Source organism: Arvicanthis niloticus, chromosome 4, assembly GCF_011762505.2.
Source record: "Arvicanthis niloticus isolate mArvNil1 chromosome 4, mArvNil1.pat.X, whole genome shotgun sequence".
In the NCBI taxonomy this organism is placed as follows: Eukaryota; Metazoa; Chordata; class Mammalia; order Rodentia; family Muridae; genus Arvicanthis; species Arvicanthis niloticus.
The window spans coordinates 59,464,764-59,753,121 of record NC_047661.1 but is presented as its reverse complement, the minus strand read 5'-3'; the positions used below and the strand labels follow the sequence as shown (position 1 = coordinate 59,753,121).

At 41.4% G+C, this 288,358-nt stretch overlaps 5 protein-coding genes and 1 pseudogene across 12 annotated transcripts in view; 3 read left to right on the top strand and 3 right to left on the bottom strand.

Moving 5' to 3' along the window:
- The window catches only part of Rxfp1 (relaxin family peptide receptor 1), a 116,002-nt gene extending 24,425 nt beyond the window's left edge, over nucleotides 1-91,577 (top strand). Inside the window, exons 2-18 of one of the 2 annotated variants that reach the window (XM_034500702.2) lie at nucleotides 15,483-15,620; nucleotides 40,377-40,475; nucleotides 44,677-44,782; nucleotides 48,304-48,375; nucleotides 53,438-53,509; nucleotides 55,951-56,022; nucleotides 56,110-56,181; nucleotides 57,256-57,330; nucleotides 60,658-60,729; nucleotides 68,923-68,994; nucleotides 70,139-70,210; nucleotides 73,042-73,113; nucleotides 74,248-74,319; nucleotides 78,050-78,279; nucleotides 81,277-81,687; nucleotides 83,998-84,216; nucleotides 88,315-91,577. In XM_034500702.2, the coding sequence (XP_034356593.1) occupies nucleotides 15,483-15,620; nucleotides 40,377-40,475; nucleotides 44,677-44,782; nucleotides 48,304-48,375; nucleotides 53,438-53,509; nucleotides 55,951-56,022; nucleotides 56,110-56,181; nucleotides 57,256-57,330; nucleotides 60,658-60,729; nucleotides 68,923-68,994; nucleotides 70,139-70,210; nucleotides 73,042-73,113; nucleotides 74,248-74,319; nucleotides 78,050-78,279; nucleotides 81,277-81,687; nucleotides 83,998-84,216; nucleotides 88,315-88,616 (2,228 nt within the window). In that variant the 3' untranslated portion in view covers nucleotides 88,617-91,577. Of the gene's footprint in view, nucleotides 1-15,482; nucleotides 15,621-40,371; nucleotides 40,476-44,676; nucleotides 44,783-48,303; nucleotides 48,376-53,437; nucleotides 53,510-55,950; nucleotides 56,023-56,109; nucleotides 56,182-57,255; nucleotides 57,331-60,657; nucleotides 60,730-68,922; nucleotides 68,995-70,138; nucleotides 70,211-73,041; nucleotides 73,114-74,247; nucleotides 74,320-78,049; nucleotides 78,280-81,276; nucleotides 81,688-83,997; nucleotides 84,217-88,314 lie in introns of those variants that run through there. The other variant, XM_076932554.1, reaches the window with a different exon arrangement.
- A 5,214-nt stretch (nucleotides 91,578-96,791) lies between these two features.
- C4H4orf46 (chromosome 4 C4orf46 homolog) lies at nucleotides 96,792-100,215 on the bottom strand. Its single transcript, XM_034500482.1, has 2 exons — nucleotides 99,774-100,215; nucleotides 96,792-98,354 (listed from the first exon to the last, which is right to left on the bottom strand). The coding sequence occupies exons 1-2, from the start codon at nucleotides 99,951-99,953 to the stop codon at nucleotides 98,199-98,201; spliced, it is 336 nt and encodes a 111-aa protein (XP_034356373.1). The 5' UTR covers nucleotides 99,954-100,215; the 3' UTR covers nucleotides 96,792-98,198.
- A 44-nt stretch (nucleotides 100,216-100,259) lies between these two features.
- Etfdh (electron transfer flavoprotein dehydrogenase) lies at nucleotides 100,260-121,081 on the top strand. The gene is made up of 13 exons (XM_034500481.2): nucleotides 100,260-100,627; nucleotides 104,423-104,560; nucleotides 105,137-105,366; nucleotides 107,072-107,153; nucleotides 107,576-107,694; nucleotides 109,984-110,061; nucleotides 112,811-112,957; nucleotides 114,021-114,161; nucleotides 115,712-115,855; nucleotides 117,907-118,075; nucleotides 118,930-119,112; nucleotides 119,592-119,813; nucleotides 120,715-121,081. The coding sequence occupies exons 1-13, from the start codon at nucleotides 100,594-100,596 to the stop codon at nucleotides 120,876-120,878; spliced, it is 1,851 nt and encodes a 616-aa protein (XP_034356372.1). The 5' UTR covers nucleotides 100,260-100,593; the 3' UTR covers nucleotides 120,879-121,081.
- Nucleotides 121,082-121,562: 481 nt separating this feature from the next.
- Ppid (peptidylprolyl isomerase D) lies at nucleotides 121,563-133,114 on the bottom strand. Of its 3 annotated transcripts, XM_034500700.2 has the most exons (10): nucleotides 132,926-133,114; nucleotides 131,415-131,555; nucleotides 129,431-129,537; nucleotides 126,853-127,041; nucleotides 125,783-125,905; nucleotides 125,569-125,675; nucleotides 124,337-124,478; nucleotides 122,568-122,654; nucleotides 122,441-122,483; nucleotides 121,563-121,819 (listed from the first exon to the last, which is right to left on the bottom strand). In XM_034500700.2, the coding sequence occupies exons 1-10, from the start codon at nucleotides 133,008-133,010 to the stop codon at nucleotides 121,731-121,733; spliced, it is 1,113 nt and encodes a 370-aa protein (XP_034356591.1). In that variant the 5' UTR covers nucleotides 133,011-133,114; the 3' UTR covers nucleotides 121,563-121,730. The 3 variants fall into 3 exon arrangements, with proteins under 3 accessions (XP_034356591.1, XP_076788668.1, XP_076788667.1); XM_076932553.1 differs by lacking the exons at nucleotides 131,415-131,555; nucleotides 132,926-133,114 and adding an exon at nucleotides 128,551-128,657; XM_076932552.1 differs by lacking the exons at nucleotides 129,431-129,537; nucleotides 131,415-131,555; nucleotides 132,926-133,114 and adding an exon at nucleotides 128,551-128,745.
- Nucleotides 133,115-140,666: 7,552 nt separating this feature from the next.
- Nucleotides 140,667-152,112, bottom strand: LOC117707346 (small ribosomal subunit protein uS5 pseudogene; annotated as a pseudogene).
- Nucleotides 152,113-154,774: 2,662 nt separating this feature from the next.
- Nucleotides 154,775-269,566, top strand: Fnip2 (folliculin interacting protein 2). 5 transcript variants are annotated; one of them, XM_034499674.2, is made up of 18 exons: nucleotides 154,775-155,041; nucleotides 199,613-199,739; nucleotides 202,338-202,487; nucleotides 204,752-204,852; nucleotides 204,952-205,023; nucleotides 208,816-208,916; nucleotides 209,073-209,162; nucleotides 210,640-210,711; nucleotides 219,210-219,339; nucleotides 222,845-223,046; nucleotides 223,394-223,482; nucleotides 231,534-231,680; nucleotides 231,790-231,959; nucleotides 240,066-241,386; nucleotides 242,312-242,468; nucleotides 260,483-260,683; nucleotides 263,607-263,722; nucleotides 266,210-269,566. In XM_034499674.2, exons 1-18 carry the CDS (start codon nucleotides 154,947-154,949, stop codon nucleotides 266,286-266,288), a joined length of 3,420 nt encoding a protein of 1,139 aa, XP_034355565.1. In that variant the 5' UTR covers nucleotides 154,775-154,946; the 3' UTR covers nucleotides 266,289-269,566. The 5 variants fall into 5 exon arrangements, with proteins under 5 accessions (XP_034355565.1, XP_034355566.1, XP_076788665.1 ...); XM_076932550.1 differs by lacking the exon at nucleotides 154,775-155,041 and adding an exon at nucleotides 185,369-185,910 and having other exon boundaries at nucleotides 231,567-231,680; XM_076932549.1 differs by lacking the exon at nucleotides 154,775-155,041 and adding an exon at nucleotides 185,370-185,910.
- The last annotated feature ends 18,792 nt before the right edge of the window (nucleotides 269,567-288,358 follow it).

The window sequence follows — 288,358 nt, the reverse complement described above, 5'->3', positions numbered from 1 at the left end:
TGTCCTGGAACTCACTCTGTAGACGAAGTTGGCCTTGAACTCACAGAGATCTGCCTGCCTCTGCCTCTCCAGTGCTGGGATAAAAGGCATGCACTACCAATACCCAGCAATACCCTATTTTTATATTGGGTTACTTGTTTTCTTTTTAATTTATTTTTATTTTATGTACATTGTAATGTATTTTATGTACATTTATGTACGTTTTGTTTGTATGTATGTATGTTTGAGGGTGTTAGATCCCATGAACTGGAGTTACAGACAGTTGTGAGTTGCCATGTGGGTGCTGGGAATTGAACCCAGGTTCTCTGGAAAAGCAGCTTTCAAATGTTGAGCCAGCTCTCCATCCCTTGTTTTATTGATGTCTATATTTTTTTATTTCTTTATATATTTTAGATATTAATTCTCTGTTGGATGTATAGTTGGTAAAGATCTTTTCCTATTCTATAGGCTGCTGTACAGAAACTTTCTATGATGTCTCATTTATGACATCATAAATGAGACTAGTGCCTGTGCTAACAGTGTTCTATTCAGAAAGTCTTTTCCTGTGCCAGTGAGTTCAAAGCTATCCCATACTTTCGCTTCTATCAGATTCAGCTAACCTGGCCTTATCTCAAGGTGTTTGATCCACTTTGTAGTTGACTGTAATGCAGAATATGGATCCATTTCGAGTCTACATGCTGCAGTCCAGTTTGACCATCACTATTTATTGAAGTTGCTGTCTCTTTTTATCTGCGTGTATTTCTGAATTCTTCGTCAAAAATCAGGTGTCCATAGATGTGTGGACTTATATCTAGGTCTTCAATTAGATTCCATTGATCAACAAGACTGTTTTTATGTCAATACTAAGCTGTTTTTTTTTTTTTTATAACTGTAGCTCTGTAATATTACTTGAAACCTGAGATGCTGATACTGCCAACAGTTCTTTTGTTTTAGTTATCCTGGGTGTGTGTGTGTGTGTGTGTGTGTGTGTGTGTGTGTACTTCAAGTACTATATTGAATAGATGGGCAGAGCGTGGACATCCTTGTTTTTGATTTTTAGTGAAAATGCTTTAGGTTTCTATGCATTTAGGTTAAGATTGGCTGTGAGCTTGCTGTAAATTGCATTTATTATGTTATGGTATGTCTCTTTTATTCCTAGTATCTCCAGGACTCATGGCATGAAGCTAATTTGGATTTGTCAAAGGTCTTTCCTGCATTTGAAATGATTGTGTGTTTTTTTATTTTTAGTCTGTTTATGAGGCAGATTGTGTTTATGAATTTGCATATGTTAAACCATCCCTTCATCTCTGGGATCAAGCTATTTGATCATAGAGGATAATCTTTTTCTAATGTGTTCCTGGATTAGGTTTGCAAATATTTTATTGAGAAATTTTGTATCTTACTCATAAGGGAAATTGGTCTGTAATTTTCTGCCTTTGTCTATTGGTTTATTGACATATAGACAGCTCTGTGGAAATGTGATTACCTGGAAAGGGTTTGATCTGAGGGAGAGGGCTGGGTGGGGTGGAGATCCAGAAAAGCTGTATGCTTGAGCTCTTCTTGGTCTCTCTGTTAAGCATTTCTTCTTCTCAAGTAGAGCAGGCATCCCTCAGAAGATCTCTGACCTACTGTGGGACAAGGGCAGGTCAAAGAAGCTCTTTATGGCCAGTACTCACACAGAAAAGCAAGGGAAAGTCAGGGCAGTCATTTTTGATTTTGTTACTGACTTTTGGAAAAGTTCTGGTTTCTATGACCTACCATAGGGAAGAAGAATTCCAGTTTCTACGGCTTGTCTAGTGAAGAGAAAGAAAAGGGATGAGAGGCAGGAAAGCAAGAGAAAAGCAGAACCTGGGCTTCCAAGCCTGCTTCTGACTTCACTTTGGGACAGTGCTTCTCAACCTTCCTAGTGCTGCAACCCTTTAATACAGTTCCTCATGTTGTGGTGACTCCGAACCATAAGACTAATTCATTGCTACTTAATAACTGTAATCTTGCTACTATTACGAATCATAATGTAAATACTTTTGAAGCTAGAGGTTTGCCAAAGAGGTCATAAACTACGAATTGAGAACTATTGCTTTAGGGCCTCACTTTTCTGAGCCAAACATGCTTCCTAGGCCCCACAAAGTAGAGTCATGCTTTAAGTCTAGTTAGGTATGAATTCCAACTTCTCTAAATTAACAAAAATTATATTCAAAAATATTTACTATTCTGGTCAGACATTTAGTCACTCAATAAAGATTTACCACATCAAGGTGTTTTGTGAAATCACAGTACACACATCAAAAATCTCATACAAAGTCTAAAATATTCTTCAAGTTCCCTGTAATATCTGTTGATGTTATTCATAGGTTTGTGGAGCCAATGCATGCTTCCTGAAAATATTCTGTGGTTGTCTTTTTCTTGAACAGGACATACTTGAATTGTCAAATTTTTTAAAACCTCTGAAACTATTTCAGTAACTCAGCCCATTCTTTAATAATCCTCACAGTTAAGAAATGATTCTTTATCACTAACATGAATATGCCTCTCTGGCACTAATGACATAAACTTAATGACATTAACATAAATACAGTCTCTTTCCCAAGACAGTCATCCAGAACAGAAACCATCACTGCTTTCAAAAGAGCAAAGCAACTGTCCTTGTCCCCTACTTGCTAGTGTCCAGCTACTTCTGAATTCTCTTGAGATCAATTATAAAATCTAAACAGTAAGACAAGGAGTCGGAAAATAGTTAACTATCTGTTCTATAATGAGAAGTCTGAAGATATTTCTATCATGAATTGCTGTGGTTCAAAAGTGTCTCCCAGCCGTGTACGTTAGGCTGGTCCCCAGACAGTGGCACTAAGAGGAAGTAATGTCGTCTTACTCATAGAAGAATGCCCTCATAGAAGAATGTTAGGGCATTGGGGATATGCATTTGAAGAGGGTGTCAGGACCCCAGCACTTCTCCCTCTTTGCTGACTAGCTGCCATGAGGTGTGCACCTTCCTCTGTCATGCACTTCACCATGATATATTGACCTATGCAACAGGCCAATGGCCATGGACTGACACTCCAAAACTTTGAACCAAATAACTTTCTCTCTGTTTTAGGATGTTTTTTTTTTTTTCACATAGTTTGTGGCAATGATAGAAAGCCAGCCACTCTGCACCTAGTTCAGCATCTTTCATCATAAGCTTTTCTGAGATTTTAGGACAGGTAAACTGTCCTGTGAATTTAACATGTTTATCTGCATCCCTGGCTTCTACCTACTAGATGTCAGTAACACACTCTACATTCTGATAATCAAAGGTTTTTTCCAGGCATATGTTATCGTGACTACCAGTAGTCTGAGTTCCAGGAAGATGTATTAGTCAGTACTCTCTGGAGGAACATTACTAACTGAGAGAGGATTGTTAGATTTGTTTACATAATAAGGTCTAAGTAGTATAACAGTGGCTGCCTCACAGTAGAGAGGTCAAGAATCTGGAAGTTGCTCTTGTCAAATTCGTCTACATTGTTGCCACTGTTGTATTCCTTTCTTGATATAACCAGAAATCTTGGACTTCCAAAGTATACCCAACACCAATAGCTCACCAAAAATCCTCCAGGCCCTCATTGCCATATTGAGGAGAGTAAGAGAGAGAAAGAGAGAGAGAGAGAGAGAGAGAGAGAGAGAGAGAGAGAGAGAGAGAGAGAGAGAGAGAGAGGCATAAATATATATAGAGATACAGAGACAGAGAGAAAGGAAGGAAGGAGGGAGGAAGAAAGCCAAATGGCTAACCAGTACTTGAAAAAAATATGTCCAATAGTCTTATCATCAAGCAACTACAAATTAAAATTACTTTGAGATTCTATCTTAACCCAATTAGAATAGTTATTCTCACCTATTTATTGCTGATAGGAACTGGAATAACTTGCAATTATTGTGGCAGTTCCTCAGAAAAACAAAAATAGAATTACCATATGACTAACCCATTCTACTCCTGGGCATATACCCAAAGGAACCGTCAGTGTACCACAGAGACACCTGAACATCCATGTTTTCCATGTTTGTTGCAACACTAGTCACAGCAGCCAAGGTAAAGATTCAGACCATTAATGGATAAAGAAAAACATCAACTAGATGAATGGAATTGTGTAATTCAGTAAAGTGAGTGGAACTGGAGGTCATCATCTCAAATAAAATAACCTAGCCTCAAAAAGACAAACAGCACATGTCTCATAAGCAGAATCAAGATTTAACTATTACACATACATACATACATACATACATACATACACGTAAGACATAAAGAATGAAAGAATGGAAGAAGCGATCAAAAAAATGAGAAAGAATAAAAGATAAAAGAGGCTCATGGGAGATAAAAAGACAAAACTGTATTTTCTCTTTTATATACTAAACCTAGATTTAACTATATGGTATGACATGAAGCAGAAGAGAGACTATTAGCGTGAAGGAAACCCATTTAATTACTGTAACCATGACTGCTGATTTTCCACATAATGAAAGCTAAGGTCAAGGCATTCATAAACTCACAGATCTGTGGAAGTGACAGATGAAGGCCGGGCCCCTAGTCCGTAGAGTCCCAACACTCACTGCTTTTCTTCCACCATACTGGGGTCAGGTGTGCTTTGCAAATGTCTGTATGACAATTAAGCATCCAATATAAAACAAGCGGCCACAGATTCTCAATGGCTTGTGTATTAAGAAAGAGAGATTGTTTTTATTTTCTAATATGAAGTGCAAGATTATAACTTGCAAACTGGGACAGAAGGAAGCCGGTAAAGATGCAGTTGTCTTTTCAGTAGAAAATTAACATTCCTATAAAATTCTACAGTCATGTTAAATTCTTTCCTCTGCTTCTAGAATATGAATTGGTATAAGCTTGATACATAAAATTGGATGACAAGTAAAACTTACTATCAGACAAAGGAACCTGAGAACTGTGACTATTCATTCACTGAAAACCAAGTTATAAAACTTGCAGAATGTTTTAATATTTAGTGCAACTTTTCTCCCCCAGAGGAAAGGCAAGCTCTCTGCTCCATAACCTGGGATGCTGGCATGGTATTGGCAGGAAGCAGAAGGGTCCATGCTCTCCTTTAGCTGCTCCTCCCCAGCTTCTGTGGAGAATGTGAACTGGAGGCTGCAGGGCTGCTGAGATCCATCCTGTTAAACAGAACACCTGCATGCCAGGCCCACAATCTGCCCACGGTGTTTCTTTGCTTCCATCTGGCTAGGCACCAGGAAAGATGTAATAGTTGCAATCTCTCCTGATCGAATCAGGCTAGTAAGGATCCCACCAACTGTACAGCCTCCTGCTACTTCAGTGTTGCAGCCTCCATAGTCTCCTTGATGGGCCTGCTGTCCTTTCAAATACATTGACAATCTGAGATTTTACACCTTTGAAGGGAAACTTGGTGAAAAACGACACATGTTTCTGGTTGGTTGGTTGGTTGGTTGGTTGGTTGGTTGGTTGGTTGGTTTGCTTTGGTTTTTTTTTTTGTTTTTTTTTTTTTTTTTGTTTTTTTGGGGTTTTTTTTTTTTTTTTTTTTTTTTTTTTTTTTAGTCATGATCTCTCTATATAGCTCTGGCCGTCCTCAAATTCACTCTGTAGACCAGACTGGCCAGCCTAAAATTCACAGAGATTCACCCGCCTCTGCTTCCCAAGTGTTGGGATTAAAGGCATGTGCCACCTACCCAGATCATTAGAGGTAAATTTATTAGTAGAAAAAAAAAAAAGTCTGATCCTGCCACAATGTAAAATAAAAGGGTTTATTCTTCTCATTGAAAAGAGTCTGGTGGGCTGGTGATTCTAAGGTTGGGTGCATCTCAGCATCTGTTAGTTTCCTTGGTTTTCCAGTGCTTGTTAAATCACAGTTGTAAGGAGGCTGCTGTGGTTGGGTTGCATACCATCTCCTGTTGGAGGCTGGAATACGGAAAGCATAAGAACAGTGGATCTGTTCTTGTTTCAGGAAAGCTAGCTTCTCTGGGACTTCCTAGGGAGTCCATGCAGTCTCAGTGGTGAGAAGAGTGCATTGTAGCTGCCTGAAAGCAAGAAAGCTAGGGCAGGTGTTCCTTCCAGTCTCTTCAAGGGGCAGGAAGTGAGGGGGTGGGTGTTCTGGAATCACCACTTAATCAGCAAATCAACAGTGCCAGCCACACTTACATCTAAAAATAATGAGTTCATTACGCATACAAACCTAAATGCCTACTACCCTTGAAACCTTTCCGTTTTCAGATCTTATTATTCTACTCATAATCTTCTAAGATGAGAAATCATCTTCACTCTCTTTTGAAGTTCAGCTTAAGTTAAATGAACTGAGCTCCTTCTAACAATCAGTCCCCTTCACAGATATATTGAACTACTGCTTGAAGAGAATCTTACAAGTAAACTAATTTTACTTTACATGCTTGAAATGTTTGCTTAAAAGTCTAGAAAAATTTAATAAAATGCATTTTAAATACAGCAAATGTCAACTTTTTCTAAAGCATTTCAATGCTGCCTATATATTTCATTTCATTTTTATGATTAAAGTGCACATGTAGAACCAGACACAGTGATGCTTATTTATTTATAACCATACTTGAGAATCTGAGGTAAGAGGACAAGAGTTCAAAACCAGCTTGGGCAATATAACAATACCGTGTCTCAAAAAGAAAAAAGGAAGGAAGGAAGGAAGGAAGGAAGGAAGGAAGGAAGGAAGGAAGGAAGGAAGGAAGGAGAACTAAAATTAGCTGGGGCTAGAGAGGTGGTTCACTGATTAAGAAATAATACTGTTCTTCCAGGGAGCCCAAGTTTGTCCTCTACACCATGGCTGGGCAGCTCACAACTGCCTGTAACTTCAGCTCAGGATATCCAACAACACCTTTGCTGGCCTTCTCAGCACCCATGCATATGTGATAGAGAGGCACACACACATACACACACACACACACACACACACACACACACACAAATAATTTTTTAAGAAAAAAATCTAAGAAACCAAAAGACAGAAAATATACATGTCCTTTAAAGAGCGAATTATACAAGTCAGGCAGAGCTTTGTTTCAGACAAGCAAGTACAAGGGTGTGTGTGTGTGTGTGTGTGTGTGTGTGAGAGAGAGAGAGAGAGAGAGAGAGAGAGAGAGAGAGAGAGAGAGAGCTCACATGCTCATGCCACAGTATACATGTGAATGTCAGAGAACAGCTTGCTAGAGTACTTCTCTCCTTTTCCTTTGTGAGTTCCAGGATGGAAGCTAGGTCATCATGCTTGATGGCAAGTGTCTTTACAGCTCACTTTCCCAAAAAAATCTTTTGTAAACTATTTATATATATACATATATATGTGCATATGTATATTCATATAATTTATTTATTTTACGTACAGACTGCATTTTCTCCCCCCACCCCCAGTTCCTCCTCCACATCTCCCACCCAGCCCCATCCACTCCTCCATCATTTCTGTTCAGAAAAAGGCTGGCCTCAATGGCTACCAACCAGCCAGAGCATATGAAGTTGCAGTAAGTCTAGGCACCTCCTCTTCTATTAAGGTTAGACAAGGCAACCCAGTAGGGATACATGGTCCCAAAGGCAGGCAACAGAGTCAGAGATAGCTCTTGCTCCCACAGTTAGGAGTCCTACAGGAAGATCAAGCTACACAATTGTAACATATGTGTGGAGGGCCTAGGTCAGTTCCATGCAGGCTCCCTGGTTGGCGGTTCAGTATGTTGTGGTGTCCTTGACTTCTCTGGCTCCTACAGCCCTTCCTCCTCCTCCTCCTCCTCTTTTTCTTCTTCTTCCTCCTCCTCCAAGGGATTCTCCAAGCTCTGAATAATGTTTGGCTGCGGGCATCTCTGCATCTGTTTCCAACAGTGGTAGGATGAAGCCTCTCTGAAAACAGTTATGATAGGCACCAATCCATGACTATAGCAAAATATTGTTAGGAATCATTTCATTGACTTTTTGTCCATTTGTTTGGTTCTATTGTAGATCACTGGACTATCCAACCTCTGGCTCCTGGTCCTCTAGGCAGTGTAAGAATGGGCTTTTTCTCATGGCATGGGTCTGAAGCTGGACCAGTCATTGGCTGGCCACTCCCACAATTTCTGCTCCACCTCTACCCCAGCACATCTTATAGGAAGGACAAATTGTACACCAAGACTTTTGAGGCTGGGTTGGTGTCCCAATTTCTCCTCTGTAAGTCTTGGCTGGTTACAGGAGAAGGCTGGTTCAGGCTCCATATCCCCCATTTTGAGGAGTCTCAGCTAGGATAACTCTCAATGATTCCTTGGAGTTTCCATCACCCTAGATTTCTATCTTGTCCCAGGCATACTCCCCTATTTCAATTTTCTCCCAGTACTCTCTCCTCCATCTGATCCCTCCTGTTCCCTTACCCAGTTCCCTACCCCACAGTCCCCTCTCCCATCCACCCATGATGTCTATTCTGTTTCCTCTTCTCAGTGAGATTCATGGGTGTTCCCACTGCCCTTGAGCCCTCCTTTTTTACTTAGCTTCTTTGGGTCTATAGATTGTAGCATGGTTATCCTTTACTTTATGGCAAGTATGTACCCATAGGTAAGTATATACCATGTTTTTCTGAGTCGGGTAACCTCATTCAGAGTTCATCCATTTGCCAGCAAACTTCATGATGTTTTTAATAGCTGAGTAATACTTCATTGTATAAATGTACCATATTTTCTTTATCCATTCTTCAGATGAGGAAAATCTAGGCTGTTTCCAGTTTCTGGCTATTATGAATAAAGTTACTATGGACATAGTTGAATGAGTACCCTTGTGGTGTGATGGAACATCCTTTGGGTGTATACATGAGAGAGGTATAACTGGTTCTAGAGGTAGATTAGATTACCAATTTTCTGAGAAGTTGCCATATTGATTTCCAAAGTGGCTGTACAAGTTCGCACTCCCACCAGCAATGGAGGATGCTCCACATCCTCGCCAGCATGAACTGTCACTTGTCTCTTTGATCTTAGCCATTCTAACTGATGTAAGATGAACTCACGGAATCATTTTGATTTGCATTTCTCTGATGGCTAAGAACGTTGAGCATTTCTTTAAGTGCTTCTTGGTCATTTGAGATTCTTCTGTTAAGAATTCTCCATTTAGATCTGTACCCCATTTTTTAATTGGATTATTTAGTTTGTTGATGTCTAGTTTCTTGAGTTCTTTATATGTTTTTATATCAGCCCTCTATCAGATATGGAGCTGGTAAAGATCTTTTCCCATTCTAAGGCTACCATTTTGTCCTTTGATAGTGTACTTTGCATTACAGAAGCATTTCAGTTTCGTCAAACTTATTAATTGTTTATCTTAGTGCCTGCCCAATTGGTATTCTTTTCAGGAAGTGCCAGTGTGTTCAAGATTATTTCCCACTTTTTGTTTTTATTAGGGTCAATGTATCTGGTTTTATGTTGAAGTCTTTGATCCATTTGAGTTTTGTGCAGGGTGATAAACATAGATCTATTTGCATTCTTCCACATGCTGACATCTAGTTAGACATTTGTTAAAAATGCTTTCTTTTCCTTTGTATATTTCTGAATTTTTTGTAAAAAAAAAAAAAAAATCAGGTATCCATAGATGTGTGGATTTATTTCAGGGTCTTCAATTTGATTCTATTGATCAGCCTGACTGTTTTTATGGCAATACCATGTAGTTTTTATTACTATTGCTCTGTAGTACAGTTTGAAATCAGGAATGGTGATACCTCCAGAAGTTCTTTTATTATACAGAAATTTTTTTTAGCTATCCTGGGATTTTTGGTTTTCTTATGAAATTGAGTATTATTCTTTCAAGTTCTATAGAGAATTGTGTTAGATTTTTTTTTTTTTGAGACAGGGTTTCTCTGTGTTGCCCTGGCTGTCCTGGAACTCACTCTGTAGACCAGGCTGGCCTCGAACTCAGAAACCCGCCTGCCTCTGCCTCCCAAGTGCTGGGATTAAAGGCGTGCGCCACCACCACCCAGCTAGATTTTTTTTATAGGAATTGCATTGAGTCTGTAGATTACTTTTGGTAAGATGGCCATTTTACTATGTTAATCCTACTGACCCATGAGCATGGAAGATCTTCAAATCTTCTAATATCTTCTTCAATTTCTTTCTTCAGAGACTTGAAGTTCTTGTCATAAAGTCTTTCACTTGTTTGGGAGGTGGAAGAAAATGTAGTAGAATGGGTCTTGGAGAACCAAATCCAGGGAGTGGTGCAATTCAGCTGGCAGGGCCTCAGTCACATGTCCTTTTAACTGGCTTCCCAAAGAGGTCTTTAATAGAATAAATAATAAATAAGAAAGTCTGTGATATGTCTATCCATGTGTATTTGATATGGGTCTCTATCCTTTCTTTGGGACTATTTTTGTCACTGTTCTATTGCTGTGAAAAGACATGATGTGCAAGGAAACTCTTATTTTAAAAAAGCATTTAATTGGAGCTTGCTTACAGTTTTAGAGAGTTAGTCCATTATCATCATGGTAGGGTGCAGAAAGGCAAAATAGTAGCTGAGAATTTTACATCCTGATGCACAGTCAACAGGCAGGGAAGGGGACATTAGGCCTGACAGAGTCTTTTGGAACCTCAGAGGCCATCCACAGTGACATACTTCCTCCAACAAGGCACAGTTCCTAATCCTTCTCAAACAGTTCCACTACCTGGTAACTTTCATATATACGAGCCTTGGGCACCATTCTCATTAAAACCACTAAGGGCCTGTGAATACACCCAAGAAATGAACTTAATGGGAGGTTTACCTTTGTCCTCTCTCCTGGAAGTAGACTGACCCCAAAGAAAGAGTCAACTCCAGCTTTAGTTCCCAGAAGTTTCTGCTGTTAGATAAATGAGCTCAGAGAAGGCATATCTCTCCATCTGCTGAGTCTCAAATGTCTTCAGCTCAAAATATCAACTTTGGAACTCCAAGTAAATCCCCACACCTGTTAAAGGATAATTTAACAAGAGTTGGAGGAATTAAGAGATAAAAATCATGAGTCATACAGATATAAAATCAAAATGTCTTGGAGACATTTACTAATAAAAGAACCAGTGGTAATTCAGGAGACTGGGGTATGGGGGGAGGTGTGCTTAGTCAATAAAAATGCTGAAATAAAAGCATACTAAATCAATAAGTAACATGGGACAATAATTAATGTATCTCACCATCTCATTTCTACCACAGAAAATCTGTATTTCTAACGATAATGGTTATTTGCATTTTTATATATCAGAAAGGAGGAAAGTTGTCAGGATAACTATATTGAAGTAATAGAAAGCAGGTTCCTCACTGTTAGAAAAGTGGAGAAAGGAACTTAAAAGGAGAAAAGTAAACTTAGTCTCCATGGGAGTGGGAGTGGGTAGGGGAGGTGCTCATAGTTCATTATTGAGAGTTGTACTGATAAGTAAATGCAGGTGTCTGTGTCCACAGGTCTTAAAAACTACACAGTCCCAATCCATCTGCTGAGGACACTGGGAACAGGGACATCCCAGTAGCAATTTGTACACCCAGAGCCTTTGTCTTGGCTTCTAAATATGATCCAACCCTGGGAAAAGCCAGAACTCAGAGACATGGTGGATTATAGAGATGCAGCAAGAAAAATAGATGATTATAAATATCATTCAGTGTCGCAAAGCATGGAAGTCCTCCAAACCCAGTGAATTCTACTGAGGCTTGAGAGAATTGAAGACAGCTTGAGGTTGTTACCACGGCCAGACATGGTGAATTTTGAGAGAGGGAAGGCAGAAAGCTGGCTCCGCAGGTTAAGGCACTTATCACCAGATGAGTTACTGGAACCTACTTAGTGAGTCCACAGAGTTGTCCGCTGGCCTTCACACATGTGCTGTGGTAAATATGCCCACTCATACCTACATTACATACACACATACACAATAATGATTTCTAAAAGCAACGAAAGTGGATCCAGATAAAACTAAAGACATAAATTATCTCAAGGGACAAGTCCAAATTAGACCCTTTTGCTTAACAGATATTTGGGAGCCACAGCTTGAACAGAAGCTGAGGATTCTGGGTAATGGTAAATCAGTGTTAATCTGATTTTTGACGGTTAAGTCATGCCGTGGGAGAATGTCTTTGCTTGTAGGGAATATATATCAAAGTGTCTATGGGTAATATCAGGTGAGCACTTTATGCTCACATAGTTCAGGGAAATGGAAAGATTTTTATCCTAAATTTTCAAGTTTTCTGTCGGTTTGACAATTTAGAATTCTAAATTAGCACTAATCTAATAAAATATTAATTATATTTTAATTATAACATAATATCTATGACATAATTCTAATGTATCTATTGAATCATAATGTTAAGAAAATAGGCTAATTTCATGGCACTGTCATTGAAAATCTGTATTCGTTAATGAATATAAATTTAAATTTAAGAGATACGATGTAAGCTGGGAATTTGTCTCGGCAGCAGAGTGTATGTTCAGCATTCCAGAGGCCCTGTGCTTAACCTTGGTACCGCTAACAACACAAAGATCATAAAAACAGAGTAGTCGCCAAAGCAAGTGACTCAGAACATTCAAAGCGGCAGCGTGAACAGACAACCGTGCTCATCCAGCTAAACTTTAAGCAGTTGCTGGGGCTGAATATTGACAGTTTGTTGTCAAAGAAGTTTATTTTAATTTTTAATCTTGATCTTTAAAGTTCAATTTTTAAAGTTTAATTAAGAAGTTATTAAAAATCAATGTCAACACAAATGTGCTTTTGGTATCTCTGTTCTGGGATACACAATCCTTAGCTTCTAATGCAGTTTAATCAATAGTTGGGGGAGATGATGAGCTGATTAATTTGAAGATAGCTTCCCAAGTGAGAACACTGTTCTCAGCACAGTGTATGACACAGGAGTTATGATTCCTCTGCCAGGTTTCTTTCGGGGGGGTGGGGGTGAGGCTGCAGATGCATGTGTGTAGGTCTGTACAGCAGAATGCACATGAGTGCAGGTGCCCACAGAGGCCAGTTGGTTCTCACTGCAGCTGGAGTTATAAGCAGTTGTGAGCCACCCAACATGGCTGCCTGGAACTGAGCTCAGGTTCTCTGTAAGAGCAATGTGCTCAAAGCCACAAAGCCATCTCTCCAGGTCTTAGAGCCTAGTTTTATGTCTAGTTTTAGCATTACAATTATGCTGAATGCACATTTACACATATGCCAGAATCCCATTTGCCAAGACCAAGAAGGAACTATGCCGTAAATGACAGGCAATGATGTGTGTCGGTTCATCTTGTCTAACAAATGCACCACTCTAGTGGAGGACTCTGATGGTGGAAGAGGCTCTGCTTGTGTGGGCGTGGAAACATTGGGAGAAAGGTACCCTCAATTCTGTTTTCCTGTGCAAGAAAAACAGCTCTAAAGACTAAAATTTACTTCTACCTTCCTATGTAGTTTCCTTCAAAGTTGGAATAGGGTAAACAAATATTCTCAAGTATCTGGACCTTTCCATTCTTTCACCAGCTTCAAGACAAAGGCACTAAGTTCCTATGTTTACTCCACACACTCTTTTCCGCGTATCTATGGACAACTGTTACTCCCTGTGTGCATCTCTAATTTTCCTATTCAGCATGTCCCGTTCCAAACCCTTCAAGAGGCAAACAATGTCAGTGACTTTGTTACAATGTGTTCTTTCATGTGTCATCATAAGATGAAAGCAGAATACGGAAGAGGATTCGAGAGCCGAGCTATCCGAGAGCCTTTGGTTAACTGCTTTTAGTTTAAGTTGGGGTCTAGCAGGGCCAAATTAGTGTGCCCGACTCTTTGGAGTTCCAAAATTCCCATAGTCCTCTTTGTTTTATTATGTGCTCATAGGGGTATATATCATTTAATTTTAAGTTGATTTGGGACATTCAGAACTCATTACCTCATAAAAACATAATTTCAAATAGTAACTAATTTTCTATCAGTTGACAAATATTTACCTAGTAAGAGTAGAATCTCACCTAGAAGTAAGGCAGTCTAGTCTGAGGCAGGAATTCCAGCAAGATTGGAATTCTAGCTCTCCAAGGAAAAGGTTAAAAGAGAGAATGGTGCCTTAGGGGTCCCTGGAACTACTGAAGTATGAGACTAGGAAACGCTGCTGCAGATGGGAGATGGTTCTGTGGGTCTCTAACAAACATTGTGATGGGATGGTTCTGTGGGTCTCTAACAAACAATGTGATGGGGAATGGATCTGATGCTGAGCTGAGTAAGAAAGCTGTATGTCGAATGTCAAAGCTCAGGGTGAAGGATGGAACTGAGAGAGAATGTGCCAACTGTCTCGACACAGCCCATCATATCCCAGGACACTGAGTAAAGGTGCATCCTGGCCCCTGGCTGCTCCAGGTACTTCCATTGTCTCTTCTACCTGTATGTGTGAAATGTGACTCCAGCCTAGGCTATAACTCCACCGTCTTTTAGTTGGATCTCCACAATCTCCTCAGAGGCAGCCGAGAGCCCACCCTCACCCTCTGAGACCTATGTCGGTGCTCCAGCAGCCAAAAGAATGCTAGGAAAGCACATGGTCTCCCTAGCTGAAGGGCCAGGTCCACCTTCTGTTTCTCATGCATTTTAAATAAAACCCAAAGTCTTCTCACTTGTCTGCCTCCTCAATCTCAGCTTAGGCCACACACGCCTGCTCATTGCGCTCCTCTGAACCTCGTTAAGGTACCTCATCCTCAGCCTAAACCTACTTACCTCTACACACGCCCTTGCTCATCCTCCCCCACCCCGACCTCACACACACACACACACACACACACACACACACACACACCTACCTCCACCTGCTGAGCTGGTTCTCCTCTTTGTTTTCCTCTCAGTTTACTCAGACCCATTTCTCAGAACAGTTATGCCCATGAGAGCTCCGGTTTCATTTCTTGGCAGTATCCATAGTGCAGGAGGAGCTCAGAGTTCTACATCTTCATTTGAAGACAGCTAGCAGAATACTGGCTTCCAGGCAGCTAGAATGAGGGTCTTAAAGCCCACACCCACAGTGACACGCCTACTCCAACAGGGCCACACCTTCTAATATTACCACTCTCTAGACTTAGCATATAAAAACTATCATACAAGACAAAGCAAAAACAAACAGAAAAAAAAAACCAACTAAAAGTTTTTTATAGAAGAGAGAAATAGAACTGAAGTTAAAGTGTGAGCATCCTTTAATTAAAAGGGGAGCTAAGAAAACCTTCCCAGAGTTGGAAGCTGGAAACAAAGTTTAGTGGTAGAATGCTTGCCTAGCGTGCAATAGATCATAGGTTCAATCCTCACTACTTTGACACTCAGAAGGATGTGGACAGCAGACAAAGAAATAGGGGTTGGTAAGAGAATCCTAAGAAAGGAAGCTGGTAAGAGCTTCCTAGTCAGGCAGAGGCGCTGAAAAGCAGCTATAGCCCTGGTAATGGCAATGCCAGGTTTCCACGCTAACCAGACAAGGGAACACCGTGCGGGAGCTGTGACAGACCTAACTTGGGTGCTGCATTAGTATTAACCTTTCCAATGCTACATTACCCTTTCCAGCTGTCACATTTCTCTCCCTCTTCCCTCAGTCGCCCTTGGAAGTGCACAGGATGTCGGTTGTCCCCTTGGCTCCTTCCCTTGTGGGAACATCAGCAAGTGCCTGCCTCAGCTTCTTCACTGCAATGGTGTGGACGACTGTGGGAACCAAGCTGATGAGGACAACTGTGGTGAGTGAGGAGCTGAATCCCAGCCAGCGAGGCCTGGCTGCTCTAACCAGAATAAGACCTGAATTCAGAGTACATGTTGACAAACAGTTGATTTGCCTCAGTATCTACACTGTCTGTTTGTTGTTTTGAAGTACGGTCCACCTTAAAGCCTAGGCTGGTCTGAAGCTCACTAAGAAACTCAGGCTGACCTCTAATGCAGCAACACAATCCTCCTGCCTCTGCTTCCCCTGGTCTGCTATTATAGTGATGAGATGCCTGTGGGTTTTTTTAGTGTTAGCCCCAATAGGTCAGAAAAGTAGTTACTTGGCACAACCAAGTTCTTTAAGCCAATAAACCTGCAGAGCTCGTGTCTTTGAGGCTCAATAGTGTCAAAATGGAGAATATGGTCTCCCGAGACTGAACCTGGGCACCAAATTAGCCAATTATGCAAACTTTTTTTTAATATGCAAACTTTTGAGAATACTTCTTGACCTCTGTGTGCCTTGGTTTTCTCATTTTTTAAAGGGTTTAATGATTGTACCTCAACTCTGAGACTTTGGGGAGATTAAAAGATTCAGAAAGTGGCAGGGATACGACTAGGGTTCACAGCGTGTTAGATACTGTTGTTCTATTCAGTACAGCTAGGGAGAAAATGGGAAAATTCCTGAAAACAAATGTAGGTAAATGGAACTTCCCTGGCCCAGCAACGACCTGCCCCACGGCCTTACAAGGCCAACAAGTGAGGCTGTTCACCAAGTAGAATATTTAGGATTATAGCAGTTGAGATTTCTGTTCAAATTTCTGAAACTTTAAAGTACAAATTTATCAAAACAATTTGATACCAGCCCAGAAGCTGCAAAACTAATCTGTTCATCAATACACAAGTTAAGAATATTCTCACTTGTGGGAAAATATGGTACTATTTTTAGATGCCAGAGATATACCTACAGCGCTAACATTGGAAGCACTGTGTAATTGATGAGCCTATGGGAGGCCTTGCTGCCCCAACTCTAGATGTTAAGTTTTTATAAAGCACCACCCTGAGTGAATTACGCTTTTTAAAAAAATAAAATAAAATTAGAGGGAGATCAACCTAAAAACTCCATTCTGGGTAAGCAAAACTTCAACCAGCTTATATTATAAAACTGATGCTTGAACCTAGGAGAAACAGGTCATTTTTTGTCAGTGCATCTTATAATCATAATCAAAACTAAATCATCTTCCTAAGGGAGCACAAAGTGACTGTTTTCACCCAGCATCCGCATGTGGGAATCTCCGGGGCAATAGCCAAGTCTCCAGAGCATTCACAACTTCCTAAGCCTCCTCTGGCTGAACCTTTTGCCTGGGATAAAGTGCCAAATACCAAGCTGCACTTCTTCTTACTTTGTGACACCTGCCCTCTGTTTAACTACTGTGCCAAGTGGATGGAACTGAAGGTCTGCTTTGGGCAAGCATTCATCTATGGAACCACACCCTCCAGCCTCAGGCTTTTACAGTTTGGTCTGATTTAATTTTGTTTCAATACCTTGCCCTGGTTGTATTTTCAGAACTCAGTTTGGAACACTCGCTCTACAGTGGGAGACACTTAACCGATGAGTGAGGACTACTCTTCCCTTTGAGTTAGAGAGCAGCAAACATTTTAAATAACAGCATTTGCTAAAGTAACTGAATATTGCACAGTTCTTAAAGATTACAATGTAGTGGTGGTCTGCAGGCTGCCAGCCACTTCTATCTGCACCTGTTTGTTATTTGGACACAGTCCTAGGTAAAGTCCCATCAAGTGGAATGGTTCCAGGAAGCAGAAGCTTTGGTGGTTGTCTCAAATTCACCAGTAAAAACAGCATAAAGGAAACTCCTATTTTGGTGGTAACCTTAAAGACACCATATGAAGAAGAAGAAGAAGAAGAAGAAGAAGGAGGAGGAGGAGGAGGAGGAGGAGGAGGAGGAGGAGGAGGAGGAGGAGGAGGAGGAGGAGGAGAAGGAGAAGAAGGAGAAGAAGGAGAAGAAGGAGAAGAAGGAGAAGAAGGAGAAGAAGGAGAAGAGGAGGAGGAGGAGGAGAAGGAGAAGAGGCGGAGGAGGAGGAGAAGGAGAAGAGGAGGAGGAGGAGGAGGAGGAGGAGAAGAAGGAGAAGAAGAAGAAGAAGAAGAAGAAGAAGAAGAAGAAGAAGAAGAAGAAGAAGAAGAAGAAGAAGAAGAAGAAGAAGAAGAAGAAGAAGAAGAAGAAGAAGAAGAAGAAGTAGTAGTAGTAGTCATGGTCCTTGTGGTAATAACTCTTAGTCAGGTGCTTTTCTCAGACTCCCCAGGCAGCAGCTCAAAGACAATAAGGCATTCCATACCACTGGCTCAGCCTCCAAGATTTCTATTTCAGTGGTGATATGAAGGGTGGTGAATGACTCTTCTTCTCTTTTTTTAGAAAAGGACTATAAAAGAGTACTTGTGGACACAGGTTGCTAAAGAAATTAAATGAAGGCTAGAGTCATGGCTTAGCAGTTAAGGTCACTTTCTACTCTTGCAGAGGACCCAAGTTCAGTTCCCAGTACCCATGGCAGGCGACTCAGAAATATCTCTAACTCTAGCTCCAGAGGATCTGACTCCCTCCAAGGGTAGAACAAAGGGGGGTAGAGAGAGGAGAGAGAGAGAGAGAGAAGAGAGACAATTTTTAAAGAGAATTAAGTGAGGTGTTATATGGGAGATGTTTAGCAGATAAATACAAAGCATTTGCTCCACCCCCAAGTTTCACACATGAGAACGCTACCCTCCAGCAATATTAAAATGTTAACTCTGGTCAAAGCTCTAAGATGGAGAAGTATGTGTTGTTGTTGTCTGTCCAGGCTAAAGTAGGCTGAAGGCTCATAAAGAGCAGTAGAATTTCATCACCATCTGTTGAGTCAGGTGATAAAAACTAGGAACATAGTTATTTTTGACTCCTGTTGTTCTAATTTCTTTGGCCAGCTGTGGCTTTTTTTTTTTTTTCTTTTTCTTCTTCTTTTTTTTTTCCGGATATCTGGATAATTTATGCTCCCAAAGCTGCTCATTTTTAAAACATTCATATTTAAATTCTTGCTAATGCTAATTAAATTAAACCAGAACTTTGGTCTTTTCAGAATATATAAACTTCATGCATATTTGATGAAGCCAAATTAGATATATTTCTAACTGTGTAAAATAAAATTTATTAGACTATATAAATGAGATGAATACACAGGTAACTTTTAAAATGATCATTGGCAATTAGAAGTATATTGCCAAGTAAAACATCCTTTTTTAGTAGAAGACATTTTTCAAAAAAAAAAAAAAAAAAAAAAAAAAAAATCCAAGGTAAAACTTAACTCAAAATCCCAGCATTCAGGAGGCACAGGCAGACAGGTCTTTGTGAGTTGGGATCCAGTATGGTCTGTAATGGTAATGACTGACTAAAAATGTGTTGACAGGATCCAGAATCATCTGGGAGACAAACGTCTGGGAACATCTGTGAGGAGATTTCTAGATGGGGTTAGTTGAGGTGAGATCAGCCACCCTAAACATGTAAAGCATCTTTCCATGTCTGAAGCTCCAACTGAATAAGGGGGAAATGAGCTGTGTGCACGTGCCAATTTCTCTTCCCTAAACATAACTACAATAGGACCATCTGCTCAGACTCCTGCTGCCGATTCCTGCCACACCAAGTTGGATTGTACCCTCAATCTGTGAGCCAAAAGAAGCCCTTCTTTAATCACTTTTGTTTTGACATAGCAATGAACATTAAAGACAACTAATACAGGCTCTAGAGAGATTGGCTTAGCAATTAAAAGCACTTGCTGCTCTTCCAGAAGACCAGAGTTTGATCCTCGAGCCTTCACCAGGAGGCTAACAACTGCCTGGAATTCCAGCTTCAGGAAATCTGTTTTTCCTTCTGGGCCCGGGCACATACACATAATTTTGTTTTAAGTAACTAGTACAGAAAATAGGTGCCAGGAAGTGGTATCTTTGCTGTGATTAACCTGACCCATGGTTTATAGGCTTTTAAAACTGTTCTGTGGGAGGAATGCAGAAGAGTTTGCAGGTGCAGGATTAGGAAGTCCTGGATTACTGTGAGCAGAGCTTAAGGGGTCATTCTGATGGGAGGCTGAGAGACCAGAATGCCAAGGGAAAGGGGAACAATGGAGACCCAGCTTCTGAAGTTTTCGAAAGGACAAGGCTAGAGGTCGTTTTGGAAGAGGTGCTGACTTCATTCTGCCTGTGTCCCAATCTCAACTCTAATCCAACCTCTAAGATGTCCAGGTATGTGCTGTTACTGTCTGCCCATGTCAGAATGGTCTGGAACATTCAGGAAGAACAGCAGAACGTCATCATCATCTGTAGAGCAAGGTGATAAAAAAAAAAAAAAAAAAAAAAAAAAAAAAAAAAAAAAAAAAAACTAGGAGTTCTACTGAACTCAAGTAATGGACTTTTTGATGAGCAAAGGATCAGATCAGGCTGTAGCATGACTACTTCTCACTCCCTTGCTCAGGTCTACAGGGAAAGAGAGAAGAAAGACATGGAAACTGAATCCTACAAGGAAAGGAATGTCAGCACATCTGAGGCTGTGGACAAAGTGTAACAGATGCATTTTAGTATGTAAATTGACAGGCACCATAAAAGATAACCATCATGTTCTGCAATGGAACAGTAGGAAAGGTGCCCTGGACAGGATCCTACCCAGTAAAGCCTCCAGCTTGGAAAACACAAATTAATTTGGAAGGAGAGAGCATAAACTAAGAATGCTTAGTTCTTTGCTCTAAAGTGATCCCCTAAAGAAGAATTACTTCAGAGTCAGCAGCACAAAGCCATGGCTACAGCCATAGTTGAAGGGAGTCAGAGTACACCTGGAGCTGGCAGCAGAACTTGGCAGCAGCATCTGTGTGGTACTGATTCTGTAGGCATGAAAGATGCAAGAGTGAGGGAGTCATGTAGGCTTGCGGCAAGATCCTTAAAAGTGGATAGAGCCATCCAACATGCGCTAGGGTTAGAGTCCCTATAAGGAGATTCTGAAAAATAGTTGCATGAAGCTGGAAAGGGAAAGCCTTCATTGCAGTGGAGACTTCAAGATGTCAGAGATGCCACTAAGGAAAGCTTCAGGCAGAGAACAGAGACAGCACAAGAAAAAAATGTGTATGCTACAGGTGGCAGAGCTGGAATAACAGTACTAATATAAACCCCTTTGGAGCCCAGATGATTTGGTCAAAAGTCCTAGTTGCCAAACAGTAAGCTGCAGGATTTGATGTTTTCCCTACTGGGTTTTGGTCTGACTTGGGTTGCCCTTCCCTTTCTACGTCCCCATTCTTCCCTGTTAAAATGGAAATGTTTGGTATGCACCACTGTATATTAAAGGTGCACATTGTTGTTCATTTTTATAATAGTAGGTCATAGTTAAGAAATTGTCTTGAGTCTTAGACAAGACTTGGATTTTGGACTTTTAAACTGTGTTGAAACTGTTTTTAAAAATTTTTTTTAAACTGTTTTGTAATTGGACTAGATGTATTTTGTCATTATTAGATGGTGATGAGCCTATGGGTACAAAAATTAGGAGTGGCTTCAAATTAATATATTTGTGTGTCAAGCTTACAAGAGATAGATTTGCAGTGGTTAACCCTGATTCTCAACCTGAAAGAGTCTAGTATTACCAAAGAGGGCAGTTTCTAGGCATGTCTGTGAGGTAGTTTCTAGACTGAGTTAATTAAGGTAGGATGATCCACCCCAATTGTGTGGATACCATAACATGGGCTGGGGACCCAAACTGAATAAAATGGAGAAAGTAAAGTAAGCACCAGAATTCCTCTTTGTCTGTGTTCTCACCATAGATGCAAGGTGACCAGTGCCCTTAATCTTCTGCCATGACTCCCAAGCCATGATTCATTCCCTTGAACTGTGAGACAAAATGCACTCTCACTTCTTTAAGCTATTTTTATCAGGAATTTCATCCAACAATAAGAAGAGTAACAAACACGATAACCAAGTCTGAAGAACAAAACATCTGATACAAAATCATTAAAACATTATTAAACCATTACCATTAAACCATTAATCCATGATTCAAGTGAAAAAAATACATTTATAACCTTTCAGTTGGGAAAAATATGAGAAAAATCCCATCTTTCTAAAAATTTAAGGAACATAGAGATTCTATATGTAATTTACTTAGATTAGACAATTATTGTCTAATTGTATAATTGATGTCTGATTACAATCAGACATATGTAGTTATTTAGATAGAAAAACATAATTCTCCGAGTTCATGTATTTAACATAGTTCCCATATAGCTTCTGTGCTTTTTACCATGTGTCACTAACACAGTTTTCATCTCTCCTAGGCTTTTCATAAACACATTCTGAGTACAAGCCAAGCAAAATTCCAAAATCATCAAAGCAGGAATTTGGTGTGTCAGTTGCATAGAAATCTTTCTGGTTTTGAGACAGAACAATCAGACATTTGGGAGGGCATGCCTGGGTAAACACCAAGGGAATTTGATTACAAAATATTGACGGCTCTCATGAAGAAATCATGTTATGTTCATTTTAAATCGAGTGCCAACTCAGCAGTAAATGTGTAAAGTTAAAATAGCTTCCAATTCCTGAGTGAGGGCTGTAGTTAAAACTCAGTGGTAGCTCTCTCTCTCTCTCTCTCTCTCTCTCTCTCTCTCTCTCTCTCTCTCTCTCTCTGTGTGTGTGTGTGTGTGTGTGTGTGTGTGTGTGTGTGTGTGTGTCAGATCTCATATATGTATGTATGTACACATATGATCAATTTACCACAACTAGATTTCCACTTGAAAGAGCTCTGCATTTCCAATAAACTGAGCCAATACATAAAGCACCTCCCTCCCACTTCAACTACACCACCTTATTCCAAGGTTGGCTGCTCACTCTACTATGGAAAGTTCTTCTCTAGACCAAAATCATCACGCCTGTCCTTGCTAGACTTGCTCATTGAACATCCCTTACCTTGTCTACACCTCTGCAGTCATTGAGTCATCCACTGAAATGGAATTAAGACAGCTTGACTGTTTCCACACTAGCATTTCTGTAAGCCATAGAAGAAATGGAATGAAACCTCTTCCAATATATTTGGAATGGTGTACAATAGTGAGACAGTATCCAAAAAAGTTATGTGTCCTCCTGGAACCTAAAATGCAACTTATTCAGAAGCAGGGTCTCTGAAAAGACAATAAAGATGAGGATCAAGACCATGCTCATATTTAATCATTAGGAGAGACCCAAAAGCCAAGGAGAGTCTCTTTGTAAGAAAGAGAGAATGACTACAGAGGTGTAGTAGCCATGGACAGAAAGAGGCAACGGCTAGAGTTTTGCCAGCACACTAGAAATAAGCAATAGCCCAAAGGGGCAAGAGAAGATCTAGAACCTTGGGAGCATGAGTAACTCTGCTGACATTTTGAGTTTAGATGCTGGCCTCTAAAACCATGAGATAATTTAATTCTATTGTTTCAAGCCACCAGACTGTAGGAATTTGTTACAGCAGTCAAGGCAGGGAACACGAAATAAAAAATAGAAAAAGGTATTCCCTCTATAGAACTGAGTCCCAGTCCAGATGAACACAATCTGGATTCTAGACACTATTTCCAATGAGTCAACCTTATACCTTGCTGCACATGGCATAAACTCCCTGATGATAAGTTCTCTTCATGCATAATTGCCCTATACTTGAAAAACATTTTTCTGGATACTCTATATTGTTTTATCGGATGATAAATCATACATAGCCACAAGGGAGGCACAAGGTAGGAAGAGGGAAGAATATTCCTTACAGTCATAGAGACAAGAGGCAGAGGTCCCCACACAGAGCACCCAGGAAAGACATCAAGGTGATTACAGGACAGACAGGAGAAAGAGAGAACCTTAGACCAGAGTTTTTTGTGAGACCTCCATTGGAAAGGAAAAGCAAACTGAACAGGCTAAGGTTGGATAACTTCAAAGGACTCCACATGGCCTACCAAGTGGTCCTTGGATGTCTCTAATCTCCCTGTACCTAGGCTTGGATGTTTCAGGCAGAGAAAGTTGTCCACTATGTCTATGGACCAAATAGATGAGCTACTTTGTCTCCAGACTGGTTGTTTCACATGTAATTGGATAAAATCTGTTTTTCATTATTAGACGGTCATGAGCCTCTCTCACAGCTGTGTTCTTTGTTCTCTCTGAGAACTGTCTGGGCCCTGAATAGCCAGCTGTCTCCAGCCAGAAAGGCTAGTAGCATAACATTACTGGGCACATTCACACCAAAATTAGTATGTGGTACCACAGATCTTTGTGAGATCAGTTGCGAATTCTCTGCCTTTCTGCTCACAGGCAGACACACAAAAGTGAAATAACAAGTCATCAGTAACCAGGAGTCAGCTTTGGCAGCAGAGAGAAAACTGCACTGTGCTTCTCTGGGGAAACTCCCCGCAAAGACGGGAATGATTGCTTATGGAATTTCTATTGCAGTTGTGTGTCAGCTTCTTGACCCTATAACCAGATCCTAAGAAAATTCATTAAAAAGAGACGTTTAAATTTGGCTCACAAATGGCTCACATACCAGTTGGGCCCAGCCCAGCCCATGGGTTCTGGTCCAGTCCATGACTGATGGACCAGGCAAAAGCACATGGCAGAGTCCAACTGTTTGCTTCATGTCCAGAAAGTAAAACGCAAAAAGAAAGGGATGACAGCCCTCTCGGGGGCTACATGCCCAAGGATCTGTAGACTTCCAACTAGGCTCCACCACACAAAGATCCCATTAGCAGCACCCTTAGGGCCAGGCCTTTGAGTGCTTTGGGAGATAGTCAACACTTAGACCTTAGCAAGCTCTTTCTAGATTTTACCTTAACTGCTTCTCCTTTGTGCCTCCCTCCACACATCAGTTGTTAACAACACATTCTATTTGCCAATATCCCTATGCACTGGAAAGCCCATATTTAAATAGCTTTCTTATGATTCTTCTTACTCTCTTGGCAGTATGTAATTTTGTCTAATAAGAGGTATAGCTAAATTATCTTCTATGTCTGAGTACTTGTGTGCCAGACACAATATAAGTCCTTCCTATGATTCCTTTCATTTTATCCTCGCTGTAATTAGATACATTGGAATGTAGCCATTCTATAAATAATGAAAATAAAAATGCATAAAGATTACGTAAACCCCTTGATAACACCGTTTTGTCAAAATCCCATCCCATTTGGCTTAAATTTTTTTTTAAAGGAAAGTATTTTTTAAGTTTCTTCTTAGAAAAGTAATACATGAGAAATTAGATATGCCTCCAAATTTAAAATGGCCAGAATGAATTGATGTTTTTATCATAGTTACTAAATATAAAATACTAGTCTAAGTCTGTATTTTGCTTGCCTCATTTAATCTTCCTGACAATCTTTGAGAGAGGAACTGTTCCACTACCTTTCAAGTGGGGAAATTGAAGCCCTGTACTATGCATGAACTGGGAATGTCAGCTCACATTCCCAAGTGAATAACAATCTTTATTCATGCAAACCTTCCTCTGTGCAAAGGTTGTTGCTATTACAAGCATCCACCCTGCCAAGAGCCAGAAACCACTTAAAAGTTTCATCCATTTCCCTTCTTCTGGGATTCCAGATGAGCTCGTGAATCTCTGTGGTGCCAGGATACTATATGGGGTCCACAGGGACGGAATGTCTGGCTGGCTGTCATCATGTGAAACCACAGGACCCCCTGAGATATGCAAGAATCAATCTGGTCTTCTGCCATAAACACCTCTGAATAGTCACTAGCTTGTCACAGACACCATCACACCCATCTCCTTTGCCTACATCCTTAGCCCTCCGGGGATGAAGGGAAATAGTTTACTGTTCCTGAGATAACTGTACCCCTAGAGAACTTTTGTGGTCATGTTCACGCTCAGCTGCCTCAGCCCTTGTAGCTATTTCTGCTCTGCTGCTCCAGTGTCAAGCCAGACTCTGCAACAATTATCCAATGATCCCAGGCCACCCTGCTCCAGAATCCATTGTGGAAAATATGATCCCAGAAATGGGAGACCCTTAAACTGTTCTTTTCTGGCCCAGGTTTGTTGTCTACTTTCTTTGTGACCAGAAACGCCCAATGCTTCCCTTTAATATGCTTTCAAAGTCATTGTCAAAGGTCAGACTTCAGCGTTTGAAAATAAAGTTCCGGGAATTTAATTCCTTTGTGAACCTTTGAACTTCTGTATCATCTTTTTTTTTTTTTTCAGATAATACAAGTGTGAAAGCCTAGCTCCCTAAAACAGGAAAGGGGTAGAGAGCAAGGAATTTAAAAAAGAAAAACTTTTAACACCACCAGAGTGTATGTCTGATGCTGGCTTGGCATTTACTAATCTATGAGAACTAGATAAACAGAGTCTATTTTGGGGTGTGATGGTGATGATATATATTTTTTTAATAGGATTAGAAAATGGAAGTACATTCAAGGACTCTTAATGCTAATTTGTCCTGCATTTAAAATTCACAAACACTAAATATTCTATAGCTTTTTAAATCAGCTTCTTATGTTTCTCTCACAGGACAGCTGTGCCCAGAGGTGTGAGCAAGAGTCAGTTCCCATTTCGGGATACTACACTAACCTTGGTAGTTTGTCTTTTTTAATATTAAAAACAAAGAAGGGGAAGTGATATTGGTCATGATTCTGGTATTAACATATGATCGTGCTTGGGTATTTGTATCTTCTGTGGGGCTGAGAATTGATCCAAGGGACTAACGTGAGTGAGTGCTCTCACTGAGCTATGACCCAGCCTTCATTTTACTTTTAGCTTGAGACCTGACCCCACTAAGTTTCTCAGACTGGCTGTGAACTCACTCTGCATCCTATGCAGCCATTAAACTTAGTCTCCCCTAGCTGGATTTACAGGCCTGCACCACCATGCCAAGATTACAATCATGTACTTTATGTTAAAAACTAATTGGTTTTACATTTAACAGTCTCAAAAGTGTAAGTAGCAAAACCCTTGGCTTTTCTTAAATTATCAGCCCGATTTTCACTTCCGGTATGTTTGTGTGTTTATCCAACAATGTTCGGAGCCAGGCACAGTGGAACCCAACTATTGTCTCAGATACCTGAAAAATTAAGAAGGAAGAAAACTTGAACCCAGGCATGAGGCCAGCGTAGGCAACAAAATAAAACCTATATCAAGATAAAATATGTAGCCAGTCTGGGCCCAGGAACTGAGCAGATCTTGGGTGGCAGCTCTGCCCCCAATCACACAGAACCCAGAGGAAGCGGGGCTACCAGGAACTCTAACCCTGGCAGTTGCAGAAGCAACGTTCACCCCAAACAGGGAGTAACTGGGACCCACAAGGATCTAGGAAGTCGCTCCCTGCCCGGAGCACTGGTTCCTTCCGGTCTGGGCCGGAGCACTGAGCAGATCTTGGGTGGCAGCTTTGCCCCCAATCTCTAAGAACCCAGAGGAAACAGGGCTCCCAGAGCTCTAACCTGGGCAGCATCCTGTCTGCACTCGAGCACTGAGCAGATTCTGGGCCCCAGCTCTAACCCCAGTAGTTACGCCAACCCCACAAAGTTCTGATACAACCAAGATAATAGGAAAGACAGGCTCCAGTCAGGGACAGGGCAGATAGCACTAAGGAGATACAGACGGCAAAAGGCAAGCACAAGAACATAAGCATCAGTAACCCAGGGTACTTGGCATCATTAGAACCTAGTTCTCCCACACTAGAAAGTCTTGAATTCCCCATATCACCAGGAAAGCAAGATTCAGATTTAAAATCACTTCTAATGATGATGATAGAGGACTTTAAGAAGGACATAAATAACACTCTCAAAGAATTTGAGGAGAACACAGGTAAACAGGTAGAAGCCCTTAAAGAGGAAAAACAAAAATACCTTAAAGAATTACAAGAGAACACAACCAAACAGGTGAAGGAATTGAACAAAACCATCCAGGACATAAAAATGGAAGTAGAAACATTCAAGAAATCACAAAGGGAGACTACTCTGGAGATAGAAAACCTAGGAAAAAAATCAGGAGTCATAGACACAAGCATCACCAACAGAATACAAGAGATAGAAGAGAGAATCTCAGGTGCAGAAGATACCATAGAAAGTATCAACACAACTGTCAAAGAAAATACAAAATGCAAAAAGTTCTTAACACAAAATATCCAGGAAATCCAGGACACAATGAGGAGACCAAACCTAAGGATAATAGGTATAGATAAGAGTGAAGATTCCCAACTTAAAGGGCCAATAAATATTTTCAACAAAATTATAGAAGAAAACATCCCTAACCTAAAGAAAGAGATGCCCATAAACATACAAGAAGCCTATAGAACGCCAAATAGACTAGACCAGAAAATAAATACCTCCCGTCACATAATAATCAAAACACCAAGTGCACAAAACAAAGAAAGAATATTAAATGCAGTAAGGGAGAAAGGCCAAGTAACATATAAAGGCAGACCTATCAGAATTACAAGAGATACTATAAAAGCTAGAAGATGCTGGACAGATGTCATACAGACCCTAAGAGAACACAAATGCCAGCCCAGGCTACTATACCCAACAAAACTCTCAATTACCATAGATGGAGAAATCAAGATATTCCATGACAAAACCAAATTTACACAATATCTTTCCACAAACCCAGCATTACAAAGGATAATAGCAGGAAAGCTCCAATACAAGGAGGGAAATTATACCCTAGAAAGAGCAAGAAAATAACCCTCTTCCAACAAATCCAAAAGAAGATAGCCATGCAAAGATAACTTCACCTCTAATAACAAAAATAACAGGAGACAACAATCATTGTTCCTTAATATCTCTTAACATCAATGGACTCAGTTCCCCAATTAAAAGACATAGGCTAATGGACTGGATACATAAATGGGAATCAGCATTTTGCTGCATACAGGAAACCCACCTCAGTACAAAGACAGACTATATCTTAGAGTGAAAGTCTGGAAAACAATTTTTCAAGCAAATGGTTCTAAGAAACAAGCTGGAGTAGCCATTCTAAAATCTCTAGCCCGAGAACACAAAGGGGGGATTCATGGCTCCACCTGTATAGGTAGTTGAGGGTGGCCTTGCCAGGCATCAGTGGAAGTGGACAGCCTTGGTACCTGAAAGTTTGGATTCCCTAGTGTTGGGGAATTGCAAAAGCAGGGAGGCGGGAAGGAGAGGATGGTGGGAGCACACCCTCATAGTAATTGGAAGGGGGGAATGGGGTAAGGGGTTAAGCATCAGTGGAAGTGGAGGGCCTAGGTGCCTAAAAGTTTGGATTCCCTGATGTTGGGAAATTTGAGAGCAGGAAGGCAAAAATGGGAGGATGGTGGGAGCACACCCTCATAGAAACTCCCAGAATTATATGGATTAGACATGACAGAGGCAAGCTGAGAAGACCTGCTTGAACCTCTGATGTCCTGAAATTCCAGCTGGACACAGTGAAGACAGTGTCAGAGGCTTATCAATTTACTCTTCCCCCAACCCCTCTTCTAATATCTCAACACCCATAATCAGCTTGAAGAAGTTAATGAAGAGTCGGCGCCCCTATTCCCTGGGCTTGGGAACTAAAATGGTTTATATTGGGCTGTCTTTCTAGGGAAAAGTAGTGGTTTTGGTGGAACAGGGAGGATTAGCTAGAATTTATTACATAGCCATAGCCTACTGGTAGAAATATGTATAATTGTTATTAAGATGAAGTTATAATTTCTTAAATGGTACAAAATTTACTTTGATTTCAAATTTAAGGTTTTCATTGGTATGAGTGTCTTATTAATATAAAAGTGAGATGAATATCCTTACTATCATAGGCATTGTGCCTGTATAACACATTTAGGAATACAAGGCTTAGACCCAGACCTTCTTTAACTTTTTTAACTTTTTGAGATGGTTAGCCTGTGAGTTAAGGGCCTACAGCAAATTCATGGTTTTGAGTTTATTGTTAGGGTGTTTTCTATATTTTCTTTAGAAATAGCTGAGAGGAGTTAACAGACAACAGTCCAGATTGCCTTACATAAATAGTTGGTTTTCAAAACATCAGAAATCCACAGAATTGACGTTACAAACATTTCTGTATTAATGTTCATTTTGATTAGAGACCTGTCTGCTTCTGACAGCTTCCTGTCTTGGATTCTAAGAAGAAATTGAGCATCTTTGGAGTTATTCCAATTGTGGTGAGACAGCCACTAGGCAAGAATTGCCTCTTTCCATCTACAGACAAATCACTGTCCAGAAAAGGACACACTTGCAGAATAGTCGACTGATTATATCTGCCAAGACAGAGTAATCAGCCCTTAATAATTCTGCATCACTAGGTCTGTCAGATGATCCTGGGCCAGAAGGCTGAAGATCAGATGCTCCAATGTTTGTAGTATAGGGAGTGTCCGGGTGTTCAGCTGTCTCTATAAATTGGCTAAGTTTTAGAAGCTATGCTTTGTGCTTCCCATAATTTCAGTTAACTCAGTCATTCTGGATTTCTGATGGGGTTGAAAACTTAGAGTCTCATAGCCAATCCTTGATATTTACTTTGAGAGAAAAGATTTGAGAGGATAGTTTTCAGCTGACATTCATTCTAAAGCCAAGAAAAAAAAAAAAAAGCCAGGTTCAGAACTAAGTCTTTTATTTAGGAGAGATGACAGAAGTTCTACTTAGTCAACAAAATGATGAACTGGGTATTAGGTCTTTCTTGCACCTTACTGACATAAATTGGTATAGTTATGCTCTAACTGTATTTTGAGAGAAGAGTTTTATTTTAACAGGAAGGGTGATATGTAGGAGGAGCTAAGGTGGGAGGAGTAAGGAGAGGAGGAGAAGGAGAGGAGGAGCTAGGTGATGACAGAGAAAGAGAGAGGGGGACCAAACATGGAGGCAGATGTTCATATGTCTCCGCCAGTCAAAGATAGTTGATATATCTAGGTTGGGTATTAGGTTACACTTCTGATTGATATTGAGCATTACCAAATTTATAAAGCCATTGGTTAACATTTAAAAAAAAATGTATAAAAGCAAAAAGGACAAGTGGGTATGGGATAGGGGTTTTCTAGGGAGGGAGAAATGGGAAAAGGGAATGGCATCTGAAATGTAAATAAAATATCCAATAAAAAATAGATAAAATATGTAAACTTAATACATAAGGTATGATTAGGTTATCCCATGGGATTTTCTTTTCAGAACACATCTTACTAGATAAGAAGTAAGGTTTGGTAGTTCTCTTCAGTGACCTTAGTTTGCATTAAAAGCCACCCAGGATAAGGGCACATTCCTTGGTGTCTTTAAATATTTGCCTCTGACGGCACTAAGACCACAGACAGAGGCATGTTCATTCCGTACAACAAACTACTGTTGCTGTTAAAATTCAAAAAGACTCCATACGGCTGCTTTACAAACTGCTGAGCTCAGACACTCTACACACCCAGGCTCACTCCAGCAGTTCAGGGCATCTCTCTTTTTTTAAAGGTTATCACTTTATTAGGAAATAATGCTCCATTCTTTGCCAGGAATGCGTTTTGCATGTTGAATGACTATGTGAACACCAAGAATGCTCTGGTTTGCATAAGTCCAGACCTTACTAATAAATAAAAACAAAAAATAAAAAAACAAAAAGCCGGGCAGTGGTGGCGCACACCTTTAGTCCCAGCACTTGGGAGGCAGAGGCAGAGGCAGAGGCAGGCGGATTTCTGAGTTCAAGGCCAGCCTGGTCTACAGAGTGAGTTCCAGGACAGCCAGAGCTACACAAAGAAACCCTGTCTCGAAAAACAAAACAAAATAAAAGGAAAAAAAAAAAAAACCAGACCTTAATAATGAACCCCTTACTTGTCCACCAATACGGTGCACACTTTTGTACACTATCAGATGTACTCCTTCATCTCAATGAAGGAGCAGACCATTTAACATGAGATGGCATTACACCATGCTTTGTTCTAGGTTCCTCCAAAAGGAATATGTCTTTCAATTTTTGATTATTCAAAGCTGTGTGTTCCACAACTATAAAGCACTTGGCATGGACTCAAGGTTCAGGGTTCCAGCCTTATCACCTCTAAAGAGAAATCCAAACATCAGAGAACCCAGAAACAACCTCTGAAGTACACAGGGCAGACTTCCTAAGTATATAGGGGCCCACATAAGCAGTACAATGGTTTGCTACAACTTTCCAACTTTGCAACAGTGTGAAAGTGATATACACTTGGTTGAAAAAAAAAAGCACACATACACATTGAATTCTGAATTTTGCTCATTTCACAAGCTTGTGGTATGACGGATATTATCTTATAATATTGTATAGTGGCAATAAGCCTTGGTTTGATGTCAAGCCACACACATATAGGAAAAAAAAATCAGTACTCTTGAGTGTTCTATGTGCTGACCTGTGATATCCAGTAGATTATATATATATATATATATATATATATATATATATATATATATTTCTGTATGTATACTTTTAAAGTTTATATGTCTCATGTATATTGATTGTAGATGAAACTGTGTTATAGAAAGACATTTTTTTTTCTTTCAAGACAGGGTTTCTCTGTGTAGCCCTGACTGTCCTGGAACTCACTCTGTAGACCAGGCTGGCCTCGAACTCAGAAATCCATCTGCCTCTGCCTCCCAAGTGCTGGGAATAAAGGCATGCACCACCACTGCCCAGCTGAAGGACATTTTCATATCAGTATATATTGTACATTAAACACATCTCCCTAAACCCCCATGCTGTGTTTTCTCAACCATCTCCTTATTCTTTTTCCCTAGACAGTTTCACTTCCACTTTCATAGCATATATACAGGTGTGATTTTATGTATCTATATAAATTCTAGGAACCAAATGTGAAAGAAAGTCTTGATATTCGTCTTTCTGCAGGTGGCTTAATTCACTAATGGTATCTGAATGTGTCTTCATTTTCCTACACATGGCACAGCTTTTCTTCTTTGTGGTTAAAAAATTTCAGTGTGTACATAAACCAAATTTCCTTATACATTCTTCCGTGGTTAGACATCTAACCTTGGTGCTATAACTCAATAATCGTGAGTAGTGTTGCAGTAACCATTGATATACAAGAATCTCCGTTTTAGGTCCTTTTGCTACACACTCATGGTGGTATAACTGAGGCATATGGTAGATCTCTTGATTTGAGAGACCTAATAGTACTTTCCATAATAGATGGATGACTTTTCATTCCCTTGAGAAGAGTAGAAAGATGCCCTTCTGTTAACATCCTCATCAGCACTTATTGTTATTTGTTTTTTCTTAATGACTGCTATTCGAACTGGGTAAGATGGAAGCTCAAAGCAGTTTTGATGTGTACATTCTCTGATAGCTGGTGAGGTAGAAATTTTTTTATATGTTTATTGACCATTTGTATTTTATCTTTTGAGGACTGTTCATTTGTTAAAACCAACTTGGTCGTGGTGAGAGATTCTTCCATGTGTTCTTGAATTGAATGTGCAAGTATTTCTTTATTGAGAATCTTTGCATCTGTGTTCATCAGGGGGTTGGTCTATCATTTTTTTCTTTTTTCTTGTTTCTTTATCTGGATTTCAGCATAACACTGGCTTATAACTAAATGCAGTTTAGTAGCTTTCCTATTCTACTCTGGACTAGAATGAGAAGCAAATGTTTTAGTTCTTGAAAGATCTGCTAGAATTCAGCAGGGAATCCATCTGGACCTTGGATTTTCTTCAGTTGGGAAAATTTTATTCATATTCTAGCCCTGCTGCTTGCAGATTCATTTTAAATTTGTCTCAGATTAATTTAATAATCCATATATGTCTAGAAATTCATCTATTTCTTTTAGGTTTTCCTATTTTATGGAATATGCAGTTTTAAGATACATCTCCCATTTCATATTTAATTTTACTAATTTCAATCTTCCCTTTCTCTTTAGATTTGGTTAAGGATTTGTCAATCTTGTCTTTTGAAAAAAGTTACATCTTAGTTCCATTGATTCTTTGTATTGTCTTTTTGTTCCATTTCATTCATTTCTTCCCTGATCTACTTTTTTTATTCTTTCATACATTACTTTCTAACTGAAGTTTCCTTTCTATCCACTCCTCCCAGTCCCTCCTAACCCATTCCCCTCACCCCAAAATCTCCTCCTCCTCCATTTCCCTTAAAAACACAAAAACAAACAAACAAACAAACAAAAAAGCAGGTCTCCCAGGGATAGCAACTGACTATGAGATAACTAGATATAATAAGACTAGGCACAAACCCTAATAACGAGGCACAAACCCTCATAAAGAGGCCACCAATAGGAGGAAAAAGTTCCCAAGCACAGAATAAAAAAGAGTCAGAGACATCCCCATTCCCATTGTTGGGAGTCCCACAAGAACACAAAGCTACACACTGTGAGGTATATGTAGAGGACCTAGCTCAGAGCCATACAGGGTCCATGTTTGTCATTTCAGTCTCTTGGAGCCCCTATGCACCCTGCTTAGTAGACTCTCTGGGCCATATTCTCATGTTTTCCTTGATCTCTCTGGGTTCCCCTGCCTCCACCTAGCATTTGTCTGTGGATCTTTTCATCTGGTCCCATCAGTAGCTGGACAAAGCCTCTCTGATGACAATTGGGTTAGGCACCAATCTATGAGTATATCAGACTATCATTAGTGGCCAACTTTTTCTTTTGCATTCAATTGGGATAGCTAGTTTTTCTGGGTATAATAGTCTGGGTTGGCTTTTGTGTTTTAAAGCTCAAAATAACATCATTTGAAGTTCTTTTTACTTTAAAGGTTTAGTTTCTTTTGCTTTATTTTGTTTGAGAAATCTACTGCTATTGGGATGGACCTATCTTTGTATGTGGCTCTGTGTTCCTCTCTTAAAAGTTTCTCATATTGTTTCCTTATTCTGGATATCTAATCCTTCACCTAATATGATGTGGAAAAATTCTTTTCTGATCTTGTTTCATTGGTGTCCTCAGTGCCTTTTGTACCTGCACGTGCATTCTTTTCCTAGATTTGGGGAATTTTCTGCTGTAATTTTATTGAAACTATTTTCTAATGCCGTTTGCAATAAATTCTTATCATTCTTCTATGTTCATGATTCTAAGATCTTCTCTTTTCATAATATTCTAAAGATTGGATCCCTTAGAACTTGATTTACCAGTGGTTGTACCACCTGACTAGAAATCAAACTCAGGTTCTCTAGAAGAGCAACACACACACTTAACTACTTGAGCCATCTCTCCAGCTCTGATGAGGTTTTTCTACTGAGTTTTTCCAACTGGATCAAAGAATTCTTCAATGTTTCAGGTTAGTTTTTCTTTAGTGTTTCTATCTCTTGTTTGAATTCTACTTTTGTATCCTATGCCAACTTGCTTTTGCCATTAAAATGATTGTATTCTCTGGGAATGCACTCAAGAGTTTGTTCCTTTTCCATTTCTTTGTGCAACTCATTCTCATTCTTTTCAACTCTTTGGAACTCTGTGTGATTCGCTCTTATTGGAGGTGGAGCTTTGGGTGCTTGCTTCTTGTTTACTGCATTTAGACTTTATTGAAACAGGTCATTGTTTGTTTGAGTTTTGTTGTTGTTGTTGTTTGCTTGGTTGATTTTTGGTTTTTATTTTTTACTACCCTTCTGTCAGTAGAAGTGTTTGCAAACTTCAAGGAGGACTAAGTTATAGTAACACTGAGGTTTCCTCTTCCTCTCTTAGACTGTTAGGCAGACCATCAAGCTTACTCCTCATCAGGCTCTTACTCCCTGTGAGAAGAATACTGTCCTCAAAAATAAATGCTATCAAAGTGTTGGCTCCTTTTGAAAATGCAATAATATCAAATTGTTCCCAAGAGTGTGACCTAAAACTCAGCCAGGATACAGAAAACGCAGATTCCCAGGCCCCACACTGACAAAATGGATGAGAACTATAACAAAGGAGTCTATGTTTTTGTGGTTTCTTGATTTCCAAGTTCTATTAGCACAAAGAAGACAGGGTTTTCTTTCACTGGTATACATATAGTACTCCATCCATTCAGTGAGTATCCCCCAAACTCTTTTTCAATATGAAACACTGTGTAGATTACCCTAGATCTCTTCCCCAAAAAGCAGAGAATTAAATTCCTGCGATAGTTACTAATGTATGAAAAACTGTGTGTCCTTAAAATATCAAGCATATATGAGTTAAAATATAGAAACACATAATACTAAAAAGCTGTTCTCTTAAAAATGCTAACTCCAACTTTGCAATTCTGGCCAAATGTCTGGTGTTCTGTGTGCCCGCCTTCTGCTGGGAGGAAGTAAAGGCTAGGCATGAGAAAATGCCTTGGCAAGCAGAAAGAAGGTTTAAAAAACATAATTACCAAGAGGCTTGTTTCTGTGAATATTTTACTATTTAGGGAGAAATTTTCCACAAAATCCATGTCGTGACCTCAAGAAGAATAAGCAGGTTTGTTCTGTTTCTGCTAATCAAAAATTCCTTGCAGCTGTTCTGGCTTCACATTTACCTTTTCCTGTCCTGCCCAGTGCTCTCTGGATGTGTGTGTGATGGGGGAGAGGATGGTGGAAAAGAGTGAAAAGACGAATGAGAGCGAGAAAGAGTCGGAGTGGCTCCATTCCAACCTCATGTGTCCAACGAATGAGAGCGAGAAAGAGTCGGAGTGGCTCCATTCCAACCTCATGTGTCCACTCAGTGTGTCAAGGACACTGTCCCAGACATGGCAGTTGGCTTAAAGCCATGACTCCTTATCGTGAGCTTATCCCGGTTTTATCATTACAGCAGCTCAGCTTTAACAGTCACAGGAAATGACAGGAAGAAGGTCAAAGTGAACAGCAGATGTGCAGGGATTCCCCTCCATAATGGCACATGCTGTCCAGCGATGTCACCTTTGGAAAGGTCACCAGCATGGCAGTCACTCATGCTGATGGGAAAGAATTATCAGTTAACCACCAACGCCATGGTTAACTACTGTACCTCAGTGGTCCCTGTGCTGCATGAGCAGCCCATCTGTATCCAGTTCTTCCACCACTACTCAGACTGCAGGCTTCCCCATCTCTAACATCCACAGACCCAACCCCTCTCCCCATCCCACTCATGGTAACCTCTACAATAACAGATGGCATTGCCATTCATCCCCCAATGGCCAGCTCTACACTCAACCTGTCCCCTGCTGAACGGTCCCTCGATTTCATGGCTCTATAAAGAAATATAACAAGAGTGTAAATATTTAAGTTTTTTTTATACCTGTTACGAGGCAGACAGCATTCAATGGGGACACATACATTTCAGTAACATCTGCTACAGGGTCAATATTATCTATGAAACCACCCTTACCCTGCAACCACCTGGTCCAAGACGGTGTCCCAGCAAAAGCCCCACTGAGGTCTTTTTGTAATAGAAAAGAAAGAAGAAAGAGCCAGCAGGCATCAAGACTTAAGTAACTACACCATTTGAACAATAAAGGCCACAGTGATGGCCAATGTTAATTGTCGCCAGGACAAAATCTAGAACTGTCTGATAAACAGGCCTCTGGGCATGACTGTAGTGGGTTATTAGACTAGATTAACTGAGGAATGACACCATTCCCTCAGCAAAGTAGTCTGGGTCTTGCAAAGGCGTCAAAAGAGAACTAGGGGGTAGCGGCATGAACTAATTCAGTGCAGTGTAACAGGCTGTCCAAGCTCCTGTGTGGCTATGACTTCCCCCAAAAGCCATGGACTGTAACCCAGGAGCTAAAATAAGCTCTCTCTTTAATTTGCCTTCATTGGCATATTTTATCACACAGCAACAGTAAAGAAACTAAGATAATCACATACACTGCATTCCTTAAAACAGAAGAAGGGCAAGAGGGTAGTCATGAGAGACGAATAACCAGGAAAGGGCACCAAGCCCATGATGCTAAGTCACTCCACAGTGTATAGTAAAAATATGACAACTTAAAATAGTCTACTTGTTAAAAAAAAAAAAAAAAAAAAAAAAAAGCTGAGTTAAATATAGGACCTGCTAAAGAAGTACTGCAAATAACATTGCGTCAGAGTCACTGGCATGCCTATCACTCTCGGCATCAAGGAAATGTCACCTACTAAACAGCCCCATGTTCCTGAAAGCTGCCTTGTCACCTGCTTCCCCTCAGCCCCACCCTCACACTGCTTCTTAATGGGAGCGTCTGACCAGGTGAGCTGCAGCCGCCCAAGGCCACAGTTTCACAAGGCCCTGCAGCCTGAAAGGTCAGGTCTGCAGACCCTCCGAAGACTTGGTCATCCTCTCACTAAGTCCTCTGCAGCTGTGACAGGAAAAGCAACCTTGGTTGTAAGAACAAGGTAGGACACTAGCCTAGAGAGTGTGTGAGTCCCTGGGTTGATCTATCACATCACATCAAAAGAAGAAAGAAAAGAAGAAGAGGCAGGAGAGAGGGGACGAGGGGGGGAAGGAGGAGAAGAAAAGGAAATAGAGGAGGAAACAACAGGCCCTCAATATCACCAGAGACCCGTGAGTCACCTATTTACACATTATTCATAAATACGTACTAACACCCCATAATGCCACTCTGAGAATAAATTTATTTTAAAATTTTTTGGTAACACTTTGTAATTTTCAATACTTTCTTCAAGTCTAATAATAATAAACTCAAATTCTGATTCCTAAATGCTTCTGTGTTAATTAAAAGAATCGATTATTCTGAGTTCGAGCCCAGCCTGGTCTACAGAGTGAGTTCCAGGATAGCCAGGACTACACAGAGAAACCCTGTCTCTGAAAAAAAAAAAAAAAAGAATCGATTAAATGTTTGCAAATTGCCAAGCCTAGGAAAGGGGAAATGCTAGTGCCACAGACCCCAAAACCTGATGGACATATGAGGTACTATAGACCAAAGACCACACACACACACACACACACACACACACACACACACACTAAGCCAGTCCTCTACCCAAGTCTGCTTGTTCATATAACCAAGGTTGCTTTTCCTATCACAGCTTCAGAGGACTCAATGAGAGGATGGGCAAGTCTTAGGAGGGTCTTGTTGCTTCAACAAAATGCCTGGCAAATGCAACTAACAGAACACAGGTTTATTTTTGGCATATACCTCAAAGGTACACTAGAGAAGGGAAGTCCCAGTGGCCAGAGGCTTGAGGCAGCTGGTCACATTGCATCCAGTCAAAACACACAGAGTTGAGACTGGTAGAACATTCGCCTCATGTGCAGGAATAGATTCCGTCCTCAATGCTGAAGAAACAGGGGGCACAAAGGGTGATAAATTATTATATTCAAGTTTACATTTTTTTAATTCAGTCTGTAGCCCTAAGCTACTTCTGTAGTAGTTCTGCAAACATCTAATGGGGGTCTTCCCGCCTCAGCTAACCCAACCCAATAATCCCTCACAAATATGCCCAAAAGCTTGTGACTTTAGTGACCGAGGGTTCTGTCAAGTTGACAGTATAAACCATCGCAAGTTTACACCTTACCATTTGACACCTAATTATACCCGTTAGGCAATAACTGTCCATTCTTTGTCCTTGTAGGTTCATGGCCATCTCATAAAACAGAATGAGTCCATTTCAACTTCAAAAGTCTGTACAGGCTTTAACAGTTTCAACATCATTTAAAAGTCCAAAGTCTTCCTATACTAGTTGAGCCAATGCCTCAACTGTGAACTTCTATAAAGTTACAGATGAGTTCTAATATACAATGGCACCGAACAACTGCTCCCATTCCAACAGAGAAGTCACATGGCAAGGAAAGATCAGGTCAGAGCAGGACCAAAGACCAACAGGCCAAACACCAAACCAAATCACACAGTCCCATGTCCAGCCTCTGGAGCTCTTGATAGAACAGTCTGGGCTCCAAAAGGCTCCAATGGCCACTTTCTCCAGCTCTGCTGCCTGCAGTCGTCTTTCTCTTGAGTCAGCTCTCTTCCTTATATTCAGCTTCCCTGTCTTCTCTTCCGCAACACTGGAATCACAAGAACATGCCGCCATACCCACGTTTGTTTTAACGTGGACTCTGGAAACTAAACTCAGGTCCTCATGTTTGTACGCCAAGCACTTTTCCGATTGAGACACCTCTCCCACCTGCTGCTTTGTGTGTTAAGTATAATCATCCTACCCATCTTGGTTTGCTACTATTATGAAGAGACAGTATGACCAAGGCGACTCTTATAAAAGAAAGCATTGGGGGCTTACTTACAGTTTCATAGAATTAGTTTATAATCATCATCGTGGGAAGCAGACAGGCATGGTGCTAAGGACTTTACATCCTTACTTGAAAGCAGCAGGCAAAGATAAAGAGATACTGGACCAGGTGTGGGTTTTTTGAAACCTCAAAGCCCACCCCCAGTGACGCTCTTCCTCTAACAAGGCCACACCTACTCCAACATGGCCACACCTACTCGAATGAGGCCGTACCCACTCCAACAAGGCCACACCTCCTAATCTTTCCTAAACCACTTACCAACTAGAGACTAACAGTTGGGAGCTGTTCTCAAAGCACCACAGCCATGTCTATACATCTCCAAAACCAGTTTAAATGAATAAAGACGATATGTCAATACATTCCAAGATTCAGTTGCAGTTAATGAAGGTGGTTTAGGGAAACATAAAACAATGGGGAGAATGAACATTACAGAATATCCGACCATCACCGGCTCAAGTGTGGTAAACAGGGCTTGCAGGAAGCTACTACAGCGCTTGATAAACATGGAGATTGGGACCACCCCAGGCCCCCGACCGGGGACAGAAATGTTCACCTGTAGGAAAGTTTCTGATGATAATTAACAAACTACCTTCGAGATTCACCGCTTTATCTTAGAGGAACTATGTTTGACTAGATAGCAAAATATATTGGCTTGGTTTTCTTTTTTAACTTTCTTGCTATCTGGTTTTCCTTTTCAGGAGACAACAATGGGTGGTCTCTGCAACTGGACAAATACTTTGCTAATTACTACAAACTGATTTCCACAAATTCCTTTGAGGCAGAAACTCCCGAATGCTGTAAGTAACCAAAGCAGCTGAGTCCCCCTTTGATGAGGTCGTGGTAAGACATCATGCTTTTACCTTTTGATACAACATTTTGTTTTTGAAAGTCAATTATGGTTTTCTAGTCGTAAGCATCTTAAGACAGGAAACTTCCATTTGGAATTCTGTTTTTAAGAGTAACCAATCAAATCAGGTTTTGTAAACAAAATCAATGTATGTGGTCAGAGTTGCTAGTTTATATAATGTCCTTTTGGCCATCAGAGGCGATTTTTTTTCCTTTTTCTTTTTTTTTAATTTTAACTTTATTTTTTATTTTCGTTTCATGGGGGAGGGTACAAGGGTAGAGGGTGGATATGGCAGGACTAGGAAATGAGTGCGAATCGGGTGCATGATGGGAAATTCCCAAAGAATCAACTTAAAATTTTATGTTTAAAGATAGACAGACAGAAGAGAAAAGAAAACTGTGCAGTAAGGGAAAGCAAGGAAATGGAGGAGCAGAGCAGCTGCTTAGGTCCTAACATCTACAGGTGAAAAGGTGCCGGGGCCTCCAGCCAGGGCTCCAAGCCACAGGCCTTTGAAAGCCTTGTTCACTACAGCTCGCTACTGCAACCCCTGCTGAACCGCTGCAGATACTGCCCGGGTGCGGAAGGGAGAAAACCCGGAGAGTAGCTTTATTATGATTTCAATCAGGAATAGGCACTAAAATAATTCCTTTTAAACAAATTTTGTCTGGTTAATAAATTCTGCAAATATACATTTATGCCTGGGACCTGCAATTTTCCAAACGATGCTCGTAAACCAAGGGTTGAGGAGGGGCAACTCTTCTGCTTTATTCTTGTCCTTGTTGTTCTACCACAAATTTAAAGTTTAGCTTTTTCACATTGATAGTATTTTCTTGTCTTCACTACTCAAAGGAGATTAAACAACCAACAATCCTCAATGTACTGGTATGCGCATCTCTCCCGTGAGTCTGACAGTTGCCCAGCAACCTTTGTTAGAAGCATCCCGCCTGCCTCTCAAAGGTGGGGGACCAAGTAATTTGGTCATCAGAAAGCTAGAAGTTCAGCTGGTGATGTAGCTCCCTGGCAGAGCACTTGCCTAGCATCTATGAGGTTCTAGGTTTAATTCCTAATATTGCTGAACGAATAAGCTAAAACCTTTTTTAATATGTAAAAGGCATAACATTGTTATTAATATAATACATAAGCTAACCATATTATCTTAAAATGTAATTTTATTTTTGTATTTTATATACTAGTTTTCATTTCTTATATTTAAATTGAAATTTCATCTCACCCTATCCAAAAAAAATTGAATCTTATATCTCACCACATTCCAAAAATATGTTATCAATTTAAAGTTAAAATATAGCTATTAACAGAATTAAATTATTGACACATTAACAAGTTATAAAAGGCAAGCATTAAATGGCAAAAGAAAAGGTAATAGCAAAAAAAATCCATAAGAAAATGCTCAGTTTGGTCTAATTGTACACACCTGCACATACGTCAAATATAAAAAGTTCAGTGGTATAATGGTGTGACGTCAGCAGCGCCAGGAGCCTGGGCAGTAGATCTGATGTTCAAGGCCATCCTGGGCCACACAGTGGGAGCCTGTCTCCAAAACCACTTGAAAGAAAGAGGGGGAAAGGAAACAAAATGAAGGAGGGGGATGAAGGGAGGGAGGGAGGGAGAGAGGGAGGGAAGGAAGGATGGAGACAGACAGACAGACAGACAGACAGACAGACAGACAGACAGACAGAGACAGAGCTCTTGCTGAATAGAATTCAGCAGCTGCATCCAAAACTCAGACATTAGGGTCGAGGAGAGAAATGCCAGCTTTCCTGGAGCATACTATAGTTTGTAAAGCAAAAACAGTAGGGGAAAACAGCAAAAGAGCCCTGTTTGGGCTACTCTGTCCCTGTGGAAGAGATTTGTCACAAGTAATTATTCAAGAAGCATGGCACTACACAATAAGAGATGGATTGAGACTAATACAGAGGTACTATTTTATCAATGCTTAGAAGACATCAGAAAGCTCAGTTTTTAATTAGATTTCTTTAGAGAGAGTGGGGATTACAGTTGCTAAATTAAACATCTCAAGCAGGACATGAAATAAGAGTGGGGTGAAACTTAAATTAAGGTTCCGGTTGTAACACTTTTCTCATGTCAGATTCTTATTAAAGAGGAACCCAAGATCGGCTCAAAAACATTTTGAATACTTGAAACAATGTGAGCAATTCATATTTTAAAGTCGCCTCTCCAGAGAAATGTCCCTGAAAACATCCTATATACGATAGCCAATGCATGATCAAAGTTTAACTTTGAAGGATTTGAGGGAGAAATTATGTATTCATTGGCTATAAGCATTAACCTGTTCATTAACTGTTCATGCAGGAATCCTTTTTTAACCCAGCTATAATTCTTACATGAACATTTTTTAATATAATTTTAAATTAGTAGGGTGGCTTTGAACCCACAGTCTTCCTGCCTCTACCTCCCAAATACTGGATCACAGGTGTGTGTCACTACATTCTGCAGAACAAGTACAACTTTAGAGCATGACAGAATCCAGGACTTTTTCAAAAGATATTTTTAAAATATTGAGAGGTGGGAGGTTTTGTCATAAATAAGATGAATAACTCCTAAAATCTCACTCGTGGGTTGAATGCTTCCCTGCACATCCTATTTTCACTGATATTGGGTGTTGGGAAGAAGAAAAATGGGATCTTTATCCATCTTGTGGGCCTGGAATATCGTAAGCATGTGATTCAAAAGATCTAAAATCTACTAGAGCCCTGCCACTCACACAGCTAAGAGTCTAGTGGGAGTTGTTTGTATTCCATATAACTCCTACAGTGTGGTTTCTGCTTGCTGTGAAGTGGATGCTGCTGAGACAATGAGTGTTGCCCTCTGCATCATCTATGGACTCCTGGTGCTGGGAACTAACTACATAGCAGCAGATACAGCTATAAATATACAGTGCCACGAAGCTCAGGAGAACCCACTTCTAACTGTTGTCAATCAGGAACATGTGTATCCACATCTACCAACGTCTTCCAAGACACTAAAAATGCAATGTTTTGCATATACTTGCTTATTTTTAAACAATAATAGCTCATTTAAAACTCGGCAGGACAAGCAGGAGTTGCTGCCGGGATTCTGTGCTCTCAACCCTGAGCTAAACAGGAAAACCCATTCAAAAGGGTGAAAGCCCATCACTCATTGCTTATGTCTCCTTCTTGCTAGCTTCTGGTTAAAATTACTTAGTCTCCCACCAAAGACTTTATTCATTACTTTCAGTATTTATTACCAAACAGAAGTTGTCAATGGACATAAAGCCTCCCCCTCCACAGACAGACAGACAGACACACACACACACATACACACACACACACACACACACACACATGCAATCACTTCTCCCTTTGGTGTGAGAAGCAGATTTCATTCAATCTGCAACAAATGAAATGTCAAGTCTTCTATTAAAACAAAAGCAATGGGCGGGCCTGGGAACAAGGCTCCTCTGCTCCTGCTCCGAGCACTAACCCATCTCACTATGCATCTCATTTCATTATCTCCTATGTTAGAGAAAACTTAAAAGATGGTGAGAAATTCTGTCCAGGAAACTCCTTTCTTTTCCCATCCGCATGTTAGTCAGCATTCCGAACAAAGATCTGAGATGGGCGTTGGAAAATTTCTAAATGGTTAAGAGCACTTGTTTCTCCATCAGAGGACTGGAGTCTGGTTCCCCAGCCCCCATCAGCAGAGGTTGACAATCACCTGTAACCTGCAACCACCAGCTGCAAGGGATCTGATGTTCCCTGGGGCACACATAGACTCACAGACACACACACACACCTATTACACTCATGGTAGCACACACACATATACATGACATATACATGCACACACATACACACACAAGCACACAAATTTAAAAAAAAAATCTTTTAAAAAGGAAAAAAGGAAAGAGGGATGGGATGGGCTCCTCAATGTGTATATTATCTAATGTTAATGATAGGCTGGCCTGGGCTTGACCTTAAATTCAGAGCAAACGGTGGAACCTTAATTTAAAGCATTCACCCAAGTGCTTAGGTAAAGCATGATATACTTTCATAATAGGCAATATTCTCATGGCTTTGCCTTTCTTTCTCTTCGTTCCCTCTTCCCCCGGCCCCCACTTTGTCACTCCTTCCCGCTCCCTCTCTGCTCAGTGGTTGGCTCTGTGCCCATGCATTGTTTGTGCCGAGATCTAGAACTTGACTGTGACGAGGCCAATTTACGAGCTGTCCCATCAGTTTCTTCCAATGTGACTGTGATGTAAGTAGCAAAGATTGGCTCGTCCTTAAGGCTGGATAGTGCGGCAGTGAACCTCTGAGATGGACCCTGGGTCATCACTAAGAATGCATTTAGGTTCAAAGATAGTTTCCTCCCTAAATCAGTTGTAATGAGTTTTTCACACCTGGCTTGGAATACTTTTAAATATTAGACTTCACCTTAAATTACTTCATAAACAACTCTGGGAAGTGTCGACTATTCACAGTATTTCATCTAAGCAAAAGACACCATCCATTTCAATTGCTTCATTGGGGTTGGGGACAGGTTAAATAAATACTACTTAAAACTTTCTCATTACACAGAATTTTTTATTGGCTGCTTATTGCAAGAGCTGTTTTAGAGTTTATTACACACAAAGAGGTGTACATGTATGCTTGTGTACAAATAAAGAGAAACAAATAAAATAGATTGGAAAAAATATTCCCAGAACTTTGGCATTTAAATTAACTTCTAAATCACATTTTGACACAGACATATTGATGTTATAGTCTTTTCCTATGCAATTCAAACTTACATTATAGAAAGGAAAAGGAGTCACATTAAAAAGTATCCTGCCGGGCTTAGCATTTGTGATGCTGAGTTTCTAGTTGTGGTTATTTGAGTTAACCAGACTTCAACAGCACACAAGCACACATTTTGGTCCAGGTTTTTTTTTTTTAAGAACTCAATGGAAAATAGAAGTTTTGGTACATTTTTATTGAATTGGTTGGGCCTCGGGTTTTGTTTATGTGGGTTCTTCATCCATGTGTTTTAATATCTTGTGACTCTGGCTTTTTGGTTCACGCAGACACAGTAAGAGTAACCCTTGAGTATACAGGTGTTGGCAAGTCTTCCCTTTCTCAAACAACCTACACGACAACTCAGAGGCTTGGCACACAGGTAAAGGAGCTGCAGCAGAGGCCCATCAAGTTCACAGAATCTGGGTGTTGCCCAGTGGATCTCAGTCTGGGAACATAAAATAGAACCTGCGGAAAGTCGTCCACAAAAGCTTGCTCTCTGAAGGAAGTGACATTTCCTAGAGGAAGAGGAAGCGTCCTCTTGTGTCCTTCCTTTCTCAAGCCCAATCTTGTCATGGTAATCAGTCCTGCTACAGAAAAAAAAAAAAAAAAAAACAATGGTTCCCTAAAGAAAGTGAAAGTCTGATGCTGCCAACCTCAGTTCTTCCTTTTCCCACAGTAATATTGGAATTTATTTGCCTACGATCCAACTGATCCTCATGAAAGAAAGGAACAGAGAGCGAATGCTAGAGGGATAGAGGTGGGGGAGACAGAGTAAATAGTGTAGATAAATTATAATTCAATTTAAAAAGACGTGCTCTGGCCATATATGTATAGCATATATACAAAAATAGATATGTATCAGCCAGCTTTAACCTAGGAAGGAAAGGAAGAAGGAAGGGAGGGGTTGAGGGAGGGAGAGAGGAGGGATGGAAGGAGAGTTAAAACTAAACCTAAGATTATATTCTACAAGAAGACAAGTGAAGAAACTGTAAAGTGGCTTCAGGGCCCCTGCCCTGGATTTCAGAAAGACGGAAAACTGGGAGGCCAGGTGCCAGTAAATGTGAACAATCAAGACACCAATGCTAGATTAGTCGTTTTCATTAAAGAGGTCACTCAGTGGATATTCAACAGGCATTTGTAGACTAGGTATAATGCTCAGGGGTTTAAATCTACAACAGTTGGCCATTTTTTGAAGAAAAAAAGTAAAGTAGGAAAGAAAGAAACAAAGAAAGAGAAAACGGTATTGTCAGACTTCAAGTATTAAGTCAGTAACATTTTACTTGCTTAACATACACAGGGCCCTGAATTCATATCAGAACTGTATACAGACACACACAGACACACAGACACACAGACACACACACACACACTGCAACTCTGACTCTATATATGCTGATAGACATAGCTGTATAACAATGTCTTGTACTTTTGACTAAATCACTTGATTCCAGTTGTCCATAGAGACTCTTCTCACAGATCCCTGACTCTACTTTATACCTTGTTCCAGTCTGTTTGTTCTGTTCCTGAGGGGGGAAAAGCTTTGGTGCAAATGCATTACAAGGCTAAATATCACACGTTTCACTAATAAGTCAGTTCTTGCAGATTTTGAGCTGCAACTATGGTCGTAAAATATCAGAAATGGCCTAAGTCATGTGTAAGTAAAGTATGAAAGGAGCTAATCATCCAGTGAGTTTTATTGAACTCAAGGCTTTTTGAAAATGTTTCACATAAATGCTAAAGAGTGAGGTGAGCAAACACAGATAGCTATAAATATTTATACCTTGCTCCAGCTCATTAACTTTGAGAGTTGACTTTTAGATCCCTGAACACAACCAGTAAAAAGCAGAGCCCCGGCCTGTGCTTCCTCTGTCCAACTTGCACACACTGTATACGAGTGAGTGCTTTGTGAAGAACCAAACAGGACATCCAAATACAAGATATAAAGATATCTGACATGATGAAAGCATGTGAGGTTTTCATAATCAATGAAAATAATATTCACCCTTCTTCACTTGTATCATTTACAAAGAATTTGTTTAGAAGCCCTCGGCATGCATTAGTAAGAATCTAGCTTTACAGGAGAGGTTTCTTGCAAGTTCCTTAAGGAGTCTCCCTACCCGTATTCAAACCATTCCACTCAACAGCGCTTGGGGGTTCTCGTAGAATCTCACTTATACCTCTTTTCAGGGATGTTAAGTGTGCTTCCTTGCACACTTTGGAGTCCTAAACTTGTTGCCTGAAAAGGGAAAATGTATCAGCTCCATATTTTCCTAGATATTCTCCAAAATTCCCAACACACTAAAATAGTCACTTTGAAATGAACATGTAAACAAACAAACACAATAACAACAGGCAACAAATTGCCTCCTTATCCCTAGGAAATAGGGATAACTTTCTCTGAGAGAATCCTCTAATTGACAGACAAGAGATATCATCAGTCACCCACATAGAGGACAGAGATGCCGGTTTTTTCTTACAAAAGCACATGGTGGAAGTTTGACAGGCATTTATTGAGAGAATGGATAAAGGAAGGAAGGAAGGAAGGAAGGAAGGAAGGAAGGAAGGAAGGAAGAAAGGAAGGAAGGAAGGAAGGAAGGAGCAGTTGGATGGATGAATAAACACTCTTTTAATAGCACATCAAGCTTTCACCCAGGTCCTTAAACCAAATTCGAGTGTTTAATAATTCATCTTTCCACAATATAGACACTGAAAGACTGTAAGCCTGACTTTGCTTTGGAAGCTAAGTCAGAACACTGGTAGGAAAGGGAGTCTCAGTAAGCTAAAAGAGAGAAGAGAGATGGTTTACTGGCTCAGCCTCCCAGAGTGACTTGGAGAAAGCATGACTAGTCAGGCTTTCTGAGTCTATCATTTAAAATGCATCATTAAACCAGGCTATAGTCCACCCAGCTCAGACTCCAGGCCGAGATCGTCAGTGTTATAATTAGAAGTAAGACACTAAAGTGAAAAGCCACTCAGCAAGACTGAACTGTGTATGTGTTTCAGGTCCCTGCAACGGAACTTCATAAGAACGCTCCCTCCCAACGGCTTCAGGAAGTACCACGCGCTGCAAAAGCTGTAAGAAAACCTTTAACTCTGGGCTTACCGTGAACCTTCAGTCTTGTGTATCTGTCTCTTGTTTCTTCTGTAGCAGCATTATACTACATATTAAGTCTAATAATCCTACCTGGGGAAATTATTTATCCCTTAGCTGAAGACTTGCAAGTAAAACTTCTGGGTGTCTGTTAGGAGACATTCCTAAAAACCTCAGATAACTATTCCTAAACATACAGGAGCATGTGTGCTGTGGGTCCTCTACCATGCTTCACAGAACAGAAATATGTATTTCTGCCTCCTCCTCTAAGAGAATGTGCTGATAGCTTATAGCCCTCAGATAACCAAGCATCAGCCATGACCTACCACCTCCTGCTTCCAAGGACCATCTCCCAAGCAAAACACTTGTGATTCTGCTCATGGTAGTCTGTGTAGGCAGCTTCTCCTGGAGGGGTTGTCTGTGGGAAGAGATTTCAGGGTATACTCTAGATGGCCTCATCACAATGTGGATGACACACCAGCAGCTAATCCAGGTTCTTTGCTCTGTGAGAGTCTCTGATATGAGAGTTGAAATGTGCAGAGAATCAAGAAAATGGCCTGTCGAAGGGGATGCTGAAGTGGGAGTGGCCTCTGGAAACTATCCATGAATTGTTGGAACTCTTTCCAGGAAAAAATTTTATGAAGAAAAAAAAAAAATAAAAAAGGACCTGAGCCCAACCCGAGGGGACCCAAGTCTTCCAGAAAAAGACCTTAGTCCAAAAGAGGTCAGTCAACAGCCGAGGACAGCAGCAGCCAGCACTCATATTGCTCATAATGAAAGATCCACTATTTCCAGGAAAGGAACCAGAGCAGGAGAAACACTATGAGACAGGTTGGGCTCAGCGCCAACAAGATAGGCGTCTGGCTAGAAGAAATGATTTTGAATAGATTTATATCACCTCACTTGATCAGGACTGAAGGATGGAGGACTCCAAACCCCTCACCGCCTCCAAACACCCAGATGATACCTCCGCCTACAGGATTGAAGACAGCTTGGCCACGCTCTCAACTCCATACCTCCTCTTGCCAAGAGAAAGAATCTAAGTCACTGCACTGCTCCTTGCCCTGAGTGGGGCATTTTACAAGGGAGCAGTTGGTTCCATTTTGAGTACAGAAGCAGAGGCGAGATTACTCCTCCCCAGGGTTGTGAATATGAATTGTTCTCCTTCAGCTCAAATGCTTAAACAACTGGCGTCCAGCTGGTGGCGCTGTAGTGGAAGGTTATGGAGCTTTAGGGGTGGAGCCTCACTGGAGGAAATGAATGATGGGGATTTTGTAGCCCATTTCCTGTTCTGCCTCCGCTCTCTTGCCGGATAGATAGAGCTGCCTCCTGCCCTGCCTTCCCTCAATCTGCAAGTCAGGATAAACCCGTCCTCCCCTAAGTTGTTCTTTGTCAGGTGTTATGTCATAGCGTGGAAAATGAAGCTAACTAACCCTGTCGTAGCTGTGTGCATACCTGCCACTGCCTATCGAGCGCAAACCATGAAACACTGACTGATAACTTACTTCTTCTGAAAGTACAAGAACACCACCTACCAACTTATCTAAGATGTTTGGGAATTTGTGGGTGCATGGTGTATTCAGACCACAGCTTGAAGTCCAGACGCACGAACTTACTGAACCACCAGACCAACAGAGCGTGAGACATACTCATTTAAACGCGTCATCTGACCATCCTGAGTGACACCAAGGAACCCACACACAGAGAACTCCCCGCTGTCCCAAGGACTTCAGCTCAGCAGTCACCAATGGGTGGCAAGATTCACACAAATTGCTGTGCATCCATTCATCCATCCAAATTCAGTGTTTTGCCTCCTCGGTCCTATGCCTGGGCAGTTCAGCACTGTGGCTGTGACTGCCTTCAACAAATCTCCAACTGTATTTGCTAATGTTTCATCTGTATCAGCTCTGTCGCTGCCTTCAGGAGAGCCCTCATGAATTACAGCCTCTATAACCTTTTTACAATCCTGTAACACACCCCGTGAGTGTGTGTGTGTGTGTGTGTGTGTGTGTGTGTGTGTGTGTGTGTTGTGAGTTGGGGTTCGCCTAAGAGTTAATTAATATTGGTAATAGGAGAACCCGTGACTGCCGTGGCTACGCTGTAAAGCAGTGGTTCTCAACCTTCTTGATGCTGCAACCCTTTGATACAGTTCTTCAGGCTGTGGTGACTTCCAAAAATAAAGCTATTTCATTGCTACTTCATAACTGTAGTTTTACTACTGTTATGAATCGTACTATAAATATCTGATATGCGACCCACAGGTTGAGAACTAGTGCTGCAAAGAGCTATCAGAACTATGTTATAAACTACAGCCAACAAAAACAATACATCTTACAAATTTGTTGTTATTCAGTAAGTTCTGATGGGGTGAAAAGACACAAATATGTCCGTCTGTGTTTCTGACATCATGTGCTCATGACAGACATAATTCTTCAATTTTATCTTCTGATAGCAAAATAAAAAGAAAGGCATAACCCTCAAAAGTCCAAGGCCCTGCCTTGTGTTGTCAGAGATTTGTCTGTCTTTCTATAGTTTAAACTGTATAATAAATTTGTTTTTTTTTTTAATAATAGATGGAACCAGAGGGAACCCAAATGAAAAACTAATAACTTCATACAAGTAAACTGTTCTAAAGTGCCAGGTAGCTTGAAGAAAGATGTATTTTGTATTTAAAAATAAAACTCAAATGACAATCAATTTTTCAGAATTTCTCAGCCAAAAAAAAAAAGGCTTTTCGCCACAACTCCCTGAATCTTCTGGTGTCCAAAGGCTCTTCCTGATCTCTAGCGCCGCCTTGTGGCCAGATATTTAAATGGCATCGGTAACAGTTCTATAGCATTCATACACAAAATCTTTTTTGTGTTTGTTTGTTTGCTTGCTTGCTTGCTTGCTTTCTTGCTTGTTTGTTTGTTTGTTTTTATGGGTGTTTTACCTGCATGTCTATCTGTGCACCACGTGTATGCCTCGTGCCTGTGCAGGCCAGAAGAAGGCTTTGGATTCATTGGAACTGGAATTACAGATGGTTGTGAGCCACGCTGTGGATGCTTGCAAGTGGATCCTGAGTTTTCTGGAAGAGCAGTCAGTGCCCTCAACTGCTGAGCCATCTCTCCATCCCTTGCTTGTTTTGAGACAAGGCTCACTCTGTAGATCCAGCTGCCTCAGTGCCCACGTACTCGGATTACAGACTTAAGCCTCCACTCCTGAGTCTTGAATTTTTGCAAATCACTCCAAGCAACAACAATCCAAAAAGCCTAATGACAAAACATTCCATCCAGTTTCTTGAGGCACACCTCGACTCCACATACAGACACTGTGCAATCTGCTGCTTCCTGGGTGCTCACTACAGGTGAAAACACAACACTTCATCTTCAAGTCTCCCTGTGTATCAATAAAGATGTGTCACCTACCACATGACCGGGCCACAGCATGTCACGTGAAAGAATCAATTCCATAGCTGCATTTTTCAGGTAGAATCAGGGGGATACCTTTGAATCAAAATCAAGCTAACTGAAGTCCATTCATACTGATTTCTGTCTTTTTGCTCCTAAAAAGTCATATATAAATTTAAGACATTCTCCAGAACAATAGTAACGTGGATTCCAGGCCCGCCATCTTTGCTTCATCGTCCCTCACAACCACAGGGCTGCAACGCTGCACATGGGTGCACGGAATGGGAGAGCTTAGCCCTGCATCCTGTTCCTTCTAACATGCAGTCAAGTATGGAGCCCAAACGTACAAGGTGACTGGAGGTCACTCTGTAAGCCTGCATTTTTGTCTTGGCGTTCATATCTAGTTTACTGGCCAGTTAAACCCCTTATAGGTTGTCACAAGAGCTTTTGCAAACAAGGTTTAGGGTGTCAGATTACTCAAACTAAATTCGATTTATTAGGATTTAGGGTTGCTTTTCGATAAGATTTGTGGTATCATGTGTCACAAACATTTTTTTGGGGGGGGGGTCTGGTTCTATGTGAGCACTTATAAATCTGAATAACTGTAACAGGACATTTGTAAAGCCCGGCTTTCAGGCCCATGTGATCAGTGAGTGCTTTTTCTCTGCACCAGTTCTTATCTAGAAAATTCTAGATGGCAACTTTAGCGCCTATTGGTGTACCTTTACAACTTAGTTTTACTAATTGAAAATTTCATGTAATATATTTTTATTATATTCATCCCACAGTCCTCCCAGATCCATCCCTACCTCCATATCTCTGGCAACTATGTGACTTCTTTCTGTGTTTTTTTTTTTTTTTTAATGACCCACTGAGTCTAATTTGTATTGCCCATATACTTGGGGTAGGAGAAGGGGCATCCCATGGAACAGAGTTAACCTATCAGGACCCACACTTAAAGAAAACTGGATCTCCCTCCCACTAGAAGCCTTCACCTGCCAGTACCTCATCAGTTAAAGGCAGGGGTTCATGACCCCCTCACTTCCCCTCCCCCATGCTAGAACATTGACTGGCTTGATCTTATGCAAAGCAGCGGCTGCCCTGAGCTCATGATCAGTGGTCTTGTCAAGTACCGAACACACTGCGTCACTCCTGTCCTCCAGACTTTACACCTCCTCCTACACAACGGCCCCTGAGCCTTGGGCTGGGTTGTGACAGAGATGTCCCAGTTAGCCGAGCACTCCACTGAACATGTTCTCTGAACTTTGACCAGTGTTGAGTATTCACTGCACAAGGAAACTTCCCTAGGGAGGTGTGACAGCTGCACTAACCTGTGAGTAGAGATATGGGCTTGAAGGTCTGTTTGTTACTATTTCTATTTATAGCTTCACCTTGCAAATAAACACTGACCCAAGTATATATGAATTTAACAGTAAAATACCAGTTTGGGCCAGTTATTCCACTGTATCTTTCTTTCCTCTCAGGTCAATTTCTAATTTCAGTAAAATACACACAAGGAGATTTACCGTCTCAGCTGTGCTAGGGACAAGGCTGTCGGCACAAGCGTGTGCCACCTCTGATTATATGTGCCAGAGTGTTTTATCTTGTGAAGCTGATACTATTTTATTGTTTTCTTTTTGACTACTCTTGGTCACAGGTGCCTGCAAAACAATAAGATTCGCTCCGTAAGCGTCTCTGCCTTCAGAGGACTGCACAGCCTCACTAAACTGTAAGTACTGGGGCTAAATGGCTCCCAGGACCAAGAGCATTAGTTCAGGCTAATCCAGTCCAGTCCAAACCAGTACTCCTGCTTAGGAGAGTGGTAGGGAACCTTCAAGTAGTGCTGAAAGGACAGTGTGGTAGGGACCCTGGGGAACATGGGATTGAGAGCACCCTGTGTTCAGACTGAGGCGTGATTTCTCTTGTCAGGTGAGTGGCCTTGGGCACCAACTCCTTCTAATTTCCTCTAATAGTGCTAACTCCTGGGCTGTGTGGGAATAAATTTTTAAAACTCATAGGAAACACCCAGGAAGGGTAAAGTTTCCAGTTGAGTAACAGCTAGATTTCTCCATGTTCTATGCCACTGGTGTGGTGTCTTCAACAACAGGGTCTTAGTCTCAAGTTGTGGAGCCTACCTAAGAGCATTGTCAATAGCCTACAGTGTTTGGGGATGTCTATGGAACCTCTTTGTAAGTACCCACAAAACGTAACTTATTCCTGGTCCTGGGGGAGGGGTCAGAGGACATGGTAGTGTATGATGTCTCCTTAGGACATTGTCTGCCTCCATCATGTGGTGACTTCATTCAGACTCCTCTTATGTCTACACCTTAGAAAGTTTCTACAGTAATATATTTCCACATGGACTTCCAAAGGGCCTTTGGAGTTAGTCACTCCTCCCTACGTTCTCTCCTGTACCTTGATCTCCATCCCCAGGCCCCTACTCCTCCTGCCCACTCATCTCTATCCCTTCACTCCCCATGTTTTATTTTCTCCATTATTCCTTTGTAACACTATCTTCTACAGCCCTTCCTTGTCAGTTGCACCATTTTCATCTCCCAACAACAACATATAAGACTTCTAGTTGCTTTCACCCTTGCCCTCACCCTCGCCCTCATCCTCACACAAACAACTTAAAGGGAAGGAGATTCAACATGGTATGTGGCTTCAGAAGTCCATCACCGCAGACAGCATGGTGCAACCTACATCCCTGGGAAGTCTCCACTGACCTCCCTATAAGACCTTGGCTAGATGGGGCCTGCCTTAAAAAAAAAAAAAATCCTCCCTAAAGAATAATCATGGAGAGGTGTCAGTGTGTTCCGTTTATCTGGGCAAGTGAAACTTGAACAAGTGCTTGCAAATGAACCATAGGCAGAGATGTGGGCAGAAATAGTGTTCTCATAGTGATACATGCAGAGTGTAGATGTCATGATGCACACCTGTCCTAGGTGTGGCTACAACACTGTGAGGGAGGGAGTTCTATGCACATCTTAGAAATGAAGGAGCTAAAACTCACCTGAAGTAACTGTTTGCTCAAGGCCACACAGCTAATAGTCAACAGAAGAGTCAGAAACCATCAATTCATAACAGACTCAAATCCAAGATTCCCTCACTGACGAGACGGAGATGAAAACAGACGAGGTCAACACAATATAGCAGTGCTGGCTAGATTTGCAGGGAGAGCGGTGAAGGTAGGTAGGTAACGAGACCCAAATTCATTAACAAGCCGTGCACAGCCCCCTCCAGCTTCCAAGTTCTTGCCAGGCTGCAGTCATAATGAGGCAAATTCCTTAATGCCTCATTTTCTTGTGGCTCTTGCCTCTGCATACGCTATCACTTCCGCCAGTTCTGTGCTTTGTGAACACCATGTCTTTATCCAAGATGCTTCTCAACTGTGCCTTCTTCTCTTTTTTCCTCCATCGCCCCTGTATTCCTCAGTTTCCAATCTTTACAGATCAGGTGCCTTCTGCAAATGAGTAACCACATGTTTACGCGTCCCTCTGGGCTTTGCACGTTGCCTAGTTACCTATTCCCATCCCGTCTGCCTCTCCAGATTTAATGTCCTTCAATGAATAGGTTGATGTGTTTGCTAAAACTATCCCATTTGTTAACTCTTTTGCTATAACAAAATCCTTGAGATAATGAACTTACAAAGAGGAAAGGTCTTGGCTCTTACTTTTGAGGTCTGTCTGTGATTGGCTGACTCCATGAATTTGAGCCTGTGCTGAGGCAGCACAAGGGGGTGGGAACTCACAGTAGAACACATCCCCACCTCATGGCTGTGAAGGAAGAGAAAGACATCACTTAAGAGCACCATTGAAAAGCACATCCCTAATGACCTGAGGAGACACACAGGCTCCTCCTTCCTAAAGGTCCTCAGCCCCTCCCAACAGTGCCCCCTGGGGACAAAGCCTTTGACTGACTGATCACAGGCTGATACCTATCCAGAAGACAGCAAAGTAGGTCACTAAAACATAGACCAATTCATTACCTAACTGTGGGAAATTTAAAGCTAGAAATGACATTAAAAAAATGATAAGGGTCCTTAGAAGTTCAAAGGCAGGAAGCTGTGTGTGTGCTGAGCATGGTGTAGCAGAGGTGATGGTTGGGATTACTTTCCTTCTTATAAAACATAAAAAGCATAAACCGACTGCTCTTATGTCTCCTCTCCAGGTACCTCAGTCATAACAGAATAACCTTCCTAAAGCCAGGAGTTTTTGAAGATCTCCACAGACTGGAATGGCTGTATGTTTCATTTGTGTGATGTTTCCTTGTACTGGTTTTTAAGGTTCTAAAAATACACATGTAACTCTGTTGTCTGGTTGCTGACAGGATAATTGAAGACAATCACCTCAGTCGGATCTCCCCACTCACATTTTACGGACTAAATTCTCTTATTCTCTTGTAAGTACTCAGTGAAAACAGAGAGGTGAGATGGCTCAGTGAGAGAAGGCGATTGCCACCATGCCTGACAACCTAAGTTCAATCCCCAGGACCTACGTGGTAGAAAGATCCACCCCTGCAGGCTGGAAACTCTACATACAAACTGTAGCACACTGTATTACTTAGAGTTTCTATTGCTGTGAAGAGACATCAGGGCCACAGCAACTCTTAGAAAGGAGAACACCTCACTGGTGCTGGCATGGCAGGGAACATGGTGGCGTGCAGGCAGACAGATGCTGGAGAAGGAGGTATGAGTTCTACATCTCGATAGGCTTCTGAGACACCAAAGCTCAATCCCATAGTGACACACATCCTCCTCCAAGGCCACACCTCCTAATAGTGCCACTCCCTCTGGGCCAAGGATTCAAGCTCAGGCATCTATGGCAGTCATTCCTATTCAAACCACCACAGATCTCACACACACACACACACACACACACACACACACACACACACACACACCAATAAATAAGTAAATCAATGTAAGAAAAATTTTAAAGTATTCCAACTGAAGAAAGAGACAGAAATCAAACATCAAAGTTTAAGCGTAGAAGCATTTATTTATAATTATTAAAGCATAGAATAAGCTTTCTCGACTAAACCACCTTGACCATATTCTCTAAGGCAACGTATAGGTCTGACCGTTTTGTAACGGTACTCTGCCAGCTCACTAGACCTGCGCACGGGCAACCATTGTGCTGTGTACTTGAGCGGCAGCACTCCCGTGCAGCAACCTCAGTGAAGGAAAATCCCCTACAAAGACCACCTCATTTGCCCAGCCTGCTGCAGATGGGCACGGGCTTTTGTTCAGAGACTAATATTACTGTTCCCTGCAGGAGAACTGATGTATGTAAAAATGTTCTTACTACCAAAGCACTTCAATACTGCAGGGCGTGCAGAGAAAAAGCGGTAGCCAAGACTTGTAGGAGGGGGTTCTCTCAGTTTCTGAAGAGTAATGATAACACCGTGTTTGCCTGGAGACAGAAAAGAACCAGAAAATGTAAAAAAAAATTTCGTGATTTCTTTCCTTTTTAGAGTGCTGATGAATAATGCCCTCACCCGTTTGCCTGACAAACCCTTCTGTCAGCATATGCCCCGGCTGCACTGGCTGTAAGTCAGTCTCCCTCTCCTTATCTACCTACCTACCTACCTACCTACCTACCTACCTACCTACCTATCTACCTATCTACCTATCTATCTATCTATCTATCTATCCATCTATCCTTCTATCTAACTATCTACTTATCTATCTACCTACCAATCCATCTATCCACTTATTCATCCATCTGTCCACCTATCCATCCATCTATCCTTCTATCTAACTGTCTACTTATCTATCTACCTACCCATCCATCTATCCACTTATTCATCCATCTGTCCACCTATCCATCCATCTATCCACCTACCCATCCATCTATCCACCTATTCATCCATCTGTCCACCTATCCACCCACCTATCCATTCATCTATCTACCTACCTATCCACCTATCTATCCATCTGTCCACCTATCCATCCATCTATTCATCCATCTACCTATCCATCTATCTATCTATCTATCTATCTATCTATCTATCTATCTGCTACATTTTCTGAATTTGACTAACTCGTATTGGACACCACTGGTCTTCTGTGCCAGGTAGCTAGTGTATCAAGTTTCTTCGCATTATTTTATTATTGTATTTTTATATTAAATACCCTCATTGGCTAACTTCTCTAAGCTTTCGCCAAAATGCAATACCTGAAAGAGAAAAGTATTTTAGAACCCAGAAGAAGGAAGTCGGAAGGGACATTACATGGTCTGTGTCACACTTCCTCTTCCCTCTGTCAGTCACTCACCTATTAAGCTGATGCAGAAAGCTAAGTTGCTGAGTTTTAACCCTAAGTTCTGAGTGATGAGAATGTGTTGCGTATAGCACTAATCACAATACAATAGGGGGCTGTGGGATGTTTTGAGAAAGTCCCTTGCTTGTTCTGTGTAATATGTTGACACAGTGGCTTTTCATAGTAGTGTCATTCCACTAGTTCGATCAGCCAGTAAATATGTCTGTTATGGCTTTGGCCTGGTGTGGTGGTGGACACCTGTAATCTTAGGAGGCTAAAGCAAGAGGCTGAGGAAAAAGGATCACTAGAAGCTCAAGGTCAGCCTGGGGTACAGAGTGAGGTCCTGTTATCAAAGTAAATAAATAAATTACAGGGGGGGTTGTTTGTTTGGCTGGCTGGTTTTGGTTTTTTGGGGAAGGTGGTTTCTTTGCCTTTTGGTTGGTTTTTTTGGTTTGGTTTTGTTTTGTTGTCTTTTGTTTTATGGATTTTTGTTTTTCTAAAGAAATGACCAGAATTACTATTTAAAAGTCCAGTCAACAAACTGCCTACTAAAATCAAGAAAGCTCCCTTTACCTCCTGTTTTGTAAGAAAATTTCAAAAGTTGATTGTTTGGTAACCAAGTTTCCAGCAAGCTAGACACACTGAGTAATAAACTCGGGAAGATAATGAGAAACTTAGTAGCGAGGCACAATCGAGCAGTACTTAACAGAAGCAATCAACAGTTAAAACTGAGCACTGTGCGCCTGGGGATACAGCTTGACGGCTGAACACTAACTTAGTGCGAAGGGTCCTGGGTTGAATCGTAAGCACCCAAAAAGAAAATTGTGAATCGAGACTATTTTTTTAACAAGGTTTCATTATGTAGCACAGGCTGGCCTTAAACTCACTTGCAGGTATCCTCCTGTCCCAGTCTCCCTACTGCTGAGATTACAGATGGGAGCTGCTGCCAACCGCTTTTAATAGAGTACACCTTGATTTGTCGTAGAACACTGCCACCTGGTGGTAGGTTTGTGAATAACCATTAGCAATAAAATAAAAGGAACAGGGCCAGATCAAATGCCTGAACCAAGACAAGACTAAAGAAATGGTACTTTAAGCGTTTAGCAGCCACTTTCATAGAATGAGGAACTCTTCCTCCAGAAGGGCAATCTGCTGTTCATTCTACAGCCTGACTTCAAATACACTCCTCTTATGCTACTCTCCATCGTAAATATACCTTCTTCAATGTATTCAGTATTCAGGTCCCTTAATTCCTGATCCTTCCAATCGTTGGGATATACTCCACCCTTGTCAATGTCAACTCCAGTGTAGTTCCCAAAGCAAAGCCGACAGTGCCCTCAGTGCTGACAAAACACTGGCTTTTCTCTGGAGCTTTCCAAGTTTTCCTTGGAAGTTTTAATAGCTCTCCCACACTTTTACCGTGCATGAACCACTGTCCCTCCTAAGTAACTTTATGCCATCTAGCAACCATTAAACTAAGTGTGTGATGCCCTTAGACCTAAGGGCAGGATGTCCCTGAAGCTTGTTCCTTGTGCTCTGCCAAGCTCTACTATACACCTACTGCTGGGGTCAAAGGAGAGGTGCAATGTGAGAACAACCCCAGTTGGGGATGTAGCTCAGTGGTTGGTCACTAGTCTCCTATGTGCAAAGCACATTGGTCCCCAGTAGTGGAAGAAAAGCAGATAACTTCTGATGCTGTGAAGAGACTCCATGTGATGTCAGCGCCACACAGCACAAGCACTTGAGGGGAATGTCTAAGCAGCACCCCAGCTTGAAGTGCAGAATAAGGGAAGCTCGTATAACCGTCCGACAGGGCAGATACGATGGCTCCCAGCAGTGGCGGGCTGTTAGGAATCTTTTCTAGGACTAAATAAGTTAGGGAAGCAGGAACTAAATATTTTCTTCAGGAGACTGTCATTTAAAAAATGACAACTGTCAAAATGCAGAAAACAACTGGTCATAGCATGCCCAGTCCCAACACAACTTCCACACCCATGGCATTAAAGGAATATATCACAAGGGGAGGGGGCAGAAAGAATACTCAAACAAAAGGACCAGCCTTGAGACTGTGTCTCCCAGAATATACAGAAAGCTATACTCTCAATATTGCAACATTATGGCCACCTAAACAACACTAGAACAATGATAACACTAATAAACATGCTACAGTCAAAGGGGAAACTCTCACTGGCCCCCACCCCTAGAGAAGTACAGGCAACTAATGACTTCCAAGGAATTAGTCTTCCCCAGTGATGAATACCTAATTAGTTATCCAATACAAGTAGTCAGCTTGGAAATTTCATAATATATATATATATCAGATTGAATTTATATATTTATGTATGTATGTGTGTGCGTGTGTAGCAGTAAAAATGAAAGAAAAAGAAGCCAGCAATTTGACCAGGACTAAGGAAAGATAAAGAGACTAGAGGGAGAAAAGGAAAGGGGAATATGATAAACCTCATACCATTTTTACTATTGCTACAGAAGACAGACAATATGCAAATTATTGTAAACAAAATGTAAAGAAATGATATTTTATTTGATAGCAAATAATTTCTAGCCAATTTATTTCTTTCTATGAATTTAATTTGTGTTTTATTTTTATGTTCTAGGGACTTTGAAGGCAACCACATCCATAATTTAAGAAATTTGACTTTTATTTCCTGCAATAATTTAACTGTTTTGTAAGTACTGTCTTTTTATAAAATAGTATTGACTCTCCTTACAAGCCAAATGAATCCTTTATGTGAAACTCAGATAAATAATAGACAGACAGCATGATAGAGGGAGAGAGAGATGATAGGTAGTGAAAATATCTATATGTAATGAAACTTTATATATATGAAACAATAGTGAAAAAAGAGAATATGAATTCAGGAGAAAAAGCAAGAAGGGGTATAAGGAAGGAGAGAGAAAATAGAAGTGACGTACTTCTAATCTGAAGAATAAAAGAAAAAAACAAATCAATACCTTTAATCTTAGCACTCAAGAGGCAGAGGCATATCTCTAAGAGTTTGAGGCTAGCCTGATCTACATAGTGATTTTCAAGCCAACCATAGATAGATAGATAGATAGATAGATAGATAGATAGATAGATAGATCTTGTTAAATATAAACATATAACCCACTCATAAATATAACCTGCTCAGTCTATGTAATCTTACTCATATGTATGTTTTCAGGAATGACCATTTGATATTAGCACTGACTTTTAAACTTCTATATGGAAAAAAATAATAATTTGGATTTCTTCCTGTAGGTGTCTATGGTTTAGGTCCAGAGTTACTGGGAGAAGGTGGCAATGTTTTGTAGTGACAGAAGGAGTTAAATATGTTAGCACAGGAGTTAAATACAGCTAGCACAAGACTTCTTGAAGACATGTCACAGTATTTAAATAACTGCACAAAGTAGATTCGACTTCTAGGAAAGAGGACAGATGTCCATTTCTCATTTCTAGTGTGAAAAAAAAAAAAAAACCACCCTGACAAAGAGCAACTTAGGGAACAAAGTATTTATTCTAGCTTACAATCCTAGGTTATAGTTCATCGTTACAGAGAATTCATAGTGGCAGGACTTGAGGCAGCTTGTTATATCACCTCCTTGCTCAAGAGCAGAGAAAAAATAACACATCTATGCTTAATATTCCGCTGGATCTCTCTGCTTCTATACAGTCCAGGGCTCCAAGAAAATAATGCTGCCCGCTTTCAGGCTAGGTCTTCTTATATTAATTAAGGCAATTGTGATGGTTTGAAAATGTTTGCTCCAGAGAGTGGCACTATTTGGAGGTGTAGCCTTGTTGGAATGGGTGTGGCCTTGGAGTACCTACTGTGGTACTCCACTTCACAGTACTCACTGTGGGCATGGGCTTTAACACCTTCATCCAAGCTGTCAGGAAGCCAATCTTCTCCTAGGAGAGCCTTCAGAACAAGAGCTAGAACTCTCAGCTCCTCCTGCACCATGCCTGACTGGATGCTGCCGTGCTCCTGCCTTGATATAATGGCTTGAACCTCTGAACCTGTAAGCCAGCCTCTATTAAATGTTGTCCTTATAAGAGTTGCTTTAGTCATGATGTCTGTTCACAGCAATAAAACCCTAAGACAGAAATTGGTACCAGGAGTGGGGTATTGCTGTTATAGGCCTGACCATGCTTTTGTTTGGAAAAATGTGGATTTTAAGACTTTGGATTTGGAAAGCAATAGAATGCTTTAAGTGGGCTTACTGTGACATCCTAGTAGGAATATGAAAGACTTTGTTCCTGAGAATGATTTGAACTGTGTAATCCTGACTCTGGAGGTTTCAGAGAAGAAGAATTTTAATATGTAGCCAAGAAACTGTTTTGTGGAATTTTGGTGAAGAATGTGGCTGATTTTGCCATTGGCCAAAGAGTCTGCCTGGGACTAAGGTGAAGAGGTTTAGATTAATTGATTTCACAAAGGGAGTCTCAAAACAGCCTGGTATAAATTATGTTGTGTGGTTACTAAAGTTCACTCTTATGAAGTGTGTTTTAATGAAAAAGAGCAAGCTGAGAAAGGAAAACTACAAAATATATGGTTCAAGTATTAAGGAATCCATAGGAAGTAGAATGCAGCTGAATCCTATGTTCTAGGAGATAACAAATTTAGAGAGTGGAACTTTGGGGTAAGATCATACCCAGCTAATTTTAGGTTCAGATGTGATGGTACACCTTTAATCCCAGACTACAGAGCCATACAGATCTCTGAGTACAAAGTTAATCTACAGAACAAGTTTACAGTGCAAGTTCTAGGTCAGCCAAGCTTAGAGTGTAAGGGAGTTGGAAAACAGAAAGCCAGTAACAGAATAAGGGGGCCATGTTTCAGCCCTAGCAAGCAGCAGAATTCAGCAGTTTCAGCCACGTTGGTCTGGCTTTAGAGTCAAGAATAGAAGGGACTACTGGAAAAATGATGCTGGGTAGCTGGAGCTAGGAAATTAGCAGTGATTAAGAAGAGACCAGCATCACTGAGGTGAAATCTTCTGGGAAGTGTTTTTTTGAGAGCCCAAAGAAACTGTGTTCCAGAGATAGCCAAGGTTGTACCTCATGCTGCAGATGGACTTAGTAATGTGTAAGAATTACCCAGGTGGTACTGGTTTTAAAGGTATGAAGGGGTCATGGAGAGCAGCTGAGGCTTGACACTCTGAGAGGCCATGGAAGATTAAGGTGCAGCATCCGTTGCAGTTGACAGCCCAGATCTAAAGAGGTTATGCAAAGAAGTTGAGGCTTGGCACCATGAAGAGAGTGTATGAGAGGCTATTGATCAAGCCTAGTTGCAGTGGAAGACCCCAGTATATTGGAGATACCAGCACCATGGGATGACCACCAAGAACAGCAGCAGCAGTGGAGTGTAGTCAACCAGAACCTAGAATGCTACAGAGGGCAGAGCTGGAACAGTGACACAAGCCCTTTGGAGGCATCAAGAAGATCATGTGTGGATCAAGAAGCTGTGAAGCTAATGTTGACTTGGATACCCAAGATTTTAAAGATGCCAGAGCCATGGGATATCTTCTGAGGAAAACTGCTAACAGAGAGTGGATCCAGGCCAGGAGAAAGAAATTTGTTGCAATCAACAAAGATGAAAAAGGAGTTGGAGATCTGAAGACCGCTTTGACATCAGACATGGAGGTACAGAGTTTGGAGTTTGCCCAGCTGGTTTCCTGTCTTGCTTTGGGGATTACAGTTAAGTTATTGGATGAATCTCAGAAGAGGTTTTGAACATTGGACTTTTAATATTGTTTAGACTGCTATAGACTATGAGGACTAAATGTATTTTGCATTATGCTATGTTTATGTAGGGCACCCATTAGACTCATATGTTTAAGTCTATGGGGGCTAGGGAGTGGAATGTGGTAGTTCAATATATTTAGTCCAGGGAATGGCACTATTTGGAAGTGTGGCCTTCTTGAAGTAGGTTCACAGCAGTAAAACCCTAAGACAGCAATCAAGACAATTCCTCACTGCAACTCCTTCACAGGTGAGTCCACATTGTATCAAGTTAGACTAGAAGCTGCCCCCATGGGATTAAGTAAGAGAAGAATTAGTATAAGAAATAATGAATTATTTCAACTACAGAAATGAGGGGCTTCAGAAATCCAGAGATAGTGACTGAACAGCTGGGGGAAATGGAGGAAAAGATACAACACACCAAAATGAAATAAGACAGCAGAGCACAGCTTCAGAGGCACAGATCACTGGCAGGAGGCAGGGAAGCGGGGCTTTTTCCTAATAAGCCATGTGACCTTAGTACAAAGAGGCTAGGAACTCTACCCTAACGACAAGCCCATAGCTTTCACAAGCCTCTAAAGCAACTGTGCATTTTACTGAGGCCATAATTCTTCTTGACAGATGAGTCAGCAATACGGAGGGGTTCCTCTCTTGCTCTTTATGATTCAGAGGTCAGAAGTCAGGCACCATCTTAAGAGATCACCTACAGTCTGGCATGGAGCTACACTGGGAATGACTATTATAAGACAGGGGCAGGCAGCAGGAGGCTCAGATCTGGTAATAATGTGAATAGGGAAAGGTAGCCCTGCCCACAGAGTCTCTGAGACAATCTCATCAACAGAGACTCACCCTGGAGTTTTCATCCCTGAATCTGGGGGCTTCTGGTACATCAATATTTGGAGCTGTTGCTTATTGTAGAGTCAAGAATGCTGAAGCTCCAGAAAAAAAAATTAAAGTCTATAGCTGTATCTCTCCATTAGACAGACTGATGCTTAGAGGGTTAGAAAATAAGGAGCTGTATCCTCAGTTTATGCATATCTCAGCACTGTGGTTGCTTCTCCTGCTTTCAATTCTCCTGGAATACATACCCTGCTAGAACATTCGCTTCCCAGGAATATGATCTGGACAGTCTTGGAAGGGTGAGAGAAGACACATAGCCCCCAAGCTGCAAAGCTAAATGTGCCCAGCAAAGAGCTTGTGTAGCAAAGAAGTAAAGCCACCAAAATGAAGACAATTCTGATAGCCATCCAGACATTAGTCCAATAGCGACTTAGCACCTGCATAAGGCATAGCAATGACAAGTGTGGTGCACAGGCTCAGCCCAGCCAATCCCCAAGTCACACACACATCATGTCTAGGACTGGGGTCCTCTTCATGAGCACAAACTGAAGCAGAGCTAGCATTTTTTTAACTATTTTTATTATTGTAGGTTAATTGTTAGTTTCATTCTGGTATTTTCACACACACACACACACACACACACACACACACACACACACACATATATATATATATGTATATATATATATATATATATATATATAACTTTTTTTAACTTTTTTAAACTTTTTTTATTGGATATTTTATATACATTTCAGATGCCATCCCCTTTCCCCATCTCCCCCCCCCCGAAAACCCCTATCCCATGCCCCCTTTTCCTTTTTGCATTTATATACTTTTAAAAAATGTTAATCAGAGGCTTTATAAGTTTGGTAATGCTCAATCAGAAGTGTAACCCAATACCCAACCTAGATATATAAACTATCTTTGACTGGTAGAGACACGTGAACATCTGCCTCCCTGTCTCCCCCCTCTTTCTCTCTCTTTCTCTCAGAGCTAGCATTTGATAGTTGTACTCTCTTCACTGCCCCTCCCATGCGTCCTACTTCTTGTTAGTAGTATTTTCACTTTACTCGATTTTATAAGTTATGAGTTATTTTTCTTCCTTTTTGTATATTCATCCCATGTCATGTAGTACTTTTCTTTTCACCTCCTACCTTGCCCTCTCTTTTATCCTTTCTTCTGTACTTTTCTTTTCTTTATCCTTTTCTTCTGTGCCTGAAGTTGATGCTTTTGTTGTTTCCAAAACGTTTTTATTTCTATTATTTATTTATTCACTTACTTTTTTATTCACATTCTTTATGTTTATCTAACTTTGTTGCTGTCGGACACTCTCACTACTGAAAAATTGATTTGTGTTCTTTCTTCCTTTTCTTTTCATCTCGTCTAATCTCTTGATCATTTCTCTTTCCCTCTGTCCTACTTTGCTTTCTATTGCTGTGATAAACACTATGCCCAAAAGCAACTTAGGGAAGAAAGCATTTATTCGGCTTACATTCCAGGTCCCAGTCCATCACTGAGGGAAACCACAGCGGAAAGTGAGGCAGAGACCATGGATGAACAATCCTACTGGCCTGCTCCTCAGCCTCAAGTTCGGCTACATTTTATCTACCACTCAGGACCACCTACCTGCCCAAGGGTGGCACCACCCAGAGTGAGCTGGGTCCTCCCACATCAATCATTAATCAAGAAAATCCCCAGAGACTTGCTGATGGGCCAATCTGATGGAGGCATTTTAGAGTCCCACATGACCCTAGTTTGTATTGTTCACAAAGCCACCTGACCCCACTTCCTATAGCTGCCATGTCCACTCTTCCCCCTCTATAAATGTGTTTAGCCTGGGTCTCCTCTCTGTTACCTCTGCCTGACTCCTTCCTTAATCTCACTTACTGTTTTCACATTTGCTATGAATAATTTTTAACTTCAAAGCAAATTTTACAGTAGCTTTGTCACTTTGTCTTTTTTGATCATTAGTGGTCTTCAGTCGACTGTCAATGGATTCCTATCTTATACAGATTGATATTAGTGCTCATAGAAAGTTGTGGTAGTGGGGGTTAAACCATCAAGAGTAAGTTGATCAATGAGAAAATTCTCTAAAACCAGTAGGGCTGCCCAAACCTATGGAAGCAAAAAATCACATCACAGAAACAGAAAGAGAGAGACAAAGAGAAGGAGAAGGAGAAAGAGAGGGAGAGGGAGGGGGAGAGGGGAGAGGCAGAGGGAGAGGGAGAAGGAAAGAGGGAGAGGAAGGGAGGAAGGAGGAAGGGGAGGGGAGAGAGAAAGGGAAAGAAGAAAGAGGGAGAAAAGGAAGGAAGGAAGGGAAGAAGGAAGGAAGGAAGGAAGGAAGGAAGGAAGGAAGGAAGGAAGGAAGGAAGGAAGGAAGGAAGATCCAGAAACAATGACTTCTCCAGTACCATAACTCTTCAACTACTGAATCAAAGATACCAAAATGTGCAAAACATCAGGTAGCGATTTCAAGGGCTTGGTGGTCAGGGTTATCAGTGACCTAACAGAGGATAGAAACAAGCAGATGAATTAAATCTAGGATTTAAAGAGGAAAGTTATCAGCATAAAGAAAAAATAAGGGTGGGGACGAGAAAGTCAGCACTGTACATAAAAGCATAGACAATATGAATAAAACTTCAGCAAAAGAAATTAATTCTCAAAGAGAGCAAATAGGAATGTTAAACCTGAAAATGTTGATGAATCAATAAAACTCTGTAGAAAGCATCACCAAAGAGAGAGAGAGAGAGGGAGAGAGAGAGACAAAGAGAGAGAGAGAGAGAGAGACGGAGACAACAGAGACAGAAACAGAGACAGAGACAGAGAGGGAACACTGGGTGTAGAGGACTAGGTCAGGAAATATTAAATTTTAATAATAATAAGGAAAAACAGTCAGCATAGCCACAATGTCCAAGAATTCTGGATTATAATCAAAAGACCAAACAAAAGACTCTACAGGATAGAAAAGGGGGCTGATAATAACTAATGGCACATTGAATATATTCCATAAAATTATAGAGCAGTAAATTTCCCAGACCTAGACAAGTAATGGACATCCAAAAAAACAATAGTTATTTAAAAGCCCAAATAGGCATGAGCAGAGAAAGGCCTCTCTACAACATGTTATAGTCAAGTTGTTATAGTCAAGCCAGACTCATAAAGACAAATACTACGTGTTTTATCTCATAAATGGAATCTAATTTTGTGAGGTGTGTGTGTGTGTGCGCACATGTGTGTTTGTGTTCATGTGTTATAAAAATAGAAAACAGACCATAATGAGGAAGGAGAGGTCTTAAGGGGATGGGGAGGAGGGCAAAGACAGTAATAGCCTACATGTGATATCAAAGCAAAATGAAGGACCATTTGGGTAGAAGAGGGAACCAGCAAGAGTGAAACAAGCTAGATGGAAGAGGACAGACAGAATAAAAATAAAGTATTGTGGAATATACGTATGAAAATGCCATAAGGAACCCCATTATCTTATATGCTGAAGTTTAAAAAATTAAATTAAAAAATGATTCAAAAACAACCAGAAGCCCTTAAAAATATCCCAAATTAGTCGTTAGTGCTGGTGGATAGCACAGAGAGCCGAGAAGATGGGGATGAGGTGTGGATCAGCAGGAAAGCAAGTGCCCAACACATATCAGGCTCTAGGCTCAACCCTCATCTCTCACACACACATAAGCAGTCAGGAGCAAGAGCTACAGTCTGATTCATATTGTTTTCCAAAAACGCATATTTGGAAAAACTAATGAGACACTGACTTGGTCCCCTCAGGCCAGCCTCTTAGGCGGCTCCATCCTAACTCCATGCAATAGCAAAGAAGAGGGCTGTGGTTCATGGAGCCTTTTGTTAGCTAGACACACTTTGCAGACTGAGGAGTCTGAAACAGTGCCTGTGCTTACAGCTGCAAGACACTCAGTTTTTGTTCTGAAGAGGTCCTTCTCCATTTCTAAGCACAAATTTGAATTACATTTTCATATTGTCCCTATTAAAAGATTTGAGAAATTTAAGAATGAACTCAGACTGAAGAAGCAGGGCATGGTGGCGTACACCTGCAGTTGCAATACTCAAGAGGCTGTTACAGAAAGATCATGAGTTTGAGGCCAGTCAGGGATGCATAGTTGAGAATGTATTTTCTAAATAAGTAAACTGTATAATCAATCATACTATTCAAATTAGCCTGATATGAGAATGTGTTCTATATTCATAATTTTATGATATCTTTCAGGAGTTACATTTAGTAATCATATATAATCATGTCCACATGTTAACATGTATTTGTTTTAATTTTCAGGGTAATGAGGAAAAACAAAATTAATCACTTAAATGAACATGCATTTACACACCTCCAGAAACTAGATGAATTGTAAGTCTAAATATGCATTAAGAATGTTCTTTTCCAGTTTTACTTTATATTCGTTACACATATAATGTTTATATATTTTAAAATATTAATTTCCTTATTCCAAACTGTATTTTATGTACCCATGGATCACAAAACAATCTATATAGCTTACAAGTAAATACAAAATAAAATATGAAACAAATCTTTGAGATAAGTTACATAAAGAAAATATTGCTTTAGACAAAGAATAAAAAACCAGGATAAAGTTAATAAATAAAATACAACCTACACTGTTCTGTTTTATTGCTCCAAAGAGACAGGTTATCTCTGTCTTTAACTTTCCCACGCATGTTTTTTCCTCCTGCCTGACCCCTGGAAGTGGGTGAGAAAAGTTACTTTTTCGGTTGTAACTCACAATCTCTTAGTTCAAGCTCACTGAGACTTTTTCTTGTTTAAAGAAGCTGGAGCCTTTATGTCAACACTTCACAGACACTGCTGATGAGAACCCCTTAGAGCTCCAAGGTGACATCATGTTAGGCACCCGCTCTGTACACATATGTCCTGCCCAGGGGAGTATGAGCCTGTGCATCTCTCTGAAAGAAAGCTGAACCTCAAATTGCATGCTTTGAGATAACCATAAGAAAGCCAGACTCCCGCCCCCCCCCAAAAAAAAAAAGAATCAGGGCTTCAAATTGTGTTTTTACTCTAACAGAAAAAGAAGAAAGGAGGAGAGAAAGAATCAACTACAGAATAGAACTTAAAAATTTGAGAGAGAAGCTTTTTAGGCCCATGCTAGCTTTGAATACACTGTGGTGCTGAGGGTGCCCATGAACTTCTGACCCTCCTGTTTCTCCTTCTCAAATGCTTGCACTAGGATTATGTACTACCATGCCTGGCTCATGATAAAATATTTTTATTTCACTCCCCCTTTTAAAGCCTCTTGACTTCATGGGTGTGAAGACAGAGCTCAGGAGTAGGGCACACATTGAGCAGGAGCGAGGCTGTGAGTTCAATCCCCACCCCAAGGAGATAGTTCTTCTCTTGGTATTTAACCCAACTCCCCAATGGCACTATTGGAAAGTTGTGAATGGTTTTTGAATGATTCTTCTACCGATGAATGAGGTCTTCAGAAAACAATATGACATGTTTTCAATTGTTTCCCTAGGGATTTAGGAAGTAATAAGATTGAAAATCTTCCACCGAACATATTTAAGGATCTGAAGGAGCTGTCGCAATTGTAAGACATTACCTTACCTCTTCATTTCTTTATCTTATTTTTCAGTTGTGGTAAAATATGCATAGCATTGGGTTATCCATCTGTTTCTGTATCACTGCATTACATTCCTGTTCAACTCTCATCAACATCACTTCCATAGGTTTCGTTTGGTTTGGTTTGGTTTGGTTTGGTTTGGTTTGGTTTGGTTTGGTTTGGTTTGGTTTGGTTTGGTTTGGTTTGGTTTGGTTTGGTTTGGTTTGGTTTTAGTACAAATCTGAAACCCTGTAACCATCAAGCACAAACTCCACATCCATCCAGCCCCAGCCCTGGCAACCACCATTCTTCTTACTCTGTCTATGTTGTCCATAGTTGCTATTTTGTGAATGGCTTATTTCTTTTACCATACCAACAAGGTACATCAATATTGTAATGTGTCAGCACTCTCCTTGCTTTTAAGGCTGGATAATAAAGCCTCATACACTGTGCAATCATCCTCCAGTGCATGGACACCTGGATTGCCTCCACCTTTTGGCTAGTTTGAATAATGCTATCATGAACACGTGGGCACACTCATGTCTGGATGTCTATATTCAGTTATTTGGGTTCTATGCGCCTTCTTAACTCACAGCAACCTTAAATATACCTAATGAAGGCATCATAAATCAGAACTATTATCTTTAAAGCTCATTTAATATTAATACTCTCTCAACCATTGTAACTTAGGAACCAGTGCACTATAGAGTATCTGCTTTGTACTCTTGAGTTTCTGTGGTTGTCTGGGAGCTTCAGCACACACTATATCATAACACATACTGCAAGCCCAAGGAAAGATCAAAGAGGAACTCCCCTTTTTATTTGTCCCTTTACACTGCCCTTCCTCAATATTACTGTATCAAGACAGTAATGCTGTATTCATGGATGAATAATGCATATTAGGCAAGCACCTGCACACCCCTGGAAATTAGGTGACTGGGTTACACTGTAGTTCTAGTTTTGCTTTGTTTAATTGTATTTCCCATCAGAGCTGTGCCATTGCACATCTCTCTCAGTGCACAGGGCTCCAATTTCCACAATCTTCCAACACCTGCTGTTTTCATTTCTCTGGCTCACACCCATCTTAACTGAGAATCCTTGAGGATCTGATTTTCACTGCTCTGAAAACAGTGGCGTTGAGGACTTTTCCCACATGTTTAGTCACTTGCTTGTCTTCTGAGGGAAAAAAAAACTACTCAAGCACTTCATTCATTTTTATGTGAGCTACTTTTGCAGTTGTCGAGTTTTAATTCTTTATATATCCTGTGTATCCTACAGACAGGCCTATGTCCTACAGAGAACTCACTTGTGTTTTCCCCTCTGTTATGAGTGACATTTCTGTCTATCACAGTGTTCCTTAATTTTAATACACTGCCATTTTTGTATCTTTTACTTTCTTGTCTATTACTTTCAGTTTCACATCTAACACACTGTAAAATCCACTCAATGGCATTTTCTTCCTGTATTCTCTTCTAGTTTGATAGCTTTACATTTAGGCACATGATCCTCTTTTGAGTAAGTTTGGGTACATGGTCCAGTTAGGGTCTAATTCTGTTCTTTTGCACAAGGTTCTCCAGTTTTTTCAGCGCTGTTTGTTTAAAAGATTGTCCTTTCCTTGTTAAGTGTCTTCGGCACCTATGTCAAAAGTTACCTGAGTCTGCCTGAGAGGGGCTGTTCCTGGGCTCTGTAGTTGATCCCTTTGGTCTGCACAGCTGTGGATTACTGTGCGAACCCTAACATTGTTCTTTTTTCCAATACTGCTTTTGCTATTGAGGCTCCTTTGATGTCCTACATAAATTCATCAACTTTAATATGGACTGAGTCGTCCAATGCCATGAGCAAGAATATCTTTCCCTTCGTTGCTGTTGATCGAATTCATTTTCTACTCCTATAACAATGTACAACAGCCTGCCTAATTTACAACCTTACAACCAATAGAATTTTATGTGGCTCCCTGTTCTTGAGGTTAAAAAGATCAAAAGTCAAGACCAAATCTTGTGAAGTACAATGTCATCCTCAGCTATACTCGGTCTCTAATAAATAAATTAGCTTTTTTCTGATGAATACTGATTCTGAGATTGCTTTATATATCTGTTGGCCACTTGTATATCTTCTTTTAAGAAATATCTAGCCGGGCGGTGGTGGCGTGCGCCTTTAATCCCAGCACTTGGGAGGCAGAGGCAGGCGGATTTCTGAGTTCGAGGCCAGCCTGGTCTACAGAGTGAGTTCCAGGACAGCCAGGACTACACAGAGAAACCCTGTCTTGGGAAAAAAAAAAAAAAGAAGAAAGAAATATCTACTCATGTTCTTTGTCTATTTCTGTATTAGAGTATTTGTCCTTTTTCTATTGCATTGACTTTCCTATGTTTTATTAGGATTTAATCCATCCTTTATAGATGCTCTGCAGGGGTAGGGATGTGGCTCATTGGTGGAGTGTGTGCTTACCACTTGCAGAACAAAACAAAGAAGTAGTGGGAGAGAGAATAAAATGAAGAGAGTGCCTTGAAAATCATTTTTTCCATGCTGTAGACTTATTTCATGATGTGAAGAAGCTTTTATGTTTGATGTGGGCCTCTTTGGCTCTTGTTGCTTTCACGTTTGTGTTTTGGAAATCACATCCAAAACAAATCACTGCCAGGCCAATATCATGGGGGTCTTCCTCTATGGTCTCAGGGCTTACATTTAATTTTTCAATATATTTGAGTTGTGCTACAATTTTTTTTTTTTGGTAAATGTCTCAAATTTATTCAAAGTCAAGAAATATATTCTCTTTCCCCAAACAATTTTTAGGAATTACTTATGGCTGTCTTTTTTTTCAGGAATATTTCTTATAACCCAATCCAGAAAATTGAAGTAAATCAATTTGACTGTCTTGCCAAACTTAAGTCACTGTAAGTATATTCATATACAGTTTTACTTCAATACTAACAGCATACATGCTCCTGTATCTTTTAATTATGGTTTATTTCCAGCTCCACAAAAACATATGAGTCCTTGATGAACTATAGACATATACTATTGCTTCTATATTATGTGTTAATAAACTAAAAATTAAATTATAATGAACCTCTACGTCTCTCTGTGGCACCAAGATTAAGATACTGAATTGTGCATTTATGTTCTCTGAATGTATGTGGCATATTCATTGCTCCATTAATTCTGGGTAGTTAAGATTTACTATAGGTATTTCTCCTAGTTTGCTATAATAAAACATTACTGTAATAAAACACTGACCAAAATCAACTTGGGGAGAAAAGAGTTTATTTGACCTATAGGTTACAATCCATCATTGAGAAAAGCCAAATCGGGAACTCAAGGCTTGAAGCAGAAACCATGGAGGAATGCTGCTTACTGGCTTTCTGGCCCTCCAACATCAATCATTAATCAAGAAAATGCACCACCGATATGACCACTAGCCAAAACAGTGGAAGAAGTTTCCACAGTTGAGCTTCCCTCTTCCCAAGTGTGTCAAGATGACAACAAAGATTACCTAAAATGGAATTTTATAGACAATGTAAATCATGATTCACACCACACACACACACGGGGGGGGGGGGAAGGGAGGGAGGGAGGGAGGGAGGGAGAGGGAAAAGGAGAGGGAGAGAGAGAGATGAAAAGATACACATAACAAAAGTTCTGTTAATGTCTAATTGTCTTTAAAAGATAATTCTCAGTTCATCTTATCTAACTATTCTACAGTAAAATAGCACTTTATTAGAAAAAAAAGTATGATTTAAAAGGTATTGGAAAAAATTAAAGATGTCCAGAATATAATGTGTATGCAATTATTCTACAAACATTTACTGTCTAGTTATCATGCATTAGGCATTGTATCATGAACTGTAAAAGTTTTTTTAAGATATACATGTCTATAAACCAAGGAAGTGTCTAGATAGGCTGAATCTGAGCATTTCACTTAGAATAATGTTAACTAAAGGCACATTACTACAATGTCTTTCACAAAAATAATTGTCTTATTATACTGTGGATAACATGTTCTTTTGACTATTACTTGGTATTTTTAGCAGCCTTGAAGGAATAGAAATTTCAAATATCCAACAAAGGATGTTTAGACCTCTCATAAATCTCTCTCACATGTAAGTAGATGTTTTCTTGTTGTTCACCTTGGTTTTAATTCTTATGTCCCCACAAAATACACCATGCCAAATATAAATAAAATATTAACAATTTCTACTAATTTGTCTCTGTATGGTTAGTATTTGTGTCCCTCTTCCAAGTGTATGTTGCAATTTTAACCCCAAAGTAATGGTATTATTAAAAGGTTAAGCCTTGAAAAACTGATTGGCTCCTGAGTGCAGAGCCTTTATGAACAGCATCAGTATCACTTTTAAAGAGAATTGAAAAGCAGGGGAGTGGCACACCACCTTTAATCCAAGCACCTGGGAGACAGAGATGGCGGGTCTCTAAGTTGGGAGTCAGTCTGGTCTATATGGAGAATTCAAAACTAGTCATGGCTTCATAGTGATATCCTGTCTCAAAACAAAAATAAATTTAAGAAAGGCTGGAGCTAGTACATCAAAGCTCTGGGTTTGATGGATTCTCAAAAGAGGGAGGAAAAAGGGGGAGAGGGAGGCATCCTGGATGGGGAGATAGCTCAGTGGGGAAAGTGCTATGCAAACATGAGGACCTGAGTTCACCAGCACCCATGTGACCCTAGAACCATGTGAGCCTTGAGCCAGGTGAGCCTTGAGCCAGGTGAGCCTAGAGCCCTGTGAGCCTAGAACCAGATGAGCCTAGAGCCCTGTGAGCCTAGAAACAGGTGAGCCTAGAACCATGTGAGCCTAAAAACATGCTAGCCTAGAAACATGTGAGCCTATAACCATGTAACCTGTAGCCATGTAAGCCTCTACCATGAATTACAAACAAAAGAGCGAATATGAGAACGTTAAAAGTATCAAACTTTAGAAGAAAGAGGAAGGAAAAAATGAGGGAAAGAAGGAGGGAGGAAGGAAAGAAAGGAAGGAGGAGAAAGAAAAAGGGAAGGAGGGAGGGTATCTCTTGCATCATCCACTATATGAGAACACATAGTAAAAATGTGCCAGGAAGCAGCACTTCACCAGGAATCTAATATTCTGGCACCTTGACCTTGAACTTCTCAGCATGGAGAAGTGGGAAGTGAATGTTTATTGTTTAAACTCCCAGGCTATGGGATTTTTCAGCAGCCTAGATAGTCTCAGACATCAGTATTCAATAATTAACTCTTAAAGTTTGGCATTAGCTGGACAGCTTTTAGTTTTCCACACTCTGATAAAATTTATGGAAAAAAAATCACAGGCCAAGACACACGAATATGAGGGGTCTATTCAGTCTTACAAAACACATACATCTCTGATACTAGTCACAGATGCTGATATTTATCCAACAAGCTGTTGGATAAATGTGTATACTTTGTGTAAATAACACCAGATGAGGAAAGAAGAATATATATAAGTAAATATAAAAGAATTACGAACAGGCTGGGGAGGTGGCTCAGCAGGTCAAAGATCATACACACAGAACAAGTGGTATGTGTGTATGATCTCAGGACGCCTCCAGTGAGCTGGGACACTGGGACAAGACAGTCCAACCTGAAGCTCGGCAGCTACATAACCTGGGATGTGAAGTGCAGCAACAAACAAGAGAAGTTCTGCCTCAGAAATAAGATAGAAGGTCAGGATCAACACCTGAAGCCATTTTCTGACCTACATATCGATGTATGGGACACATGAGTCAGGTATATACACACATCTCACACAAAACAACATGTACATTAATTTGTAGCAATTATTTATTATTTTTAAATGTGTTTATAGATCATATAAGTGTGTAATATATAAATATAATACATAGTATACAAACACTATTTTAAAAATATATAAATAATTGCTACAAATTAATGAAGGTGGGAGAACTCTTCCCCAGGGAAAATTGTCCCTAACATCAGAGTGTGATTGGCGAAAGTGCGTGGGCGAAATGGTAACCTTTGTGAGTTCTATACTTTGTGTCTGGTTTTGCATTGATCATAGGCCTTATAAATATTTTGAGTTGAGTTGCTATCACAGCAAGCACTAGACTGTTCTTCACACTGTGGTGATTTTCAGTAATTTAGAAGTGTCTCATCAACCACTCTGTAATCTTCCCTGTGCTGTAAGTCTAAGACAGGACATTGTTTCTGTTTCCCATGAGTCCTCTGAGACAAGGCTCTCATAAGCTTCTTCGCTTGCTCACAACAAAATAGTCTGGCCAAGAAGAACTGAGTTTATTGCAAGAGACTGGTACAGCTCACAGAATCTAGAAATAAGTAAAAGCAGAGCCAGAAGTGGGCAGGAATCATGAAAACAAGAATTGAACAGTGGTCTTAGCCAAGTCCTGTTGAAATAAGCCATTCACATGCCATCAACAAGGCTCAGGGTTCCTCTTAGGGTATTTGCCTACCCTGAGCTAGGGAGGGCTTCCACTGATCATCCACCGCAATTCCTGTGGCTTGAGGATGGCTTCCTTCAGAAGAAATAAAGACATTATTGCTAAAAGCTTAACTAGCAAACAAGTACCCACTGAGGTTCTGTTGGTGAAAGTGGTTCAGCCTCAGACTCTTAAAACAAGAAGAAACGGCATATCCATCCTTATATTCTGCTCCACCCAATCATAGCTCATAGAGAAATGCAAAAACCAGACGGACATAGCAGCAACTGCCCTGCCCTTGTGCAGGACACAAAATGACTCCCACCTTGTATCATTTACTACTGCAACTGTTTACACTGTAGAGATCAATTCTGTTTTGCCACCATTCTTTGCCTGTTGAGGCAGACTGACACAGTCTGAATTCCAATCTCTACTATTACTAGAAAATGTCCTGTCAAATAATTCTCCACTGAAGATTTATCTCCTATTACAGTATTGCTAACACTCATCTCATGGAGTTCATTAGAGAATCTGTTCCTGGTATCTAAAACATGCCCAGGAAGTGTGTTCATGTTGCTACTGACGCAAGAGCAATTCTTGTTTATCCAGGTAATGTCTGTATCCAAGCAGGTATCTCTGTAGATGAAAAAATTCACTCAACATTTAATTCTTTATCATGTTTCAAAATCTAGTGTGAGAGGTAGACGTGGTTAGTAGTTATAGATAATAACTTAATGTAATGTTATGTTATAACTTCTGTAACAGAAAAGCCGTGGGAGCAGCAAATAGAATGAATTTAATTTTTCCCCCTAAGATCTGAGCAGTTAAGATCAGCTGTGGCAAAGCTATGGTTATATGAAATTCAAGTGTTTTTACCAGGTATACCCTTTAACACAGTTCTCAGTCGTGGTGACCCCCAACCATAAAATTATTTTTGGTACTACTTCATAACTGTAGCTTTGCTACTGTTATGAATCATAACGTAGATATTTGTATTTTCTGATATCTTAGGTGACCCCTGTGAAAGGGTCATTCAGCTCTCAAAGGGGTCACGACCCACAGTTTGAGAACCACCGGTTTGTATAGACTAAATTCTGGAAACAGCCATTGAAAGCGTCTTTGGATAAATCCCTTCTCTTGTTCACAAGCTAATCATTTATGCATATGCTAAGACATGTCTAACATGCATTTGTCATGCCTGCTTGCAGTTCTTACCCACACATTCTTTTACTATAAAATCAAGTGATTAAGAGTTAAATTTTGAACTTCAGAATTATGAGAGATTGCTAAGGAAATTTTTCTATTCCAGAAAATTATATATGAACACATTTTCTACTGAGAAAGTGTTGAAAACATATGTCAATGATTACCTTAATAACATTAAGTTAAATATTTGTTACAATTTTGTCTTCTCTTTGTAATCAGATATTTTAAGAAATTTCAGTACTGTGGATATGCACCACATGTGCGCAGCTGTAAGCCCAACACGGACGGGATTTCATCTCTTGAGAACCTCTTGGCAAGCATCATACAGAGAGTCTTTGTCTGGGTTGTATCTGCCATTACCTGCTTTGGAAACATTTTTGTTATTTGTATGCGACCATACATCAGATCTGAGAACAAGCTGCATGCCATGTCGATCGTTTCTCTCTGCTGTGAGTATTTCCTGGTTAAAGAGGAACCAGGCTTGAAATGTGCAAAACCATTGCTATTAGAAAATAAATTCTGTGGGGCTGGAGAGATGGTGCGGTGGCTCGGAGCCCATACCGCTCTTCCAGAGGACCCAAGCTGGGTTCCCAGCATCCACATGAGGTGGCTGACAACAGTTTATAAATTCAGCTCCACAGACTCCAACACTTCTGGCCTCCAAAGGTGCCTGAAAGCATGTGCACATACCCACATGCAAACACCGCTGTACACACGCATAATGGAGATAAGAATAATGATTTTTAAAAGAGACAGACAGACAGACAGTTTGAGAGAGGGAAAGGCTACAGAGGCTGGAGAGATGAGTCACCAGTCAAGTGTACATGTAGTTCTCACAGAGGACTCAGGTTCAGATCTCAACACCCACATGGTAGTTTACAACTATCCATAACTCCACTTCCAGGGGATCCAACACCCTCTTCTGTCTTCTGTCCACACCAGACACCCATATAATACACATTCTTACATGCAAGCAAACACACCCATACTCAAAATAAATAAATCCTAAAAGGAAACCTAAGAGAGAAAACAAGTTCCGTGAGTGTTATAAGAAAATTAGATTTTAAAGTAAGAAAACATAGAGGCGGGAGAAATGGCTCAGCACTTAAGAGGGATGACTTCACAACCGCCTGTAATTCCAGTTCCAGGGGATCCAATGCTTTTATCCAGCCTCTACACATATGGATGGGCACACACACACACTCACACACACACACACTCACACACACACTCTCACACACACACTCACACACTCACACACACACACACTCACACATACACGCACACACACACTCTCACACACACACAGTAATAATAATAATCAACTAAGAAGATTCAAAGTTCCGCCATCTTATGCAGTTTAAAGAAAGCCCCATTCACAACTATTTTCTCATGCAGGGCATGACTCCTAAAGCATATTCTCTTCAAACATCAGAGCTGGAGAGATCAGAGTTAAGAGCAAGCACAGCTTTTGTAGGGGAGCCAGATTTGGTTCCCAGCACCCACAGTCACGCAGCTCACAACCACCTGTAACTACAATTACAGGGGTTCCAACTCCCTTTGGCCTCCATAGCATGAGTACACATGTGGGGTACATAAACTAAGACAGTCATGTGTACACATATGCACACATGAACTCCCCTTACACACACAAATATAGAATAAATAATTCTTTTTTTTAATCTGGATGATTTTACTACAAATGATATTCTTGCCTTCCCCTTCTGAATCATCTAAGCAAAGCACATAGGAGGAGCTCACAGAAACTGAAGCAGCAAGCACGGGGCCTACACAGGTCTGCACCAGGTCCTCAGTGTATATACTACAGCTATTAACTTAGGATTTTTATGGGACTCCTGTGAACATGAGTGGGTCTCTGACTCTTGTGCTTGCTCTTGGGACTCTTTTCCTCCTGTTCAATTGCCATGTTCAGTTTCAATATAATAATATTTGCTTTATCTTATTGTGTTTTATTTTGTCATATTTGATTGTGAATCGCTTAGAAATCTGTTCTTTTCTAATAAGAGACAGAAAGAGAATGGACCCAGAATGGAGGGGCAGTGGGGAGGACCTGGGAGGACTAGGAGGAGGAGAAATGTAATCAGGATATATTGCATGAGAAAAGAATCTATTTCCAAAAACAAAAATATTAAAAAAGAAACGGTTGCTTTTCGTGGTCCCATCTTCACACCCGGAGCTGCGCCGTTGATTGGTTTGCATGTCCAGTTCATAAACACTGACTTTACAGCTGGACATTTCCAGATCTCTGAGCTACGAGAAGAATTCTCACTCACAGTTTAAAATATGTAAATAGGGAAATGTCTTCAAGTGGGATTGATTTTTTTTAGTAAGTTTTCAAAACCTGATTGTAAAGTATTACATTAAGTGAGGACTACAAAGAAAAACAAACAAAAAAATCAGACCTCAGAATGTTTATAGCCTGGGTCCCAAAGCCAAGGATGTATCTGTAGCCCCTCAAGTAAGTAAAGCAGCCCTGCATATAACATCCACCATTGTGTGAGTGGCCACGGATACTGTTACTGTACAAAGTCTGAGTTCTAATTTATTTTCTTTGCAAGCTATGTGAGATATAAAATTCTCAAAATGTCTACAACTCTGTATGGTTAGCCACAAAGTTCTGAGTGAAGGTCAACTTTCCTGTGTAAGGCTGGAGGATAACTACATTGTTTAAAAAAAAAAAATAGTGTCAATGCTCACATTGGAGAAAACTTAGGTTTTCCCCGTGGAGTCACATTTGGGTATATTAACCCCACTTCAGGGCAGGCCGCGTGCAGGAGTATTTGGCCAACACAAGAAAAGTCAATGGTCTTTTCATAGACTTTTGTCTCATATTGCTTTGTTTTGGATTTTTTGTTGTTGTTGTTGTATTTGAGACAGGGTTTCTCTGTGTAGCCCTGGCTGTCCTGGAATTCACTCTGTAGACCAGGCTAGCCTCAAACTCAGAAATCTACCTGCCTCTGCCTCCCAAGTGCTGGGATTAAAGGCATGTGCCACCACTACCCGGCCTGTTTTGGATTTTTTTTTTTATGTGTTATTATTCTTTTACTTGTATATTTTGTTTTTTGTTTTTTGTTTTTTTTTTTTTTTTTTTTTTTAGTTTTTTGTGTGTTTCTAGGGTTTTTTTATTTAAAAAGAGAGAGGTGTGGGAGTTGGGTGGGGGGAGTTAGAATCTGGGAGGAGTTGGGTCAGGGAAAGCTTAATTAGAATCTATGGTATGAAATTTTTTTTCAGTTAAAAAATAATGGATTTTAGGAGGCTGGAGAGATGACTCAGAGGGTAAGAACTCTGGCTGTTCCTCCTTTCTCAAGCTCTGCAAGCACTCTACAGCCAAGCTATCTAACCAACCTGTGAATTCTTAAAATGTTTTGTGTAAAGATACGCATACTATGTGCTTCTCTGAACCTATAAACTTGGGACCCTTGTAGGTGCTGACTGCCTAATGGGAGTATATTTATTTGTGATTGGCGCCTTTGACCTCAAGTTTCGGGGAGAGTACAACAGGCACGCACAGCCATGGATGGAGAGTGTTCATTGTCAGCTCACGGGCTCGCTGGCCATTCTGTCCACCGAAGTATCTGTTTTACTTTTAACATTTCTGACACTGGAAAAGTATATCTGCATTGTGTATCCTTTTCGGTGTTTAAGGCCTCGAAAATGCAGAACAATCACGGTTCTGATTTTCATTTGGATTATTGGGTTTATAGTGGCTTTTGCTCCACTTGGCAATAAGGACTTCTTCAAAAACTACTATGGCACCAATGGAGTATGCTTTCCTCTTCATTCAGAAGACACAGGAAATACTGGAGCCCAGATTTATTCAGTGGTAATTTTTCTTGGTAAGAAACCCTGCATGGCAAGCCTTCCTGTATCGCAGCTCTTGCTAGAGTATCTCGCAGTACGAAACTCAGTTATGACCTTCCATTGTTTGCAAACTTCTGCCCTTCTAACCCAGTGGTTCTCAACTTCCTAGTGCTACGACCTTTAATACAGTTCCTCATGTGTGGTGACCCCAACCATAGAATTATTTTGGTTGCCACTTCATAACTATAATTTTACTGCTGTTATACATCATAATGTATATATCTGTGTTTTCCAATGATCTTAGGCTATCTCCGTGAAAGGGAGATTCACCCTCAAAGGGGTAGTGACCCATATGTTGAGAACTGCTCTTTTAGTGACTTCTCCAAATCATTTCACAGATAAATTTGGTTTTATTGGGGAATGTTTTTCTTCCTCCATCTATTCTGACTTGAAAGTTTTGCTGGCTATAGTAATCTGTAATGGCATCTGTGCTTGTCTCTTAAGAGTTTCTAAAACTTCCATTTAGGCCCGTCTGGCTATCAGTCTCCACTGAGAGAATGCAGGAGTTACTCTAGTAGGTCTGCTTTTATGTTAGTTGTTCTCCTGTTTACTGTCTTGATTATGTGTCATAGGGAATTTCCTTTCTGGTTCAGTCTATTTGGTGTTCTGTATGCTTCTGTCCCGTGATAGGCCCTTTCTTCTTCAGATTATGGAAATTTTCTTCTATGATTTTGTTGAAAACATTTTCTGTCTTTGACCTGGATTTCTTCTCCTTCCTCTCTCCTTATCAGTCATTGATTTGGTCTTTTCATAATGTCCCAGATTTCCTGAATGTTTTGTGCTTGGATTTTTTAGAATTAACATTTTCTTTGATCGGGGTATCCATTTCTTCTACCTTGCTTGAATGCCCTAAATTTCCTCTTTTGTGTCTTCTACTCTGTTGGTGACATTTATCTCTGAGGGGTTTGTTTGACTTCCTAATTTTTTTTTAAATTATTTATTGTACAGTAGATTTGGATGTAAAACCTCTTCTTTTTTTTTTAAGAATTTATTTATTTATTTTGTGTAAGTACACTGTAGCTGTCTTCAGACACCCATATGAGGGCATCAGATCTCATTATGGATGGTTGTGAGCCACCATGTGGTTGCTGGGATTTGAACTCATGACCTCTGGAAGAGCAGTCAGTGCTCTTAACCACTGAGTCTTCTCACCAGCCCGACTTCCTAAATTTTTTATTTCCAGTTTTACCTGAGTTTCAGTTTTCTTTAGTGATTCCATTGCTACTTCATGTCTTGAACCATTTTCATCATTTTGTTCTATTGTTGGTTTGTGTTCTCACAGACTGATTAGTAGATTTATTCATGCCCTCTTTGGGGTCCTTGAGCATATTCATAATAGCTATTTTGAAATCCTTATTTTTGCTATACCTATATTGCTTTCTTTAGGGCTTACTGCCATGGGGTTGCTGGGTTCTGGTGAAGAAACATTGTCTTGGTTGCTAATGACTGTGAGGTTGTGTTTGCACTGGCATCTAAGCATCAGGGTCTGGGACAATTGTGATCCCATGCACTGATATCAAGTCTTGTCCTTGTTGGCTGAGCGCTGGGAAACTGCTTGGTTTCCTTTGTTCTCTTTGGATCGTAGAAGAGTGTGGTGGTTATGGGTTACCTGGTAAGGAGTGCTTTTGATTCCCTGCCTGGTGTGGCCACTGGGAGGCCCAGGTTGAACGTGTTTCTAGGTTTTGGGAGCTAACATGAAGGAACAGGGATGGGCTGTAAGGGAGATGGAGCTGAAAGAGACTAGAGGAAGGAGAAAAGCTGGATCTGCTGCAAGGTTTGCTAGAGTTCCCAGAGAGTGGAGTCAGAGAGGACAGGCCCTTGCAGGTGATCTGCTCCTGGGCTGAGGATGAGACTGGGAAACTGGAATCAAAAGACAGGAAGGAGAGTGAAGATTGCCTACTGGATTATCACTGGCCAGCATGTGCCTAGGTACAGAGTGCCTCTGGGTATTGGTGGTTGACAGATACAAAGGGACGGGGTGAGAGAGGAAGCCTGGGCCGAGGAGCTGCGGAATCCCCAGCAAATGGAGGCAGGAAGGAAAGACAAGACCCTTTGAGACAATATCTGAGGTAGTGCTCGGGATGAGACTGTGTAATTGGAAATGGAGGTCAGGAAGGAGATCTGGTACACATTTGTAATCTGAGGCAGGAGGATTGTATGTTGGTGTCCAGCCTAGGCTTATCTGGATTCTGTGGTCTTTAATAATAATATCTAAGCCATGTTTTATCTGTTTGTCTTAAGAGAATGCTAACATACACTACTAACGTTCTTCATGGTCTAAACAGGTATTAACCTGGTGGCATTTATCGTCATTGTCTTCTCCTATGGAAGCATGTTTTACAGTGTTCATCAAAGCACCATAACAGCAACTGAAATCCAGAAGCAAGTGAAGAAGGAGATGATCCTCGCCAAACGCTTTTTCTTCATCGTGTTCACCGATGCGTTGTGCTGGATTCCTATTTTTATACTGAAATTTCTTTCACTGCTTCAGGTGGAGATACCAGGTACCATCTTTTCCTGGGAAGAATAAATATGTGTAGAGTTATATATTTTTTAGATTTATTTATTTATTTTATGTATATGAGTACACTGTTGCTGTCTTCAGAGACACCAGAAGAGGGCATCTGATCCCATTACAGATAGTTGTGAGCCACCATGTGGTTGCTGGGAATTGAACTCAGGACCTGTGGAAGAGCAGTCAGTGCTCCTAACCACTGAGCCATCTCTCCAGCCTATGCAGAGTTATTCTTTACAAAATAATAATAATAATAATAATAATAATAATAATAATAATAATAATTACTATTCTTACCAACAACTCTGTTCAAGAATTATTAGTCAGGATAGTGTGGACTCTGGCTCCATCCTTGATGAAGTGTTTACTGAGAGGAACTGTTCAGTTCTTTCCATAAATGCCTAGTGCCACAGTTCTCATGAAAACCAAACCATGACTATACCATGAAAACAAAATGACCAAAATAAATGGTATACGGTGCTTAAATTGGCAGCCTGCTTAAACCGACCTAATAATTACCAAATCATGAATTTGCTTCTTAGAATGTGAGAAATGGTTCTCCCTACAATACATATGATAAAGGACACTGCACCAGAGTGTGATGTAATAGAAAACAACACAGCATTGTAAAATAGTGTACATTACATGCATCACAGTGGCTGTTGCATTGGGCAACAGAATATGAATATAAATATGTTGGTGAGGAGGAGAAATTTGACCCCTTGTGCATTGATAGTAGGATTTGAACATGGTGTGAGAGTGTGCTAGAGATTGCAAAATATTAGCTATAGAGTTGCCAAACAATCCAGCCATTCCACTTCTGGATTAATATACAAGGGAATTACAAGCCAGAACTAAAATAGATATCAGCACATTTAACGTTGACAGCAGCATTCATAGGCACAAGCAGTATAGTGTCTATAGATGGACAAATAAACCACAGCAAATGGATCATATAGTGTCTACAGATGGATGGACAAATAAATCATAGCAAACATGAACACAGATCATACAGTGTCTACAGATGGATGGACAAATAAATCATAGCAAACATGAACACAGATCATATAGTGTCTACAGATGGATGGACAAATAAATCATAGCAAACATGAACACAGATCATATAGTGTCTACAGATGGATGGACAAATAAATCATAGCAAACATGAACACAGATCATATAGTGTCTACAGATGGATGGACAAATAAATCATAGCAAACATGAACACAGATCATATAGTGTCTACAGATGGATGGACAAATAAGCCATAGCAAACATTTACATGGATCATATAGTGTCTACAGATGGATGGACAAATAAATCATAGCAAACATGAACACAGATCATATAGTGTCTACAGATGGATGGACAAATAAATCATAGCAAACATGAACACAGATCATATAGTGTCTACAGATGGATGGACAAATAAATCATAGCAAACATGAACACAGATCATATAGTGTCTACAGATGGATGGACAAATAAATCATAGCAAACATTTACATGGATCATATAGTGTCTACAGATGGATGGACAAATAAATCATAGCAAACATGAACACAGATCATATAGTGTCTACTGATGGATGGACAAGTAAACCATAGCAAACATGTATGTGGATCATATAGTGGCTACAGATGGACGAACAAAATGGAGCAGACATATACATGGATCATTATTCAGGTTTAGAAAGAAAGGAAGTTCTTTTTAAAGTTTTTTTACATTTATTATTTTGTGTGTGTGTATGTGTGTGTACATGCATGTATACGTGTGCTATGACACACATGTGGAAGTCAGGGAACAATCTGCTGGAACTCTCCCTTCACCATGTATATTCTGAGCATTGAACTTAGGTTGTCAGACTTGGCAACCAGAACCTCTCCCCATCAGCCCTTAGAAGGAAATTCTGGCACGTGCTGCATTATACATGAATCTTGAAGATGTTGAGTAAATGGCCCTGACAGAAAGGGACCACTTGTTTTATGATTCATCTTACTTGAGACTCCTAGGATAGACAAGTTCATAGACAGAACATAGACCAGCGGTTGCTAGAGGATGGAAGGGGGAGCATGGGAGGCACAGTTTAACACAGTTTCCCTTGGGAAGATGAGATCATGCTGAGACCAGGGTGGTGAGAGATGCTCTACAACACAGATGTTCTCAGCACCACAGAGCTGCGCACTTAAAAAGGTTAATGTGCAAAGTTTATGTCATGCATATTTTTCACTAAAAAAGTACAAGTATCCCTGCCGACTGCATATGTAGCCCAGTGTATATTCGCATTTTGTCATCTATATGTGCTTAATTTAGTTTTGTTTGATCCCACAGGCGATGATAATAGAATCTTACAATTTATGAAGAATAAGAGGGACAATGGTATCAAATATATTGTGACAAAAATATGAGTAATTTGGTAGTTCTATATATAGGCAAGGGTAATTTTTAAGATGGGTTTAGAAAGTTGCTGAGATGGCTCAGTAGTTGCAAGTATTAGCTCTCCTTCCAGGGAATGGAAGTTCAGTTCCCAGTGCCCATATGAGAAGCCCAACAACCAGCTGCAGCCCCAGCTCTTCTGTATTTAACTCCCTCCTCTGACCTCCTTGGTTACCCACACCCATGTGGCATATACACAGGCAGACAGACACATACAAATCAAAGTTATTCTTCAAAAAAATGAATTTAGTCAAATTGGTTTTGGCGTTTTGTTTTTGTAATGCTTTGCTGTATGTTTTGGGTTGTTCATTTGTGATACTAGGGGTTGAACCTAGGGCCTCATAACACTACACAAGTACTGTACCACCTAACTATATCTCTAGATCTTTTTCTCCCACTTTTTATGTTGAGTCATAATTGTGTTGAGTTGCTTCATTCATTCTATAGCTCAGAATGGCCATGTACTTTTCTCAGCCTCTTTTTTGTTTGGGGGGGTGGGGGTGTTTAAGACAGGGTTTTTCCATGTGGCTTTGGCTGTCCGGAACTGACTATACAGATCAGGAAAGTTTTAACTTCATGTAGATCTGCCTGCCTCTGCCTCAAGTGCTGAGATTAAAGATGTACTCCATCACACCTGGCTTGTCTCAGGCTCTTAGTTGGGGTTTTAGGCTGCTGTTACTATCTACTCAATAATAGGTCAGTGAAATAAATATTTGGTCAAAAGCCTAAAAATGTTGCAGGCTGAGGAGATGGCTCAGTTTATAAGATGCTTGCCATTTATAAGATGCTTGCCACACTAGCAGGAGTTTGGGTTCCCCAGCAACCACACGAAAAGCAAAGTGTGCAATAGCACATCTATAACCCCAGTTATTGTCTGGGAGGCAACAGAGATGAGGGAATCCTAGGAATCACTGTCCAGCCAGCCAAATCACTCACCCATTTGCTGAGTTCTAGGTTCACTGAGAGGTCCTATTTCAAAAAATAATGTGGAGAAAAATGTGGGAAAAAAAACTAACATTGACCTCTGGCCTCCACATGCATGAGCACACATGTGCACATGTATCTGCATGTATCACTCACACACACATACATGCATGTATGTGCACACTCAAATGTGTGCTGGACTTAAAATAGGTGCCTATTTTTAAAATGAACAGGCCCGGGAGCCAGTTGAGTGCTCTTCTGGCATGTACAGTGCCCTTGGTCCAATCTCTAGCACTGCCATAAAGAAAAACAAAAGGAGATCAAATACATAACAAACAAGAAATTCATTCAAGACCAATCTACATATTCTGAGAAGTACTACATGTACCTTCTATTGGTTAAAACATTTGCAAATGATGATAAATGCTAAATAACATGTTTTGTCTTTAAATGGACTCATAATGATATGTCATAACTCTGCATAAATACTCCTAGTAGTGTTCTTTCGTTGGCACTCTGATGTATTCAGAAAAAGCCTCTCAGCAAGAGCCCTGTGCCTTTGCAGCACTGGCATTCCTTTAAACACTGACACTACAGAAAGACATCCTGAAAATAACTTGGTGTTTAATTATGTCACATTAAAGAAAAGGGAGGCTGAAGACAGAAGATGCAAGATATACCTGACAACACGCCATCGTGACTCAGGTGTTTTATCTTTCTCTTCCAGATACTATTACCTCCTGGGTGGTGATTTTTATTCTACCTATCAACAGTGCTTTGAACCCAATCATCTACACGTTGACCACTAGACCTTTCAAGGAAATGATCCATCGACTCTGGTACAACTACAGACAAAGAAGGTCTGTTGACAGAAAAGGGACTCAGAAAGCATATGCTCCATCATTCATCTGGGTGGAAATGTGGCCCTTGCAGGAGATGTCCACTGAGTTTATAAAGCCGGATGCTTTCACAGACCCCTGTGATCTGTTGCTAGTTTCTCAGTCATCTAGACTCAATTCTTACTCATAACTGGCTCTGGAAACCACTTATTCCCAAGAATACTGTGAAGTGCTTCTAGAGGGATTTGTTGATATGAAGGGATATGTTGATAGCTAAGACAAGTTAGCTTAGAGTGGCATGAGGGATGAAAAAGTAGCTGGTGCTCGTACAAAGAGAAGTAATTATACTGACAACATGTGCGTGTATGTTAGTACATATTTGCACAGCAGATGAAGGGAAATCTATTTCTAGCATGCATTTATGCACACTGCATGGAGGTAAAGTGTTGAGCACCCAACATAGAGCCTTTTTAATCTAAATATTGTGTTCAACTATTAACACCACAAATTCTACCCACAGCTCCTAGACTTCTGTTGTGCATATCAGCAAACATAAGACCCACAGACACTTAAGGCCTAAAGTTTTATAATACTCAAAGATAACTGCATCAGATAAAATATAAAGGACTAGAGAGATGCTCAGTGGATAAAAGTGATTACTATATAAGTGTGCTGACCTGAGCTCAATATCTGGAATCCATGGAAGGGTGGAAGGAGAAAATAAAGTCTGGAAAATTGTCCTCTGACAATGCTTGTGCACCATGGCATGTGTGTGCACACATGCACATCACACACACACAATTTTAAATGTGGTGGTTTGCAAAATAGAAACATTGCTGTTTGATGAATCCTTTGCATTCTTCATTGAGTTGCCACACTTGAGAGTCAACACAACACATTATTAAAAGGAAGCTGTGTCACCAGGTGTGGTAGACAAACCTGTAGTGCTAACATTGGAGAGGAAAAAGCATAAGAATCCTAAGTCTGAGGCCAGCCTCAGCAACATAGAAAGATCCTATCTCTAACATGTAAAGCAGATCTTATGATATGGTTCGACAGCTAAAGTGCTTGTTGCACACGCACAGCCAACTGAGTTGAATTCCTGGCACGACCATTAAAAAGCCAGCTGCGGTAGAATATACCTATAATCCCAGTGCTGAGGAGGTAGAAACTGGAGGGTCCTGAAGGCTTGTTGACCAGCTATTGAGGAAGACACCGAATGTCAACTTCTGACTTCTACACACGTATGCTCACTCACACACACAAACACACTACACACACACACACACACACAAAGAAGGGAGGCAAACTTTGTTACAAACTCAGAACCAGCATTTTTCTGTCACTCCCTACCCAGTTTTCTAGTGGCTTTGCTTTAAGTTAGTGCCATCATGAAGAAACAGAACAGGCTGGTAGGTAGAATACAAAGGGGTAAGCCAGAGAAGCAGGACTGGAGCATTGAGATCAATGATGTCAGAGTCCAGCGATAAACCTTTGTGTTTCAATCAATTGATTGTTTAAATGGGTGACAAGACACCTGTAGCCTAACAGAATTAAATCAAGAGGATATAAACAACTTTATATCCACAGCCAGCAAACAACCCTTTAAAGAAAAGCTAACACGAACGCTACTCAAACTGTTCCTCAGATGAAAAGTGAAGGAAAAATAGCAAACATCTCTAAGAACCCAGCACAGCCTGATCAAAACCAGAGAAGAGAACAATAAAAGAAAGAAAGGCCTGTGACAAAATTTGACAACCTTCAGGATAAGAGCCCTGTGGAAACGAAGAAGGAGCGAAAGCTAGCATAATAAAGGTCACATATAACAAAGCTGTAAGTGACAGAACTAAAAGGGAAAAGGCATTGCCTCTAACGCAGGGATGAGATAAGAGTATCTGATGGGGACCTCGGCGGCACCATGGCCAGCAGCTAAACCATCCTTGTGAGGTGAAGAATGAAACTCAGCAACAATTTTTTTAGGTGCTGGGTCAAAACGTCCAGATCCTGACCTTGGAATTTATTCTTCTTGCACATTTAAGCACAGTAAAACTTTAGGGAAAGGCTTGCATGTGACAGTTATCACAATGAAGCTTTAGGCATACAAAGCATTTGTGACCTTTACAAGAAAAATGAATTCAATTAGCTGATAAACAGTGCTCAGGGCCTAAAAAGAAAGGATTTGTAATAGTGATAGATTATTGATGGAGGATATGAAGTACATTGAGCCTCTTTTGTAAGTCGGGTTCTGTTTACTGAGAGACAAGGCTCAGGATTAGGGCCCACACAATGCTCAGGATGTGGCGGGGGTGGGAGGATTCAGGAAGGCTGGCTCCATAGAACAGCAAAAAGATCACCATGTTATCAGACAACACCTATCCCAGTTTTCTAGATGACCAGGAGTCAGTTATATTCTTCCTTTCAAGAAAATAAGTCCACATGTTTAACAAGTCTGACTCCTCAAATGCTTTCTCCTGTGTCTATGTTCCTGTTTCTATACTATGCCTCCTACAAGTGCCCACTTACATAATTCTTATTCAGTATATCTTTCAAAATGTTAGCTTGAGAAAGAATAAAAAGAATTAAAATGGACACAAAAATGACAGGGAGAAATTAATATATCCCTATTGTAGACAACCCAAAGCTACATTTAAAAGACCCTAAAGATTCCATTAGAAAGTTCTTGGACCTCAACATTTTCCCTATAGTGTTTCTGAAAACATAATCCAAAAATATAATCTATAAACCATGTGATCTAGCTAGTCAACTCATGGGTATACGCCCAAAGTACTCTTTGTTAACATAGCACAGAGATACTTGTATATTCATATTTATTGTAATGTTCACCAAAAAAAGGAAAGAAAACAAAAAAGGAAAAAAGGGAACAGTCTAGATATTCATTGAAAGAAAAGGAGAATTTACATATTTACAAAAAATTCAGTAGCCTTCCTATATATCTGTAAGAAACCTTATTTGAAATAAGTTCATTAGCTGGGCAGTGGTGGCACATGCCTTTAATCCCAGCACTTGGGAGGCAGAGGCAGGCAGATTTCTGAGTTTGAGGCCAGCCTTGTCTACAGAGTGAGTTCCAGGACAGCCAGGGCTACACAGAGAAACCCTATCTTGAAAAAAAAAAAACAAAAACAAAACAAACAAAAAAAAAAAAACAAAAAAAAAAAAGAAAGAAAAGAAAAGAAAGAAAAAAGAAATAAGTTCATTATGTATATATAAAAATACTGTTGATTTTTGTGTTTATTTTGCATCTTATTTTTTAACATTGAAATTTCCAGTTACATGCATCTTCCTGAAAATGTCTTTTTTTTTCTTGCTCGGTGGCTAAATAAAGTTTCATTGTGTATACATTAAATGAAATAAGCCAAACTCAAAAGATAAATTCTTTAAGTTCATTCTCTCTCTCTCTCTTTCGTGTGTGTGTGTGTGTGTGTGTGTGTGTGTGTGTGTGTGTGTGCACATGTATGTGAAATAAAACTACAAAGGGAACCATGAAGGGAAGAAGTATTGGGAGGTACTAAGGCTAGGGAAGGGAGTTGGGGACGAGGGTAGTATTTGTGTGGAGGTCTCAAAGGCACAAGGTGAGAACAAAGTGTACACATGTATGAAAACTGCCATCTAAAGTCATTATTTTGTATGTTAACCTAAAAATAATTTCCAGAGCTCTTAGAAGAAAATAATTCCTTGAAATATGGGATTTGGTGATGGGTTCCTAGTGATGCAAAATTCAGACCAACAAAAGGAGGAAAACTGCTTCATCTAAGTTCAAACCTTAAGGCATCAAGAAGGTTGGGAGAACTCTTGCTACTTTCCCAGGGGACCCGGATTCCATTTCCAGTACTCACCATTGGTCAGCTCACCAAAGCCTGTAACCCCAGCTCCAAAGGACCTGACACCCTCTTGTGGCTTCATTGGACACCACACTCATATGCACAAACCCACACTCAGATACATACCAATGCAAAATGACAATCACTGTGGGAAAATTTGGCCTTGCTTCAAAAAGCAAATTTAAATAAATTTACTATATGACCTATTTCACCTGGAGATACAAACCCAAAGGAATTAAACATAGGACTCAGACAAGTACTTTCATGCAGTATTTCTTGCAGTAGTTTTGTAAGAGCCAGAATACGGAAAGCCAAGTGCCAACAACTGAAAAGTGGGAAACCAAAGTGTGGAACATATACATTTCGACAGAATATTACTCTGCTGTTAAAAGACATGAGGTTGTGATCAATACTATAGCATGAAGATGTAATGGAAGCCAGGGATCAAAGGACAGATGCAAGTGGGCTCACTTACATAGAGTAGCTGGGGTAAGCAGATTCTTAGAAATGGACGGGAACAGAGAGATCACTAGTCGTAGGGGTCACAGAGGAACTGGATGGATCTTCCTGGGTTTACATAATCTAAATTGCACATGGGAATGGAACTTGGACACTGCAGTAAAAGCCAGTGAATTGTACACTTTAGACAGGTGGATTTTATAGTACAGTTATAGTTACAATCTCAACAGAGCAATAAAAAGAAGAAAGGTGTTGGTTTAGGCACTTGGCTTTACAAAGAGTTTCATACTCTTCCTGCATAATTTTTACTCCAAAGAGATACGGCTGTCATAGAAAGGTGGCCTTGCCTTGCTTAAACAGCCAGTTCGTCAGATATAACTTAACTAGTTATTTTCTAGTCAATTGGGCTTGGGAAAGGGAGAGAGAAAGGGTTCAAGGCAGACAGACACCAACCGCAATGGCACAGCAAATGGTGCAGCTTGAGTCTGAACCAGGATGCTTCACTCTCAGCAGCCAAAGCCAAGTGTCTACTCAAAGGTCTCTGAGGGAAGAGAGCCCTTGCACCACTACAAAGCAAGCTTATCGGACACGTGACCTATGCTACGTGTCAGAGGCAGGAGCGCAGGGTAAATACGAGAGGGATCATTCAGTCTCTGTGTAAGGAAGTCACATGCCACATATCAACCATGCAATGTGACAGCAATTCACACTGCCTCCATCCCTACTGAAGCCCCCTAGGCAAGGGGGCTGAGTGTCACTTGCCTAGAGTCTCTCTCTCTCTCTTTCTCTCTCTCTCTCTCTCTCTCTCTCTCTCTCTCTCTCTCTCTCTCATATATTTATATATATATATATGTATGTATATATATTCATATACATATTGAATATATATATACTCAATAAGAACAGAACAGCCGCCATCAGAGAAAGAAGTGCTAACAGCACTCAGGTTCTTGTTCTTTTTTAAAATTATCTTCAATCTTTTTTTACAGTCCAGTCATTATCCCCCTACTGTTCTGCCCTCTGACAGTTCTTCATCCCATTTCTCCTGCCCTTCCTCGCCCAGCCCCTGCACCCCTCACCCCGCCCTTTCCCATCTCCAAGAGGATGTTCCCATCACACCCCTACCCCCACCAGGCCTCCACACTCCTTAGGGCCTCAAGTCTTCAAGGGTTAGGTGCATCTTCTCTCACTGAGGCCAGACCAGTATATGTGTTGGGGGCCTTGTACCAGCTAGTGTCCAGCAGTCTCAACTAACCTGAACCCCTAAGATCTCTCAGACCCTGAGCCCTCAGGTTCTTGATTGGATCAACTTCCTGAAGGATTTTTGGGAAAGCTGAATTGTTTATGAAACAGGTTAGAAGAGACTGTGGTGGAAAACATTCTAGAATAAAGGTAGTTTCCAGGAGTTGTCATGGATGTCCTTCAGGTTAAGTAAGCTCAAGCATCAGAGCAAAGCAGGCCTGAAGGCGGCAAGAAGACAAAAACAAAGACCTGAAGTGTAAGGCCTCAGAGCATTTGCGACTGCTGCTGTAGGCCACTGACTGCTGCTAAGGGCAGTCACGGCAAGAATCTATAGGTCGACAATCTCAGTGCCCATTTCAGGTCTGGTGAGCCAGAGAATATGATGAATGGGGCGGTCGAGGAAAGAAAAGCTTCTTTGTGATCTTAGGGTTGCTTTTCAGAATTGAAATTCTGAAACCAAACTCTTGGCTCCCCAGCAATCGGGAGGTCTGGGAAAACGAACAGTCCTAAGCTGGTGATCCCTTGACCTAGCACTAAGACTTTCATGACAGATGGACAGGAAGTCTGTAGAACCCAGATTTACCCGTTTTGAGACAGAGCTCTGATGCTGGAGAAAGATGCTAGCTCTGGTGATGAAGGGTGGGCAGAAGCACTGGTGGCTGTGGGGAGGTGGCGAGAAAGCCCTCGTGGTTCAGGCAGAAGCCCTGGTTGGGGCAACTCACATCCACCCGCCACCACCACATAATTGCTTTGGGGGTCTATCTATTATGTAGAACGATTCCAGTAAATTTTCTTAATTCTATCACATAAAAATTTCTGGGATCCATGTACTTCTCTTTGTCCCAGTACCCAGTGACTTAGTTGGGGTCATCCATGTCATCGTGGATATCTGCAGTAACCTAACGTGTCTGTATCTTCAGTTCTAATCTATCAGCTGACCATCATAGATTTATACAGTTCTCCAAGAAAAGTATCTGGGGGTGAATGTTATACAAACATTAACACTACTTGTAGATAATAATTGAGCTCTCCAAAGACATATGTATGTGTATACATGCAAAAACACATATACATGTAAGAGATAATTACAAGGAACTGACTCAAATCATTCTATCAAGTCAAGGTTGACAGGTTACTGCAAAGTCAGTCATCACTGTCCAACCCAAAGGCTGACAGAACTCTTTTGAAGGGCCTCTACTTGGCCTTCTGTTTGGATGAGGTTCACCACTTTACCTTGAATATCATTTGCTTAATTTTTAAAAATTTACCTCAGCCTGGCATACACCTATCACAGCAGTGCTTGATAGGCAGAAGCAGGATGAGGAGTCGGTGACCAGCTGTGGCTACATACAGAATTTGAAGCTACACTGGTATATATGAGACCCTGTTTTCAAAAACAAACAAAAACAATTCATCTCAAAGGGTAGGGTTAGTAATATATACAGGTCCTTAGGTTTGATCTGTTTCACATTTGTACACACACACACGTATACGTACAAAAGGGGGCAAGAAGGTCCTTAAGCCTTATCCAAATGGGGGTGTGGGGACCAGAATCAGACTAAATATCTGAGCACCTGTAACACCACCACATGAGAATAAAATGTCAGACCTGAACTTTAACATGTCTCTCCAATCTGCTAGCTGGCCAGGTATAATACAAACAAGAATTAATAATTTGGTGTCACCAGGTATTGAGGGTTTTAAGAGATCTGAGGAAGAGTTTACCTGCACAAGTGTATGCACACCACATTCATCCTTAGTGCCCAAAGAGACCAGAAAAGTATGTCAGGTCATCTGGAACCAGAGCTACAGATGGTTGTGAGCTACCTGGTGGGTGGGGGTGTGCTAGGAACCAAATCTGGGTCCTTTTGCAAGAGCAGCAAGTGCTCTCAACCACTGAAACATCTCTCCAGCCCTGGGAAATTGTTTTATCTCAGTTTCCATGTCCTGCTCTAAGAACAGATGTCACTTTGCTCAGAGCAGAAGAGTTTATATAAAACAATGCTCACAAATTCTACCACACACATCTGTGACATGGTTCACTTCAAGTCAACAAGACTATTAAATTTTCCTCTGAAGTTTGTAATGAAATACTTGCCAAATCAAAGTTTCTCTCAGGGCAGTAGTGGCGATACCTTTAATCTCAGCTCTCAGAAGGGAGAGGCAGGTGGATCTCTGTGAGTTCAAGGTTAGCCTGGTCTACAGAGCTAGTTCCAGGACAGCCTTGTCTCAAAAAACAAAACAAAAAGAAGCATAGGTCTTTAAGAAAATGACCATCCTCAAGCTTATTCTCACAAAATAAAGCACATAATATATATAAAAGGGGATAATTTCTAATCCTAGCGCTTGGAAAGTGGTGGCAAGGTAGGAATTCAAGGTCATTTTTGGCTATGTGGCAACTTCAAGGTCAGTCTAGCCTACCTTACAAGACCGTGACTCAAAAACAAAATACTGTAAGTATGGGAAATTTCAAAATACAAATTAAGAGCCCAGGGAGTACCTGTTTAGTGTACACAAAGCCCTGGGCTCAGCCCTCAGCAAAGTTTGGAGTGGCAGGGGATACAAATCAACAACTATTTAATACCATTTAATCAAAAATTAGAAAGACTTCTGAGACAGTGGTTGTGGTGAGAAAAACAAAGGAATGGGTGAAAGAGGTAGCAACATACAGTTCCATGTGTCTAACACTTGGAGTGAGAGGACAGCCAAAAAAGAAAAACTACAAATTTAACTCTGCATGGGAAGGCACGGGAATTCTTTATATCACTCACCTTTTCTGTATGGTTGAACTATCTCATAAAGTTTTAAATAATGAGTCCAAAGAAACAAATTTACTTGTAATATTTATTTTTATACATTTTTTAATTGCAATTTTCAGAATATATAAGTATGTCTCTTACACAGAAATAAGCATTCTTTGGTACAGAAATCACACCATTTGTGTTGTGTGATCTTAAAGAAAAAAAAATCACTAACTATGACTATATCAAAACTAATCTTTGCCTATCCATTTGTCCCCTACCATAGCTCCCCAGTGAGACTTTATTAAGTTCTATTCACATCAACGCATCTACACAGACATCACATCAAAGACACGTCAAGGTCCTATATATCAAGGTAGTACATGGCTTGAAGATAGATGGCACTAAATACAGAAAACGCAGGACAGATACAGTGGAACCTTAGCATGAAGGTCAACTAATAGGAAACCCATAGAAACTGTTACATGTGAGACACTGAAAACCAACTTTAGAATTGTATAAATAACTCGCAAAGCTCCATTAAATAATACCTAGCATACAGCCATAAATTCGATAAGATAGTTCAAAGACAGCAATCGAACACATAGAACACCAACAAGAGAAATATTAACTATAAAAGCAGTTAACTATAAAAAATAAATAGAAAATAAGTATGTATTCTATAAAAGTTTTCGTTTTATGAAATAAAGACTTTTTTTAAAAATGGAGTCATAGAATGAGAAAAAAATATATTTTAAGATCATCATCAAAATTCAAAACTGTCTTGCACACCAGTAGTCCTGGCCCTCAAGAGACTAAGACAGAAGAGTGGGCTTCACAGGGAGACTGCTTCAAATTCCCATTAAAATATATATATATATACAGAGAAAGTATTTTTCCTTCAAGTCAATGAAGTTTAGATTCATACAGTTTTCTTAAAGAAACAGTCTTCATCCTAAAAAGTAAGAATCAAAAGTAGCTTTTAATTATACTCGTCTTATTCACTGACAGCGAGTGCTGTGTGACGTGGCGGTGGGTATTGGGATAAGGAAGGAAATAAAGCGCCACCACCAGTTTCAGAGTAGGTATCCTGTGGAACTGGACCACGCACCTGAAATCTTCATCAGGGGCCTTAGGAGACACACAGCTCAACTCCCAAATCAAGCATTTTTTGTCATCTTCTCACCAAACAAATAATGACCTGGTTGCAGGGCGGCATTATTATGACAATTACTGAATTACTTACTGATGGAATTAGCTTTCATACAGGAGTCTATTAAAGTTCAGAGGGCAGAAAGCATCTAAGGTAAATACTGCCACATCAGAGAAAACACATAAGCAAATAAGAGAGTCCAGTGTTCTGCTTTCACAAAGTCAAGAACACCAAGAAAAATTCCACTCAGTATAAATGTCTGGAGACAGGCAGCCCCATACATGTGGTCCGTGTGCAAATATCTTACATGTGAGTCACTAAGAGACTATAACTGCAAGTCAGTTGTCGGGTTTCAAGGAATCATAGCCTTCTTTCAGGAGGTCCCGCCACGTTTTCAGGAACCGTGCATTTTCTGTACACTTCAGGGCAAGTTCTTCCACTTGAGCTGACACCGCAGATGTGGCTTCAAGAAGTTTAGTTAATGAAAATGCCGCCTGGGATTTAATGAAAGAATCATCAAACGGGTTTGTTTGTGGTACTAGAACTCGGGACCCCCAGCACTGAGCTACACCCGGAGCCCCACACATGCTTATTGTTTTAAATTCTCATCTAACTTCATAGTTTAAATATAGCTTAAAACCTTCCATTAAATGCCCACATGTTTTTCTTTAAAAGAAATGAATTTAAACAAACAAACAAAACCCACCAACAAACTGGTTCTTTCTTGAACCCAGTCTCAGAACATGGGAGGCACATAGCTCTACCAAGCAACACTCATAGCCTCTACATTTTTTTCATTATGTAACTCTGAGGAAACATTCCTGCCATAAAAATACTAGATATGACAAGTCAGTATTTTTAACAGAAAAGACACCCAACTCAAGTATATTTCACCAAGACAACCTGGAAACCTTGACTAAGAGTGGCAGAGCCATCCAAAGGACTTTTGCTGGTAACTAAGTAAGAAAAATCCCATTCCACTATTTTCACCCATGAACACTTATTTTTGAACTATAAATAAATAAATAAAAATCAAAAGAACTGATACTCTGAGCTGAGCTGACAGAACATCTAAAATCACACACAGCTATGAAAAACTTTTAAATCAAATGTTTTTTTCAGCAAAAATATGAAATAACTTTTTTATATCATGTCAGCATTTATTGTACACATTTATTTGTAACCAGTACTGGTTTTGTTTTTTTTTTTTTTTTTGGGGGGGGGGGGGGTGTTGGTGGTGGGACCCGGACCAGTACTTCAGCCATCTCTTTTGACAAAAGAATAAAAACCTGTCACTCTGTTCTAGTTCCCAATCTTTAGTGTGGTGATTCCACAACACTCTGCAGGAAGGTTACCTGCTACATGCTTCATTCCTCTCTCCCTCTCAGGAGTCTTTATAAAGTGACACTGTGACCCTCCAACCCCCTCAGTGTTATATGTGTTGGTCAGGAAGTGATTTCTGGGAATTCGAGATTGAACAAAAACTTCACAAAATTTTTGCATTGTAGGAATCTGTCTAATCTGTCCTGTCTAATCCATCAGTAAAACCAATGGTCTTTGCTGTCAGCTGTGATTAGCCCTGGTCCACTCAAGTCCAACACAGAGAAAGTATGCGACACACAATAGCATCACCAGCTGGCCCTGGGCTGGTGGCCAACTAGAAAGGCAGGCTCGAATCCCTTAGAAAGCACCAATAGGCAGGGAGGCTATGACCGCCCAAAGTGCTCCGAGGGATGGGAGGAGGCAGAGAGAGGGGATGGGAGGAGGCAGAGAGAGGGTCAGGGTGGCGGTCCTGCGGGTGACCGCAAGCAGAAGAAGAAGGAAAGAGAGCCGAGGCTAGCCATCAACTCCAAGAACCGCAGGCGGGAGCACCCTAGCTGCAATCAGCTCCCAGCCGCAACGGCAAGACTCACGTCCCCGATCTGCAGCTCCACTTGCTCCAGCGTGTCCACCGTTGGACCGTGGCTCCGGTTCGGACCCCGCCAGCCCAAACTCACTGGCATGCTGAGGGACGACGAAGAGGCGCCTGACGACGGAGACGAGGGAGGCGGCGGCGGTGGCGAAGAAGCCCGAAACTCCTCAGAGTCAGCCATGAGGCTGAGCTGGTACCGCCCGATCGGACCAAGCAACCGAACTCAAACCAACTGCCTTTCGACCGCTCGCGCCCAAAGCTCACAGGCTCCGCCTCCTCCCACACGGAGTCCCGCCCCATTTTCTCGTTTGTCTCTGCCCTGGACCACAAGTACTTTTCATTTTTCCAGACAACCAATCAGATATCAAGCCAGGCGTCACCTCGCTCCTGCGCACACCTCCGGTCCGGATCCGGAGCTATTGGAGCTGAACACTACAACTCCCAGAATGCTAAGCGAATCATTCTACTATGCTTCTAGTACGCATGCGCACATGCGAGAGCTTGCGGGTCTCTTCCGTACACTAGGTTCCTGGATGAGGATGACTGGGAGATGGAGTCTTCTGCCTTTTCCTCGCTTGTACGTGACCCGGAAACCTTACTGGCCATCGTGTCCTCTGTGGCGCCGGCGCAAAGCAGAAGAGGGGCGGGTACGCCGCAAAGCAAGGGCGGTCGGTGGAGCCGAGAAGCTGTCAGAAGCTGAGCAGTAGGGGCTTCTTGGCAGGTGATGGCGCCCCTCGTGGCCTAGAAGTCCAGCGCCCTCCGTAAACTGCAGACCCGCCTCTCTCCGTTGTTTCTGGTCAAGTCTCCGGGTCACTTTGAACATGTTGGTGCGGCTAACCAAGCTCTCCTGCCCTGGTGAGACGAAACTCCTGGTGGGGACAGATGGAGCAAGGTGGATAAGTTGGGACAAAACAGACTGGGGCCACCACACCTGGGGTACTGCAAGCACTTCTCTCCTTGTCTGTTTTCTTAGGCTAAACTAGGGCAAAGGTCAATGCTGTCTGCGCCTGTTGGCCGACCCAGGCTTACCGACCTTGGAGTTGCCCCAGTTGGCAGAATTAACATCTAGGTTAAAGGTCATGGGAAGAGGAGAATTGTCAACACTGCCCCCTCAGTGGAGTTCCCCCAAATTCCGGTCCTAATCTTTACCCCCAAGGCTCAGGTATTGTTTGCAGCCTTATTAGGAATGGGAAAGAAAGAAAATTTGTGTGGGTTTTCACCTTGGCTCTGACCTGACTTTCATCTTTGCAGCCATAATAGTACAATCTTAATGGAAGTCTGGGCTGTCATATCGTGTTAACTTAATGTATCACCAATTATGTCTGGAGTCGGAAATTTTTCTGCATTATCCTCAGTTAACTCCAGGCGTTTCTATTATGGGTGCTTCTTAAAGCATGATAGTTTTTTGTTTTCACTGAAAAACAACTCCTAATTCAAACAGAAGTTTAGAGAATCTTGAATTCTGTTGTAACTGGCTTAATATAAATCTTTACTGAAGTTAATTTGGCTATGGGATTTTTAAACCAATATATATATGTATATATATATATATATATATATTAACATATATATAATATATAATAATAATTATATAATAAGTATATACATATATATTTGCCTATAATTATATACATATATATATATATATGCTTGTTTAAACAATATGGTTTATATTCAAACCAAGCATCTATTACACGCAGGATATGTTATGCTTTTAGAGCCATCAATGAATTAGCTGTGTCTTTTTTACAGCCTAATTTAGATGCAGCTTTGGATCCAGTCAGTGACTTTTCTTTGAATGCTAATTTGTTACATTTTCATAACTCAGTGCTACCACTAGTGGCAACAACTAAGTGTACATGAATGCGTAATGTGTATTTCTAATCGGTATTCAATGGACTCTTAACTTTGCTTCTCCACCATAACTCTTGACTCAATGCCTAAATGTTCAGATGGCTCATGAGAGATACCATGCTCGTTTAAGCAAAAGAATAAATGTTATGCTTCTTTTAATTTCTCTGGTGGAAATCAGAAGCTATGGTTCCAATTAGTAGATGTACACATAATAGAATTAAAGTTTGTCATATTCTACTCTTTCATTTTCAGAAGTAAATAACTTGTATATGGTAAACTACAGTGTATAATACTCTTTTTAAATGATGATGCTATGTTTAAACTCAAATTGAATTTGCCTATAATTATTTATAGGTATCTTTTCCCTCAATGATTTGGGGTAAATAAAGGTCTAGTCTTGGTCTTAATAAAGTATTCCAATATCATTGATTGATTGATTGATTGATTGATTGATTTTTTTTGAGACAGGGTTTCTCTGTGTGCTCCAGGCTGCCCTGGAACTGGCTCTGTAGACCAGGCTGGCATCAATCTCACAGATACCCACCCACTTGCCTCTGCCTATGCTGGGATTAAAGACATGCACCACCACTGCCAGCAATATTATAGTTTTTAGTGTGCAAATCAAGCTAGAGAAGATTTCCCTATCACTTTAAAATTAGCAAAAGAAATGTATAGTACTTACAAAACATTAGAATTTTACTCAAAATGTTTTTTCCCACTTCATTCAACCTAACACTTATTGTCTTGATGCCAGGTATTATTTGAGAAACTATTTTGTTGAAGTATTTTGAAATATTAATCATGTAAGTGGTGCTAAAAGATAAAATTAGTTTATATAAGGTTAATTTGTGTTAAAAAGATTACTTCTTTCTATTTAATTAAAAGAAAAAATTTACCATGGCCTCAGGTTCCATGACTTCAGAGATAATTTCAGATCAATTACTATTCTCAGAATTTGATAGATATTAAAAGAAACTATATGAATTTCTATTTATCTACTGTAAATAGGGAGTGTAGCTATTCCAGATGTCTCAGAAAGTTATGAGGGATATTTTGTTTGGAACAAGTTCTCATATAGCACAGGTTGGTTATGATCCGTTATGTAGCTGAAGATAACCTTGAATTTCTGATCTTCCCAGTGTGCACTACCACACCTGGTTTATGAGGTACTGGGAATCCAACTAGGCAAGCACTCTACCAACTGAGCTACATCCCCAACCAAGACATAGTATTAAAATAGAAAATTCTTAGCCATTCATTGTGTCAAAGTGTAAATTATATAGCCAAATTGAAATTCTTTGTCTTTACTATTAACTTTTTACAGTCCATTTAGAAAAGTTTCTTCATTTGTAGATGCTTCATAAGACACAGTCTAAGACCTCACTATTGTGACAGAAATTAAACAATTTCACAGGCTTCTATGTATATAACCACTGAAATTGTTAGTAAGAAGGTTCTGATCCTGTTAAGAAGCACATAATTGTTTTTGGTTTTTTTTGAAACGGAGTCTTTGTGCTATGTGTAGCCCTACCTGGGCTGGAACTCCCTGTGTTGTCCAGACTGCCCTCATAGTCACAGAGATCCCCCATCTCTGCCTCTAAGTGCTGGGATTAAAGACATCACCATGCTCATCTGAATAGTTGTAGCTCTTGTATTTCAGTCTTTGATCTACCTGTCACTGTATTCTTTATGTAACTTTTTATTTTGAACTTGCTTTAGGCTTTCAGATGAGTTGCAGAGCAATTTCAGAGTTCCCATATGTCTTTCTTAAGCTTAACATCATATATAATCATGATGAATGTCAAGACTAAGAAACTAACATTGATGAAATGTTATTACACTACAAAATTACTCAGGCTCCCATTTTTTGGTCCAGGATCTAGTCCATGTAGCTTTTAGTTAGCATACCCCGGCTATTTTAATGGGACACTTCCTCTTGTCATTTGTGACCTTGATACAAGCATTTTATTGAGTGCTTCTCAATCTAAATTTGCTTGGTGGTTTCTCATGATTTCCTGATTAGACTGTGGTGTAAGGATTTTGAAGGTATGCACCACACAGGTAAAGAATCTTTCTCATTACATCATATCAATGACAATGTGATATCAGTGTATTGCTGGTAATATTTAAATGGTATTTGATTCAAATGCCATTTGGTTCACTTAATTCAAATTATAACTACTATAAAGTTAGGTTTTTCTCTTTTAATATTCCACTTATTAGGAACTAGTAAGGACCAGTCCACTCAATAGAGGAAGAATCAAAGAATATGTATATATATACTCACAGTCTTTAGTATTATGAGTTTTTCTATAAAACTCTGCAATTACCTTTATTTTCAGCCTTTGGGAGGCAGAGGCAGGTGGATCTCTGTAGTTCAAACCCAGCATCATCTTTTTAACAAGTTCCAGGCCAGCCTGGGCTATCTAATGAGACCATATCTCAAACAAACAATCAAAAAAAAAAAGGGGGGGGGATTGAATGGAATTCATTTGACATAAAGAACAGTGTATATATTCTTTCCAAATGCCTTTCTATTTTGTGCTATTTAATGAGTAACTATCCCCCTGCATTCAACTTCTAAGTCATTCATTTTATTACACTATCTCTTACTCGGTTTAAGATTTGAAATTTTGCTTCATGAGCAAAAGTTAGCTATATCACTTATATAAGAAAAAGCATATTCCATTTTGATTTGTGTCAGTTATTAAGAATATTCATTCAGCTTAGAGAGTTTTCAGTATACAACAGATGGAAACTATTTTTTTAAAACATACTGTTCCTCATTTTATGCAGCGTATCAGTGGTTTCATGCCTTAAAAATTAAGAAGTGCCTACCTCTATGTGCTCCAAGATGCTCTTCAACATCTGCTGTACCTCAAATTACCACTCACTACACTGTTTATCCCCGGGAAAAAGACAAAAGATGGGAAGGTAGGTGATAATTTTCATAAAATTCTTGAGACTTTCCTAGAGACTTTTATTTTATCTTGTTGGTATTAATATTTTATTTTTCATGATAATTGAAAAGCATCCAATATATATCAAATGTGTGACATATTACAGTTTAGTTAAGTAAAAACTTTTTGCTGTTGTTCATTTATTTCTTTTAGAACAGGATTTCTTGTAGTGGCCTGACCTTGAACTTCTGAATGTAACACGATGACCTTGAACTCCTGATTCTCTTGCTGTTACCACTCAGTTGTTATGATTATAAGTGTGTACCACCATGTCTACTAAATTTATAATAATGGATTTCAAAGCCAAAAGTCTGTTCATGGGAACCAAAATAAGATACATACTGAAACAGAACCTAAGAAAACCTGAAACTCATCAAATTATATACTTACTGTAATTATGATGCATAGTCCAGAGAGAATGTCTATAAATTATACTCTAAAGCATAGCGAACACACTAAAATACAACTTGAATTATCCTAAACCAGCATATGACTTATGTGGTTATGAGGTCATATTAATTCCTTTATCTTTACCATGTTTTCCTCCCAGGAGTGAATATGGAGAGATTTGCAGAAGAAGCAGATGTGGTAATAGTTGGTGCCGGCCCAGCAGGGCTCTCTGCAGCTATTCGACTAAAGCAGCTGGCTGCTGAACAGGAAAAGGACATCCGTGTGTGTCTGGTGGAGAAAGCTGCTCAAATAGGAGCTCACACACTCTCAGGGGCTTGCCTTGATCCAGCTGCTTTTAAAGAGCTCTTCCCAGACTGGAAGGAGAAGGGGGTAAGACAAGTTGATTCTTACACAAGGTCTCCTCTATGCTGTCTCTACTTTCAAATTAGTAAAATAAAGAAAACCCTTTTCATGTAAATCTCAATTGTTAGGTATTAAATATATATATTTAAGTATTTTTTTTTAATTTAAAAAGAACCAAAGAAAAGGAGCCTGGGGCTGTAGCTAAGTGATATAACATGTATGGCAAGACCTGGGTTCAGTTCCCAGCACCACATACAAATGAACAATAGCTGGAAAGCTAAATGTAGTTGAATGTTCTTGTACTCCTACCATGGAGGAAGCAGATGCAGGAGGATGATGAACTCAAGGCCAGCCTGGCTATATAGCAAGACCCAATCTAAAATGAGAAAGAAGTAACAGAATTATAACTTGACGTAGTAACCAAATCAAAAGTATCTAAAAACCAAAGAGGAAAGTCTAATTTTCTTTCTTTTTAAAATGTATTTTAGATTTTTATTTTATACATATGAGTATTTGCCTGCATATAAATGTGTACATCATGAATATGCCTGCTGCCCACAGAGGTTAGGAGAGGGATTGCATCTCCTTGGAACTTGAGTTACAGATAGTTGTGGGTGCTAGGACTTGAGCTCCGTTCCTCTATAAGAGCTAATGCTCTTAACCACTGAGCCAACTCCTGAAATCTGTTTTCTAAAGAAATAATTAATGTGGTTTCTTCTAATCTCAGCAGAAAAGGCTACAAGTATGGCATACAGAAGACTTAATGTTAGGTTTCATTGCTTTCAAAATTAATTTGAAATTGGTTAAAATCTTAGTTTCAACTTTTTCTTTCATAGGATATATATTTGTCTTACATCCAAAGTTAGAATATTTGTAAATACCCTTAATAAAGGTCAAATAAGTATATAAACGTTATTTGCACTCATTTTATGGAATAAACTCTAATCAGAAACTTTCCTTTGTGCTCTCTTTCCTAAAATAGCATGCTTTAAAAAAAAATACCAAAAACACTAAAAAAAATGGAATTAATTCTGTCTTGAGTATATCAGAACCCGGTATCATTAGATTGGCACATCAGCTCTAGTGTCAAAGCCCTTTGTTGCCTTGAGACCCTCACACCCACAGCTGTCAGTTCAGAATACATGTTGATTGTCTTTACCCCAAAAAGGACAACCTTGCTAATTTTTTTCTTCCAACAGGCAGGGAATTTTAACTTGGAGCAGACAACTAGGCCCACAGAGACAGGGAAACATTATGTACACAGTTCAAACATGTTTCAAGGGCCTCTCAAAAAGAGGTTGCTAGGACAAAACTATCAAGAGCTATGGGTTAGCTTTTAAGATTTCCATCTTAGGACAAGAGAGATTGCTCCGTGGTTAAGAGCACTGGATTCTTTTCCAGAGGAGCAAAGTTCAATTCTCAGCACCCATATGGCAGCTCACTGTAACTCCAAAGCCACCTCCTGGCCTCTGTGGGCCCCAGGCACATACACGGTACACAGCTATATGTGCAGGCAAGCCACCCTTACATGTTTTTAAGGGAAAAAAGATTTCTGTTTCCAACAGACATAAGAAAAAAATTTAGTTACAAGGTTTTCAAAGAAAAGGCTGAAAGAACAGTGAAAGGGGAGGAGTTCCTTTTCTCCTCTCTGTGTAAGTTTAGGAGGGTTTTAAATGTATACTCGGCCTACAAATACAACTGAAAATGTCTTCCTCTTCTCGTTTGTTCCTAGGCTCCACTTAACACTCCTGTAACAGAAGACAGGTTTGCGATTTTAACAGAGAAACACAGAATTCCTGTGCCAATTCTTCCAGGTAGGGTATGGCATAGTCGTAAGAGCATGGGCTTGCACAGCTGGAAGAAGCTGCATTTCAGTGAGAAAAAACCCTCCTCTGCAGATGAGAAAACAGAAGCCCAGGATTGTGAAGGACTTGCCCAGAGATAGTTAGGTAATGAGAAAGCGAGACTAGGATGCAGTTCTTTTGTCTTCTAATCTAACAGAGCCTTGAAAACCAGCCAGGAATTTTTAATTTCGGGTTCTATATTGATTTTATTTTAATAAACTAGAACTTTAACAAAACTTTTTAAACAGATAATGTCATTATAGCCAAGAAGATAATGTGTGTATTTATGCAGCAGTTTACACTGGTTAGGTTTTTTTTTAATTAGGTATATTAGATTATCAAAGTACCTTAGCAATATAATGTCAGATTTTAAATTACATAAACAATTGCAGGTCTTCCAATGAACAATCATGGCAATTACATTGTACGCCTAGGACATCTAGTGAGCTGGATGGGAGAGCAGGCGGAGGCTCTTGGAGTTGAAGTGTACCCTGGATATGCTGCTGCTGAGGTCTGTATAGTTATAATTTGGTTTTTTAACATTTATTGGAAACAAACTCTGTTTCTTACAAAGTAAACTAATAATTTTACAAAGGTAAATTATTTAGAGAAATCTTAGGATTTTAGAATTGCAGGATTGGGGAAAATACTAAAAATGCTAATCCAAAGAGGAGTTGGATTTCTTCCCTTGCCCCTGTCGTGTGATTGAACGCCATGGGGAGATGAACTCCGTCTGTGGACTCCTGGTCATCTTTTCATTTGTTCAGTGGAAACCATCTGCTGTGTGTGCTTTGCAGAACAAGTCTGTGCCCTCTTCCACAGACACTCTTCTTCTGTCTTCCACTCTTCCCACCTTTCCTCACCAGGGTTTTGTTCCCAGGCTAATATTCTCATCTCTTTGAACCACCATGCTGTGTAATTTGATTGCCCTCAATATTGTTGCCCTCCACTAAACACAGTCTTTTCCCTTTTTAAAAGTAGTACCTTGAAGGAAAACTAGTTCAACTTTTGTAGATTATTCTTCATTCTAAAAACTTCTTCTGTTAGTTTCCACAAAACAATAGTTTTTGGCAACCATTTCAAACTGTTGACCCTGAAAAATTAAATTTGAAAATCCAAAAGAATCTTTATATTGTAAAAAAAATTGTTTAAATCAATTAAATATTCAATGAGCAATAAACCAAAAATACCACTATTTTTACAGGCTAAAAAAGAAATATCCTTTTAAATAGCCAGACATCTGGGCATAATGGCATGCCTTTAATCCCAGCACTCACGAGGCAGAGACAGGCATATTACAATGAATTTGAGGCCAGCCTGGTCTACATTAGGCTAGCCAGGCCTATATAATTAGACCCTGTCTCTGTAACAGAAAGGAGAGGGCTGGAAGGATGAAGCAGTTAAAAGCACTGGCTGCTTCTCCAGAGGATCCAGATGTAGTTCCCAGCAGCTACACACCAGCATACACAACTGTCTTTAGTCCAGATCTGCCGCCACCCTCTTCTGGCCTCTGAAGGCATAGCATGTATATTCAGGCAAAACATAAAATAAAACATACACATAAAAAATTTTTGAAGAAATTTGACTGGAAGAAATAATGAAAGAAAAATGAGGGGTAAGAAGAAATTCTTTTATCTTTGTGTCAGAGAAAATTCAATTTTTTTTATAAATCAAAGCCAAGTAAAAGACATAGGTTCTTGCTGCTAAAAATTTCTTTTTCCCCAACCCATACATAAGCATTTGGGTTTGTAGACCTCAGTGTGCGATTTCGCATTGCTTCTTTGTTAAACATTCTTGCTGAGGTTCCGTGTCAGAGTCACAGGTGGGCAACTTATTAAGTAGGTGCTGAACTTGGTATCTCCTTTTGTGTGTACGTACTAATTTGTCTCTAACACAGTTTTATTCACTTCTTTCCTGATTGTCGTTAGCTGTAGCAATAGTTAGTTATATTACTTTGGCTCCCAGCGGGTCACACTCCCAGCCACCCACTCAGGAGCTCTTTGAGTTTTCGAATGAAAGACACACAAACACGTACACACACCCCAGTTAATTTTTTACATGCTCAAAGGCTGGACACTCCTAAACTTTGTCCTGCTAGCAAAAGTTCTCCCCCAGTACCCCTGAGACTCCTAAACCTTCCCTGTTAGCCCTCGCCAAATCCGAGAAGGCCACCTACCTGAATTCTTACATACCTGGTTGAATTTCGCTCTTGCAGCTCTTATGTCCCATCCTCTCCCAAACCCAAGTCCTGGTGATTCTCTCCTCCTTCCTCTCTTCCCATTCCTAGCCCACAAAAATACAAAGGTTCCACCTCAGTCTACTTGCCCAGCCATTAGCTGTTGGCTCTTTAGTGATTGATCAAAAAACAGTTGGGGAAAGGGCCTTCAGTGTTTGGAGATGCGGATTCCCAGTTTTGGGGGCTGGATTAATTCAAAGCATTAGAACCAATCCCCAACAGTTATCAGGCTTTATTGTTTGGTTTAGTGCTCTGAGCCAGACCTCAGTTCCCTTTTCCCCACTTCTCCATTGCTACTATCCTTGGGTCAGTATCCACCTTCTAACCTTCCTACAGTCTCATGTGACTCCAGGGTGCATTTTGTACTTTGGCTATCCAGAGAACATTTTCCTCTAGAGGAAACAAATGACGGTGTCAGAATAGTACAGTTTCTCATCTTCATGATTATGCTTTTTATTTCCCCCACCTCCTTCTTGCTTCAAAAATAAACTGTAATCATCATTTCAAATACATCAAAGTTAATATGAATCTGAGATAATAATAAATTTGCTTTTATCATTTTAGGTCCTATATCATGAAGATGGTAGTGTAAAAGGAATTGCCACTAATGATGTAGGAATACAAAAGGATGGTGCACCAAAGGTATACCTTTTAATAGTTACGTGCTGAACAGGAGCGAGCAGGGCATGCCATACATCTGCAGTCCTAATACTTGAGAGGCTGAGACTGAGGTTCCAGGCCAGCCTAAGCTACCTGTATACAGGATCCTTTCTCAACGAAAGAACAAACTCAAGCTCGATATTTAGGTCTTCCTATAAGCTGCACAATATGTGGGTTTTAGAGTATAATTAAGAATAGTGGTGGTTTTTACAGTTGTTTAAAAGAACAGAGGCAAGTTTGAGCTCAACACAAATATAACATGTTTAAGAATAATTTTTAAAGCATGAAAGGTTTGATTTCATTCACATAATGAGAGACTTAGTAAGTTGTTGCAACTAGTTCAGTCACCTGCATTGGTATGCCTACAGTTTCATTCACTCTATAACAGCAGCAATCTTTCTGGAAATTTACAACTGTTCTCCTTCCTCTCATTCACAGCGTCAGTCTGACAATGTGAACATAGATGCATGTTAGCTGCAGCTGCTACTGTGTAGAGTACATACAACAAAACCTTGCTCAGACTCATAGGAGTCACTACTTAGATCAGTAATTAACGTATAAACTTAACAGGCATGCTAGAACTAGGCATGGTAGCACATACCTGTTATTCTACTATTTGGGAGGCTGAGGCAGAGGGATCACTGTGAGACCAGCCTGGGATATGGATGAGACTCTGGTTAAAAATTTTTAAAAAAAGGAAGAAAAGAAAACCAAGATTTAAAAAGAATGTTTTATGTAAGCCTAAATAGATTGGAGCTGCAAAAGAAAAGAATTATAGAGCTCTCACTCCCGGGTTCTTTTCCTATCATAAAGAATAAATGCAAATTCCTGTCACAATACATTGTCTGTCTGTCTGTGCTTATTACCTGATCTCCCAACTACAAGCTCAGTTTCTTGAGGACAGAAGTAACAGTTACCCTAGACCTGGTGACTGCATATTGATTAACCCCTTTCTCCTATTCCTGAACAAAACTAGAAATCTGGTCTCCTCCAGCATGTTGTTCTGCTTAGAAAGCCAGTGGCAGAGGCACACAGGCCATGGCATGCTGCTTTCCTGTGCAGTTATTATTTTGTATACATTATGACAACTTAGTTACAAATTTGTTAGAAAACTTACATATAACAGATTGTAGCATTACAACATCACAACAAGGAGATCACACAAATCACCAATTTTTTTTGGTTCTCATTAAAATGTTTTCATGTTCTGTTCCTTGTATTTGTAAAAATACACATGTATCTATCTACATAAATACAATGTATAAAAGAAGCCAGGCATAGTTGTACATACCTATAGTCAGGAGGATAAGCTGGTACCCAGTGTTCAAAACTAGCCTGGTCAACATACTGAAAAGCCGTGTGAGAGAAAAAAACCCTAAAACATCATAAAAGAATGTGATGGGATCTTCTGCTCCATGTTTGCCACAGGGAAAGCAGAGCTTGTTTCTGCTCTACTCCACTCGCTTTCTATCCTGCTCTAGCTTGGTTTTCACCTGTGACATTTTGAAGCAGCTCCAGTTTTTTAGTCTGGTGGTCAACTCTGTCTTCTCTACTTGACCTCTTGGTATATGCTAACCTGTGATATGATATATATGACACAACTAAACACCCCTGAAAAAAAAAAGCAAGTTACCAATCAAAGTGAAAGATGAGCCAGTTCTCTTAGTGTCCTTAGTACTGAGGTAGTTCTAACTATTGAGACTGAAGAATTCACTCACCGGCTCTGGGTTCACTGTTAGCTTGGCAATCACAGTAAGACAGAAACAAAAACTTAGGTAATCTATTTGACCATTAAAAATGAATGCTTCATTTCTGGTACAATGTATATAATATACATACACTTATGATGTGTAAACCACTATGAAGCATTATAAACCTATTATATAAATACATCTGTATACACATAAGTAGAAAAACATCAAGAAAATACATTTATAATGGATTTTCTTAATTATTGCTCTTAAGTAATTGTCATGTGCCAGATGTTAAATGCAGTTAGAAAAAAGTCTCTAATTGTAGCCCATTTGTGTTTTATTTTGAGACACAGTCTCTTCAGTGTGGCCTAAGCGTATCTCAAATTTACAGTCCTCCTGCCTTGGTCTCTTAAAGTCTGGGATTACCGAAGTATGCACCATGCTTAGAATTTATATACATACATGCACGCATACATGCATGCACATATACATACATACATACATATGATTACTTTTTTAGTGAGAGGAAAAATGTGTTTTATAATACTATATGTTGAATAATAGGGAAAAGTAAAACAAGTAGATGCAGAGTGTGTTGAATGCAGCCTGCTTATGCTTAAAAGGCTATAACTAGGCTGGTGAGATGGAATAGCAGTTAAGGGCAGTGGCTGTTTGCTCTTCCAGAGGTCCTGAGCTCAATTCCCAGAACCATTATATGGTGATCTGAAGCCCTCTTCTGACATGCAGGTGTACATGCAGACAGCACTCCCATTTAAAAAAAAAAAAAGAATATAACTAGATTCTGTATGGTATTTAATTCATATTTTCTTTTTATGACTCATAAAAAACCTACTGCCTTTGCTTCTGATGAAAAAGCAAACTCAGGAATGTACGGAGATGGGAAATTTAGATTCTGCTTATAATAGATAGTCCTGATAGTTTTCCTTCCAGTACATAGGCCTACCATGTCTTGTGTACCTAAATCATTGTTTACCTTATTTTATCAAATACTGTTTTAAAATGTTTTTGCTTTTCAGACAACATTTGAGAGAGGACTGGAATTGCATGCCAAAGTCACAGTCTTTGCAGAAGGTTGCCATGGACACCTAGCCAAACAGCTTTATAAGAAGTTTGATTTGAGGGCCAGCTGTGACGCCCAGACTTATGGAATTGGTTTGAAGGAGGTATCCTGGTTTGCTTGTACAATTTTAATCTTAAATGATGGAATTTAATTTGTATTATCATGTAGTTTATAATGCTGATTTAATTTTACACTTCAACTTTTTCATTAATTTAAACTGTTTCTTATAACTAAAACTAAACAGGTCAAATGATTGTCTAAATTATGTCTATAGTAACTCATAAACTTGAAAATGTTTGATCCTTAATATTTTTCATAACCTGCCCTTCTATGACTGTCTCATGTGCTTCTTGTAGAATAGCCACATCCTACAAAGATTTATTCAAAATTATGTGAAAACATTTCAGGAAATACATTGTATATTGATCTATAATTTAGTAAAGTTAAATGTATATTTTCTTAATTTATTCTGTACCCTATTAACCCTTTAAACTTGTTCATTTTGTTTTACAGTGCTAGGGATTAAACTCAGGACCTGGAATATGTTAGGCAAACATTCTACCACTGAGCTACATCCCAAGCTAGTTTAAGCATTTCAAGACATCTTCCTGCCTGACTCCCAAAGGCTTGCACCACCATGACCAGCATATGTGTATATATTTTAAAGGGTTTGGGATGTCATAGAATGCTTGCCTAAAATGTATGAGGGCCTGATTTCAATCTACAAAATAAAATAAGCACTACAAAATAAGTAAATAAATAAACAACTTCACTATTTTGTGAATGAAAGCTTGCAATGAACAATGATCTTATTGTAAGATGACTGAAGTAAGAAAGATAAACAGATCTGAATTTTGCTACTCCATTGATTTCCCCACTCCCACAACAGTGAGCATGCTTAAGTAGCCAGTACTACAGAAAATTTTCAATAATCTTTTCTATACTCTCACAAAAGAAATTCTTAATTTGAAGTACTAATGGGTTCATAACTTTTGTGGCCCATTTCTTTATGTTGGCTTAACATGCAATCATTTGATTATAATACTTTCTGATATACAGAAAAAATTTTGTGCTGCTTTCATGTAATTAATATTACATAATATTACATGATATATAATATTAATGTAATTAATACTATAAGGTTTCATGGCCTTTTTTGTTTTTAGTTATGGATTATTGATGAAAAGAAGTGGAAACCTGGGAGAGTAGATCACACTGTTGGTTGGCCCTTGGACAGACATACTTATGGAGGCTCTTTCCTTTATCATTTAAATGAAGGCGAACCTCTAGTAGCTGTTGGTTTTGTGGTAAGTTATCTTCCATTGGAAAAGATTTTACTAGAGATACAGAGTGATGAGTGTGAAAAATAAGGTTTTACAGCTGGAGAATACTTTTCCATTAGAAAGCTGACTTTTGAACTTATCAGTTTGTTAAAATCTCTATGGCTACTGTAGATAATTCATCAACTTAGCTGTAATACTAGTACACTCTAGGCACTGTTCTAGAAGCTTTGCAGAGATTGGTTACTCAATTTTGTAGCCATCCTGAGCTATGAAGCATGTCCTTTTTTGGGGGGGTGGGGGTTTGGTTTTTTGAGACAGGAAGCATGTCCTTAATGTGAGCAAATTAAATAATCTATCCAAATGTCACAGTAACTCCTTGTCTTAGTTACTGTTCTGTTGCTGTGAAAAGAAACCATGACCAAAGCCACTCTTATAAAAGAAAGCATTTAATTGGAGGCTTCCTTACAGTCCGTGATCAATGGTGCTAGAACAGTAGCTGAGAGCTTGCACCCTAAGCTGAAACCAGAGGGAGAGACTGGGCCTGGTCTAGTCTTTTAATTTTAACATCACCAAACCTATCTCCAGTTGCAACCCTCCTCCAACAAAGCCACCTCCTAATCCTTTCCAAACTGTTCAACTAACTGGGAACAAAGCATTCAAATATATGAACCTGAAGGGACCATCTTCATTCAAACCACCACAATGATGGAGGTGGGATTCATGCCTGATGCTGACTTTGGAGCGCACTTCAACTATGGCTGCTGCTGCTACGAAAAATAAAATTGGCCCACAGTCTGAACCTACTATTTGAAAACAGAACAAACCACAAATTCATCTTCTATTGCTATAGCAATAAATTAATATCTTAAAACATTTTGAACAATGCAGACTATCAAGTTTCTACATCTTATAGCTGACAGCAACATCAAGGTTTAGTGTCATACTTTTACATGATACATCATTAAATTTATGCACTCAGTACATAATTTAACACCATTAGTTAAGGTTTGCTGGGTCACCGTGTAGTAGTTACACCCTAGTGACTCAGTCTCATGAAAAGAAGAAGATGTAGCTATTAATTTCAGCAGTGATACTGCTATAAAAGCTGTACTTCCTCCCACTGTTTCTTCTGAATACATCACTTAAACTCTGCCCTAGTAGTACTATAACTTACTCTCTTTGTTGTTTTTGTTTTTGTTTTTTTTTTTAAGACAAACCTGGAACTCTCTGTAGACCAGGCTGGCCTCCAACTAAGATCCACTTGCCTCTGCTTCCCAAGTCCTAGGATTAAAGGTGTGCACCACCACTGCCTGGCCTGGACAATCTTACTTGTAGAGTTGTTATCGATAAATAAGTAATGTAATCACAGCTCCATTTGTAGATACCTAGTTACAAATGGGTTTGAGAGTCATTGGTTTTCATAATTTGAACATTGATTTCCAAAGCACAATGGTTTCTTGATGTCTTCTCAATTTTTAAAGTTTTCATAGTTATAAACGTATATTATCCTTTTGTTTACTTTCTTACCCTCAGTGTAGAGTTTATCTCTGCTTTAATTTTGGTTTTGGTTTAAGGTTGGCCTAGACTATCAGAATCCATACCTGAGTCCATTCCGAGAGTTCCAGAGGTGGAAGCATCACCCCAGCATCCGACCAACCCTGGAAGGTGGGCAGAGGATAGCCTATGGAGCCAGAGCGCTCAATGAAGGCGGCTTGCAGGTAGCTTTCAGCACTTATTCTCAAGTTTTATTTTGTAACTTAAATAACCAATTAAGAGCATAATTTTTATTTCATGGGAAAAAAATTTAAGGAGTTTAACAAAATACTTATACAATTATCCATAAGCACCGTAATTACAGTATACCATGAATTTAGTTTCAAGAATATATTGAAAGCTGGGGAGATGGCCCAATGTTAAGAGTACTTGTTCTTGCAGAGGACTCAGGTTCAATTCCCAGCATCCACAAGACAGCTCATAATGTCCACAACTCCAGTTCCAGGGCATCTGACACTTGCTTCTGATCTCAGACACCAGGCCCATACATGGTACATAGGCATACAGCTAAACACTCATATACATAAAAGGGAAACAAAAAAGAATATATTGATTTGATTGGGTTTGGTGATACATGCCTTTAACCTCAGCACTTGGTTGTCTGAGGCAGGTGGTTTTCTTGAGTTTAAAGCCAGACAAGAATTCATAAGTGAGACCCTGTCTACAAAATATATATGTATATTTCTAGATATATATTCATGGGCCTTTTGTTTACTTTTTTACTAGAAAACAAAAAAAAATGTGATTAATGCTATTTCCTTCATTATTTTACATACACCAGGAAACTGAAAAGGAAATTTATCTTTCAAAAATGATTTATTCCAACTAAGTCTTTCAGGTAGCCTGTTAGGATTCTACCACTAGTTATTCTGTGTTAGTATACATTCAAAATAAATATTTTAAAATGATTATTTTGTTGAGTATATGTTAAATGATAAAATAATAACTAAGGGGCCAGATAAAAGCTGTTAGTAGTTATGAAAAGTATCAGTTGACAGGTAAGGTCATCTGAAAAGCAGCTCTTAACGTTAGACCAAATGACCTGTGACCTGGAAGAAGACAGCATCTCTGCTTTCAAGATCGCATTTAAAAATGAGCCCTTCTGCCTCTAATAGTCTAGATTATCAAACTATATTAGAAACTGGTGTTTAGTTTTCTTTAATCTATTAGAAAAGTAACAGAGGGCACTTTAAAATAAAGCTTTGAAGACACTGTTACTGTAACAATAATTCACAAAGTTAAGGGAAGTCAATATGGTATTGCTATAAACAGGGTCATCCAGATGTGTGTGCGAGTGCACATGCATACATGCACGAGGTCAGAGGACAACTAATGGGAGTCAGTTCACTCCTTCCAGTCTGTGGATTCTGAGGATTGAACTCAGTCATCGAGCCCAACAGCAAGCTTTACCACTAAACTACCTCAGCAACCCAGGCATGATTTTTTTCTGATTCCTTCTGCACTCAGGTTTTGCTCCTTGCTCTAGAATTCTACCCTTGGTGGGAACTGTGACCACAAAGGCTTCCCCATGCCTCATTTGCAGCTGATGGCAAGTTTTGTGTCTCAATCCTCCAAACTATAGCCTCCATCACCTTCTCTACAAAGGCCTGTCTATAGCTGAACTTAGCCCCTAGAGAAGAAAAAGTGAAAATGAACGAAGACCAACCCTGGAGTGCGTGTTCCCATGCAGTCCTTATTTTGGTTCCTGCTCCTTAGGCAATATACCACTGTTGGCTAACTGAAAACACCAGTACCTTTCTTACAGTGGTTGCTTTCTCAGAAATTGAAAGTTCTGTGTGCTTAGAGTAGCACCTAAACATTGTAATGCCATTAGAGTATATTCTTCACTCGACATATCAGACTAAAATAAAGATACAGAATCATTTCCCAAAATACATGTAAAGGAAGTTACAGTTTTCACCCAAACTTAGGAAATATTTGACTGTGACAGATAAACATAAACAAAAGCATGTTATTTTAAATACAGTTTTGATAATTCTGTCCCATAGAGGTCAGGCATAGGATAGGAAGAAAAGAAGCAGAAAACTGGCCGTCGTCCTAGCCCTCCATGCCCTGGCTGTGCTTCCTTTCCTTGCTGCACTCCTCCTCCTCACGTGCTTATTCTTCTTGGCCTGCAGTTTTAGGTTTGGAGTACTTCTGTTTGTTTTGACTCATTTGAGCTGACAAATGTATTATTCTGAATCTTCTTTTTCAGTCCATACCAAAACTCACTTTTCCTGGTGGCTTACTAATTGGTTGTAGTCCTGGTTTCATGAATGTTCCCAAGATCAAAGGTACCCACACAGCAATGAAAAGTGGAAGCTTGGCAGCAGAATCCATTTTTAAGCAACTAACTAGTGAAAATCTCCAGTCAAATACGACAGGTGAGAAATTCCTATATGAAAGAACTACTAAGACAGTCAAATTTTTTTTCTAAAGATTTATTTAGATACTTTATATGAGTACACTATAGCTGTGCAAGTCAGTTAAGAACCACTTGCTCCCCTTAAAGATTAAATGCACTATACTACACTTGCCCAGTGTTCATGAAGCATTAGATTTAATCCCTACCATCTGTACCCCATCCCCCAAAAGATGGATTTCTTAGTTGCACTCTTAACAAAGTAGGTAACTTTAAACAAGTATTTCTTTACAAGTTCTGCAGCAGGGGGTTCAAAATCAAGGAGCATGCTCTGTGAAGTTTCTATTTCCCATACCCATCTCAGCTTGATTTATACATTCTTTCCTCCATTCTCTGCCTGTCTTCACCTCACCATCACCTGTCCGTCCCTTGTAAAGTGGACATGTCTAATAGATTAGGGACCCACTCTATTCCACAAGACCCCAATTATGTCTGTAACCATCCTGTCATAGTCAAGTACAAGGGGTGAGTCCATTGGGACCTCAAAAGAGAATTCTTTCTGGGACACAATTCCACTCACAATAAAAGTTAGTGATAGCTTTATTTTTAAAGCACGTTTATACATAAGCCTGAACTTGTATTAAGTTCCCGTTTTCAAACCAATTTTTTATGCTTCTAGTATAAAGCTTAAGGTGTACTTGCCTACTCTGCACAAAGCCCCAGTGCCAGCCAAAGGCAGACATATCAAGCCCCCCCCCACACACATACCTTTCTTGAAAATGACATTTATGTGATTCTACATGGGTCCACATGACCATGTTTTTAAAACTTAGCCTCACCATCTGCTTCACTTAGTATTTTTTTTTTCCATAAAAGGACTCCATGTAACTGAGTATGAGGACAATTTGAAGCAATCCTGGGTATGGAAAGAGCTATATGCTGTTCGAAATATAAGGCCATCCTGCCATGGGATACTGGGAGTATATGGAGGGATGATTTACACTGGAATATTTTACTGGATATTTAGAGGAATGGAGCCCTGGACTCTAAAACATAAAGGTAATTCAAATATACTAAATGCTAGTATTGATCTTAAGTACCTGCATATGGAAAAATATGTGAGGTACACTTATTAATAACCTTGTTATAGGGGCTTCTTTTCCCTTTTTGGTAGAAGGGGAACTCAGGCCACATGGCTGCTCACTAGCAAACACTTTCAGTAAGTTCATCTCCCCCTTTAACATTTTAAACTTGCTTGTCATGGTAGATATGGTTCTGTTTGGGTATTGGGGCGAGGGGTATTTTGAGGCAGGCCAGGCATGGGGAGGTAAAGGCAAGACAGTTAAGTTCAGGGTAGTCTGGACTACATAACAAGATTGTCTGATTGGTGGACTAAGAATGAAGTTCAATGATAAAACACTTTTAGTGTGAGCTGCCTAAATCACCAATTTAAAAAAAAAAAAAAAAAAAAAAAAAAAAAAGGTGAGTCCTGGAAAATTATGTTACTTTATTAAACATCTTCCTCAAAATTGCTCAAGGCTCAGACTCTGATCAACTCAAACCAGCCAAGGACTGCACACCCATTGAGTATCCAAAACCTGATGGACAGATCAGTTTTGACCTCTTATCCTCTGTGGCTCTGAGTGGTACTAACCATGAACATGACCAGCCTGCACATTTAACCTTGAAGGATGACAGCATACCTGTTAATAGAAATCTGTCAATATATGATGGGCCCGAGCAGCGATTCTGCCCTGCAGGTGAGTAACAATTTCTCTCTGTTCCTTAACGTTTAAGTTTCCCAGTTCAAGATGCCCCCTTTGCATTGCAAAGAGACCACACACACACACACACACACACACACACCCTTAATGAAACTCTTTTTCTTGAATGTCCTGAGTAACAGTGATAAAATAGTAGGGGTTTTGCTTATGTCTACTTTGGATGACCCATCTCCAAACTGCTTTCATGTCTACCCTCAGACAAACAAACTATAGAAAATAAATTCCTGTTCTTTGGTCTTTTTAAAAGCTGTTCTGAGATGGTTTATGTGTACATGTATAGATATTATGACCACAGAGTTCAACATGACTAACACTAAACTAAATTCATCACAAGTACTGAATGCCTTAAGCGCTAAGAGCTTTCAGTTAAAGTTCGTGAGAACAAGAACTAAATAATATGGTAGAATAAACAGTACCCGGTATATGAAAATTACTGTATGCTCAAGTGCAATTAGAAGGTAAATAAAACTATTCAAGAATAGACCCTATCTTGACTTTTAAAAGTTACAGTGCACTGTTAACTGTCAGGACTGGAGCCAGTGTTTGTTAACTAACCCAGAGAATACTGCTGTACTTCTTTTGTGTGATTAGTTTATACTAATAGCATCAACAATACACCAGGATCAGATAGCCTCAAAGATTTAGTTCTAAAGTCTTAATTTCCACTTTTTCATTATTTGCCTTTTGTTGCATAGCTAAATATATCTATTATATAAATATATATATTTTACAGTTTATGAATTTGTTCTCAAAGGTTTAGTTCTAAGATTTTAATTTCTACTCACTTTTTCATTATTTGCCATTTGTTCTAAGATTTTAATTTCTACTCACTTTTTCATTATTTGCCATTTGATACACATGTATAATTTTTTTACAGGAGTTTATGAATTTGTTCCTTTGGAACAAGGTGATGGATTTCGATTACAGATAAATGCTCAGAACTGTGTGCATTGTAAAACATGTGATATCAAAGACCCAAGTCAAAATATCAACTGGGTGGTCCCAGAAGGAGGAGGAGGACCTGCTTACAATGGCATGTAAAGCACAAGTGCCTTCATTTACTGGCATATTTGATAGCCAGTCTCTATAAACTGTAAATGTATGCCAAACTAACTTCCTATATGTTTAGATAACTTCTGAACAAGTGTCCTTCAAACATTATTGAAGTAAAAAACTCTCTATCTAAAATTGTCCCACAAAATCATGAAATATTTGTCATAAATAAAACTTTATAAATAAATGGAGCATCTACTTACCTTTCAAGTCCTTCCAGTACCAACAGCAACTTGTACTACTAGGCTTCTGCAATATATTTGTCTTGTAAAACTTAAAATCTTCAAGTATAAAAACAAACATGTATGCTAGACCAGGAAAGGACATCCAGAGCTCAACACTTACAATTTTATTGAAACATAGCCATGCCCACTGGTTTATACACATAAATGTGACAGGTTACATTGGTGGTTCTCGACCTTCCTAGTGCTGTAACCTTTTACTACAGTTCTTCATGTGGTGACCCCCAAACATAAATATTTTGTTGCTACTTAGTAACTGTAATTTTGCTACTGTTCTGAACCAAAATGTAAAACTATCTTTTCCAGTAGTTGCACAGGTTGAGAACTACTGGGCTAGATGGTCCACAGAGCCTAAAACTCGGTAGGAGTTAGTTTAAAACACTGGCCAGATACCACTCTTGGTGAAAATGCAGACAGAAACAATTTAAAATGAGATCCACTGTATTTTGCAACACTTTATTAAGAAGGAACCTATGTCAGCACTGCCATGTAAACAACGACAAAGATCGAGGGAAACACATCAGGGATCATGTAGACAGTAATATACATTGTCCTTTTTATAATCAATGTTTAATAGTTAAGGAGAGTTTAATTCTTATTAAGCAAACATTTTTGCATACACAGCCTTCTCTTTATCTTTCTGTGCCTTTATCATTTGTTTGACTTTAAGCAATTCTGCCTGGATAGCTGCAGGGGGGAAAAGGGAAACAATTAATTTTCAAAGCATCTAAAAAACTAGGAAAAGAAGACCAACAACTAAGTAGTGACAATAACTCTCCCTTGTCATGGGTGCATTTTTTAGCAGTAATATTTAGACCTAGGGTCACTTTATCTGCATTATCTTTCTATCTTAGCCACTCTGCAACATATCCAATACAGAGAATGTTTGGTCACAACCACATTCAGCTTGAGGAAGGAATTCCCAAGTTTTAAAACCACAATGAATACTTTCTTACTGTTGAACCTGTGACTAGCACCAATGTAACAGACCAATGTAATAGAACCTGCATCTAAACAACAAGGTTCACAGAAGCAGTACGAAGTCTTATTTAAAAACTAGTACATTCTTGAGCAGAATTAGAATGTAAGTTCTGCATAATGCAGGGACCTTGGGTATTTGTCTATTTACTATATAATCGGTGCCTGGCACAACAATAAAAGGCACTCTATAATATGTGAGCAAAAATATCTATCAAGGTTAAAGTGTACATTGGCTCATGAATGTCATCCACTTCCGAAAAACAAAATGAAGTATTACTACAAAATCTTGCCCCCCCCCCCAAAAAAAAAAACCACCTTGCAATTTACCTTTATCTCCTGGGGCTATCTCCTGTGCCTTCTTAAGATCAGCCTTCAATGGGGAAGAGAATTTAAGAAACATTAGACGCTAAGACTTTTAAGGTGATTATTATAAAATAATAGTAACAAAATTTACCAATGCTTGATCATATTCTTTTAATCCTTGCCATCCTTGCGCTTTTCGATATAGCGCTTTAGTATTCGAAGGGTCCATTTCAAGAGCCTATGAAAAAAAATTATAAAATCAGTATTTATATCTAAAAGTAGCCATTATCAACTGGCTCCAACTCACTGGAGCTAATGCACCCCTGCCAGCTAGCACGAGGAAGGGGTTTACCAGAAGAAGGCTATGAGTGGATGTGAGGAGGATAGTTTCTTATCAGTCTCCAGAGTGCTGTTCTCAGCGCTGTTTCTAGCCCAAGTAGACCCAAACTTTAAGAAAAAAAAAATTTAAATAAAAGTTTAAGTATGGTCATCTTCTGGTATTCTTTCATTGGTTCAAAGACAGTCTACCACCTCCTGAAAACCAAAATCTAGGGGTACAAAAGTCACATAAATGCCATGTAAATATGTGTCCAGCTGGGTTTATAGGTAGGTAATGAGGAAAACAAGTCTACATTGAGAACCTAAGGACACCGAGGTGGGGGGGAATTACATGACAAACATACACAACTTTAACAGGTCTATCCCTGAAACATTTTTAAAGCAATGTATTCTGTTGGCATGACAGCTCGAGAGAGGCAATACTGAGAAGTTTTTTAAGAGGGAATATTACCTGCCTTACAAAAGTTACTGAGATGTTGCGTGTACCTTCTCTTTTGCACTTCTCTCTATTGCATGTTCCTTCTAAATACATGTGCAGACATTTTTGTGTACTCAGTTATACCACTAAGCTGCACATCCAGGTCTTTAGTTCTTGCTGATCATTGATACATGCTCTAATAATGTGCAAAAAACACTTAATCTAGAAATTTTTTCAAAGTACCATTCAGTGTACGTGGATGGCCTTCTATATTAGGACTTTCTGTACTCTAATAGTAACTAGTCTGGATCCCAAATAGAAACTAACTGCCCACTATGTCCTATCCATAGTTTTTTGATGATGCAGGCTTTAAAATGAAGTAAATAAAGTTGGCTAGCAAGATGGCTCAATGGATAAAGCCTGAACCTAGGCTCAATCTCTGGAATCCTCGTAAGGGCGGAAAGAGAGAACCTACTCACAAATGTTGTCTTCTGACCCTAGTACATGTACCACAGTCCAAAATGAAAATAAGCCAAGCCCAGCACTGTGGTAACATGCTTGATCCCAGTACTTGAAAAGCCAGGCAGGGATACCTAGTTTTAAGTCAGCCTGAAGGAATAAGACCCCCGTGTTTCAAAAAAGCCAAAACTGTTTATGATAAATCTCAGCCATAAAGCAAAGCAGAAAAACCTGCAGATAGGCAAAAAAAGACAACATGTCTACACACATGCTTTAGTCTTTCTTTTGAGGCAGGGTCTCTCTTGTAGTAAAGGGTGGCTATGACTTTCTGATTTTCCCACTTCTACCTTCACACTGCTAGATTACAGTACTCATACCTATATTCTTAATCACCCCAGGCTTTGTGTTCATATGCCTAGCTCATAAATACAAATAAATAAACAGATAACCATGCTTTGAGAAATAAAAGCAAAGTACTTAATACAGATCAGGTGGCAATATTAAAAGCAAAATTAATGAATTTACAGAAAGAACTGGCAATCCAAACTAGAGACAAGATGACTTAAGTCACATTTTGTCAGGTCTCATTAGGTGCTAGGCAATTAAAATACATTAAAGACTACTATTGTCTTTTTCTAACTTAATTTACCAAAAAAAAAAAAAAAAGAAGAAAGAAAGAAAAAGAAAAGAAATCACAGACTTACCTCCAAGCAACTGTCAATTGCCCCCTGCCAATTTGACATCTTCAATTTACAAGCACCAATATTCAGCACACAACTTAAGGCTGTAGGCTGCAGTCTGGGTGTATCTGCTTTCTCAATAACAGCCTTTGAGCTGTCCACATACCTAGAAAACATTAATAAAAGTAACATTAACTCCACACTGCTTCTTCAGCATTGTGTCTAATATTAATCATCATAATATTTTGATGTTGTTTTTTCTTCAGATGCAAGAAATTAAACCAAGAGCCTACTAGGCTTACCCTCCCACCAAACAATATTCCTTGCCCTATTTTTCCAGAGGATATTTTTACATCAACTTTTCCCCAAAGCTAACAACTAATATTAACTCCCATACCAATTATATGTACAAATCAGGTTCGTATTATATGCTTTCCAATATAATTATGTTTAGAACCAGTATTTCTATATTAGGACAATTCAATGGGAAGAGGCAAAGAACTACATAGTGTTGATTTGTGTGCGTGTGTGTGTGTGTGTGTGTGTGTGCATGCGCACACATGCCCGAGACAGATTTGGGGAGTCAGTTACTTATTTTACTATGGATTCCAGGAAGTCTAGAATCACAGGTTTGATTAGTAAGTGCTTTTACTCACTGACCTATTTTGCCAGCCATGTAACACTCACTTAACTCTCCTGAAAAGATCCTGGAAGGTGAGCTGAGAATATGGTTCCTAGAACTTAGTTTCTGGTTTCCTTGCTCCAAAAGGAATTGACTTAGAGAAACTGCTTATTCCAGATAAAAAAGCAAAACTAAGATGATACAGATAAGAGCATCCTAAAGCAGGGTCTAAGGCACTGATACAACACGTCAAAATGAGGCTAGGAGTACAGCCCAGAGTGCTTATCTAACATGCCAGGGGCCTGGAACCACCAGCACCTCAAACAAGAGGAACTTGTCAAAAGCATGCAATCAATGTCCTACTCTTTGTTGTTGTTTTGAGACAGGGTTTCTCTGTGTAGCCCTAGGGCTGTCCTGGAGCTAGCTCAAGACCTCCTCCAACCCAGAGATCTACCTGCCTCTGCCTCCCCAGTGCCCTACACACTCAGCAAGAAAGGTTACTTTTTCAAAACAGCTGTTATTACACAAATAACTTGCTAAATATGAGCAATTCTGTGTTTAGTTCATAATAATTCAGTTTATACATTCTAAAAGTAACTTATTAAAAAGTAACTTGTTAAAAATGCCTTATTACCTTAAAACCTTCGCATATTTTTTAATAGCCATCTCCCAGTTCTGAGACTTGAAAAAAGTATTTCCAATGTTTTTTAAGTCTTCAGATATTAATAAAATTTTATCTACCTGTATAAAAAGGACATAAATATGTTGGGTGTTAGTAAATAATGTGACTTAACACTAAGGTTTTAATTCACTTAAGTAATTAAATTCATTCATCTGAAAGTACTCACATCTTTTAAGTCTATATCTGCATCCTCGGGGAAATCTGGATGACTATCACCAGAGCCATCTTTGGGGAATATTCCCCAGTCATCCCCTTCTTTCAATTCTCCACATTCTGCAATGACACAGAGCTGTAAAAACATGAAGCTGATGTGAGTATTTAGAAATCTTAGTCTACCTCTGAAGGCTGCATAGCTCAAAGTTACATACAGTACTACTCATGTCACAGACTTGTCAGAGATGCAGTCATCTGCTATAATAACAGCACCTTTTTATAGCCACTCCCACTAATACAACAATGTCACTCTTCAGAGTGCTTTACTGTTAGTGACTATGCTATGAACACAGTGAGTTGAGAGCTGCATCACTATGCATGAAGCTGTCTCAGGGTGTCTGTCATGTATTATTGGTTGGCAGACTTCCTACAAGTAGCTGGGTTTCTAATTTCTGTGCACTGTCTGGCTGCTTTTGGGTCTCTCATAGCCACCTTGCTTCATGGACATTTAGAATATGATATAACCTGAAACAATTAAGCAATGTATGCAAGGTATAAAAGCAGATCAAGAAAAGTAACAAGATCTATGTCAATTTCCAGTTAAACAACAGTGTGCTCACTATCTTCTTTCTAGTGTGTATTATAGTTAATTACTACAGACACAAGTCTCATGGTTACGAGAAGACTTAGGCCATTTTAACACAGATCACTTTGTCAGATCACACTGAAGCTGAAATAAGTATTAAAATTGCTTTATTTGGACATAGTAGTTATTCTTAGCACTAGAGTAGGCTGAGCACAGACAACGGAACTACTACACAATTCAAGGAAAGCCAGATCTCAAAGAAAAAAAATAAATACATCTCCTTTAAACTAATCTTCTTGGCCTTGTTTTAAAAAAAAAAAAAAAAAAAAAAAAAAAAAAAATCGAGAAAAGTTGCCAGTCCAGTCCAGGATCCTACAGTGAAAGCATCCTCACTTCTTTCCTACTTCTCTAAGGCAACAAATATCTGACCTTGTAACTTGCATTTCTCTAACATGTAACTAAGCTGGTATGTTTACCTCACTGTAACTTTTACTTACTTTGGCAGGTTTTTCACCATTCACCTCTACATTTTCAAGCATCCTTGCCACACCAAGTCCTTTTATTACTTGACCAAATACCACATGTTTCCCATCCAAATGAGGAGTTGGAACTGTTGTGATAAAGAACTGAGAACCATTCGTATTGGGGCCGGCATTGGCCATGCTCAGCAAACCCTCTCGATCATGCTGCAGAGATAAAAATCATTAGAAGAAAAACAAGTTAGAGGCCTAGTATGAATTTCCTTTTATTGACGCTTCACCTAAGATAGATGGGGTGTACTAAACTTTACTTTTACATAAATTTCATTTTTAAATATTTAAGTACATTTTGCTCTGGTTTTACTTTAAGAACTACCACCTTAAATGAACAAAACTTTTTAAGTGTCAGTTTCACAAGAAGCGGTCATTTCTAAACTGGCTATTTGCAAGAGATGTTTACACTTTAAAGATGAAGATGGCAAACTAAGGATATCTAATAACTACCTTTGCTCTTTCTGTGACGGTTACTATTTTTCTGAGAACCATCAGAAACAGGCCTACATTATGATTCTTCTTTTTCACCAAACTGAGAATAGAATGGTAATGTCATATTGAATTTGGACAAGTTATTTCAGATAAGTACTTCCCTAATGTGGAAAATAATTCCAATCTATGGCTTTCATTCAGGTAAATCAATGAATACAAAAGAACAGCTTGCACTCAGTCTGTTCAAGTGCAAGCCAGTTTCTCTGCTTTTCTGCTCTGCATAGCTTAGGCTTTCTGAAGGCATCTCTCTAGTGCCTGCCTCATAACTCTCATTACTTTTCCCACCTAAGACACCTCTATCCAATCTAAATGCAATTCTGCTTTCAACGTCACTGAATGTGCACAATGCCACAGACAGGCATCTTCTTCTTTTGCCTCTTCTTTAACCATGCAGTGGTGGAGCCTGCCATCCCTGACAGCCTTCCTGGAGCTTTCCTTTAACTAGTCCCTAGACAGTAAGCTCTTGGCCTTCCACTGTCTTTCCCCATTGCTGCCATCACTTCATTTTGAAATCTGTATTTCTAGTTCAGCCTAACAAAAATTCAGACACTGAAAGCCTAATTTGCCTAGCTTAAGTGTCAGTCAAACCTCCTCATTGTCTCCTACCTACTAACAGGAACTATATATATAAATCTTTCTCCTATCACATGGGGTGGTGTGGTCCCATGTGCTTTTAAATCCCAGCACTCAGGAGGCAGAGACTGGTGATCTTTGTGAGTTCAAGGCCAGCTTGGTCTGCACAGCTAGTGCCAACTAAAAGTTGAACATCCATAATCTAAAAACCAAATTCAGACACGTTTCAAAATCTGAGACTTCTGAGCCACAACTTTCAAATTTCAAATAAGGAATGTTCAACCTGTAGTATCTACACAAATATTTCAAAATACAAATAACACTGGAATATTTCTAGCAAGGGACATTTCATATAAGAGATACTCAACTTGTATCATAGTCATACTTAGCATTTACATGTATTAAACTATATATTATTATTCTCCACAGCCTCTTGTATTTTAATCTTGACTCTGAGGTAAGATTATCAACGGGCTCTTTTTTTTTTTTTTTTAAATAAGCTCTCCAGTATAGTGACAGGACTGAGCAACAGAAATTCTCTTATTACCTTGTTTATATTCCTCATTGCCAAAGACATCACTTTACTTTTGTACTTACATGTCTGTTCTTAAAACGGGAATGGTGCAATACACCCCGAACATTAACCATAGCCGCTAGGTGGAAAATCCCCTGACATCCTGGATATTAGCGTTGGTTTTGTTGTTCTTCAAATTCAAGGATAAAGATGCACAAGTTACCATCCTTACAATAATGAGAACATTTTTCCTGGGATCAGTTTTGCCACATGAAAGCTTAAAAACTCACTGGCTTAACTGAAGCATATAAAAACCGAGTGTAGTGAAATAAGCACACTATTTTTGCCAAAATAACATACTGGCCAGGCGCAAACTGGATAAACTGCTGTTTATCTGTCATTCCAGCACTCAGGAGGCAAAATGCAGGAGGATGGTAAATTCAAGACCATCCAGGATTACACAGTAAAGCCTTGTCTCAAAAAAGCAAACTGCTACTGGATCAATCCTTTCCATATCAAAGATGCATACTGACCTAGCATGTGACTCCAGTGGTCGAGAACTTGCCTAGCATGCACAAGACCCTGAGCTCATCCCCAGTACTACACACCCTTACAAATGCTTATTTATAAAAGAAAAGTATAATCCATGCCAGGCCTGCTGACACAGTTTGTAATCTCAGTGCCTAAGGAGGGTAGGTAAAAGGGATTGGGTGTTCAAGGCCTGGCTAAGCTAGAATGAGTTTAAGGCTAACCTGAGCAAGACCTAGTCTCAAAATAGAAAATGAGAAAGGCAGCTGAATGATGAACCACTTGTCTGGCATAAGAGGCCCTAGTACCAGGAGGGGGGACAGCAATCTGGCCACATCCAAAGTTATTTTTTAGTGTCATAATCCAAGCATATTTCAAATATATAGGCTAAGCAAGTTAGCAAGTAAGTTAGCAAAACCAAGAATTTTTCTTTACCTTATAATGAAAATTTTCATCTTCAAATTTTTCACCATAAATACTTTCTCCACCTGTCCCATTCTGATTTGAGAAGTCTCCACCCTGAATCATAAATTTCTTAATAACTGCAAAAAAAGGGAATATGACTGTTAGTAAGTAAAGCAGGTGATCTCAGCAGTGCTAAGTAATGAATGAGTAATAAAGACAACTTCCTAGGCTCAACTTTAATAGTCTCCCTGGCCTCCTCCCCTGCCGCACACCATCACCTCTACCTGTTCTCACAACCTAACTCCAACATATTTCTTATTAGTGACTCCCCTCCGACTCTCAGGAAATCGCTTCTTTGAACTAAGTCACAGGTAGCTCCCTGTATCTCTATCAAAGTGTTACTGAAACCCAGAAGGTAGACTTAGCTCCCATCGTTACACTACCTCTATTTCCATTTTATTACATGAAATAATCTTGTCTTCCCCCAAAAAAGGATTACTTAAATATCATCTTACTTCTTAAAAACAAAACAAAACAAAACAAAAACCCTGTGGTTAATTACTCAGTAAAGCCTGCTAAATAAACACTATCCCTAATAGCGTTGAACACTCATGAGGACTAGACCACCCACCCCATCATGAGACCCAGCGTTGAACTATACTGCAATAATAAACACATAGCTAGCCAAGAGACAAACACAGAGTTGGGAGGTAGACATGTGCAGCTTCCTTGGGCTCTCTCCCTCTCAAGGAGTTACAGAATTTCCATTTCTCATAGCAACAAAACATGTAGAAAAGCCTGTGATTAACTCTGCTCAAGGAGTCCAAGGAGACCCAATCATTAACCTTAGCTTTAAGTAATGGCTCAAGTGCCTAGTTCCCAACGAGTCAACTGCTTTTTGTAATAGCTAAACTAACTTTTATAAGCAGTGCTAAATCTACTGTTTACTATTTTCATTTTAGCATTATTTATGTGTATATGTAAGTCTGTGTATGTGAAAGCTATGTATATGCAGTGCCTGCAGGGGCCAGTGTTCAGATTCCCTGAAGCTACAGTTACAAGTGGTTGTGAACCAACAAACATGGATACTGAACACCCAACTTGGTGTTGTCCTCTTCAAAGAGCAGTAAGTGTTCTTAACTGTTCAACCATCCCTCCCGTCCCATGTTAACTGTCTTCTAGATACATTCTTGTTAGCATATTTTTATACATTATTAAATATGAAAGTCAGTCAAGTTTAAAACATTTTAAAAATCAGTGTTCATATTTCTCTTTTCCTTTTGGTTTTTTCAAAACAGGGTTTCTCTGTGTAACAGTCCTGGCTGTCCTGGAACTCAGAGATCCACCTGCCTCTGCCTTCTGAGTGCCAGGATTAAAGGCATGTGCAACCATCTCCCAGCTCATTTTTCTTAATAAATAGTATTTTAAAGAAAATCAAACTGCTAGACTAGGTGTGTAAATCAGGGATATAGTAACCGCCCTAAATTCAATCCCTTGCAATACAGGAAAATTACAGACACTGTCATTTACTTGTTTAGTCATAAATATTTAATATTTAAATATTTTCATTAGCTGAGAAAACAAAACAATGAGTGCATGTGGCTCCTGAACTCTACTGAACCTAGAGACCACTAGGACAACAGGCAAGTAATCTGTGTGAAACAACAGTTTAAGCACACATCACCAAGGTGTCCCAGACACCGAATGTCAATACTTCTCAAACAATTCTGCCCAGGTTATCAAGCAACCTAAGGTCATCTTATTTATCTGCCATGCCTTTTCTTTGCCAATGAAATGGTTTGAAGAGGAGAGTTAGAAGATGGGTGATACCAGAGCTGTCCATTCCCCAGCAGATAAACTTTAGTACACTCCCACAACCAATCCTACTGCTCATAGCCAAGCCTTCATGACACCGAGCTACCACTTTGTCCAAGTATCCTTCAAGAAATCAACATTCTTATTCCATTCCTAAGAGCAAGTATCTTGATATTTGGACAGAAGTTTATATACATACTTCGGTGGAAAGGGCATCCTTTAAAATGGAGAGGTTTCCCAGTTGTGGCTCCAGTTCCTTTTTCTCCCGTACACAATGCACGAAAATTTTCTGCAGTTTTGGGAACAATATCTGCAAACAATTCTAAAACAATTCGTCCAACTGAAGGAAAAGAAAAGGACATCTGGTCAGTGTGCAAAGAAACTAAATAGGTAAACAAAAAGGAGATAACTAATATACATAACCAGTGGTTAATACCTCATCCAACAAGTCACTTAGTTCTCTTTTAACCACATATGTTATTAACTGAAGTCATGATGCTGTGTAACACATCTTCCGAGCTTACCTCTCTTTAAATGAAACTGTGCCTCTCCCCAGGCAATGGTCCCTATCATGCTACTTCTCTGAGTTCAACTTTTTAAGAGTCCACAAAAGTGAGATCCTATAGTAGGCTTCTTTCACTCAGCAGAATATCCTGTTCAACTACAAAGATGTCCTTCTTTTAAATGCAGTGTTATCGTCTACTGTGTATACAGCACAGTGCACATTTTCATGCTTTGATAGACACTAGATTAGTGCTGTGTGTTGGCTACTGTAATACCTCAGTGCCTCAGGTATGCATACAAACTTCATCTCCCTTGAAAATAGGCCCAACCATGGAACTGTTAGCTCTCACTGTCATTTTTCTAATAGTCCTATTGAGCCTAAGGAGAGCTTTGTAGATCTAAATTTGAAACATCACACTTAAGATTATAACTAATTACAGCATCCAGGTGATTTGCTACATAGGAAGGACGCCATAATGTACAAATGACTTAAAATCCTGCATCATTTAAATAATAGGCTTAACAAAAAATGTATTTTATGTGTGAGGATAAGGCATGCAGTGTGGAGATCATGGGACAACCTCTGGCATTCAGGGTTGGTGGTGGGCACCTTTACCTGCTGAGCTATCTCAGGGGCCCTGTACTCAGAATTTCTTTCTTTTCTTTTCTTTTCTTGATACCATGATGCCAAAACAGCAAAAACCTAAACTGCTACTATAATCAGTAATGAGGAAAAAGCACTAAACAAGTAAGTCACTTTAATATGTAAATGACTTGGTAGCTCCTGATGTGTTTCGAGTACCAAGAGGCACATGGCGTAACTAGAGCCCCACAGGCACATATCCAGAAAGCCTACAGAACTATCCACCACACTCGTCCAATCACTTTATTATAAAATGTATTATAAAAGTAAGTGGTGATGCAAAGGTTGCCGGGAAGTGTGACCAGATAAAGAGATAAGCGTAAGGGACGCTAGAATTCCTGAAATAGAAATTTCCAGAAACTTCCACCGGAACTACGGCCATTGCCTACAAGGGAGAGGGCTCAATCTGTACTCCTGGACCCCAGGTCTTGCTCCGGGTGGGATCTAGGCTGCTATTTCCCTCCGGATCCCAGGCCCCGACCAGCCGACCAGCCAGCGGCCAAGAAGAACCGCAGCAGGGAGGCCCCAAGCGCGGGAACGGCTGAGCCGTCCGCGCCGCTCACCTCGCTCCCCGCCGATGTCCACGTCAAAGAAGACTCGCGGGTTCTTGGAATTGGAGGGCTTGGCTGCTGGGGATGGGTGGGACATCGTCACTGCAGACGCTGAAAGCAGGACACGAGCACCTCGTGTGCGAGAGGGGGTCAACCTCTACTGCACGTCTACGTTATAAGCTGGCGACGCGCTGATGAGTCACTTCCTGCGCACAGCCGGAAGCTGCGCTCTGGTTTCCGGTGACGTCTTCATTTTCCGGTTTCTGCGCCTGGACACTAAAGGTCTGCTTCTCTTTAGTGGTTGTAGTGACGGTCAGTTTCTTTTAAGTCTGTGCGCTGTTTCGAGGTTTTTGCTGCATCGCTGGGTGGAGAATTTAGAAACCGTCCTAGCCTCAACTCTGCCACCAGCTGCCAGTAACTGCTCCGAAACTTAGTTTACTCGTCTATAAAATGGGGATAAAAATGCCTACTCTGAGCAGACAACATGGCTCAGCGGCACGTAATCGTTCTTGACGACCTGAGTCTGATCCCCGATCCACAGGATGGAAGGAAAGAGTGTTATCACCCAGTTGCCATCTGATTTCCACAAGTGTGTCGTAGCGTGCACACAGGAGTGCGCATACGTAAATTATTGATTTCTTCTTTTTCTTAATGCCCACCTACCTCGGGAAGGCATTTTGGAGATTAAAGACATAATAAATTACTTATCAGGATGCCTGACATAAACTTGTAACTCCTAATAAATAACAGCTGTCCTGTTACTATTACCATGTTATTGTCATCTGGACACCACGTTTTAAGTGACCCAGACTAGAGCAAAAGCTCCGAATGCGCTGATGTTGAGAATTTAGAAGAGGATTTTTTTTTCCTTCTGTTAAAACTGGATACACTATTAAAGTCTGCCTTTTTTTTTTTTTCCCAAAAGGGCTTGGTGTAAAATGTACACCTTAAAGCTGAATATGGTTATTCAGTACTGAGGAGGTAAAAGCAGGAGGATCCAGCCAGCCTGAGCTATGCAACTAAGACCTTGTTTTGAAGAATAAAAAAGTGCATTTAGAACGAGTAGCTTTGGCATAGGCCTGTTGTGCCAGTAGTTGGATCCCAAGCCAGGAGGATCCAGAGTTCAAGTTAGCCTGGGCTTCATAGAGAGGCGCTCACTCCAAAAAGGAAAAGAAAAAAGAAAAAGAGATAAAACAGTTTTAAGATTGGCCAGGTGGCACCTTCATGTATACTCAGCACTTATGAGGTAGAAACAGGAAGATGGATAGTCCCAGGTTAGTCCATACTATAGAATGAGACCTTATCTTAAAAACAGAAACAAGCTCAGGTTGGTACCCAGCACCTATAATCTCAGGACTAGAGGGAAGAGAATTGGGAGCTATCTACCCAAACAAGCTCTTCTGTAAGTTGCCTTGTTCATGGTATTTAATCACAGCAACAGGAAAGTAATTAGTACAGACAACCAGGACAGTTAAAAATCTATCTATCTTGGGTCTCATGTCTGGGCAGCAAACTGATCCTTTATATTTTGTCTTACATATTACAATGATAAACTAATTAAAATGTGTGCTCTGGGGTCTGGGAAGATGTCTCACTCAATATGCAGGAGGATCACCAGCACTCACACAGAAGCTGGGTGGGGTGGACACTCCTGTGGTCCCAGTGCTAAGGAAGATGATTTTTAGAGCTCACTGGCCAGTTGATATGCTCCAGGTTAAATGAGAGACCACATCTCAAAAAAATAAGATGGGAGACCTACTATACCCCGTATCAAACTCTGGTCTTTACACTCATACTCACATTCAGACAAGCATGTGCAGACAACACCCAAACATATATACACACACACACAATTGTCATGTTGATCTACTAGCTTGAAATCAGTATGAGGGCAGCCTAGATTGCATAGAAAGACTGCCTTAAAAGGAAAAACAAGAAGAATGAGGAGAGAAAAAAGAAAAGAAAGGGGCAGAGGGGTGTAGAGAACACTGCTTCGTTAATGTAAGAAGAAAGCGGAACAGAATGACTCTTTTGTACATGTTTCTGGATGTAAAAAGTAATACAAATGTCACTCTCCTGCTATCTCGTTTTTTCCATAGTAAATCAGTAGCTTTTTTATGACACTCATGTTACTAGAACCAAACCAAATGAAAGAATCAAACTTTTTAAAAATTATGTGTTTGTGTATGTGAATTTAGATGCCCACAGGGACAAGAAGGGGGCGTTGGCTCCCCTGGAGCTGCTGTCATAGGTGGTTGTGACTCTGCTTATGTAGGTACTAGGAGCCAAACTCCAGTCCTCTGGAAGAGCTGCAAGCTCTCTTGACCTCAGAGGCCAACTCTTCAGCCCTAAGAATCAAGCCTCTAAAACCACTGAAAACGAGATCTCCAGTGAGAAGACCAGCCTCTCAAAAACCACCTGCTCCACTCAAAACTGCTCCCTCAGGACAGGTCACCTGGGTTCTGTCAGCTCAGCAAGGAACAGAGCAGAAGAGCTGTCTCCTAAGGCTAAGGACCTGGTTTTACCTAGACAGAGAGGGGCCTTGTCTGAGAACATTACCATTATTATTTTGTTCTTTCTGCTTTTTGTAAGAGCTGAAAGTGTAAGGCCCCCACGAAGGGAGGACCTCACCCAAGCCTCAGGAATTTTTGGCCACCCATTAACTCACAAGACATCGAACTTGATGCAATCAGCAAGAGGTATATTTCGATCAACATGTTGAGGTCAAGACCCTTAGCCCATGCAGGGGCAGTGGGATCTGACCCCAGGGCTTTGGAGACAGAGAGAATTTAAAGTAAAAAAACACAACTCGGGGGTTGGGGGGGGAACCACAACCCAGGGGGAGTAAAGGAGGGTTATTGGAGAGCACCTGTGGAAAGTCCCAGCCCATTATTCAGTTTGCGACAGGGTCCAAGGAACAGTCATGGGGAACATTTTGTATAGGCTATTCTCTAAGAGCCTATTAGTAATCAACCATCTATCTTATGGTCAGCCAAGTTCCTGAAACACAGAGCTCATGACCAAGCTGACCTGCACTCTTGGTTCTGCTCAGCCTGCTAGGAGTTTTTGAAAATTTTTAACCCCTTCAAAAGAGCTGCCTTCCAAACCTCGGTGTTACAGATGACTTGATTTCTCAGGAATGGAGAACTTTTGGCATAGTAAAATTTGGGGGAAAAAAAACTTAAGTTTTTTTGTTTTTGTTTTGTTTTCAATACAAAGTTTCTCCATGTAGCCTTGGCTTCCCTGGAACTTGCTTTGTAGATCAAGCTGGCCTCAGACTCAGAGATCCACCTGTGCCTGCCACCAAACTCATCTTTTATAAAATCATATTTTTATTCTCTCAAAAGAAAATAAAATGACATGATAGTCCATACCCATAATCCCAGCACTCAGAGGGCAAAAGCTGGTGGATTTCTGAGTATGAGTTTGCTCTAAATAATAAGGTCCAGGCTATCTAGAGCTATAGGGTAAGAGCAACTAAATCAACAAGAAATCCGATCTAGAAAAGGAGGGATTCAGGATGACAGAAGAGAGACAGAAAGCAAGGACATGGCAGCTTGCCACTTCAGGAGAGTGGGGGAGATTGATTGATTGACTGATTGATTGATGATTGATTGACATATCAGTCATCATATCTCTGGGAATATACAAGCATTCACAGATAAGCTAAAGAGATTTAAGAGCAGAGAGATCAGGCAGAGTGCCCGAACAGCAAGGTGGGCTGCAGGCTACAGAAAGCAAGCTTTGGCTCACGAAGGAAGCAAGAAATTGAGAAGTAGACAGGTTCCCAACTTTCCTATGTACTCAACTGTTTAGGACAAAGATAAAACAGGCCGAGTGTTGGAGCATACACCTGTAAGCCCAGCACTTAGGAGGTTAAGGAAAGAAAATTATAAACTTGAGACCCTATCATCAGGGGAAAGCAACCTCACAACGCAGGGAGTTTGCAGGAGGGAACTCTGAACTCAGTAGAAGATCATGCATACAGATGACTAAGTTCAGTTGCTGAGCTGGATGCATGTGTGCCTGGCTGGCAAGCATAGCTAGAGGCCCCAAGCCCACTCGTCACTGTGTTGGACCTTCTGACACTTAGATCTAACCTCAGGAAAAAAAAGGGATCCCAAAGGTTGACAATGATCAAATTACCAGTCCTTTGGAAGAGACAATTTGAAATTAGGAGTGTAATCCCAACTCTTGGGAGGCAGTGGGAGTAAGATTGTGAGTGCAAAGCCAGACTGGGCTATGAAGTCTCAAATAACTAAGAAAGGTGGGGGGGTGGGGGGGGACAGAAGAGAGAGGAGGCAGGGAGGGAGGGTGGGAGAAAGAAGGGAGGGCAGGCAGGAAGGAAGAGGACAGGAAATAAGAAAAGGAAAACAACTCCAAATTGAATTCTAAAGTGAGTTACAGACAAATAAGTATATTTCAATGCCTATACATGGGCATAAGCTATGGATCACTAAAGCTCCTACCAGGACCTGAGGCAAATTTAAAATAGTACCCAACTACATTCTCAAAGGTAACAAATTAGAAAAGACCCCCAAACTGTCCTATGTGTCCTGTCAGGCTCTGATTGTACAACTGGGCTGACAAAGGGGATTAATTGTTAAATGGGTAAAGGCACACATAGTTGTGTCCTGAAGGTCAGCATCCTGTGCCAGTGGTTACACACTGCCAGGACTTTCTCCCCAGTCCTGCAGAGACCCACTAGAGGAGGCAGGACAGAAGTGCAATCTCAGAGCCCGTTTTCTGAGCTGCAACAGGGAATTAGTGAAAGGCAGCAGTTGCCACCAGGGGGCAGCAGAGGCTTTGTCACCATCAACTGCCCAGCTAAAAGCAGCATTCTGGCGTTTGTGCCTGTAAACTCCCCAAGTGTAAGATTCTTCTCCCCGGAGCTGAATCTAAGACAAAAAGGGACTATCTTTACTCATTTGGAGGCTTATGTATTATTATTAGCAATTTTTTTGAGGAGCAATGGATTATTTTCTTTTCTCAGAAGTGATAGTTAAAATTAATTTTCACTGTTTTCCATTATAAAATGTGTGTTTACCCTTAATTGATAAAACCAATCCAGTGACAGACTTGTTCACATTAGGATTTCCAGAAGAATAATTGCATTAGCCTGAAGTAATCTTGATTTCCTTTTTCTTTCTTTCTGTTTTCTGGTACTGGGGATTGAACCTAGGTCCTTGTACACGAAAGACACAGACTCTACCAAGTTTCCCCAGGCCTCTAAAATGTAAACAGTATAATTGGTAGCACATAAAGGGTTTTTATTTTAGCCCATGAAGTTCTGTAATTTGGCAGAACACTTGCCTAGCATATAAAAGACTCTAAATGTAATCCCCATTCAACCATATAGCTGAATAAGTAAATGAACACATCTTTTAATGGTTTACTGTTGCTCCTGGGGGGAAGACACTAAATCCTTACCATGTCCACAGAAGTCTTGTTGATCAATAAGACCTAATAGACTGCCTGTCTGCTTAAGCTCCTCAGCTTGGTATAGCCCGTCAGAGACACCACGACTAGTGACTTGAGTAGCTTTGTTTTGTGTTTCTTTTTTAAAATTTTTATATTATTTTTAATTTGCATATGTGTGTGCATGTGTGTCTGTGTGTAGGTATGGGCACATGAGTGCAGATGTCTGTGGAAGCCAGAGGTGTCATCTTCTCCTAGATCTGCAGTTAAGGCAGTTGGGAGCAGCTAATGTGGGTTCTAGGAAGTGAACGAGAGTCCTCTACAAAAGCAGTATGTGGCCTCAAGTACGTCACCTCTGTAGTCCCATACCCTTGTTTCTCTTGACTTCAGTTTTTGGTCACAGTTAAAGAAGCTTCTGGAAATAAAGATTGATACCGGCTCTCACTCTGCAAAATGAGTGGGAGGAAACTTTGTTATTTTTCCCTTTCTAATCAAAGCCAAATAGGTAAAGATAATACAGACTTAGCATTAGTGTCAGAAGGACATCTACACACACACACACACACACACACACACACGGCTGGCTTTTAACCCTTTATCTTCCTGCCTCTGCCTATTGAGTGCTAGGATTCCAGGTATGCACACTATTGTGGTAGGTCTTTTGCAAATACTTAGCCTTTAAAGAGTGTTAGATTTGGCCTGGCTGAGTGGTCCAGTTGTGGAGCACTTTGCCTAGCGTATATGAAACCCTGGATTTCATCTCTATCACCATGCACTCCAAGGGAAAATTCTGTCTTTCTAGAGCACAGTACATCAACATTAGAATCACATTGGACCTCTTTTTAAGCCTTAGCAGTCTAGTAAATGAAGTGGAATAATAAGGTTGTATTGCACAGTTATTTGAGGACTAAAATACATCATGTAAAAACCTACACCATACATTAATGACTAATAACAAATGTCACAAAAACATTTTTAAGAAAAGTTATTTCTAGCACATACTTTTAATCCCAGCACTTGGAGGCAGAGACAGCTGGATGTCTGTGAGTTCGAGGCCAGCCTGATCTACAGAGAGAGTTCCAGGACAGCCCGGGCTATTATATAGAGAAACATTGTCTCAAGAAAAATTACAAAATATAAAATAAGAGAAAGGAAGGAAACAAACAAACAAACAAACAAGTTCATTTCAGGGATAATTTAAAACTGTTTTCAGGATACCTTTATGAAATAAAATTTCATAAAGTAAACAGTATAATGAGATTAAATGAGATTAAACAGTATGGAAAGTAAACAGTATAATGAGATTAAATTTTTAAACAATTACTGATATTTATTACATGATTACTTTGTGGCATGAGTGTTCTGTATAGTCTCAAATGGATTTTCATTTATTTAGCTGTACATGTATGTGTGGCATAAGCAAGTATGTGTACATGTGGGTGTGGGCACACTCGGCTATGTAGTGCTTGTCATAAGGCTGATGTGGAGATATCTGATGGAGAAACTTTGAATCCCAATCTGGGTTTCTAAGCCTCCTTTGACCATTTTGTTTCTGGAAAAAGAACACACACAATATTTACATTTATATTTATGTTATAAATATTTATATTTACAGCAAGACTTAAACAGCACAACAATTTGGTAGATATCTTCCGTCTATACTATTAGAATCTACTTTCCTATAGATAACCCACCTTATTCATTATTATATTTCATCTGGGCTGCTCTTCACTCCAATTGGCCAGCCCTCGGGGATACATTTTCATGAACCCAGCTAATCAGTGGTGGCTTCTCCCTCCACTTCACCTTCTCCCCCTTGTGGTTCTTCTTAAAAACATTTATTTCTCCCTTCTTTGGAGAGTAATGTCTCTGTGAATAAACATATCCTTTTTATATTTAATAATTCAGGGTTTTCTATAGAAAAGTAGGGTTTTTTTTTGTTTTGTTTTGTTGGGTTTTTTTTTTTTTTTTTTTTTTTTTTTTTTTTTTTTTTTTTTTTTTTGGTTTTTCAAGACAGGGTTTCTCTGTGTAGCCCTGGCTGTCCGCTGTCCTGTCCTGGAACTCACTCTGTAGACCAGGCTGGCCTCGAACTATGAAATGTGCCTGCCTCTGCCTCCCAAGTGCTGGGATTAAAGGCCTGCGCCACCACTGCCTGGCTAGGAAAGTAGATTCTAATAGCATACAGGGTAGATGTCTGTCCAGCTCTTGTGCTGTTTAAGACTTATTCTAAATATAAAGGCTGTGTGTGTGTGTGTGTGTGTGTGTGTGTGTGTGTGTGTGTGTGTATGTGTGTGTGTGTGTGTGTTTTATTTGAAAACTAAATGGTCAAAGGTTGGGTAGAAACCTCGGATTGGGATTAAAAATTTCTACAACAATATCTTTCTTAATAGTCTTCCCCCTTTTGTTTTCTGAGACAGGGTGCCTCACAGAACCTGTAGATTGCCCACATCTGGCAGGTCAGCAAGTGCCAGAGATTTGCCTGTCTTTACGCTCTCAGAGGCGGGATTACAGATACACGCTGAACATTGGTTTTTCTAAGTTACACATTCAGAGGATAGGGTCGCTTTCCAGAGATCAGGTCAGGTAGTTGTATGTCTTGGAGATGGCATCAAAGGTGGCCTTGGCAATGTTGTCCAGCAGCAACTGCTTCTTGGGCACAGGGGCAGAGATGGATGCCAGTGCCTCTGGGTGCAGAGATGAGATGCACCAGCACGGAGCCACAGCAGCCTTCGTATGGGACAGTATGGGGCTTATTCCCCCAGCAGCCTTTCTGCAGAGACGATAAAAAGCTTAGCTGAGATGATATCCCCTCAAATGGCAGCAGCTACCTCCTTGGAGCAGTTAACACCAAGACCAATGTGACCATTGTAGTTCCCAATAGTGACAAAACCCTTAAACCTGGTCTGCTGGGCAGTCCGAGTCTGCATCTGTACTGGCATGATCTTTAGAACCTCGTCCTTTAGAGATGCACCCAGGAAAACGTCAATAATGTTAGATTCCTTAATGGGTAAGGAGAACAAGTGGATCTCTTCCATTTGCATGGTTTTGACTACGTGGCCCAGCTTGGTGCCAGGGATCCAGTCCTTGTCCTCCTAAGCCCAAAATGCTCTAAGCCTTCCCACTGCCGAGCATCAACATCCTTTTGGTGTGTTCCTGAAGAAGAGATATATTCTTTCTAGTTATTGTTTTTTTGTTTTTTACCATATTTTGAGACAGGGTTTTTCCTAGCTGGCCTCAAACTCAGAGATGCACCTGCTTCTGCCTCCCAAATTCTGGGATTAAATGCCTGTTCACAGCCTAGCTTGAGACCTCATCTTAAAAATAATGGATAGCTTGAAGAAAACACCCAAAACATACCTACCTAACATGCATACACACACACACACACAGAGTTACAATCATAGATAGATAGATAGATATGTATATACACACACATATACACACACACACACACACATATATATGACACATGTGCTCAGGCACGCATGCGTATCATGTTTATATATAACACACACACACACAGGAAGCTTTCTAGTTACCCAGGTACCAAATTCTAGATTTGGAGAAAATATTTTCATTTTTTTTGAGTTATGGGATTGTACAAAGATGTACATGCATAAGTCTGGCCCTGTAGCTCAGTGATAGAATGCTCGCTCAGCACCTACAATGCTCACCCAGCACCTACAATGCTTACCCAGCACCTACAATGCTCAGGGATCAATCTGCAGCACGGAGAGATAGAAAGTATCATCTCCTCATGCCTCATGTTATACTGTTTTGGACTTTGCTTCTTTACTTGGTAATTACTACCCATTACCCCCTCCTACACACACACACACACACACACCACTCAGACAGGCTCACACTTTGTGTCCTTGGCTGGCCTGAAACTCACTCTGCAGACCAAGGCTAGCATTGATCTCACAGAGATCCACCAGCCTCTGCCTCCAGAGTGCAGGATCAAAGGTGTGTGCCACCATGCCTGGCTCTTCATTCTTTTGTAAACAATATATTTGATTGTTGAGTCCTTCAAAATAGGTCCCTTGTGGATGGAGATTTGGGTTTCTATGTACTATATCCACATACAGATATCTAGGCAATTATTTTTTACAATTATTAAACCTGTGTGTGTGTGTGTGTACACATGTTTGTGAACGTAGGTACCAGTGGAAACAGAAGAGAGGTAAGATTGCCTAGGGCTAGAGTCAGAGGAGGATATGAGCCCCCTGACAAGGATGCTGGGAATCGAACCCGGGCCCTTGGCAAGAGCAGTACATGTTCTTATTCTCTCAGCCATTTCTCAGCACTGTAGACACAGCTTTTTGCCTATGTGATAAAGTATAGTAAAAGAAATTGGTAATCCGTAAGAATAGGTGTACATTTTAAATTCCGGTAGCTATTGTCAAGCTGTTTTATGTATGGTTGTACTAATTAATATTTCCCCAAGCAGAGAGAGTTTCTCTCTCTCATATAAAGAGTTGCCCTACCAAACTATCATTAAAAATGAGGTTTTAGCCCTCTTCTTCTTCATCCTCTTCTTTCCTCCTTCTCTTCCTCCCAATAAACCTCTTCTCGTGGGAAAAAAATGAGTTTTTAAATTTGTCTGTCTGCCTGCCTGGTTTTTGGAACAGGGTCTCAGGTAGCCCTGGCCAAAAGTGAACTTGCTATGTAGCTGAGGTTGGCCTTGCACTCTTGAACCTCTGACTTCCACCTTCCAAGTCCTAGGATTACAAGTGTGTACTACCACCCCTGGCTTTTCATCTTTCCTTTCTTTTCTTTTTCAAGGTTTTGGTCCTTGCAAATCAGATTTGGAAAAGTCCCTTAACGCTTATAAACGTATAAAGTACAAACTTTAAATGCATTCCTACCTAATTTTCATAACAGTAATGGTATCATTGTTTTGCATATGAGAAAATTAAAGCTTATAGAACTCAAGTGACTTGTTTCAATCATTCATATAAAAATAGATAAATTATATATCTCATAATAATTAGTTTTGATGATTTATGGCTTATTTCAAAGAGGTGCATCATATGTAGTGGAGCATACCAAGAGGCTGGGGCAAGAGGACTGTCACAAGTCCAAGGCCAGCCTGGGCTCCATAGTGAGTTTCAGTCCAGCATTGGCTACAAAGTGAGACATTTTCTTAAAAAAAATACAGTTCAGAATTTCTTCAGTAACTTCATGCCCTCGTTATCCAGAGAACAGTCAGTCATTGAGTTATAGATATGTGCCCCAGTTTAAATACATCTTAGTGAGCAGATGTTGAGTAAACTGCCTTCAGCAGTCTCATGGCATCACCATCTTTGAAACGTCATTCCTAGTCCAAAGCTGAGTCCTTATCACTCCCACCCAGGGGCTGTTTCACAGCTAGCTGCACAAAGACAGATACATTTATACTATCTTAGGAAAATGTCATTAATCCTAGCATGCTGAAGTCACAAGAATAACATGCTTGAAGTCTATAGTCTTTGTACCCATAATTCAGTGATTTTGAGAAACAAAAGGTCTGGTCTCACTCCAATGTAGCTGGAGTCAGTTGGCAAGACAAATCACCAGAAACCATTTGATTGTCGCTGACACCCTTTGTCATGACTGGAGAGGATGCATGTGGGGTGATAGAACTAATTACACAAGAATCACGTTATGTACAGACAGAATTTGGAGACATTGTACACACATTTATTTGGCTGTGGGCCTTCAGCACACTGTAGGGTTTGACTTACCTGAAGCTCTTGTTAACATATCTGAGGTTTCTGCCACAGAGTTCACAAAGAAAAAAAATATTATTACCTCAACTTGAACCTTGTCATTAAAGTCTCCCTAAGCATCTCCTAGGTGGTATTTCACATTTGTGGAGAAAAGAGAACATCCAGGAAATGAAAAGGAATAACCATATCAAATACAAGGTGAAGCTGTATGCCACATCTGCACCAAAATACATTACTCATAGATGAAATGCACATAGGACTTTAAAAAGTTTGATTAAAAAATATATATTATATGTGTGTATGTGTCTGTGAGATAGATAGATAGATAAAAGATGAGAGAGGGGGAGGGAGCTAGGAGAAGCCTCTTAAAAATGATGTAATTGACTATTCAGAACCTACAACATAAAATATTAACAAATAAGACTTTGATATTAAAATTTTTTGCATAAGTAGCATGCCACCAGGGCCATAAGGATGACTGAGTAGGTAAAGACACTTGTCACCAAATGACAACCAGTGTTCAATCTTGGGCGCTTACAGGTGGAAGGCGAGTGCCTCCACTTTCCAACTGTAGCAATACACTTGCATACATACATACATGCATGTGTGTATATACATACATACATATACACACATGTTCATGTATACATACATAATATACATACATACACACATATACATACACACATATATACATACATATACATGCATGTACACATTATACACATATATACACATACATACATTCATATACATACATGCACCTATGTACATACATACTATACATATATACACACATACTTATACATACATGCACACATATACATACATAATATACATACATACACACATACACATATACATGCATATACATACATGTACATATATACACATACACATGCATACGCACATACATACATATACATACATGTACATATATACATACATAATATACATACATAATATACATACATACACACATACATATACATACATGCATGTACACATATACATACATAATATACATACATACACACATACATATACATACACACATACGTATACATGCATACATATACATGCATGCACATATATACATACATATATACATACATAATATACATATACACACATACGTACATATACATACTATACATACACATACATGTATACACGTATAATATACACATACACACATACATACATATACATACATGTACATATATACATAATATACATACATACACACATACATATACATACATACACACATACATACATACACAAATACATACATACACACATACATACATACACACATACATATACATACATACATGTACATATATATATACATACACACATACATACATACACACATACATATAATATGATTTAAAAACAAATGTCCTCCACAAATAAAGCCAAATGACATACTGGAAAGCGTCCACCCCACCCCATGTCACAGAACAAATGCTTACTTCCTAATGCACAAATAAAGAAGAGAAGTGGGCAGGGAACTCAAAAGCGTTTTTTGCAAGTGACTTTTAAACTGATGTCCAAACTTGCTCATAAAGAATTAAAATTAAAATTACACTCTTGTCAAAAATCCAGTGTCAGCCAGGGATGGGGGTACAGGTCTGTAATCCCAGCATGCAGGAGGCAGAGGTAGGAAGATGACAACAGTTTGCTATGGGCTGTATAACAAGTTCCTGGGCAGCTTAGGCTACATAAAAAGACCCTGTCTAAAGACCAAAACCAACAAGACCCGCATCCAAACCAAAAAGATAATAGTTGATATTGACAGGCTGTGGGGAAACTGACATGTTCATACATTATTAGTAGAAGAAATCTGTAACCTTCATCAAAACATACAGGCTAGCCAGGCATGGTAGTACATGCCTGCAGTACTTCAGTGGCTAAGACAGGAGGCTTGCCCAGAGTTTCAAACGAGCCTGGGCTACTTATATTTAATAAGATTGTGTGTCACATCTATAAACAAAATCACAAAGGCCTTTGACCCCCTCATTTCTAGGGGAATGCAGTTCTGATTAGGATGGTTTGGAAGGGCTCACAGAGAAGGGAATGGGCTGCCCTGACATCAGGGAAGGAGCCCTTGCAGAACGCTAATGCCTCACTTGAGAGTAGAGTGCAAGCTGTGCACTGTAAACTGCAGGAAAGCCTGCAAGCTGGGTTGGAATGAGCAACAAGGAGAAAACTGAGAGCTAGGTGAGAGCAGGGTTGGGGAGCACAACCTGAAGGGACTGGTAAGTCCCTCTAAGGCAAGGGGAAATCACTGGAATATCGAACTGAGGCCCTATTAAACATGACCTACATATTTTATTTTATTTTATTTTTTTAAAGATTTATTTATTTATATATATGACTACACACTGTCTTCAGACACACCAGAAGAGGGTATCAGATCTCATTATAGATGGTTGTGAGCCACCATGTGGTTGCTGGGAATTGAACTCAGGACCTCTGGAAGAGGAGTCAGTGCTCTTAATCACTGAGCCATCTCTCCAGCCCCGACCTACATATTTTAAAAGAGCAGTCTACTGTCACAAAAGAAATGAAGCAGTGGGGCATGAAGAACACTTGGTAGGAAGCGAGAGATAACGGATGAATCAAATGGCAGGCGAAGTGGGGTTAAATGACCAGGTTATAGGCACCTTGTGGTTGCGAGGTTTGTTTGGTTGTTTCCTTGATATGTTTCTTGATCTGGCAGTGCTGGTGACTGACTGAATCTAAGGCCTGGGACATGCTAAGCATGCACGGTACCACTTAGCTATACCCCAGCCCAGTGGGTATATTTTGAAATCAGAGCCACCAGGATGTGCTGGCAGCTGAGTATGAGATATACAGAAAGGATCTAAAAATGCTTCTAAGATTCTTGGCATGAACAGCCACGAAGACAGAGTTGTTGCTGACGCAGTGAAGAAGGCGAAGAAAGTTGCAGATTTGGGAAGAAGTTGGGTGTTAAAGTACAGACACGTGGCTTGGCATGGTAGCTCACACTTACCAATCCTGACTCTTAGTAACTGCAGCAGAAGAATCGGGAGTTCAAGGTCATAGTGAGTCTGAGGCCAACCTAAGCTACTTGAGACCTTGTCTCAAAAAAAAAAAAAAAAAAAAAAAGGACAACAAACAAATAAACAAATAAATGATGGGTCTATTCAACTTTAGCTATGTAGAGAAGCTGTGAAGTCAAGGCCAGACTGGGCTGTGGGAGACTATCTCAAAACGAGGAGAGATGGTGCTGGGAATGGGTGCACAGCTTTGATTCCAGCACTCAGGAGGTAGAAGCAGGTAGGTCTCTGTGAGTTCAAGGCCAACCTTTTCTATAAAGTGATTTCCAGCTCACCTACGGCCACCCAGTGAGACTGTCTCCAAAAAGTAAATAAAAAGAGGAGAGAGGATTGTTAGATACTCAGGGACTTGGGTTTCCTGGGAGCCCTCTAGGCTGAGGCTGTCAATCAGAACTGTGTGTAAAAATATCAGTTATAACCTGAGAAGAGTGAGAGAAGCAGCAGAGTCGGTGTAGACAGAAAGAACTGAGGTTTCAGTTGTCAAGAAGCTTGCCAGGAAATAGTCTCACATACAGACTGAGGGAACAAGGATAACTTGTCTGACAGACTAGGCATTACAGGAGCAAAGGGCTGCTGATGTAAGAAAGGAATGACCAAGAAAGAATATGGGTTACAGGGCCAGACACCTAGAGGGTGAAGTAAGGGAGATGCAGGACACCCTGGGAGTCCAGAGCTTCTTGCAGTGTTGATGGAAACAAACAAGGAGAGAGGGGTGATGGAATTGAATCATGGAACTATAAGGCAGGGTCAAGGACAGAGGGAGAGAGAGAGGGAGAGGGAGAGGGAGAGGGAGAGGGAGAGGGAGAGGGAGAGGGAGAGGGAGAGGGAGAGGGAGTGGGAGAAGAGGGAGAGAAAGAGACACAGAGACATGGAGACAGAAAGGAAGAGAGGAAGGAAAGAAAGATACACATAAAGAGAGAGACATCGAGGCAGAGGCTGAGACAGAGAGAGACCGAGGGGGAAGGGGAGGGAACAGACAGAGGTGGCAGGGGGAGCTGTCAGGGAGTTCAGAGGCTGCTCTAAGCTCCTGCTGCTTCAAGCAGGAGTAGGACACTGTAGTCCTAACTTGAAGAGGTGGGGAAACAGCTTTGCAGTTTTTAAACACTTTAATGAAAGGGCCAGATTCTTTTCAAGTTTCTGGGTCTGGACATCTTAGGACTTCCAGTGATTTCTTCCCAGCCTCATTTTGAGGCCAAGAAGCAGAGGAGCCAATAGAACGAGCAGCTCAGATCAGTTTTGTTTGCATTTGGTCTAGGCTCCGCCCTACAGTTACCTGGTAACAGCCAAGTGTGCCTGACTCACTCTAAAAGGGGCTACTCACCCCTCCTCTCTCTCTCTCTTGCCTTCTTGCTCTGTCCTCTCCCCCTACTCCCCTTTTCATTCCATTCCCCCCCACCCCCACCCCATCTCTCCACATACTCATGGCTGGCTGCTTCTTCTTCTTCTTCTTCTTCTTCTTCTTCTTCTTCTTCTTCTTCTTCTTCTTCTTCTTCTTCTCTCTCTCTCTCTCTCTCTCTCTCTCTCTCTCTCTCTCTCTCCCTGCTTTTCTCTGTCTCTACCCTCTCAACTCCCCATGCCCTGAATAAACTCTATTCTATACAACACCTGGTCCCTCAGGGGGAAGGGATGCTTTAGCATGAGCCTGCAGAGGCACTCCCTTCCCCCACACCTGACTACATATCCACCAAACAAATTCCTTCTCCTCTTCATTTTTATAAGACACAACAAGTTCATTCACAGAACTCAACAGACTGAGTGGGCCATGGCTGACTTCACAGGGGTCGGAGGAAATTCCAATAGCATGGCTCTACCACACCACAGTCTGTTATCCATTTTCTAGGGGTTAGGATTCTTTGCCGCTTTTTTTTTTTCTGGCGCATCCCCAGATCCTTCCTGAATCAAGTCTTTCATTCATTCATGCATCCAACAAGTGTGTTTTCCTTAGCAGCCAGTCTAGCTTTATGCCACGCACCTAGGAACTTATCAATGATCTCGTAAGAGTTTCCAGTCCATTTGAGAAGAAGAGAGAAAAAGATGAGGAGGAAAAGAAAAAGCATGTTTAAAGTAGCCCAAACTGAGAGGAGTTGGAGTTTGAGAGTAGCCTGGGCTGCTCAAGCTACAGCCTCTCTGAGCCACTTAGTGAGACCATATCTTAAAAATAATATGTAAATAAATAAATAAACCAAAATGTTATCCTACACTGTGGTAACCTCAGTGGTAGGTCGCATACCTAACGTGCCAGGCTCTGGACCCATCCCCGGTATGTAGCACACATACAAAAAGTTAATTATTAATTTTAATTATTGGCTTGCTTGAGGTAGTATATCACTAGCTTTATCCAGGTTGATCACCAACTTCCAGCCATCCTCCTGCCTCAGCCTCCCAAAGTACTGGGACTACAGGTGTATGCTGCCCTTCGTATCAAACAGTAACTGCAACAACAGCAGCACCACCAGCAGCAACAAATATCCCCAAATTAAAAAAAAAAAAAAAAAAGTCTGTATGTAAAGCCAAGACTGGTGGCCAGGGCCTGGGATGCCAGCATTAGGAAGGCTAATTGTGATACTGAATTAAAGACCATCTACGTCTACAAAACATAACCCTGCCTTGGAACAAACAAACAAAACGAACGATACCCCCAAACCAAGCCAAACTAACAAAAATTCCACCTAGGGCTGGGAAGGAAGCTAAGTGGTAGATCCTTTGTCTAGTATTTGTAAGCCTTGGGTTTAATTCACAGCTTTGGGGGAAAAAAATACATGCAAGTAAAGGAAGAAAAAAAACAGGGTGGTATGTAGTATACAACACTATCGGTCTTTATGAATTAAGAAAATGTTTTCACTTTTGATAACTGCAATAATCTGGAGAATTCTATCCCAAGCCAATAAGTCTATCATAGAAAGACAAGAACCACATGTCTCCACTGGTTTACAAACATAAACAGACAGAACTCACAGAGGCAGAGAGTAAATGTGGCTATTGGAGACCGATGGGGGTCGGGGTTGGAGAATCAGAGGATGGGGGGATTGACCAGAGGTCAAGTCTCACTTATGATAAGTAAGTTTTCTGAATGCCATATATTGTTACCATGGTGACATAGCTAATAATAGTGTCTACAGTATAAATATAGTGTATGTCCTTTGTGAAAAGAATAGATTTTTAAATGGTCTTTTCACAAAAAGAATGCTAGCTAATGAACAAGCTGGATATAATCACTAAAAATTCAGTAGATGTATCAAAATATTACACTGTACCCAGGAACATCTTAAATTGTTGTTAGTTAAAAACAAAAAATAGGAAGGATGGGTGATGGCTCAGTTAGTAAGGGGTCTGCGACTCAAGCACAAAGACCTGAGTTTGGGTTCCGAGCACCTAGTCAGAAACCGGGCATGGGTACACAAGTATATACTGCAAGTATATAGTTTCTACGGAGGTAGATGGGGGGGGGGGGTCACTGAGGCTTACCGGCCACCCAGTATGGCAGAGTTGCTGAACTACAGGTACAGCAAGAGATCCTGTCTCAAAAACTAAGGTGGAAAGGCTCACTGGATAACAGTATTGCTTAAGCATAAAAACCAGAGTTCGAATCCCTAGCATTCATGCAAAAATCTGGATATGGATAGCACAGTTGGGAGGCACAGGCAGGAGGATCACTGAGCTTGCTGGTCAATACCCTAGCTCCAGGCTCAGTGAGACACCCAGTCTCAACGGAGTGAGAGTGAAAGAGTAGGTAAGTGACAGCTTCCTCTGGTCTGTGTACATGCCATCTATATACATCTTAACACACATACACACACAGAACAACTGAAGAAGCCATCTGATGTTTCCTGGACTCCAGAAACATCAGATGGTGCACATCTGTAATCCCTGGCAGTTGGGAGGGGAAGTCAGGGGAATCTTGAATTTGAGTCCAGTCTGGGGTACACAGAAGATCCTGTTTCAAAACAGAAATGAAAACAGAGCCATGAGGTAACTTAGTAAGCAAAAGCACTGCTTCATGCCCCCCTCCCCCGCCTTCAAAAAAAAAAAGGATAGAAAGAGCTGGGGAAAACCCTCAGAGAATAGCTAATAAAACAGGAAATGTATTTGTGCTTTGTGTGGGGGGGGGGTGGGGGGGGGAGGGTTGGTTGTAGGAGAACTTTGTGGAGTTTCTTTTCCTACCTTTAATGTGAGTTCAGGATTGAGAGCCCAGGTTGCCAGGCTTTTAGGTTCTGGGCCAGGCACAGTGGTGTACACTGTAATCCCAGTAGTAGAGGCAGAAGCATGGGGAGATCAAGGCCGTCCTTAGCTGCACAATCAGGTGGAATCCAGCCTTGACTACAGAGTCTCTCTCTCTCTCTCTCTCTCTCTCTCTCTCTCTCTCTCTCTCTCTCTCTCTCTCTCACCAGCACCACACCAAAAAGCAGGCAGGTTTCTAAAAGGAGGAAATGTTCAATTGTCATGTTAATTATGAGAATTTCCTGATCTTACTATCAGTGAGTGGTCTCCACTGTGAGAGTGTCAGGGAAATGGAGTTCTGATTCAAATACACAGGATTAATTTGCATGCTCATTCAGGCCGCAAAGGAGATTTTGAGATCTTACTTATTTCTTAGCTGCGACTCTGTTTACAGGGGCAACGATTTCATTAATTTCTCTATTTTGAGATAGGTCTTGTTTAACCTAGATTGTCCTTGAACACAAGTACCTGACGATGACTGTCCAGATCTTCCCATCTTTATCTCCTTTCTGAGTGCCAGGATTACAGGCAAGCTCCACCATGCCTGTCCCCAGGGAGCATTACAACATCTCTCAACAATTATTTCTAACTATGCTGCTACTGCTGCTGCAACCAAAAAAAAAAAAAAGGCACAATGAAAAAAATTTTATGCTGATTGGTCGTTTTTGTCTTGGAGACAGTGTGTCACTCTGTAACTCACTGTGTAGCCCAGGCTAGCCTTGAATTTGTGGCCCCTTGGATGCTGTGATGTATGAACCATCGTATCCCACTAAGGATATAGAATTTGGAATCTCCTACAAGGTTGATTCAGTAGTGAAACAAACCATTACTCTTAGATCAGCATTCTTTCCTGTAGTGAATGGCCCCAAGACTATGATGTTCTTTGAAAGAATATAAAAGTCATCTGGAGAGATTACCTTTGTCATTATTTTAGAGCTTTAATTAATCACCAATGGGAACTAAAAACTTTTCATTTTCTTTTCACAATGGCAAAGAGAGGAAAACCTGATGAAAGAAACGTTCTGAAATACTAGAAAAAAATAAACTGGGCTGGGCATGCAGCTCAGCTTGTCTAACATACACAAAGTCCAGCACTGGGTAAACCAGGTGAGCAGCACACGCCTGTAATTATATATAATATCACACGAGAACAGAGTAGTTTGCCCTAGGTTAAATCCCCACCACCAACAACAAAAACTGGAATGGGGTGGAATGCGACCATTGGTGTTGAGTATTTTTTCTGGCAGACTAGGAGTTAAAAATACAAATTTCTTCATGATATAATAAGCAATCGACAAAATTTTTAAAAATAAAATTCTCTTTTGGATCCAGATAAAATTTCTCTTCTAATAAAAAGCATCTGTCTAGGATAGCAGGATTGTGGACCAACAGTGATGACCAATACCTCTGTCTTAGCCATATCTTGTCCTGATTTCGTCTGCAAGCTTCTCTCAAGATTTGTAACATTATATCCAGATATTAAATATTAATAATTACATCTCAATTAGGAGGGAAGAAACCTCTCCTGTTTTCCCTTTAGCCACTTCAGGAAGGAGTACCAGGTTTCAGCAGGTCACGAACAGTGTCCATGATAATATAACAGAAATCAAACTAAAGCAGACTACCGAGCATGCAAATATTGAAAGAAGTCACATGAACTGATAGATCATGGGGAAGACAAACCTCGCAAGTCCCCTTTTCCATTTCATTGTTATTCTGTCATCTCCAAGCACCCACAGCATTCCTGTTCCTCTTGACATACAGAGCTACCTGGCAATGCGAGAGACTGGGACAAAGAAACAAGGAAGCAACCACTGGTTGGGGGCCTGGAGCAGCTCAGAGCTCCTTTTGCTCTTAAAAGTCTAAATGTCCTCTTTTTTGTTTGTTTTTATTTTTTAATTGTGTGTGTGTGTGTGTAACTTTGTGCATGTGAGTGTGAGTGCAGTGCCCTACGGCGCCAAAAGGGGGAGGAGGATGCTCTGGAGTTCCACTTGGTTGTGAGCTTTCTGATCCACTTTCTGGGAAGCGATCTCCAGTTCTGTGCAAGAGCAGCTTATGTTTGTAACCACTGAGCCACGTTTCTCCATCCTTAACTTTCCTTTTATCAAGTCTAAGAAATCTTGGTGGGTCATTTGTTCACCGTTCTCAAATTTGCGGGAGACAGAGTTGAACTCAAAAGTAACTCCAGTTCAACTACCTACCAATGAATCACGTTAAAGCTCTAGGCTGCAAAAACAGATTAATAAACTGTTTTGAATGTGGTCAGACTTTTCATAACCGCAGGTTCTTTAGCGTCTTGCACCGCGGCACATTAAATCCTCAGGGGGTTTGAGGCGTGAAAGCACTGGCAAATGAGTCTAAGCACACACCCTTCCCTAAATCAAAGTATCTGCTGCGATTTTTTTTTTCTTATATGTCCTATGTGAACACGAACTAGGAAAGCAATCATTTATGTGGCTTAACACACACACACACACTCTCGCTTAGCACATGTGAAGCTTTTTGTGTGACCTACATACCAGTGGGACCCAAGACACCAAACAAAACGGTGACGTGAATAAACTGTTTGTAAATTGAAAATTAATTTGAGCCTGCAGATTTACTCTGGTCCTGGCAGCAGCTTGCTGAGGTCCCAAATACAGCAGGGGCCGGAATACCCAGCAGCAACTTCAGGCACCGAGTTGCTCCTTCAGCACAGGCTCTCTGCTAGGGAGTCCTGGACCGGACAAAATGAGGACCAAGTTCAAGGGCTTTTTTTTTTTTTTTTTTTTTTTTTTTTTTTTTTTTTAACCAAAGAACAAAAACCTTCATAGTTGTGCACTAGGCCAGTAGTGCGGACAGTAGGTCAAGTGTGCGAACACTCGTGCACCCCGCCCAACTCTCCAGCCCTAATAAGCGCCCAGCGAGTTGATAACTCCGGGCGTGCCCTAGTGACGTCGGCGCAGGGCGGGTAAAGCTGGCCAACGGAGACGTTGGGCCTCCATGCTCCTCCCTCGCTCCCTCGCTCCTCCCCCCCCCCAGCCCCTTGCGGTCACAACTCCCTCCTCCTTACGAGCCTCCCCCCCCCCATCCTCCCCTTCCCTGGTGCTCATCCTACATCACCCATCCCTACACACTCCTCTCTCCCACTCCCTTGTATTCCTCCCCATCACTCCTCCCAACTCGTTCCTCTATCCCCTGCGCTCCTCCCCGTCCCTCTTGCTCCTCCCAAGCCCTCGTGCTGCCCTCTAACGCTCCGCCCCCATCCTCTAGCGCTCCTCCTCCTGCCTCGTGCACCCCTCCCTGCTATCCTCGTGCTCCTCCCCTCCCTCATGCTCTCCCTCCTCTTCTTTCCGTGCTCCTCCCTCTCCCTCGTGCTGCCCTCTCCGTGCTCCTCCTCCCGCGGGAGCGAGCTGTCAGCCGGGCGGGCCGGCTCCGTCATATGACCGGCCGGCGGCCGCGGCGCCGCACCTTCCGTCCGCTGCAGCGGTCCCGCGCTCGCGCCCCTCCGGGCGGCCGCGCCCCCGTCGCCATGGCCCCGCCGCGGCCGCCGTGGGCTGCGCGCTGAGCCGTCGGGTCCCGGAGCGTGGCCGCCCGGGCCGCCGCGTGCACGCCATGGCCCCGACCCTGCTCCAGAAGCTCTTCAACAAAAGGGGCGGCGGTGCAGCGTCCGCTCAGGCCCGGCCGCCCAAGGAGGAGCCGGCCTTCAGGTGAGCGCGTGCGAGCTGGAGGGAGGCCGCAGGCGGGCTGCATGGAGACTGGACCCCCGCGCCGCCCTGTCCCCTCCTCCTAGGCGGGTCCCCGCGCCACCCCGTCCCTTCTTCCCAGCTCCTCCTGGGAAAGACCCCTGTCTCTCAGTCTTTTCTGGTTTCCTCGGGTGGAGACCCCACGCCTCTGTCCCTTCTTTCCGGGCGGGACCCAGCAGCATCCTCTTCCCTCCCTCACCGGGTCCTTCCAGGTGGGACTCCTCTTTCCACTTCTTCCAGGGTCCCAGAGCCGCAGGGTGGGACCCCAGTGCCGTTCTCCTCCTTTGCTCTCCAGATCAACCCCAGGTGGGAGCCCCGCGCCATCCTCTGTCCTCTTCCCTCAGGTGCCCCACACAATTCCTCCATATGTTCCCGTGTCTGAGCACGACTGGCACCGGTGTGTACCTTCCAGGGTCTCTGGAGGGAGAGTCACCTGCGTCTCCCCTGCTCCAGAGCCTGTAAGCTGTCATTTTGCAGGCAGCTCCAACCTACTGAGTATGTGACAGTATTTTGAAGTTGGAAAGGGTGAAGCCACGAAAAAAGCAGCTTCTTTCATGCCGTGTATGACAAGCTCACCAGCGGATGAATAAAAGTGTGTAATTTCCTCATCAGTTAGAAGGGATGATGCCGCATGATGAGTGGAAAGGGAGGGAAATGCTTTTATGAAACGTCTCAGGTTCTAATTTAATAAAGCAGAGGCAGATATTTAATAGTTCATCTTCGGAACACATACCTTTGAATTAGCATGTGTTAAGCTTGTTCAAGATCCACAGCTCTAAGTGGCTGGTCTTGCATTTTGATCTAAGCAATCGACTTGCAGTCCAGCAGTCCCCTATCCTATTCTGCCTTTGAGTTTCCAAAGATGCTTTCCTAGATCCTGTACTGTCTTTCAGCACTACTAGTTGAGAAAATCTTTTATTTGCCATTTAAGTTTTCTGCATATAACAAAACAAAATACCCTAACTACCTCACACCGATTCCGGCCTTCTAGTGGTACTTTATGTTCAGAATGTCTGCAAAAGCAAGTTTACTGTTAAAGAAGTATAGAGACAATACAATAAATCTTTTAAAAGTAAAACGTTGATTTTTTTTTTTTTTTTTTTTTTTTTAAAGACAAGGGTCTCAACTAGCCCAGGCTGACTTCAAACTCTTGGCAATCTTCCTGCCTTTGCTTCCCAAGTTGTGGGAACACAAACATGAAGCATCACATTTGAAATGAATTTTGATTAAATTTCATCTTCTGTATTGCATAAAAATTGCATTCATTCAAAGCACATATAAGCCCTTATACAAGATTTTCTTTTATTTTATATTTCCAAACTGTCTTATATAGCCTAGGCTGGCTTCAATCAATCTTCTGATCGTTCTGTTACTGCCTCTCAATTGTAAGATTACAATAAGCACATGCTGCCGCACCTGGCTTCAACTTTGAGAGAATGAAACATTAAGTAGAATAGCATTTGTGTGTGTGTGTGTTGTTTGGAAGGTAAATTGTGAGGATTGTGTATATCATAGGCAGTGTCATTCCCGTTAGACAGACTGAACCTGATTCTGTGTCTTTGTCTGCCTACCAGCGGTGCTGTATAATGTCTCTGAATCATAGAATTACTTTTGGACTCAAAACATGTAAATTCTTATTGGAATCCCAGACTAGATCAAGATCCCAGGTCTGGAGAGAGAAAGGCTTGTATGATTCTGGTGTCTTCACTTTGGCAGCTCTTACCAAGACTTTACAGCCATTTGAATGCCTGTGGAGATGTCGTTGTACTTGTCGCTGTTTCTTGAGTTCCCTGCCTACTTGTCCACCACCGTTCTTTCCATGGATAAGGTTAAATTTGTTGTATTTTGAGCAACTACAACAACAACAACAACAAAAGAATGTGGCTATCTTAAGGGCTCGGCCATATTAGGAAAGTTGGTTCCCACTTTGTGAGCACAATATTAGGACCGTGTTCTGTCTTCTCATTGGTGTATAAGGGAGAAGAAAATGTAATCTTTAAATTTTTTTATTTCATTATATATTTATTTGTGTGCATGTGGGTGCACATACTCACACAAGTTCCACAGCATGTAAATGGAGGGCCTGGGACACTAACTCTGGTGATCAGGCAACAAGTACGCTTGCCTGCTGAGCCACCTTGACAACCCTCATGTGCTGTCTCTTGTCATTTGTTCACCTCAGACTTTTTTTTTTTCAGTAAGCTTTTTGAGGTAGACGTTTCTGAAGAATGTTGAGATTGCCTCTCTTCCCTTTTTGAGACAGAGTCTTACATAACCCGGGCTGACCTAGAAGTCCAGCTTTCCCCCAGTCCTCATGTGATCAGATGCTGGGATTACAGATTCACCAACATGCTGGGTACTTGTATGACCTCTCTTCTTATCCCAGCTTTCCCCTCCCCTCCCCTCCCCTCCCCTCCCCTCCCCTCCCTTCCCCTCCCCTCCCCTCCCTTCCCCTCCCCTCCCCTCCCCTCCCCTCCCCATCCTGTAGTTTCCTTGTGTGTCAGAGGCAGTTGGTTGTCCAGTCCCAGTGGCTCCAGTCCCACACTTTTTCCAGATCTTATCAGTCACCCATCACCTATAGGGCATTGTCACAGTCAAGAGTATATCTTATACATTTCATGTATGATCTGGAAAACCACCCCCTCTTTTCTTTTAGTATGCCTTGGTAGAAACAGCACTCAAAAGAGGCCGAATTTACAGTCTTATCCAAAGCAGTTAGGAGCAGGATATAACTACAATATTTCTGAAACTTAGATCCTGCTTAAAATCATAGTGTGTTTGACACTTGAGAAAGTTCTATTTGCTGATCTTTCAAATGCTTTTCACTTTTAATTAATTGATAAGTATCAGTTTGAATAACCCTCAGATTGAAAATTAGTACAATTCAGAAACAGAATGTCTGAACTTTAAGGTCAACATGCTTACATAGGACCTAAAAAAATTTTTTAAAAAAAATATGTATGCGTGTCTGAGTGTATGTATGTGCATCTGATGTATGCAAGATCCCCTGGAGCTGGAGTTACCAAGAACCAGCATGTGGATGTTAGGAACCAAACTTGGGTCCTCTGTAAGATAATAAGTGCTCTTAACCACTCAGCCAACTCTCTAGCCCCTACATAGAACTTTTTAATGGTCAAGGTATATTCAGTGTCTTTTGTGTCTTGCTTATATGTGAAACATTGCCTATACTATCTTTTTTTTTTTTTTTTTTCTCTTTTCCTGGGGACCAAACCCAGGATCTCATGCATGCTAGTTAAAACATTATTTTTTTTAAAGATTTATTTATTTACTTTATGCATACATAAGTACACTGTGGCTGTCCCAGTCTTCAGACATTCAGACACACACCAGAAGAAGGCATCGGATCCCATTACAGATGGTTGTGAGCCGCCATGTGGTTGCTGGGAGTTGAACTGTGGACCTCTAGAAGAGCAGTCAGTACTCTTAACTGCGGAGCCACCTCTCCAGCCCCCTAAAACATTATTTTAAGATTGTTTTTGTTTTGAGAGAGAATCTCACGTAGCCAAAACTCCTTCTGTCTCCACCTCTCAAATGCTAACATTACCATTGTGTGCCACTTTGCATATCATCACCATCATCATCATCATTATTATTTTTAATGGTGTTTTTTTTTTTTTTTTTTTTTTTTTTTTTTTTTGTGCTTCAACCTGAATCTAGAGCCTTGCACATGCTACAAGTTTTCAGGTTTTTATTTTTTTGGATTTTTGAGGCAGGGTCTCAAGTAGCCCAGACTGGTCTGGAACTGCTGATTCTCATGCCGCACACTTCAAGTGTGTATGTGATGTGTGTCTCAATCATGCTTGGTTCTTGGTTTTGGTTTTTGAGACAGGGTTTCTCTGAGTATCCCTGGTTGTCCTGAAACTCACTCTATAGTCCAGGCTGGCCTCAAAGGATATCCACCTGCCTCTGCCTTCTGAGTGCTGGGACTAAAGGCATGTGCCACCACATGCTTTCTTGTTTTGTTTTTAAAAATATCTCTAGTAAATTATTAGATCATTTTCCACTTAAAAGGTGGTGAAAAAGATGGGCTGCTAGATGTTTTCTTTGATTCAGGCTTGGTTAGATGCTGTGAGCATCATGTGGGATACAGAGAATAGATGAAAGCATTGCAGCTGCCTGGTAGTTAGGTTAGCCCAGTAAATGTCACCAAGAGGGAGCTTTGTGGTAATTAGCTGTGTAAATGCCACTAAGAGGGAGCTCCCTTCTTTCCTCCAGTCCTGAGTACCTAAGGCCAAATGACCTAGTTAGTGGTAATCCCCGTTTGTTCTGTTAGAACAATTCAAATAATCTGTTACAGAGCTGAGATAAATATAATTAAATCCACTTATTGCCAAAGAGCGGCTACTGCCAGTTTACAGCTTGGCCTTCCACCTGTACAAAGCCTGCTAGGACACCCATGCTGGGTGCCCTAGAGTTGAGGGTGGGAAGGACAACAGGAAGGACTGAGGAAATAGACACACTGTAGAAATGATGAATTATGAGTATATACATAAGCTGAAGTCCGAGAATAGATACAGTTTTGTACTCAGGTCAGAATTAAGAGCTCATTCACCACTCTTATGTTGGGTGTGATTTGGACAAGACTGCCTTCTTTCACAATGCCCGCTCCCAGTGTGTAGTTATTTCTAATGGGATTGTTCTAAGGTAGGGTAGAGGATATTCTAGGAGGCGGGACAAGGTTTGTTTTCCAGCGCCCCCTCTGTGTGTGTGTGTGTGTGTGTGTGTGTGTGTGTGTGTGTGTGTGTGAGTCAGTGTGTCAGAGACAGAGAGAGAGAGAGAGAGAGAGAGAGAGAGACAGGTGTGCATGGTGTGTGTGCGTTCATATGGGCATGAATGTGCCACAGCATGCTTGTGCTTAGAGGACAGCCTCAGGTACAGGTCCTGGCTTTTCACTTGGCTTTAGACAGGATCTTTTTTCTGTTATTTTTCTGCATTTTCCACTAGTTGACCTGCAAGCTTCCATGGATTCTCTTGGTTCTGCTGTTGGGATTACAGACTTTTGTGCTGTGTGGCTGGCCTTTATGTGGGTTATTGGGATTCAAAGTCTTGTTCTTATGTTTCCGTGGCAGGCACTTTTACCCACCGCAGCCCCATGCTTCACACTTTTAATTCCCATAAAACAAGACTGTCGAGATGTCCTTTCCTGCCAAGCTGGCGTCTCCTGGCTTTCTCTTGCCATATCTCCCTGTTCTGACATATCATCACACACTGAGAGCGTACATTAGTGATGGTAGCAGAGGTGAATAGGGAAACTGTCTAATGCCCCTAGAAGATCCACGCACGGTGGTGCATGCCTATGTCCTAGCTTTTGGGAAGCTGAGGCAGCAGGATCAGGAATTGAAGGCTAGCCTCAGCTTTGTATAGGGAGTCAAAGGACAACCTGGGCTAAGTGAGACCTTGTCACAACAAAACAAACAAAACTGTATCTTGGAAGACAAAATGGGCAAGTTATTTAGTCTTGTCTCATGTAACATGTTAACATGAAGCTGAACAGTAAGACTGTAGACTTCTCTGCTTGTCCAGTGTTAAATCATATGTAAAATGATACAGTCCTATGTAAATGAATTTATTTAGAGGAAGAAGTAATAAAGTGTGTTTAAAAAAACTTCTAGAAAAAATAAAATATAATTCAAAATGATTTTTAAGTCAGAGCAAGTCATCTTAGGTAATAAAATTTAGTATTATTCTATTGAAGGTTTATTAAAAATTTAAATATTTTCAAAGTTCGATTTCTTCCTGTGCAGATTTGAGACAATTGAAGTAAATGTTTTTTCTCTCTTTCTCTCTTTTTTCATTTTGTTTCCACATTGTTGATCTTTAGCCTTGATGCAGTCAGTGGTGGGACACAGACCCTGTGATTTCAGAGAAAAATTAAAGACAAATAACAGGCATCATTTCAGACCTACACATGTGTGACTGCACATTCAGAAACACTTATAGAAACACAATAGTTTTTTTCTAAGTTATTTGTAGGTTTTTTTTTCCATCCCAAACACCTATTTAATGGAACAGACGAAACCTGTTCCTTTGTAGAGTTTTGTTCCATTTTGAAGCCCTGAATTTGATATGTCAGAGACGATGCATTCCAAAGCTACATATCAGTGAGATGACATTATACTCTTCCATAGTACAGGGGTCTGACATGTTACAGATTTCAGTGGCTTTTAATCACGTTAAAAAATTTGACTGGTATAGTTAATTATATGAAACAGTGGTTTCATTGTGGCATTTTCATACATGTCTGTAACGTGCTTTACTTAAAACCATGGGTGCCTTTATGACATGTCCATACTTGTATGTACTGTGCTCTTATAGTAGTACCCTGTTGCCCCTCTCTTATGTCCTTTCTTCATGGTCACCTTCTCTTTCCTCAAAGTTTTTTATTATCTAGAATGAAATTTTAGTTGAGCTGGAGTTACAGCCTGATTGGTAGTACTAACCTAGCATGCTGGAAACTCTGGGTTCAAAGTCCAGCACCATGTAACTGGGTGTGGTGATACATATAAATGTCATCCCAGCACTTGGGAGGTAGGTGTAGGCAGGAGGATGTGAAGGGTAAGGTAATTCTTGGCTACAAAGTAAGTTAGAGGCCAGCCTGGGGTACACCAGACCCTACCTAAAAAGTTAACTTTCTTCCTCTTTGTTAAGGTAACTGAAAGTCCTGTGACTAAAGTGACATGCTTGTTGTGAATTTTAATACATTAAATGAAACCTAAATTTAATATAAGTCTTAGGAGGGCCAGCAGCCTGTTGCTGTGTCACCTGTCTGTGAGCCTGGGAATGGCTTTTCTGTAGAATTGGAGCATAGTTTTATTGCAGAATGTGGCTTTCCATCGTCTCTAGAGATGTCTTTAGAGAAGGGTAACAGGATTTTTTATGTTTTTCCGGAACTTGTAGGATTACAGTTTTTTTTTTTTTTCCTTTTTGTCGTTCGTATTTTATTGAGACAGGATCTGTACAGCCCAGGCTTGTATCCAGTATTCCTGCACAAGGTTCCTGAGTGCAGGCAGGGATTATAGGCATGCCTACTACACTGGACTAGGTTAGATGTTTATAAAGCAAAACTGTATAATTATGTTTTTGTTATTGTTTTTCTTTGAGTCAGGGTGCCACTGTGTGACCTGGGCTGGACTGGAATTTGATGTGTAAACCAGGCAGACCCCACGCCGTAGCTTCCTGCCTTAAGCTGTACCATGCACAGTGGCTGTAAATCAGTTCTGAAATGGGAGTTTGCCATGTTACACGTTACTGTTTGATGAAGTTTGTCAGATTGAAATTTGGACCTGGGCATATGCAAAACCTAGAGCTCCAAGGAGGACACTGGGGTTTGTTGTATTTTTTTTTTTTTTTTTTATTGTTGTTAGTTTAGGTTGTATTTCCTCCGTGGTTTTCGTCTAAAGATCAACTTGAGGAAGCCACTTTGTTTCTTGGCAAAGGAAGTTGTTTAAAAAAAGAAAAAGGATCTTTCTTGCTTCCTTGCTTTTTCTAACTGCTTTGGCTGTGAGCCTGAGCTACTGGTGGGTGACTAGGAGGTAGGAATGGAAATATGTGTTGCTTCTCTAGCTACTGTCTTTCTCGTGTGTGCAGAAAGGAACAGATGATTTACAGGGATAGTGTGGACCTTTGGGCTTGGGGTGTGAGGTCATGTTCTTGGCTAGGAAAATAAGTTGGTGAGTTCCTCTCTCCCAAACACTCTTTAATCTCAGGTTTGTAAAAATGATTATTCTATAAAAGAGGAAAAACAGGATGGACTTTTCCAGCTCACTGGGCATGTAATAGTGATTTCCCTCCACCCCACCCCGTCTGTAAATGGAACATGCATGACTCACCATGGCCACACAAGGCACTTTTGTAACCCTGCTTGAATGGGAGGGTGGGATGAGGATGGAAGGAGATGGGCTGGCAGCCCACTTTGTTCAGCAGAATCTGCCCAGCTGCCACTGTATGGACTTCTGAGAAGGACAGTGTGCCTTCTCATACGTCATACGACAGAGGTTTGAAACAGTGCTTTCTATGTGTAGCAAAAGAATGCAGTATACCAATGTAATAATAATAAAAAAAATGGGACCAGTAAGAATGTAATTTGTGCGTTCATGTTCTGTAGCAGAGGCTCGTCTGTTACATAGATTTTAGAAGGAGGAGCAGGGAGATGGTTCAGTGGGAACGGTGCTTGTCATCAGGCCTGGGACCTGAGTCCAGTCTCTGAGACCTACATGGTACAAGGAGAGAACTGACTCATGCAGGTTGTTCATTAACTCCACATGTGTTTCATGGCTTGTGTCTCTACATACATGCGTGCTGTTGTAGATATTTGATCTCTTTTTTTAAAAAAATATTTATTTTATGAATGTGAGTACAGATGCTATCTTCAGATGCACCAGAAGAGGACATCGGATCCCATTACAAATGATTGTGAGCCACCATGTGGTTGCTAAGAATTGAACTCAGGACCACTGGAAGAGCAGTCAGTGCTCTTAACCGTTGAGCCATCTCTCCAGCCCCCTAGATATTTAATCTCAATCAGGGCGTTCTACCTCAACTTTGATCATTCAGTTCCCAGATAAAAGACACACAACTTCTGTATTTATAATAAGCCTTAATCAGCACTAGAGCTGGGCAGATATCTACCCTCTAAGCTATGAGTTTTTACCTCCCTATAAATAACCCTGAGTTATGACTTGACATATTGCAAATGGGCTACTCTTACGTCACTGCTGCTTTTTAAATCTACGATACCTAATACAAAATGAAACCTAGTTACTAGGTATCAGTGTGTGTTTGTGTGTGTGTGTGTGTGTGTGTGTGTGTGTGTGTGTGTGTGTGTGTGTATGTATGTATGTATGTATGTATGTAGAAACTCATCCTCCCAGAGCCCAGGGCGAGCCTGCACACCTGCTGGGAGCTCGGCTGATTTCCCCTAAACCTGCTTGCATGTTGTTATGGCAACTGTTACTTTTTCACAAATCGGAGACAGGTTAGATGTTAACTAGCACATTCCTCAAGAGATGGAACAGTGTTGATTTAGGATGTGTGAAGAAAAAGCAAAAAATCACTAGTCTAGACACTTTAGTCTTTCTTTAACACCTTAGATGCCAACCCTCGAAAGTTCTTCTCTGACCCTCATATTTGCACATGTAAGCACACATGCACTCACACATGCACACACACACACACAGGTGTGCACAAATGAAAATTTTAAATTATTAAACAACAGAAATCCATGTTAGTATTCCCTTGTACTGAGATGGGGTGATTGCAAGGTCCATTACATTACAAGTTCCAGGCCAACCTGGGTTATGTAAGGAACCTTAAAACCAAAGAGAGAGAGAGAGAGAGAGAGAGAGAGAGAGAGAGAGAGAGAGAGAGAGAGAGAGAGCGCGCGAGCGCGAGCGCGAGCGCAGGCATTCTTGTTATAGGCAATTCAAAGACTTTTTTTTTTTTCCATTAATACTAGCATTTGTTTTCCTGGCTACAAAAATGATAGAGGAAGTATTCAAAAGGATGGATTGATAACCCTACCCCCAAACCAGAACCAGAAACCTTGTTTGAATAATATATCAGACACAGTCAGAGATTCTCACCTATGTCACAAATGACCTACTGAAAATGTATTTAACTTAAATAGTATGTACAAAACTGTGGCATTCCTGTATGTTAATAACAGCAACAAAAATGTAGTATATACACACACGTCATTTGAATTAATTTGTGGTAAGACAAATCAGGTCTCTGACTTAAGATATAGTTTACCTAGTTATGAAATTAGTAATGGTATGCTAGAACATGCAAACAGATATTTCATTTGCATATTGAATGAAATAAGGGGCTTTAGAAAAAAGATGGAACCATCAATACTTTCCATGTAGGATTTTCCAGTTGAAAAATTAATTTGAAAATGGATTAACAGGCAGTATCATTAATGGTGGCCCAGAGTGAGCATGTCCTAAACTATGAGTAAACATTTTCCCTTAGCATATCAGGTAGTGGCTGTTTGCTTTAGAATGGTACATTGACTAAGTTAGTAACCAGGGCAGGAGGAGATGACAGCAACAACTGGCACCAGCGTGCGAAGATGGTAGCCAATTGTTCTAAGTGTTCAGGATTCTGTGGAGGACCTGGAAACCTTGGTGTCTGGCTCTTACTACAGAATTCATTCTCTCTCTCTCTCTCTCTCTCTCTCTCTCTCTGACTCTCTCTCTCTCTCTCTCTCTCTCTCTCTGTTGCTTACTGCATATGTTCCTGAACAAATTGTGTTTTTTTTTTTTTTTAAGATTTACTTTTGTTTAAGGTTATTATTACTTTGTTTTTGCAGAGTTGGGTCAAATGCTAGTCAAGTATTGTACAACTTGCTTAGATACTGAGCCACAGATTATTAATATCTTCAAAACACTTGTTTATATGTTCCCCAGCATGTGTGTGGAAGTCAGAGGACAACTTTGTGGAGTTGGTTCTCTTCTGTCCATCTGTATATGGGTTCCAGGGATTGAATTTAAGGCATCAGGCCCAAGATTATTAATTTTCAGATGCACCTGGTAAAAATCAAACAAATTTTATAAGATATATGTACAAGTTTTCCTGTTTATAATTTCTTTCCTTGGGGGCTACTATTATTCTATTTCTTTTGTATCTTTCTAGAGCTATTCCATGCAAATACAAAAAAATTCTTACTTCATTACATACAGTGACATTGCAGTATGCTGTTTTGTGTTTGTGTATATGTACATCAATATGTGTCCATGCTTACACGTGGACAGAGGAGGATATCCAGTGCTCTGTTGAATGGCTTTCCTTCCTATTCCCTTGAAAAAGGACAGCTCTTTGAACCCAGAACTTGCCATTTTGGCTAGACTGGCAGCCAGCAAATCCCAGCTCCCTTGTATCCCCCACCTCCAGGATCAAAGGCACATGCAGCTATGTCTTGCTCTTTCATATGTGTTCTGGGCATTGAATTCAGGCTCAAATGCATGAGGAGCAGGTTCTCTTACCCTTGAGCCACCAACCTAGGCCACTATCTTGATTTCCTTTGAATAAATGTGTGTATACCCCTTAACTTAGTTGTTCTCTGTGCTACTGGACATTGAAGTCAGCTGGCAAGCCCAGGTTATTCTCTTAGAGACCCTGACTTTTTGTCTAGGCTGAGGCTTTCGGTGTCTCTGAAACCCTCCCCAAATAATTCAGTGCACAGCCAACCAATTTAATTACTGATAGTTTATTTAGATTGAAATGATGAAATTCATGCTTAAAGGGTCCTTATGCATAGGTCAAGTGAATTTTCTGGATAATTTTTGCCAACCTAAGAGTTTCTACTTGTTAATACTCTTACCAGTGGCACATGCTAGAGGCTGTTTAGTGGGGATGATTTAAATCAGAGTAAAGAAACTGTGGGGTGAGCCGGGCAGTGGTTTATTATAAATTAAAAATTCCAAAACTGTTAGGTATCTAAGTCATAAATACATCAGCAAATATGCAAAAGGGTGACCAAGAACTTGAAAGCAAAAAAGGAAGTTAAAAAAAGTGTTGTGACGGGGTGATGATTGTGGACAAATGGCTTAAAAAAGTTAAGGTGAGAGCAGTTGTATCGGATGCTATAGACATATTTCCAGATGTGTTATTCTCCAGCATGTTAAGCACTGTCGTTATTGCATGGCTGGTTTGAAGGGTATGTGGAGGGAACATGTCTAACCTCTGCTTACTCCAGCTAACACTATTAATGTGCACCCTAGCTTTAGTTGGTGCAGATTCACATTCCATGATTTGTGCATCATTGTGTTTTACCCACATGCCCAGTTTGCACTGGGCTTTGATCTTAACGCAGCTGGCTTGGCTCCTTGTGTTCCTGCCCCAGTCTCCCTGAGTATTGGCATTATAGACAGGCATGGCCACACTACAGGGCCAAGCTTTATGCTAGATTTTAAATTTATTTCTTTACATTTCATTATTCATGGATGGGGCCTGCCTGTGTATTGATGAATGAATGCATACAGGGTGCAAGTATGGAGATCAAAGGACCAACATTTGGGAGACCCTCCATCGTGTGACTTCTGGGATCAAATTCAGGTTATCAGGCTCAGTGGCAAGTACTTTACTCCCTTTTAGTAGTGAGTTTTACAGCTGGGGCCATTGAAGTTAACATTGTATTTAATATTTACTAGCAATGGCAGAGTGAGTTTGACTTGACCTTCTTGTATGCTAATAGCATGTTGTGGGCCTATCCTGAGGAGCTGTGAGTAAATTTTCACTCCAGATAAGGCGCTAAGGACAGACCAAAGAAATGATTCCACCGAAGTCCAGCTTGATCACCAGTGAGTTTATTGGGGTGACTTACAGAAGCATGGGTGACTAAAGGGCAGCTGCTGCACCAGAAACCCCATCTGCCTATATGAGTGGGGACTCCTGAAAGCTGAGTCCCCAGACCACAGGCTGTTCCACAGGAGTCCTTTCCCCAGCAGTTGGTAACTGCTTATATGACCTTAGACAGAGGCCTTGTGAGTCTTCTAAGATTTCTGGACTTCCAGAGCCTGGTAAGGTTGGAGGGATTCCTGAGAGGTCAGCTTCCCTGGTCTCCAGGAGGAAATGTTTGAACTCATGGAGAACATGATGAATGTCTGGAGGGTTTGTGCCAAATCAAGGTTCCACTCATCAGAACTGTTGTGTTCACTCGTCAGACTGTAGCAGGTAATTTCATTGTGGGTGAGGTTCTGCCATGATATATCTTTTCAGTTTTAATTTGGGTGGGGGCAAGGGGTGGGGATTGATCCCAGGGCCTCACATATGTTTTACCATTTACTTAACTCTGATTATTTTAGAAACCTTTAGTGCAAGGTACTGAGCCTACAGTTCACCATTTTCTTTTCCTTTTTTTTTTTTTTTAGATTTTCTTTCTTTTAATTTTAAGTGTATTAGTGTTTGGCTGAATGTTTGTCTGTGCATGCAGTACCCATGGAAGGCAGAAGAGGGCATTGGATCCCCTGTGACTGAAGTCACAGATGGTTGTGTGCTGCCATATGGGTGCCGGGAATCAAACCTGGGTCCTCTGGGAGAGCAGCTAGTATTCTTAACCACCAAGCCACCTCTCCAGCCCCATCACTATTTGCCTTCAGAGCTTTATCCCAGAGATATCATCAGTGAGGAGAGTACAACTATCTGTGAAGATAAAACTTTGTTTTCTGCCCATTTAAAAAAAATACCTAGAGCAGGATATAGACTATACACTTGTAGTTTTAGCATCTGGGAGGCTGAGGCAGAAGGAATGAGAGGTTGGATATGGGGGCCTTGGTTAAGTATGATGTAAACATCTGGGAAGGTAGATTTGCACATGTCCATATCTCCCCAGCTTCCTCAGGAATGGGAGGAGCCCACTCACTCACTAGTTTTGGGTCTGTGTTGCAGACCCAAATTCTAATGATTGGGTTTCTTCTGGTCCCATGTTTTCAAAGATTGGTCCAGTTTAAGGCTGAGATTTGCAGCAGAGTTTAGCACTATTTACCTGCTGTTGTGCATCTGTTTCTATCTGTCAGGACAGATGAATGGATGTACAGGTGCCACTTCAGGGATAACTGGGCAGGATGTGGGAATAAGGAAGAGTGAACTATAAACATGAGAAATAATAAAACCAAATAGTAATATTTAAAGTAACAGCAGGGTTTTGAGCCCTAGGAACCTGGGAGAATCGTAGCATAATTAGTAGAAATGTGAACTTAGAAATGATTTTTAAAAGGGAATGAATACATTTGGTTTCATGTGAGTGGCATCGAGGTGAAGCTGAATACTCCCAAGTAATAATGTATGAAGTCAGAGAGATATTAGCTAATATTTGCCAGAGTGCCAGAATTCATCCTTAACTCTTTGGAAACTTTGGAAACTGTGGTCCTTTGGCTTAGTGGTTAAGAGCATTGGCTGCTCTTCTAGAGGACCTGGGTTTGATTCCTGGCACCTATATGGTGGCTCAAAACTATTGGTTTTTGGGATTCAGTGCCCTCTTCTGGGCTCTGAAGGTACTTCATGCATATGGTGCACAGATATTTATGCAAACACTCATAGACATACAAATAAAGAAGTTCTTAAAAATTAAAGAATCCAAAAGTGATTTCTTGATCCAGTTTAACTTGTTTTGATTTTGGAATTGTGTTTCTGCCAGGTTGTAGTCTTGTGGGTGTGGGAAATGTTTCGTCTGCCTATTTTTCCTAGTCCTACTCTGTACTTGAAGACTGCTACTTTTGTTTTGTGAAAGGGTCTTTTGTAGCCCAGGCTGTTCTTGAACTTACTATGTAGCTATCCTGAGAATGATGTTCAGCTCCTGATCCTCCTGCTTCCCCGTCTCGAGTGTTAGACTGTAGGTCATTGTCATTGAACCATCACTAGACATTTGCTTCTTTCTGGCATTGATGGACTTAGAACAATTAGGTACCTCCAGGAGTCAAGCCCAGTCTCCTTCACTTGGCCAGCTGCCTCTCTTCCTCATTTTATTATAGGGAACTTACCTCAGTCCTTCACTCAGGGTTGACTCTTCTCCTTGTGAAGGTTCTTTGCTTGGGACTTGCCTTCTCCCTTGCTTCTTTGTTTCTATTTCAGCAGTGTTCTATGTAGCCCAGGTTGGTCCAACTCATGTTCCTCCAGCCTCTGTCTTCAGGGTGCCTAGATGATAAGAGCACTCCACCATGCCTACCACCTATTATTGCTGACCACACCATGACCTGCTATGATGGTTAGGAGTCAGGTTCTCTCCTTGAACCTGGAAATGTCACTGATTGGCTAGACTGCTTGACCAGCAAGCCACAGACACACATAGCCCCTTTGATCTTTTGCTTGGGCTTTTGGTGGGTAATTTTAGTAGAGGCACATGATAGAGAAGATCATCGACCTTCTAGTTTGACCTAGTTTCCTTCATAGAAGCTTCTATAAGTGATTGCGTAGTATATATATATACTTTATCCTTCTCTGGAAGAAGTGGCCTCTTATTTATGGACAGGTCTCTTTAAAAGTTGCTGCATTTTTTTTTTTTTTAACTCCAAAGCCAAAATACTATATACGAGTCAGGTACAATAGCACATGCACGTAGTCGTAGCATGCAAGAGGCAGATGCAGAAGGATCGCTGCATGTCTGAGGCCAGCCTGTTCTATGTAGTAATTTCAAGGCTACCCAGGGCTAAGGAATAAGACCTTACCAGGCATGCACACAGTGCACATTCATATATTCAGGCAAAACACTCATACACATAAAATAAATCTTTTTTTAAAAGCCAGAAAATCAAAGAAATTATTGAAAACATTTAGATGACATCATTTATTTATTTTGGTATGTGTGCACGTGTGGATGCACAGGTGCACACATGCTGAGGTGCACGTGGCAGTCAGAGGACAACTTTTGATAGTTGATTCAAACTCATCTGCAATGATGTAGGTCCTCAGGATCAAACTTAGGTCCCCACGTTTGGCTAAAGGTGGCTCGTCGCTGACACACACTTCCTCCCACTCCTACAATTCATAGTCTTTGTTTTTGTTCTTGTTTTTTAAGAAGTCTCCACATTAGGTACTTTCTGCCACTGCGGCCAGTTTCACTCTAGAAACAATTTAAGGTAGGAAAGACTTATTCTGAGGGGTTCAGTCCATGGTTTTTTTGGCCACAGGCCCTTGGTAAAACATGGTAGGAATGGGAATATGTGGAGGAGCTTCTTCGTGGTGGGCAGGAAACACAGAGAGAGACAGAGACAGACTGGCAACAGGCTGCTCTCAGGAGAACACTAAGTGATACCTATTATAGTAGCCTCTAATCTGGTTGTTGCCCTGCCCTGCCCACCTCCTGCTCTCTGGACCACACACTCAGGATTTCCTGGCATTCAGTTTTTGTTAGTAATCAGGTGTGCTGTTGCCACAGTGTGGTGGCCCAAGCCTCTTGGCCTCTTCGCCTTTAGCTACTCATCTTTAGTCAAGACTGAAAACAATGTGACGGGAAGCACTGCCACAGGTGAATGGCTTTTGACTGGAAGTGGGAGAGTCTGTTTTTTCCAGCTTCAGGGATAGTGGAGAGCAGTTTAATCCTGGCAGGGATAGATGGGGGTGAGGGGGAAGGGGTTCAAGAAGAAGATTGCCTTCCTTACCTTGGGAGTAGGGAACCTGGTAGAGGACAGATGTGACAAGAGTTTGCTGCGGATCTGCTATAACTGTTCAGTCTGAAGCCATTAAAGATACATCGGAAGAATGCAAGCAGACATCTAATGCTGAAGAATCAAGTTTCTGGGTACAGTAGTTTGATGGCTAATCTTGGTTGTCAACTTGACAGACCTGGGAAGAGGGAGCCTCAGTCAACAAATGGCCTCCATCAGATTGGCCCGTAGGCATGTCCGTGGGGCATTTTCTTGGTTGCTGATTGATGTAGGTGGACTCACAGACCACTGTGGGTGGTGCCATTCCTAGGCAAGTGGATGCGTGCCAGCTTAGACTGTATAAAAAGGAAGCTGAACAAGCCATGGAGAGCAAACCAGTTAGGAGCATTCCTCCCTGGGTCTCTGCCTAGGCATCTCTCAGTGATTTATAACATGTAAGCCAAATAACCCTTTCTTTCCCTAAGTTGTTTTTGTTCAGTGTTTTATCACAGCAACAGCCATAAAAAGTAGAAATTGACTAGTGACCAACTGGACTTGACAGTCAGCTTCCTTACCCTCCACCTGTAAGTCCATACTCTGAAAGGAGCAGTGTACATATTCACCACAAACTATCACTACCTCTTAATATGATGCTCTGATGTGTGCTTTGAGCGAAAAGGCTAAGCATAAAAATGAACTTGTCCGACCCCTCTGTTGGGAAAACAACCCATTTTCAACCTTTCTCCTACTCTGTTTTCACAACACTCACGTTTTTTACCTATGTGAGGTTCTTTACCACTTACCAAGCAGGCTCTGGATGTCACCGAAGTATTCTGATCCAGTTCAGTTTTGACACCATTTAGCTGGATATCCATGGAGAGGTAGCATCCTGTCCCACAGGCTGAGTACTTACGAACAAGACTCCCTGCAGATGCCAGCGCCAGGTGGTTTTTTATGGTTTGGCCCACTAGTTGTAAATCAAAGGTTCCCACAATCCTCTCTGCAGGTTTGATTAATGGGCTTGAGTCATTCACAAAACTCAAGGAGACAGGTGGAAGTTATGGCATCCTTTTGGAACGTGCTATCCTCCAAGAAACTTCATGTACTCATCTTTCTGGAAGCTCTCCCAGACTCGTTCTTTGAGGTGGAAATCATACTGCATGGACTTGATGAAAGTGTGGACACAGTGTTGAAGTGTGAATGAAAAGGTCTCTAAGACGGATAGACTGGGTGGGACCACAAGGCCTTCTGTCCGGGTTCTGCAGCCTTCTTTCTCCTGAGTATGGGGCAGACCCCATCTGAAGCGAGAGTTTTATCCTAGCAGACAAGGTAAGTCTGAAAAGGATAGGGAACGTGGCTGTGGAGAAGAGGCATTGTGGTGCCTATGGCCTGTTGCTCTAGTGTCTACAGTCATTCAGGAGCACGGACTGACAAGTCCCATTCCAGGGCAGGGAGTTGGAATGCATTGCCCTGCGGGAGTTCAGTTTAAGAAGGTTTACTTCCCATTATTCTGTCAAAGAGTATAATGGGAGCTGACTGCACACCAAGATGAAGACACAGGAGGTCTTGCAGAAGCGCTCAGCAAAGTATGGCTAAGCAGTGTGGTCTCTGTTCGGTAGAGTCCTTCATTTTACATTTTCACTTGGTTTTTGAGAGTCTCTAAAGCTGCCCTTGACCTTCCTAATCCTCCTGTCTCTGAATGCTAAGATGGTTCTCTATGTGATTTCCCATAACTAAATCATAATTAGAATTTGTTGCCGGTTTTATGAAAGAGGAATATGGGGGTGGGGAAGTGTGGAGGAAGGTGGAGAAGCCAGGAGTGAATGAGGTGAGGTGGTGGTTGTTTTAAGTAGGAATGGGTGCTTTCTCCTAAGTACCAGTGGCATTGCTTCGAGTTCCCTCTGAAATCTTATTTTTAGTGTCCACAAACACTCCAGATTGAGAATGTTTTTCATTTTTGTTATTGTTTCTTAAAATTTTATTTTGTGTGTTGTGTGTGTAAGTCAAAGGATAGTTTGTGGAAATTGGTTTTCTATTTCTGCCATGTGGGTCTGGGGATGGAACTCAGGGTGCCAAGTTCTCTCTCTCTCTCTCTCTCTCTCTCTCTCTCTCTCTCTCTCTTTCTCTCTCTTTCACACACACACACACAAACACACAAGTTTGTATGTTGGCATACTGGGAATACAGAGACTACTTATTTAAAATCAACTGCTGTTGAAAATACTGGAAATTTTCTTTTTTCCCCATAAGCTTATGGAGTGTAGTGCCTCCTTGCTCAGCAGTTTATTCTCCCACATTCTCTACAGCTCGTCCCATACACAGAAGCTTTGAAAATAGGTAAAAGGTGGTGGTGTTGGGGGCACAGACAGAGCATTGCCCTTTTGGAGATGAGAGACAGAGATACCCAGAGAGAAGGATTTATATATTCTTCTTCATCTAGAAACTTCCCTGAGAGGAGGCAGTTAAATGTAGGTATAGTTCTTGCTAAGAAATATTTACAGATACCTTCTATATTTCAGGAACTGTTACAGTCTAACAAGAGTCTGTGAAGTAAGACATTCTGTACTTTCAGGGAGCTAGAGTTAATATACTCTTTCTTTTTTTTTTTTTTTTAAGATTTATTTATTTATTTATTTACTATGAGTACATTGTAGCTGTCTTCAGACACACCAGAAGAGGGCATTGGATCCCATTACAGATGGTTGTGAGCCACCATGTGGTTGCTGGGAATTGAACTCAGGACCTCTGGAAGAGGAGTCAGTGCTCTTAGCCTCTGAGCCATCTCTTTAGCACCCAACAAACTCCTATTAAGTACTGACAATGTAATCCGTGTTGGTTCACCTGTTCTCTACAGTGTTTGTGTGTTTGTAATTCTCAGTGTCCCACAGTGTGACTGCAGGGAGATACCCCATCCCTGCACACACTGGTTTTGATGTCCATTTTATAGTATTGTCTTCTCATGGCTCAGTTTTTCACTTCCCTTGTCATATGATTTTCGTTATTATGGCATTTAAGTCTGGTGAATGTGAAGATCCAGCAAATAGGGGTACCGATTCCTCTCAGTTCTGTTTGCGTAGGGGTTGGGGAGACAGGTGGCTTCCTCCCAACAGTTACTGCATTGAACCCTGCATTTCAGTCATCAAAATCTGCTATTCACCAGGGACTGGACCTCCTTTTTGTTTCTTGCTGGTCTCAGTGACGGAAGCTGGAAGTGGAACAGAGACAAATCACTTGCCATCACTGTGGTTTTCAATCTGTGCTGTCCAGCTCAGTGCAGTGACAACACACAGCTGGTGCTACTCCAAATGTGTCTAATCTGAGTAGAAATGGCCTCTAAACCACTGAGGTATGGTGACATGCTATGATCCCTGGACATCAGAGGCTGAAGTGGGAGGATTGTTGAAGCCAGTCTGGTTTAAAGACTGATCAGTCAATTTCAGATGTAGTGCATGTTCTTGCGAAGTTCTTTACCCAGCTCTGGAATTCAGAAAGGACAGGTGAGACGTGAAGAGAAATGGATGCTTTACAATGGCAGCTAGAACACTAACATTGGTGGGAAAGGTGAAATCCAAGATTGACTGTCAGTAGACGCCACCCTCACACCTGCCTTTATGACAGTCGGGCACAGTCCAAATAAATGTCCTTGCAAAATTATGACCCTGGACAAGAAAAGACTGAGACTGTCTTCTAAGGTCCCTTGAGGGAAGAGCTGAGGCCCTGTTATAGCTAGGCAGTTCTGAACTCTAAGAAGCAAATCCTTCCAAGTCCATTGGAGGATGTTGGAGCATTTTTCAGAACAGGGCCGGTCATAGTGGAAAATTCTTATCGAGTGAATGACCAGTTTCTTCCTAGTGAGCTTATATGGTCTGGCTTGGAAAGTTACTTGGAACGTGTTTTAGATAGAATTGGTGTGGTTACAGGTATTGTGATTGTGGTATAAGGGGCCTTTGTCAGTGGAAGAGACAATTTGGAAACTAATTATTTCATAGTTATAGTTCTCTAACTTGTATTGATTTGTTCTGCAGTTTACTGTTTTCTGTGGACTTTGCAGAATCTATTTTAGATTGTGTAATTTCTTGGAGATTCCAGAGAACCTGCTGCATTTTGTGATGTTGGAACTGAAGTGAGGAGGTGACTGGTTTTTAGTAAAATCATCTGCCAGATGTTGTTGTGGCCACTTGTTTCTCGTGGCTTTGTGCTGTGTGAATCTCATGCTGTCCTCTGGGCCTCGTGCACCCAGACAGACAGCACATCCCATTTGTCTAGAGCCCCATAGGCTTTCAGAGGGTTTCTCAGCTGTTCACATGTATTTCAAAGCCCTTTAGAGATAGGTAGAGTCATAGCTGAAGAGACAAAGACTTAGGATGTTTGAGTAGTTTTCCTGAGTCACACAGACAGTGTGTAACTGGGCCAGAGCTAGGTGTGCTTGTCTTCTATCCCAACCTTCTGTTCCAGTTGTGACCAGCAGGGCCCCAGGAGTTGGCCTCCCATCCCCCTCCATGCTCAGATGCCTCCTAAGTTCCTGGTGCTTAGGCTTTACCATGAGACACTTACGCAGAAGTGTCTGCTGATTCAGAGTTCAACATCCTTTTCCCTGCTTTCCCTTCTCATAAAGTGATTTCTACATATTCTTAAGCAGCAGCAGATATAGCCTTTTTTTTTTTTTTTTTTTGCTATTAGAACCTAAAAAATGTTGAGTCTTTCTTAATTAGTGATGCATCTGTTACACAGGAAGCTTTTAACTTTAATTTTGTTTTGATATGAATCATGGTTGTTGCTTGTCAATCTAAAATGGAAAGAAGACAGGAGAGACAGGAGGGTTTTTTTTTTGTTGTTGTTTTGTTTTGTTTTTTCAAGACAGGGTTTCTCTGTGTAGCCCTGGCTGTCCTGGAACTCACTCTGTAGACCAGGCTGGCCTCGAACTCAGAAATCCACCTGCCTCTGCCTCCCAAGTGCTGGGATTAAAGGCGTGTGCCACCACTGCCCGGCAAGAAGACAGGAGTTATCTTTTAACAAATATTTATTTTTGTTTGTGTATTTTTGTTTTTAAATTTAATTATTAATTTAGTTGGTTATGTAACCTACCTGGACTACATAATGAGTCCCTATAACAAAACTTAGTGTATATTATTAGTTAGGCATTATGGCATATAGCTGCTTGGCACTTGGGAGATGGCTGGGGGAGTCATGAATTCAGGTCTGTTGCGTGTAGTTGATTATAGTAAGCTTAAAGCTAGTCTGGGATATATGAGACCTTGTCTCCAGAAGCCAGAAGAAAAACAAGCACTAAATAAAACACCCTCAGAATCCAGTGCTAGAGATCTAGCACCGCCAAGGCCCTAAGTGCTAGCCCTGCCCCCAAGTTAAAAATGTAAGAGAGGCCCTTTCACAAAAAGTCTCTTTTTCAGGGAGATTCAGGAACAGGTCTAATTTGGGACAGGTGTGTGGAGCACAAGGCATATGAGGAAGGACTGAGGTGGTGAAGAATAAGGCTTACCACAGAAGGCTCCCTGCTGATCCAACATGGCTAAAACTAAGCTGTGGTCAGAGCATGTGAGATGAGGCTTCTCAGTGTTTCGTGTCTCATGACCCTGGCCATATATAGCACTCTGCAGCGCATGCTCAGTAACAAGCCACATGGTGCAAAGTATTTGAATTGTGTTACAGCTTTACATCCAAATACAAGAGAAGCAAGGGTTCTGAAACATTCTTTTGTAGGTGCATTTCCAGACCTGTTTCCCTCAAATGATAAGATTCTGGTAAGAATAATTTAGTGTTGACCGTGGCAGCACATACCTGTACTCTCAGCACTTAGGAGAGGGGGGGCATAAAGGGTCAGAAATTCAGAATCATCCTTGGCTACATAGAACATTTGAGGACAGGCTAGGGTATATAAGATGCTGGTGCCCCCCCCCACCCCACCCCCGTCAAAAGGAAAAGAATTTCTGCAGATGTTCTTCAGAATTCCAGAATATCTCTACTTGTATCTGTGTACCCTGCTCACATGATTTTCAGGAAATGAGAGACCTGTGAATGATTTCAGACATGATGGCCTCAATCCAACAATGGCTTAGCTTCCAGTGTTCTAAACAGGACTGGACTATTGATGCCTTTGCTAAGGTCCAAATCTGGTGACAACCTGCAGACATCAGAGTTAAATTTTAAAAGTTATGTAATGCTTGTTGCTAATGTTTTTCAGTGGTTGATAATCTTTTCTTACATATTTATTTAATGTGTATGAGTGTTTTGCTCAAATGTGTGTCTGTGCACCATTTGTGTGCTTGGTACTTTTGAAGGGCAGAAGAAGACATTGAATGCCCTGAAACTGCAATTATGGATGGTTGTGAGCCACCGTGAGGGGCCTCTACAAGAACAAGTGCTCATAACCACTGAGCTGTCTCTTTAGTCACGTAACTGTTGATAATCTTAAAGTGACTATGGCTGTCATTAATTTTACTCAAACAGAGGAATTGGCTGCAAAATTATGCATAAGAAAGAAAGAGTGTATTTGAGGTCTCTGATACTGGACCTCATAGGGAAAAAAAGCAAAACCTAAAACAAAAACAAAAAAAAATTGAAAGTCTATCTTAATGCTTGCAGAGAGAGCTAGTTATTTTTATTTTTCTCAGACAGTGCCACTTGGGACAGTGACACTGCAGGTTTGGGACAACCTCTTACTAGTTCTCCCTTGGTTCCTTTTTAATGATAAAGTATGAAAATACAGTAGTTACAGCCACATTTATCACAGCTCCTATCAGGGCTACTGTAGATGAGAACCAAGAGGCCAAGAACCCCTGCGACCTTCTCACCTTCCCTCGTTCTTTGTTGTCAGCAGGCAGCCACTTCCTCAGATAACCTTTGAATAGCATTTTTAAAAATGTAATGTGAATAGTTTAAAATTTTCCCAAGATAGTAAGATGGTTCCGAGGGTAAAGGTACTTGCCACCAGGCCTGAGGACCCAGGTTTGAGCCCTGGATCCTGTACGGTGGAAGTGGAGAACCAGCTCTCAAGTAACCCTCAGCCTCCACACACATTCATCGGACAGCCCCACAGACACACATAACACATAATTATAATTCAACGTGTTTGCCCCTGTGGGTTGCACTGTTCCGTAGCATTAGAGCCTCCTAATGAGAAGAACTTGACAGTTTTGTTTGTAGCTACATCTCTACATTGTTGCTAACTTAAAGACATGCTAACAATTATGGTAAAGAAGTGAGTGCAGTTGTACACTTTGACAGGGTGAATGCTTTTGAAATGCTTACTTACTGGGTTTTCTTTTCAGCTGTCTGTGGGATTGTATTGTCTCTGGTTAATTCCTGTACAGTAAAATCTACAGAATCAAGAGGTGAAGGGATCGTTTCTGGGAAAATTTTTTTTTCAAAATTGTTTTATCTATTTGTAAATAATAAATGCATGTTACTGGAGAAATAGAGAATAAGTAAAGGAAGGAGAGAAAAGTAGCCTCAGTCTGGCTCTCTTAAGATGCTCTGATATTTACTTCTAGTTTAGTTTCTCTACACTTAAGGATACATATAATATCAAAGTGTGGATACAACTTTGAGTCTTGCTTTTTTTTCCTTTAATGTGGTAGTAGACAAGTTTTTTATGTCCAGATTTCTATGGGGATACCTTGTCTTTAGTGCCCTTGATAACTGTCTTCACAGTGTGGAGATGGGGAAGAAAATCACCTAGATTCTAAAACAGGAACAATCGAGGTTTTGTTTTGTTTTTGTTTTTTCCTGTTTGCTTCATGAAAAAGGGTCTCTCTCTATAACTGTGGTCCAGGCTGTCCTTGAATTCACCGTACAGCCCAAACTGGCTTTGAGCTCATTAGGTAGCACAGGCTGTCCTTGAATTCACCGTATAGCCCAAAGTAGCTTTGAGTTCGTTATATACTCAGGCTGGACTTGGACTTTTAGTCTTCCTCCCTTAGCCCTCAGAAAGGTAGAATCCCAGGCACACACCACCAAGCACAACTTTAGGGACCATAGATCATCATAAATTTTCATGTAGCTTAAAAAAAATTATAATGGAGAATGGCCTTAGAGCTTGGTAGTGCTAGGCATAAAGTATGCTCAAAACTAGAAAAAAAATGATAAGAATGCTTATCTGAGCAGACACCAGCTGATTCTAGTGTACACTTAAGCTAACTTTGGTCAGGGTGAAGAGAGAAAGGGGTTGGAAGGGAGGAGAGGAGAGAGAGAATATGAACAGGAATATCCTTGCTGAAGGGTAGTGAGAGCCTGCACCCTACCCACCTAGCTGAATGCCAGGCTGGGCAGTCAAGTGGCAGCAGAATGGACATCCCATGGTGTACTTGGCTCCTGCACAGGGAGTGTTTACAGGTGAGCAGGGCAGGGTTCATGGCAAGGTGTCTGATAAGAGACTTAGTCACCCACAGAGCATATGACTGGGGCCTTGTCCTCAGTGCTAACTTAGAATCCAAATGTTCTAAGTGGCAAAGGATTCAAGGTAGTAGAAAACATTTTGACTCAGTGCAGCGGCTATCTGGTGGTCTGTACGGATGGTCACACCCAGGTGGGTTCCTCTCCACAGAACAGTGTGAGGATGCTGAGTAAAGTCCTGGGGGTGTTAACGCTCACTCAGGACAAGGGTCCCTGTATTTAAGTCATGCCCTGGCCACTGACAAATCACAAGTTTCAGCTTCCTTCCTTCTTCTCTTACTCATTCATTTTTCCCTCCCTCCCTTCTTTTCCTACCACATCTTTCTCTGCTCCCCTTTGTTCGCTCCCAGTTTCTGACTCCCTCCTGACCTCCATCCTCTCTCCTCCCCTCTCTTCTCTTCATGGTGCTGGAAACTGCACATACCAGGCAAGTGGGCTAGCTCTAAGCTACATACTATACTAAGTGCATTTTTACTTTTTGAAGCAAGGTCTCAGTAAGTTGCCCAGGTTGTCCTTGAACTCACTCTATAGAACAGGCAGGCCTTACACTCATCTCTCTCTGCCTCAGTCTCTTGGGTAGCAGTGATTACAGGCGAATGGCCATACACAGCTATTGTTTCCCTTTCATGTGTTTGGTTCTCTCTCTCTCTGTTAAAGGCCACGTTACTACTGCCCACTTCCTGTGATTGAGAGAAACCCAGGGAACAATTCCTGGCATGCAAAATAAGCACTTTGTGAATCTAGCTAACTATTATCTGTATTGTACAACTGAGTTTGTATATATTGCCAAATTTCCTGCCTGTCATGCTTGTCTGATGAGTGGAGATAATATCGGGTGTGTTTTGGCACAGATAGGCAGGGGTATTATTTTATTACTGAACTGGCCTTGTGAGGATGAGCTGCTGTTGAGTCGCTACCTACTACCTCTGATCACATTTCTGACCAACCTGGTTCCAGTCTTGAATCTGGCTCTGAAGCCCTTTTCCTAAAGCACACTGTAGCTAAAAGTTTTTCCACTCCCTAACCTTAGTCCATTTGTTATAGGCTAGTATGACATCTCTCTTCCTCCTTCCTTCTCTCCCTCCCTCCCTCCCTCCCTCCCTCCCTCCTTCATTCCCTCTTTTCATTTCTTTTTTGGGTCTCTTGTAGCTCATGCTAGCCTCAGACTTGCTATGTAACTGAGGATGGCCTTGATGCTCCTGCTTCTACTACCTCTGGAGTGCTGGCATTACAAGTCTGGGCCATGAGTGTTGGGTTTTGTTTTTTTCTTGAGACAGGGTCTTATGTAACTCAAGATGCTTGTTGACATCATACAGGCTTGCTTTGTAGCCAAGGACGACCGTCTCAGTCACTTTATATCATTATTTTGGGGGTAAGTTTCTGCCACTGAACACAGAGTTTATTTATTCAGTTAGACTGGCTGGCCAGCAAGGCCTAGGCATCTTCCTGTGTATGCTTCCTCAGTGCTGAGATTATAGGCATGCATTGCAGTGCCTGGCTCTTATGAGGGTGCTAAGAATGGAGCTCAGGTACTCATACTTGCTCAGCAAGCGCTTTACTGACTGAGCCATCTCTACAGCCCATAGCCTTGAGTCTCCGACCCTCAAGTGCTGGGATTGTAGATGTGTGCCACCACACCTGGTATTCCTTTTAAAAATTTCAACACACTTTATTCTGAGTGATAATACACAGAAAACTACATATTTTACTTGGTCAGTGCTTACATCTCCAAGATCAAGAAACAGCACCTTTTAATATTCTCAAGTCTGCTCTTAGACACCATATTTTGAAAAATCACAGCTGTGCCGTCAGTTGTCTGGAGATGGAAGAGAGGAAGATACAGTCAGTGGTTGGATGTGATACTGTGGCCTGTGGTTTTGTTTGTTTCTCATGATGATAATGTGAATTGGTAGAGAAGGATTGTTTAAGTGGGTTATTAGATGTGGGTACATTGCAGGGGTTGGGCCAGGTTTTAGAGTTTTCTTCTCTTTTCCAACTCATTCCTCAATTGTGGCTTTTGAGTTGGGTTTTAGCTATGTATTATGTATTTTGAATACTGTTCCCTTTCCGCAGTATGAAGTTAGATACGAAAATGCACCAGTACTTAATTTGAAACTTTCCTGCCTTTAATTCTTCTAACTTTACATCAGGTGTGGAAACTCATATTCCCTTGGTGTCTTGGAGAGGAGGTGGTCCTGCAGTCGTGTACTGAATGGTTTTGGAGAAGACTGTGCACAACAGGAAACAGTGCTGTGGGTGATCAGAGATTCTTATTACAGGTGGCAGTCACATTAAGTACAGTTGCTGTCTAAGTGATATGTCATTTATTGGTAGAAACTTGCTGTTCTGTAGGACCACTTCAGTGCCTGGGATTTGTGAATGGAAACAGTGCAACAGCAGTTTAAACTACTGAGAGGCTGGGACTGTGTTAGGAGTAGCACATATATAGCATTTGTGAGGGCCTGGTGTCAACCCCATCACCAAAAACCTGAAGTCCATTCCTTTCAGATATTGCAGGGTTTCATTGCACCTCAGTACTCTCTGGGCCTGCCTCCCAACATCTGAAGTTGTCTGTGCCGTGACACAGCCAGTTGAGGCAGCAGAGGTTGTAGTCAGTGTGCGCTGAGAGCTGAGCTGCAGCTGAGCTGTGGGTTCTAGTCAGTGACTGCGGACGATTTTAGGTGCTCTTTGTTTTCTATAATGTGTGGATGAGCTTTGTGAGGAAAACAGGGAAGGCCCATGAGTAGGGCTACAAATAAAACTGGTGATAATTGTGGTATGTGTGCTTTTAGCATTTGAGTAGGGTACCCAGCACGGTTATTCACCGCAGTGTGAGGCCCTGTGTAAGTGGATGGTTCCATTTCAGGAGGAAGATGACTTAAAATAAGCAGAGCAGTGTTGGGCTCAGGAGACCTCAACGTGCCTTCTCTTACTTTTGCCTACCCCGGGAGCTCACGTCTCAGAAAGATGGGTGTGGTGATACAGTTGTTTTTCATTTACTGCAGAAATTTGAAGATTTATTTAACTATGAGACAATTTGGGGTAGAAAAGAGGCTTCAAAGTTAAGTATGACGGTGTGGTTTTGTATTGTATTTATTTCATTAGACTTTGAATTAAAGATTAAGGAACATAGTAAGAGAGGAAATGTAGAGAGGAAATGTCACTTTCTCAGTTTTTGTAAGTTTCGATGTCTTTTCTCATAAGATATGATGTGAGTCATATTGATTGGAATGACCACAAGATCTCAAAGCCTCTATGGGAACTTCGTAGCATGGGGAGGTTGTGCAGTACCCCAGACATCAGACTGTCACAGGGACATACTGCTTGTTGCAGGTAGGCTTGTATCAGAGCCTTAATACAAATATGGAATGCTTGTTAAGCTACTCAGAAGTATCTTTACCAGAGGTAAAACTCTCTCTCTCTCTCTGATTCAAAGAAGGGTACCAAGACTCACTTTTTATATGCTAATAGTTTATAATCTACTAAACATCCTACAACATACTTATAGAAAAATAAGCATATAGTAGGTATTAAAAGTGTGCTTAAAGTTATTATAGAAGAATTCAGAGGATAGAAGCCTGGGTCATATGGACGATTCCCATTGGAGATGTACAGTTACTGTTTAAGAATGTGATTCTCAGGAGTGTGGTTAATTTAGTTTCTGTTTAAGAGAATCCCATCCAGATGCAGTCAGATCCTTATCACTCACCTAAATGTCATTTGTGAGCATGCTTCTTCTTCTTCTTCTTCTTTTTTTTTTTGGTCTGTTATTCTTGTTTTAAATTATACACACACAAACACACACACATATATCTTGGGTAAGGGATAAAAATAGGTGTATTTATGACATTATTTGGAATTTGGGAATACCAGTTTTGTGGCTAAACTACTAAATGTGTGTATAATGTTGAAAAAGAATTTCATGACAGCTGGTGGTATAGTACAATGGTTAGAATACATGCCTTGCATTTATAAAGCCCTGGGGTCTATCTTAGTATCCCTCCCCCCCCCCTTTTTTAAAGTGTTTTATGAGCTTTCCTTACATACTAGTTAAATACAGATTGAAGTTTTAAGCCAAAATATTATTTATTTCATTATTACTATTTTTTAAGACAGTCTCTTGTACCTCAAGCTGGTCTCATACCATCTTTACCTCCCCAGTGCTGAGACTTGATGTGGTTTACCACTCTCTGTTTGTGAGGTGCTGGGGACTGAATGTCAGGCCTCAGGCATGCTAGCCAAACACTCTCCCATATCAGCCCCCAGATTCACTTTCTATAAAAAAAAAAAAAAAAAAAAAAAAAAAGTTCATTCCCCTAGCACTTCCGCTGGATAGAATTCAGAACTTGTGCCTCTTTTTGTTGTTTGTTTGTTTGTTTAAGGCAGGGTTTCTCTGTGTAACGAACCCTGGCTGTACTGGACTCAGTTTGTAGACAAGACTGCCCTTGAACTCACAGAGATTTGCCTGCCTGTCTCCCAGTGCTAGGGTTAAAGGTCTGTGCCATCCTCCTACCCTCATTTCCCACCCACCCCTGCAGTTTATGCCATTTTTACAGCATTGTCTTATCCGTCTTGAGCCTGTCCTCTCATTTCTTCAGCAAGTTTAGTCTGAGCATCAGGTGACTGGGAGATACTGATTTGTTCTTTACTGGGCCATTCGTGTACCCAAGCTGCTCTGTCCCTTAAACTGGAACTATTTTTCATATTATTTGGATATTCTCTGTTTGTTTGTTTGTTTTAAAGTTATTTTAGACAGTTAGACAATTCAAAGGAAAAAAAAAAGAACCAATGATCAGATTGTGTCCTGTAGTCAAGCTTTAAGCCCTTCCTGCAAAAAGGAATTCATTCTCTCCTAATCTGGGTCTATCTTGATACCATCAGTTTGGCGATTGCCTCAGAGAAGACAATTTGTCATCATAGGCGTGTTGCAATCTTGGTTACTTGGGGATTCTTTTTTTTTTTTTTTTTTTTTTTAGTTCATTGTGTGGGTGGGCGGGGTCTTCTGTTCTCATGTATGGCATGTAAAATGTCTTAAGGTAACTAAGACCTGGGCCTGGCATCGTTAGTTTTCCTTACCTTAAATTAGTGGATAATTTATAAAGATACTTTTAGGACTAAGACCATAGAGCCAGTCAAGTGTTCACCAGACCTTGGAGATAGACCCAGTAGTACTTTCTTCAACCTAATTCCAGGCAAAAGGAATTGGTACCACCCTGCTCTTTGTTTCTAGCCTTGACCTGTGTTTAGGGTACCTGTGGGTTTTATTCTTAAAGGAAAACACTTTCTTCATGGACCACAAGCTCAAAGTTATCTCATAATATTCTCATATTCAGGTGAGCTATGTTGATGTTAGAAGCCAGAACTGTTCTAGGGTGCTGGTAATTCAGGGCTTTCTCAGCTTGAATATGCCCAGGAGTTCAATGCAAGACGAATTAGGAGGTTTTTTACTGTCAGTTGCTCTCATTATCATTAGTCCTCCGTCCCCACTCATACGATGGCCAGAGAGTGCCCCAACTCTGCTTCTCATCCCACATGTTTCCTTCAGTATGTTAAGATCTCCATTAGACTATTGTGGGTAGCCCTATCCTTCACTCACTGTGGACAGAGTTTTGCAAGGTTGTGGAGTAGGAGCTGTCAGCTGATACATACTCACATGAGAACCATTAAGAGGGTGGTGTGGCCAATGTCAGAGCAACCTTGCAGCTGAAGGTTTACCCAGAGCCACATGAGCTGGGCTCGTGACTAGTGAAGGCAGGGCTGTGTGTAAACTCAGCTCGGGATGCAGATGGTATGAGTCAGTGGAAGCTGCTGGACCTGTTGCGTTCACTAGAGTACAGGCTTAGGAAAAGCAGAGAGAGATTTGTACTTGTCTACTTTATTACGGGTTTACTGAGAGTACATCCGCTTCTAGAAGTCATCCTGGGCTTCATTTACATGAAGAATGAACATCCCCTTTTTTAAGCTCCTAAAAGAGGAAGTTAGTAGTAGCTTGGCTCACGTGCTGTGCTTGGAGTGAAATGATCTTTAGACTGGAGCTGCTGCTCGTCACTGTGGAATATCCCTCAGATAACGAAGGAACTTTCCAGAGTGCTCTAGTCTACATTGATGGTCAGGATCAACTGAAGAGCATCTATGCCCTCAGGAGATGTGTGGTGGTACAGCAAACAGTACAAACTGGCCAGTAGGCCAACAGGAGTCAGCCAGATGCATGACAGATGCCACTTCTGGTGCTGGGAGGATTTTCAAGACACTTGTATGTGCAAAGATCCCAAAATGTGCCAAAGGAGGACGGAACACAAACTCCACAGTGCTCAGCCACAGGTATGAATGTTCTGTTTCAGTCTGGAAAATACTAACCTCATTGAACTCTAAGAAGTTGTATTGATTTGAATTATGTTTTCAAGAATGCTTTACGTAGGGAAAATGTGGTTATTGGTGGCTTGTAGAAACAAGTCCTTTCCTCTGTTGAAAACAATGTAGGTACAGGTATCTTTAGTGGTTCTTAGGAGTCTGTTACTATCTTACCTTCTTAAGTTTCCATTACCTCTGTTGGAGCCAACTTGTACGGAATCAGTTGTGTCCTCATCTGGAACCCTGAGCCTTAGAAGGCGAAAGGTAAAGCTCTGAGCTTTAACTTAGCACACAGAGGACCAGAGGATGGGCAAGGAGTAGAGATCTACTTTGTGGCAGGCCAGCTGTGTGAGTGCTGAAGCCAGCTGCTGAGGAAGAACCTGATTCTACTCTGGAAAATGCCTTTCATGAGAAGGGTGTGTTATGACAAACTAACTTGAATAGTGAGCTTAGCCATAAGGAACACAGTTAGACCTGTTCTACTTATATTCTTCCTGGTTACTTTATCTACTTTTTTTTTTTTTTTAAAGATTTATTTACTTTATTTATATGTGTGGATTGTTTTGCCTGCTTGTATTTCTGTGCACTACTTATATGTCTGGTGCCCATGAAGGCCAGAAGAGGACATCAGAGCCTTTAGAACTGGAATTAAAGATGGTTGTGAGCCACTACGTGAATTCTGGGAATTGAACCTGGATCCTCTAGAAAAGCAACCAATGTTCTTAACCACAGAGCCATCTCTCCCAGCCCTTTTATCTACTTTGGAAGAGCCAATTTCTCTAGTAGTGGAATTGAAGTGGCATTTCCCAAGTGTCAGTTCACATGCTGTCTGCTCTTCCAAAGGCACCTGTTGGCAGAGCAAGAGAATGATGCTCTCAGCTGCCTCATTAGGACATTCTCACTTCTTTTTTTTTTTTTTTTTTTTTTTTTGTTCTTCTAGAATTCCCAATCCCCAAGATGTTGTTTGGGGTGGCCGTCTACAAACAGTAGTAACCTGGATCATGGCAATTTCTTTAAAACTTGTAAAGAAACAAAAACAAACAAAAGATATCTTTGTGTGAACCAGTGCTTTTCAAACTTTCAATATACTTCTTTTGCTATGATTTTAATAGTTTTCACCTAGATACTACTTTAAATATTATAGAACACTGCAAGCTTGGGTTTTTTTTCTCCTTTAACTTTTTAAAAACTTTTATTCCTAGTGCTGAAAGGATTAAAGGTGTATTTTTTACATTTCTGTGTAGTAATGACTTTATGGTAAAAACATAAGTGTATTTGGAATGATCTGGCTGGACTCAGTTGATACCAACTTTGTTGGCAACATCCAACATAGCATAGCAACCAGGAGCCAGTTAAACATGTCTTCCCTCTATCCACTAATCTGGCTCTGCTCACCTCAGTGGTGAGCTGCTTTAGTATGATTTGGCACGTGTTGACCCTGTCATCCACAGTGAGCACAAGTATGCTGTCTTCTGTTCTCATGTCTGACTCAGTGGTCAGGGGAACTTAGTGGCTCAGTGGCCTAGTTCGTTTCTTCCAGGGGCAATTTGGACCACCTCCAGAACATGAGTATCTTGCTCCACCCAGGGAAGATGTGTGTTTGAAATTCACTGGAATTCATTTCAGGTCAGACCAGTTGCCTCGTCTGCTCTGTTCCCCTACCTACAATCTTAAAAATGCATGTGTGGGCTGGTAAGATGGCTCAGCAGATAAAGGTGCTTGCTGTGTATCTTGACAGCCCGAGTTCAATCTGTAGCTCTCTCATAGTAGAAGGAGAGCACAGATTCCCCACAAAGTGTCTTCTGGCCTCCAAATGGATGTTGTGGTGTGTGTGTGAGAGAGAAAGCACACAAACGTGTGTGATACTTAAGAGCCACGCAGAAATAAATAAAAGGAAATACATACACACATACATATATGCATGTATTTGTTACTTACAGTATTGTGCTGGCTTGCAGAATTCATTTTAGAGCCTTGACTAACCCCAGTGGTAGTTTTAAATTTTTGACAAGAGCTTGCACAGTTGGGATCTGGCCCCAAACTGATCACTGTTTGCTAAAGTCATGTGGTAGTCAGAGAAATGTAAAACTCACATTTTGTTCTTATGCACCTTAAATTATTTGTTTCAGGTCTTAGTCTAGCATATTGATAAGCTGAGGCTTTTTATTTGCTTACTTTTGTCCCACTCATGATTTTCCAATTAGGTGAAAAAGGAAGCTCCAGTGAGTACAACAGTCATGTGGTATATGTAGCATTGGCCCCATGACAGCCAGTGCTGACAACAGCCCAGTGCAGAAAGTGCATTCTGGCGTCTCACTGTGGCTCACAGGTAGAAGCCGTCTTCTGTATCTTTACTTCCACAGAATTCCAGAATCAGTATCAAGAAAATTTGTATCGTAAATGGTTTGCTAATAATTCTTTCCTAAAACTCAGTTGAACTCTGATAAATTTGTAGCATGCCAGGTATGTGATATAGTTTTCAAATAGTTGTTTCTAACCCTTTCTTAAAATGTAGATTATAGCAAAACTGCTGACTTTTAATTTTTCATTTTTTTCCCTGAAAAATCTGAGAAGGCCATAGAATTGTTCCTGAGGAATCTTGGGAATGTTTGCCAGCTGTATATAAGAAACACTCTCTCAAACTTCAGAGGAAAGTTGGCTTGGCCTCGCCTTGTCGTTGAAGTGGAGAGGAACTGAAATAAACACTTCAGAGCCAATTGTGCTTTGCAATTTCATATCTACAAGTTCAGAAGAATTTGGACCATGCGTTGTGGGGGCTGGGAGGAACTCAGATGGAGCTGGCACTGCACCTGGGCCATGCCAGGGTCTATCCCCAGTGCCGAAACCACACCACACTATGATCAGCAACATGGCAGGTAGAGGAGCCATTGGGTGAAAACCATTTTAAAAGGAAAAGCCACAGATTATCTGAAGTGGCTTAAGTTTCCTTTAGTGATTTGTTGTGGAGATAAGTGGACGTGGTATGGAGGGTTACCGAGTAGGGGATGCAAAGCCAGATGAAGATTTAAAGGCAGAGATACTAAGGTGGCAAAGAGTCTGCAGAGTTCGGAAGACTTTTGTTAAAGGCTCTTAAAAGAAAGCCTAAGTGTAGGTTCCAGGCGTGGGAAGTATTTTTCACTGTGTTCTGCACACGGAAACTGTGAAAAACATTCTGCTTAATAGGAAATGTGTTAGTTGGACAGGTTGAATGGAGTGGGGAGAGAAAACAAAACACAACACAAGCAAACAAATGAAAATCTCAGCCAAAGAGCTGGCAGCTGGCCGTCACGGGTTTGTGACTGCTGGGTGTGACTCTGTGACTCTGTCAGTGTTGGACATATCCAGGTTCTGCCCTCCCCATGTTCCTTCCCAGTTCACTGTTTATACGTAATGAGGAGTTCTCTTTTACTGACTGTAGAGTAAATTCCCACTGGTGGATGATTCTGATTTGGGGATGTAATCTGAGGCTAAGGGGATACAGAAGGAGTGCTGTGGGACTTTAATACTGCTACGGTTTTGGGAAGTTTTCATCTCTTCTAAGACTCATCTATTACCGGGAGAGAGTCAGCAGTGCACATCCAGGGATTGTCACAGAAGCAGATTTGCCTGGGACTTATTTTTGATAAGCATTGGTGGTAGCTGGGCACTTGTTAGTCACCATATGTAATCCAGACCAGAGTGACAGTGGCCCTTCTTCACTGCAGTCTGCAGCCCAGCCTGGACAGCTGCTGAAGCATTTCTGCTTGATATCTTGTGCTGAGCTTGGGTGCCTGATGGACTGCTCCAGAGTTCTGGCTCTCCTGTTCTCATTCTTGTTGTGAGTCAGGCTCTTGTTCAGCCTGTCTTACTGTTTCATTATTTTCAAAAGCTGGTTAAGTGCCGAACAGTGAGCAGCAAGCCCTGATGGTGACCTGAGTGTAAAGAAACTCCAAAACCACACTCAACCACAGGGCAAAACTCAGTAGAACAAACAGAGTTCCAGAAATACACCTTGTCTCCACACACTCAGGATGTTCCTCACCACCGTGGCACATTTACATAATCGCACATTATCTCCCAGAGTCAATTCATATTTGAGTTCACTCTTCATGTTATACATTGTTAGTTTTGACAGATGAGACTTAGAGAGCAGTTTCAGTATCCTGGAAATCAGCTTCATCTGTCTCCTAAATAGAAAGATTAGAATCATACAATAGACAACCTTTTAAGATTGGATTCCTTCATTTAGAATATCCATTTAAAGTTAATCCATGTCTATTCATGGCTTGATAGATCTATGCTATCACTGTGTTGGCACCGGCCAGTGGCCTCAGTCTGTTCTGTTCCCAGCCCAGTACAAAGCCCAAGACCACAGGTTTCCCCTAACCAGTGCCTCTCCCACCAAGAGCTCTGAGGTAGCTCTCTTGGTCCCTATGGGCAGCTGTGGGTGCTCTCGCCAGCCTGAACTCTGCTGTGGTTACCTTTCCCCTGGTACTCAGTTCTTGCCCAATCTTCCTGTCCCAAAGCCTGGCCAGATTCCACCTGGGCTGTGTTCTTTTCCTCTGGCCCACCTGAGTCGACACAAAACGGGAAACACCAGATAATCTTAGTTTAGTATCAACAAATAGCACAACCGCTGGGCTCAGAATCTGTCATCCCAAACTCATCAACTATTCTATGTTAGAAATCTTCTGGTGGCAGATTATGCCACTAAATCTAACAGTCTCTGGTCTACATTTTGCCTGCCTTCCTCCCACATTGCCATCCAAAAGGAAGTGCCCTCCTTCTGCATTCTCTCTTCCTCTCTCGGACCCAGAAGGCCTGCCTCCTCCTCCTCGTCCAGTGATTGGCTTCTTGTCGTCTTTATTATTCATTTAATTAGGGGAGAATTTGTCTACAGTCTGTGTTCTAGATTTCCCTCACTCTTACAGATTTGTGGTTGATACCTCACTTCTGATTTGCATTTTCCTGGGTCTTTCCTTTCCTTTTGTTTTATTTTTGCAACAGGGACTTACCTGTTGCCTTGGCTGACTTGGAACTCTCTGTGTAGACCAGGCTAACCATGAACTTGAAATGATCCTCTTGCCTCTGAAACACTGCTGGGCTGATTTGTGTTGCTCTAATGACATAAGATGTGAAGCACTTTCCTTGCTACCTGTTCACTTTGTGAAGTCCTAATTACATCTCTTGTCTATTTTTGAAATCATGCTTTCTTTTTAAAATTAAAAAAGTTAGATATTTATCTTATCTTAGGTGTGTAAGTGTTTGCCTGCATTTATGTGTGTGTACCATGTGCATGCATGCCTAGTGCCTGAGAAGCCATCATATGCCCCAGAACTGGAGTTTGGGTACTGAGAACTGAATTCAGGTCCTCTGCAAGATCAAGTGCTTCCAACCACTGAACCTTCTTTTCAGCCCCATGTTTGCTTGTTTTTGTTTCTTTAGTTGGTTGGGTTTCTGTTATTGTTTTGTTTGTTTTTATTGTTGTTTTTGTTTTGAAACAGTCTTTCTATATAATCCTGGCTGGCCTGGAACTCACTATATAGACAGACTGGCTTCAGATTCACAGAGATCCACCTGCCTCTGCTTCCCAATTGTTGGGATTAAAGACATGGGCCACCACATTTCTCCCATAGTTGCTTTCTTACCAAGTTTTCAGGCCTCTTTATTTTGAAGAACAATACTTTATTAGATATGTCTTTCACAGATGTTTTCTTTTCCTAGTCAGTGACTTGTCTTTTTATTCACTTGACAGTATTTAATAAAATTTGATTAAATTTGATAAAATTTACATTTTAGTAATTTGTCTTACCAATAATTTGTTTTGTGGGCCGTGTCTATGGTGTTGTATGTAAAAACTATTGACCATGCTCTAAAGTCATCTACAGATGACTTTATTTATATTATCTATATTATCTACATAGACATATTTCTCTTATAGATGTGCTCTGTTTTGTTTGTTTGTTTGTTTGGGGGGCAAGAGCCTCAGTCTGCAACCTACTCTGGCCTGGAACTCACTGTGTATAACCTTGGCTAACCCCAAATTTAGGTGATCCTTTTACTTGAGCTTCCTCAGTGCTGAGATTGCAGGCATGAGCCACCACGTCTGGCTGAGTTCAGATAATTTTTGTTCTTTATTTATACACATTTTTTTTTATTATTTCTTTCACTTTTTTTTTTTTTTTGTTTTTTTTTTTTTTTTTTTTACATTTTTGTGTTTGTATTTGTGTGTACAGGGAAGTTGACTAAGATGAGTTTGGTAAGCCTGTTTGTCAATTCTAAAAATGTCAGGCAGTTGTTTCTATGTGTGCTGTACTACCAGTCTTCTGCACATGTCCCAGTGCCTAGCCTTTCAGAGGCTTCTCTAGGTGCAGACACACACACACACACACACACACACACACATACACACACACACACTCCTTCACTCACACTCACATTCACACACATTTCTGCTGATTGGAGATGTTTAACCTATTAAGAAATAGGTTTATTTTTGAAATTGGAAAGATAGCCCAGTGGTTAAGAGCACCCAGATTTGGTTCTTAGCACCCACATTGGGTTGCTCATAACTATCTATAACTCTGATTCCAGGGGACCTGATGCCTACCCTCTCCCAGCCTCCTTGAGCACCTGCATACATGTGGTACTTACATGCATGCACCCGGGCACAATGCACATAAAAAGAAAATAATTTTTTTTTTAAAGTTTGGTTAGATTACACATGGAATGGTAAGGAATACCATGAGGTAATATAGACTAGTTCAGTAAGGTTGTGTTCATTGTACAGCTGTCCCAGTTATCCCATACACGTTCAGTTATGTCTGTAAGCAAAGGGAGGGTTAGGCGGGATGATTTTAGGCCACTCCATTATTTTATGGGGTAGAAATGTTGGAGTAAGATGTCATGAGGAAGGCTGACTCTTGGCCGCAGGCCGTCTGACATCCAGGGCAGTGTTCTGCTGTTTTCTGTGCATGGTGGCCCCTGGAGAGTTGAGTGTGCCTGATGGTTCTGTGAATGCTACACACACAGTGTTACCTCTTTCCAAGTTTACCTGATGTGACCCTGAGTTCAAAAAAGACAGAATAAACTGTCTTCTGTGCTTGGTAGTTCCTTTTGCTGGTTCCCAAACCTCAGGCTGCACTGTGGCACATACTATAATGTTTTGTTGTTGCTGTGTAAACAGAGTATTTATGGACTTAGGCGTATTTTAGCTTGTGACCTTTGCTGCCACTTACAGTAGTGCTTTAGGGTTGGGGACAGGGAAACAAGCTCAGAGGTACAACTTCCTTAACATAAATAAACCTTTGGCTAGCATCTTTGAATAGGGATCAGTTATGCCCAGGAAAAATGGACAGACCTGCAAGTTATGCATCCTGGTCTTACCCTCAGGTATAGTAACCATGAAATGGTTCTGCACTCCTTTTTCAAGCATTTCCAAAATCTTAAAATTTCTCAAAAATCTACAAGTGCTCTGAACTGATAGGAAGCGATGTATAATATTTGTATTTAGCATCCATCTAATATTCGTATTTAGATATTCACCACTTGGGCTGTTGTGTTTTGATTTGGGAGTTTGGTTGCTTCTCACACTGTGGAAGATGTATTACATAATATGTAGTATATGCATCTTTCTAAAATCTAAAAAGCAATCTGAACTCTCAAGCATCTGGCACTCAAGAAATCTGCTGAGGGATTGTATATCTGAATGACTCTGCTGAGGGATTGTATATCTGAATGAATGAACTCTGCTAAGGGATTGTATATCTGAATGAATGAACTCTGCTAAGGGATTGTATATCTGAATGAATGAACTCTGCTAAGGGATTGTATATCTGAATGAATGAACTCTGCTAAGGGATTGTATATCTGAATGAATGAACTCTGCTAAGGGATTGTATATCTGAATGAATGAACTCTGCTAAGGGATTGTATATCTGAATGAATGAACTCTGCTAAGGGATTGTATATCTGAATGAATGAACTCTGCTAAGGGATTGTATATCTGAATGAATGAACTCTGCTAAGGGATTGTATATCTGAATGAATGAACTCTGCTAAGGGATTGTATATCTGAATGAATGAACTCTGCTAAGGGATTGTATATCTGAATTGGTTCTGAATTAAGCTTCATAGGAGTTGCTTTTGTGCTTAATCTGTCTTTTTTACAAACTTGTAAGTCACATAGGTTTTGGGAACACTCAATGCCAGAGTTAGTACTTTTCTAAAATGTCAGAGTTCTGGGTAAGAACTGCTGAGGCTGGAATGGTCCCTCAGTGGTTGGTTCTGAGCACCCACTGTTCTTGCAGAGGGCCAGAGTTTGAATCCCAGCACCCATATCATGCCACTTACAACTTCCTGTGACTCCGTCTAGAGGGGATCCAACTCCTCCTGCTGGCCTCCAAGAGTACCTATGCATGTGCACACAAATAAAGATAATAAGACAGTTGTTTTGGACAGGTGACACTGTTGACTGCAGTGAGCACTAAATCAGGACCTCTGTTACATGTACTGCAGATCTGTGACTGCCGTCTTTTTTGCTTTTTTTTTTTGCTTTTTTTTGCCGTTTCTTTTTTGCTTTTCTTGAAACAAATAGCTTACTGCTGGGTGGGAAATAGTGAACATTCTGTGCTGAAAAGATGAACTGTGGTTGCTGCCTCAAACATAAGAGTCTTTGGATTGATTACTGGTGTATGCCACCATGTCCTCCCACTCCCGGTCAAACTTTTGGAGAGATTTGTATTTAGAAACTGACTTATGAGTGAGAGGAGGGAACGTGTGAGTGTTGTAAACAAAGAGTGTATTTAAGAGCAGCTGGGCTGTGTCTTTATGATACAGTAGGTTTTATGGCAACAGAGGTCATGATCCACTCACCACCTGTCCCAGTGTCTGGGACACGGCTTGGCACACAGTGCACAGGCAGGAGTTGCCCAGTAGATTGATAAGTATCTGTGAGTTTCTGCTGTTTTTATTACTGCTACTTTGAGACAGGGTCTTACTGTGTTGCCCAGGCGGTCGGGAGCTGGTGATCCTCCTGTATCAGCCTTCCAGGTGTTTGGGTTGTAGGCACGACTGTGGCTATGTACAACCATACTTGCTTAGTTTTGCTCTAGTTATCATTTTCTTGGAACGTTTAAAGTTCCCTGTCATATCCGACTCTTTAAATATTGACATTGCTGGATCAAAAGACTGCCTTGAAATTCTTCACATGTGTTTTCTTTGGCTATATAGTATTGCTTCCTTATATTGAGACCAAGAAAGGCACCACAGAACATGGCTTCTGACCTGGATGTACTTGTACCACTGCTCTTATTATTATTGTAAAAGTAAACACGAGGAATTGAATTGGTCTTCTGCGACATAGCAGATTACGTGCGGTAAAGAACATAACGACTGTTCTGTTCCTTGGGAAGTGTTCCTCCTTGAAACCATGGATATCCTAGAGCAGTGGTTCTCAACCTTCCTAATGCTGTGACCCTTTAATACAGCTCCTCATCTTGTGGTGACAATAACCATAAAGTTATTTTTGTTGCTACATATAACTTTGCCACTGTTACTGAATCATAGTGTAAACAATTTTTACTACAGAGGTTTGCCAAAGGGGTCTTGATCCACAGGTTCTGAACATCTGTCTGAGATAGTAATACCTCTGCCTGAGAATGTTCTCTCCTGAGGTCAGCTCTCTACCCAAGATCCTGTCATTTCCTTTTCTTGGAAACTTGGAGTCAGCACATGATCATTTAGAAAAAAAAATTGACATTCTTTGGCTGAATATTTAATGTGTATATACATTCTAAACCTCATTTGGCACATGACTCTTGAGCAGGAGACACACTCAGCACTCCCAAGAATGTGGTGGACACTCTTTGCCTTGTTGTTGTGCTGTGTACTCAGGGGCAGGACTTGTTCTTCAGTCCCTGTGTCTGTGTACAAGTCTCAGTCTTAGAGGACCAAACTCGTGAGGTTCGCCGCATTCTACTTCAGCATGAACACACCTTAACTTGTACATCTCCAAACACCTTACTTCTAGACAGGGTCTGGCTCATCAGGACCCCAGCACACCTTTTTCTCTGAGGGCTTCGGGGGTGGGAGAACACGACTCTAATCATAACATAGTTTTGTTATGATACATGGTATATATCTTATTTAATCTTTTCAGAGTGACTTTGTTGTTTACTTTTGCAGCGGGGCCTTATTCTGTAGCCCAGGCTGACCTTGAATTTTCCTGCCACAGCTTCCCCAGTGTGGATTTATATACATATATACTTCAAACAGGTGTTTTCTATACCTCATGGCCCTTGTATTATTCTTATTGTTACCTTTCAGGGAAATAAATTCATGCTTTGGTTATGTGCTTTGTTCTCTTGTTGTGGGAGCTGAGAGAGAGGGTGTTCTAACCAAAGAAATGGCATCCCGAAGTTTAAAGTTTTTCTTATTACCTTTTAAACTTACGTTTAGTGTTTGTATATGTGTGTGTATGTGCCATGGCACACAAGTCGATGGCAGAGGGCAACTTAAGGGAGTTTCCTCTGTCTACCATGTGGGAATTGGTCTATGCTATCTCCTTTCTGCAGATTCCCTCTCTTTCTCCCTACAGAAGCTGCCTCAGAGACCAGGCTATGAGTCAGGCAGAGCTGAGCTCTCCTGCTCTGCCTTATTCCAAAGAATTTCACTGCCATACGTGGCTGTAGTTTTCCCTAGGAATATTCCAGATGGCAAACATCAAAATAACGATTGGCTATTAAATCTTTGGTGTTTTGTTTTGCACTTGTAATAACTTTACCCTATATACTGTTTGTTTTAAAGAGTTACCATGCTTTCTTCTTCTTCTTCCTCTTCCTCCTCCTCCTTCTTCAAGATTTATCTATTTATTGTATGAGAGTATACTGTTGCTCTCTTCAAACACTCCAGACGAGGGCATCGGACCCATTACAGATGGTTGTGAGCCATCATTGTGGTTGCTGGGAATTAAACTCAGGACCTAAGAGCAGTCAGTGCTCATAACCACTGAGTCATATGTCCAGCTCCCCAGCCTTTATGGCTTTAACATACATTTCAGTGGGAGGTTTTATTGTTGCTGTTTTGGATTTGTTTTGTTTTTGAGACAGGGTTTCTTTATTATGTAGTCCTGGCTGTCCCGGAGGTCCCTGTGTAGACCAGGATGGCCTGGAACTCACAGAGATCTACCAGCCTCTGTGTTGAGATCAAAGGCATATGCTACCACACCCTGCCAGAGAGAGTTTTAATAGCCTTGTATACATTTAAAATTTGGCAGTGTGGGTCCTAGCCATCAGACCTGGTTTTGACAGACATCTATAAGGAATATTGCAACCATGGGGACAGCTGGTCTGAGTGCTAGCAGGTCCTTCTCTTCTCGTTCCACTGCACTTTTGCTTTTCTCCACAGTAACTTGGTCACTCCTGGGGTCATGATGTATAGGCTGGGCTGTAAGTGTGGGGTGGCTCCCACCCATCAACTTGGGACATGTGTCATCTCTCTCATTGGTCATACCTTGAATACTGAGTGCCTCTGGCCTAAGAGCAGAGGAAAATAGTTTCCAAAATAAAATTTGCCACTGCGCTTCATGTCAGAGGGGCAAGCGAGGCAAGGGTGCCAGGCACAATATAGAAAGCACATTGGTGACAGAAGGGACAACCAGAACTTACTTATCTTCCCTCCCTCCTTCCCTCCCTCCCTCCCTTCCCTCCCTCCCTCCCTCCCTTCCCTCCCTCCCTCCCTCCCTCCCTCCCTCCCTTCCTTCCTTTCCTTCCTTCCTTCCTTCCCTTTTTTCCTTCCTTCCTTCCTTCCTCCCTCCCTCCCTCCCTCCCTCCCTCCCTCCCTCCCTCCCTTCCTTCCTTCTTCCTTTCTCCCTCCCTCCCTCCCTCCTTCCCTTCCCTTCCTTCCTTCCCTTTCTCTCTCTCTTTCTTTCTTTCTTTCTTTCTTTCTTTCTTTCTTTCTTTCTTTCTTTCTTTCTTTCTTTCTTTCTTCTTTCTTTTGGTTTAAGAGAACAAGGGTGCTGCCCTCAGAGAATGTGCTTCAAATTAACTGCTATTGCTTGAACCCAGGAAGGACCAAAGGCACCCAGCTTCTCACAAAAACTGGCCTTTTCACTCCCGGGAGGGAGTGCGTAACTTTTGGAGCTTATATGTATGTCAAGCTTGTGTGACGCCCTTTATGTATTTTACTTAATCCACAAAGCAAGTTTATGAGGTCAGCAATTATACATTGATCAGTCCAGTGGCAAAATGGAAGGGGGAAGCCTTTGGGTTTGAATCCAGCTGTATCTGACTATATTTACAGGGTCTACTATGAAGTTTTTCGTTTGTCCCTCCTTTATTCTCCCACCCCTTCAGTGTCTTCCCCGTATCCTATAGCAGAGTCTACCTGAAAAAATTGGCAGCTTTCTGCTTCAGTCTTTTAGATTCTGCTTTAAGCTGTCTCCTCCCTACCTCTGCTACTGGTCACTACAGCCTGTAGCAGGCAATGTGAGGGGCCTGGCTCCCCGTGCCCTCCACTCCCATGTGTCTGCTTTTCTTAGGGCAGTCAGCTATCTGATCTTATCAACCATCTGCTTTCCTTGGCTGCTCTCTGTGTTTAGAGCTTATCCTGTCAGGACCTGCTTCAGTCCCATCCCCCCACCCCTCCCCACCTCATAGGGCAGCTCTCCCTGCCTTTCCTCTTTCCCTTTCCTGTGCTGCACTCTGCTGCTTTGTGATGTTCACATTAACTGGTCATTCTTCATGTCTGGTTTAAAAGTCGATTTAAGTCCTCGGTGACTTCTGTGCCTCTCTCCTTACACCTCGCTGTTTTAGAGACTAGGTCTTGCAGTGTAACCAGGATGGTCTAGTTCTGCCGCAGTTCTGCCTAGTTCAGACTCCAGAGTGCTGAGCCTATAGACGTGAGTCACTATGCCAGGCTCTGAGACTCTATCATATCCTTAGTTTTCCTTTTGAACTTCAGACAGTTTGTAGTTATGTATTTATCTGTAAGTATTAGGTTAATAATATCCCCCACTAAGCCTTGAACTTCATGAGGGCAGGCATCCAGTCAGTTTGATTAATTATTGATTTCTTTGCACCTTACTACAGAGCCTCTAATACAGTGCAGAGTACATTTGTGTTGAAAGGGTTGCTAACGACGTGCTGAAAGCACACTCTGTAAATAGTTCTGTAGTTTCTGCTTTCCCATCGAATTCTTTACTGCTGCATAAACCTGCATTTTCTTCTTAACATGTTTTGCTTGGGAGCAAACTGTGTTTCCCTTTTTGCTAATCATCATGGTTAGCAAATGCATTTGGTTTCAAAGCTTCTGTATAAGCCAGACATGTTAGGGTAATGTAATAACCTTCATCTGTGGCATTGCTGCTAGTCCCACCTGAGAGGGGATGGCTGCCTCCAAGGCATAGGCGCTCCTTTAACTGGTGTGCTCTCCCCAGAACCCAGGCATCCGACTTAGCCCTCTCGTGTTTGTCCTTGCATCTTCTTTCTGCCATTTGTGCCCAAACTGACTATGGAAGGCAGTGCTTTTCTCTCCAGTGATTTATTATTAGAGCGGCCTTGCCACTGTTGGCATGAGAATTGTGAACATTTGCGCAGCCAATTTCTGAGCACATTGGCTGGAAATTGTATTTATTTGCCCATGGTCACACCAAGCCTTGCAGATAATCCAGCTTCTCTCTCTTTTGAATCCACAGTTGGTCGTGCTCGGAGTTTGACTTGAGTGACATTCGCCTGATAGTGTACCAAGACTGTGAGAGGAGAGGCAGACAAGTCATGTTTGATTCCAGAGCCGTTCAGAAGATGGAAGAGGCGGCAGCTCAGGTGTGAAATGCTGATCTGTTGTATGCTGCCTGCAGGGATGCAGAAGGAGCAAGCAGAGCAGCGCCCCAGCAGGCAGGCAGGCAGGCAGGCCGGCCAACAGGGGACCATTGACATCAAGAAAGATGCATTTGCTGTCCATTGTAATCTAGTAGGATTTTGTAAGCATCAAGCATAGTAAGAAAATATGCTGCTGAAATTCATAAAGTGCTAGCATATTTGCCAGACTTTCTGTCAGATTTTTTTCATAGATAGTAAAAGGTGCCAAGTGTGGTTCATGCTGGTGCTGGATTAGCACTAGATAGGCTGAGGCAGGAAGACGGGGATTTGGGGGTAGCCTGGGCTATACAGGCCATGTTAAAAAAACTAAAGTAAATGAAAGGTATTATGTAGCACAAGGTCAAACAAAATTGAAAAGCTTCCTCACCGAAGAGCCTTAATATACTAATGTTCTCTGTCATCTTACCCTTCTGACCAAGGAATCGTTCATTAATGTTTCTGTTGTAGGGAAGGGGATGGCGGGGAGGTGGGAGGGGATGGGGAAAGGTAACAATAATACCAGAAGAACTTTGCCCTCCCCAGTCTTCCAAGATACCTCTAATCTGTCGCCATGGCTGGACTGTTTACTTCATTCAGTTCAGTATTTGTTCAGATGCTTACAGACTAAATAAAGCCACTGATTCTTACTCTTTTCTTGTTTAATCACTTGCTTCCCATACTGACCAAATTCTGGTAGTCTATAGAATTTGTGATTAAGTAAATGAACACCAGTGGACTGTTTTCCAGCCACAATTTGATTTGTTAGAAATTATTTTGTTGGAGTATGCCTACTACTGCCTGTGTCCAGAAGAAGTCAGAAGCCAACTTTGTGGAACTGGTCTCTCCTTCCACCTTTATGTGGGTCCCAGGGATCAAACCCAGTCACAAGACTTCTGGGACATGTACTTTGGCCAATCACCACACTAGTGGCCGGGCACTTTAGGTGGGCGGAAGGAAGAGAAAGCTGAGGGAGCAGTGATGATTCACTTTGCTTTACTGGTGACTGGGATCAGAGGCTTAGGTGAGCCAGCACTTGATTCTTGGCTGGACAGGAAGGAGATAGCTCTCTCCAAATGCTTCCGACAGATGGCTTAACTGAGCATTCTCACTGGAGCTGCTGCTGGTAGCAAAGACAGAGGGGGAAGTGACTTCCTAGGGAACTGGAGTCATGATACCTGGGCAGGGATAACTTGGTAATACTGATGTAGGCTTTCTTTGAAGTACTCATTAAATTAAATAAGCATTTTAGGGTCACGAACATTTTTGTAGCTTACAGAGGTCTACAAGAGAATCCAGTTGGTAGCCTTCTTCCTGTACCCGGTGCTCCTTCCAGCTATAGATCTTTGTGCTATGCTGCTGCAGTCCCGTGCCACTTCCTGTCACCAGCTCTCAGCCCTCTGGGAGGCTGTTTCTGGCTTAAGTGGTATTAAGGAACAGCTGGGGCTAAAGAGCTTGTTGAGAGGATGCAGGATGCTCAGGATTAACCCTATACAACTGCAAGCTCCATCACTGCTGCAGTGCCTGCTGGGACCCGCCCCCGCCCGCCCGCACATCTTGTGTTCTCTTTACATTCCCCTCCTCCTTACATTCAACCCCTCCTCAACCACATCCGCTTGATAAGTACAAAAGCAGCATGAGTTTGAATTGCACATGACTGCAAACATGTGCATTAGACCACTAGTGTGACTGTCACACTGGAGATTAGATAAGCTGCTATTGCATTCATGGGTTCCCTAGCAAATGCTACGAAAGAAGGAAGAAAGAAAGAGAAAAGAAAAGAAGAGAAAAGAAAAAAAGAATGGCAGAGGAAGCTCAGTCGAAGTTGTTTCTGACAAAGGCTTCTGTAGGGAGAGTTCTATTCTGGGGTGGGTGAGGGTCACCCTCAGTAAAACTTAGAAGTAAGCACACACGAGGGAATATAGAGTAGGTAATCCTGTTACCTCTGACCTTTGAGGACCAGGTTGCCATCACATGCTCTATGGTTCACAGTAGCTTCTGACCCAGGGTTCGGCCCTCATCTCCCACAGCTCCATCCTGGTGCTTTTCTTTCTTGCTGCACTAGGAATGCTGGAAAGAGTACGAAAAACACAAGCCCGCATGTCCAGGCTAATAGGTTTCTTTCTTAGTGGCATTTAGTTGGTGAAATCTTGAACGTTAGTGGTCATCATTCTCGTCATGTGGTCCTCCGTAAATCAGCTCCACACATGATGACTATGTAGTACTGAAATCTAAAAACCAAACAGGGAGCGGTATTTGTTTATGACTTTATGGTATAAATTTAAATGTAGATACTGACACTTGAATTATTTAGAGAGAATAACGTCTATCCTCTATCTCCATGTCTCAATCTACACAAACATACCACCATTTTCTGTGTAGTATCCCGTTCCCAATTCAATTATTCCAGATTCCCAGGAATGATACTTTTGTTATTATAAAGAAAAAAATTAAAAACAGCTTTCGGTTTTACTGCAATTCAGGCACCTAAATGTTTTGACAAATTTCCCCCTGATAAAGCATGCTGATAAAGCCTGATACACTTGCCTGTCTCTCTTAACCCAGAAAGCAGAGGATGTCCCTATTAAGATGTCAGCCAGATGCTGTCAGGAAAGCAGCAGTGTCAGCAGCAGCAGCAGCAGTGTCAGCAGCAGCTCTTCTCTTAGCTTCGGAGGATCTTTACAGCACACTAAGGAGCAGCTTCCAAAGTACCAAGTAAGACATGTTGTCTCTGCAACAGCCGTGGGCCTGCACAACTGGTACATGTGGGCACGAGCGTCTCAAGAGAGGGGTGCTTTTGTTTTGATTTGTTGTCGTTGTTTTTGTTTATGACACATATAGCCTCTGAGTGGCTATGTAGCCAAGAATCACCTTAAACAGCTCATCCTCTTGCCTTCATTCACCTCCCAAGTTCTGGGATCACAGGTATGAATCACAGCAGGCTTGTTTCGAGTTTTGAGCCAGTCTACCCCTCTAGCCAAAGCAGGTATGGAACCGATCATGTAACCCATGCTGATGTCATATCTTCCTGCCTCAGTCTCCCTAGTGCTGGGATTACAGGCATGTGCCACAATAACCAGATTCCCGTGTTCTTATTTTTAAACCAGTAACAGAATCTTATCTCTACCGCTGCTGGTAAAACAAGGTCAGGGAGATTATACCAGCAGCCACAGACAAATAAGCCCTAAATTTTAAGACCTGTGTGGTGCATTTGCCCATAGGTTATAGGGCTCAAAGCTAGTTGAGAATCTCAGTTAGCACATAGTCTTTGTTCCAAGAAAAGGCAGATTATAAAACGGAGAGAGTGGGTGGAATTTATTAGTAGGGAATATGAGAAATCAGTTGGCTTGTGTTTGAAGTAGGAAGAAGTTGATATGAGCTGTAGCCAGAGATGAATCCACTCTCTATTAGCAGGACCCACACGTTTATCTTTCTCTATCCTCTTTTGTCATTATAAAGAGGCAAGGAGTGTGTGTGTGTGTACACATAGATGTGTATATACTGGAGTTTAAAACACTGGAATGATTCAGGAAAGCACAGAGAGGAAGAGTCTTTCATTCTCTGAGCTAAGAGGACATTTGCAGGGGCTGCCTGTGCTGATGTGGCTGTAGCTCATCAGTTTGCTTCTCACTCTTCTTTATCTTGTCCATAAGGGTGTCAGCATGGCTGAGCGGAGTCTCCCAGAGAGTGGTTTTTACGGGGGGGGGGGGGGGCAAATATTAGGTACCCTGTACATTAGATACTGACATTATGATTCATAACAGTAGCAAAATTACAGTTATAAATAGCAACAAAATAACTTTATGGTTGAGGTCACCATAACATAAGGAACTGTATTAAAGGGTCACACACAGCATTAGGAAGATTGAGAACCGTTGCTCTTAAGATGCTTAGAGCTGAAGGAGAAGTCTTGACCTATAAATAAGTCAGAGGGGATTCTCTTGTGTAAATAATGAAGCATTTAAAGAATGGTGGACATGCTAGTGAGTGGAGTGTCCTCCAGGAAACAATCAAGGGGTGATTTGAGAAAGAGAAGATTCAAGTAGGAAGGCAATAGTATCAAATAGGTTTGATAAAGCAAACTAGAATGTGTCTGCTGGATTTGAAGGAAGATGGAAATGGAGGCCATTGTTAGGCAGACGGTCAATCAGGAAAAGCCAGGCTTCTCTGTCAAAAGCTGGCAGTTAGCACCCCATCCTTCAAATAAAAAGATGGTGAAAGGCATGAGCAACTGGTTGGAAATTGGAAGTGTTTTTGAAATATTTTTACAAAGTTTTAGAGCAATAAGACCACCTTTATCTCCTAGAGCCTCACATAATCCTGCTTGAAGTGTAAGTCACTTTTCTTTGCTGTCTGTGGTCATGGCTTTACCATGACCAAGATCAAAAGAATTTATTTGGGTTTACAGTTCCAACGGGTCAGGTCCTATGATGGCAGACCAAACACATGGTGGCAGGAGCTGGAAACTGGGGTCTCACATCTTGAACCTCCAGCATGAAGCAGAGAACAAACTAGAAATGGCAGGAGTCTTTACCTTCCCCAGTAACATACCAGGCCACACCTCCCAAACCTACCCAAACACCAACTGGTGACCAAGTGTTAGGACATCTGAGTTTGAGCCGGGGAACACTCTCATTCAGATAATCACAGGTAGTGATTATTTAGTTGAATAACACTAAACCATGTTTCTTTTCAGGATCTACTCAGTATCCAAAGAAGAGTTTTCCTGTTTTCTTCATAGTTAGATTTTGTAAATGGAGATGATAATCTTTGATGTGTGAGCATATTATATAAAAAAGAAAATGTAAAACTAGTAACATTTGTGAATTATATCAGGTGGTCGCTGATAGAGGATAACTGTAAGGTGACCATCTTTAGCTTTAGGATGCTGGCATGACAGCCCACTCAACCAGAGACCCAAAGATTGGGAGACAGGGCTTTCTATTGCATTGTTCCATGGACTGTTTTCTTGTGTGCAGTACACGAGACCAGCATCTGATGTCAACATGCTGGGGGAAATGATGTTCGGCTCGGTTGCAATGAGTTACAAAGGCTCCACCCTGAAGATACACTACATACGGTGAGGCTGCCAATGTGCCGTTTGTAAGAACTGGACCGATGGTACTGACTTTCTAACTTAAAAAGCAATTTTCTTCATTCTTTTTTATTTTTTTTTTAGATCTCCTCCACAGCTGATGATTAGTAAAGTGTTTTCTGCTGGAATGGGTAGCTTCTGTGGGAGTACAAATAAGTAAGTGAGGATTTTGCATCCCTTATGTTTTTATGTGTCTGTTTCTAGATACAATTCTTGAGGGTTGTAAGATATTCTAAATGACTAGCAAGATAAGTGCAGATTAATGACGGGTTTTAGTCATTTTCTAATAACAGCAAGTGAACATTTTTTAGACTTTTAGAAGTTTAGGGCCCTAAAGACAGATGACTTTGTCTGCTTTTGGGAAAAGGTCTCATTAGCCCAGGCTAGCCCTGAACTAGCTGGAATTTGCTGTGTCTGAGGATGGCCTTGAACTTCTGATCCTTCTGCATCTCCCCAAAAGTCCTGAAGTAACAGATGTGTGCCACTTACCTATTTGTAGGGTACTAGGGAGTGAATGCGGGGTTCATGTATGCCAGGCAAAAACTCTCTGAGTTCTATCCCCAGGCTGATGGGTGACTCCTTTGCCTTGGGTATCCATCTGTTATTCTCTGTTCCTACTGTCAGTCACCAAGTTTTAATTCTTGGGAAAGTGGATTGGACTGCTTTGGTTTGATGCAGGGTGGAGTGCTGTAAGTAGGTGGAGGTGGAGGATGAGGAGTCAGGGTCTAGCCCAGCCTCTCCTCAGATTCACAATAATTCTGTATCTCAGCCTTCTGAATACCAAGATTGCAGGCATGAGCCTCCGCTCCCAGTTTTATTTATTTACCTTAGAAAGAGTGAACTTGTATAGTTTCTCCAGGCGGTGGGGCAGGAAGCCATCTGTCTGGAGCAGTTAGCTTAGCCTTTGTGGCTGATAGATAGTGGACCATGCAGTCTTTTTATTGTCACTCCTGGTTGCATCCGTCCATGTCCATCCAGTCCCCTCCATACCTCTCGGGTCCAAAGGAAACTCCACCCCCCACTGATTCTGGTGCCATTCCTCTCTACCAAAGGAGCCATTTCCTTATCACCATCAGAAGGAAGAGACAAATGGCTGTCTGTGGTACCATTAGCACACCAACATGTATGCTGGCCTCCAGGCTCCCTCAGGATCACAAGGACCTGGCTCTTCTCATCTCCCCCATTACCCTAAACCTCTCCGTCTCAGAAGCTTCCCCCCATAGCTTCGCATTCTTCTTACATCCCTGGTAGTATTTTGGTCTCTCCTGGTAGTATTTTGGTGTGTGTCTGTCTCTGTGTCTCTGTCTCTGTTTCTGTCTCTCTGTGTCTCTCTCTCTCTCTCTCTCTCTCTCTCTCTCTCTCTCTCTCCCTCCCTCCCTCCCTCCCTCCCTCCCTCCCTCCCTCCCTCCCTGCCTCCCCCCTCCCCTTTCATTGCCTGGTCCACTCTGCTGACCATATTGACCATATCCAGTCTACTACTTACTCTCTGCTCTGGACTCTTGCAGATGCATCTGCCTGTCCCTTCCCCTCAGTCACACCCCTGGAGTGGTGGGTTCTTAGTTTATACACACCCTCCTCCCTTCTATACTTCTGGATGAATAGAATACAGAAATGTCTACCCTCCTTTCAGGAACATTTCTTTATGCACTTTGAACTTTTAAGCAGAATGCTTGGTGTACTGTTGTTTTTGTTGTTGTGTTTTGAGACAGGGTCTTTCTGTGTAGCCCTGGCTGACCTGGAACTACCTCTGTAGATCAGGCTGACTTTGGACTTGAAGAAATCTGCCTGCCTCTGCCTCTGGAGTGCTGGGATTAAAGAGATGTGCCATCACCACTTGGCTGTTATTTGATTTTGGATACAGGGTCTCACACCATAGGCCCAGGCTGGCCTTGAACTCATCATATAGTTCAAGCTAGCCTAGAACTCTGTGTGGCTCAGAATGGCCCAAACTCACTGTGTAGCCTACCATGGCCTTGAATTCATAGATCTCTTGCCTCAGTACCTTGAGTGCTGGATTCCAAACAGGAGCCACCATGCTCACTTTACATTTTTTATATAAAATAACTTGTTATACTTTTAATATAAAACTTAAAGGGATATATATATATATATATATATATATATATAATTTTCCTGCATATTTTAGGACCACTAGATAAGTGAATCTTTGGCTACCTTTCACAAGATAGTTTAAACACTTACCTTTGGAGCATTATGAGTTAAGATAATATAGGAACTTCTGTTTTTCTTATTTATTTGTCTCATATATTATACCATGACCACAGTTTTCCCAGCCTCCTCTCCTCCCAGTCCCTCCCCTTTCTTCCTTTCTCCCTCTAATCCACTCCCTCTTCATTTTTCCTTCAGAAAATGGCAGGCCTCTCAGAGATATTAAGGAAACATGGCATATCAGGTTGCATTAAGACTGGGCACTTCATATTAAGGTTAGAAGAAGCAACCCAGTAGGAGGAAAAGGATCCCAAAAGTAGGCAAAAGAGTCAGGGGTAGCCCCTGCTCTCACAATCCCACAAGAACACCAAGCTACACAACTATAATGTGTATGTACGGACCTAGCTCAGACCCATGCAGGCTCCCTGATTGTTAGTTCAGTCTCTGTGAGCCCTGTGAGCCCAGGTTAGTTGGTTCTGTGGGTCTGGGTGTTCTCCATCCCTCTGGCTCCTATAGTCCTTCCTCTCCCTACTCCACAGGGTTCCCCAAGTTTTGCCTAATTCTTTTCATCTGTTTCCGTCAGTTGCTAGGTGAAACCTCTCTGATGATAACTGGGCTAGACACCAATCTATGAGTATAGCAGAATATCATTAGGACTCATTTCATTGATTTTTCTGGCCAGTCATGTTTAGTTTTAGCCTAGGTCTCTGGGCTGCCCAGCCTCTGGGTGGTGGCCCTCGAGACAGTGTCAGTGGTGGGCTCCCTTAAGTTGGACCAGTCATTGATAGGTCACTCACACAATTTCTGTGTCACCTTTACCCTGCCTGGCACAGCTTGCAGGCAGGACAGATTGTAGGTTGAAGGCTTTGTGGCTGGGTGGGTTTTCCAATCCCTCTACTGGAAGCCTTGTCAGGTTACAGGAGAAGTGTTTGTTTCTGATTTGGGGGGATGTGGGGGCAGGGGAGCTGTTGAGACATGATCTATGTACCTGTAGCCCAGGCTGGCATGGAACTCAAGGTTCTTTTGCGTCTACTTCATAAATACTGGGACTGTAGACATGCATTACCATACTTGACTGATACTTGTTTTTATACTTTTTTTTAGATGTCTCTGGCATAATTTAAATGTTTGTCTATCCCACTAACTATCAAAAATATTGAGTTCATTTTAAGTAAAAATTATTTTTTACTCTGTTTTTTCAGAGTGTTGATATTTAGCTCTTTGGTAAAATATGTTTGACTCATTATTATGAATAATTCTTATTTTTTTTAAAGTGAAGCATAATTTCTGATATATGTCTTACCCCTGAAACAGATTGCTAAATTATTAGTAGATATTAGCCAAGACTTAAAATTAATTTATTTTGAGTGGTTTTTGAAAATTTTTGAAGTGAATAGCAATATCTGAGGTGTCAGTTTCTAAAGCAAAGTTTAAAACTGAATAGTAGTTGAGAAGATGTCAGTCACTGAAGCACAATTAGAGTCTGGTGTCTCATTTCAGACCCCTCAGTGGTTACTAATATAGTTGTATAGGTAGGTGTGTAGATTGACCACTTCCAAAACATTTTTATTTTCTTACAACAGATTACTCCCAACTTACCATTTTAAATTTTTGATTGTTATTTATTATTATTGTTGTTATTGAAACTATTTATAAAGAAAAATTTTGAGGAACTGATCAGTTGTTATCTGTAATTAGGAATCTATTTAAAAACAAATTTGTTAACCTCTTGATGTTTTGTTTTGTTTTTTTTCTCTCTCCCTTCCCATCTTGATTTAGCCTGCAGGACAGCTTCGAATACATCAACCAAGATCCTCAGGCTGGAAAACTGAACACAAATCAGAGCAGTTTGGGTCCTTGTCGTACTGGAAGTAACCTAGGTAAAAGAGATGCCTGGACAGACAGATTTTCTCTCTGAGCACTACAGTTGGGGGCGTGGTTTATTCTGTTTGTTGTGTTCAGGTTTAGTTTTGCGTTCTCTTTAACCTGTGTTTATTTGTGTGTGTGCCTTGCGTCTTCTGTGTGTTCTGCTCTAGGTCTGCTGCAGGCGTGCAGCGGCAAGCTGCTGCAGGGGTTGTCTGAAGGAGGACCTCTCCGGCTCACCCGGAGCGCCTCTTTCTTTGCAGGTTGGTGTGGAATGCTGAGCACAGTGTGACCCACACACGTTCAAGCTCCTGTGCAGGTTCTTAGAAAAATAAATCCATTTCTTCTTCTCTAGAAACCCTAAGGGCTTTCGTGACAAGAGATGCTAGTTTGAAATGCAGCTAGAGTCATGCTGTTTTGAAGTGTAAGCCATGAACCTCTGTTGTGAATGTCTTTGTTAATGGTCCAAATGTGAGCTGACTTTGATCAGAAATGAGCCCTTAGTGTTTCTAAGAGAATTAATTTCTTCTGATTTCCCAGGCCTCCTCTGCTGCTGTGAGCTGTTTTTCTTTGCTGTGGCATCTCTCTCCCGTTTATTCACCTGACCCTTACCTGCATGGAGTATCTTAAGTCACTCTATTAGGAGCATGGGAGGGCTCAATCACCTCCCCCCCCCTTTCTCTCTCTCTCATATTAACTTAATCAAATCATTTAAATGCAATGTCTAGATTCCTTACAGGTGTAGTAATCTTGATATTCTGGGTCTTTTTTGGGATTTAACTGGCCTTGCCAGCAGAGGTTGCTCAGTGTCCTTTGTAGCATGATTAACACGCGTAATGTTCGTGACTAACATTTAAAGTTGTGAGGAAGGCAAATGGGTTTTTTTTTCTTCTATTCCTTTTCCAAGCCTGAAATATACTAAGGCATTGTAGTTTTCTGGTGCCTAATGAAACTGATACTGCCATCCCAGCTCCTCAGAGCAAGTACTGCATATTTATATATTCCTTTAAAACTTGGAAAATAAACATGTTCCTAAAAAATACTAGCAAGTATGTTATTCATCCACAACAGTAACTTCTTGTTCATTGTAAAATTTACTAGAACAAATTCTCGTCTACCTCTCAGCCCAGTAGATGTATAGTTCACTCAGTAGAAGTCTTCTAGGCACACATTCTTCTTAAGTGTGTTTTCCCAAGTTTATGCCAGGACATGAGGTTTTTTCTAAATAACTATGATACCATGTGTAGGGAAAACAACTGGAGGAAAAGCTGTTAGGAAGTTAATGGTTTCTGTGTCTGCCAAGAGACTGTGTTATAAATAAACATTTCTAGGTTCAAAAAATGGTTTTTTTAACTATATCTCTTCCTAAGCTGCTTACAACTATTACTGAAACTAATTAATTGTAAAGCTTTTGAAAATATTATATTGTTTAAATATATTAATAATGAAGAAATGGCTAACGTAGAATGCTGGTTGTATTTACTGCATGGATGGTTTAATGTACTTTTTCATTTTTAATAGCTGTCATTCACAAGAGTTTGTAGGCTCCAGCATAAAGGCAAATGGCTTGTTGGTTTTGTCTCTTGGTTTCTTGTGGACTTTTTATATATTTAATTTGCTGTCTAGTTAGTTGCTATTATATATCAGTCCATCAATAGCAGTAGCCCAGTTTGAAGTCATCTCTAAAATGCCTCTGCCTTTGGCGAGCCTAATAATGTTTTCCTTGTCTCTTTGTCTTAGCACACAGCACACCTGTTGATATGCCAAGCAGAGGGCAGAATGAAGACAGGGACAGTGGCATTGCTCGATCAGGTACTTATACTGCTTTAAGTAATATGGTGGGCTCTCTATAGTGGGAAATAGGGAACAGAAAGGTAGTCTTCACTCTGTCCTTCTCCCCAACCCTTTTCTTTATATTCCTCTATATTCTGAATATCTTCTGTGTCTGAGGACATGAAACTTTGATGATTGTCATCTCACAATGATTGTGCACAGAAGCTAGTTTGACACTAGTTTTATCTAATACTTAAACTTACAGGAGACTAGTCTATGCTAATAAAGTTCTTCCAGCAGGGAGATTTGTTATGCCAGTTGTTCTAGGAATTTGTTTGCTAACTGCTTAGTCAGAGGATGGAGCAGGCCTGTGGTGATCAGTCTACTTACCACAATGAGAGATGCTATCAGCTGACTACCACCCTTTTTGTCCTGTGATGCTGATCTAGATTGTACCTCAGGTACCCTTCTCTGCTCATTTAGAGGCCTAACCTTGCCTAAGACTGCCTTAAAAATCCCCCAGTTTCAGCTCTTATATACAAATCTGCTTTTAATTTTTAATTTATGGTTCAGATATGAGGTTAGTTACATGTTTCAAGGGCCCAACAAGGAGACATGTTGGGCTTTGCCTGATGAGTATGCATCCTACAGACTGCCTTCCAGTGAGAACCAAGAGGGTCCTACTGGTTTATCCTGTGACCTTCGTCTCCTTTACCAGAGGCCCACCTGCTAAGTGGGACTAGCTTCAAGCCTTAGTGTTTTAACTCTTATCTTTTCACCCATTGATCACATGCTGAAGCTCCCAGATTCTGCCTCAAAGCTGCTGGGTTGTTTCTTGGTACAGTCAGACCCCTGCAGTTACCCTGTTCAGCTCTGTTTCCAGAGTCACTAATGATATGCAATAGTTGACAAATCCCCTTATTTGGTTTATATATGTGTTATTAATCCAAAGCATTTTGTTTGCAGTTAAAATGGATTTATTTTGGTTTCCCCCATCATTTTCTATGAAGTTGGGCTTGGAATATTCCGGCAGAAATGTAACTTAGGTTTATTAAACCTGTGCCTTTTTCATTGAATACCAGCAAACTCTGAAAAGATATAAGATCATATGTAATTGAGTGTGGTGGCACACACCCTTGATCTAGTACTCTGAAGGTATAGGCAGGCAGATCTCTGTGACTTTGAGGCCATTCACGATTGCATTCTGAGACTGTCAGAGAGAGAGAGAGAGAGAGAGAGAGAGAGAGAGAGAGAGAGAGAGAGAGAAGGCTAAGTAAGTAAACTGTATTTGTTCATGTTTAATATTGTTCAGGAGAGTTTCATCCTTCCCTATGGACCCCTGTGTGCTAGACTTTTGAGTCCCACCATTTATCTAAGTCTCTTGAGTGCATTAAAAAGTTTAACATTTTGGGGCTCAATCTCTGCCCTGTTGACTTGTGTGGGCAGGGCTGGCTGGAGCTGGCCATGGTGTGGTTGAGATTCAAAGCAGAAGGAAAAGATCCATCATTGGGGATGGGAGTGCATGGAGCACAACCCTGAGCAAAGTGAGTCTTGGCTGAAATCGGTGCCTGCGGGTAGACAGGACCTGCTCTGTGTGGCTTTCTGTGGCCCTTTCCTCTGTGAGGAAAGGACAGGTGGTGCTCTGCTGGGCCTCTAAAATGCTCACTTTCTCCCCTCACGCAGCCTTATTTGATTTATGTCCCTTTTTGTGAGGCCGAGAGCTCGGGAGAACTGACAACGACAGAAAGATCACTATGATGAAGTTTGGATTCTCCCAGTTGATTTGCAAGTCAGCATCTCATGTGTTGCATATTCCTCGGATTTTAAGTTGCATTGCTAACTGCTTCTCCTTGTCCTTCGAGAAGCAGGTAGTTGAGGGTCCATGTTCACATTAAATACATAAAACTGGCAGCTAGATCTGATAGCTTCTCAAAGCCCATAAAAACTTGTGACTGACAAATGGGAATTTTGAGACTTGGAGAAAACTTTCTTTGGGAGTTTGAAAATCTCTACTTTTAGCTTGTGGGTTCTCCTGTGTAAGAACTGACAGTACCTTGCTGTGTAGTGGCATTTTGTTCCTCTCTATTGCTATCCTGGGATATGCCCAACTTCTGATACTATCTGCTCACAGCTCGAGCTTCTCTGAAATCTCCCAGTCTGAGCAGAGTGCACATTCTTTGAGCAGAAGAACTCTTTAGGTTCTCACAGTATCCTAGTCTTTAAGATTTGTGTCCTCTCAGGCCACGCCTAGTGGTGCACATCTGTCATCTTACCACTCAGTAGACTGAGGCAGGAGGATCGTATGTGTTAGGCCAGCCTAGATAAATACAGAATGAATGTGAGGGAAAAACTAATATTTTCCTTATTATCCACTTTACATTCCTAAGATTCCAGGCTGGAGAAATGGCTCAGTGGTTAAGAGCATGCATGACTGTTCATCCTGAGGACTAGGGTTTGATTCTCAGTATCCACATGATGGCTAGTAACTGTGTAACTTCAGTTCTAGGGGGATTGTTAGCCTTCTGGCCTCCACAGGTACCAAGCACACATGTGCTACACAGACATACTTCTTGTAAACAACAACAACAACAACAACAACAACAACAACAACAACAAAACCATGTAAAATTAAAAAAAAAATAAAACTTTTTTAAAAAAAGAATCCTAAGATCCCAGTTCTGAAGCAAAATAAGGAGTGTCATTTGTTAGGGGTTCTTGTTGTTATTTTGTTTTCTTAAATAATTACTGTATTATTTTACATGCATGAATATATTGCTTTCATGTGTGTCTGTGCATCGTGCGCATGTCTGGTACCTACAGAGGCCAGAGGAGTGTCTTGGATCCCCTGGAGTGGAGTTAATAGGCAATTGTGTGCATCTGTATGCATGTTGGGACTCAGACCTGGGTCCTCTGGAAGAACAGGTACTCTTTAACTACTGAGCCATCTTTCTAGCCATTTGTTTGTTTGTTTGTTTTTAATTAGTAAAAAAAATGTAGACGAATTTAAAACATCATTTTTCCATTTTTTAATTCTGTCTAGAATTAAGAGATAATCTTTTAAAAATATTTTAGAGCAGTTTTATGATTTACAGAAAAGTTGGGACCACCATAAAGTGTTCTTTTGCAGCCACCCCCGTTTGCTATGTTAACATCTGATGTTTGTACACTGAGGCAGTTAATGGCTCATAGTCATTAGCTAGCTTTCATCATGTGACACTTTCCTTAATTTTTTCCCCCAGTGCCTTCTTATATTCCAAGAACACAGTGTGTTTGGCTGTCATGCTTATTCTGAGTGTTTTGTTCTGTTTTTGTTTGTTTGGTTGGTTGGTTGGTTTGGTTTGGTTTTGAGACAGGGTCTGTCTACATAGTCCTAGCTGTTAGGGAACTATATAGATTAGGCTTGCTTTGAACTCCTAGAGATCCACCTGCCTCTGTATGTCACCACATTGGCCTCCTTAGGCATTGTTCCTCGGAACTTCTTTGTTTTTGATAATCGTGATGGCTTTAGTCTTTCACTGGTTTCACTATTTGAATATGCTTGCTTGATGGCTTTCTTGTGATTAAACTATGGTTGTGGGTTTCAGCTGCATAACCACAAAAGTAATATACCATCCTGCTCACAGGGTGTCAAGGGTAGGAACTGGCAACATGATTTATGAGTTCAGTTACTGACCTTGTTTATTAATGAGGTTATATTAACTGGATCTCTTCACGATGAAGTTGATTCCCCTTGACGTTTGTGCACATGCCTTACCCTTCACCTGAGATATGCTCCCTTTCCTTGAGGGGCAAGAGTCTGCAGAAATGATTTGAAATTTTCTGCATGGACATTGTGTTTTTCTCATTTCTTAACATATACTTGGTTATTATTTCAAGGACATTTATCTTTCACTTTGGGTATAACCCACTAATACTTACATTTGCCTAAGCTTCCCAGGCTTTAACCCTGGGAGCAACTGTGATGCTGGTGACACTGCTTTCATGCATGGGGACAACAGGAGAGGGGAGCTCTGACACCCTGTTCCAATACTGAGTACTTCTGAGTCATCTGCTGTTTTCTACCCCAGCCCTAGAGTCAGGGCGTTCGTGGTTCACAGACTGTCTCTGGAGGGCAGCACGGGTCTCTTGTGGATATTCTGAGAAAGTCTTCTGTATCTATATTTAAAATAAAAGCTAATTTAGAAAATTACTTTTGAAACAGGCTCATTATGTTGTTGATCTGGTTAACTCTTTAACTTACTCTAGCCCAGACAGGCCTTGAATTTATGATCCTCCTGCTCAGCTTTCACACCTGCCAAAAAGATCATTGTTAAGAGGTTGATTGTAATGGCTGCTATTAGAAATTTTCAAGTAAGGGGCTAGAGAGATGGCCCATTCTGTAAAGTGCTTACTGCGTAAGTGTTGAGGACCTGAGTTCAGCTCCACAGTCCACATGAGATCTGGCAGTACACTTCTAGATTCCCAGTGCTCCTGTGATGAGATGGGCAGTGGAGACAGGAGGATCCTCAGAAGCGCTTGAGTCAGCTGGCCTGCATACACACGCACGAATAAGAAAGAAAATTTGAAGTAAGGCCTTGGAGGGAAGACACTGGTTGCAGGCATACAGGAAGTAGCATTTTCAGGACTTGGCAACAACAGCACATGGGTTACTAGGGAAGAGGGTGGAGCCATGCACAGCTCTCTGGTTTCTGACTTGAGGAAATAAACGGGAAGACAACATTAACCAGAGTAGGGGAGCATGAGGCCAGCAAGGGAGACACATCTGAGGTTTTTGGGGTTTTTGTTTTGTTTTGTTTTTGTTTTAACTAGAACTGTCCCCAAATTCTCCAGCTGTGAACCATCTGCTGTATTTAAAAATGAGATGTTGTCTTGACAGGGATGGGTCAGAGCACCTGAAATCTGAAAGTCTTGGTCCACAGTAATAAGTAGTGTGAGACTGCGAGCCTGGGCTTGAGACCAATCTCCACAGGCCAGCTTAGTAGTAGGCTCTCTTCCCCTTCAAAGTGTTTGTAGTTATCAAGAACGAGAAATTTACCATCTTCACTGTAACTACATTTCCTGCATCCTTACAGTGCCCAGTGTGAGGAAAACCGTGAATCTTTTCGAACATTTCTTTTTGAATGAAGTATGTGTAAATGAACCTTCAGAGTAAGAACTGACATTTGAGGTGTTCAGATAAAATACTTTTCAGCCTTGATGCAGAAACAGTGAAATGGTTTCAGAGATGCTGTGGTAGAACTATAACCTAACCCAAGGAGGTTGGGCACGTTGTTTTACCATCAAGGAGCTCTCTCTGCTGAGATTAGACAATTACAGGTCTGTCTTTGGGGAAGGAGAAAGTCCTGCAAGCAAATGTAAATTGTGGGGTTTTTTGATTTGGTTTGGTTTTTTGAGATAGGGTCTCTCTACATAGCCCTGGATGTCCTGGAATTTGCTCTGTACACCAGGCTGGCCTCAAACTCACGGAGATCTGCTTCCCGAGTGCTGGGATTCTCAATGCTGAGCTGGCAAGAAGCTCCTCTCCCTTTCTGTGTCCCCATAAGTTTCCTCTTTCTGTCTTGCCTCAGCTTGGGATATCAGTTTGAAGGATATCAGCTACCAGTGTAGCTGCTCTAGAGTTTTGTGTCGTAGCTAGTTCAGAAACTTCAGGATATTTTGAAACATGGTGTTTTAATTCAAGGGTCTTTTCAAGGGTAAAACTTATATGATGCTTTTGAAGATTTACTTGTTTTACCAGTGATGCAGACCTGCCTCATGCTAGGCAAGTTTTGTGCTGCTAAACTGTATCCCCAGCCTCCTTTGAGACAGGCAAATCTTGAACTTCTCTCTCTAGTAGTCCAGCCTCCTGAATAGCTGGTGTTACAGGCCAGTTCAGTCTCCTGAATAGCTGGTGTTACAGGCCCATGACACCAAGCATAGCTTAGAGGACCTTCTGAAACTTTAAAGCCACTTTGTAGTCTTAAAATGTATTGCCTATAATTAATTTTATTAATTATGTTTATGAATTTAATGTTTGTTAATTTAATGTTTATTAATTTTCTGTATTTGAAAATGAGGGTCAGAGGCTGTGCATGGTGGCACATGTCTTTAATCCCAGTACCATGGAGGCAGAGACAGGTGGATCTCTTTGTGAGTTTGAGGCCAGCCTGGTCTACATAGTGAGTTCCAGGAGAGCCACAGTTACCTATAGCTGGTCTCAGAAAACAAAATAAAAAAGAATGGATGAAAGAAAGAGAAGAGAAGAGAAGAGAAGAGAAGAGAAGAGAAGAGAAGAGAAGAGAAAGGAAGAAAAGAGGATCAGGAGAGGGGAAGTCTCACAAGGATGAATTGGTTACTTTGCATAAGTTTTACCTCCAAAAAGAGAGTGAAGAAATAGGCCAAAGGGAAAAAAAAATACATGTAAGTAAGCTTTGTAATATGCTGACATAGCCTGTATACATGGGCTATGTTTTTAGAGATCTGCAGTGCATACGCCAAGGGAAGGATTCCTTTGTATTTATAGTGTAAAGCCTGATTGTGTGCACTGGTTATATCTGCAGGTTTGTGGTTTAGGAATCCGTGTGACTAAGAATAGTAGGTGGCTGGATGTGGGTAGGCTAGGATTCTTATTCCTCTAGCATGGTGCTATGCATCTGTAATCCCAGCACTGGGTCCAAAAAAAGAAAAGAAAAACAAAAAACCAAAAAAACCTGTGTGGTTTTTTTTTTCCCCCACTTATCTGTTGCGGCCCTTTCCACTCCACGCTTGGCGGCCACTGTTTCCCCCGGCCCAAGCTGCCGGTCAGGGTCTACCGGGAGGGAGGAGGGGGAGGGGAAGGGGGAGGGGAAGAGGGAGAGGGAGAGGGAGAGGGAGAGGGAGAGGGAGAGGGAGAGGGAGAGGGAGAGGGAGAGGGAGAGGGAGAGGGAGAGGGAGAGGGAGAGGGAGAGGGAGAGACTCGAAGAATGGAGACAAGACAGAGGTTCTGATCAAGTCTCGTCTATTGAAGGGAAATCTGGGGTATTTATACGCTTTTGCCACGTGCCTTGTAGGCTCATGGATACCACGTGCCTTGCAGGTGTGGATATGATGTAAGCCTTACACGTCTATAGCGTGGATAGCACATGCACCTTGCAGGCTTGGATACCACGTGCGCCTTACAGGCATGTATGGCGTGGATAGCACGTGGACAGTACTGGAACGCATGCCTTGCAGGCGTGGCTACCACGTGCACCTTGCAGCTGGGGGCAGTAAACAGGAAAACAAAATAAGTGGGATATCAGAGTGTGCTTCAGCTGTTGTAGGCTGCTGAAAAACAAGTCTCACATCAGGGTATATGGCTCAAGATGGCTGCAAAACTGATAGCCACTTTCTGCTAAAAGTCGGCTCCCAACATTTATCTGCAGAAACTTTTGGAAGAGAGAAATTTTAGTCTCCCTCTGCTGGTTGGATGTGATTGGCAAAAAATTTAGGGTGTGTGCGTGTGCGTGTGTATGATTGTACTTTTGGCTACTTTAGTACCAGCCTTTTCCTACCAGCCTTCTCTACCCTTCCAACCCAACACTAGGTAGGGGAAAAAGGTTAGAGGAGAAAGGAGGCATCTGTATCATTAGACTACCTCCTTCTGATTAGGGGCATTGACTTCCTTAGGGCAATGTTGATCTTTGTGGTCAGAATATCCAATTTCTTCTTTCTCTTTGCTCACAACCAGTTCACAAACCTCAGCAGCAAGGGAAGAACAGCCTCCCCAGCCTTTTGTGGCTCTGACATTTTTATACCCTCTTAAGAGTCCCCAGAATTCCAAACATAAACTATCTTCAGCTGGCAGAATCCTGTCCCTGCCAGAGCACACAACAAATCATAGTCAGCGGCTGTGGACAGTCTGAAGTAGCCGTGTATTCCATACCTGAAATTAAAATGAAAACATAGTCAGATAACATTTCTGTTTTTAAAGAAGTCAAAATTCTCACTCTGTGTGTGTGTGTGTGTGTGTGTGTGTGTGTGTGTGTGTGTTTGTGATGTTGAAATACACATTACATAAAATTTACCATTTTCCACTCTTTCTGGAGGTTGATTATAAGGAGGCTATGTAGCTCAGAATTCCTGAGACTCAAAATTACATAGCTAAGGTGGCCTAGATCTCACGATCCTCCTGCTCCTGCATCTTTAGTGCTGTACTACCATGCCTGTATATATTTATTATTTGTTTATTCATTCATTTGTGGGAGGGGTGAGTGAGTAAACATGTATGTGCAAATGTATAAGCATGTGTCCTTGGGTATCATTTGCTTTCTGAGGTAGAGTCTTTCCCTGGGACATGGACATTTCTGATTTGGTTATGATGACTGGCCAGTGAACCCCAGGGGTTCTCCTATTCCTTCCTTCCCAGTGCCAGGAAAACAAGTACATACTAGCAAGCCTAGGTTTTCCTGTGGGTTCTGAGTAGTGCCCCCAGACTATGGAATCCATTGTAGATGTACAGCTCCGTGGTACTGTGCATCGTAGTGTGCGTTGTAAGGACTCAAGCTGGACTTTGACTTTTGCAATGTACTGCCCTGCAGCGTCACTGAGCAGCCTTCTGATCACACCCTTCCCATCTCCGAGCTCCTCTACACCCTCCTCCAGCAGTTACCAGCGCCGCTGGCTTCGAAGTCAGACAACGAGTTTGGAAAATGGCATCTTTCCAAGGAGGTGAGTTACTTGTTTCCTCTGGCTAAGGAAAGTGCTAGTGGAAACAGCTTATGGAAACTGACAGGCTTATCCTTTGCCTGTTGTCAGGGCAAGAAGACCTGAAACCTTGTGATTAGCTCCAGCTTAGCCTGAAGTTTACATGTTAAATTGTTTAAGGCGATAGTAAATTAAAACTTAGGTAGGCAGGCCATATTTTTATTTAGAAGATACTGGAAATGCCTGGATAGCTGTGCAGTGTAGGTGCTAAATGTGGTGAGAATATGCTCTATAAGCAAGAAAGGTGAGATAAATGTCTTCCCTGGTTACGATTCCAATGTGACATTTGAAGCAGGGTTCCTTTGTGGCACTTAGATTCTTACACTAAACAGGTATGAATGTGAGTATTCATAGAGATAGCCTCAAGTTCTTTCCTACCTTGATTTCAGTTTGTTTTTGAACCTGAAGTTTTTTCAGTTCTGGACAGAACATGCATTTGATGCTACACCAGTAGCATCCAGGCCCTTGTTTTTGTATCTCAAAACATTTCAATGGAATTTTCACATCACTGAACTATTTGTGTCAATTAATTGAGTTTGTAAATTGCCTAGTAGTCATCACGTTTGAGAGAATCTGTGAAGATGAGTCAAGCCTGTACTTGTGCTGATGTGATGTAGTTAATGCTCCAGTAAACAGGTGTCAAGGAAGACCGGTACACGATAAACACCATGAAGGTGTGGAATACATAGGAACGAAGGAAGGGGGGAGAAGCACAGTGGTGGGGCCTCATGGGGGCTGATGAGGAGCCCCGTAGAAAGATAAGCTGGCCATCGAGAGTTGGGGCATCTCTTCTGGTTTCTCAAAACCCTAGAGAGCAACATGCAAAGAGTACAGCTGGTCCTTCACTGAGCTGCTGCTCTTTGGTGAGTGGACTTCAGTGGAGTGGTGAGATTGTGGAGTCAGGGTGGAGGACAAGTCTCTGCCCTCATCAGACATGTGCTAGAGTATATTTGCTGGGTTCCAGCAGATTTTTCTCATGAGCATTAGGATGGAAACAGGTTCAGCCTTGGTGGTGCTAGGATAATAAAACCAGATGAGCGAGTCAGGTGGTCAGGCCGAGTTTGCTATACAACAAATAAAGCATTAGTGGTGCATATGTATAATCCTAGCACTTGGGAGATAGATGTAGGGCAAGTTGTGTCCTGAGCTACCCATAGACACTGTCTCAAAAAACCAAAATTTGGGCTCTTAAAATGGCTCTTTGGTTAAAGGTTAAAGGCACCCGCTGCCAAACTTAATGACCTGAGTTTGATCTCAGGATCCATACAGTGGAAGAAGAGAGCCTAGGAAGTTTCCCTGTGAGTTCCAGGTATGTAATGTGGCTTATATACACAAACCACATACACATACACATACAAAATTAAAAAAAAAAAAAAAACATTTTTGAGACATGGTTTCTACATAACCCTGACTATCCTGCGTTTCTAAGCTTATGCCTCTGAAATCTAAATAACAAGCTGAATGGAGACCTGGCACTGAAAACTGTGACTGGTTACAAAGCCATGGTGTGTGTGTGTGTGTGTGTGTGTGTGTGTGTGTGTGTGTGTGTCTGTCTGTCTGTCTGTCTGTCTTGAAACCCACCAACTTACCTGAGTGCTTCCAGATCTTCCCTGTGGTTCTGCATCTATCACAGAGCATTCAACAGCATAAGCTGGAGCTGATGTGTCAGCCAGGGTGAGCATCCCTGTTGATATACAAGAGCCTGGACTGGCAAAGACAGCATCTTGGGTTATAATTCTAGAATCATTCTGAGAGCTTTCTGTCCCCAGGCAAGCACTGCTTCAGTTTCTGTACTTAAAAACAACTTGTGCATCATACCTGGACCTGGAGAGAGTGTGAAAAGGTATCTGGCTATACAATTGGATTCTTTGAACCATTCTCAAGCATTCTTTGTTGTGGAATAATACTTAACAGATGATTAGGATTCTCTGTGACCTGATTTGTTTCGGTGTGGATAGTCGTCCAGGACTACAGACTGAAGTCCTGTGGCTTTAGATGTTGGTAGACATGTGTATAAAGACAGTAAAATCTGGTCTCTGTTCAGCTAGGAAAGTTTTACAGCGATTCAGCAGGTGGCACTCTCTGCTGTTCTAAAACTGATAGCCGAGTTGACCATCGTTTACAGGGTAGAGATGGAGATGAATAAGATAGCCCAGTGTTGATCACAGTTTGAATGTAAAAGTCTACCTTGGTTTGAGGAGGAATGGGATGATACGAGTGCTTTACTTTAGAGAAAAAAGAGAAATAGAACATTCAATGAAGAGGCAAGCTTTACATTACCACACTGAAGAACATTTTGTTATTCTTTTTGTTGTTGTTTTTGAAACAGGGTCTCACTATCCCAAGTCTGTCTTTGGACTTGACTTCAAACCTATATCTTCAGCCTGTCTACCTCAGCCTCTTGAGCTGCTGGGATTGCAATTTTTTTATTTTCCCTCTTGCTGTTAATAGCTATTGTGGTAGCTCTCCTGACTCTTCATAGCATTTAAATAAGAGTCATGGTTTAACCATAATTGTATTATTCCTGAGATGGATATTAAGAACCTATTGGCTCTGTAATTCTTTTATTACAAAAGCAGAGTCTTTTGACTATATCAGAAGAGAGTTGAGCCTTTCTGCTTAGTGGATTTCCCAGAGTGCTCAGTCAGTTAATCACATGGCTTCATCAGAGCATTTAGAGGAGTTACTTCATCTGCTGGTTTTAATAGCCTTGGGGATGGTGCCAGTGAATGTGAAGCAGGAATACGCCACAGGACCTGTTTTCCGAGTCTCTTATCTGCTCTTATGTATCAACAAAAAACAAGGGCTTGTGTTTCATTTGTTTGTTTGTTGTTTGTTGTTTGTTTTATATTCTAGGGCACACATGTTCCAGAGAGCCCTGTGGACAACTTTCAGGACTCAGTTCTTGCCTTCCACCTAGTTGAGGCAGGGTTTCTCTTGTTTCTCCTGTATCATATTCTAGGCTAGCAGGCCAGTGAGTATCCCACCACCAATTCTTCTGTCCCTGCCTGTTACAGTGGGAATTCTGGGATTGCGGCTGTGTGCTGCCACATTAGCCTTTTCAGTGACTCTCAGAGATGGAGCTCAGGTGACTGGGCTTGTGCAAGGAAGCAAAGACGTTTACCCCATGAGTACCTCTCCAGCTAGAACCTGTGTTTTGATTGAACTGTTGTCACCCACTCCTAAATGCAGTCAAAAGAGTGAGAATCAAATGTTTAAACTGCTACTGGCTTTTGTCTGAGTTTCTTTGGATGGTAAGATGAGAGTGTGTAAGATGTGTAATGTGGTAAGTGGATATCTTCTTGGTTTTCATGATGAAGGAGTAAGAGAATGAGTTGGAGGTAGATAGCTGGCCTGCTAAGTTCTCAGTATTCTGCACAAGCACCCTGAGTATCATCTCATGACAAAACAGCTTACTTTCAGCGACTCACTGATACATGGCCACTTTTCAAACCTAACTTTCCCTCAGGTCAACTGATGAGACATTTAGCTTGGCTGAAGAGACGTGTAGCTCTAATCCAGCCATAGTTAGAAGGAAGAAAATCGCCATCAGCATCATCTTTTCCTTGTGTGAAAGAGAGGCAGCACAGCGGGATTTCCAGGACTTCTTCTTCTCCCATTTCCCTCTGTTTGAATCTCACATGAACAGGCTGAAGAGTGCAATTGAAAAGGTAAGAGGTCGGGGTGCAAGGCTCGGGCTCCATTCCAGGCAAACACTTAAATAAGGAAATGAAAGGCAATATGACTGCGACCTGCTGGCCAGTAGGGGAGAGATTATGTGGGAGATGGTCTGCATGAGGCAGTCAAAACATGTCCTGGTATGATGACCTGCAGGAGTTTTAAGGCTAGAGACCAGGTTGATGTAGGAAAGGAAGTTACTCCTTTTTGATGAGGGAAAATGTCATTACCATCAGGGTTTTAAATGTCTTATAGCATCATTATTCATTAGTGAGTCAGCAGGTCAGTTATAGAAGAATTTCCTCATAGAGAGTAACCTGCCTCACTCTCTTTCACGAAGGCCATGATCTCCTGTAGGAAGATCTCTGAATCAAGTCTTCGTGTCCAGTTCTATGTGAGCCGTCTGATGGAAGCACTGGGAGAATTCAGGTAAAGTTCAAGGTTTGAAATCCAGCAGGAAGTGAGGAGCAGTACTCTGATCAGCTGCCACAAGGCTGTGTCTTAAAAGAATTGGGGGACTGGCACTATTTAGTTATCTTAGTGTCCCCACCCATGAGAGCAGGTAAGTAAAGCCTCACTGTGTCTAACAGGTCTTAATGGGATTAATTTTTTGTTTGTTGTGTTCTTGGGGTAGGGATTGTTGTTTTGTTTTGTGTTTATTTTGAGATGGGGTTTCACTATGTAGTCCTGGCTGGCCTGGAACTGCCTATTAGTCTAAGCTGGCTTCAAACTCCTAGAGATCCTCTTGCCTCTGCCTCCTGAGTGCTGGGATTAAGGTGTGCATTACCATGTCTGGCTTAATGGGATGGTTTTCATCAGAATGAACTGAAAACTAATTTTAAAGATGTCTTGTAGTCAGTTCCATGATCTTATATCTATCATCCCATAAACTTCAGGGACAAAGCCTTTTTATCCTTTCTACAAATGTTAAAAGTGGGGTTCAAGGGTGCTGCCTGTGCCCTGAGCACATGGAGAAAATATGTGCATGTAGTGGAGACCTGGCTCTCATTTGTCAGGCCGCATCTAGTGCACGTGCAGTGCTGTGGTACACATCGTGGCCTGGATGATGAATCATCCGATGCCCCTTCTCTGACGGTGTAAGCAGTTTCTAACTGATCTAGAGCTCCACCAGTCGTCAGTGGGCACTGGTATTCTGTACTCCCTGCCCACAGAGTGTGGTTAGCAGGGTGATCTGCTCTCACATGGGGTCTCCCCAGACTGTGCTCATCTGAGTTTCTCAGAGCCAGTCTCTTAACAGGGAATGGAATCTCACTGGAAAGCAGTGTACCAAATAGCTGAGGGGTTAAAAAATAATTACAGTTCCTAGAACATTCTAACATTTTTTTGCTGATGAGCTCAATGCTGCTTGAAGCAAACTTACTACCGTTTCTGACCTCCAGCTATAGATAAGGGACTGCTTAGGTTGTTTCATTTGATGCATGCCTTGAAGGTGTTGAGTAAGCTGTCTCCGTTGAGGGCAGCACTGTCATCCTGCTGTGGTCACATTCAGAGCTGACTTATGCTTGAAAGTCTGGATGCTAATCTAATTACAGTACTAATCTTTCAGAGGTAAAAACTTGAAAATAAAAATCAAGAGATTATATATATAGAAGAGTTTACACTTATTTTGACAGTGAGCCCTTCCAGAAACAGACAAAATAATGTACTAATATTTAGAGACATGAATTTTATTTTGTTTTATTTTGGTTGTTTGTTTTCGAGACACATTTTCAGTGCATAGCCCTAGCTGTCCTGGAACTCAGTATGTAGACCAAGCTGGCCTCGGACTCACAGAGATCCACCTGTTTCTGCCTCCCAAATGCTGGGATTAAAGGTGTATGCCACCATGCCCAGCCAAGACATGAATTTTGTAGGTACATCCTAGACCTTGCTACTATAATCATCTTCACTGCTACTGTTTTTATAGGTATGTTTTTAATTGAAATAGAATAATATGACTTTTACCCCTCCCAGGTACCCTCTTTACAACCTCTCTCACATCTCTTTCCTCACCCCTACACTCTTATATTGATAGACCGCTATTGTTACATGCAGATATACACAAATATATAAGTACGGCTTGCTGAGTTTGCTTTTGTGTAAATGCTTTCAGGGATGATCACTCTGCAATGGACAAACAATAAGCAGGCTCATCACTAGAAGAGGAGACTAACTCTCCTTCTCCCAGTAGTCACGGTTGCCTATAGTTTTTAGTTTAGGGTGGGACCCCAGGATATTTTCTTTCTTTCTTTGTTTCTTTCTTTCTTTCTTTCTGTCTTCTTTCTTTCTTTCTTTTTTAATTTTTTTATTTTTTTATTAGATATTTTATTTACACTTCAGATGCCATCCCCTTTCCCCATTCCCCCGCCCTTAGAAAACCCCTATCCCATGCCCCCTTTTCCTTTTTGCATTTATACATTTTTTTAAAAATAATGTTAATCATAAGCGTTATAAGTTTGGAATTGTTCAATCAGAGATGTAACCCACTGACCAACCTAGATATAACAACTATCTTTGACTGGTGGAGATACATGAATATCTGCCTCCCTGTCTCCCCCCTCTTTCTCTCTTTCATCACCTAGCTTCTCCTCTCCTTCTTCTCCTCCTCTCCTTACTCCTTACTCCTCTCAGTACTCCTCCTACCTTAGCTCCTCCTACACATCACCCTTCCTGTTAAAATGAAACTTTTCTCTCAAAATACAATTAGAGCATAATTATGCCAATTTGTACCAGTGAGGTACAAGATAGTCCTAGTACCCCGTCCATCCTTTTGTTGACTAACCAGCACCTCTGTCATCTATCCTAACTAAAACATTTAGTTCTGAACCTGGCTTTAGGATGAATGTCAGCTGACGACCATCCACTCAAATCTTTTCTCTTACGGTAAATAGCTATAAGTTTTCAACCTCGTCAGAAATCCAGAATGACTGAGTTAACTATAATTGTGGGAAGCACAAAGCATAGCTTCTAAAACTTAGCCAATTTATAGAGACCTCTGAACACCTGAAAAGCCCCTATACTACCGAACGTTGGAGCATCAAATCTTCAGCCTTCTGGCCCAGAATCATCTGACAGACCTTGGTGATGCAGGATTATTAAGGACTGATTACTCTGTCTAGGCAGATATAATCAGTCGACTATTCTGCATGTGTGTCCTTTTCTGGACAGTAATTTGTCTGTAGATGGAGAGAGGCAATTCTTGCCTAGTGGCTGTTACCACACAACTGGAGTAACTCCAAGGATGCTCAATTTCTTCTTAGAATCCACGACAGGAAGCTGTCAGGAGCAGACAGGTCTCTAATCAATATGAACATTAATATATAAATATTTGTAGCGTCAGTTCTATGGACTTCTGATGTTTTGAAAACCAACTATCCATGTAAGGTAACCTAGACTGTTGTCTGTTCACTCCTCTCAGCTATTTCTAAATAAAATATGGAAAACACCCTAACAATAAACTCAAAAATATGAATTTGCTATAGTCCCTTAACTCATAGGTTAACCGTCCCAAATCAGTTACAAAAGTTAAAAAAGGGCTGGGTCTAGGCATTGTATTCCTACATGTGTTATACAGGCACAATGCCCATGAGCATATCAATATTCATCTCATTTTTATATTAATAAGAGGCTCGTACCAATGAAAACCTTAAATTTGAGATCAAAGTAAATTTTGTACCATTTAAGAAATTATAACTTCATCTTGATTATAATTATACAGATTTCTACCAATAGGTTATGGCTATGCAATAAGTCCTAGCTAATCCCCCCTGTTCCAACAAAACCACTACTTGTCCCTAGAAAGACAGACCATTATTAACCACATTAGTCCCCAAGCTCAGGGAATAGGGGCGCTGACTCTTCTTTAACTTCTTCAAGCTGATTAAGGGCGTTGAGATTTTAGAAGAGGGGTGGGGGGAAGAGTAAGTTGATAAGCCTCTGATGCTGTGTCTTCACTGAATCCAGATGGAATTCCAGGACATCAGAGGTTTGGGCAGGTCTGCTCAGCTAGCTTGATGAGTAGATACACCAAGGCTGTGTATTCTGCAATATACAATTCTCAGAACAAGTTTTAGTATCAAGAGAAAAAAATTTCCCACCCCCAGGGGGCTGACATTTTTTTTTTTTAAAGATGTTGGTTCTGAAGACTTTTTTTTTCCTGCTTGTTAAAATTGGTTGTAGTATTTCCGTTTCAGATTTTATCCCCTTACCCTACTTCCTCCCACCACCCAGAAACCTCCTATCCCATCCCCCTCCTCATGCTTCTATGAGGCAGTGACTGCACCTACCCCCCTCACTATCCCCTCCCCGCCCTCACATTCCCCCCCCCCCACTGTGTGTTCATTTTTTTATGGGACCAAGAAACTCCTCTCCCACCTATGTCCGACAGGGCCATCCTCCCCTACATATACCTCTGGAGTCTTGGGTCCCTCCCTATGTGTTCCCAGGCTGGTGGTTTAGACCCTAGGGGGCTCTGGTTGTTTGGTATTGTTGCTTTCCACCTGGGGTCACTAACCCTTTCTGCTCCTTCAGTCCTCTCACTAAGTTCTCCACTGGGAAACCCCTGATGATATCAGTGGTTAACTGAGCATCGTCCTCTGAGTGTGTCAGTCTTTGGCTGACCTCTAAGGAGACAGCTATATCGTGTTCCTCACATTATGCACTTCCAGCCATCCACAACAGTGTTTAGCTTAGGTGGCTATACATGGGGTGAATACCCAGGTGGAATGGTCTCCTGATGGCCCCTCCTTCAGTTTCTGTTCCATGTTTTGTTTCCCTATTTGCTCCCTTGAGCATTTTTGTTTCTCGTTCTAAGTAGAACTGAGGCATCCCCTCTTGGTCTTCCTTCTTCATGAGCTTCATGTGGTCTGTGGGTTGAGTCTTCACTAATCCAAGCTTTTGGGCTAACATCCGTGGAGATATGTTTGTGTAACTCTCTTCTTTTGGGGTTTTTGGAAGATTACTTTCTTGCTTTTTCTAGGTTGTAGTTTCCCTCCTTGTGTTGGAGTTTTCCACCAATTATTCTTTGAAGTACTGGATTTGTGTTGAGATACTGTGTAAATTTGGATTTGTCGTGGAATATTTCGGTTTCTCCATCAATAATGATTGAGAGTTTTGCTAGGTATAGTAGTCTGGGCTGGCATTTGTGTTCTCTTAGGGTCTGTATGATATCGGTCCAGGATCTTCTGGCTTTTATGGTCTCTGGTGAGAAGTCTGGTGTAATTCTTATAGGTCTGCCTTTATATGTTACTTTGCCTTTTTCCCTTACTGCTTTTAGTATTTTTTCTTTGTTTTGTACATTTGATGTTTTGACTATTATATGGCGGGAAGTATTTTTTTTTTCTGGTCTAAACTATTTGGAGTTCTGTAGGCTTCTTGTATATTTATGGACATCTCTTTCTTTAGGTTAGGGAAGTTTTCCTCTATAATTTTGTTGAGGATATTTACTGGTCCTTTAAGTTGGGAGTCTTCCCCTCATCTATACCTATTATCCTTAGGTTTGGCCTTCTCATTGTGTCTTGGATTTCTTGTATATTTTGGGTTAGTAGCTTTTTGTATTTTGCATTTTCTTTGACAGTTGTGTCAATGTTTTCCATGGTATCTTCTGCACATGAGATTCTCTCTTCCATCTCTTGTATTCTGTTGGTGATACTTGTGTCTATGACTCCTGATCTTTTTTTAGGTTTTCTATCTCCAGGGTATTGTCCCTTTGTAATTTCTTTATTGTTTCTACTTCCATTTTTAGATCCTGCATGGTTCTGTTTAATTCCTTTTCCCGTTTGGTTGCATTTTCTTGCAATTCCTTAAGGGATTTTTGTGTTTCCTCTTTAAGGGTTTCTATCTGTCTACCAGTGCTCTCCTTAAGTTCTTTGAGAGTGTTATTTATGTCTTTCTTAAAGCCCTCTATCATCATCATGAGAAGTGATTTTAATTCTGATTCCTGCTTTTCTGGTGTGATGGGGTGTTCAGGGCTTGCTCTGATGGGGGAGCTGGGTTCTGATGATGCCATGTAATTTTGGTTTCTGTTGCTTACGTTCTTGCTCTTGCCTTTTGCCATCTGGTTAACTCTAGTGCTGCCTGTACTTGCTGTCTCTGACTGAAGCCTGTCTTTCTAGTTATCTAGCTTGTGTCTGATCTCCTAGGGGTCCAGATGTCTCTGTGATCTTTTCCAGCTGCACTGATTACAGTGGTACCTCTAGGATGCCTCAGGATATGGTGCCTCCAAGGCAGTAGTCCAGCTAGGTGTCTGCTGTTCTGGGTGCAGTGTCTCCTCTAGAATATCTCAGGATATGTTGTCTGAAGCTCTGAGTTCATTTGTTCTTCTGTGGCTCTGGATTGAGTGGATCTTCCAGTATGTCTCAGGTGGAATCCGGGGTCCACACAACAGCAGACCTGGCAGAGGTCTGATCCAGGCCTCAGATCTGAGAACTAGTTTCTAAGACACTGTCCAAGTTAGAGCGCCTGGGATCCCTGCTTCCTCTGGGTTCTTGGATGTTGGGGGCAGAGCTGCCACCCAAGATCTGCTCAGTGCTCTGGCCCAGACTGGAAGGAACCAGTGTTCCAGGCCAGGAGTGACTTCCTGGGTCCTTTTGGTTCCCAGTTACTCCCTGTTTAGGGCAGGCCCTGCTGTCTGCTTACCTAAGATACTGCCTGAGTTCGATCGCCTGGGATCCCTGCTTCCTCTGGGTCCTTGGATGTTGGGGACCGAGCTGCCACCCAAGATCTGCTCAGTGCTCTGGCCCAGACTGGAAGGAACCAGTGTTCCAGGCCAGGAGTGACTTCCTGGGTCCTTTTGGTTCCCAGTTACTCCCTGTTTAGGGTAGGCACTGCTGTCTGCTTACCTAAGATACTGCCTGAGTTCGATCGCCTGGGATCCCTGCTTCCTCTGGGTTCTTGGATGTTGGGGACCGAGCTGCCACCCAAGATCTGCTCAGTGCTCTGGCCCAGACTGGAAGGAACCAGTGTTCCGGGCAGGGAGTCTTTTTTTCTCTTTAGTGTTAATATATATGCCCATTGATATTGCCGCTGTTCTGCTCTTGCCTGTGCAGCCATTTCTAGGAGAGACTATTTCACTGTCACTGGTATCAGGCACTTGCAGTCTTTCCACTCCTCTTCCATAACAATCCCAGACCACATGTGGACAGCTGTGATATAGATTTATTCATTGAGGATGGGTCCCTGACATCTTTTGATGTCTGCACTTGTCTAGTTATGGAGTTAGAGTTTCTTAACTCAGTAAATGCTATTTGGGGAAGTGTGAAGTTTTTTGTTTTCTGTTTTTGCCATGGTAGGCTTGTGTTCTGTCCCAATCACTTTAGGCACCCAGTACATAGTCTAGTCTGAGCATGCTTGCGTGGTCTGGATTTGGAAGAGATCTGTGTTATTCATTCAGGGCTGATTTTTTCTTTATCCCATGGAGAGTCTGAGTAAGTTTTCACACTCTGGAAAAACACATGTGAGCCGTGTAGCTTATAACAGAGCCTGCCATGCCTGGATCCTTATCCTCATCGTACCATTAAGTACGTATGTATCTGCACTAGAAGTTGGCATGTGTTAGTGAGGAAGAGCCATTGTGTAGCTTCTTATCTAAACCAAGATGGGTGTTTGATTTAGAAAGCCACCACTTTAACTAGAAACCAGTAGAGCTGAGTCACCTAGCAATCTCGTTTTTAACAGAGCATGTGCTTTTTCTGTCCTGCATATCTGTGTGTGCCCCACTCCACCTAATTCTAGATGCAGTCTTACTCTGTGGTTGTGGCTGCCTCACACTCATGGTTCTTCTGCCTCTGTCTCCTAAGTGCTGGGATTACTGCTATTACCAGCTCTTGATCTATATTTCTTTACCATAAGAATGCTGTGTGGAGCTGGGAATGTAACTCAGTGATGAGTGCTTGATGAAAAAGACCAGGATTTAATTCTCACTATCACAAAAGCAAAATAAATAGCACCTAAAAATGACTGTATGATACCCTTAAACTAATTTAAAAATAAATTTTAAAAATAATTATAAATTCTTAAAAAGAACACTGATTTTTTTTTAACCTTTTATATTATTTTTGTGTGTGTGTGTGTGTGTGCAGTGTTTGAGATCAAGCCCAGAGCCATGTGCATGATAGGCAGGTACAATATCACTGGGCTATACCCTCATACATTATTTTCTAGATGAATGTTTTATGTTAGGGATGGTGTGCTTTTTCTCCTAAGGGTTTCTACACTGCCACCTAACTTTGCCATTGTCCCGCAGAAGCACTCAATAGATAATGCAAAAATAAATGGACATTTCTGGGTCCCAATAAAACTTTATTTACAAAAAATGGTAGCAATCAGATTTGTGTGAGTTATAGTTTTCCAACCTCTGTTCATTTATTTTTGAATTCCTTAAGGAGTACATAGATCTAAATTGCAGTGTTCAGCTTTGTCCATTGATACTAAGATACCCACAGTAACTATTTATTGCAGTTTGTCCCTTCTCTCTCCTGTAGAGGGACTATCTGGAACTTATATTCTGTTCCAAGGATAGCTGAACCAGTATGGCTTACCATGATGTCAAATACCTTGGAAAAAAACCAACTTTGCCAGCGGTTTCTCAAGGAATTTATACTTCTGATTGAACAAGTCAACAAAAACCAGTAAGTATAACCCTCTTGAAACTTATGGACCAATCCTGAGCCAGTGCATGTTCTATGCAGGACATGCTTTGTCCTGTATTTGACTAATCTGGTATTCTGTTTTTTCAAGGTTTTTTGCTGCCTTACTGACTGCGGTATTAACCTACCACCTGGCCTGGGTACCAACTGTCATGCCTGTTGACCACCCTCCCATTAAAGCCTTCTCGGAGAAGCGTACCTCTCAGTCAGTGAACATGCTGGCCAAAACACATCCATATAATCCTCTCTGGGCACAGCTGGGTTAGTACCTGTTTTACTGTTCAGAGAAAGTGTCTGATGAGATAGGAAAAGAAATGTGCTGGAAATTTGTAGCTTGTACTGGCTTTCTAACCAAGTCACTCAAAGATTGTCTTTTGCAGGAATAAGGAGCCTTGCAGGCAGGCTCCTCTCCTCATTTCTTTCCCTTGCTGGTACCTTTGTTCTGCTCTTTTGAGATCTTGTAGGTAAACTGAGTTCTCCACACCCACGAAGGCTGTTCACCCTATCTTGGTTTCTGTAACTACTGACTGCGCAGATTTTTTTTTTTTTTCTTTTTGAGACAGGGTTTCTCTGTATAGCCCTGGCTGTCCTGGAACTCACTCTGTAGACCAGGCTGGCCTCGAACTCAGAAATCCGCCTGCCTCTGCATCCCAAGTGCTGGGATTAAAGGCGTGCACAGCTGCGCAGATAATTTTTTGTGGTCAGGTTGTGATAGGGCAGGGGAGGGCTGTCTCATATCATACAGGTTTTTCAGCTGTATTCCTGGCCTCCATTCACTAGATGGTAGTACAACCCCTGTCTTCATAGAGTTGTAACCATCAAAATGTCTTTAAATGTTGGCAAATGTCAGTGGGAAGAGGAGCAAGAAAAGGAGTGAGAGCTGTTGTTGGAGTGGCTGGGGAGACAAGACCAGAGGAAGGTGGCACACTTACATCTCACGACTGCTCTGACTGTGCCATAGATCCCATGTCTTATCTGTCACTTGGTCCTTGCACTTGATGGTAGTGTTACTTCTCAACCCATATGTGTATATGGGTTGGTGTAGGACTCTACTGCATGGGAGAGCCTGGGGTTACATATCTTGTTTTATGAGGCCTTGTTTTTAGCTAGCATTAGAATGACAAGGTATGATCACATAACATTCTGGCCCACCCCTGTGCTGGAACTCAGAGTTGAGTCACAGCTATTCAAGCCTCAGTAGTCAGCTTCCTGGTGAACAAGGTTGATCCTTGATCAGGTCTTTTGACAACACCCTAGTGCTTAGATAAGAGTGTGCAAGGAATCTGGGAACCAGAGGCCTATTGTTTCCTTCGTTTCTGAAGGCAGTCACTCAGCGTTCCTGTGCCTCTTCTTTCTATATGTTAACAGTAGAACCTGGGGCTTTGTATGTGGCCAGATAAGTACTCCACACATGTCAGATGGGATGGGGTCAGGACTTGTGTTTGCTGTGACATGCAGTCACTTGCACCAGTCACCATTGCTCTGGATGCTGCTCCTGAAACTACATTGTGAGGCATTTATAGAGAGAAGGCTTACTTGCAGGAATCTTCAAATGGTAATTGCTAGGGAAAGCAGCGGGCTGGGGGAAAGCACTGTAGCCTAAAACCAGGGTTTCAGAAGCTGTAATGAAAGCTGACACCACAACACAAGGATACATACTCTCAAATGAAAGTCTCATTCCTGCCTGTCGCCCTTAGTTTATAGCAGGAAATGGACTTTCTTGTCCTTGTGCCCACAAGACACAAAAGAAGATACAAGTCTCATAGGGTAAGTAATAGGCGTGTCTTTAATGAATGAACTAAAGAATTTGTGGATAGGAAAAGTTAGACTGGAAGTGACTACAAATGATTGCAATCTCAGGACTTGGGAGGCTGAGGCAGGAGGATTAAGAGTGGTAGGGCAGTCTGGGCTATTTAACCAAGGCTCAAAAAAAAAAAAGACAATGCTTTATATTTTTATACTTGGTACAATGAACAGTCCCAAACTTGCCCCCTTGCTCATGGTTGAGTAGACCTGAGAACATACATTGCTGTTCTCATTTGGGGAAAATAATTTTTTTTAAAGTGTAGTATTTACTGCTGGAGAGGAATAGGCTGGACATTAAGGAAATACACCATGTCCTACTGCAGAGTTGACTTTCAAACAGTGGTAATTAAGCAGCATGCATTTAATTAGATACATGCATTTAGACTTCGGGATGCTTCTCCTGTGGTACTGAGCTAACCAGAAGACACCGACTCCTTGTGTTCACCATAATAAGGCAAAATCCCTTCCTGTGGGCTTGCTTGTTGCTTTTCATTGGAGATCATACGCCCCTGAAGGTCTTCAGCTCTCTTCCTGAGAAGTCCCCTCTGGGGACTGGGTGTTGGTCAGAGTAGTTTGAGGAGGGAATGAAGCCTTGCACAGAGAAGGCATCTAACAGCCTTATAAAGACAAGTGTGAGCGACTGAGTTTCCATTATCACAAATGATGAAAGCATTTCTGTGATTAGACAGAATGTACTTAAATTACGGTTATTTTCTATGTGCTACAGTAGGCAGGAAAATATAAGCTCTTGGGGCTAAACAGCAATGCAGATGTGATTTTAATTTAGTTCCTAAGTAATAAAATGGTTCTATCATGAATGATTTGCCCATGTTACTGAGGACTCACTGAGACAGTCTGTACTTCTCTTCTCACCTGTATGGTATCTCAGCCCCCTGAGCAGAGACACTCAGTGCAATCTCTCTCCACGCTCAAGGAATTGCTCCTAGGAGTGCAGTGATCTGGTGCCTTTGCCCCCGTGGGCACTGTGCACAAAGATTTCCACATTAGAGATTTCACCCACCAGTGGCCTTTGGTAGCCATTAGTGGGTTGGAAAAGAATTTCAACAGGATAGCAGGATAGAAACAGAAGGACTCGCACATAAGTTCTGTAAAATGTGAGTTTTAGGATGTGGCGGCGTCTGTTGCTGTGGGTGAGAAACCTGTGCTTGTGATGAGTGGGATTTTTCCTGCTGCCTTCAAGGTAGCCTTTTTGCCTTTGGCTTTTGACAGTTCAGCTTCAGGGTGTCTACTTTTACTTAGGTTTTCCTTGGATTTTCATAGTTGGCATTCACTGACCTTCTTAGATGAACAGACCTATGTCTCTCATGAAGTTTACGTTTTGGGGAGTCCTTGTATTAAAATCTATTTCTGCTCCAGTTTCTCTCCCTCTTCCCAGAATCCCTACTGTGTGCATATCACCATGCTTGAAGGAGTCCACAGACATGAGCTGTATACATCATTCTTCTTCATTCCTCTTGTTTCTCCTCCTCAGGATGAGTAATCCCATGTGACCTATTTTAAACAGGCCATCCCTTTTTCTCCACCTTGATGAGATCTGATCTTCATCAGCGTCCAAGGATTATATGAACATTAGACTTGGCTATCACAAACATGGTACTTCTCATACGTAAGACCCTTGTGAGTTTTCCATTGTATGGACAAGGAAAGAAACTCTTCAGGAGGTCTGAATGAAACGTATCTCTGTGTTTCAGAGCATTATACTCTTTCCAGCAATTAGTTATTTTCTGGCAAAAAAGAACAAGGTAATAAATACTTGTAAATCTAATCCAACACGAAAGCATACATCTGTTTCCCCTCCTATAACTATAGAAAATGTTGCCCACCTTGATTCTGATGGTAACTATCATCTAGCTTTACCTGACCTTTACCATGCCTTTTAGTTCAGGCTTGTGCATGCATGCATACATATGTCTACACAGACCTGTGCAGGTGCATACAACCATGTCAATACTTTTGCCATCTGCCTTGTTCCCTTGAGAAGGGCTTTCTCACCAAACCTGGAATTCTCTGTTCACCAGCAGTTTGGGTACAAGCACATGTGGCTATACCTGGCTTCCTGTGGTCACTGGGAAGTGAACTTAGGTCCTCTGGCTTGTAGACACTCTTGCTGAGTTATTTCCCTAGCCTTTACTCAACAGTGTCTTCCCTTTTCATCCATTTTGTTTACAAATGTAGTATCTTCTTTTTCTAAAGACTCCCCATTTTCCATTTTTTATGGAAGATTTTGAACCCTTCCCCTGCATAAGGGACTTTGTGCCTCTTTTCTAGTTTTGCTGCTGTGCGCTAGTTACATGAAAAACCCTTCTTTATGATCAGTGAAGCCTTGTTTGTATACCCTGTTTACATGAAAAGCCATAGACTGTGCTGCTCCAACACTCAGAAAATTAATTTAAAATATATACCAAAGTATATAAGACTCAAGCCATCTGATAAAATCTTTACATCTGTGTATTTAGGGGTGGGAAGTGTTGCTTGTTTGTTTCATACTTGTGACAGAGTCACTGTATGTAGTCTAGGCTGGCCTGGAACTCACTGTATAGCCTGTGCTGGTCTTAGACTCACGATCCTCTTTCCTCAGCTTCTGTAGTACCTGGGACCAAGACGCACACCACCAGGACCAGCTTGTATGTGGTAGTAACATGGAGGCTGCAGTCACAGAAACACCCATGAATCCTGAAGTGACTAATGTGCTGGAACCTGGGGAGACAGGATCAGAAAGAAGGCATGGCATCAGCCAGTGCTGAGGCAGTTTTCTCAGGCCAAACCATAGCATCTCACTAGACTTCTGAGCTGTTACTCTGAAGTCCAGGATGGCTTCTTACATGCTGAGGCTCCCTTAGCCTTCAGTCCTGTCCTTTTATAGAGAAAATTATTATTATTTCTGTCTTGCTCTTTAAATGGTCTTGGAAGCTGTGTGCTAGGGAAAACTCTGTGAAGGACAAACTTCCTTATGGTTCCCTAGAGAGAAAACTTCCTGTTCATTCTCACAGTCTCTTGAGACCTCAGTCTACTAATTTTAGTTGTCTCTAACCTGTGGCTTCCTGTGTCTCTATGGATGCATTCCTCAGCTGAGTCTTGACTTCCCACGTTCTTCCTTGTAACCGTCATTGAGCATTGCCTCTCATATATGAAGCTCCCCTTCCAGCATTGGTGGCTTTCAACCTTCTGGTTAATTTTTTAATCTTTTCTAACTCTGGCTCGGTTGTATAGGGATTGTAGTCTTTAAGCTCTTAGCTTACTTAAGTACATAAGTACTTAACCTAAGTACATACCCACTCAGTAAACATTGGTTGTCTATCATAGCAAATATAATGAAGTGACAGAGCTTGATGACTTAGTAGTTAGGTAACGGTACTTTTTTTTTTAATTTGATATTTTATTTATTTACATTTTAGATGTTATCCCATTTCCCCATTCTCCCCCTGCACCCCCGTTAATCCCCTATCTTATCTCTCCTCCTTTTTTGCTTTTATACTGTTTAAATTACATGCAAGTATTACGGTCAGTTCTAGGTTGAGGAACTAGCACTACAATAGATGCAAATAGTCAAGGAACAAGCAAGACAATAAACCCAGATAGTCAAAGAGCAATAAACAGAGTCCCATGATCACTCCTGTGATCACTATTTTTAAGGGCTTATCAGGATGACCAAAATATCTGAGCCTACTTCTCTGTCCTAGCCCAAAGTCATTTTTATGCCTGGAGCCTACTTCTTTGTTCTAGCTTAAGATTTAGATTCCTGCCTGAAATTTCTTCTTTGTTCTAGCTTAGGATTTAGATTTCTTCCTGAAATTACTTGTCCTTGGCCAATGTCAGATTCTGCCAGGCAGCCCCAAAAGCTCTCCACATCCCCCCCTTTTTATTGCATAAACCAGAGCCTGTCTTAGGTCAATCTGACAAGAATGCCTTCCTTACCTGTCGTGGAATATGTATTATCAAAAGCAATACTTATGTTTTAGGTTGGTAAGACTCTGCAGAATCTTATCTGTCCTTGGCTTGCCAGCGTGTTAAGTTAACATCTCTGTCTGGGGGTCCATTATGGTACTTTTAAAAATGTGTTCTTTGAGAGTTTCGCATGTTTTGATCATATTCACCTTTCCTGGTGCTTCCAGATTCCCCCTCCCCCACCTAACCTTGTGTCCTTTTTCATTTTATTTTTAAAGCCCAGGAAGACCAATTTGTATTGCCCAAATATTCTTGGGCAATTCTTGAGTGTATGGTGCCCTGGAGTATGGTTGGTTGACTTAACAGGGGTAATACTCAGAGAAAACTGTCTCTTCTTTTCACAGAAGCCGACAGTTAATCATAGCTCCAAAGCTCGGGTGGGATTTTATACTTAACTTCCACCATCATGCTGGAACTTGGTTTGTCAAGACTGCTGTGAGCTCATTTGTGCAGCTGCCTGTCCCACTGTGTCCAGACGACACTGTGTAGTCATCTACTGCCTTTGGCTCCTATATTCTTTCTGTTCCCTATCCTGCAGTGATCCTTGAGAAAAGGAGGCTACAATATATGTGTTCTGTTTAGAACTGAGCATTTTTGCCGTCTCTTCTGTATCTTGGTCAGTTGTGGGTCTCTGTGCTAATAACCGTATGCAATAAATAGAAGCTTCTCAGATGAGGCTTAGAAGATGCACTAATCTATGGAGTAACAGTAAGTCATTAGGAGTACTGTGCTCATTTAGCAGAATCACAGTGGCAGGTTCTCTCCACAGCCTGTGACCTGTCCAGATCTAGGTTCTTAGCCCGATAATTATGCTGGATATGAGTTGTAGCCTGTGGACTAGGACTTAACTCCAAGCGAAAGTGATTGGTTTCTCTCATGACAGTTGTGCCACTGTTACACCGGGGGCCATGTTTTACCAGACCAGCTGTTTTTGTAGCTCCCAGGGTTCTCAGCTGGATCTGATTGATGAGTCTTTTTCCCTCTAGCATGCACAGCACCTTCTAGCACTGTGAAAGCTAGCCAGCTAGGTCTGTAGCTTCGAGGTAAGTACCAGCTAAGTTCTCTATGCGGTGTCTTCAGCAATAGTGTCTTACTCTGAAATTCTGGAGGGTAACTAAGAGTATTGGCAACAGTCTGTAATGTTTGGAGTGGGGGGTGAGGTCTATAGGATCTCATCAGGAAACAATTCATTCCTGGCTCTGGGATTTCTATTTGATAGCTTGTGGTATCTGATAGAAACACTGCTGCCCTATTGTAGGTAACTCCATTTTAACTTATGTGCCTGTGTATGTGTGTGCATGTGTGTGTGTGAGTGTGTGTGTGTGTGTGTGTGTGTAAGCTTCTGTAGTATTTGGTTTCCATATGTCTTCATCCTCTCTGCCTTCCCCTCTCCCTCTTGCTCCAGCCCCGCTCACCCCAGGCCCCTACTGGCTCTAGGCCCTGTAAAAGGTCTTCAGTTATCTTTTCCTATATTCCCTCTCTACCCTGCCCTCTGTTCCCTGACCCCCAATTTAACCTTTCCTGTTCCATTGGTTTCTTTTAACCCTTTATTTCAGTGTATTCTGTGAGCACTATTGAAGTACTTCTGTAATCTTTCACCTTTCACACTAAACACAAAGCTGGCTCATCAGCCCATTTAACCAACTTATCAGAATATAACTAAGACAATGTTTTGTGTCCTATAGAATTTTTTTATATCATATAAAATAAAGAAAAATTCCAGGTTCATTATTCATGACTATGTAATTTTTTATAAATTAAAGTGAGTCTACTTAGAATAAATCACTGTTCTAAGAGAATCCTGTACATATTAACCTCATTAAGTGTTTTTAATTGATTTAATTCTTATCAGTTTGGAAATTCTTGAATTTGCATTTTACTTTTAAAGTTTACTATCCTAGGATTTTTCCTTTGTTTTCAATTCTGTGTATGTGCTTGTGTATTTGTGTGGAGGTGTGTGCATGCTAGTGCAGGTATCTGAGGAGATCAGAAGATGACCTCTTCAGAGTTACAGACAATTGTGAGAATCCTTGCTCAGTGAGAACGTGGGTGCTGGGGATTGAACTTAGATCTTCAACAAGCACAGCACATGCTTTTAACCGTGGAGCACTCTTCCCAGCCTTCCCCCGCATAGATTCCCCACTTGAGTGTCCTAAGAAAATTTCTAATTTGCAACATACCCAAGTATGTCATACTTCATCTGGTCATTTATGCAAAGCAGTGGCTTCAGCCTTCCTTGGGCCAGCATGCAAGCACCTGAGCACAGTGAGGGGCTTGTGTGTCCAACAGAGCCGCTGCTGTGCTCTACTGTGTGTGCTCAGCTAGATGCTGGGCTACAGCCTGTGTTATCTTCCAGACCTGCTCTCCAGTATCAGGGGAACTGGAGCATGGTCGTTCCTAGAAATTCTATATCTTGTGCGTCAAAAAGTGGTTGGAGGCTGGGAATCAAGTTACCTGTTTTTTTTGTTGTTGTTGTTTGTTTTTTGGTTTTTTTTTTTTTTTTTTTTTTTTTTTTTTTTTTTTTTTTTTTGTAAAGGGCAGACATATCCATGTATACTAACACTGAGGGCTTTGTCTTCTGTCTGTGCCCTGCAGGTGACCTTTATGGAGCCATAGGCTCCCCAGTGAGATTGACTCGCACTGTGGTGATTGGGAAGCAGAAGGACTTGGTCCAACGCATTCTTTATGTTCTGACCTACTTTCTCCGTTGCTCTGAACTGCAAGAGAATCAGCTGACTTGGACTGGGAATCATAGTGAGGATGACCAGGTTATAAATGGGAGCAAGATCGTAACCGCCTTGGAAAAAGGAGAGGTGGAAGAGTCTGAGTATGTGGTAGTTACAGTGAGCAATGAGCCTGCTCTGGTACCGCCAATCTTACCACCAGGGACAACTGAGAGGAGGAGCCCTGAGACTACAGTAGTAGCTGAGAGCCCAGAAGGCATTAATACTAGTGAACTGGGTCACAAACCTGAAAAAAACAGATGCAAGAGCCCAGAGCAGAATTCTGAGGCCAGTAGCATGGGGTTCCAAGAGGCAGAACCTGACAGTTCATGGATACCTCAAGGCATAGTCTGTGAGGACAAACAGAATGACCAAGAGGCAGTCCAGGATTGTTCTCCAAGACCTCCCAGCTGTGAGGTGCCCAAGGTAAGAAGAAGGATGGACCAACAAACCTTTCAAGCGGAGCTGCATGGGGAGATGCTAAAGAAACACACAGGGCACTCAGCAGCCTGGCCTTGCCCTGACAGGCATTCCCAGGAGGATCCTCCTGTTGAAAAGGTCACTTTCCACATTGGAAGTTCCATCTCCCCAGAGTCTGACTTTGAAAGCCGTACCAAAAGAATGGAGGAGCGGTTGAAGGCCTCTGGACATTTCCTTGGGGCCAGTGCCTCTGCCAGGTCTAGCATGGACACTGGCCTGACTCAAGAGCAGCAAGGCTCTGGGTGCTCCTTCAAAGCTGATTTTCAAAAGGACATCACACCTCAGGACCACTCTTCAGGGGGAGAAGGTGTCTCTGAGGACAGAGGCCTCCGAGCCAACATGGGACATACTGTGGGACAGCTTAGCCAAGTTGGTGGCCCCCTTACACATTCTATTTGTGCAGCAGGAAGTGGCCGGAGACTACCGGAACAGACTAGAGATGTGCAATTAAAAGGCGACAAAGGACCTTCATCAGAGCCTATTCCAAACAGATGTAGACAGCAGGGTGGCCTGCTGATTGCTACAGATGTCCCCTATGGGGATGCCAGTGGTAAGGCCAACTACAGGAGCGAAGGAGACATTCCCAGGAATGAAAGCTTGGATAGTGCTCTTGGAGACAGTGATGATGAAGCATGTGTTTTAGCCCTGCTAGAACTAGGTCACAGTTGTGACAGGACTGAAGGGTCCTTGGAAGTGGAGCTGCCTCTGCCAAGGTAACACTGCACAGGGAAGTGGAGCCTGTCCGTAGCCTGACGCTGTGACCATGCTAGCCACTCATGAATAAATATATATATATATATATATCACATGGTTTTCTCTTAAATACTAGAGGTATCAACACTTACATTTAGGGGTTTCCAGCCTGTCTGATGTCCAAGGATGCTCACCATCTTGGTGCAGCTAAGTTCTTGGACATAGGATGGTGGTTGTCTTTGCAGCTCTTAAGACATTTGGGGGAATAAAGAGCCACAATGCCTATGCTTGCAAGGAGGAGTTCCACCATGTCTATGTAATATGTATGGCTGGCTGTGGGTGTCTTGCTTCTAAGGTGACGATAGATCACACTCCCTGAGGCTTTCTTCTTGCCGTTCAGGGCTCTTTATTAGCTCTCCTTTGGGTTGGCTTGGTCCATGAAGACTTAAAGTTGCAATTAAAAGATTCCTTCTGTTGTTCTTTGCTGTGGTGGACAATGCTCTCTGCGATAGGTCAGAGTCATAAAGCCATGCTTTTGGCACGATGATCCCCTGCCTCATTCTCCTTCTGACCATGACTTTCTGATACATGTTCAATATGATATGTAAGAATAGGTTCCTAAGTTCTTTAGACAAGTCTTACTATGTAGCCTAGGCTAGCCTTAAACTGAGGACAGGCACCTCCACATCTGGCTTAAAAATGAAGTTTTAATTAGCTATGGAAGTAGTATATTTTTTTCAGGTTTCCATTTTAATAAAAATTGCTTCCTTTTCTCTCACATTTCCTCTTTTCTCACACTTATGGTCTTACTAAAGGATCCTGATATGAACCACAGGAAAACTATATATATATATTTTCTTGTATCATTGGACGTTTTGTTTTCATTGTAATATAAAAAGTGTGTACTTTTTAGCTATGTGTTTAATATTTCAAATGTTGTTTTAGGTCTCAGTGCACCAGCAAGCCAAATGTTAGAAATTTTGGCCGCTCACTTCTGGCAGGTTACTGCGCCACGTATATGCCTGACTTGGTGCTGCACGGAACCAGCAGCGACGAGAAGCTGAAGCAGTGCCTGGCAGCTGATCTGGTCCACACGGTGCATGTAAGTGACCAGTGTAGAACCACAGGATGGCCAGCAGCAGGCTCTTCATCTTACACTGAAGCATCTGCATAAAGGATTGCTTGTAAGGACACAGAGTGACAAGACAGCCAATGAGGTATAATTAAGAGTCTAGGGATTCTGTGAGCATACCTGGGCCAGACTCAGCAAAGGAAAAGCAGGTAATAGCAGAACTGCAGAGTCCTGGAGCAGGAAGAGGGACTGCCTATCTGGGGACAGTGAGGAAGGTGGAGCATCTGGCTTCCAGTTCTCTCCTCCATCCTCCAGTTTCTTCTGCAAAAGGCCAGAGAGCAAGGGCACAGCTAAGGCACAGACCTCCAATTTTCTATAGAGGTCAGCTTCCTAGAGCCAGACAGGATGGGTAGAGTAAAGTGTGTTTTGGGGGGTGGTGGTGGTGGGGGTGAATGGCTGTGGGCTGGCCTGGAACATAAATTGACAGATGGTGAGTGACAGTTATATGCCTTCAGAAGGAAGACTGAAGAGATGTGTATAGCGTGCTTTTTATCCAAACCTTGCGAGTTTCTAAAAGCAATTACTTTAACTGATTTGTCATTGAGATCACTTTGATAGCCGGATGGAGATGACTGTAGAAAGATTTACAGGTATTACTGGAAAATTGCCTGTAGCTACTGCTAAGTGCTTTTCTGTTATCTACAGCATGACAGGAGCTGAACACTTACAGAAACTGTGTCAATCTGATGGACCTGTTTTTAATTGTGCTGCCATTGGGCAGATGTGCAAGCATAGCTGTTTTGCAATTAGAAACATATGCTATCTTGTGCAATAGGGAGAATCCTTGTTGCCTCATTAAGATTGTTGGAACCTGGCTTTGTTATCTCCTTATTACACACTTTTTATTTGTTGAGAGGGAGGGTTTTTGCAAAGTAGAAAAGAAGGCATTGTAGGTTATCTTTGGCCTTGAGCATCCACCCAGATACAAAGCAGACACAGGCTGGGCAGGCTAAGGGTGCTTGTATGAAATAAGAAGGGCTCAGGTGGGAAGCAGAGATCGGGATCCTGTACCCCATAGAGGTAGAGAGCTGTAGAGATAGTACCTGGGATCTGGGTAGGGCCCACCCAGCATACGCATGCTTACCCAAAAATGCGTAGTCCCACACACTTTGTCATCAGACACCATCTTTCGCAGGAACAGTCCTGGAATAAAACTGTGAGGTTTCTGTTATCTACAAATAACTCACAATTCTCTTTATTCTTATCACAGATACCACACACTTGCTCTTATCATTTCAGAGGTTGGGTCATCTATCCATCCCATAGTATAAGCACAGAGCCCTCCTTGCATGGTATCATCTTTCTGCACTGTCCTAAGTGTGTCCATCCTTTATGTGTTTAGTGTGTGTTGGGACACGGTAGGACCCCGTGTTGTGTCATCATCACCTCCTGCCTGTATCCATATAGGCAGAGCCCTTGGGTGTTGGCTTTCTGTGGTGCTGTTGGTTTGATTGCTGAGGATGCTGGGTTTGCTCCTTGCACCTTTACTCCACCAAGCCAGAGTGCTGCTCCTGACAGAGGCTCAGATAGGCTGTAGGAGCTCACGGGGTTGTCCTCAGTGATACTGAGCTCATGAGCTGCTGCACATTTGTTCTGAAATGTTCAGTGTCACTTACTAACCACCATGGAAAAGCAATGTCCTGGGTGGTAACCACCTCCAACTTAGCTGTGACTCAACTCATGAAATTCTGACATTTTTTTATAGGTCATCAATTTCTCATTTCTGAATATTTGATTTTCATTGTGACCATCTAACTCTGTAATTCCTATATTTGAGAAAATAGCCATGTCTATATTATCATTCCTTTTAGAGCTTGTCTGTGTTTTATTTTTTCCCTTTTAAAAACAGTATTTTTTTTTACTGGATATTTTATTTATTTACAATACAGATGCCATCCCATTTCTCCATTTCCCTTCCCTAGAACCCCCATCCCATCTCCCCTTCTCCTTTTTGCTTTTATATCATTAAAAACAGTATTTTTACACTGTATGAGCTCTCATTTCTTTAGATAGTCATCTTGAGAGGCTAAATTTTATTAGGCATACTAATTTATTTTGTGTGGTATGAGTGCTTACAAAATGCAGTCATGTGCATGGTGTTATAGGAAATTGTGAAACTATCTTTAAGTTTTAATAACTTCATGATATGTCCAGTTAACATTAGTGGATTTCCAATTTCATTTAACAAACCCATCATCATGAATTTTTCATTTGTTAGTTAGTTTGTCTGTCTGTTTGTTTGAGACAGACTCTCACTGTGTAGCCTCATGCTCTAAGCAGTCCACCGGCATCTGCCTCCCAAGCCCTGGGATTACAGGTGGGGTGTCATCATGGTGGTCCTGAGTTTTGATTTTGAACTGGAGTTTCATGTAGACTGCCTCTCTGACTCACACTCTGGTCTGCAACCACGCTGTTCTCTTTTTAGTTTAAAAGGCACTTAGCTTCCATTTACAAATACTTTGGAAATAGGGGTGTTTTTAAAACATTGGTTACATTGATGAATTAACCATTCATAAGGGACAGTGATTTTCTGAGCTGAGAACATTGTTAGGAAAAGAAGCAGAGATACAAGAGTTATGATGCATGGCCTCTGCACACTAAGAACTTGTGGGAGAGAAGTGGGGTAAATCCTATGCACTACTTGCTTTTACAACCTGATTTGAGTGTATAAGGAATTTCAGCTTTTTGCCAGGCTTTGAGGCTTGTAATTCCTTTTAAAGAAGGATTTTTTAATAATTTTGTAAAAACAATTGTTATAAGTATTGATTTTTTTTGACTTATGCATGGCTTAGATTATAAAATCTGGCTTTATAAATGTGCATTGTATAATCACAGCAGACTAGTTTTCTTTGGCGCACAAGGAAATTTCTTTCTAGAACATTCAACATCAAGAGTCTTTTCATTCTTTTTTGTTATCCTAGTCTCTTCCAAAAGAGATCTTTTGTCGTTCACTTTCATGGCTTTCATTGCCTTTCAAACACTAGGACCCGGTTTTCTCTCAGTGTTTTGGCACGTGCTGTTTTTCAGTCTGATACATGAACTCTTTCCTCCTGATACATGTTACTCAGCTGCTGTAGCAGTCCAAGGTGACTTTTCCTGTCAATCAAATGTATACTTCCCTCCACCTTCCTCTTCACTGAATGGAGAGGGGACATGTGCATGAGCCAGCAACACTTTCATCCTGTGACCCTCAGGCAGCCTTGTCTGTCTGCTGTGTCTCGTCTGCCAGTGAGTGCTGCCAACTAGGCAGTGTTGGTGACCAAACTGAAGGCAGAGGATGGTGACAGACCAACGGCAGCAGCACTGGCTTGACTCTGAGTCCTGGTGTCACTACTCACCGAGACTTTCAATTACGTCAGCTAACGTTACTTAAACCCAAGGATGATTTTAGAGGACACAAGAACAGGGAAACTGATGCAGTGGATAAGAGTTTGCTTTCCAGGTTGGGGAGAAAGCACAGTAGGAAAGTGCTTGCCAAATAAGCATGAAGACATGTTTGGTCTCCAGGACCTATGCAAAAAAAACTGGGTGGGGTGGCATACGTTTATAATTCAGCACTGGGGAGGCAGACATGGCCAACCTCAGCCTCCTCAGTGAGGTCCTCATGAGGACCATGTCTTGAACATGTCTTGAAAAATAAGATGGATGTACACAAGGAACACCTGAGTTTGACCTCTGGCCTACATCTGAGAAGTTGGGCCTCCAAAGAAGCAACCTAGGTTTGAATCATAGCCCAGCTCCTAATGGCTTTGTGGCCTTTTGAGGGAAGAGTTTATCCTATAAAATAAAGTGTACTGATGTCATTTGAGTTTGAAAATTCTGTAATCCACATCAACTGTTGAGCACAGTGCCTGGTATACACTACTACTAAGCACCCAGTAACTGTTAACTATGTAAACAGAAAATGTGAAAAAGCCTTAAAAATGGTAAATTAGTGTGAGATGTTATTTACGGATTACTTTCAGAGTTCAGAAAGATGTTCAAGTGTCCTCAACACTCTCTTGTTTGGTTATGGGTGTTAGACACCGAGAGCACCTGCTGGAGACAACTGAACTGAGCCTGAAAATAAATTTGCCCTTTGTCATGTAAACAGGGAGCTGGCTGGCTTCTCTTATATTAGGTAAGGTCATCAGGACTAAAATTGGCATCATAACAGTGATCTAGGCTTCAGGCATTTTTCAGACTAATCTATAAATAACAGTTGGATATAGCAGCCTGTTCCATTTAATTTTAAGAGTAGCAACAGATTGACTCCAGAAATATCACATAGGAGTCAGTAGCACAGATAAGGAGCTTTGCTGAAAGCCTGGCTGTGATACGTGCTCATGAATACTAATTAATTCATGTGGGCAACCAACCAGCCAGACTACAAAAGAACAGCCTGTCCCATCAGACAAGAAATCATTACTTAAGTAGCACATGGTATTAAATGCCTCAGGTCAGATCAACAGGTTAGAGAGGAAACCATTTTGGATGAGTCCCTTGTTTACAACACCCTGGCTGGTTTCATTTCTCTGGGTCATGTTAATAACTCAGGGCCTGCTGCAGCTCTGCCCTCTGCAGCTGGAGCCCTGAATGCAACCCCACTTAGAACTGGGAGATGTATTTAGAGGACTTTTAAACAAACTCAGTTAGCTATGTTGCTGTTTGTTTTTTCAGACATCATCTTACTGTGTAGCCCAGGTGGGCCTTGAACTTGCAATCCTCCTGTTAGCTTCCCAAGTTCTGGGATTATAAGCATGTGTCACCATGCCCATCTCACTTGCCTGTCCCCCTTTTTACCTCCTTCCCACATACTAGACATGTGCGCACTGGTCTATTACCTCCAACTCTTAAACTACATGTTTGGCCTATAACTGGCTTTTGATGACCATTTTTTAGTAATGAAGAAGATGGAAATCCTTACAGATGGTCAGGATTATTATTTAGTGAGACCTTAGTATTGTGTGTGTGTATATGTACTTGCCTTCATACATGTACATCAGTATGTCCACATTTCTACAAACATGTGTTTCCTTCTTCGCATAGGCCTACAGTTACTGTGAAGCAGAAACAGAAACTTATTTTCTTTGTATTCTTAGTGTGTTGCCCGGTGCCTGGTGCATGAAAGTGCTTGTTCTTTTCAGGTAACTTCATAAACTGCATTCAGAGCATTGTATGTTTCTTGTTGGAGCTGAGTATGCCTTCTGCTGGGGTAAAGAGAAATGTGCATAGTCTTTCTTTAGAGTCGTGACAAGGAGGAGTGATGTATTTGACATGACGCTGGCAGCTCTTTGCGCTCATTTCGTATTCTTTTAAGTTTATTTATTTTTATGGCTATAGGAGTTGTGCTTGCACAGGCCAGAGGAGGAACTGGAGTTACAGGTGGCTGTGTGGGTCTTCATGTGGGTGCTGGGAACTGAACCCAGGTTCTCTGGAAGAGTGTTTGGTTTTTTCTTGCTTTGTTTTGTGTACTTTTTATTGATTCTTCATGAGTTTCACATCATGCACCCCAGTCCCACTCATCTCCCATCCCTTCATACTCATCCTCCACCCTTTCAACCTTTCCGCAAAAGAAAAAGAAAAAAGAAGGGGAAAAGGTCTTGTGGAAGCCGCAGTGTGTGACAGTGTGTCCCACAGTGTGTGTGACAGTGTGTCCCACAGTGCACCCTTTGTCCATACTTCTTTACTTGCAAATGTTCATTTCAGTGAGTCATGGGCTGTTCAAGGCCTCGGGCTTCTGCTTCTCTATGAGAGCTGCATCCTCACCGGGTGGGACTCCTCTCAGATAGCCTTGTTGCCCTGTGACACGGAGGTCCTGCAGCTTTGGATCTGTAGGACTGGATCCTGGAACAGTGTTCTTAACCTGGGCCATCTCTACAGCTCCCTGCACTTACTTTCTGTACTTAGAGGAGACTAAGGTCTTTTGGACCCTCGGTCTCTTCTGCATACTGTTTCAGAGTTGAGCACATATGTACTTTCATTTTCCCGTTTTCTTTTTAGTATGAGATACTTAAGTATTTATGTCAGCCTCCACAACAAGCTGCGAACCTTCTCTGGTATTGAAGTCACACTTCATCACGTGACTTGCTTTTGGGACTCTTTGTGACCTTTTACACCTTGCTGCACCTTCAAACTAAATCTGATCTCAGTCTGGCAGTTGAGCTGGTGGCCAACTCAGGCTGAATGTGGGCACTAGCCAGTGAGTGCAGTGATTACAGTCACAAGCGTAGCACACAGAGGCTGGGCTTCTCACCCCTCTGCTTCATCGTGCTTTTGGAGTGCCCCTTTCCTTCCCTGTGCCCATAGTGGTCATGGCGTCTTGTGGTTCTCGGAGGCCGCCACCTCCACCTAGCCCAGAGTGACTGCTGCTCTTGCTGCCCCTCCTTCCTCTGAGTTTTTGAGATGCGATCTTGGTTTTTTGTTTTTTGTTTTTTTGCCCAGGCTGACTTTGAATGTGACTTGTTCTTGTCTGATCTACCAAGTGTTGGGAAGACAGCTATGCACCATCTTGCAGACCCTTGTCTTTTATCATGTGACAACTCTTCATTCTTAAGTGACTAACACTAAACTTGTTTCCAAGAGAAAAATTCTGCTAAGCAAATGCAAATAGCAGTGTGAAGTATAATTGTTTCTTTCGAGTCTTCATATGCACTAGCAGTCTGGTGGCAGCCTCTTAGGTTTCCTGGCTGGCTTGGCTCTCCATGGTTGAAGGAGGTAGGCTGGATAGGAGAGTTATGCCATGGCAGACTTTATCTGTTGGAAATCACTGGAGTGGCTTTTATATGAGAGGCATCTCTATTACTCAGCTGGAGTAGCATTCCAGCAACACTGTGTACAAGTGACATGAAGATGGTATTCTCACCGCCATCATGTATGAGGACATTGTTGTTGGGGTTTTAGGATATACGCCTAGGTCTTGGCAGTTCCCCAAAGCTATACTTGTTTGCCTTCCCCAACATACCAAAGAAGGAGACAGTGGCTTGCAAAATCGGTAACCTTGTAATTCTGCAGGACACAACCCGGACCGGTCAGTCTTCTCTCCCCAGCATTTGCTGCTGCTTGTACAGCTTTAGGGAGGGATCCCAAGAATCCTTAACCAGCTCCTTGGGGCTTTTATTTTTTTATTGACTTTCTGAACTGTGTAAGTCTCATTTCCTGAATCTTGATAAGCTTCAGTCTTCTTTCTAAGAAGGAATGTTTTAATTCTAAGGAAATTTCTGTCCAACCGTATGTTATTACATACCTGAGTTTTATGGTTTTAATACATATATTTGATAAGATGTGATCTTAAAAAGTTCTACATGAGCCAGCACTTAGTAGGTGAAAGCAGAAAGATTGGGATTTTAGGGATATCCTTAACTACATAGCAAGTCCAAGTCTAGTTTGAACTACATAAAACTCTGTCTCAACATGCCCCAAATCTATTTAGTAAACTCTGCCATTATGGTATAGCTAATAAGAAAAGGTTAATGTTAAAAAGAAATGTAATTCTGGGCATTGTTTTACACAAGTTTAAGGCTAGCATGTGAGTCCCAGGCTAGTCTTTGGCTGTGTAGCAAATCAAAAAACCATCAATGTAATTCAGTTTTCCTTTGTGCAGTGTGGTGCTATACACGCTTCAACTATAGAGGCCTCCCAGAAGAGACTTGTTAAGTAAGGACCAGTACTGGGGATGGTGGCTGGCTTCACTCAGGTTTCTATTGCTGTCATAAAATACCAGGACAAAAGTGAACTTGAGGAATATACTATAATCCTAGCACTAAAGAGGCTGAAGCAAGCAGATCACAAGGTAAAGCCCTCTGGGACCTACATACTGAGGGCATGTCTCAAAAACACAAATTAAGCTCCAGGGCATTGGATATGTGCAGGATTGTATTGCTGAAACAACCCCAAACATGGATTTTTAGATTTCTTCCAAGTCTATACGCTTAGCCGTTGACTTACTGCAGTTGACTTACAGGCCAAATCATAGTGCATTCCAACTGGCTCCTCTCCAATGGGCCTGTTTCTATTAAAAGGGCTATCTACAGTCAGTAGAATCAATAGAACTTAAGTGTCATCTCTCTGAAGGTATAGAAGTCAAACTCCCTCACCATACAGCCAATGTGATCTCTTGATGTTTTTACCGTTTCCCAGCTGCTTTTTCTTGACTCTTGAGAGACATTTTTTTTTCCTTTAGAATATTCTTGTTTTCCAACAAATAAGCAGGCAGGTTCCAGGTGATGCTCTGAGGTGGACGTACGTGGCTAACTCTACAGGAATACCCAGAGGGACTGAGTGGGAAGTTTTTAATCTGAGAGTATATAAATCTTACAGTGTTTTCAAGGCACTCTTCTAAAAGTGCTCAACATTCTTCTCTTGCTGGAGTCTGTGTACATAACAGCAGAGCCATGGTGTTAGGCAGAGCATGATGCCAAGACTCCATCATTTGTCTGGGTACAGCCTGTTCTCACTCAGTAGGTAGCAATTCTCAAGTTCCTGCTCCTGTGCTAGGGAGGAAGTTGAGGAAACTGCTGACCCACAGATCCCGTGACTCTGCCGTGGTCTTTCTTCTTGCTCCCATGCTCCTGTGACCTAAAGGGGACTCAGCATACTTTCCGTAGTGACCTTCCCTTTATGTCTCTTTTTCTTAATGAGTCACTTTAATTTTATATACCAAACCCTCTGCCCTTCTTGACCATATATGTTGCTCCAATCCTCTGCTGTAATTCACACATAGAGAATGTTCTTTCTTCGGTGCTTAGAGATACTCTTCCCATTGGTGTGTCAGCTTGTGTGTCACGCAGTCTGGGATATTGGATTGACACACGCTCCTTCCCTTCTTTTTTCTGCCACAGGGACATCATATAGGAAGTTAGGGTCAATTGGAACCTAGGACCTAAATCGCCCTCAAATCCGTGTTTTAAAGACTAGATTTTGAAGCTGAGTGTGGTGACAGATGCCTGTAATGTTACCATTCAGGAGTCTGAAGCAACAGGATCACTGTGAGTTTGGGGCCAGCCTGGAATACATACAGTTAGTAGCCTGTCTCACAGAAATATTTTTAAAATTGGTTCTCTAAGAATGTGATGGGCATGCATTCAACTTATGGTATGCTAACACAGGGCCCAGGTGAATGAATAAAGGACAGATTCATATTGTGTGGAGCTTGGGTTCAAGATTCACATACACAACGTTTTCACTTTCTTTGTTTAGAAAGGCCAAGCCTGTTGATGAGAAAGCATCATCGTGCTGTGAAATCTGACTCCCTGATTCACAAAGCCTTGGGAACATGTAAAGGGAAGTTTCTGAGACCATGTGTTGCCAGGAAGGAGCTGCATACTCCTCAGGCATACCTAGCCAGAAGCCAGCACTTAGCTGCACCCCAGTCCGGAGGGCTTTAGCTGTCTGTTGTAGAGAATGTATTTGATGTGTGAGAAGTATGAGGGTAAGCAGTGTGTGGGAAAACTTGGACTTTCTGTAAACAAGAGTATACCATGAGAATCGTCTTGGGAAAAAATGGCCTTATTCATGCAAAGTACTTTATCAAATTCTTCATTGATACTTTTGCTTAAATAAATGTTGAACAATTAGACCTTACATAGTTGCTGACCCTTTCAGTAGTAAAAATATAAACCCCGAAAAACCCTGGAAATAGTACAAGAAGAATGTTGGTCCCCAAACTTTGCACACAGCCCATCAGACACTTCTCATCTGTGAGAAGAGAATCAGGGCTGCGTCACTTCCCCTTTGAATAACAGCATCCAGGACAAACTAGGGAATGATAGCCTCTGTTAAAGTGACTCTTCTGTACTGTACGTGTCTGGTTTTTCTTTGCAACCTTCCCAAACCTCGTTAAGTCATTGCAGCGACTGTTGCCCCATGGCTGCTGTGTGTGTTTAGGATCTTGGTTAGCAGAACTCAGCTGACATAAAGTAAGCAGAAAGAGTTGGTGAGAGCAGCAGAACAACCAGGGTAACAGCAGACCAGGCCCAGAAAGCGCACACGGATCTGTACTAACTGCTGTCGGGGAGAAATGTGGCACCCGTCCTCCCTCCTGGATCTCAAGGAGGGAGTATTGGCTCACTAGGGCACCTTGATAGAGGAGAGACAGCAGCCTGCTTACAGACCCACCAGGCCTTATCAAGAAGGAAGTTAGGATGTGCAGATTAGCAGCTCAAAGCAACAGCTGACCAGCACAGAGCTGGATGGTATTAAAGAAAGGCAGAAGGCAGCCAGTACTGGTTTTCTTTAGGAAATGAGTTAGGAAAGTGCTTCCAGGCATTGGCATGCAGTCTCCTACACTGGGGAAAGGGGCAGAGCATGGGGCTATGACCTCTGTGCTATTGGGAGGCCGTTGTATGCATGGAGGACACAGTGGGGTCTGTCAGAAGGCATGGCTGGTGAAGCAGTCACTTTTTAATCAGTTTTGTTTTTTAAATCGTAGGAACAAATGTGAAAATATGTTGTTTCATTATTTATTAGGAAAATGCAAATTTAAAATGGCTGCACACCCTGTATGATGGCTACAATTGGAAAGGTGCAGTCTGGTACTAGGATTGATACAAAATAACAGATATGCTGGGATGTGTAGCAGATGGCAGACGAGCCACTTTGCAAAGTTAGGCCTGCACTTACCACATGAACTAGCATTTCCACTCAGTATTTATTCAGAGAAGTAAAAGCATGTTCACACTTAAGATTTGTATATATGAATGCTCACAGCTGGTTGTTCTTTTTTAAAGATTTATTTATTTATTATGTATACAGTGTTCTGCATCCATGTATGCATGCAGACCAGAAGAAGGTACCAGATCTCATTATGAGATCATGAACAACCATGAGGTTGCTGGGGATTGAACTCAGGACCTCTGGAAGAGCACTCAGTGCTCTTAACCTCTGAGCCATCTCTCTAGCCCTGCTACTTGTTCTTAATGGCTAAACATTTGAAACAATCTCTCTCTTTCTCTCTGTCTCTGTCTCTCTCTTCCCTTCCTCCCTCCCTTTCCCCCCCTCTCAATTTATTCTTTATTTTATATGTATGTTTGCATATAAGCATACGTACCATATGCATGGCTGGTCTCTACAGAAGATGGCAGATTCCCTAGAACTGGAGTTACAGACACATAGGTTCTAGGAACTGAACCCAGGTCTTCCACAAGAGCAATATATCTGTGTCATCTCTGGCATTTTTTTTAAATGTGCTATACTCTTACAGGGGGATATTCAAAAACAAAAATAAGGCACTAAGGTGCAATAATTACAGCTATATCTTTTTTTTAATTGGATATTTTATTTACATTGCAGATGTTATCCCCTTACTCCATTTCTCCCCCCACCCGCCCAGGAACCCCCTATTCCATCCTCCCTCCTCCTACTTTTATGAGGATGTGCTCTCACCCACTCCCCCACTCCCACCTCCCCTTCCTCGAATTCCCCCCACACTCAGCATCCAGCCTTCATGGGACCAAAGATCTCCTCTCCCACCTATGCCCAACAAGGCCATCCTCCCCTACATATACAGCTGGAGCCATGGGTCCCTCCCTATGTGCTCCCAGGCTGGTGGTTTAGACCCTGGGAGCTCTGGTTGGTTGGTATTATTGCTCTCCCCATGGGTCTGCAAACCCTTTTAGCTACTTCAGCTCCTTCTCTCTAACTCCTCAATTGGGAACCCCTTGATCAGATCAGTGGTTAGCTGTGAGTATCTGCCTCTGAATATGTCAGACTCTGGAAGACCTCTAAGGAGACAGTTATATCAGTCACCAAAGGCAGACGCTGATGCGGATGTCAGCATGCACTTCCTGACATCCGCATCAGCGTCTGCCTTTGGTGACTGCACATGGGATGGATACCCAGATGGAATGGTCTCCAGAGGGCCCCTCCTTCAGTTTCTGTCCTCCACTTTGTCTCCGTATTTGCTCCCTTGAGTATTTTGTTACTCCCTTCTAAGAAGAACCGAAGCACCCATACTTGGTCTTCCTTCTTCATGAGCTTCATGTGGTCTATGAGTTGAATCTTGGGTATTTCAACTTTTGGGCTAATATCCAATTATCAGTGAGTGAATACCATGTGTGTTCTTTTGTGATCGGGTTGCCTCACTCAGGATGATAATTTCTAGTTCCATCCATTTACCTAAGAATTTCTCAAATTCATTGTTTTAATAGCTGAGTAATACTCTATTTTGTAAATGTACCACATTTTTTGTATCCATTTCTCTGTTGAAGGAAATCTGGGATTTTTTTTCCAGCTTCTGGCTATTATAAATAAGGCTGCTATGAACATCGTGGAGCATATGCCTTTGTTATATTTTGGAGCATCTTCTGGGTATTTGCCCAGGAGTGGTATAGCTGGGTCCTCAGGTAATTCTATGTCCAGTTTTCTGAGGAACCACCAGACTGATTTCCAGAGTGGTTGCATCATCTTGCAATCCCACCAAGAGTGGAGGAGTGTTCCTCTTTCTCCACATCCTCGACAGCATCTACTATCACCTGAGATTCTGATCTTAGCCATTCTAACTGGTGTGTGGTGCAGTCTCAGGGTTGTTTTGATTTGCATTTTCCTGATGACTAAGGATATTGAACATTTTTTTAAGTGCTTCTTGGCCATTCAAGTTTCCTCAGTTGAGAATTTTTTGTTTACCTTTATACCCCATTTTTAATATGGTTATTTGATTGTCTGGAGTCTAATTTCTTGAGTTCTTTGTATATATTGGATATTAGCCCTCTATTGGATGTAGAATTGGTAAAGATCTTTTCCCAATCCATTGGTTGCCGTTTTGTCCTGTTTGACAATGTCCTTTGCCTTACAGAAGCATTGCAATTTTATGAGGTGCCATTTGTCAATTCTTTTTTTAACCAAAAATTTTTTAAAATTTTTATTAGATATTATATTTACATTTCAGATTTTATCCCCTTACCATTTGTCAATTCTTGCATAAGCCATTGGTGTTCTGTTCAGGAACTTTTTCCCCTGTGCCTAGGTATTTGAGGGTCTTTCCCACCTTCTCTTCTATTAGTTTCAGTGTATCTGGTTTTATGTGAAGGTCCTTTTTCCACCTGGACTTGAGCTTTGTACAAGGAGATAAGAATGGATTGATTTGCATTCTTCTACATGCTGACCTCCAGTTGAGCCAGCACCATTTGTTGAAAATACTGTCCTTTTTCCACTGGATGGTTTTAGCTCCTTTGTCAAAGATCAAGTAACCATAGGTGTGTGGGTTTATTTCTGGATCTTCAATTCTATTCCATTGATCTTCCTGTCTGTCTCTATACCAATACCATGCAGGGTTTTTTTATCACTACTGCTCTGTAGAACAGTTTGAGGTCAGGGATGGTGATTCCCTCAGAAGTTCTTTTATTGTTGAGAATAGTTCTTGCTATCCTGGGTTTTTTGTTATTCCAAGTGAATTTGCAAATTGCTCTTTCTATCTCTATGAAGGATTGATTGGAAATTTTGATGGGGATTACATTGAATCTGTAGATTGCTTTTGGCAAGATGGCCATTTTTACTATATTAATCCTGCCAATCCACAAGCATGGGAGATCTTTCCATCTTCTGAGATCTTCTTTGATTTCTTTCTTCAGAGACTTCAAATTCTTGTCATACAGATCTTTTACTTGCATGGTTGCATTCACTCCAAGGTATTTATTATTTATGACTGTTGTGAAGGATGTCATTTCCCTAATTTCTTTCTCAGCCTGTTTATCCTTTGAATAGAGGAAGGCTACTGATTTGTTTGAGTTGATTTTATATCCAGCCACTTTGCTGAAGTTGTTTATCAGGTTTAGGTGTTTTCTGGTGGAAGTTTTAGGGTCACTTAAGTATACTATCATATCATCTGCAAATAGTGAAATTTTGACTTCTTCCTTTCCTATTTGTATCCCTTTGACTTCCTTTTGTTGTCTAATTGCTTAGGACTTCCAGTACTATATTGAATAGGTAGGGTGAGAGTGGGCACCCTTGTCTAGTCCCTGATCTTAGTGGGATTGCTTCAAGTTTCTCTCCATTTAGTTTGATGTTGGCTCCTGGCTTGCTGTATATTGCTTTTACTATGTTTAGGTATGGGCCTTGAATTCCTGATCTTTCCAAGACTTTTAACATGAAGGGATGTTGAATTTTGTCAAATGCTTTCTCAGCATCTAGTGAGATGATCATGTGTTTTTTTTTTCTTTGAGTTTATTTATGTAGTGGATTAAATTGATGGATTTCCGAATATTGAACCATCCCTGCATTCCTGGGATAAAGATTACTTGATCATGATGGATGATTGTTTTGATGTATTCTTGGATTTGGTTTGCAAGAATTTTATTGAATATTTTTACATCAATGTTAATAAGGGAGATTGGTCTGAATTTCTCTTTCTTTGTTGGGTCTTTGTGATGTTTAGGTATGAGCGTGATTGTAGCTTTATAGAACGAATTGGTATTGTTCCTTCTGTTTCTATTTTGTGGAATAGTTTGAAGAAAATTGGTATAAGGTCTTCCTTGAAGGTCTGATAGAATTCTGCACTAAAACTGTCTGGTCCTGGGCTTTTTTGGTGGGGAGACTTTTAATGACTGCTGCTATTTCTTTAGGGGTTATGGGACCATTTAGATGGTTTATTTGCTCCTGATTTAACTTTGGAACCTGGTATCTGTTTAGAAAATTGTTCATTTCATCCAGATTGTTCAGTTTTGTTGAGTATAGGCCTTTGTAGTAGGATTTGATGATTTTTTTTAAAAAATTTTCTCAGTTTCTGATGTTATGTCTCCCTTTTCAAGTTCTGATTTTATTAATTTGGATACTGTCTCTGTGCCTGCTGGTTAGTCTAGCTAAGGGATTATCTATCTTGTTGATTTTCTCGGAGAACCAGCTCCTGGTTTTGTTGATATTTTGTATAGTTCTTTCTGTTTCTACTTGGTTAATTTCAGCCAATTACAGCTATATCTTAAAAGTACTATTTTTAAAGAAGCCAGACACAAAAGACTATGGACCATATGATCTTATTTATATGAAATTCTACATAAGTCAGAACAACAGTTCTATGTAGGCTTAGATTTTTCAAAACCTACTTTATTTAGGGTTCTTAAATGCTTCAACCTCCCGTCTAACCCACTCACCAGAGGTAGAGAAAGGGAAGGTTAATAGGGACAGGGTGTTGTGGACCTGTTTAGAAGTAGTTGCTTGGGGTGACTCCACTCTTCGTTGTCAGGGTATCAGCAGTCCACTTCAACAGCAAACCCCAAACACAAATCAGTAGCAATGGCTTGATCCAGCAGAAACAGCAAGGCTTCACCAAATAGGCACATGTCAGTGGAAGTAGCCAGAATCAGCTGGAATACCACGAGAAGTTCTTTGACACATTTCTCTCTATAAAGTGAAGACCAGCAAAGATCAGGTAGTGAAGCATTGCATAGCATAGCAATACAAGAGCTTCCTTCTGCTATGTGTGGGCTTCCATTTATATTCTTTCTAAAGAATCACACACCTCCTCAAGTGTCTGTTTTCAGCAAAGCATCACATGCCCTTTTATAAGACATCTTTCTGATAAACATCATGTGACACTCCAGAGCTGTTAAAGAAACCAGAAATATCCACCTCAGTTCTAGAAAGCATATTAGTTGTTGCTGGGATAACTAACTATAGGGAACTGACTACAAAGGAACTTGAACTTCTGTCAGTCCTGCAAGATTTTAATACATGATTATGACAGTGGGTGCACAACTATATACATTTGTTAAAGCTCATCCAATTTACATATATAATGAAGGGATTGTAATGTGTAAATTACATCAATGAAAAGACAAAAAGGTCCCACAGAGTATAAAAGACAAACTTCCATACAGCACACCAGTACCCTTCCAACATAAAATGGTGGATACATGTCTGTCACATGAGCCATGGAACACTTGCTTAAGGCTAAGAAATCTTCTAAAATGACTAGAATTTCTAAGAAACAATTTCTTTATTGTAAAAACAGTCATTATAAAATATCACACCTACTTATTTATATCTGTACTCCCAAATTTTGAGACCAGTATTAAATGTCAGGCATTAAAGAAAATTAATCAGAAAAATAGCATATTTGAAGATGTAAGTATAGAATATCAGCAATCTCAAAATTATGCCCCAGAAACTAGGAGAAATAACTCCAGATGAAAAACACGTAACTGACTGGTAAAAAGCCTCCTGCAGCATATAGGTGGATACAGGATGACAGAACTCAGTGGGATACAATACATACAAGACTTGAAGCTTTGGACTTGGATAAAGACCGTCCATGAGGAGCTTTTACCATTTTACTGTCAGCTCCTCCTACTAACTTATCACACATATGAATCACTAGCTCAGCTATTTATCAACTACAGAACTACAAAGTTTTCATCTTGAATATCTGTCTCTCTCTTGAGTTGCTACAGGAAGGCAGCAGTAAGTTCAGAGTAACTACAGGTAGAATAAAAACCTAGTTTGAGAGATGAAATATTTATAAGGCCATTTTCTCTGATGTTTCAAAGTTGTCTTAGTTTTTTTCTGTCAATGGTGATATAATACCCTGACAAAACCAGCTTAGAATAGAAGGGTTCATTTTAGCTCACTGTTTGAGGTTATAGTCTGTCATTGCAGTAGAGTCACCGCAGCAGGAGTCACATTGCATCTGTGGAGAAGCAGCAGAGAATAATGAATGTTTGTGCTCTTCACTTTCTTCTCTTTATAGAGTCCAGGATCCCAGCCTAGGGAATGGTGCCACCCATCATGAGCCAGTCTTCCCACCTTAAATATCCCAATCAAGACAATCCTTTACAAGCCTGCTCTAAATCTCACTTGACAGCTGAGATTAATCATTACAGATGTTTATACCCTATGATACAGTTTATTCTGAAGCATTTTTACATTTTAAGTATGTGTCTCAGCAGCCAGACTTTGACCTTTTAGATTTATCTGTATAAATAAGTCCTCAGCCTGATTATAAGTATTAGCAATGATTGGTGTGTACAACCACAGTTACTAAAGAAACTCTGCTTAACAATTAAAGCTATAACTTTAAGGAATTGGTGCTGATAGTGGTAATGGTGTCACGTGTGTGTGTGTGTGTGTCTGTCTGTCTGTCTGTGTGTCTGTCTGTCTGTCTGCCTGCCTGCCTGCCTGCCTGCCTGCCTGCTAGCTACACATGTGCAGGTACCCACAATAGCCAGAAGAGGGCATTAAAACCCCTAGAGGTAGTTAGTTACAGGCTGTTGTGTGCTGCTTAAAAGGTGCTGGGAACCAAATTGCAGTCCTTAGGAAGAACAGGAGGTTTTCTTAAACCATTTCTCCAGTTCCATCTACCTTGGTTTGTGAGACAGGGTCTCTCTCACTTGGACTCAGCACTCACCAGTTAGGCTCAGCTGACTGGCCAGGGACCCTTAGGCTATTACTTTTTCTACCTCCCCAGGGCTGGAAGTATATACCACCATGTCTAGTTTGTTTTTTTTTTTTTTTTTTTAAATGGGTTCTGCTCAGACAGAACTGACTTTTTATTGGAAAAATATTATTTTGATTTTCCTCATTCTACATGGGAATACAGTCATTCATAAAGACAGTAAATTTAATATAGTAAATGTTGGGAAACCATGTCCTTTTGTGTATCTGTGAACTTTTAACACCTTGTAACTTTTCTGAAAATGATTTTATGAAAAAATGCCATTTTAAGAAGTTTTTATTAACTTGGGGTGTGTGGTGTGTGTGTGTGTGTGTGTGTGTGTGTGTGTGTGTGTGTACGCGTACATGTATGTACGTATACCACAGCACATTTGTAGGTCAGAGGACAACTTGAAAGAGTCCCTCCTTCTGAGCTTGGATTTTTGTCTTGCTAAGAAGAACCTATCCTCTGAGCCACCCCACCGCTCCTCACTAATTAATTTTAAGTGCTGCTTCGGTGGCACACCTTTCTGAGTACCTGTAAAGCTCCATGCTCCTGCAGTTCACACCTTCATCCTCTAATCTCAGACAAAGCTCTCTGCCCATTCTGAGCTGGAGAATGCTGACCCACTGTGTCTCCCTTTCAGCATCCAGTGCTCGATGAACCGATAGCCGAAGCTGTCTGTATCATTGCAGACACTGACAAGTGGACTGTCCAGGTGGCCACGAGTCAGAGGAAAGTGATGGACACCATGAAGCTGGGCCAGGATGTCTTGGTCTCTAGTCAGGTGTCCAGTTTACTCCAGTCCATCTTACAGCTCTATAAGCTTCACCTCCCTGCTGATTTTGTAAGTATTTGCTCTTCTGTCATTAATGATTTTATAATGGAAAAGTAACTTTTATTCAGTATTTTGATTATAAAAATCACAAGTTCAGACACATAATTTTTAATATATTGAAGGTTAGCATTAAAGAAAAATGGAACATGCAACATCAGACCTGCAGACAGGGCAGAGCTTTGATGGAGCAGAGGACAGTATCTTCTGAGCAAAGCAGATAGTAAAGTAGGTAAGGGGGAACTGAGTCTAAAAAGAAACTTAAAGTTCTCCACTGGGGAGAGTCTAGATGGGTCTGAGGTGGGCCAGTATCTGAAGGGACCGTAGTTTCTTCTGTTCTGTGAGCATCCTCACAGTCCATTCCAGGCGAATGGAAGCACTTCAAGTTTGGAAGTTCTGTGTAAGAACATATAACATGGCATCAGCTGTTCCTTTCCAAGTGGGATTTAAGGATTACGTTTGTAACATCCTAAATAGAAATGAAGAACAGCTTAGAAAGTCCTAGAAAATTATTTGCAGCTCCTCCCTAGTCCATGGGATATATTTAACAAATTTCTTTTGACATGTGGTATGTGTTTGAATGTATATCCAGAGAATGAGAGAGAAAGTTTTGTCAAGGAGAGGAATGAAAGGCATATAGCTGGGCAGCTTAGTTATGCTGGCCTTAGGGACACCACTTGGAAGTGCCTGCCTTTTCTGCTTCCTTCCATTCAGTGCAGGGATGCTTTCTGCAGCAAAGCCTGAGTTCAGAACTTCGTCTCCCTCCTGGCCTCAGGAAATAGCACAGAACTGCTTAACAGCAAAACAGGAAGCTGAGTATCAGTTAATACACTGACTGCCGCCTCACTGGTCACCTCTAAATGCTTAGAGCCAGGTCTTCAGCTGCTCCACTTTCCACACACAGTCAGGATTTGATGTAGGCTTTCTAAAGGATGGGTATGAATGCTGTCACACTGCAGCAGGTCAGGAAAGCTTTGGAGCATCCCTGGGTTTCACTACTTGTGTGGTGGATGATTCTGAATATCTTTGAAGCTTAGGTCTCTTGTTTACAACATGAAGATGTTACAGATAGGCTGTAAGGATGCTCTGAGGACCAGAGAGGTAGCGCTGCTTTTTTTTTCCCCCCCAAAAGTGTCAAAGTGCCACACCAGCACAGGTGGCTTTAAAGATACTTGCATATATATTCACAGTCAAAGGGTGGGCATGATAGCCAACTCTGAGTTCTACTTCTGTGCTGTGTAACCTCTCAGAGCCTCAGTTCCCTTATCTGTATATCTGGAAGAATGAATAAGCATATGAGTCTGCTTCATATGCTTAGGAAAATTAGTTAATTCATACTTGGAATCGTGGTAGATTTTACAAGCCATCAGAAAGTTGGTATGATTGGCATGTCTTGGTGACAGTTGAACAGTATCGATGGTGTAAGAACTGGCAACACCTTTCATAACAATCTTTATTTGCCTCTTAACTGAAGCATGCTCTGCAGGCTGTCTGTCCAAGGGGTATCGGGAGAAGCACTCAGGGTTATTATGATCTTATTTTCTCCTAGAAGCACTGTCGTTTGTCCTGATTTTGAGACCTGATTTTCTTTTTCTGTAAGGGAAGGAGGAGATATTAGCCCCTGTGGTGGTATGTTGCTGTCTTTACAGATGCTGACATTGAATTATCTAAGACATGGTTCTCATTGTCTGACATCTTAACTATCAAAGCAATAAATTATAGAACATTCCTCTCACTTCATTTGGTAGAAGTATACATGACCACTTAGTAATAAATGAATGACTTACTTAACCTGGGGAAACCAAGATCCAAAAGAATTTATCTAAGCATTACTTACATATGAAAGTAAAAAATAGCTAAATTTTAGAAGTTGAAAATTGCATCACATCTCAGGAATAAAATCTTACAAAGAAGGGAAAACCACTCAATACAATTCTATTTGATTATGAAGCTTTAAAGAACTATTTTTTGTAAATGTGTTTTTTCCATTTAGCATACATTCCTAGAGCCACATTGCATCATATACATTTCCTGTAGACTAAAGATGCTATACATAAACCACTTTAAGACTTAAGTCAATATAATTTGAAAGTTCTTTGTATCTTGTAACTCTTGGGCGGGGGGGGGGGGGGCGGGATTCTTTTTGGTTTTTCAAGCCAGGGTTTCTCTGTGTATCTCTGGCAGTCCTGGAACTCACTCTGTAGACCAGGCTGGCCTCGAACTCAGAAATCCACCTGCCTCTGCCTCCCAAGTGCTGGGATTAAAGGCGTGCGCCACCACCGCCCGGCTTGTTAAGTGTCTTAATGACAAGAAATTTTGTAAACAGAGACATAAAGACAAGTGCAAAAACAAATCAGCATTTGCAGTCCAGAACTCATTGCTCAGTAGGGTTTTGATGCACATGAGGAGGAATATGGTGCTCATGTTGACGATGGTGCTGACCATGAGGCTGGTTCCAAGGATAAAGACTATTTAAACGCCAAAAAGACAAAGGATGTTCATGCTTATGGAATGATTTCAATTCTGTAAAATGTTTTCTTTTAAAGATACTAGAATGGTATTATATAACAATGTTATAGCAGTTTTATGAAAAACTCAAGCTGATAGTTTGGAGGGTTTATTCGAAAAGGGGACAAATATAGCTGTGTTTATAGAAATAACTAAAGAGGAGCCAAGCTTTTTTTTTTTTTTTTTTTTTTTTTTTTTTTTTTTTTTTTGGTTTTTCGAGACAGGGTTTCTCTGTGTAGCTCTGGCTGTCCTGGACCTCACTCTGTAGACCAGGCTAGCCTCGAACTCAGAAATCCGCCTGCCTCTGCCTCCCGAGTGCTGGGATTAAAGGCGTGCGCCACCACCGCCTGGCAAGGAGCCCAGTTCTTAAAGATTCTGGCGGATGCTGCAATTGCAGTGCTCATTGTGAATGCTGTTGGCTTTGCAGTGCATCATGCATCTGGAAGACAGACTACAGGAGATGTACCTTAAGAGTAAAATGCTTTCAGAGTATCTCCGGGGACACACACGTGTACATGTGAAAGAGCTGAGTGTGGTGTTGGGGTAAGTGCTGTGAAAAGCTGGCCTTTTCCCCAAGCACGCACACGTGCGCGTGTGCACACACACACACACACACACCACACGCACACGCACACATGCACGCACATGACGTATTGGCCTGTGTCATTGTCTACCTACAGGATCAGTGTTTCTCACTGTGCCCCGGGACGCTCAGAGGTATGCCCATTCCCCAGTGAGTTGCAGCACGTAGGTTGGAGTGGCATTTGATCTAATTCTGCCTCTTTATCACTAGTGACACTGTAACAATGCAAAAGTCACAAGCTGTGAGTAGTAGTGGTGACTTGTCTCCTATGGTGGAGGAGGTGGGAGGCACTTCCTATGGACATTCTGAGCTCATCCCACTCATGGGAAGACCTGCACAATACTAAGGATGCACACTGTCTTCTGGGGACATTTGTCACACTTTATCTACAAAAAAATTCTGACTCCACTCTCATTTCAATAGAAATAACAAAAAGGACTATACCTGTGAGGAATTTCTCTCATATTCCTGACATGATTCTGCTAATTTAGAATAAGATAGTACTATGCCTGTGTCAACCTTTAAATTTTCTACTAAGCCTGATAAATTTTTGTTTTATTTTGTTAACTTTGTTTTCCTTTTTGAACAAGCTTCTTTATTTGTTTGTTTGCTTTTGAGATGGGGTATCTCTGTGTAGCCTAGGCTGGCGTTAAATTCAGAGTCCTTTAGCTTCAGCCCCTCCACTGTTAGTATTACAGGCATGTGCCACCATGCCTGCCTCTCAGACTGGTTTTTATTACTACTAGTGCTGCTGCTGCTGCTGCTGCTCTTACTGTTCCTGCTACTACTAAATCTATCTTATTCTTGTGTACATGAATGCACTTGCATGTCACATATATGCACATGCACGTGGAGGGCAGAAGAGGGATATCTGATCCCCTGAAGCTGGATTTATAGGCAGTTATGAGATGCCAGCATGGGTGCTAGGTCTGAACCCCATTTGCTCTTAACTGCTGAGCCATCTCTCCAGCTCTTACAATATTAGTTAATAGTTAGGCCTTGAATTTTTATCAGATTTTCTATCTTTTACCGCTAAATGAGACAGTTATCTTTTCCTGTTGTCTTAGTCACTGTTCTGTCACTATGAACAGACACCATGACCAAGACAACTCTTATAAAGGAAAGCATTTAATTGGGGCTGGCTTACAGGTTCAGAGGTTTAGTCTATTGTCATCATGGCAGGAAGCATGGTGGCACACGGGTAGGCATGGTGCTGCAGAAGGAGGTGAGAGTTTTATATCCTCATCCATATGCAGAAATGAGAAACCGGGCCTGCCTTTCAAAACCTCAAAGCCCACCTCCAGGGACACACTTCCTCCATCAAGTCCACTCCTAATCCTGCTAATCCTTCCAATAGTGCCACTCTCTAGAGACTAAGCATTCAAATAGATGAGCCTGTGGGTACTGGAGACTGTTCATTCAAACCAGCACACCTGTCATACTTTTTTTGGGGTAATCCATTTTAAAGTATTTTCCCTTTTGGAGGCATTGAGCTTTTGCAGTTAACTTGCAAGGTACTGTTGGTTTTCCTTCTCAGCCACATACTGCAGTCCTGCCTCAGATGCCCTATTGCTGGATCTGTTCTGTAGTTATAGGACCTTGTCCTACTGTCTGAATCCGGCAAATGGCCATTCCCAGTCTTAAAAAAACAATTGAACTTAGAGAGAAACAATTAGAATGTATTCCTCAAACTGAAGACCTCCAGTTCTTTCCCACGACACCTACAGGAATTTACCAGAGCATATTATAAGCAGTGTGCTGTAAGGGTCAGTTCATACGGTGTCCATCTGAAGTGATGGCACCTCTTTCTAGTTTCCTTTTCCTCAGAACGCTCGGTAGTTCAGTAAGTTGCAGAACCTGTTGCTTGAAGAACATACCTTGTCATTTGCTGAGACTGACTTAAGCTTACTGCAAAAGCAGTATGCCTTCAAGAGAAAGGAGATGCTGAGGAGGCCACAAAGCACAACAGGACATAGGAATAAGAAAAGTCACCTGTAGGCTTCGACTTGAATGTCCCCTGCTGCAGAAAGAGCAGCCTTGTACCCACTGTCCTCTAGGGAGAAACTCCTTTGAAGCAGTGTCTACTGGGAGGTCTTTTCTTTTTTCCTCATCTTTTTTACTCACACGTGTTCCTTACATTTTATTTATGTATTTCATGTATGTAGATCTTTGTAGGAGCATGCATGTTCCAGGGTACATGTGTAAGAGTCAGGACAACTTACAGAAGTCAGCTCTCTCTCTCCATCATGTGGGTCCCAGGGATAAAACTCAGGTCATCAGCCTTGACAGCCAGTGCCTTCACCAGCCGAGTCTTCTTGCTGTCCCTGTTTTACGTTCTCATTAGTTTTCAAAGATGAGCTAGACAAAGAAGCTGGTGCCTAGAGATAATGCTTTCTTATGCAATGGTGCAGTTTTAACATGCTCTTCTTGCATTTTTCAATACTCAGGATTGAATCCAATGACCTGCCTCTGTTGACGGCCATCGCCAGCACTCACTCTCCGTATGTGGCGCAGATCCTCTTATAGCCGACTGCAGGACAGTTCTTACTGGAAAATGAGACCGGAAGGAGGAAGCTCTCAGTGACAGAGGCTCGAGAACATGGAGCAGTCGCCTGCCCCTCGTTGTTCGTGTGGCTGCTGCCTAGTGGCTGTTACACTGGGAGGCTTGTGTTTACTCCACACAGTGGCAATTTGTGATTGTTCAGGAACACTCTGAGCCACTGTCTCCTCCCAGGAATCAAAAGAAAGTTGCCTCTCTGGTGGGAGGGAAACATAAGCACCACGGTCAAACTAGGCAGACGCCTCTGTGCTGTTGGGTAGAATGCTGAGGGCTGACTCTGGAGTAGAGGGTAACCAATGTCTAGAACATTCCGGTAGGGAGGCATTCCTATTCAAGCATGAGAGAACATGAAGGGTTGCTCTAAGAACAGGCTATGGCTCCTAGGTCAGAGCTCTTCTAGAAACATTGACCTGAAGAAAGCCGCACTGTGCCAGTGTCAGCCCGGAGCTGCAGCAGCAACTGTTGGACACAGGGTGTGAACAAGGATCACCCTTTGAGAGGAGAGAGTGCTGGAGACTCACAGTTGTCACTTCTCAGAGCTTCCTGTGGTTCCAGTACAGCCACAGGCAGATCTGAGAGGGACTGCTGGTGTAATAAGCCCAGGATGCAGTGTAGCAGCCTGTTCTGTCAGGTGTTTTGGAGTACATAGTCTGACACTGGGTACTCATCTCTGGCTTTAGTGTCTTTAGTCTTCTCCAGAAAGACCTTTTACCAAAGTTGTTGCCATGAGCTCAGGCGGTCTGTGGCTGAGCTCGGCCAGCCCACGCCTCTTTCCTCCTAGCAGTCTGCGCCGATGCTGTTCATGCTGTCAGGTGCAGCTGCCAGCTGAGGAGGGAACCCACAGCGGCTCTGACAAGGACAGCAGCCCGAACATTGCAGTCCATGTGTGATCTCAGTTTTTACACTGTCAGTTCTGCACTTTTTAATCCCTTTCATATTTCTTTTTTAAAAAAATCTTTCCAGAAATTAACTTGAGCATTTGTAAAACTTACCAAAGTGAAGAACTGTAAAAGCCCAATTGGTCATTAAGCCTAAAGAACCTTAGTTTACTGGCCATAAAACAGTCCATGTTAAAATACTTTAAAGACAGGAGCCAGTCAAGTCAAACACAGTCAGCTCCTCAGTCTTCCCATGAGTTTCTGGTGCCTGAGAATGTGGGTTAGCTTCTAGGGGCTCTGTGGTTTATATCTGACCAAATCCTAATCCATGTGACATGTTTGTCTCTCGTCATTACAAGTTAGCTGAGACCATGTGCTCCCTATGCTACTGAGGACAGATCCCTGCATTGTCTCTTAGAAGTGGGCCAGAGTGTGGACTCTCACAACCCCCTCCTCTTCCTCCTTCCCCTTTCCCTCTCGCCCTGAGCATCTCTCATTTTTTGTGTCAAGGCACTTAAGATCTTTAATTTGCATTATTCGTATTTCACAAAGTTGAAGTGTCCCATTCTTTTAAATATCTTCCATTTCCTATTACCTGACGTTTGTTTGCTCTTTTCAATTTCCTGGCTGTATGAGATCCTCGTTTGCCAGGGAACCCCACATGCGGCTCGGCTTTCCAGGCACTTGTTTTCCTTGGTGTGGATGAGCTGTCAAAGCAGATCTCAGCCACCCTCGCCAGCCTAGAGCTCTCCCTTCTTTCTCCTGGCTTCTCTCGTTTACACATGGACTCAACCTCTTTCACCAGCTTCTGAGGTTTTGGAGAAAATAACTCAATACAGAATCAGTGTATTGTGATCAGTGTATCTACAGAATTGTGTAGATACAGTAACATGTTGATAGCCAGACTCGGGGAATTGAGCTGTCATCAGGTTAATTTTCAGCTTCATGAAGAAAAACTTAGCCCAGCACTTCATAGCCAGAAAAAAGTTAAGCCTGCCTCTCAATCTAATGTTCCAAGTTTCAGAGGAAAAGTGGGAAACCCTGGGCTCACATGGGTTATCTCAGTGCCCCACTGTCACTTGCTGTTGCAGAGAAAGATGTGCTGCTCTTCTCCTGGTTCCCACGGTGTGGGGTGTTCACATTTCCTTTGTCTTAAATTCAGCCTCTTCCTAGAAAACAAAGCATCTCATGGACTTCTGTTGAGATACACCCACATCCTATAGCACGGATGGCGTCATTGTGTCACAGCTGAAGAGTCCAAAAGTATCCTACCTTCTAGGCATAACTCAAGGGACAAAACATTTTCTAAAATGTTTAAATAAAGAAATCTACCTCAGTTGACAGGATTCCACCTACCCTTAGAGTTTCTTCGGCTCTCCAGTCTTACCTGTTAGGTGTCACTGGGCAGCACTCTGCTTGTTTGACTAAGCAGGCTCGTGAGGCACAGCAGAACAGAAGCGTGCCAGTGTCCTGTGATGACCCCTTTCTAGCATGTTGCAGTTTTATATTTGTTAAGTTGATAAGTGATATGAATGTATAGGCAGTTGTGTATGTTTTCAAAAAGGACAATGAAAATTTAATATGTAGCTTCCATACTTGTGCGTAATTCCAAAGTATCTTATTTTATCAGTGTTACATAGCTTTTGTACAGCTTCAGCCCATTTTCCAGACGTGTGCTGTTTTATACGGAAAGTAACTCATCTTCTCACATCTCATGGAGCTGGTTTACACATCGCAACTTTTTAACTTACTGTGTTTTTTCAGAACTAACTTTTTTGGAAGGAGGAAATTCCCTGCTTGCTAAATGATGCTAAACCGTTGTCTGGGCTCTTACATATCAGGTTTTTGGATTTTATAAACTAGTCTGTAGCTTTTTAGGTTCTCCGTTAGTTGGATGTACATAAAGAATATAAAATGACTCTCAAATTTTTTTAAACGTCTGGAGTTTTCCATTGATGCACACTCGGGGATTATGTTCACGCAGACTTTCATCATTAAATTGAAAAGTCCACAGCTTCTCTCAGTTAATGTGGATCCTTTGTTTTTATTGTGCTTGGTAGAGAAGAACACACTTCTTGCCTAAATCAAGCAGCCCCCTTCAAATGTTAATTTTTTTAAATGTTAAAATTTGGTGACCATCTGGAACATGTATGTGCATTATGTTTAAATTTCAGTGTTTTTAAAAGGAGATCATTCTGGGGTGTGTTACTATGGATCTTTCATTAAGAGAATCCATAGGACTGTTTTTTAAATCAATTGAGTGGATCCAACTGTCAGTGTGTGCACACTTTTTCCTAAAATAACATTCATGCATTATTTCGATCCATTTTTCTGTGACATTTGGTGCAATAAACTTTTTGAATTTATCTTGCTTATTTTTCTGGTGCTGCATGATTTGTATGTTGCATTTAATCAAATACAGAATCTTTCGGTGACTTATGGTGAACCAAGGTCATTGTATATGTCAGTCCTCTAGAAGTGCAGGGAGGTTTTGATTAGCACTGCTGAGTGAGACCACTGGCCCCAGCACACTGTTGAGCTTTGGGTCAGGGATGTCAGGAGACACGTCCTGGATCCCCAGGGAATACCCCAGAGCCAGTCTGTGTGACCTTTAATTGCCCTACCTGACAGTCACTAATGTAATAAATCTGTTTTTAATGATCTAAGCCGAGCATTTGTAGTTTCTACCTGACATGAGCATATGGTGAATTTTCCAGGAATGTAACTGTTGTCAATCCTGGGGTTATGGATTTACTTTGTAAGGATTTTAACAAGTGGCCACTTGATCTTTACTGCAAACTGATGGACTTTTGGAAACCTCAGCAGCTGCAGCTGTGGCTCTTGTAAGAGCAGAACACGAGTATGGTGCATACCTGTCAGTGTGCAGCGGTAGCCCTTGCCTGCATGGAGCACTGTGTATACACAGGCATCTCTTCACCTCTTCATATATAAGCTCTTCCAAAGTGTACATGTTTACATAGCATATCCAGGGATCAGGGCAATGGCTCAACAGGTATGGGTACTTCCTGCCAAACCTTATGACCTAAGTTAGAGCCCTGGAACCCACAAGGTTGCAGAAGGAGAAAACAACTCCCAGGACCAGCAAGCCACTTCCTCACATGCTGATGGAGAGATTTTTGCCACTGCTCGACAGCTCCATGGCACATCTTCAGTAGAACAGTAGTCAGACACTTGAGTGCCACTTATCCACCAGGTACCAGCATGGTTGTCACCTTCAGCTGGTTTTGTGGCAGGGACAAGAACCTTTTTGTCAATCTGGGATTCAGTACCTGAGCACTTCCCCTCACACAAGGCCTTTCTGGAACAGATTAGGCCAGGGTCTGGATTGGGCCTTCCCCCTCTGTAGCCGTGCCTGGCGCACCAGCCCTCTTGGCTGCAGTATCTGGTGTCCCCCTTCTCTGCTTTCTCAGATTCAGTCTACCTTTCAAACTGGAGAAGAGAACGAAATGCCCAGCTACTGTTTATCTGGAAGCCATTTTAAGTCATGCTATCCTAAGGCCTTGAGTACACAGCACAGTCTATGTTCCCGTCTGGTTTCCTACTGTATAGACTCTTGGGTCACATCATTTAATCCTCACAACTGGCTGAGATAGGTGCTGTGAGGATGACGTTTGTCAGGTTGGCTAGGCCATACTATTCAGACCAATATAGGTCAAACACCAATACAGGTCATGCTGTGAGAGTATTTTTTTTAGATGAGATTATAGTTAAATCAGTAGATTGAGTAAAGCAGATTCTTTCAATTAGTTAAAGGAGCCAGTCTGAAGAGGTGGCTCAGTGGTTAAGAGCATTGACTATTCTTCCAGAGGTCCTGAGTTCAATTCCCAGCAACTACATGGGGTCTCACAACCATCTATAATGGGATCTGATGCCCTCTTCTTGTGTGCATGAAGACAGCTACAGTGTATTCATTAAGTAAACAAATCTTTTTTTTTTTTTTTAAATTAGGCCACCCCCACTCCCATCCAAGCTCGCATCCATCTTTTTCTGGCCCAGCCTGCCAGGCAGCCCTATAAGCTATGAATTTTCTAGTTCCTACAGTCACGTGAGCCAGATCCTTATAATGAACACTCCTGTGTGTCCTCCAAGTGTGCACAAAGGTCCCCTGAGTGATACAGGTACTGAAGAGATTAGTCTAGTAGTACTTATAGGTAAAATGGACTTGGGTGGAAGCCAGATAGTGTAACGCCAGCTTATAAGAAATAGTCTTTTCTGTTTACCTCTTTCTCCCTCTCCCAACTGTCTAGTCCCTGCCGGGATCGAACCAGCTGTGCAGACCAGGCTAGCATTGAACTTGTGACTGTCCTCCTCCCTCCCACCTCCCAAGTGCTTGGATTACAAACATGAATCACTGTGATGGTTTGTGTATGCTCAGCCCAGGGAGTTACACTGTTGGGAGGTGCAGCCTTGTTAGAGTAGAGTTGTCACTGTGGGTGTGGGCTTAAGACCCTCACCCTAGCTGCCTGGAAGTCAGTTTTCCAATAGCAGCCTTCAGATGAAGATGTAGAACTCTCAGCTCTGTCTGCATCGTGCCTGCCTGGGCGATGCCATGATCCCACCTTGATGATAATGAACTCAACCTCTGAACCTGTAAGCCAGCCCCAATGAAATGTTGTCATTTATAAAACTTGCCTCGGTCATGGTGTCTGTTCACAGCAGTGAAACCCCAACTAAGACAATCACCAAGCCTGGCTATTGTCTTTCACATAATAAATAGCACAATTAACTCCATACTGTAGACTTCTCCTCTGCTCTTCTACCAGGCTCCTCCAAACTTCTCTTGCTGAGCTCTGAGGGTGCAGCCTATACCCCCTCATTCCTATAACAGCATCTTCCCATACCCAGTATGCTAGTCCAATTCTGTCTCTGCTCATCACTTTTCCTCCTCTCTTTCTGCCTCAGTTTAACCCTTCCCTATTTTTTAGCTGAGTTACCGCAACGCTCTGCAAACTCCCCTCCATTTCATACCAAAGAGTTCTAACCAAATTCTCTTCTGTGTTGGTTTCCACACCTTGCTAAAGTGATTTGATCCTGTCGCTTTACTCTGTTTAAACAGCAGCCCAATAACCCCCAAGGGCTTTAGCATCATAGACTGAAGTGAAATGAGTTGGCTGATGAGCACCAGCATCAGCACCAGCACCAGCATCAGCATCAGCACCAGCATCAGCACCAGCATCAGCACCAGCATCAGCATCAGCATCAGCACCAGGTACTCTATACGTATACAATACACTCCCGGTCATCAAGCATGCTAGGCACCACTGAGCTCTTATCTCCAGCCTCATTTTTTTTTGAAATAGGGTCTTTACTGGCCTTGAACTTGTTATCCAAGCAGGCTCCTGCCTCAAACTCCTGAGTAGCTGAGATGACCAAACCTCTATCACCGGTTCACTTTCTTAATTTTTAAGAAATGGGATCTCACTGTGCAACCAAACCTGGCCTCAGTTTCCTAGGCTCATGTGAATCTCCCTGCTCAGCGTCCTGGGTAGTTGAGGCCATGGCATGCTCCACAGTGCCCAGCTTCTTTTCACTCTAATGCACAGCCGTATTGAAGTCCTTGCACTCTCCTGAAGGCTGGTGTTGCCTTTGCCCTCCCAGCCTCCTTTGGCCCCTCGTCCAACCAATCCCTCTTCTAATCTGTCCCGAAATGGAATTCATCATGGTCAAGTCCTCTGGCACCCTGGGACTCGAGTTCCTCAGACCATGTGTTGCCTGGGAACTGGACAGAAATGCAGAACAGCAGACACACTACAGACCTACTGAGCCATAATCTGCATCTGAATTCAGTCACCCAGGGTTCGTGTGCACATTAACATCTGAGACTATTCCTGCGCTTCAAAGGCAGTGACAGAAAGAATGCATGAAATAAAAGAAATAATTTTTTTTCGAAAAAAAGAATACATCAGCCACTGAGGTTACATTAGTATGTTGGAATTTAGAGGGTCTCAAGAATACTGACAAGCCAAGAATGAAGTGGAAATGAATGGTGTGCTATGCCATAGGCTTTACAACATCTAGGTCACTACTACTTACTGAGAAGAAAAAGATCAAGATGGAAGGATGACAAATGCAAGAAAAGATAGAACTTGAGAGACGTTTGTAATGTTTAAAAAGAAAGGAATTAAATGGGGAAAACACTTTTGCCCAATTGAATTCCAAAAGTATTTGTTAGTGCATTCTAGGTAAATGTGTACAAGAATGTGTCATGCTGTTAAATACCTGAACCTGTACCTTTTTTTTTTTTTTTTTTTTAACAAATAATATAATTAAGCTCTCAAGTTTGTAAGTGGAGAACTCCATCCAGTAGCACAAATGATCAAACATTCCGACCTTCTCCAGATGAGAAGCTGTGTAAGACTGTGACAAGGACAGGTTTTTACTTCTTTATGGCTCTTGGTACAATTGTGGTTCTTTCAGCATAAGAATGGGAGCTGTGCCAGCATGGTGGCATCTGCTGTAATGCTATCACTCTAGAGACAAGGCAGGAGAGTCAGGAGCTCAAGGTCATCTTCAACTGTGTAGTGAGTTTGAGGTCAGCTTGGGCTATATGACACCTTGTCTCAAAGAATGGGAGACATGGCAGCCTCTCAGCCTCTCTCTAACAGTAATGACTGCCAACATTCCCAGTTGCCAGAGTGGGCGGCGGCGGCGTGAGGATGCTTCTCACATGTTGTATCCATTATTGGCCTTTGAATATATAAGAACAGTTGCTTGGAGTTAGTCCCACAAAGAGGGGTTACGCAAAAAGGAGGCGGGGGTTTTCTCAAATGTCCACGACTCTGAGATCCTCCAAAACAAACATATGCGGATAATGAGTTTCTAGTACACTCTGAAATGTTAAGAGAAAGCCTGCCTGATGAAAAGTTTATTTTGAATCCGTATATTTTTAGAAAGGACATGACTGTGTGTGCTCACTGAGGATGCGCTGGTCCCACACCTGGTGCTACACCATGTGTCAGGGGGTCCTGTGCATAGCACACAATCTGAGTCAGCCTGCACAGAGACGGCAGACGAGCCCACCTGGAGAAAACATGCCAAGAGGCTTCCTGCAGCCTTCAAAGACACAGATGAAGACTGAGACACAAACGGGGAGAAACCAAACAGATAATTAAAATATGATGCATGGCTCTACCATTTGGTCATGAATTGTAGACCTAAATCTTAAAACTGTAACCATGGTTGTATGAGAGAACATCTTTGTTCTTAGGGAGTACATCCTGAAGTGGCAAGAAATAAACGGGTATTGTGTCTGCGCTTGCCTTCAAATGTCACGCAAGGGGTGGCATATACATATATACATATGTTCAGAGTGAGGAAGAAAATACACCAAAGCAAGGAAACTTAATGGATGAGTCTGGAAGAAGAGTATATAAGGCTGTTCTTGCAAAATTTTCTCTGTAAATTTTAAACCATTTAAAAGTAAAAAAAAAAAAAAAAAAACTTCTTAGCAAAAAATTTTATGTAAAACATAAAGGCTTCATTTAGATTTAGTGGATGATAGGAAGTGTTTGGAACTAATGTGTGGTTGTACTCAAAATGCATTCACTAATATAACTAGCCCAGCTTATGTCAGTCAATGTTAATCATTACCTCGAAATTATTTTCTTCCCAAAAGTCAGCCCACAGGTGGAGGCTAGCACCTGAGCTACTCCCATTTTCAACACAAAGTGTCTCTGGGCCCAGGAGGACAAATTCAGCTCCCTCACGAAATGCTTCTAAGGGGAGATAGTAAAGGCTGCCAAGCAAGATGGTGGAGCATGGTAAGTTCTGGACAAGGTCACCATCTTGGAAGCATGGTAAGATCCGTGCGAATGAGTTCTGAAGACTCTTCTTCAGGGAAACAAGATGACCTTCTGTGTACAGAACAGGAGTCCAAATGGACGTAAGATAGTTTCCTTTCTATTCTATTCTATTCTTTCTATTCTAGTTTCCTTTCTGTCAGACTCTGTATTAAACGCTGAATGGTGACAAAGCACATTGTGCTGTGTGTTCAGAAGGTCCACATAGGAGACTTTTGTTTTTTGTTTTTTGTTTTTTGTTTTTTTTACACAGACTGTGGAATGTTTGATTACACGTCCTTTACTTGATTCTCATATTCCCTCTCCAAAAATTCAGGAAAGTACCTGATGTCCCCATCTTATTTATTCTTAAAAGCCCATGTAAGGAATTGACACAGCTTGCTAGGCTCCTGAAGGTACTAAGGGTGGGGTGGGGTGGGGTCAGGAGAGTGAGCTGATGTATTCTTAATGTTCTGAGCGTGTGCAGGGTTTGCAGGGGAGTGACAGGTTTGCCTCCATCGTACAGACTGTTTTCTCAGCTTGTGGAAATTAGGGCCTGATCATTCTCTGAAGGTCAAACCATGTGATGGATAAACATTTGTAGGGGCAGGACCACACACCCTCCTGTTTTCTTACGCTATAAAATGAGACTCATACTCAGCTTCCCAACACAGCAGACACTGGTGGGAAAAATCTAATCTGGATCACAATCTGGTTGATAGGTTAAAGGGAATTATGACACTATTAGAATCAAATTACAGTCTCTGGTCCTCAGCAGGGCTTTTCTAGGGATAATTCAGGAACATGGCAGCTTACCTTCTCTTCCTTGTTTGGCAGCTTGGGCAGCCTGGAGGGTATGATGTTCCTTATTAACTTACTCTGTTTAACGAGAATAGCACGTTTGGAGTTTCTCTGTTGGATGTCTTCATAATCACTCATATTCCAGGCAAGAAAACCACGACTGTATCCTTGTTGCTTGTTCAGGACAAAAGGCTTTGGCTGCCTGCAATAGGAACAAATAGAAAATGAAAAAAAAGAAAAAAAAAATAGAACAATCGAAAGCAAGTAGAAAAGGTCTAGAAAGAGCTGCCAGTCCTCTGTGGGTGAGATTGGTTCGTTCCTCACCGGTTGAGAAAATGTCTGGCCACAGAACCAAGGGCATCTGAAAACCTGGCCTGCTTACCTTCCGCTGAGGAGGTTCTAGGTATTTTCCACACTCAGCATCTTTAGATGCTTACCTGCTGTACATTCCTGCCCCACGGACACCTGATAGAAACCATAAACACTCCCATCTCCCCATTGCCTATGGAGCCCAGTCAGAGCCATGTGTGGAAGAGGCTGTGGAGCAGAAGGAAGCCAGGACCTAGTGAGACTGTTCGGTGAGTAACTGCTGCTTTTAAGGTTGCATGGAAACTAGGAAAAGTGCAGTTCTGTAATTCCAAAGTCTTAGCTTTAGATGCTTTAGGAAGAAAATCTCCCCAGCACCGGCTTTGGACTAGGTTTACAGTATCAGTCTTGATTCCTCCCGTGGAACAGGCTTCAGTCCAATCAGCAGCCTGTTGATTATCCTGTAACAGTCATACTTTTATGCCAGAGGCACCTCTCGCCTGGCAGGCTGGTACTGTAGCTTGTAGGTTCTACAGCTGGATAAGATTACTGATGGCACTTCACCCCAACATCCAACTTAGCACCTTCCTTCCATACTTGAAACCTAGCCAGCAGGGAGGAAGCACTGGCTCAGTTAGCTCAGTTACAGCTTGATTTCTCTGCGTCCTGCATCCAAACTACATAGACTAGTCAGAAATAGCATCTTATTATTGATTTCTGGTGGACAACTGAGAGCATTAGCCTTTGGCCGTGCAATTCCGGTTACTTCTGGAACTCCCCCAGCCCCCATGAACAATACAGAAGGAGGTGGTCCCATACCTTTCCATGGTTTTGCTCCCCATAGTTTCTGCTGAGAAGTCAGTTTTATGTCGCCTTCTTTTAGCTGTTTTCCATAGTCTATCTTTGTCATTGTCATTGAGGTTTGACCTGGTGTGTATAGCTGTGAATCTATTTATCTTGGATTCTATTAAGCTTCCTGAATATTCACCCTACTGTTTTGGCAGTGGCGATGACATTGTCCAGTGATGACTCCGGTTGTATTAAAAGTGCCATATGTGTCCCCCCCCAAGTTCCTGCTCAGTTAGTTCAGTGGTCAGCCAATGATGACCAGAGACTTTCTGAAATGTTTTGAATCGTTGAGGATTCTGGTCTTTTTACATATTGAGGTCTATGTCCATGTCCTGAAAGGCAGGTTACTATGAAAGTTAGTTTACCCTTTGCACAGCGCTTCAGGATCAGCCCAAGTAAGAGCCTGAATGATCTCGGGCCTTCTAGCTGTATACAGTCCATCCCAGGCATCCTGCCTTCTAGATTCCTGGAGCTGTGTTGACCCTTCTCATACATCCTCTGTGCACACTCTCATTGTCTGCTTTGCTCCTTTAAGAATTTCAGGCAGTTGCTGTTTGCTCCAACCCATCCCCCTACAGATAGCTGTGATACTGGATAACTGCTACTAACTTATTTTTGACAAATGCCCATGAGACATAGCTGTTTATACACAAAGGGAGCTGAAATCATTGAAAATTCCGGAAAAGGAGCTTTCCCTGGATTTTCAAAAACAGGTTAACTATGACATTTCTCTGTGTGTGGCTTCCCGAAGGTCTTCAAACCTACATCCTATCTCCAGGAATTGGCAGACAGCTGTTTCTCGTGGATATTTGTCTTTTAAGGCAGTTGGTTTTCAAGCCTGCTCTGGAATTATGAAGAAAGGGGAGGCAGGCAGCTCAGCTTCACACACCCTAAGAACCATAGGCACCACCGTTTTTCTTAAGCGCACGAAGAATGGCTGTTCATTTTTGTTTATTTGTTTTCTAAAAAGGTAATTTTTATGAGTTGATTTTGTTTCATTGGTTGGGTGGTTGGTTTTGTTGTTTTGGTTTTTGTTTGTTTGGTTGGTTTTTTTTTTTTTTTTTTTTTTGGTTCTTGACAGAGTTATTTTTGTTTGATTTGTTTTGCACAAGAATATTTTTAAAGGTTCTTCCTCCACCATTTCTTAGGTGTCACCCAAGCTGAATCACTATAAATGAAATGGAGACCCGTCTAAAGGAGATTAGCTGTCTCTTCTCTACCCCTCCTCCACATGCTGCGCTTGGTCCTGAGTCCCCATTAACGCACCCTGGTGGCTCTTAGCATCACCTTCCTGTGTGCTGGACTGATTGCTCTCCACATGTTCTACTCTGATATCCTGGCAGCTCTCTGGTGCTGGGCCTCATCCTCCTCAGGGAATCCTTGCAATTTGCGTTTCCAAATCTCTTCCCTCTAGCAGTCTTAACTTCTCAGACTATTTCATGCATATTTCTTTTATTTTTTTTTAAGTACATTTACTTCTTTGTGTGCACAGGTGTGCCGTGGTGCATGTGTGTAGGCCAAAGAACAACTTGCAAAAGTCACTTCCCTTCTGCTATGTGGGTCCCAGAGATCAACCTCAGGTCATCAGAGTCGGCAGCAAATGTCTTACCTGATGCACCATCTCTTCAGCCTCATTTACATTCTTTTGAATTTTTTATTCTGTCTGCCCTGTTACCAATGGCACTACCTTGACGTTTACCTAGTTCTCATTTTTTTTAAAGATTTATTTTAGATTAAAATTTTTGTGTGAGCATTTTACTTTTACATATGTGCAATGCCTGCAGAAGCCAGAAGAGGGTGTCAGATCCTCTGGAACTGGAGTTAGAGATGATTGTGAGCCATCCTGTGGGTATGGGTACCAAACCCAGGTCCTCTCCAAGAAGCACCAAGTGCTCTTAACTGCTGAGTGATCTTCCCGGGGTGTGTGTGTGTGTGTGTGTGTGTGTGTGTGTGTGTGTGTCTGTGTGTGTCTGTGTGTGTCTGTGTGTGTGTGTATGTGTGTATGTGTGTCTGTGTGTGTATGTGTCTGTGTGTGTCTGTGTGTATTGGGGGATTGACCAAGAGATTCACCCCTATTATAGAAGTTCTCCACAGCTAAGCCCTGCCTCAGTCCACTATGTTTCTATGTCTTTAGTATCTTCAGTGGGTTCTGCCATAGAACACATTTACAGTCAATTTTGCTTGCATCAATAAGAATTTTTTTTAAATGTATTTTTTTTTTTCTATTCTCCAGTTTGAGAGCCAGTGATTCTGCACACAGTGAAGGGATCAGTGGACAATGGAGATGAACTTAGATTGACCTCTTCTTTTACTATTTAAATTTTGTTTTATTACACAACGTTTAATATTTCTGCTACAACTGCCGGTTCAGAGATGACCAACTTTTTCCAAGCAGCCTGAATGTGAAGAAATGGACTGAGGAGAGAAAATAGGCTTCGGCACTCAGGAAAGACTCTGCTTACATACGTGTCTAAAACTGACAGGATGAGCTTGGCTTTCATGTGGACACTTGGGTCAGAGAAAACACTCCAGGCTGAGGAAGGGCCTTGAGGATGGGCTGCACTTGTTCCATGGGGTCTAGCCTTCTGTGAGAAGCTGTGACCACCATGGAGTCCATGACTAAACAATTCAGTGACGTCTTTGTCACTGGCTTGAATGTTTTCATAAGATGACTAAAATAACTAGTTATTCTGGAGCACCAAGTGCCCAGCACCCACGGTGCCTGAAGCGACCCCTTTCTCTTCTGTCTGCAGCACTGACCCACATCTTGTGAGCTCTGTCTGGTGAGCTAAAAATACTTCTAATAAATGGTTAAGCGGCTGTCTTTTGGATTCTGAGGTTAAACTTTAAAAGTGACTGTGTTGAGTTGCAATGAGTCAGCCTCCCACCTAATCTGTAGCACAGTGGAGTTACTCACTTGAGTTCCAATAGAGGAGCTTCCTTTGGGGCTTTGTGTTTTTCATACCCACCATGAAGTGATGTAATTGTGTGTATCCGAGTATTTTCAGCTTTTGCTGAGGACCTTAATAACCTGTTCTCTCTTACGTTCTTCTCTAAGGATCTGGCTCTTTCAATGGCTGCTTCCTCCAGGCGCCATCAATATTTGCTCTTTCTATTTCTGGAAGTGAAAACAGTCCCATTGGCAAAGGGTAAGTTTTGAGCTACACATGCGGAAGCACTTGGCAGGTCCTGTGTTGTCCAAGGGACAGGTCTTTCCCTCTCTCCTCTCCTTGGAACACTCACAGGAGACCTTTATTTCCATGGATCTTTTTATATCTTTGGTGCAGCCCACACCTACCATCAGATCACCTAAGAGAGAGCTTTAAGATGAGTTTCTTCATATTTCCCTTTTCCAACCTAGCCTTTTGCATAGGTGCATGAGGCAGGGGGTTACTGATGATGAACAGCAACAGATGGGGTCATATTTCAGAGATGCTGGCTGCTAAAGGTCATCCCTACCCTTGCTGTGGGTGCTCTCCATCTCACCACCAGAGGCCAGCTGGGCTTAAACGCAGCCAGGTACCACCACTCAGCCCTTCTCGAGTTTTTGAAGGGTGGGACAGCATGGCAGGACATTCCAGATTGGTGCCACACATATTGTAAGAGAATTGAGTCCAGCTTCGTTTCTTTTGGTTGACTCTCCATCTTTACCCCGCCCCCCCCCCCGGAATTATTTATGATTGTGCTGTACTACACTGCTCTCTAAACATTTCATCTTTTCCCCCTGGGGTAATGCTTATTTAGTCCTGATCAACAGTCAGTCTTAGACGTCACTAAAAACCAAAAAGTTGCTTTAGTTTTTGTTGTTAAACCACAGATCAAAAGAACATATGTATTTGACAGTTACTGATAGAAAAACATTTAAATGCAAAGGGGTTATCCTAGGGTAACTAATGCCCAGTAGAAAAACAAGAGGGTATATAAGAAGAAGCTAGCCTTTTTTTTTTTTTTTTTTTTTAAAAAGAGAGAGATTTTTTCTTTTTATTTTTTCTCTCTCTCTCTCTCTCTCTCTCTCTCTCTCTCTCTCTCTCTTTCTCTCTCTCTCTCTCCCTCCCTCTTCTCTCTCTCCTCTCCCCCTTTCTTTCTCTCTCTGTAACATATATATGTGCATGTGGGTATGTTGCCCTTGGAAGCCAAAAGAGGGAGTTGGAACTAGAGGTACTAGCAGTTGGAGCTTCCTCACATGGTGATTAGAACTAAACTCTGGTCCTCTGCAAGGACAGTAAGTACTCTTAGCCACTGAGCCATCTCTCCAGCCCCAAGAAGCATTTTTTTTTTAATCTGTATGCATGTTTTGCTTAAATGTTATGTGTCATTTACCCAAGGATCCAGAAGAGGGTGTCAGAACCCTGGAACTGGAGTTAAAGATCGCTGTGAGAGAATCCACATGGGTGCTGGGAACTGGATCCAGGTCCCCATGGGTACAGCAAATGCTCACCTGCTGAGCCATATTCTAGCACTGCCCATTCCTTATGCCAAGACACTGCACTTATTAGGTAAAGTCCTCAGTGGCTTACAGAATTCTCTAGAAGGCACATGCCATACTTGCTTTATGTTTGTGCTTCAGGATGTTGGAACAACCAAGGGTCTATCTTTGAATTTAACAACACATTTAAAATAAAGCCAAAAAAGTAATTTTGAACCCAAAATTATGGCCAAATAAGACAAGTGATGGCCCTAAAGACCCAGAAGCTGTTCAGTTGTGTATTTGTAACTTGTGAAAAGGGTGACATGCATCTATACCGTGACCCTTGGGTGATGAACTGCTTTTTCAGCAAGCTGTTCTTTCAGGTTTTGTTTTGGTTTGTTGTTGTTTTTCCTACAGTGTCAGCAATGTTTTGTTGTTCCTGTCTTTAAATAATAGATGCCTTAGCCAGATTTTACAGTCTAAGCATACATCCAGTGTGTGTTCAGGGACTTACCAGATGTCCATGTCGTGTAGACGAAGACACACACAGGGATATGAGTAAGCATTTTTTTTCTAACTGCTATACCTAGAGACGAGTGACATGGGCAGTAAGGAATTATGTGCATGCTAAACCTTCAAGGATAATCATTCATGATGAAGCATGGAAGATCTGTGTTTGTGTTAAGTGCATGTACATGTTAGTGTGTGTGCACATGTTGTGTAGAGGGAGACCAGAGATCAGTATGGAGCCTTTTCCTCAGTTGCTTTCCACCTTACTTTTTAAAACAGGGTCTCTAAGGAGACTAGCTGGCTAGTGAGCCCTGGGAATCCTCTCATATCGGACTCCCCCCCCACACTCCGATCACTCTACCCACTTCCCTGCCCTGTGCTACGGTAAGGATGTACCCTGCCACACCCGGCTTGTGTGGGCATGCTGGAGCTCTGCCTCAGCTCAGCCTCGCTTTGCTCAGCAAGCAAGTTATTTACTGAGCCATCTTCTCAGCCTGGAAGATATGTTTTAACACCTGCTTGAAACTCTTGTCCTTACTTAGAAGTTTCTCCATCCCACATAAAGAAAATGTCTACAGTTTTTGTACCATTAATAGTTGAAAAAAACAAATTTACGAAACGGCTCATGTGTGACAGAAATTCCATGGAAAGGATAGGTAGGGTAGAGTTAAAGGTAAACTGTGATTCCATACAGCATAAAATCTATCCAGTTGAAAAGATAAAAATCAAATTGTTTCCCCAGGGAAGGCATTTGAGAAAGTATGAGAGGTCCCTTGAGTTGCCAGACATTCGAATGACACTCAAAATGCTACGTTTAAGAGACAGAAAGGGGCGATGGATGTACAGCTTTCATTTTCCCACTCAGAGACTGTTGAGTCTCGTGCGTTATTACATGCACGTATGCGTCAAACCTAGTGTTGTGGTCACTTGAGTTTGATTTATTGCTTTTATTTCCCAGGAAACATGACCACTTTATTGTAAAGGCTTTTAAAGCCTTCTACAACTAGACTGAGTTAAAGGATTGAAACACGAATCGTCTCTGTGTCTTGAGTGAACACGTCTTCATTAATTTACCAGATTGGCTTCCTTCCCTGAGCTCCAGAATGTGACTAATGATGTCACCAGCACATTGCTGGTTGCCCTTCTGGACTCCAGCTGGGCTCCCCTACGCAGGCTCTGCAGTCTACTCCAAGCAGTCCCCTAGCACAGAACAACAACATACTGCAAACGCTGCCGTTGCCAAGAACCTGCTTGCAATGTAGAAATACACAGAGGAACCGGTTGGATGCTTCTCACTCGGTGTTTTAAAGTAACTTATATGAAGTGACCATTGCATTAGGTACTCCCATGCACATAAGCATTAGAAGCAGGTGTCCAAATACCTAATAGATCATCCGAGGCCCCTTATTAGGAGTGCAGTATCACTCATGACATTGGCACACAAGCCATGCAGTGGCTTCTGCCAGCTTCAGCAGCCCAGGCTTCCTTTATTTATGCTGGTGCTTCCTGGACGTCCCTTGCTTCTTTGTGAGTGGTGAGGGATGAAAGGAAAGGCATGTTTGCTGTAGCTGCTTGGTGTCAGTTTGGAGCGGGTCCCTCTCTCTAGATAGGAAATCTATTTCTTTATTAACTACAATGAAAGGTGGTATAATTTGCTTTTACTCGTTTGCAAAACTAAAGCACGCACAGTGAACAAATGACAGTACCCCACTATTCGTCACACAAGTCGACAAATAAGTGTACCCCACTACTCATCATACAGTGGCCTGTAGGGGTGGTGCTGATTCCCTAATTGGTTCTTGATTGTGTCAATAAAGGAGGCCTGGAGCCAATTTCTAACCTTATCAGCTAGCTCCCACCAACCTCCTCAGGCCTCCAGCTGCATCCGAAGCTGCAGGCCCTAGCTTCCCCGAGGCCTTACAGGACTGCTGCTTTTCCTCATTCCAGTGCATGGCTGCAAAAGCCCCCGCTCGTCTCTGCTTCTCTCTTTCCTTTTTCTGGGACCCAGAAGTCCCACCTGTCCTTTCTATCCAGCAATTGGCTCCAGACCTTCTTTATTGACACAATCAAGAACCAATTAGGATATCAGCACCTCCCCTACGTCTCACCTTCTCTATCCAATAAAAGATAAAAAAATTTTAAAAACCTCTTCTCCTAGCTATAAGTTGAACAAAACCATAACAATTAAGTATATTACACAGTATTAGGTACAAATGACATCTAGTCCATCAATCTGTGAATTAGACAAAGTACTCTACCATATTTGCTAACTGAAAGAATTATGATTCTATCCCTGGATTATGTTTAAATTTTTTACCCTGTAATGTCACATGAAAACCATGTCATCTACTCTGTAAACTGTGTTAAACAACTTGAATATGATTATGAGACTAAAACTAGTCTCCGACCCCATTAGAAATCCGAGAGTTGAGTTGTCTCCTAACTTTTTAAAAAATTATGCAAAGAAGTTTATTAAGACCAACATAGGACAATGAAACAGGGAAAAACATCCAGGACAGAAATAAACATGGTACTCGGCCTTGAGTTCCAGGTCAGCCTTGGCTCCGTAGTGAATTCTAGCCAGCACTTGCTAAAAGCTAAAACCCAAGCCAATTAAACAAAAGCCACCAGTTACAAACAAAATGACAACTATTTTCTAGAGTAGCAAGGTTAATTACCATCACTTAGTGTGGTTCCAATTTATCACTTAAAGCAATTCAATGGCCAAATGCACCACCTAAACTAACATCAAAAAGCACTATACTTTTAACATTATAGTTAGTACCAAAGTTTTCCTAATACAAGGGATATATATATATATATATATATATATATATATATATATATATATATATATATATCATTGTAACTACTTTGTTTTTTTCAAGCACACTCCATATTGGTACCCAGGTTACTGGCTTTACTTACAACCTCTACCGACAGTAAAAGTTAAAAGCAACACCAGGTACCTGCATACCTTTACAATACTTACTTTACAATACTTTACTTGTAAATCACAAGTAGATCTAATTTTCCCCCATCCTCCCTACTTTGATAAATATACAAGCTTTGTTACAAAAATAATGCAAAAATGTTGAAACCAACCTACTATAACTCAGAAATCTGATAGATACTTACACAGTATCCAAAGTCAAAATAAAAAGGCAGGCCTTACCTTACTCCTGGTTCTGACCATACCATTTCTATAGTCCTCATGTTCTCAAAATACATCCATTTCCAGCCAGTGTCTCCATTAATTCGTAGTCCAGCACTGACTCGAGGCGGGGCAAACCTGTCCCTTCAGTGTCAATCTCATTGAGGACATCAGCCACCTCCTGAACCAGCCTGCAGCACGCACAACTTAACCTTTAGTACAGTCCTAGCTTTTCAGAACAGGTCCAGAGGGGAGAACACTACCTCCTCTTCCCACCTTGGCGCGGCACTCCTGTTTTCTTGCCCCCCTGACGCAGGCGGCCTGGAATGCTTCTTGCCTCCCAAGCCTCTTTTCCTTTTCACTACCTGACCCAGCGGCGGGCTGCCCTTTCTCTTGCCCCAAGGTCCTTGCTGGCCCCCCTTTCTCTTGCCTTTCTGGCTCATCTTCCTTCTCTTGGCAGCCTCCTCTTGGTCCTCTTCCCTCATCTGCTTCTTGGTGACTCTTATCACGTCCAGCTGAGGTTTCTTGATGTTCATGACTTGAAGTAGCTCCAACTGGTCCTTTTTCTCGACATCCCAAAAGGGGGCTGAAATTGGCGCTTTCTCCTTGGGGAGGTGCTCCTGGAAGCGTTCCACCGAAGCGTGAAGACCTTGACTACTTTCATGGTGCGGCTCAGCTCCTCCTTGCTCTGGTGTCCGGTACAGTGCAGGCCAGCTGATCTGGGCATCTGCATCTTGTGCGCGCGGCCCAGGTTCCGTAGACGGTTCAGCTCGTTCTTGGCCACACGTTCTTCCTTGGTCGGAATCCTCTTGGTGAACTGGTCTTCCATGGGGTCTGCGCTCCCAGGCACCTCGATCAGCCATTCCTTAGTGTCATCCTGGGCGCGCTTGTAGCCCCAACAGCACCACCACTGGCCGCTCACCTCGTCCCCACACGAGGTTGGTCTTCTTCTAAAAGAATCTAAGTATTAAGGTGCGATGGTTTGTCTACGCTTGGCCCAGGGAGTGACACTATTAAAAGGTGTGGCCCTGTTTGAGTAGGTTTGTCACTGTGGGTGTGGGCTATAAGACCCTCACCCTAGCTGCTTGGAGGTCACTCTCCTCATAGAAGTCTTTAGATGAAGATGTAGAACTCTCTCAGCAATCATGCTTCTACCATGCCTGCCTGGCGCTGTCAAGCTCCCACCTTTATGATACTGCACTGAATCTCTGAACCTGCAAGGCAGCCCCAAATATATGTTGTTTTTATAAGAGTTGCCTTGGTCATGGTGTCTGTTCACAGCAGTAAAACCCTAAGACACAAGGGAACTCGCAGTTACTGAATTGGCCCTTATGTTTAGGTCTTTGCAGTGAAGAGAGTAGAGGGGAGTATAAACATACACTACAATCCATGTAGTAGTAAGTGTGTGTGTGTGTGTGTGTGTGTGTGTGTGTGTGTGTACGCGCACACGCACGCGCACACACACACACACATGAACATGATGAACAATGTTTTAATAAAATTCAGAGATTGTCATCTCTTTTATATTTGTAATGTCCCCCCTCTTCCAAGAATCTTGGTATTCACTGAAAACAGGAATGATTGAGTGAGAATCTCACTTTGTTTTTCATTTGCTCCAACCCACAATACATCAGATTCATAATATAGGATCAGAGTTAAAAATACTAAAATGAAATACTTCCACCTTGCTTTGTGATGTTCATTTTGGTCCAGTAATATAACCCACTAGAGGTTATAAAAAGCATCCGTAAGTCAAGTCCATATGTCTGATGCACCTGCAGGGCTTTGAATGCCTGTGAGGAATGGAGAGCACTTACCTAGAACACTTGAGGACTTGGGTTCATCCCCAACACTGAAAATGCAATCGCTTGGAATAATTCTTGCCTTTGGTTAAACCATAAACTGGAAATACACTCAGGTTTAAACAATTTTATATTTAAAATGACTTATTTTGGAATAAGGAATGATATAACTTTGGCCCCAAGCCATGATGACTTCCTGTTTTTGTTCTTGATGTTGTCATGACCATATGTGTCGAGGTGGATCTGAGGAGGAGGTACCACCTCGGTGGTGTCTTACTGAACAGCTGCAAAGAGCGACTTGGCTTCTGGGAGAAATGTCTTGAAGGCCTCAGCTCTGCTCCATGTAGAAGACATTTGTTCAGCCACCCACCATGCCATCCATCCTTGAATTTTAATGAGTTAGCCTTTAGGTTGCTAGACAGAAAACAAGCCAGGCATTCTGCGTCAAACCTGCCAGCTTCGAACACTGCCTCTGAGACTAGAAATGAACTGTTTTTATTGTCGAATACATGATAATTGGACTCAAAGAGGAATTTGTCTGAACATGCAAATTACATCTGTAAATAGCAACACTTTGGACTCAAAATCCAGCCACTCATAAGGCTGACCCTACCGATCCTTCAGATTGGGCGGCCTTCTCTAGATCCTGCCCAAAGTTAAACTTTCAGCTGTGGGCTTTGCTTCCACTAAGTCTATAAGTCCTAGTGTAACTGTTACTGAACTGTTAGGTTTTTAGGTATCCGAACCAGTGTCAAGTATACTACCTGTCTGCACAAACACCGTTGATTCAATATTCCCATTGTTGCATCAACTGTAGTGTGTCACTTCATCTGTGTCCGATCCCCAGCCCCTAACCAGTCCCCTGCAAGGCAAAATTCAACTTATTCCCTTGGAATAAAGCAGCAGCAGTGCTGCTGGACAAAACTGACTCTGGATTCTAACGGATGAGCGCGAGATGCTGTTGAGGATGCTACCTGCACAAGAGCTGACAGTTAAAGACAGGGTGCTTCATGCCACACACACCCTTTACCCTAAGACGACAGTCAACACTTGCATGTATATTTTATCATCTCCCTTATGAAAGCTGTTGGCTGTTTAGGCCAGCTGGAGATTATCTGACTGTTTGCTGTGAGGAGCACAATATCGTGTTTACTAAAAGATTATACCCAGCAGCTTCCAGTTCAGTTTTTCTTGGATTCTATGTCAAGGCAAGTTATCTTTTCTTAGAGCAAGTGGAAAAGCTTGTTCATGTGAACACAGGGTTTCCAGCCTCCAGGAGATCTTTGGGAGAAGACAATAGCGAGTCACATTCTTTTTAGTAGCTATCTCAGACTTCTTGAATCCACAAGCCCCCTCTTCACTTCAGATTATCAGTACTCTCAGCAGTTCTTGATAGGACCCATAGGACCGGACACTTGATAAGACTTCAGTTATATAGTACTCTTCGAGAATTGTTAAAAGACAGGAAGTGTGCTAGTTTGAATGACAAGCGACCCCCACCCCCCACCCCAGTGGCATTATTTGAAAAG

Coding starts and splice junctions, on each gene's coding strand:
- C4H4orf46 (XM_034500482.1), bottom strand. CDS start 99,953: ATGGCTGACTCTGAGGAGTTTCGGGCTTCTTCGCCACCGCCGCCGCCT. Junction 98,355..99,773: donor TGGAGCTGCAGATCGGGGAC/GTGAGTCTTGCC, acceptor ATTAAATCCCAG/GCGGCATTTTCATTAACTAA.
- Etfdh (XM_034500481.2), top strand. CDS start 100,594: ATGTTGGTGCGGCTAACCAAGCTCTCCTGCCCTG. Junction 105,367..107,071: donor CAGACTGGAAGGAGAAGGGG/GTAAGACAAGTT, acceptor GTTTGTTCCTAG/GCTCCACTTAACACTCCTGT. Junction 114,162..115,711: donor TAGTAGCTGTTGGTTTTGTG/GTAAGTTATCTT, acceptor TTTTGGTTTAAG/GTTGGCCTAGACTATCAGAA.
- Ppid (XM_034500700.2), bottom strand. CDS start 133,010: ATGTCCCACCCATCCCCAGCAGCCAAGCCCTCCAATTCCAAGAACCCG. Junction 125,906..126,852: donor ATGGTGAAAAACCTGCCAAA/GTAAGTAAAAGT, acceptor ATGTTTTTACAG/CTCTGTGTCATTGCAGAATG. Junction 122,484..122,567: donor AAGAATATGATCAAGCATTG/GTAAATTTTGTT, acceptor TCCCCATTGAAG/GCTGATCTTAAGAAGGCACA.
- Fnip2 (XM_076932549.1), top strand. CDS start 185,735: ATGTGTGGTGGTACAGCAAACAGTACAAACTGGCCAGTAGGCCAACAG. Junction 185,911..199,612: donor TCCACAGTGCTCAGCCACAG/GTATGAATGTTC, acceptor TTGAATCCACAG/TTGGTCGTGCTCGGAGTTTG. Junction 223,483..231,533: donor GAAGCACTGGGAGAATTCAG/GTAAAGTTCAAG, acceptor TCTCTCCTGTAG/AGGGACTATCTGGAACTTAT.